This window comes from Panthera onca, chromosome A3, assembly GCF_046562875.1.
Source record: "Panthera onca isolate mPanOnc1 chromosome A3, mPanOnc1 haplotype 2, whole genome shotgun sequence".
Classification (NCBI taxonomy): Eukaryota; Metazoa; Chordata; class Mammalia; order Carnivora; family Felidae; genus Panthera; species Panthera onca.
The window spans coordinates 57,309,518-57,597,875 of NC_138341.1; the positions used below are offsets into that span (position 1 = coordinate 57,309,518).

General features: G+C 42.1%; 3 protein-coding genes, 1 long non-coding RNA gene and 1 pseudogene across 8 annotated transcripts; 2 read left to right on the forward strand and 3 right to left on the reverse strand.

Annotated features, from left to right (window-relative positions):
* Window positions 1–16,440: 16,440 nt before the first annotated feature.
* On the reverse strand, window positions 16,441–28,201 carry LOC132660605 (uncharacterized). Its single transcript, XR_014137417.1, has 2 exons — window positions 27,650–28,201; window positions 16,441–17,159 (listed from the first exon to the last, which is right to left on the reverse strand). It is a non-coding gene; the product is annotated as an uncharacterized LOC132660605 (long non-coding RNA).
* Window positions 28,202–28,330: 129 nt separating this feature from the next.
* SPRED2 (sprouty related EVH1 domain containing 2) lies at window positions 28,331–140,791 on the forward strand. Of its 2 annotated transcripts, none has more exons than XM_060604384.3 (6): window positions 28,331–28,917; window positions 107,937–108,114; window positions 116,351–116,519; window positions 118,668–118,732; window positions 135,086–135,235; window positions 137,510–140,791. In XM_060604384.3, exons 1-6 carry the CDS (start codon window positions 28,892–28,894, stop codon window positions 138,173–138,175), a joined length of 1,254 nt encoding a protein of 417 aa, XP_060460367.1. In that variant the 5' UTR covers window positions 28,331–28,891; the 3' UTR covers window positions 138,176–140,791. The 2 variants fall into 2 exon arrangements, with proteins under 2 accessions (XP_060460367.1, XP_060460371.1); XM_060604388.3 differs by lacking the exon at window positions 28,331–28,917 and adding an exon at window positions 87,822–87,954.
* LOC144615932 (uncharacterized) lies at window positions 90,947–103,330 on the reverse strand. Of its 4 annotated transcripts, none has more exons than XM_078444564.2 (5): window positions 102,969–103,223; window positions 101,568–101,685; window positions 98,503–98,636; window positions 96,790–96,980; window positions 90,947–91,107 (listed from the first exon to the last, which is right to left on the reverse strand). In XM_078444564.2, exons 2-5 carry the CDS (start codon window positions 101,593–101,595, stop codon window positions 91,080–91,082), a joined length of 381 nt encoding a protein of 126 aa, XP_078300690.1. In that variant the 5' UTR covers window positions 101,596–101,685; window positions 102,969–103,223; the 3' UTR covers window positions 90,947–91,079. The 4 variants fall into 4 exon arrangements, with proteins under 4 accessions (XP_078300690.1, XP_078300688.1, XP_078300689.1 ...); XM_078444563.2 differs by lacking the exon at window positions 90,947–91,107 and adding an exon at window positions 93,587–96,150 and having other exon boundaries at window positions 102,969–103,227; XM_078444561.2 differs by lacking the exon at window positions 90,947–91,107 and adding an exon at window positions 93,587–95,412 and having other exon boundaries at window positions 102,969–103,224.
* A 35,708-nt stretch (window positions 140,792–176,499) lies between the features above and the next one.
* ACTR2 (actin related protein 2) lies at window positions 176,500–214,869 on the reverse strand. Its single transcript, XM_078444565.2, has 10 exons — window positions 214,707–214,869; window positions 206,411–206,521; window positions 200,924–201,139; window positions 196,835–196,907; window positions 192,696–192,832; window positions 190,715–190,864; window positions 186,784–186,929; window positions 183,253–183,385; window positions 177,574–179,236; window positions 176,500–177,526 (listed from the first exon to the last, which is right to left on the reverse strand). The coding sequence occupies exons 1-9, from the start codon at window positions 214,752–214,754 to the stop codon at window positions 179,066–179,068; spliced, it is 1,185 nt and encodes a 394-aa protein (XP_078300691.1). The 5' UTR covers window positions 214,755–214,869; the 3' UTR covers window positions 176,500–177,526; window positions 177,574–179,065.
* Window positions 214,870–217,623: 2,754 nt separating this feature from the next.
* LOC132687778 (store-operated calcium entry regulator STIMATE pseudogene) lies at window positions 217,624–219,013 on the forward strand (annotated as a pseudogene).
* The last annotated feature ends 69,345 nt before the right edge of the window (window positions 219,014–288,358 follow it).

Sequence of the window (288,358 nt, forward strand, 5' to 3'; positions counted from 1 at the left end):
TAGAGAAGTCAGTCCCCAGTGCAGTGTCTAATTACCAGGGACAGTTATAATGTAGTTAATACTGGCCTAGGCCCTACGGCCATATTTTCTGGATTCAGATCTTGCTTCCACCTCTAATTACCAGTGAGAGACTTTAGGCAAGTTAGTTAACCCCTCTGTATCTAGTTTTTCTTATCCCTAAAAAGGGGTCAATATTGGGATGCCTGGGTGGCTCAGTCGGTTAAGCAACCAACTCTTGATTTCAGCTCAGTTCTTAGGTTTGAGTCCTGTGTGAAGCCCCGCATCAGGCTCCATGCCGCTAGTGAGGAGCCTACTTGGGATTCCCTCTCTCCCTCTCTCTCTGCTCCTCCCCCTGCTCACGCTCTCTCCCCCTGCTTATGCTCTCTCTCTCAAAATAAATAAATAAGCATTTAAAATATATATATATTTTAAAAGGGGGTTGATATTAATAGTATCATGGCTCATAGGACAACTGGTAGGCTAAATGAATGAATACACATGGCATACCTAGAACAGTGCCTGGCACATAATAAGTACTCAATAGATATTAGTTATTGATGATGGTATTTCAAGCACAGCTGTGGACAAGGTGGGATTCCCTGGGCAGTTGCTTTCTTCCCCAAGTCCAAGCCAAGTGCCCACTCACTAGGTGGCCTCATGCTTACAGGGAGGAAGAATCATCTGCTTTGTTTGGTGAGACAGGAGCGCGGCTCCAAACCAAATGAGGTGGCCTCCTGCTTTTTAGCAAAGGGGAAAGTATGTGCCTGAAGAAATGTGTTCTCACTTGTATTATTGCACCCAAGAAAGAGGGAGGTGAAGGGATCCTATGACCTACTAAGTTGCCCTTATCTTTTAGTCATAGCGAATTTTTTTTATCTATAAAATATGCCTTTTATTTTTTTACCATTTAATTTAATTTATTTTTTAAATTTACATCCAAGTTAGTTAGCATATAGTGCAACAATGATTTCAGGGGTAGATTCCTTAATGCCCCTTACCCATTTAGCCCATCCCCCCTCCCACAACCCTCTGTTGTCCATATTTAAGAGTCTCTTATGTTTTGTCCCCCTCCCTGTTTTTATATTACTTTTGCTTCCCTTCCCTTATGTTCATCTGTTTTGTATCTTAAAGTCCTCATAGGAATGAAGTCATATGATATTTGTCTTTCTCTGACTGACTAATTTCACTTAGCATAATACCCTCTAGTTCCATCCACGTAGTTGCAAACGGTAAGATTTCATTCTTTTTGGTTGCCGAGGAATACTCCATTGTGTGTGTGTGTGTGTGTGTGTGTGTGTGTGTGTGTATACACATACATACACATATATATGTGTGTATATATATATATATACACACATATGTGTATATATATATATACACATCACTTCTTTATCCATTCATCCATTGATGGACATTTGGGATCTTTCCATACTTTGGCTATTGTTGATAGTGCTGCTATAAACATGGGGGTTTGTGTGTCCCTTCAAAACAGCACTCCTGTATCTTTTGGATAAATACTTAGTAGTGCAATTGCTGGGTCATAGGGTAGTTCTATTTTTAACTTTTTGAGAAACCTTCATACTGTTTTCCAGAGTGGCTGCACCAGTTTGCATTCCCACCAGCAGTGCAAAAGGGATCCTCTTTCTCTGCATCCTCACCAACATCTGTTGTTGCCTGAATTGTTAATGAGTCATAGCGAATTTGAAAAGGACGTTTAAAGCCACTTCCTGACCCTCATCACAACATCCATACCTAGCATTTGTATCCCACTTTATTCAGAGCAGAGTTCGTCTTCTATATTCTCTCCCTCTTTTTGTTTGGTTTGAGCAGAGAAGCGATACCACATAAAGGAGAGGTTGCTGAAAGGAAATGGGGGCTGGGGTGATAGTCCTAATATTAGAGCTTCCTTCTCTGGGCCTTAGTCTCTTCATCTGTAAAGTGCAGGAGATGGACTAAATACACTCCACATGAAAGACTCTAAGACCGGAAAACTTGACAGAAAGAGAAATTAAGGCATTGAGGCGTAGAACTATTATGTGACTTGCGCAGTATTCGGTGACAGGGCCATCACAAACTTAACAAGTCCAAGACTGAACACCCGATCTTCCCCCATGCAAACCTGCTACAGCCACAGACTTCCATGTCCCCAGTCTCTCAGCTTGAGAACCTTAGAGTCACCCATGACGTATTTCTCTCATACCTTACGTTCAATGTATTAGCAGATCCTACTGACTCTGTTTAAACTATGTCTGAATCTGAGACTGCTCACCTCCCCTCCCCCCGGCCCCCACTATTTCACTGCCACCCTCTCTGATCTTTTGTCTGCTAAACTGTGGAGCAAGGGGAAGCAGGAATGTTCAGACTGCAGCCTCTCCGAGCGGTTTGCCCCCCATATAAAATTACCATAATCATGACCTGATTGTTTTCCTGTTGGAGTAGCTGTCTTTTCCTTGTTGATTTTTTAGAAGTTCATTGTGCATTTTATTTATTTATTTTTATGGCATTTCTTTTTTCAGTTTTATTTCCTCTTAATTGGCATTTTCCATCCAGGCGTTCCATGCACTTTCTTTTTCTTTCTTTTCTTTCTTTTTTTTTTTTAATGAAGTCTAGTTGACACACAATGTTACATTACTTTTAGGTGTACAACATAGTGATTTTGAAAAGTTTATATGTATGTTACACTAAATTCACAAGAATAGCTATAATCACACAATGCTATTATAATGTTATTGACTATATTCCCTATGCTGTATCTTTCATCTTCATGATTTATACATTCCATAACTGGGAGCCTGTACCTCTTACTCCTCTTCACCCATTTTGCTCATCACACCCCCACACCCCCACCCCGCCACGTCCCTCTCCTCTGGCAACTACCAGTTTGGTTCTCTGTGTTTATGGGTTGGTTTCCGAGTTTTTTTGTTCATTTGTTTTGTTTTTTAGATTTCACATATAAGTGAAACTATATGGTATCTGTCTTTCCCTGTCTGACTTATTTCACTTAGCATTATACCCTTGAGGTCCATCCATGTTATTGCAAATGACAAGATCTCATTTTTTTATGGCTGAGTGATATTCCATTACACACACACATACGCACCACTTTTATCCATTCATCTGTAGATGGACACTTGGGTTGCTTCCATATCTTGGCTATTGTAAACAATGCTACAGTAAACATAGGGGTGCATGTTTCTTTTCAAATTAGTGTTTTTGTTTTCTTTGGGTAAATACCCAGGAGTGGAATTACTGGATCGTATGGTGTTTCTATTTTTAATTTTTTGAGGGAACTCCATACCGTTTTCCAGAGTGGCTGTGCCAATTTACATTCCCATCAACAGAGGCCGAGGGTTCCTTTTCCTCCATGCCCTCGCCAACACTTCTTATTTCTTGTCTTTTTGATACTAGCCATTCTGACAGGTGTTGAGACCATATCTCACTGTGGTTTTGATTTGCATGTTCCTGATGATGCGTGATGTTGGGCATCATTGTCCATTTTAGCTATCCATCCCTGGTTTGTTTCAGACACTGTAAATAACATCCTCTTCCATTCTGTCAGCAATCTGTGCATTCTGTCCACAGCGCCCTTTATTGAACAGGTGCCCTCTATGTTCCGGTAATATAATTTATTGAATATTTTGTCTTAAGGTTTGTGCTTTTTATGATTTGTTTAAGAAAGTCTTAACTCTAGGTCACAAAATAGTCTACATTTTTTTCTATGAATTCAATTTTCTTCCATAAGGTAAGCCAACCCAATCTAGTAAATAATTTGTTCTTTGAGTATTGATTTATGAATTACATTGTGGCAACTAAATTCTCTTACATACATGGGATTGTCTCTGAACTCTCTGTTTTATTGGCCTATTTGCCTATTTTTGCACCCAAACCGTACTGTTTTTATTAGTGTGGGTTTAAAAAGAATTTTTCCCCACAGCTTTACTGAGGAATAATTGACCAAAATATTCTGTGTATTTAAGTACAACATGTTGATTTGATAAACATATACATTGTGAAATGATTACCACAATCAAGCTAATTAATGCGTTCATTACCTCATATACTTAACTTTTTCTCCCCTTGTGATAAGAATGCTTAGGCTCTACTCTCAGCAAACTTCAAGTATATGACACAGTATTATTTACTAACTACAGTTTCCATGCTGTACACTAGATCTTTAGAACTTATTCATCTTATAACTGAAAGTTTGTACATTTTGACCAACATCTTCACATTCCCCCCTTATTCCCTCAGCTCCTGGCAACAACCATTCTACTCTTACTATGGCTTTTTAGTATGGTTTAATATCTGGTAGGGGAAAACCCTGTATTTTATTTTTAAAGGTTGCCATACTGCATAATATACTGCATAATATACAGTATAAAATATGATGATTTCAATATAAAGTTTACTTAGCTGTTCACACAACTTTATTTCTCCATGTAGAGTAGGTTTTTTTTTTTTTTAATTCCTCAAAAGATCTAACTGGAATTTTGAATTAGATGGCATAGGATTCAAGGATTAATTGGGGGAGAATTTATATTTCTATATTATTAAGTCAATCTATCCAACAGAGCATGCATATATATAGAGAGAGATCTTATTCTATGTCCTATATTAGAGTTTTTCTTTTCATTTTCGAATTTGTGAAATAATCATAAACTTACAGCAAATGGGGATGGATAAAATAAAGAATTTTTTCTTTCTGAGTCATTTGAGAGTCATTTCTGAACAGATGCCTTTATCATGCCTTGATATGACACAGTATATTTCTTACAAACAGGGATATCCTCCTACATAACCCTCATATACAATCAAAATCAGGACATTTATACTGATACATCTTCATCTGATAATCCTGGGACTCCAAATTTCATCAGTTGTCCCCATACCATTTTAAATAGCAGAAGAATCCATATGAACTTGAGGGACACCATTCAGCCCATAAAACTTGGTTAGGCTAATTTCTAGGTATTTTTTGGCTTTTGATGACTATATTAAATATTCTTTTATATTTTTATTACATTTTAGATGATTATTGCTAGTATAGACAAATGTTTGATTTTTATGTGTTGACTAGCAACCCTTCTGAACTCAGTTATTAAATCTAATTCTTTGTTGATTGTTTCCTTTACCATCAAACAATGATATGTTTATTTCATTATCTAACATCCCCTTTCTCGGCCAGCTTTATTTCCCAAGGGCTGCCATTTCCTGTAGGAATCCTCTTATCTTCTTTAGTTAGATTCCCGTAGACAACTCTGTATGGCATGTATCTCTATATGCATGGTGTGTATCTCTAGAGGGAGATAGAAGGTCAAGAGTGGGAATTTTTTTTTTTTTTTAAGATGGAACAGACTTAAATGACCAGAGGAAAAAAAGCACTTGGTGAGAAAGAAATTGAAGATAGATGAGGGGAAGGGGTGACTTGGGACACTGGAGATTGGAATGTAATTTTAGTAGAGATGGCAGGATTAACTTTGGACAGGAAAAGAGAAGAAAGTGAAGATGGATGGGGATGTGGAAGAAATGGTTACAGGTTGTAAAATCTCCTCTCTGATGGCTTTACTTGTAAAGTCATCTGTTTTAAGTCAGGGGTGATGGAAGGCATGAGGGAGTTGGGGTTTGGATGGAGGACTGAAGGAGAACTATACAGGTTTGTTGTAATCACATTGTTTTTACTTCATCCCTATTTATTATACATGTATAACTTAGGGAATAAACCACTCCCTGCTCTTACCTCTATGAAAACTGAGAACAAGAGCTCTTGGCTAAGAATTTAGTCAAATCCCTTCCAGAAATTTCAGGATGAAAAAGAACATCCATTAAGATGTACACAGCTCCTTTCTTATTTCTAGGAGATATACTGTCTCTGAAAATTCATGTGTGTCTTTAAGAGGAGACTGGGAAGTGTGTGTACATATCTGTACCAGCAGATCCAAAAGTCACCCACTGAAATTGTCAAGAGAATGACTTTTCATACTGTAGCTATACTGATGGGAAAACCTAAAAGTTAACTCACCTTAGAGAGACCATTCCCACACCAACACTCATACCCTGTACCTTGGGCCCCAGAATGAGATATAGGGAACAGATCACATGCCCCAGGTAGCCACTGGTCCTGGAGGTGAGTAAAACACAATTGAATCCAAACTGGAGCTTGGAGTCCAGAGCCAAGGGCCAGCCTACCTCACACAAGCCAGCCTGTAGACCTAGAAGCGTGAGAATAAGAGATCATTGTTTTAAGTAATTGAGCTTCAGGATAATTTGTTAGACAGCCTCACTGTGGCAGTAGCTAACTGATATACCACTTTATGTCAGAGGAATCCAACTCGAAAAAAGGGGGAGAAGGGTAGAGGCTGATACTTTTGAGTTACATAAGCAGTGAGTATCTCTATTTTATCCGGTATTGAACTGAATATTGTATTGATTCACTTCTTCATTCAAAAGGTATCTAATGAGCACCTGCTATGTTTTAGACACTGGGGACCAAACAGTGAATAAAGCATGTGGAACTCCTTGCGCCATGGAGTTTATATTCCGGTATGTGAGATGCATTTGCTACCGGCTTCTGTGGATAGAGGAAATGGTTTTAGAATATCTTAACAGCTCACATTTGTTTAGCTGCTACAATGCAGGCTTTTAGTTATTCATGTAACCCAATTAGTTCCCTTCTCTACTTCCCTTTTGAAAGGAGTAACTTGCCCTGAGTTCCTGCTATTTGATAAGCACTAAAACTACATTATTTTCAGTCATTACAAAATCTTTAGAGTGGTTAACAGTATTGCCATTCTACACATGAAGAAACTGAGGTGAGAAAGGTGAAGTAATTTGTCCATAGTCACGCAGCTGGGAAAGACCTGGGATTTGAGCCAGTTGGGTTCAGATACAAAGCCCTGTCTTCATGAACCATGTTGGCTCTCATAAGCTTAGCATTGCCCTGCAAGGTTCTAGATTAAAAGAAAATATTCTTTAATGTCAGCTAACTTTGTGGTGCAATGAAAATGTTGATTTCTGGGTATACCTCAATGACTTCATCTTTTGCTGTTAAATAAATTTGTTTTTTTTTTTTTCTGATTCATATTTCATGAACATATGTGGTTTAAGCCAACTAGAAATTCTTCAATTGGCTATAGATCTCAGAACACATGATCTTGGTTAGTTCTTTAAATTTCTTATCCAAAATCTAATCCCAAACCCCATTCCAAAAACAAAGCAAAACAACAGCAGAAAACAACTGTCTGCAGAGCAACAAGCCTAGAAGTCAATATAAGTAATCAAAAGTTAAAGGTTTTGGCTCTACTGGCCAAATTTGGAACAATATGAACATTAAAAATAATGATAATAAAGGGTTGTAACTGTGATATTATGATTTATAAAAAAAAAACAAATGCAAAAATGCAACACTTGATCCTTGATTCGATTGAGGAGGTGCTTTGAAGTATATTTTTGGGGGCACCTGGGTGACTCAGTCAGTTAAGCGTTTGACTCTTGATTTTGGCTCAAGTCATGATCTCACAGTCAGTGAGATCGAGCTCCACCTTGGGTTCCACACTAAGAGCGTGGAGTCTGCTTGGTATTCTCTCCCTCCTTCTCTCTCTGTCCCTCTCTTGCTCATGCTCTCTCTCTCTCTCTTTCTCTCTCTCAAAATAAATAAATAAACTTTAAAAATAAAATAAAAAAATTTTTTTGAACAACTGGAAAAATTTGGACCATATTTTAGATTAACACTATGTACTAATGTTAAATGTAGTAGAAATTATAGATATATCTTATATATCTATATATAATAGAAAGACATGGTAGAAAATCTTGAAAGTGCAAGAGAGAGAAAAAGAGAAAGAGAAAGCAAATGCTAGCAATTGTTAATCTAGGTAAAGAATCCATAGATTTCATTACCTTCCCTTTCAACTTGATTGTACATTTAAAAAAAAATCAGAAAAAAAATGGGGGAAGAAAAGTAAAGATGTTGGAATAGATGGTGTGCCCATTCCTTGCCTGGCAGGCATTTGGAAAATGCCAAGATCTGAAATAGATCATCCTTGGAAGATGAAGTCCTATCTGAAGCCTGGGCTGGGTCAACCGGTCTCACTGCAAACACGCATTGAGTGTCCAGCCTTTATGTTTGGCACACTCAGGAGCTGACCAGATGGGGTGCTGGCTTCCCTGCTCCTGCCCCCAGTGTTGGACATGATGATGATCTTGTAGAGCTGGTTTTGATAGACAACAGGATATTTGTGCATTGCTGAAAAGGACTGTGAAGGGTGAGTCAGGAAAAGACTGGGAAGGAGATGAGGGGGCAGAGAGATGGGATGTTTGCAGCTGGGAAACAACTCAGGGAATGTGTGGGAAATGTGGAGGACGGGAGTCTGGGGGAGGGTGAAGGAGCAGGGGCTTATCTAAAAACACTTTAAAACAAAAACAACAGGGGAAGGCTTATTTGGGCTTGTTTATTTACCTACCACAGGTTCCCACTGTGAAATAGGCAGGCAGCATTTCCCTGCATTTCCTCATCCTACGAATGGGCACAAGATCCCTTCATCCTCTTTCAGCCAAGCCCCACTTTCCTTGCAAACAGCTGGTCATCTTTAAGTTAATGTGCCCGAAGGAAGGAGCCAAATATGTGTGAAGACATATGGGAGAAGAACAAGGGTAGAAATGGGAAGACCAGTTTGGAAGATTTCGTCATGGCCCCAGTGACCATGATGGTGGCCGAGACCAGGGGGTTACGGAAGAGGTAGTGAGTTGGCATTCAGATTCTGAATGCATTTGAAGGCAGAAGTCAAGAGTGTTAATATTGCTGTCTGGCCTCTAGACCTCACTGGCCCCTCAGATTTCCCTCAGCATTCCCTGTCTCTGTGGTCTGTATTCTTTAACTGAAGGGCTTGGTTTCTTAGAGCCACAAAGTAAGTTGGATATTGACAAATGAAAACAAATCCATCCCTGAGTCAAAGAGCATGCCCTCCTAAGAAAGACTGGTCAGCAATATTAAAGGAAGTTGGGTCCAGCTCAACATCCCACCTTTTCTAGGAAGTCTTATTTCACACAGTGTGATGTCTGCCTCCTCTGAACTCAAGGGCAGTCCTTATCTATAGTAGTAATATCCTCCTGACATGAGTCTAGTACTCTACAGTTGTTTTATAGCATTTGGGGAGGTCTTTTGTGAACCCTAGACTAGATTATGACCCCTGATCTACTTTCCCACTGTATCTTGTTCTTCTTCTATTATAATTCTCACTACATTTTATTGCATCTATAATAAAATTATCTTATCTTTAATTATCTTTCTTGTTAGATGGAAAAGCGTTATGAGGAAAAGACAGTGTTATACCCCTGCCTCCTAACACAGTGCCTCTTCATAAAAGGCATTCACTATATCCCTACAACTGAATGAATTCAATAAGCAGTAACTCTTTTAATTTTCAAAACAATTCTTGACCAAGTGAGTGTTATTGTCACTACTTCATTCATGAGGGAAAGGAGCTGTTGAGATTGTGGTCACAAAGCTGAATAGTGGAGGAACTAACTGGGAATGAGATCTCTGCTCTTTCCACTCTGTTCTACCTGGAACTTAGAAGAAACATCCATTCATTGAATCTGTCAACAAACATTTACTGATTATTTCCCATATGTCAGGCTTTATTATGAGGACATATATTCGGGGTTGGGGGAACATTCCAAAAACAGTAAGATTTGTGTTCAGATGCTGGTAACCAAAAGCAGGGAAATGGACATACAAAGACATAATTTCATTGTAGTGTGGTAAGTATCAGGGGAACTCCTAGAAGGAATGTCTAACTGCCTGGGTGAGGGAAGGGTCAAATGGGTCTTTTTGATAGGGGTTTGAAAAAAAGGGGAAAAAAAGTATTTCTCTAGGAACAGAGCAAGGGAGGTTATTAAAGGAGGAGACTGATGGCTGGCACCTGCAAAGCTGGGTAACTTTGTTTCCTGTTCTGTTGCTGACACTCCCATCCCACCCAAGCCCCAGCAGCTGGCTTCAGAAAATAAAGGAATCTGTCTCAGGAACCCAGGCTTGCTTAATTCAAAAGCGGTCAATGCAATAGGAGACCCACAGTGTGGAGCCAGGTTGTGTTATAACATCCCTATAGCTTCTCTACCTGGGCTACCATATACAGGCTGAAATATCTGTATGAATGATATTTGTTGGATTGAGGCGACAAGGCTCAACTCTATCCCATACAATGGCCCCAACACCTCATTTCAATCAACATATAAGATTATTTTTGCTACAAATGAAAGAGCGTTGGAAGTCACCTGACATGGAATAATGTGAGAGCATTGGAGCAAGGGAAGACCACTGGTTTATTGGAATGTGGGAGAAGTTGCCTTCAAAGACTATAACAAACTAGCCAGGACAGTCAGCTATCTACTCACAGAGACATGGCACAGAAGGGCAGTCAGGAGAAGTAGGTTATTGTCATACCATATTAGGAATTTGGGGAAGAAAAGAAATTACCATAAGCAGTTCAAGTGACAGGAAAATTTTAAGTAGGGAAGTATGGTGATCATATTTACATTTTAGAAAGATAATGGACAATAGTTTGTATTTGGGGAACAGAAGACAGAGGCAGGGAGATTGTTTAGAAGGTTAATGAAAAATACCAGTGAGAGATGATGAGGCATCTATCTGGGTAATGAGAATGAAGAGGAGGAAATGGATTCAGAAACTATTTAGGAGATGGAGTCATCAAGACCTGGATGACTAATTGCACGTAGGGGGTGAGAAATAGGAAAAGGAGAGAATGACTCCTGAGTTTCTGACTTGGGAAAGTGGTTGGATGGTGGTTGAAAGAAGAGAAGGAGAATGTGTGTGTGTGTGCGTGTGTGTGTCTGTCTGTCTGAAAAGAAGAATTCAGCTCTGTAACTATTGAAGTGACTGACCATAGGTACAGGTTTCCACTGGGTAACTGGATACATGGTCTGCAATCTGCCATTCAGAAAATTCCAGGCTAGAGATAGTAATTCGAGTGTCATCAGAGTTTAATGGTTAAGTAGGAGTAGATGAGGTAATCCAAGGAGACCATATCGAGGAGGAGAGGGCTGAGACCCAAACGTAGGGAACATTAAGATTTAAAGGCAGTTGGAAACAGTTGCCCATGAAGAAGACTGAGGAGTGAAGACACACAGACTCCAAACTCTAAACACCACCGGGAGCCCTAGGTATTCTAGCTCAATTGGAATTGCATTTGGCTGCATATAACAGTGGGTTAATCAACTAACTTATCCAGAAGGCAATCCAGGCAGGGCTTAATGAAGTCAGCAAGACTCATGCCCCTTGCAGCTCTTTTTGTCCTCATGGCCATAAGATGGCTGCTCCACCTCAGCCAGTAAGCCCTCATTCCAAGCAGGAAGAAGGGGAAGGGCAAGGAGCCAAAGGTATATGGCAAGCCTCCCCCTTTTTATCAGGAAAGCAATAGTTTTCTGAGAGGCCCCATCTACTAAAATAAAAACTGCAACTCATCAGCCAGGATTGGGGGTATGAATATCTCATTGTGTGGGTACCTGGAGGAGATGAGGTGTTTTCTTTTTTCGTTTCTTTTTTTTTTTTTTTTTCAACTTTTTCTTTGGAAATAATCTCAAACTGACAAAAAATTTACAAAAAAGAGTACAAAGAATTCTTGTATACTTTTCACCCCAAATTCCCACATATTAACACTTACTTTATTGTTTTTTCTCTCTCTCTCTCTCGTAAACATTTACTCCTACATACTTCAGCATGTGCTGCCTACAAATAAAGGTCTTCCCTTACATAACCATACTTCAGTGATCAGAATCAGAATATTAACATTGATAAAATGCTTTTGTTTAATCTGCAGCTTTGCTAATTTGTCTCACCGATGTCCTTTGTTGCAAATAAAGTCTTTTTTTTTTTTTTCCTAGTCCAGGAACCAATCCAAGATCACACATTGCATTTTGTTCTCATGTTGTTTTTAATCTACTTTAATCTAGAAAGTTCTTCAAACTGTCTTTATCCCTCATGTCACTGACATTGTTGAAGACCGCAGGCCAATTACTCTGTAGAACATCCTTTATTTGGATTTATCTGATGTTTTCTCATGATTCACGTTACGTATTTTTGGCCTGAATACTACAGATGTGATGTGGTGTCCTTCTCAGGGCATATCAGGAGGTATGTAATTTGGTCTGTCCTATTACTAATGCTAGCAATTTTGATCACTTGGTTAAGGTGGTATAGTAGCATTGGTCATATTTTCCTAGTACAAAGTCACTATTTTACCCTTTGAAATTAAAGTAATGAGAATCTGTAGGAGGTCTTCACAGATTGTACAAATATGTTTCTCATCAAACTTTCATCTACCAGTTTTAGCATCCATTGATGATCTTGCCTGAAATAATATTATGGTCACTGCAAAATGGTGACGTTCTAATTCTGTCATTCATCCTCTAATTTATTAGTTTGCTCTTTACCAAATAGAAGAACTTTTTTTCCTCCTCCATTTGTTTGTTTCAGTATGGACTCATGGATTCCCATTCTATTCAATGGGTTATACCCACTGCCATCATTGTTTTGATGCTCACGTTGTTGCAGATTGGCCGTGGGGAGCCCCCTTAATCTGACTTCTGTGTCCTTTTGACTTGCCCCCACCAGGTTTTGAGCACTTTTCTTATTTGAGATGGTTATTTTTAATAGTGTGCATTACCTCCTTGATAGAATCAGGCTTCTGTTAGTAGAAAACAAAAGGAGGAATGAAGATTGCGTGGGCAACCAGTTGTGTCTACCACACCTTGCTCCTCACCAGCCAAGAGCCGTGGCTTGAATCCAGCTGACAGCCTTGCTTTGTTCTAACAAAACAACGTTGTGCCCACATTCCAAAAAGAGCCTAGAGGCCATGTAATTCATCCATGTCTTTCCTCATTGTAATCCTTTATCACCATCCAAACTGAGTGCTCCTAAGGCCAGGTCTCCTGTGTTGCACAACTCCTGGGGGGGGCCATTCATATAGTAGACTATGGATGATACACAAGAGCAAAGGCTGGCAAGCTTTTTCTTTTCTTTAAGTTTATTTACTTTTGAGAGAGAGAGAGAGAGAGAGAGAGAGAGAGAGAGAGAGAGAGAATCCCAAGCAGGCTCCACGCCATCAGCACAGAGCCCGATGTGGGGCCCAAACCCATGAATTGTGAGATCACAGATCATGACCTGAGCCAAAATCGAGTTGGACACTTAACCAAGCCACCCAAGCGCCCTTGACAAACTTTTTCTATAAAGAGCCAGATGGTCCATATTGTCCGCTGTGTGGGCCATTTGGTCTTTGTTGCCAGTACTCAACTCTGACATTGTAGTGTGAAAGCAGCCATAGAAAATATGTAAATGAGTCAGCATGGCCATCCATGATACAAGAAAACTTTATTTATAGACACTGAGATTGAATTACACATTATTTTCATGTATTGTGAAATGTTATTCTTTCAATTTAAAAAATTATTTAAAAATGTAAAAACCAGGGGTACCTGGAGGGCACAGTTAGTTAAACATCTGACTCTTGATTTTGGCTCAGGTCATGATCTCACGGTTCATTAGACTGAGCCCTGAGTCAGGCTCTGCGCTGAGCGTGGACCTTGCTTAAGATTCTCTCTCTCTCTCTCTCTCTCTCTCCCCCCCCCCCCGCTCCACCCCCACTTGCACATGCAGCACATGCATGTGCACTTGCACTTTCTCTCAACAAGAAAATGTGAAAAAAATTCTTAGCTCGTGGGCTTTTCAAAAATAGGCAGCTGGCTAGATATGACCGTAGTTCCCCACTCCCTTCCCTGTTCCACCTGAGTTGTCATATATGGTGGCCCTGCCTCCAGCTAGGTCTCTTCTCCCTCACCTTAATCTAAATCTGCCACCTTGCTCTGGGCTTTGTGTGTACCTTTTGCCTTCCTCTTTCTCAGGTCTTTCCTCTGTGCCTCAGAACTTCCCTTCAATTGTAAACTTCTTTTCACAACCTCCTAGCTCCTTCTTTGCCTTCCTGCAAAGTAAACATATTCCCTGAGGGATGTTCCTTGTTGAATCCTAGAAAGGCTGCTACTTCTTTTCTCATGCCCACAACCCATGGGCGTGGGAAGTTCTGTTGACATTCTCCACATTCCTTAATTTTATTTCTACACCTTCACTCTTGCAAAACCCCCTTCTCCTTTGAAGCTCTTATCATCAGGATTCTTTGAGCAATTAGCTAACACACATTGAATGATATCCTCACAACCATTAGGAGATAACTACCATTATTATCCCCATTTTGGAGAGAGGCACAGAGAGGTTAAAGTCACACAGCTAGTAAACAGCAGAGCCAGGATTCTAATCCCAGCAGTCTATGCTGCTTGCCAAGATGTTATATGGCCTTTCTTTATGATCACGTACCACGTGGATAATTACTCTCCATCCTAGTTTCACTATTATCAGTCAGGTACATGGGCAGAAACAGATGCACACTCAACTTGAGTCCTTTGAAGAGGATTGAATAGAGGAACTATTTACGAAGGTGTAAGGCAGTCTTTCTCACCCTTTTTTCATTATCATCTACCCTAAGGAGAAAATTTAAATTAATTTACTAATTAATTTTACTAATTAAATTAACTTAAATTAATTAACAAGACATCCAGCTCACCCTGACCCAATCCGTTCTTCCTGCTATAAGTGAAGGTCTTTCTAACCGCAAACAGTGGTGCCTCTGGGACAAGGAGCTAGATGGCGGGAGGAGGGCAGGAGAATGACCTTTCCAGCTTTTGAATGTCCTACAAGATGCTTGTATCATCTAATTTTAAAACAAAATGTAACTTTAAAAATCGACCTAAAATGCAAATATGGTCATTCCTTCCCATGCTCGAAACACTTCAGTAGCCCATATGCTGCCAAGTTAAAATCCAAATTTATTCACGTGTCACACAAGGCCCCTGGCATACTTGTTTAGCCTCATCTCCACCACTTCTCATCTCATGGCCTGTGTCCAGCCATGTGAACTACTGACAAGTGAATGCATTCTCCAAGCAGCAATCTTCCTTTGCTGCCCATTTGCCCATAATGCCACTTTGTATCAGTCTCCCCTTTTTCATACACCTGCAGTTTCTCTGTAGTAGAACGTGAAGCCTCTCCTTCCCCTCTTCTCCCTGGCGAATTCTTCATCCTTTAAGATTCAGTTAAAAAAACTTCTCCAGATTCTCATGAGATTAGCTCCGCGACTTTCTCCTCTGTGCCACCGCTGTCCAGTGTAATGATGAAGAGTACGCGCTCCGATATAAGACCGTGTGGGCTTAAATCCTGGATTTGTTACATATCAGTTGGTGACTTTTGGCAAGTTATTTAACCTTTATGCTTCCATCTCCTTATTTGGAAAATGGAGATTAGAATAGTTCCTATCTTAGAAGAAGAGTATTCATTTACCAAATATTTACTATCTATTGTGTGTCAAAACAGACAAAAATTCTTGCGCCTGGGGGCGCAGAATTTATATTAGATTTTAGAGCAGGGGATGGCAAGCTACAGCCTCTGCGGCAAGTTTAGCCACCTGTTTTGTAAATAAAGTTTTATTGGAGCACAGCCACGCGCATTTGCTTATAGATCATCTATGGCTACTTCCATGCTAAAATGGTTTGAGTTGAGGGGCTGCAACATAGATCACTGTGCCTGCAGAGCCAAAGATATTTACTTTAAGAAGATACTTACCTTTAAGGAAAAGTTGGCTTACTCCTGCCCTGGTAAGATTGAGTTCATACATGTAAAGTGTTTAAAATTTAAAAACATTGCCTGATACTTAGTAAGCACTCAATAGATGCCCACTTTATTATCACTGCACACCCTTACAGTAGAATTTTTGCCGAATAAATGAATAAACAGAAGTAAAGAGGAACCAGAAATTGGGGTCATGGAAGCGACTGGAGGAAGAGTTTTAAAAAGGTGGAAGTCGGCAGCTATGTTAGGTGACAAATCAATACTGAAGAAAGACTGTCAGATTTGGCAGTCAAATGAAGTGACCTGACCAAGGAGCAACTTGTATGAAACGGTGAGGACAAAAGCTAGACTGTGGTGGGTTTAGGAGAGAATGAAAATGAGGAAGAAAGTAGAGATTATACATTTATAACGTGACAACTATATGACAGCAAGTATTGAGATAAAAGTGAACACACTTGGTCTGCCACTTGGAATTTCTAAAAATCTACTAGCCCAAAATATCAAGTTTATTGAAATATTGGGGTATATGATGGATCTTCTGCTTATCTTTCAGCTGTTTATTGTTAGGTAAAATGTCAATGGTTAAAATTCAAGTCCATAACTAACAGAACTTCAGGCAGAAATTTCAAGTCTAGAACCATTAAAAGATTTATGATGATATTGATAGTAAAGCAATGTTTGTTTGTTTTGTGATCTTAATCATTGCGTGAACTTAATTCGTTTGAAATGAGATTTCAATGCAAACAATAGTATAAATTTGCCTATAGCACATTTATTATAACCCAAAAAAACCTATACGAGCATTTTTTTTATTCATTCCATAAACCTTTGCATGTATTACACATTCTGGTAGATTTAGATACATGTATATAGAAAGAATTTAGTTTATTTGGTCATTGCTTTCCCCATCCCATCCAGGAATTTAAGAGTTAGTTGGTGAAGAAGCTAGTTGAGCAAATAGGTTCAATATTTGTTATAGATACTAGGGTAGAAGTTCAGACGGGTACAGCAGAGGCACAGAAGAATAAAATATTTTATATGAAACTATTTTGCCATCTGTCACCTATTTTTGCCAATGATTTTTACACCTATGCATTGTGTACATGAAGACGAAACAGAATGTTATCAACTCACAGCTGCTTCCTGGAAAACACGAGACATTTAGGACTCTGAATACATGCATATTATTACCAAGGGTTTTTTTTTTTTTAGGGGGTTACAAGAGTTAGGTTTAATATGATCTTGTTTTTATTAAAGTATACACTGCATATTACATTAAAATATATACTATATATAGAAAAAGTCTGTAAAGATACACATTTAAAATATTAACGGGGCGCCTGGGTGGCTCAGTCCATTGAGCATCCAACTCTTGATACCAGCTTGGATTGTGATCTCGCAGTCATGGGATTGAGTCCGGCGTCAGGCTCTGTGCTGAATGTGGAGCCTGCTTGAGATTCTCTCTCCCTCTCTCAGAATAAATAAATAAAATATTAGTGGGTTATATCTGGACGGTGGGATTGTTAGGGTATTATTTTCTTCACTATCCTTTTTTGTGCTTCAAATGTTTGTACAAGGAACAGGGCTTACATTATTGTCACATATAACAATGGAACAAAACCACGGAGTTTTAACCATCACTTCTTACAAGCATTCGGCATGTGTACGTTCAAGCACACAGAGACTAGAGGTTTTTATGTTTTTATAGATTGTCCAATATTTAGTTGTTACATGTATAGCAACAAAAATTTCTCAGCCTACAAATGTCAGCAGATAACATCTCAAACAGACGTGTGTAGAAGTCAACTCCATTGGTTAGTTCTCTTCTGCGAGGTGGCAAACCATCCAGGCACCGGCCACTGAAACACTGGGATTTACTTAAAACAGGGAGTGTACACAACGAATGCATACTGTGTGAACTACTCGGTTTGGCCTCAAGCAACAAGACATTGGTAAAAAGTGGCTTAAGCAATAAAGATTTACTGTCTCACAGAACATGAAATCCAGAAGGAGGTGAGTTCCAGATCCGGTTAACTCAGTAGCTCAGCAATTTCAGGATTCTGGGTCAGCTCTCCTTTGACTTTCTTGGCTTTCTCCTTCTGGTTAGCACCGAATATCACTGCCTCACATGAGAACTGAAGGCAGGAAAAGCAAGGCATTCTCCCCTCACTCCACCTCTCTTTTTTCCAGTGATTCAAATCTTTCCCAGAACTGAATTTCCCTACCAGACATCTTCCTACATTCTATTGGCTACAGTGTGACAGTTCAGTGTAAGGAAAAATGGGTTGGGGGTGGGGGGGACTATAGTCGAAAGAAAATACCAGAGTCACCCCTAAACTGAGAATGGAGAGAAGGATTACCATTATTGCCCTAGACCAACAGTGTCCAGTAGAATTTAATGTGAGCCACAATGCCAAATCCTGAGTAGACTTTGGCTAAAAAGAAGCCTTCATTTTCTCCTTCACGAATGAGCTACAACATTAATAAGCAACATTGCCTCCCATGAGCTAGAATTAGAAGCACCAAGGGTACATCTGGAAGTATTCCAACAAAGACACCTTAGTCATGGAAGCTGGACTTTGAATTCCTGTGTTATGGTTCTAGATATGACCCTGCCTATCTGTGTGGTCTTAATTGAGTCATGTGGCTTATCTGGGCTTATCTGCCCCCGCTTCCTCATCTTAAAACAGGTGGTTCTTTAAAATGTCCTTTGCATTCTAGTACTACAAGATTTTATACTACTGTTCAACTGGGACTTTCCCAGCCCTTTATCTGACATCAGCAAGTTGGGCCAGTGACACGTGGAAAGTTATTCAGAAGGGTACGCTTTCGGATGCCATGGGGCAAAATGCACTTTTAGAGGGAAAGAGAGAGGGCAAGCCACAGTGGCTTGTCATTCATTCATAGTAAATATTACAGGACACCCACTATGTGCCCTAGTGACTCTAGATGGAGTAAGAGAGAATAAGTAGTCTCTGCTGTCAGAGAGCTTACTATCTAGTGGTAAGGTAATAGAGATAAGTAGATACACAATTACATAATGCACAAAGAAGCCCAGGATAGAGGAAGATGACGCTGTATCCTGGAGCACCTAGCCCCACGGAGGGGAGGGGACAGAACCTCACTGGAGGAAGTGATACCCAAGGGATGCCAGGAAGAAAAGTACTTGGTTGGTCTTCGTGGCACTGTGGGAAATTGCCTGGCCTCCAGGGCATCTCACCCTGTAATTTATTTGCTTTTCTTTTCTCTGACGTATTGTTTTTCTATTCCTTTCTTCAATGCATGTGTCCAGATGTCTGTATGTCTGGGATCAGGTGAGAGCACCACGGAGAAACTCTTGCAGCAAACTGACAGTTTCTATTTCAGATCTTTCCACCACCTCCACTACCATCACTTACACCACTACCATTTCTGCCTTCATTATCACCTCTCAACACCTCCATCATCACCACCACCACCACCAACATCACTACCACCTCAACATCTTCATCATCACCTCCACCACCAAGAGCACCACCTCTGCCACCATCAAAAAAGTATACAAGTAGGGGCGCCTGGGTGGCTCAGTCGGTTAAGCGGTCGACTTCGGCTCAGGTCACGATCTCGTGGTTCACGAGTTCAAGTCCCATGCCGGGCTCTGTGCTGACAGCTCAGAGCCTGGAGCCTGCTTCAGATTCTGTATTCCTGTCTCTCTCTGCCCCTCTCCTGTTCACCCTCTGTCTCTATAAAAAAAAAAAAAAAAAAAAAAAAAAGTATACAAGTAAGCCTTGTTTTAACTAATCTCGAAAGTGTGTATAAAGTCTGAGCTAATATAATGAACAAATTAGGGGATTTGCTTTTCCAAATTATTCAATCTACAGCAACCTTAAGTAGTTGCTTCCCTAGTATTTTTTTATATATGCATTGGTTTACAAACTTTTTTTTTTTTTTTTAATTTTAGAGAGAGAAAGCATGAGATGGGGAGAGGAGCAGAGGGAGAAAGAGAAAGAATCTTAAGTATAATTCATGCTCAGCACAGAGCCCGATGCAGGGCTTGATCCCATGACCCTGGGATCATGACATGAGCCAAAATCAAGAGTCAGACACTCAACCGACTGAGCCACCCAGGCACCCCAGTTTACAAACATTTTAACTGTCCAGATCTCTTTAAGAATATACTTATTTTAAGAAGCAAGGCACATCACAGACAGGATTTTCATGCTGAGAAAGAGGACAAGCATAATGAGCTGAAAAGGCCTTTTTCCTTATTCATTAAATTATTGAGAAGCGTTTTGGAGTGCCTGGGTGGCTCAGTCAGTTTGGTGTCCAACTTCGGCTCAGGTCACGATCTTGAGGTCCGTGGGTTGAAGCCCCATGTAGGGCTCTGTGCTGACAGCTTGGAGCCTGGAGCCTTCTTTGGATTCTGTGCTTCCCTCTCTCTCTGCCCCTCTCCTGCTTGCGCTGTCTCTCTCTCTCTCTCTCTCAAATACACATTAAAAAAAAAAAATTATTGAGAAGAGTTTTTTGGCACACACAAATCTACTCAACATTAAGCAGTTTTAGTTAATTGGTCATAAATCAGTGACAATAAAGGTGGAAGTTAATTTTATCAATAGTAGTCCTATCTATAAATAGTAACATATATAAAAATGATCCATATATTTATATACTTACACTTATATATTTTATGTGAATCATGTATTTGTATACACAAATACACAATACTTATAAATGTGATCAATGTATACTGCTATTATAAATATCCTTCCCTAATTATGAAACTTGGGTTAGAGACCGAAGTAGACTGTAAAAATGATTACAAATTCCTCGCATCCTTGCATGTACATCCCTTGCTTGCTACATACTGTGCTACTCTTCTTATCAAGGAGAGTCTATTTCCCCACTCCTTAACTCTTGACTCTGGGTTGGTAGTGTGACTTCCTTTGTTGTTGGGATATTAACAAATGTGCCACAAACAGAGGCTTGAAAAATGCACGCACTTTGGGGTTTGCCCTCTCTTACTGATTTGGGAACCCTGCCACACCACCATATGATCTAATCTGGGTTGGCCTCCTGGAGAATAACAGATCATGTGGAGCAGAGATGAGCTAGTCTAGCTCAGGCCCCTGTGAGATAGATCAGCTACCAAATCACCAGATATATTAAAGACCATCCTAGACCATCCAGCCCCAGCTGAGCTGGGCAAGGCCAAAAGAGCCACTAAGTCAACAGACCAGAGCCTCATGAGAAATAATAAAGTGTTTATTGTTTTAAGCCACGAAATTTTGTGGTGGTTATACAGCAAAAGCGAACTGATACAAGAACCACACATTACTGAGTTTATTGGAGCCACAGTTGCCCCAAATATGATTTTTCATTTTCTTCCAATTCTAAGAGCTCTGATTCTCTTTCAGTATTAAGCTTCTTTTCTCAGTATGGTCTTTACAGAAGAAAGAGGGTGGGGAATAAAGGTAGAAAAAATGAGGCATGATGTTAAGAGTGAGGAGGAACAGATATGAATTACAGAGGTGATGGTGACACCAAAAAGAGAGGTCACTACAACTCATACAGTGGTGGCTAACTTCCTGGGAGAAGGTCACTCTACAAAATCGGAATCTCTATGAAACTCCCTGGCACTGACCCCAGATGTCCCTATGTTCAATTGCAAACACACATTCTAAAATTCCCCTTCTGTTCCATTCCTTAGTTCCTCTCAAATCTTTTTCACGATCCCAAATATGGCTTTCTATTTTGGTAGTTAGAATTTTTTTGGCTATAAGTGACAGAAACCAAATTTGATCTTCAAAGTCCAGATCATCCTTAAGCTTTAGGCAAGATTGAATTCAGTTGCTCAAATGATGTCCTCAGGGAACTGTCTCTCTGTCTCTGTCTCCAGGTTCTGCTTTCCTCTGTGCTAGCCTCATTGTATCCCTTAATCCCAGACCTATTTTGTAGGTCCTAGAGTTGAGTGGTGGCAACTGTCAGTTATGTCTCCTCATCTTTGGGAGACCGAACCTTCCTCCCCTTCCCCACCAGTTACCCTAATCACATGAAAGGCACCAAGAGTCATCCAATTTCCCAAGTCAAAAACTTGGAAGTTATCCCAGACTTCTCTGTTAGTCCCCACCTCTAATAGATCTGAAAGCCAAGTCATTTCTACCCCACCTGTGTCTTTGGAATTGGTTTTCCCTCTCCACGGCCACTGCTACTGTGCGTTGTCATGCACTGTTACCCTGTCATGGAAGAAGAAAGTTTCTTCCTAACCAGTCTTTGTTTTGCTTCCTACAAACCATCCTCCATGCCTGGAGGAATCTATAAAAAATGTAAATTTGAGTGTAGCATTCCCTGCTGAAAAAGTTTGGTTATGGGGGTACCTGGCTGGCTCAGTAGAGCATGTGACTCTTGATCTCAGGGTTGTGAGCTGGAGCCCCATGTTTGGTGTAGAGATTACCTAAAAAATAAAGTCTTAAGAAAAAAAAAAGTTTGGTTATGTAACTTGTGTAAACTGCTTTATAAAACTGGGGTACAAACATGATCCCACTGGGTGATTTTTCCAATCACTTGAACCCCTTGCTGCTTGGTTGGTAGAAAGCCTAGTTAATTTGGATAGAGTTCCCTAGAAACAGAGCCTGAGCTAGGGGTAAGTGTTGTTATTTTAGGGGCCTCTGCTCCCTGCCACTTGGTCTGTGGCTATGCTCACTGTAACTCAGTCTGCCTGCCAGTCTATACTACAGTCTTGGGCAGGAGATTGGGAATTGGTGTCTTTCCTCCTAAGAGGCCCAGAGCCCCCCACTCAAATTGCTGTACCCAGTGACAAATTCTGCCTACGTGGGGTCTCAAAGAGGGGCCTTAATCCAGTCATAAAAGATTCATGCAGAGGTCAAAGACACAAATGCCTGTAGGAGCCTGAAGCTTGACAGATAAGGCAGAGGCCACCCAAAACAATCAGTTGTTACCATGCAGGAATTTGGCACTCACAGTCGCTACACCTTTGGATCTTTTCAGGAGCCACAAATCTTAATTTTTAAGTGAAACATTCTGATTTTAAACTGTTAGCTTAATTTTAATTTTAATTTTTATTTTTAAGCAGGAGAATCAAAACATGTCTAGGGCCTTATCTGGCCCTGGAGCTATCAGTTTGTGAATGCGGTTTTATGCCCTAAATCCTAGAACAATGAATGCCCACTTGTCTCACATTTGCATAACTATGGGGCCACTGCAAAGAATTGGGGCTGACAAAAATCAACTGTGAACCAGCTACAAAAGGTTCCCTGACTTCAAGACGGTCTGAAGTCCTTTAGTGTGGCCTACGTGGCCTCCCTGACCTGGCTCCTAGCCTTCTCTGGGACTTGTTACTCCCGCATTCCCCCACATGTCTCACACCTCAGGGCTTCTGTGTTCACTGGGCTATTCCAGAGGCCCTTACTTTGAGTTATCTAATCAACACTCACACCCTCCTTCAAGATCAGATTCAAGCACCCCCTTTCTCTGGACAGCCTTCCTTCCCCCAACTTCTGCTTTCTCCCCGGCTTACTCCAGGTTTTAGAGGGGTACCCCACTGCCCTAACGTTTTCTTTAAAGGCCTGTTGTCCCACCCGACCTAACCCCTAGAGGGCGGGACCCTGGGTTTCTTTCCTCACCTCTGTATCCTCATTGCCTCATAGAGTACCCACACTTTTAAGTGCAGATTGGAGGAATGGGCCTCGAATTTGAAAAATAATGAGCCTAACCATTGCCTTTCACACGCCAGAAACCCATTGGCAAAGAACTGGTAACTTTTGAGAAAAATTGAAACTTCTTTAAGAGAAGACTGGAGGGAACCCTCTGCATACTTTCATTTTTAAAATGACCACACATTTGTGAAATATTTGTTGCAAAGAAATAAGTGTTTATACTTCCTCAGCTTTGGACATAACTGAGTTCTATGAATTCTAGAACTGGAGAACAGCTGAACTGACTCCTTGCACTAGTTTCCCCGCCCCCCCCCCCGTCTCAACCCCATCTAACCTCAAAGGTCCCAGGGCTCTTACTGTCAGGACTGTTGGCTGCCTCGGAGGAGAGACGGAACCAGCTGTTCTAGAATGAAACAGTACTTCTACAGAGACGGCGGCCTACGTTAGGAGAGCGAGCAGCCACAGTCGAAAGACCCTTTGAATTCGCTCTGAAATCGACTGAGGCTGGTAGACTGAAACTCCAGAGGCTAACCCTAAGCGGTTACATTTTCTCGACCAAAAGGTTTCCCAGCCCTGTCACTCATTCCCTGCTTTCTCTCCCTCCCCAACGCGCACACACAATTTTGGTGGACCGCTGCACTTGACATTGAGCCTGTCTCCTACCTGCAGTAGGGCACCTCGGGGAGCCGCGAGGTTGGCGTTTCATTCATAATATATGACCTCAAGGGAGGAGGGAGACAGGGACAAGAGCCTTTCATCTCTGTTACTTAAAATCCCAGCAGCGCGACCGAAAAGGAAAATGAGCTGGGAGTGAGCGGCATCGGGGCAAGTATGGCACGATAACGGTACGAGCGAGCGCGTCAGAGGCCCGCCCGCCGGCTATTTATACTGCGGAGATTATGCAATCTGGCTCCAGCCATTCATGCCCGGACTGGGACGCCCCGCGCCGCGGGGGGGGGGGGGGGGGCATCATTCCCGGGCTCCGGGTCAGTTTCTAAGTTTGCATCATCCCCTTCATTACGAGAGCTTGGGTTTCCATTCCTGCCGGCCGGTCTTGGGGGAGACAGCTGGGCTACAAACTCACTTGGCACACGCGACCGCTTACTTAAACATAGTAAAGGCACCGGGACGCCGAGGCGCGGCCGAGTGGCGCTCGGGGCTGGGCTCAGGGCAGACCGGAAGGAACTGATAAACCCAGCGCTAATGATACCTGCTCCCTCCCCCGTCGGAAGTGTCCTCCTAGCGCCGGTCATTGAGAAATACCGAAGGGGCAGAACGGGGGTGAGGTGAGGACAGGCCTGGGCGCAGCTGCGCGCGCCTCGCGGGGCGGGGAGCGAGCCCGCCGCGGCAGTGGGGCCTTCTGCCGGGCGGGTCGGGCGGTACAAACCTTAGGGCACAGCAGAGTCCTCTCCAAGTCACCCCCGCCCCGCGCGCGCCCCCGGCGGGGCTGGAGGGAGTGATTTACCAGATCCCACCAGCAACCCCACCCGGGGAAGATCTACACTCGCGGCCCTACCGGACCCCGGTGGGGTGGGAGGACGCAGAGAAGGGGCGAAGGACGCGAACGAGAGAGCGGATCGCCCAGAAAGATAAAATGTCCGCTTCTCCCGGCGCCAGTGCAGGGCAGTAGGGAGCGGGGGCTGCGGCCGGCTTCCGAGTGAAACCAGACCTGCGGGTCTACTGAGCATGCCCATCCGGTGGCCTCCGAGGGTCGCTCCGGTTCCGCGCTCCGGGCTTTCCCCGCGGCCGGCGGAAGGACCCGAGTGAGGAGGGGGGGGGTGTGTGGAGGGGTAATGGTGCTTCCCTGCCCCGGACTCGGGCTTGAGGGGTGGGTAGGTGGGGGTCCTCCTGGGGGCTCCTCTGGGTGTGCGTCAAGTTGTGAGAAGACCGACTCTACTTTTGAAGCTGTACGATCTCACTCTGAGTCGACCATGAATTGATCGTGTTCAGAGCTATCTGCCCCGTTTTGCTGGTTATGGGGGAGAGACACGGATGTGGGTATTTAGCTTTCAGTAACGTTATTAAGTTAAAGTCCTAAATCCCTAGTATTCTAGTAACAATTCTACAGACTTGGGTAACACCCTGCTATTCAGATCAATAAACACATCTGAGTTATTCGCCCAATACTGCCATTTATTTTACGGAGCTGCAGGAGTCAGTAATTGATAGGGAGGACCTGCTAGGAACATTTCCATCAAAAAGTCCTTTTGGGTGACAAACAAGGAAGAAGAGAACTGGAAGAATTTCTTTACAGGAACATGACGGACCGTGAGTGAAGGGGGGTGGCATTTGGTAATACAATTGGCTAGAGAGAAGAAAGGGTTGCCACCGATCTATTTGCAGTGTGCTGCTTATTAACACACTACCTTCACTGTGTAGCCATTTATTCTTCCCAGCAATCCTACGTTGTGGTATTATCCTGACACTACAGATGCCGAACCCAAAGCTCAGAGAACTGGAATCTGGCATCAGGGTATCCAAGTGGGGACCTGGTGACTCCTGGACTTTAGAATGTTTTCCTTTGCTCCTCTGGCTGCCTGGTCTGCCATCTGGGCCATTCACTGCTATTAGCAGGGAACTGGATTAATGAGTGGTGATGACACCAATTCACTTGCCTACCTGCAGAAATTAATTCATCTCACCTGCCACGTTGCCATTTGGGTACTCTGAAAGTGGAGGGTGGAGCCATAGAGATGCCCATTGGATGCATACTTCTGACATGGACAAATGTCTGTTCCTGGAAGTTCAGGAATAACTGAGTGGGATCTCTTTCAGCGCCTCCAGGAGAAAAGCAATGCCCAAAGGTGAGAACTGGATAGATGCCTTAGCCTTATGGGGATTTAGAGAACAATGAGATCCTCCTTTGTTCAGTGCTTTCTCATAGACTGTCAATGGCCCCCAAACCTGAGAAAGACAAGATTGGCCTTGTTAGCCCTGTTTTATGAAGAAACTGAAGAATTGCTAAGTCTTACTCAGGGTTTCAGGGCTGCTAGGAAATAAACAGAACCCAAGCATTCCTCCCGTCTAGTTCTCTTTTCAGCACTACATACCAGCACTCAGCATCAAAGTTGGGTGAACACCAATCCATGTCCACAAAGATCATGGCTGTGATAAGCGTGAACCTAGGGTAAACCACTAGTTTCTCCTCGACTCAAGGTGATACTCTATCTTTGGAACACTTATAGCTCTCCAAATGCATGTATATACCCCTTACATATACTAACTGTATTTGAGACATATATTTAATCTCTTAATTTGTTCCATGGTTGCTGTTTACTTAAAACCTCTGCATGTTTTCTTGGTACATTCAGGAGGATGGAAAAGTCTACTGTGCTTGAAGAGTAGGAAGGAGCGGGGGCTGTATCTCTTGCTCTCTAGCAAGATGCTCAGAAGCAAATACTGAACAGCTATGTAACTTGTGGGACCCACTGCAAAGTAAAAATATTGACCCCTGTTCCAACACTATAAATAATTTCAAAATTGCAACAGGAGAGGGGTGGCTCAGTTGGTTAAGCATCTGACTTCGGCTCAGGTCAGGATCTCTGGGCTTGTGGGTTTGAGCCCCACATCAGGCTCTGTGCTGACAGCTTGGGAGCCTGGAGCCTGCCTGGGATCCTGTGTCTCCTTCTCTCTCTGCCCTTCCCCCCTCACACTCTGTCTCTCTCTCTCAAAAGTAAATAAACATTAAGAGAAAAAAACCAAAAAACAGCAACAGCGGACACTCAAACTAAGTAAAGATCCCTGTGTAACTGGACAGGTTACATGCCAAGGAAGCCAGTCCTGTCCGTTGCCCAGAAAGTGCTGCTTTGGAGAGTATGGGCCCACCCAGCCCCATGGTCCCAGGACAAGGCAAGAAACATCATTGGGGCGCCTGGGTGGCGCAGTCGGTTAAGCGTCCGACTTCAGCCAGGTCGCGATCTCGCGGTCCGTGAGTTCGAGCCCCGCGTCAGGCTCTGGGCTGATGGCTCGGAGCCTGGAGCCTGTTTCCGATTCTGTGTCTCCCTCTCTCTCTGCCCCTCCCCCGTTCATGCTCTGTCTCTCTCTGTCCCAAAAATAAATAAAAAACGTTGAAAAAAAAATTTAAAAAAAAAAAAAAAAAAAAAAAGAAAAATCATTTAAAGACAAAGGTGTGTGGGGGGGGGGGGGGGATGGATCCAGAAGCTCTCCATCGCCCCATCTGTGCCAAAGCCCACGGGGCTGGTAACCTCTGGCCCAGTAACTACGGCCTTCAAGGGCCTGGGACAAGGGGCATCCTCAACCAACATTAGAGAGGTTTACTAAATAATTTTTAAAATGTATTTGGGCTTACCTTTTAACCCGAGGAAGTCCATCATTTCTACTGAAATGCAAACGTTTCTGGGCTGTGCTGTGTTGGATTTACTTTTTTTTTTTTTAATGTACAAATAACGATTCCCCAAAAACGCCCGTTCCGCTAGCAAGACAAAGATCACAAGATTCACGTGAAATTGAGAAAAAGGCCTCTGCCATTCAGAACCCCGCAAAAAGCACCTGTGCCGCCCCCACCCTCCTGCTCCACGGTTAGGGGTACTTGGTCCTCTGAGCCCGAGCACCCCTCGGCGCCTCCCCTGATCTCCTCGTCTTCGCCCCCGCCCCCCACTATTTTTAATCCAGGGGTTTAGATCGAGGGAGGGAACCAAACTGGAGCCAGATGTGTGCGAGTCCCCGGCTCCCGCCTCCTCCCTATTCTTGGGCATCTTAAAACCCGGAACGTGAGAGAAAAAGGATCCGGAGCTAGACAGACGCCGCACAAACAACTCCGCTCCGCTGCTCCTCCGGGAGTGGAAGCCAGTAGGGAGGGGGAAAGGAAGCCGGGCATGCTCAGTAGGCGGGACAAAGTTTTTTTTTTTTCTCCCTTTTTTTTTTTTTTTTTTTTTTTTCTTTCGGTCGCAAGTAGGAAGCTTTTTGCACTCCACCACCTCTGGCCGCTGGGAAGACGTCATCGCTTCCGCCCTACTTCCTCCTCCTGTTGGCGGCGGTGAGAATCCAATATGGAGTAAATCGGTAGAGTCGAGAGATGGGGCTCGGACGGGGCGCCCTGCACCGCCTCCCAGGCGCACCTCCCCCGGCTGCCGACCGCTCCCCGGAACCGTGATTGGCCCGGCCCCCGGGGGCGACCCCGGACCGAGCCCCCACCCCCGGCCGGCCCTCCTCTCCTCCTCCTCTCAGCAGTCCCCGCCGCTCCACGGCGCGCTTGTTTTTCTCCTCCTCTCCCCCACCGCCGTCCCCTGCCCAAATCTCTCCCCTTCTGCCCGCAGCCTAGCCCCCAGAGCCCCTCCTGCCTCGCCCGCGGCGCTGCGGCGCTCACTCCTCCGGCAGCCTGCCTTTGCACCCCTTCCCCAAACCTCACCTCGCGCTCCTGTCGCCCAGCTTCCCCTTCTGCCTTCTGCGGCGCCCCCTTCATCTCTTGCGGCTCCCCCTCCCCAACCAAATCAGGCGATCTCCGGAGATGTGAAGAAGGGGGGTGAACGGACAGGAAGATGAAGGGAGCAAAGCTGCCCGCCGCGGGACAGGCGTCTAGGTGAACAGGAAAATGACCGAAGAAACACACCCGGACGAGTAAGTTTGGCCGCGGGGTGGGAAGAGGGTGCCCCGCGGGGGCAGCGTGGGGGCCGGGGCTGAGGACGCAGGCGGGGACGCTGGTTGGGTGAACTTGGCATGGGGTGCAGCGACTCGCTGGCCTGTGGGCTTCGGGATGCGAGATTTCTACCCTTGTTGAAGTGAGGAGGGGGCAAAGACTGCTGCGGGCCGGCGGGGGTGCGCCTTGGGTCGGCCGGCTGGTGGCCGCGGCGGGGGCCAAGGGCGAGCGGGTGACCTCGGGGCGGTCCCCGCTCCTTCTCCGGGGACTCACAAACACCCCCTCCCCCCCGAAATCTTTGGCCGCCGGAGCCCAAGACCTGACACCCCCTCTCCGGCTTCCTGGGGTCGGTGGGTTTTCACTTGGTGACTTTGTGACTCCTGCGCCGCCGCTCGCCCCCTTCCTCCCGGGTCCCTTAGGGAGCCCACTGGGGCCCAGGCTCCGCCATTTCGTTTTCTTGAATCGCTCTCATTTGCATACCACATTTTCATTCATAAAAACACGGCGGAGCGAGGAGAGGACTGGGCGCGGACTGCGCGGGGGTCTGCGTGAGCCCGGATCCCCTGGCGGGTCATCGCGCCGGAGCCGCCCGAGGGGTCCCGCGGCGCGTGTGAGCGTGTGTGCACACGCTTGTGGGCTCGGGACAGGCGCCCCGCGGGGTCCGGGCAGCTCGGGGGCGGATCCGAGTCGTGTGCGGCGGGGGCGGGCGGGAGCGTGCGGGACAACGTGCTGCGGGCGTGTGTGTGTGTGTGTGTGTGTGTGTGTGTGTGTGTGTGTGTGTGTTCGTGTGTGGGTGTGTGTGTGCGTGTGTGTGTGCGCGCGTGCACAGGCATTCGTGCCCGGCCCGCGAGCCCGAGGGGAACAATGCTCGGGACACTCCGCTGGAGGGGCTCCGGGTCTGACCCACCGCCCTCCGCGGGATGGGTGCCTTTTTTTCCCAGCCGCAGGCCAAGGTGAGGCTCCCTGCAGCCTTGCGGTCGCGAAATCGCGTTTGTCTTTCTCCCACCCCCGTCCAAGGCGTTTCCAATCGCCGGAGAAGCGGAGGCCGGGCTCCTGGGCCCGGCGCCTGAGGTCGTCGGTTTCGGGTCCGAGTGGTCACCGCACGGTGGCTGTTGACGCTGCTCAGTGGCTGTGCCCGCCACCAGCCACTTTTTTTTTTTTTTTTTTTTTTTTTTTTTTTTGTGAATAAGACGCTCTCCTTTATTGTCACATGATATCCTTCCCCTCCTCCCCTGCACATTCATAAATCCGGAGACTGCCTCGGCTCCTTTCATTCAGAGCTGCCATTAGCCAAGGTAGCAGTGGAGCTGGCTTGGGCGTAAAGAGACTGTTGGCAGCCGTGAGGACGCGCCCTGGGGGGAGGCCCAGAGCTTGTCTTCGGGGAAATAGGGGCTTCGGGTAGCTGCTCTCCGGGGTCTTTTGCCCCTGCAAGCATTGAGAGTGCAGAGAGGGGAAGTGACTCAGGGTTGGATGACGGGGAGGGCTTTTCTTGCAGCAGGTGACAGAATGTTGTGCTCTACTCTTAAGAATCTACTTCACTTTTTTTTTTTTTTTTTTTTTTAAATGTCCCTTTATCCTTTGGTGTCTGCTGTTGCCAGGCTGGGCGGGAGGGGGTGTTGAGAGGGTTGGTGTTTGGGAAAGGGAATTTCCTTCCTGTGGTCCCCAGAGATATTTGCAGTAACCCCTGGTTTGCCAGACACCCACAGCTAGAGAGCATCCCGCCTTGTGTGCCTGTCGCTGCCCTCCCACCACCTATGCCGGTGTTTGTATTTTAGGTATTTTGCTTTGTCTTCATAGACTGTTCTTGAAACGGTAAAATGAAAAAAGTTGCGCTTGTAGGGCTGAAATATGGAGGGGAAGAAATATGCTGCTGGGCCTTCCTCCCTTTGGGACTTGACTAATGAACAAGTATTTTTCTGGGTCTTCGTTTGTCTTTGCACACAAATAGCAGTAGTAGCAGGGAGGGACCATTACCTTGCAACCTCTGGACTTGGGGATTATTGTTGGAGATTGGTTCTACTTGCCCTGCATTGGGTTCCTTGGCTCCATCTCTTGGGAATACTGGCCTGGATTCTCCCTTTTCACCGGAGCATATCAGCTTTGCATCCTACCCCATCTTATATCCAAAGCAAAAGGATTTTGGGTGGAATCACCAGCAAGAAATGACTATCTCTATTTTCTGCTTTCAGAGCAGCTTAGCATGGAACTGGCTGCCCCCACTGCTGTCAGAAGCCCAGTTAAGACAATGGGTATTTGAGGACAGGTTCTGGTTTCAGTTAGAGAAGCAGAAAACTGTGGTACCTTAGCCCACTGCAGAAGTGGCCTTCCCGGGATTACTTTTAATGCAATGACCTTGGCCTGAGACATGAAATGTAAGCCTGTAAGAAAACAGGCTTCATGGGCTATAAACTGCCATTTGTGGACACTGTCCATTATATTCTTCAAGTTCTTATGTAATGACCCATCTGAAAAATTCCTTTTAAATGTTAATGCCTGGAAGAAGGTATCTCTCTGGGTTACAGAGCTTTGCTGTGATTGCTTTTTTGTTGTTGTGGGGTTCTGTCTGGAAGCTCCAAGCTAAAATCATTGCTTGATTACAGTAGTCATAGTAGCCTAGGTTTTTGCTAGATTTATTTACCTCTCCCCTGTATGAATTTTGATTTTTTATTTTCTCGTCAAATGGCTTTATGTTTGAGTTCCCGCAGATACCTCTTAGAAGTAGACGAGGAGTGTTAACATATAAAGAGAATTGGTGACCTCAAACTGGAGACTTATGGGAGATATATTTATGCTTTAGGTAAAATAGATTTTCTTGATAGTCCATATATATTTGAGGTTTTTCTTAAGTGATACAGATATATAAATGTCACATTTAGCATCACAGTACAATAAGAATCTTGCAAGTGGCAAAATTGTGCCTAATTTTAAAAAATAATAAATGTTTTGTCTTCTAATGCTCCTTTCCATGTGATTTAAAACTCCGCTAGTAAATATATGGTAGTTCAGGAAAGCTTGTCTGCTCTTTTTGCCGATTGCCCTAAAAAATAGGTTCCATATAGAAAATACTCTGACCACTCTCTGATCCCACTCCATCTAGAAATGCATGTTAAGGTTTATAATTCCACAGACTTTTTTTTTTATAATTCAAAAGTAAAAAGCATCGAAAAACTATTGAAAGTGATCTTTTGTACATAAGAGTGGAAACATTTTTTAAATCCTGTGCATTTTGTCTATCTTTAAAGCATTTGATTATGGCCATGAATGGTTTGGAAATTCATAGACAAAATGAAGAAACCCTTCTCAAGCAAGCTTAACTCAGGAGACATGGGTGCTCTTTAGGTATTTTGTTCCTCTCATAAACTCTTCTCTGAAACACATATCTCACTGAGAATGGACTTGTAGCTTTGTCCTTAGTCCTGTTTTTCCTAATATTGAAAGGTCTCCCCTTAAAAAAAAACTTAAACATTTTTGCTGAACCATTTCAAAGAAATTAGACATCAGAACACCTTATGTCTAGATACTTTAGCTTTCCAAAAGATGAGGATGCTCTTCCGAAGCCTCAATACTATCACGCTTTACAAAACTAAGAATCATTCCCTGTTGTCTTTAACATTCAGCCTAATTGAAAAATGTCTTTTACAACTGCCATTTCAGCCAGGTGCCAGTTAAAGATCCTGAGTTAAATGCATTTAATTTATACTTAAGGCTCAAGGCTCAGCCATTTGCTCACTTTCTGATCAAAGGCAAGTTACTTACATATCACCTTGGTTTTATCTGAGTGAATAAAATGAGAGTAAATATTACCAGTCTCATGGAGTTGTGAAAATTAAATGAGATAGCCCATGTAAAGCTTACGGTTCAGCACCAGGCATAAAACAGGTGTTTGGTATTGGCTCTTTGCAGGGCCCTGAGATAGATTTCTTACAGGCTCAGCTTATTAATTTTCACAAAACCCTATGAAGGAGCTACTGCATTTAACTGATGAGAAAGCTTAAATAAAGTTGCTTGCCTAAGATAGCAAACATTTTTTTATAGTACTTTACTCATTTATTCTTCCCAGCAATCCCCCCAGTAGATGTGGCATTACTATCCCCATTTATAGATGGGGAAACTGAGGCCGGGAGAAGTTGAGTAACTTGTCCAAGGTCATTATCATTAGTAAGTGAAGGAGCTGGATTGTGACTCTAGCAGCCTGGCTCAGAATGGACTGTTTTTAACCACCATGAGGTACTGTCTGAAAAGAAGACAGGGTGGCCAGCCTTAGTCATTCTGACTTCCGAGCTCACACTGTTTCTGTCAGTCTGTCCCTAATTCTTTGGTATTGGTGACAGTCTGTCATGCCGTAATTTTTTCCACTTCCCTTATCTTCCCTGAAAATGATACAAGGCACATACGGAATTAAAGTGAATTGAGGCTCACATAGTGAGCCTGGGTGGCTCACTTGGTTGAGTGTCTGACTCTTGATTTTGGCTCAGGTCATGATCCTAGAATTTTGGGATGGAGCCCTACCTCAAGCTCTGCACTGAATGTGGAACCTGCTTAAGATTCGGTCTCTCAAACTGAGGGTTGATGGGGGGTGGGAGGGAGGGGAGGGTGGGTGATGGGTATTGAGGAGGGCACCTTTTGGGATGAGCACTGGGTGTTGTATGGAGACCAATTTGACAATAAATTTCATATATTAAAATAAAAAAAAAAAAGATTCGGTCTCTCCCTCTCTCTCAGCTCCTTTCCTCTGCGCGCTCTCTCTCTCTCTCTCTCTCTGTCTCTCAAAAGTAAATTTAAGTAAACATGGGCTTGAAAATTCTTTGATACACCTTCAGATAATCGTATGAATTCAGAGTTGGTTATTGCTGGACATTAGCTGTACATTTATTGAAATAACGGTTGTGTAAATTAGACCTGGTACGACAAATATTGATCTAGTTTCTTTGCATCAGCCTTAAAAAAGGGATGTTTCAGGGTGCCTGCTTCTCTCAGTCCATTAAGCGTCTGACTTGATCTTGGCTCAGGTCATGATCTCAAGGTTTGTGATATCAAGCCTGCAGTTGGACTCTACGCTGACAGTGCTGAGCTTGCTTGGGATATTCTCTCTCTCTAAATAAATAAATAAATAAATAAATAAATAAATAAACAAACTTTTTTTTTTTTTTTAGAGGGATGTTTTACTCCACATGAACAGAATCCTTAAATGTTAAAAACATGGAGTTGACTCTGTGGAATTGGAATCTTGGTCCATTCATCAGAAGATCTTGAAAGCAAGACAAAAAAAAAAACAAAACAAAACTTGGAAAGACCTTAACAAGCCTGTAAGCCAGGACATTATCATTGTATAAAATTAAGTGCCTACTTTGAGGCCATCCATCTTTCTCTAGGTGGTGGGCTTGGGCTTCTCTCCATCTGCTAGGCTTGTTTCCACAGGGATTTAGCAAGCGCTTCCTCTTTTCTAGCTATGTTTGATCCCCTTTGCTTTCCACTTCCTTTAGCCAAATAAAACATATACAAAGTGAATCAATAGAAATACCAAAACTATTCTGCCTCAACAGTCTGCTTACTCGTGCTCCTTATTCTGAAATTTTCTTTCTTCCTTCCCTTCAACAAGTGAAATTCTGTTCATTCCCCCCCCCCCCCCCACCAGTTCTGTGGCCATTCCTTTTATGAAGTCCTCCTAGACTTTCCTCACCCTCCACTCTTCGAGTCAAAACTGAGGACTTTTTAGAGCATTTTTTCCCCACACCGTATGGCAGTTATCACCATTTAGTGTTGGGTTCTTAGTAGCTAGATTCTAGGTTCTTAGTAGAATATGAGCTTTTTGGATTCAGGATTACCTCTCAACTGCTTAGTTTTCTAGTTGTTGGCTCAATACTATTGGGCACATTGCTTTGTAAATGTCTGTTGAATTTAAAAAAATGGATTTAATTATTTTAAAATTCTTTGTCCCTACCAACAAATGCAGAATGCAATGATTACAATCATTGTATTTGGTTAACTTGCAGTGTGTATAAGCCCCCTCTGAGAAAATCCATGTTCACAGGTATCCTTTGGCTCATTTTGTGGAAATTGGGTGCAGAACTATCTGGTGGTAGTGGTCTGTGATTGATAACTCAAAACCATTTTGATTCCAGTCACTGTTGGAGGAGTTGGGATGTGGAAGATTTTGAGTGCAATAAGCCAGGGCCTGTGTTTCTGCTTCTGCAGGAAAATCTCTGCAGAAAATCACAATATTAACAATTTGCGGTAGCTGCAGGGTTCTGATGGAGTCTTAACACTTGAAGTTGGAGACGGCCGTGCTGATGAACACCAATGTTGGCATACTTCCTATTTTACTGGACTGAACACAACTACACAATCTAACAGCAACATCCTCAGAAACTGAACAAGATGATAATAGAGGCAGAGCAGGACGTTTTGGCGTGTGTGGTTATTTTGGCTGGTTTTTAAATAAATTGGGCTCTTGTGTTGTTGTTGTTGTTGGTTTTTCTGAGACGCAGTCATATTGATAAACTCTTGTAAATGTTTCTTTTTAATCAATATTTAAGGCCAGAACACTGATGATTTTTTTTTTTTTTTAAGACATTTCCTGGGGCTTTCAGTCACTGGAATAGAAGGACTATTTATACTAGTGCACACAGTGCCCTATGGAGCAAAATGCATTTTCTGTGTGCTTGCCCTAAGATGCTTGAAGAATTGTTGCCATGGCTTGACATGTGTCCCATGTCATGGGAAGGAAGTCAGGCCAGGATTTTAGTAAAATACTTGATAGTAACTGGCATAGGATAGGAGTTCACTAAATTAAGTAGCAGCTGTTGTATAACTAATTTCTCAGGTTGTCTTTGTCAGCAGTGTGTTCATCTGTGGCATATCACATACAGGGTAGCAAATTGTGCTTATGTTATTTATGCTACTCTCAAAGGGTAGTTTAATATTTATGTAAAAACAAAATTTCTGCCTTTGTATTCACGTAGAGTGCAGAGGTGAAGAAATGGATCTTGACTTCATCCTAGCATTTTAGAGCTGTAGATTAGAACAAGGGCAGCTTCTAAAATGTATGGCTTTGGCTCCTGTGTGTACTGAAATGATGATTTTTCAAATCTGGTTGTTTTCATTCTTAGATATATTCCCTTTGGTCCATTCCTAAGTGCTTAAATTTAATTATCAGTTTAAGTTTTTTAATTGTCTTTCCTAGTTCATCTGGTAATGACATCTTTGTCTTTTCATTACTTATTTCTCTTATTTCTTTTTCTCCTTGGCGTTGCTTTGGCTCTGGCTTCCAGTATTGATTTTTTCAGATAAGCACTACTTACTTTGTATTTGCCTCCCGCCCTGAGAATGCACAAAGAAGGTTGGCTCATCTGCCCTTCTAGGTGTGGGAATAAGAGCTTATTCACCCTTAGGCCCATAACCTTGCAGAGTGCAGAGCCCTTAGTAGGCTTTCTGCAAACGTTTATTAATTGGTTAAGGCAAATACTCATTAATTGAAACATAATTTTACCTTATATCAAAATATAAAGTAGTATTCTTACTGTACCTACATCTAAAAAGACTTTGAGATTGCCTTTTCAAAACTTCCAGGAGGGGTGGAAGAAATACAGCTTTGGGGCTCACGCCCTGCCTCTGCCTTCTACTGACTGAAGGCTCCTGGCCAGTGCTTTAAGCCAGGAGCCCTGGGTTAATGTAAATGAAGCTCACTCTACTGTCTTATTCATAGGCTGTTAAAAAGTGGAAATGAAATTGTGAAGGTAAAGCATTTTAGCACAGTGCCTAATGAATTGGGAATTCAGTGGGACTTCCTCACCTCTAGTGTCTCACATCATATAGCAAGGTATCCTTTATTTTCAGAATTTACAAGGTAGAGGATATCCATTAACAATATTTTACCTTCACGTTTTTGCGGCAAGAGACAAGATTCTCACTTTATGCCTGTGAGAGCTGAAGTGACCTGCTCAAGGGAGTTGCTAGGAGAATTAGACTCTAGAAGTCATGTTCTGCTTTTTATTTGGCTTTCCAGTGCTGTGCTGGTAGGTCCTTCTAGAGTAGCACTTTGGTTTTGGTGCTGTAATATCAGTGAGGCCCAGCTGACTACCGGCCTTTTTTACTCAGTGATCCTAGCTGGCTATTTCCTGTTTTGTAGTAGCTTGCTTCCTCTCTTACTGTCAGTGCACTTACGTATAGGAGCATCCTTGGCTTTTTTGCCATCCCTGTCTGTGGTCTAGAAATCCATCACCAATGTCATTCAGATTGTTTCTAAGAGTCAGTAGTCTTCGGATGGGATGGGGGTGGGGGCTGAAGGTTCTTTTAGGAGTAAGTTGGCTTATGACTTGTTTTGTCTACTTGCATGCCATGTTGGTGTTTATGTTTTATATTTTCAGCAAAGAAATGAAGTGAATGCTAGAGCAGAGGTTTCATTTAATCATCAGCATCCCAATAATTTTACTCATTTTTACAGATCTTTTAAAGCTGTGTAAGTGTGAATATAGTTTTAATGTAGTAATTAAATCTTTCTCCTTCACTTAATAGGTTAAATCAAATCTGTGCTTTTTCTTAGGCTCAAAATTCCAAAGCAGGTCTGCTCTGCCAGAGTAGTATTCACTGGCTCAGTGTTACTTTTGGCCCTGAAGGCCTAATGGTTGCCTTCTTATTAATCTGTGTTTAAACGGGTTTCAGATCCGGAGTCTGCTGTTTTTAAACCAGCTTTAAGGCCCTTACCATCCATTTATGCCAAGGGGATTCAGGGACACCAGATTACAGGTATCTGTTTTGAGTGTGGTAGACTTTGAACCTAAAGAACTTGACTGTGGAAGATCCTTGGACTCTAATTGCAAAGCCGTGTACAAATTATCTCATTGGGTAAAATAACCAGGGTGGTGAGGCTTGAGGAAAGGGAGTGACCCGGCTGTTGAGCGCCATTCACTTACTGCACCTAATGCACCAGGCACCCGGTCTTCCAGACGGTACCAGAGCTGTGACTCAGGGAGAGTCTCTGTCCTTAGGGAACTTACGTTCTAGAGTGCTGGGCACTTTCATATGCCTTAGGGGTGTGAGGACAGCATCATCTTGATGATTGACTGCCAGAGTTGTTTTCTCTTTCCTTCCCCTGCTTCTGCAGGGTTCCTCCTAGAGCTGCAGGCATTGGGATCCCAAATTTGGGGTGGGAGGACCTTGTTATCCAGATCATTAAAGGAGCCACATACCTTTCCCAGAACCCCCCTAACAGATCCTTCAAGTTATTTTTAGGGTGTGTGTACGCTTTGTGTACACAACACGTGCACTCACACGTGGACGGAATATGTCTGACAGGCAAGGGAAAGATTCAGAGAGGTTAAGTAACTTGTCTGAGGACACAGCAGAATTTGTTATTTTTAGTCCAGGTCCTTTGACTTCAGGTCCCATTTTGTAGAGTATCCCTTCATAGAGCTTTAGTTTTCTTGTATAAAAAAAATTGTGTGTACAGCTTGATTTATATTCCTGTCGAGCAGTTGAAATTAGAACTCACGTTGGATCCCGAAAACACACCTCAAAACTGAGGTGACATTTCTTTCTTGCATTCCTTTTCAGCTCTGAAGACGGAAGCAGGGCCCACAGAGGTGGCCTTTTCTGTACTGATATAAAGGGTGGAGGCACCTGGGTGGCTCAGTCAGTTAAGCGCCTGACTCTTCATTTCGGCTCAGGTCATGGTTTCATGGTTTGTGAGTTCAAGCCCCACGCTGTCAGTGCAGAGCCTGCTTGCTTGGGATTCTCTGTCTCCCTCTCTCTCTCTGCCCCTTCCCTGCTCATTTGTCTCTCTCTCTCTCTCACTCTCATTCTCAAAATAAATAAATAAGCAAATAAACAAAAAGGGAAACTATAGGTACCTCTTTGGGAAAGACAACTAGCCACCTTATCCTTGGAAGTCCCTATGAGCAGAATGGATAACCATGCACAGTGTTCTCCTGAACCTGTGGTTTAGCCTCGTTATTTTGAGAGGAGGACCAAACATGAACTTGCATTGGGAATCTTGCAAGATGAGGCATCTGATTTAGTAAGGCCTCAGATTCTGCATTTTTAATGGACTTCCACATGCTGCTGGTGCTCTTGCTCCATGGACCCCACTTTATGAGTAGCAAGGGCCTATCTGTGCTTGTGATGATAATAAGCTCACAGCTGCCAGGTTTGTGTCTTCAAAGGCGACTTCACATACTTGGCATTCGTTGAAGAAGCTCATTGGACAAGATGGTGCTGCTTATTCACAGAGAGATTATCAAGCAGCCACTTCCCCATCCCTGGCAGGGTTTCCGGCTTTAAGATCCAGCTTGATTTCAGATGGGCTTGTACTGGAAGAATTTTTTTCTTACGGCTTAAAAAAAGTTCTTGGTGAATGCCAGGAGGCCAAACAGATCCGTCACTTAAAAGAAATACGGAGCCCTTAACACGTTGTGTGTAATGTCTGGGGTCAGCTGGCATGCGGCACCTTCCAGGACAAATCCGTCTTGTGTGGAAAGCCTGCTGCTCCAGGGCGCGCTCAGCCCTAGAAGAAATCACAGGAAGTAATTAAACAGAGAAGGTCAGAGAAAGAGGAAGTGGTTGTGTTGTTTCTGATGCGAATAGCATTGTTGTTCCTAGGGATCCAGATGCTGGTATTTAAGTCTTCTGGAATGTGACTGCTTGGGGATTTGATTGTATTTAAATTGCAGCCCTTTTAGTTTATTCTTTTAGACAGCAATCTAGTTAGGAAATGAATTGCTTTTAGGTCTTATCAGGAATACCCACGTGCCTAGGCAGAAGTTTTAAGCAGGGAGTTGCTTAGAGCTTGGCAAATTGCACCTAAATGAAATGAATGTCAAGACTATTAGAGGTTAATTTTAGGTGTCTGGAGTTGTCCTTAATTCTCCTGATTAAACACTTTAACATAATAGTTTCCTTAATTGGAATAATGATGGAATATTAGCATGCATATTAAACCATTTACCCAAATTTGAATAGGGTTAAAATGCAAATTATCCATCACTTGTCAGTGCTTACTCTTTAGAGATGATTCCTGGTGAGAGATGGGGAAGAGACTGGAATGTGAATCCACTTTGAGGCAGCATTGCTAGGAGAGCCAAGAATAGGCCAGAGGATGGAGGTGAGAGACCCTTTGTTCCCCCAAAACAGAAGTACTAGAAACCCCAGCACTGATGATGGTAATAACTGCAACATGGAGGCAGATGCAGTGGGAAATCTGAAAGGAGCGGACTGTAGATCTTCTCGTTGTATCTTCATTAGCCTGTCATATTTTTCGTAGACAGGAGGGACATAGGAGACTAAAGATCTTCCCCTTCCTCCAGCATTTAGACACCCCATCTGAAGTCCTGATCTGATGCCACCACCCAGCAGTTCCCAAACGAGTGGCTGAGAACCCATAAGCACTCTAGGTGTCTGTGATCCAAATATATAATGTCACCCATTTTTATCTATTCCTCTCTTTCAGTGTACATAGCTGCATTTATAGAATAATAAAACACAGCCTCATCAAAATACAACACAATTCACGGTGAATGTTTGTTGAATATTTTTCTCAACTCACAGATACTAACAAATACAACTGTAATCCCTGGGGAGGGGAGCTGGTCCTTGAATTTTCTCCCTTTGAGTCTTTATGCTTAGAAAATTGGGAATCCTTGTGGCCCTCATTCTGGATGTAAGAATGTAAGTGTGGTCATTCTGTAGAGGACTCATACGTGAGAGGGTTTGTTCCCACTCCAGGGTAGATTGGTTGGAAGGTCTGAGGAAGGTAGGGGCCAAGTTTAGTTGGACGAGGACAAGTTGGAAATGAGTCAGGACATCTCCCCTAGAGCCTTGGCATGATGTGGGGTCTTCTGATTCTCTTCCAGTTCTTGCCCCTTTTTGTTCCCACAGTCAGCGTTATCCAACCTGTGCTGTGCAGATCTCAGATGGATACCGAGCAGCAAAGAAGATGGGTACTGTGTTACCGTACGCATAAAGCTCTGGGAGTCCAGAAACTTAGGTTCCCATTCCTTCTTTGCCATTAACCTCCTATGCGACCTGAGTTGTCGATCTTCTCTGGACTCTGCTTTCTCATCTCTAAAATAAAGGGTTTGTATAACATGACAATATTGAAGGACTCTTCTAGTTCCAGATACTGCAGGGAGAGTTAATGTTAAAAAAACGTATTCGTATTTATTTGTAAGCATAATATTCTTTTTTGTTTTGTTGAAGCATAGCTGATGCACAATGTCACATTAGTTTCAGGGATACAGCATAGGGATTCAACAACTCTATACTTTACGCTGTGCTCACCAAAGGGCAGCTACCATCTGTCACCATACAATGCCATTACACTACCATTGACCGTATTCCCTATGCTGTACCTTTCACCCTGTGATTTATTTACTCATTCCTTAACTGGAAGCCTGTACCTCTCCCTCCGCTTCACCCATTTGCCCATCCCCCTCCCCTCCCGTAACCACCGGTTTGTTCCCTGTATTTATGGGTCTATTTCTGCTTTGTTTATTTTGTTTTTTAGATTCTACATACGAGTGAAATCTTTGGTATTTGTCTTTCTCTGACTTATTTCACTTAGCATAATACCCTGAGGTCTAACCAGGGTGTTGCAAATGGCCACAGCTCCTTTTTATGGCTGAGGAATATCTCCTGCTGTGAGTGCATATGCACGTGCCACACCTTTATCCATTCATCTATTGATGGACACTTGAGTTGCTTCCCTAGCTTAGCAATTTTAATAATACTGCAATGAATGTAGGGGTGTATATATCTTTTGGAATTAGAGTTTTGTTTTCTTTGGGTAAATACCCAGTAGTGGAATTACTAGATTGTATGGTATTTCAATTTCTAATTTTTGAGGAGCCCCTATACTGTTTGCCACAATGGTTGCACCAGTTTACATTCCTACCAACAGCACAAGTGTTCCTTTTTTTCCGCATCCTCGTCAACATTTGTTATTTCTTGTCTTTTTGAAACTAGCCATTCTGACAGGTGTGAGGCCATATCTTACTGTGATTTTGACTTGCCTGGTGATGAGTGATGTTGAGGATCGTTTCATGTGTTTGTTGGCATAATATTCTTTTTTAAAACAGAAAAATACCAGGCAGAATGTAAGTACTTTTGGCTGCACCAGTCAGGGAAGAGTTCACTTTTAACAGGAAGGGACTTGAATTTTACAGGACTCAGGTAAGGATGGTGGTGGTATTTTGTGGGGAGGCACAGGTCAAGCCATATAGGGAGGAAGCATCTCTTGTCCAAAGGTTTCTTCCATAGGCAGGAAACTCCTCTTTTAGGTTTATGCTGGGGGAGCTCAGAGAAAGAGCTGGTTGACTTCGCTGAGGCTAACTTTGGGAGGCTATTGAGTGCCAAGCTAATGAAGTGGTTATTTGAACATTTGTTCTTTAGGTAGGACAAAGCTGTTTAAGGTTTTGAAGCAAAGAGATGATGAAGTGGTAGGTTGGTAAATTCAAATTAGTCAAACTAGTTAGAGGGTGCAGACTAGGCCGGAGTCAAAGAGGCTGCTAATAATTGTTGCTCTACCATACCTGGGCAGGACTTTTCTCTCTGGCCTTAATTAAATGCAGAGGCATTGCTGCAGAAAGCTTTGTTCCAAGGAGGGTGTCGTTATGTTTATTGGAGGAAGGTCAAGTGGGCTGTGAAATTGAGAACAAAATTAACCAACTTACTTTGTAGATCAAGTCTACAACTTGGGAATAACCCAAGCGAGTTTTTTTGTTTTTGTTTTTAGTATTGTTACTTCTGCAGAAACACAGCACTGATCTGTTAAAATTGCCCTGGTGAAAGTGGAGGATACATTGCCCTTTCTCAACAGAGTGAAATGGTTGCAATTAGACCATTAAATTATAGAACTGGAGAGGATCTTAAGAAAATACCATCTCAGCTATCTTCTTTTACACGTAAATTGCAGTCTGGAGAGGTCGAATGAGTATCCTGGGGTCACACAGCTAGTTGGTGGTTTGGGATATGTCCGTGAGCAGATGTCATCTGGCCTTGGTTTCAGTCCTGTTTGGGGCGCTATGTTAAATATTCATGACAATTGCTGCCCTCAAGTTGTGGAACCTTGGAGAGACAGGAAAAAGATGGTGGAAACAGTCAGTTCAGGTAAACATGGTCCGTGTAGATGGTGAACCATCAGGACAGAACAGATCGCTATCTTTGGTCTGCTCCCGTGCAGTAGGTTGCAGTACTTGAGCTTGCCAAATGCTGTCCCTGTGTGGCTCGCTTGCAGATGGCAGGTAGGGGTCCTGAGGTCTGGCTTCCACGTGTTGTGTTTCAGGGACAAAAGGGCAGGGAGTAGAGACAGAAGAGGGCCTCTTTTAGCTCACCATTCTGCGAGAGAAGAGATGAGCCCTTAGATGAAAAGTTGAAATACATGTGATGGTCAAAGGTTTTTGCACCTGGGCACCGGCAAAAAAGTTGATGAAACATTACCCCTGCTTGTTTTTTCTTCCCAGCGCCAGTGCCTCTGTTCGCCCCATGTGTTTGCTTTTGATGTTAACTGCCAAGGCAGTGTGGTCATAGACAGCAGGAAGTAATATTTGATACGCAGGTCTCGTGGGGTGGGGGTAGGCAGATGCCAGGATGGGAAGGGTGGCGGTTTTGGCACATTCGTGTGAGAACGTGGCACGCTTCTCAGCCAGCAGGTGTTGTTGCAGCTAAGAAAGGAAGGGAAGAGTTGATCACCTGGTCATATAAGAGCATGTTTTATGGTAGCTTTTTACTCTAAGTTTTTCTAAGGTCTCTGCCGCATGAGTTGAACCCAGATAAAGTTGGGATTATCCTTTGTACCAAACACAGCTAGTGGTGTGGCCAAGGGCATTTAGAAACCTAGGCTTGGAGAGGAACGAAATAAATCTCCAGACCAAGACACAATCCCCAAGAACCAAAGGTCCAGCGGCCAGGCTGGGAGGACTTACCCTATTCTGCCAGGGTGAGACCTGATCCGCTCCCCATTCTGGCTTTGAAACTACAGTTTTCAGTCAGGACTCCCCCTGGGATAACAAGATTCACACGGCTTGTGTAGGATAGGAAACTTGTATTTTTAAAAATTTCTTTCTCTTGGGCTTCTGTCCACCCCTCCCTTTTGTTTCTTCTTGTTCATCCCCTTCAGCCAGGCATTCTTCTCACTTATAAAGGGTCCCTTGTAAGCCTAAAGATTCCAGTGTGGAGTTTTCAGACTCCTACTTCCAGTGCTTCTGGATCATCCAAATGATGCGGATCTTTTGGTCGTAAATGATGGATTCCCCCTTCCACATTCCTCGTGTTCCACAACAAACAGCACAACAGTGACCAGGAGAATTAGACAGGTGTGGTCCACCCACCGCCCCTGGCATGCACCCTAAAACAGAACCCCCCCCCCCCCCCCCAGCAAATGTTCTGATTCTCAGTATCACAAGAGACTCCAAGGTGGAGCATGTCTGGGGGTGGTTTGGGATGCTGTTGAGGATGCAGTGCCCTTCCTACTTTCTAGTCCTATCTGTTTCATCCCCAGATGAATTGAATTAGAATTTCATCTCCACCCTGTGTGTCATTGTTGAAATAAACCTCGGAGAGTCTAATGTGTTTTACACTACAGGATTGGGAAGAGGGGAATGGCCAGCCAAACCTCTGTAGGGTTGTAACCAACCAAGTTGGTATCGACTAGGGAGAATCTCCTCTTCTTAAAGATCCTGGGTGACAGATGTTAACTAGACTTATTGTGGTGATCATTTCACAGTAGACATAAATATCGAATCATATGCACCTGAACCTAACATAATGTTATGTGTCAATTATATTTAAAAAAAAAAAAAAAAGACTCTCCCACCCAGTCTGTCACTACCATTAATTTATCTGCCATTTGGAGTAGTCTGCCATTTTGGAAGGTATTCAGAAGGCAAGACACATCCATACCAGCGAACAGGAATATTCTGAGGAATGTTTCTCCTTCTTTTCTTGCCCTTTCCTCTTGGTTACATCTCATTTAAGTTGGATAACAAATAATTGCTAAGGGAAGACGATACCAAATTGATGTTACATGTGAGGTGAGATCATAAGAGACAAGAAATAAATTCTGATTGTTGATCCAAGAGCTCTTTTATTTAACAAAAAAAATTCTAAAGCATATGAAAAGATCACCTACAGCTGTCCAATATTATGACTGTTTTTTATTATTTTTAAAAAAGGTTTTGCCGAAACTTTGAAAGACCTATTAACTTGGTGATGTAACCCAGATGCCTTTAGGATACAAAGTGATCTATTTTAATAGTTGAAGTGGTAAATATAGGTTTTGTTTTGTTTTTTCTTTGGTGGAGTGGAACCAGTTATTGTTGCAGGGAACAAGTTCTCGCATTTGATTTTTGACAAACCTTTGTTAACGTGGGACTGGTATTTGCTCAAATTTAAAGGAAAACAGAATTATAGAATCATATGCTTTTACCTAGAAATGAAAATACATTGACTTAAAACAGATGTCTCGCACAAAAACCGATGCCATGTTTTAAAATTGTAGCTTGTCACCCAGAAGTAGGAGAAAATGTGAAGCGCAGACACTTAAAAATGGGACACAGTCTTGCACAACATTGTAAATGTACTTAGTGCCACTGAACCATACACTTAAAAATGGTTAAAATGGTAAATTTTATGTGATGCTTATTTTGCCACAGTTAAAAAACTAAACCAAAAAAATGGGACCAGAGTCAACTTAATGACTTAATAAGAGCTCAGAGACTTCTTTCCAGAAAAATAGCAGGTGAGCACAACTTTCTGGGCCTGATGTTTTCTGAATCTCCTATGTAGAATCCTCATTTGTAGGTTTCTAGTTTCCTGTTGATCCCTAAGTCCTCTACCATCCCCTCTTCTGTTCCTCCCCTCAAAAAAGTTCCCTTCACAGAAGCCTGAGGCAGATGAACTTGGGATTACTCCAGTGACACTCCTAAAGGTTCCTGCAGTTGACTGAGTATGTGCATTTCTTTCTGTACTAACGTGTCTTGACAAGGGGTTGGAACCTCCTAGAAAGTGCTAAAGGTCCCGACAGCTTTGCTGTAGAGCTAACAGCACAGCTGGTCTTCATTGTGGGTGGTGTGGCGTTGAACCCTTCCCAGCCAGGGAGACCAGGGTTGAGGGTCAGCTCATTCAATAGTGACCAACCAATTTGGCCTTGGGCAAGCACTTCACATCCTGTGAGCCTCAGTATTTCTCAAGTAGAGCAAGAATGCTAATTCGGAGGTTGGGACAGCCGTGTGGGATAATAATGCAAAAGAATGTGCTAACACACATGTAAAGATCAAGCAAGTCGGCCCTTCCTCCTTTCCCCTATTTGGAGACCAGCAGATTGCTAAATTGGCAGGTGAAATTAAGAATCACTTAATTCAAACAAACGTGTGAGAACAAATTTGTGCTGTAGCGCATAAGAAAACAATCTGCTCCTTGAAAACGTTAGGCCCTTTTTTGGGGTTTTTAAGACTAGATGTTTCTCTTTAAGTAGTTTTACTAGTAGCATGTTGGTGTAAATTGGATCGTTAGCCTTTCTGAGGCAGCATACCCCTACAGTGGGAATACTGGCCACTTTTTATATAACTTGTGTGGATTTTTCAATAAATTACACACGAACTCTTACCAACAAGTACTCATTCTTGATTGTTGAAAATTTATGCTCATTCATAAACTGTTTATGGATTTGACACTTGCTGGCCTTGGGAATGCTCAAGTCACCACATTACCACATTTGATACTTAATTTGGTAATCTCTGTGTCCGGTAGGAAAAAAACAAATCTTGTAGTGAGCTGCGGTGATAAGCGTTTGAGGATAACGTTTTTCATGGTCGAGGGCACAGTTGCCCATAGGAAAGCACCCCGCACTCCTCCCCCTCCCAGGACTGAAACACAGGATCTGAAGATCTTACCAATTCAGGGAGCTAAGAAGCATGCCCTGTTCTACTGCGCTGGATGGCCCTTCAGTCCTTGCTTGGACACTTCTGCGATAAGGAGCCCCCGTGCCCGGTGACTTGGGCACACAGCTCTGATTGTCGGCAAGCTCCTCTGTGAAACCACTGTCCTCCTCAGCAGCAACAACTAGTTCTCTTGTTCTGACCAGCCTGCTGATACGTGAAGGCAATGCTTGCTCTCTTCCGCTGGCCAAGCATCATCCCAGGCTCCTTATCAGGGGTCAGGTTCAACCGGGTCTCTCATAAAGTGGGGGCCCAGAATTGGAGGTGCTTTTCCAGATGCAGCAGACTCTTAAACATTGTGATAGTTGCCTCTCTTCATGCAGTCTAGGGTGGCTGGAGGTCGGTATAAGGGCACCAGACCGTTTGCATCAAAAATGCTGGCTGCTTCATGCTGAGCCTTCACCCTTGATTTTCCTTTTCACGGATCTGTTGGTCACCCTCAGCTGCTGTGGGCTTTAGAAGAGTAGACCTCCCTCCCTGTGACAGGGCCAAAAGGAGGCCCTCCTTGTGCCAGCCTGAGCGTGCAGGCATCCTGTTGGCTCTTGGTGTGCTGGGCACAGATGGGGAGGGCACTCGTTCCTTTTCCAAAGGAGCTCTCCACTTCTAGGTACAGTACTCTTGTCTTTTGTATTCCCTGGATGGGATTCTTTGGTAGGGGTGCAGAAGGCCAGGCAAGAAGGTGAGGGAGGTGCTAATAGCATTGAAATTGTTGTTTCTCAGAGCTGGTCCTGGACCACCTACTCAGAGTCAGTAGTCAGCAGGGCTAGTTAAAAATACACACGTCTGCAGCCCACGCAGATATCCTGGACCAGCCTCTCTGGGGTGTGGCCCAGGGAATCTGCATTTTTGAAAAGCTCCCCCAGGTGATGCCTCTGACTGCAAGCCAGGAGATCCACTTCCTAAATTGTAATTCCATCTTTGATGTTCATTTTCATAAACGTCCGACTACTGAGTACTCAGGAATCTTAAAGGCCACCTTTGAGCCTTAGTCCAGCCACCACTCAGTGCTTTTAATAGTTCCTGAGTATGTATTTACACAATCTGCATTTTATGAAGCCCATAAAGGCACATTTACCCAACAAGTCACCAGCGCTCCAAAGGTCAGTTTTCCTCGACTTGTATGAAAGGCTCTTAACTCAAAGTCAATTAACACCAAGATAGACGCCAATTAAGGCAAGGAAGTGAGCTGTTCAGGCCAACATTCCGACCGCAACTTTGTCCCTTGTTGTTGCTTAGTTTTACAAGTCCCTTCACGCCAGTTACTTCACATAACCTGTACATGTGTGGCCCATTACTGCATACAGGTAAATGTGCCATTTGTCACGTCATCATGCGGGAGTGCTGTCTAAAAGCATGTAATTTAAGCAACTATGGAATGATGCCATGTTAGCACTTTTGCCACCGACCGAATCGCCCTCCCCAATGCCAGCAGCGGGGATATCAGGAATGCTGGGGAAGAAGGGCAGGGCCTCCTGGGCTCCTTCAGTGTTGCTTTCACAGCCTCCTGTTGAATGAGTCTTGCCTAAGTCCAGAGCCGGGATTTCCTCGTTTACGGAGAGCAGTTCCTCAAAAGAATTACAGGAAGATTAATTGAGATAACGTGGATCACATGCTCAGCACAGTGCCTGGTACGTGGAAAGCAGACCATTTAAAAATGGGTATCTCCTACAGCTGCTGCTGCTGCTGTGGCTGCTGCTGATGACAGAAATTGAAAGCCCTGAGAGAGAACTAACCCTTTAAGTTAGCAGTTACACTAGGTCAAGAGCCTCAGTTGCTAGGTTTTCCACAGTGAAGGCGCAGTGAAGCCTCAGGTCCTCCCGCAGCGGTCCGGACCCTGCCCGGTCCCCATCCAGACGCCAGCTGGGCACCCTGCACTGAGAACCATTCCTCAAAGGAAAGGTATGGAAGTGCAACAGCCTCCTTCTGGTTTCTCTGTAGACTCTGTGCGTGATGTCTCTCAACCTAACTTCATACCTATAAAAGCCTCATCCTTAGGGGAAAAAAAGCTAGGTCCTCTTTTGATTTGGGAACCAGTTTGGGTTAGGTGAAGAACTGGGATGCTGAGTACAAGCAGTGACATGAAAAGAGACTCTGCCTGAGAAGGTATAATCAAGTGTCACCAGCATGCTAAAGACCCCCATGGGGCGCCTGGGTGGCTCAGTCGGTTGAGCGACCGACCTCAGCTCAGGTCATGATCTCACGGTTTGTGAGTTCGAGCCCCGCGTCGGGCTCTGTGCTGACAGCTCAGAGCCTGGAGCCTGCTTCGGATTCTGTGTCTCCGTCTCTCTCTGTCCCTCCCCTGCCCATGCTCTGTCTCTGTCTCAGAAATAAACAAACATAAAAAAAAAAAAAATTAAAAAAAAAAAGACCCCAACATGGGCAGGGAGGAGGGGCAGCCCAGTACAGTCTGTTTACAGATTCTCTGGCATCAGCACATGAGTTATGTCATTACTTTTTCACACTTAAAACTGTTACTAGTCTTCATCAGGAAACAAAATTCCCATTACTAGAAGTGAGGCTGTTAAGTGAGGGCGTTTATTCTTTTTTTAATGGTGTCCAAGGTGCAAATTGCTAAGAGCTGTGTTAGAGGATGGCAGGAGTGGCTTCTTGGTAGAAACCAAAGGATTTAGACCAGCGCTGTCCAGTAGAACTATAATGTGAGTCATGTAAGTAATTTTAGGTGTTCTAGTAGCAGTGTTTTTTTTAAAGTAAATACAAACAGGTGAAATTAATTTTAATTTTATTTAATCCAATACATCTAAAAATTATTAGTGAGGGGGCACCTGGGTGGCTCAGTCAGTTGAGCATCTGACTCTTGATTTTGGCTCTGGTCATGATCCCAGGGTTGTAGTATTGAGCCCCATGTGGGGCTCTGCACTGTGTGGAACCTCCTTGAGAGTCGTCCTTTCTTCCTTTCTTTTTTTGTAATTTTTAATTTTTTTTTAATATTTATTTTTGAGAGTGAGAGAGCACGAGCTGGGAAGGGGCAGAGAGAGAGAGAGAGGGAGACACAGAATCTGAAGCAGGCTCCAGGCTCTGAGCTGTCAGCACAGAGTCCCATGCGGCGCTCAAACCCACGAATCGTGAGATCATGCCTTGAGCCTAAGTCGGACGCTTAGCCAGCTGAGCCACCCACACACCCCTACTCGAGATTCTTTCTACCTCTTCCCCTCCCCTGCTCTCACCCTGGCACGCACGCACGCATGCAGTCTCTCTCACTCTTCTAAATAAATAAACTTAAAAAAATTATTAATGAACTATTCTGCATTTTTTTTCCATCACAGTTTTGAAACGCAGTGTTTTACACTTGTATCCCATCTCATTCGGACAGCTGTATTGCAGGTGTTCAGTGGGCATATGTGGCTCCTGCCTGTTGTATTAGGTAGCGCATCTCTAGACTAAAGCAGACCTGTGTGTGAACTTCACCCTGCTGCTCCACTAGGGATAAATTACCTGTACCTTTCAAAGCCTCAGATGTAAAATAGGGACCACAATACCTACTTTCCTAGGCTGTTTGAAGTTTTAGTTCACACGATGTATGTACATAAATTGATGGATCCATGAAGAAGTGCTCTGTAAATATCCTCTATGAATTTTGAGATATCCACTGTTGATCGTGTAGGGTGTGATAAAGGGTATGATTATGTAAGGTTATGATGAAAGCAAATATGAGGGTGATGTTTACGGGCCGAAAAAGAATTTCAAAAAACCTGACCGATTCCTGGGCCTCTGGCCTTGGATCTTGTACACAAGCATTGGAAGGGGGCTGTAGTTCTGGTCAGAGCAATTTGCTTAGAGCTCTGTGACCAGTTCAGAGAAGAAGGCCTGTAGGGAATTGCCGTGGCATCATAAAAACTGTTTTCTGCCTCAGAGGCAGGGGAGCCGGTTTCAAATTGTGACTGCCCCTTATATTGTATTTTTTAGCTTTCCAAACTTTGGCTTTTTCGTCTGTTAAATGGTACTAATAATATGAGGCTTGTGAGGATTCTGCTAGACACAGCACATGGCAGTGACTGCTGTGGCATCTGGCACATCTTAGGTACCTAAGACATTCCCCGTGAATGTTACTGGCATCTAGAATGCAGTTTCATCTTGAAGCCTTGTCGAGGGGGCCTGAGGGCTAAACACAAGGGAGGGATCGTGCCCCTCTGATCAGCCTGAAAGATGGAACCAGCAGGAGAGGGGCCCCTGAGACTGGTTTTGTGAGAAACTCTTCACCTGTCCCTGGAGCTCAAAGCAGACTTGATAAATCCTGTCTACGCCAAGTGAATGGGCGTGGAGGGTCTAGAACCACTTATCCATTTGGTTCATTGAGTACTAAGATTCTCCTAGACTGTGCCAAGGATTTGTGACTATGTAGGGTTCCAGAGGGGACTCTGGCAAAAATGGAAAAGAGGAAGAAAGGGGGGCACAGCGTGGGTTGGTGGCACGTTGGGGAGTTACCCTCCACACATGGGCTGGGTCATAAACTTTTCGATCACATTTTTCTTTTCCTGCCCCTTTTAGTTCTCTGGCTTCCTTCCCAGCTTTCAATATTTTTTTCTCGTTCATCCTGGAAAAGAAAATGACTGCTAGAGCATTCATATTCTCGTGTTGTAGTATTTTAAGAAGCTCCTGAGAGCCAAAAGGAGAACTGTCCTCAGAATGGAGTTCTGGGGTTACCCGTGCTCCCAAGGCGAAGCCCGAGAGGATGCAGTCTTCAGAGGTACAAGGACAAGTGAGTCAGCCAGCCTGGGAGAAGAAACACAAGTTGATCATTGGAGCAAACCAGACACCAGAATCGAGATTTGCAAAGCACACGGATGCCGGTGTGTGTGACAGCCACTGTACACAAAGACTCAGCATCAAGTCGCTTTAAATAAGCAGCACCCCTCCCCCCAACCTTGAGCTGAGGGAAATTTTGCGCATGCTCTGCGTCCACCTCTTTGGTTTACCAGCAGTTCTGTTGCATCTGCAGCCACATTGCAATAGATGAGCCCCTCACCCTGCAGTTTTACTGGAGGAGGATTGTTTAAATGGCCCTAAGATTATCATTTGATGGGTTTTCACTGCTTATGGTGTTTTCTTTGAATTCAGGAATAGTATTAATCATACTCTGACCCTCCCGCCCCCCCCATACAGATGTGAAGCCCTCTCAAGTTTCTCTTAAGAAGTCGTGATTTGAGAGTGTTCTCATTGTTAGCTCACAGTAGCTATGGAGTCAGAGACTTTCTGTCCTGGGACTTTGAGCTGTCTGTAAAGGAGCTGAGTGCCCCATTTGAGAAAGAGACTAAACTTTCCACTGCCCCAAGTGGTGTCCAGTGACTTGGACCAGAAGCCTGTGTGAGGCAGGTGGCTTGGTGGAGAGCCCTGCTGCCTCATTTGTGAGTTTGAGCTCTCAGGAAAGGTGGATCTTATCTCTGAGGAAGTGGTGGCTCCCTTTATCAGGCCATTCTGGCGGAACAGGTTTGCTCCCAGCAAAGGAGAATTTGATGTTAACTATTTCTGGCCTGTCTCACACCTGCAGTAAGGAGGGCTGATTTGCCTACCACAAGGAAGGTGAAATAGCATACGCCGAACTTTGTGTTGCTACCTGCCCGCATCTTCCATTACCCACAAACCACCCCCACCCCCACCCAGTCCTCCCCAGAGATTAAGAAGTCAGGACATTTCAGGTGTGGTACACAGAGAATATAATGACTGACTTCATTTCCACAACCATTTAGGCCCCTGTCACTGCCTGTAAAAAGCTTCTTGCAATCTGGGAGATAAACAGGTGCACAGACAGAAGCAGGTAGAACATTGGGTCTCGCTGAGCGAAACAAGGCTCTTTGATATCCAGGAAGGGAGGAGACACATGGCTGATGCTGCTGTTTTTAACATTTCGACCTATTATTCTTGACCACTATGAAGAGTGAATTATAAGAAGAGGGTTGGAGGATCAGAAAGTTTGTGGGTATAGGTTTGGGTGTTAAGGACTAGGAAATCCTGTTTTCTCACATTTTCTCTAGGGGCACGTTTTTTTGCCTCTGGGATGGTGTTTGGGGCTCTGGTATTTTGCCCAGGGCTGAGGCGCTCTCTCTTCTGAGTTACGGGCACCATTAGCAGCTCCAAGTAGTGTCCATCAACAACATCTTGGCCGGAAGTACCATGTTACAGATAAAGGTGCTGAGGCTTTGGAGTTAAACCTGCACAATTGGGTAGTGAGAGTGTGGTTGACCTGGCTGTTTTCTCTTCCCACAGGGACCATCCAAATAAATCCCTGGAAGAAAGGGTTGGGGGTGTGCTGTCTATTGAAGGGGGTCATCTTGGGGTAGTCGTTTGGAATTTGGAAAAGTTCCTGAAGGAAAGGGCAACAGTCACTCAACAAAGAGGCCCTGGGTCTCCTAGAACAGAAATGCTCCGGGTGGGGGTGGGGAGGGAGGAGGAGGAGGGTGGATGAGCCCGAGGATTTGTGGAGAAGCTCAGATGTAGCTGCTTAAATTAGTTCAAAGTGAGAAATGTAATTACTATACTTGCTCCAACCAAATGTCTGAACGTTGTTATAAAATGAGGTGTAATCACAGAAAAGAAGATTGCAGCGCGGCATTACTCCCACAAAATAGCCTTTGTGGTCTCGGGAGCCCTGTGGTGCTGATTAATCTTTTTGGGTGGGGGGGGGGGTGTTGAAGTCCCATTAAGTTCAGGTGTGTGTATTGGGGATTACAAAAACTCCCCAATTACAATTGGGGAGTTTTTGTCCTGCTCATTTGGACAGTCATTCACAGTTTGCATTTGTAACAAGTTTGTGATGAAGGAAAAAAGAATCACCACTAAACATTTTAGTGGACTATCTGAAGTCAAAATAAAATAAGATCTAAGCCAGAGGAAAAACTGAGGATGATTTTTGGCCACTGGCCCTTGTTAATTACTATTTGATAAAAAGGTGAAAAAGGTATTTCAGTAACTCAAAATGACTCCCTCTATCAGTATTTTGTCCACCAAGCTGAAAGTGCTGTAAGGCAACTGGGGCCCTGATTCTGCCATTTGTTAGTCATGTGTCCTAGAGAAGCTAGTCGACTCCAAGCCTTAGTTTTCTCTTCTGGAAAATGGGCTGATGTATGCACAGTTACATGAGCTAGCACCTAGAACAGAGGAAAGCACAAAGGCTAAATGTTAGCAAGCTGCCATTATCATAATTATTCTAATCATGTTTATAACATTGTGTTTATAAGCAAAGAAAGTAGGGAAGACAAGGTCTGTTGGGGAGTGCATGCCTGGAACTAAGCGAGTTTGGTCCTCCAGAGGTTTCCTGGGCCAGTTGTTGGGGAGGAAGGGGTTTGTTTGGCAGAAGGAAAGGGTGATGTCCAGGCTGGGGAAGTGGTGCATGGGATGAATGAGCTGTTACACGTTTACTAGAAATGGTTGTGTGGTTTAGTAGTCTTCAAACCTTCATTCTTTGCCTGATGAGTGCTTCTCTGTGATCTTGTGTCCCCAACTTGGGTCTGTTGACTCGCCAGCTCCCAGAGACTTGAGGGTCTACTCTGTGCACAGCAGGGTCTAGTTCTGGGAGGTCAGGGCATTTGCCTGTTTTGTGCATTGTGTGCAGCACCCGGCATGATAGGAGCCTGGCAGTATCTGCCGAATGAATGAATAGGGATAGAGTATGAATGAATATCTACATTAAATTGTATGTGCTCCTTGAGAAAATGCCCTAAGAAAATTGGCATTGCTGAGACTGTCTAGCCATCCGATCAACAGAGGAGAAAATGCTTTTCAAACATTTGGTCATAGACGAGTTGTATATACTTGTGTGTATACCTACTTACTGTGCAGTTCATTAATATATTTAATATATGTGATTACTTTGACAGATATATTTGATTACAGATTTTAACTTCATTTGACAGTGTTGCCTGCCTGTACACAACCCTTAAAGTAATTAACAGAGACATTATTCGCATGAACATCCCTTTTTCAGAAACCGATGAGGCTGCTGCTTCTGAAAAGTCCAGTGTTGAAGTATTATATTCACCTGATTATTGCAGGGACAGACCAGTGCCAGGAGGTCCAGGCACCCCTAGACCGGGGCTTTGCTGTGCATGGGCATCACCCAGGGGTTTTATTAAGCTCCAGGTTCCCATTCAGCAGGTCGGGGTGGGGGGTGGGGGGGAGGGGTTCACAGTCTGCATTTCTAAGTTTTCTGATGCCGCTATTGCTGCTCTCTTGGGACCGTACTTTGAGGTACAAGACTTCGATCTGTCTTTAGTGTTTTGAGATTTTCCTTTGTGTTCCAAAGATGTCTAGCGTATCTTATTCTAAATGTTGACTTTTCTATACTTAATCTCTTCTGGAAATAGCCATTTCCCTAGGAGGGCCGTTGTTTGGTCTGCACATGGTTAATACAGCCCTGCCAGATATAGCCCCCCCGAGAAGCTTGGACATTTCAGGATTCGCCATAAACCTTTAGTGAAGTCTGATGCTTTATATTTGGCTTTGGGGAATGTATTTGGGCTTTTGGATGTAAACCAAGTGTTACTTGTGGCAGTGTTGGCAAAAAGTATGGATTGTGCCAATAAAGTTCTTGGGCAGAGGTGTGAAATGCCCCCGAACCGGGTACATTTGTTTTTATTTCTCAGTTTGACCACATGTGCTCCTCATTGTCTAACCTTTTTTGGTGAACACTGAATCACACTTTCTGTTGTCTTGTAGAACAACCTTAATTACAGTTCTTTGCCTGTCTATGCCATGCCTATTGACTTTAATAATTTCAGAATTTTTAGAGAATTTCCTCAGTTGCAAACACTGTGGAATTTCATTACTCTAATCCAGGCAATAATCCAGGTGTGAGTTTAACCTCTAGTTTGTCTTAGGATGCACTGATGGCATAGTGAACTCTGACAGGAATTACTACTGTTCATTCACTAAGGCTTCACCTCCTGGGCGCTGGAACACCAGGGGGCTCAAACCTGCCCTGTCTCTCTTGACAGGGCTGCGTGAGTGGTAACTAGTCCCATGGCCTTGCGGACCATCTGTGTGCAGATGACTCACAGGTTGATTTCTTCGGGCTGGCCATTCCCAGAACTCCTGGCTTGTATAAGTATCGCCACATGGATGTCTAGCATGCATCTAAACGTAAATGTCCAGAACAACTTCTGATCCCTGAAAAGTGGGCAGCCCACTCCTGACCTTCCCTGTCTTCACAGATGACACCACCATTCATTCAATGGTCCAGATCCCAAATCTCATGGTATCTTTGATCCCACTTTCCTGTACCGCCTGTTCACATCTAATTCATCAATAAGATGGTTGTTCCTCCACAACAAAATAAAATTGTCCTCTTTTCTCTTTGCAGTTACCTCCCTTGGTCAGGCTATATGATCTCTCCCCTGAAGCATTGCTGGAGCTGTTTGGCACTCTACGTCAGTCTTGCCACTGTATAATACATTTCCTGCAGAGTACTCAAATGATCTTTACAGAAACCACATTGTTTCATGTCTCTGGTTCCCTGGGAACTTCTGACCTGCTTTACCAATCCCTGGATTCTTGTGTTAGCCTGAATCGATCATTCCCCTCATCGGGTACCATTGTCTTGCGAGCCGGGCCAGCTCTTTTCTTGTCTCGGGGTCTTTGCATTGGCCATTCCTTCTGACTAAAATGCTGTTCCTCCTGCCCTTCCCATCACTGACTCTTTCTTCATAATTGTATCTGAGTTTAAATGGCAGCTCCTCTGGGCAGCTTTCCCTGACCCTAGTCACCCTGTTACTCAATTTTAAATTTGGGCAGGACTTCATTTAACCACTCTCTGTTGAGTTATATGTTCATGGTCTGTCTCCATATCCATGAGCAGGAGGAACCTCCTTTGTCTTTTCTCTAGTGCATAATAGTGCCTAGAAAGTACTTGAATATAGTAGAATCTTAAATATTTGTTGACTTAAATGAATGCCTCTGTAATGAATGCAAAGCACTTTACATTTTTTTTTAATGTTTATTTTTGAGAGAGAGAGACAGAGTATGAATGGGGGAGGGGCAGAGAGAGGGAGACACAGAATCTGAAGCAGGCTCTAGGCTCCGAGCTTTCAGCACAGAGCCTGACACAGGGCTCGAACTCACGAACTGTGAGATCATGACCTGAGGCAAAGTCGGGCACTTAACTGACTGAGCCACCCAGGCACCCTGAATGCAAAGCACTTTAGAGTTCTACTAGCAGTGGTATTTATTTACTACTGTTGGGGCGAAAAGTAAAATAATAAAATAAACATGCATTTCTAAGGATTTTTTTGCTTTCCTCTGTTGCATTGTAAGGAAGAAATTTCCAGAGTATGTTAGAAGGTGAAGTCCTGCAGCTACAGTTCTGCATAAAGCAACTGATTCTCTAGTGATGTCTCAAAGTTCCCAGGAAACCAGTGTGCCTTCAGAATTACCTAAAATAATAATAATAATAACAACAGATGCTTGAGTGTTTTAATACTCTTGAGTTGCAATTAATAATCTGTGGGTGGTCTAAATGTTAGCATTTAGTTAATTAAAATATTGACCCACCGTTTTTTGGCAAATACTTCCTGAGCTCTTGCTATTTGTAAATCTTTTATATTTGATGCCAGAAGGGGAAAAAATGGTAGGAGACCTGGTGACCGACCTTATAATTCTGCTTGTAAACATTTAGTTGTTGACTTGTGAGTAAATGTAATAAATTGAACAAGTGTATATATCTCTGCTTCCTCCCAAAGCTCTAATAAAATGACGGTAAAGAATAAACACAGTATAAACCCAGAAACCTCCCAAAGATATCTCAGCCAAATTTTGCAAGGTGGAATGCTACTGCATGAATGCTGATGTAGCAGAGCAGAGAAAGCTGAAACCGAACTGCGTGCCTGGGTGGGTGGGTGGGTGGTGCAAAGTTGGGGGTGGGATAGAGGGAAGTTTTTGCTACAGAATCCTAAAGGCAAGGATTCCAGATACAGTCCGAACCAAAAACAGGGTGTAGAACAGTCCATCAGAGCAAGGAAAAAAGAAAAAGAGAACACCGTGAAATCGAGGGATACGGTCCAACACAGAAACTAGAAATGAAGGGAAGAATCCCCAGCAGTGCAGCCACCCACTTGGGCTCTGACAGCAGCCCATCTAGGTGGCAGGGATGCAGGACAGGTGGTCCCAGGAGGGATGGCACTAAGAGCAAAAATTCTTTTGATCCTATCAAGAGAATGCTTTTCAGCTCTTGCCCAGTTGGTAGATGAAATAGTAATTGATATATAGGAGCACGTATAAGCACATGGAAGCCATTTTTAATGTAGGAATAAAAAGTTACAAAAAAGATGTAACTATCAAATTGTAAAATTTGATACAATTTGACCTTGTAAAAAGTCAGCTCTAAATACATAATTATACCAGGGTATCACCAAATCTTGGTTTAATTAAAATGTCCTATAACTATTCAAGAAGGCATGAGGAGGAGAGTTGTGGAGGAACCTGGGTAGGAGTGCACTAAACCTGAGAAGACCAGTAGATAAGCGCTAACATGGACATCAGAAGGGTTGTGCATATGTGGCTTTAGTGGGAAAGCAGTCACACCTGTATCTTCTACAGTGCTGGGCCCAGCCCTGTCAGGTGCTGTTTGTTCTTTGGAGGAAGTGACATGTCTAAAGAAGTCTAGCTAAGACTTGTCTTCAGTTGGCAATCAAGTTAGAAAAGCCAGAGTCTGTGATTAATTATAGTCTGTAATTAAATATAATTACAAATTACCTTGTATTGTGAGCAAAGGGCCAAAAAAGGTGACAAGAAACACTGTAGGAATTTGATGGAGGGAAGGGAGAGATGATCCTGGTTTAGGCAGTTCCAAGAAGCTTCATAGAAGAGAAAGGAATTGAGGTTTGCCTTGATGGCAATCCCTCAGTAGGGTTTGGGTAAAAAGGAAAAGAGCTGGATCTACACCCACTCTGATTGCCAGTGAGAAAAGTTAACCCTGTCATTTGTTCAAGATGGTGGTCATGAGGGCTGGGCTTATTATTTGGCACTACCGTTGACTGACATGTGGCAGGATTGGGTCATTTTCAGGATTCTCATCAGTGTCGGGGTTCCGGCAAGGTCATGTAAGATCATATAAGGCTGGTGAATGGGGGGGTACCAAGATGTAGTGCATCTTTTTATCCATCAGAATTTTTCTACTTTTGTATTTCATTCAAAACAAAGAGAAAAGTCAAGTCTTTTTCCTTTTTTCTTTTCTGATGGCCATGACTGAATTTTTCTTGCATGAACGGTTCTTGTGTTCTTATTTAAAAGAAGAATTTGGCATATGGCAGACCTCTTCAAGCTATCTTTAGTTGGTTGTGGGGTGTAAGTGATTAAGAATGCAGCTGTACTTGCTACCAACACATGCTTTTAAGGAGTGAACTGCTAAGCAGACGGGCCTGGTTAGAAGTTTAGAATAGCCTCTTGGGATCAAAGATGTAATTTTTCAAGTGCATGATATTCAAGAGTCCCTCCCCTCAAGACTGAAGCATTGAGGGCTGTTTGTGCCCAGAGGCAGCGTGACTTATTTGTTTAAAATGGCGGCCACTCTTGGCTCTGGAGAGGCAGCCATGCTTCACTTGGAGTAGACAGGAGGAGGCTGACTTCACTTTACTTTGTATAGTTTGGCTTCAGTGCTCCTTTGGAATAAAACATTCTTTACTTCTCTAGTGTGTCTCAGGACAAATCCATCTCTGTCCTTGTTGCTCAGTTACACTGTGGTGCTGGGTCCTTAGTCTTCAAAGCTTGGAACTCCCTCTTGCCTTTCCTCCAAAAATTTGTTCTTTCGCTTAGCAAATATTTACCAACTTTCTGCCATATGCAGGACTGTGTGGAGAGCACAAAGATGAATCAGACACGGGGCCTGTCCATAAATGTCGTCAGTCAAATAAAGGATGTCTTGCAGTGGGGCAGCCACACGGGAGCTTTTACCATGAAGTGCCCAAGAATAGCACCATATGCTATAGGTGTTTGGAAAGGCAAGATGAGTTAGATGGGTGGGTTTCAAGTAAACCTCTCTTGGAGAGGGTGACATTTGAGTTGAACCTTGAAGGACAGGCTTAGCTTTGCAGAGAGGAGGTGTTTTAGGCAGAGGTATAGAACACGTGAGCTACAAAAGCAAGGATCTTGGAGAATTGGAAGAAAGAGCCATCAGTGCTTATTCAGTTCTCACTGTACCTCAGGCAATTGGCTGAGGTGTCACTTTGGTTATCCCATTTGATCCTAATAGCAACTTTTTTCTTGCTGAGAAACTAAGGCCTGGAACATTTAAATAACTTGCCCGACAAAGCTCATAAGTAGGAAACGAGTGGGGATTTGAACCCAAGACAGTCTGATTCCAAATCTAAACTGTTAGCTTCTTAGATGGAGCAGGCATAAGCTTGAGCAAAAGATAATTTGAAGGGAAAAGGAGTGGCTCGGGGCAGATGGAAGAAAGAACCTTGAATGCTGAGCTAATTACTCTGTAAGCAGCAGGGAGCCATTGAAGGTGTTTAATGGGGTGTGACGTGGCCCCAGCAAGGCTGCCAACTCTAAGGCAGAAAGATCCGAGTTCCTTACTATGTGCCAGACACTAGGCCAGGTGCCTGATACCCCTGATGCCATTTAACAGTCCTAACAGCCCTATGACATAGGTGCTGTGGATGCCCCCTTCCTACCATAAGGGAACAGTGAAAGTTGGGTGGTTAAGTGACTTGCTAGAAGTGAAATAGAGAATGATGTGCAAGATAGACTTGAGGTCAGAGGCAGAGAGACCAGTTAGGCCACCACAGGAGCCCATGCAAGACAGAGGTGATGCTGGGAGGGGAGGAGAGGGAGCAGTGGGGGTGACAGATGGGGGGTGCAGCTAAACAAGGTGAGAGATTTGGCATGGCAAGTTTCTAACTTCCATCTTGTGGGGCACAGGTGCTGGGGAGATCCCTAGGGCAGCGGGAGCAGAAGAGGGAGCCAGTCACCTTCCTTTCCAAACCCACATGGTCAGGTTAGGACGCTGAGGACTGGACTTAGCGATGGGTAAAGTGCACAGGGATTAAAAGTGGTAAGGGAAGAGTGTGGAGAATGGGGAGCTGGGGCCGCAGACTTGCAGTGCTCAACACTTAGATCTGAGAATGGAGAAGAACTTGGGACAAAATGAAAGAAGTCAAGGAGGGGCACGTGGAGGGGCAGCCAAGGGTGGAGTATCTCAGGATGGCCCGGTAATGCAGAGAACTTGCCGAATGTTGGCACAGGCCTGGTCATAGACCTCTGTGTACCTTTTACACTTGCTGCTAGAGTCAACCCCAACCCGAGGCAGTCTCTCATTTTCCTTGTTCGGAGAAGAAATCCTATGATCGGTATAGATTTGCCGAAGAAAAAGACATGGAAATAACACAATGTGAAAATAGACTGCTTCAAAATTTTTTTCAGTTCATATAAAGGGTAGAAACCCTGGTGGCTAGTACTTGAATATTGAGTCCTTTGCATTCCACCTTCTTTGAGTCTGACTGTGATCAGAGTGGGCTTGGTGTGCCGGAAAATTGAGATCACAAGCAAGGTACCTCAGGGCTCCTAGCAGTCCTAGTATCGGAAACAGACAAGTGCACGGAGATGTGGGACTGAGGTGCTCACATGTAGGAAGGAGACCTGTCCCCATGCATGTTTAGTACATGCTAGGGGAGGGGCAGAAGGGTGTGTTCCTCTCTTAGAGTGGGTCAGGGGAATGTTTAATTGCATGTCTGTGAAAGAAATCAGTCTTGTAAATATAGTGTGTGTTCCTCAGATTTGGCCCAGAGGTAATTCTCGGTTTGGGGGTTTATTAAGGCTTCTTTGAAATAGAAGGTCTGTTAAGCCCTTGTTCAGGACCCATCATGACGGCCTCCAGGTTTCCGTCAGATGAGAGGCCTGTGCGGGACATCCACAGCCACCCCCTGTGTATGACCAGCCTGTAAAAGCAGCAGTCTTTGCCAGAAGCCTGTGAAATTTAAAAGCAGGGATTTGTCTGTGGTGTCCTCTTTCCAAACCTAATGAGGTGTAATTGCTCAGTTGTTGAACTTGGTTGATCTATTTCTAGGAGATTAGCTACCTAGAGGAAATGAGAATTTAAATTGTTTGCTGGACTTCAAAATTTTGTACATGTGAGGAGATCTCTCATCCACTGGGACGTATGGCACAGGGAAAGCTTTGTTCCTGAGAAGCAGTCGCTATTGATGGACGTTGTACAGTTTGCTCCCCTGGGTACTTTTCACACATTCTAAGTAGTCCTCACAACAGTTTTCTCCTTGTGTGGTTTTAAGCCCATTTTAGAGATGAAGATCCCAGGTCCGGAAGGTAAGTAGCTTGCTCAAGATTCCCCCGCTGGTAAGTGCCAGAGCTGGGACTGGAACCCTTGGAACCCAGATTGCTCTGACTGCACCGTGGCTTTCTGCTTTCATTATCAGGAGTGGTCTGAGAATTGGCAATGACAATTATTGAATGAATAAATGAATTCTCAAAAAACAAAAAGAAAAATGTAGCTTATAGGTCCTGTAGTATGAGAGAATATTTGAGAGAATGTTTGGACAAGGGACCACAGACCAGGAGACACTAAAAAAATCATCCTTCAATTTGATAAATCCCTTTATTGTTATGTTTATTATTGCCAAGGAAAAGTAAAAACAAAACAAAACTGATTATTCAGCAAATAGGGGTGCACTCTTGGGCTCTGGATTGGGGAAAGGAGGTAGGAGTTAGAGATGAAGCCGGAAGAGAAGGTTGGGGAGAGTTGCCACCTTTCCCACATATCACCACAATAGTACTACAGCTGTGTGCGTGTGTCTCAGGAGTGGGGGAAGCCTTCGTTCAGCATTATTTTGGATAACATGCTGCCTCATTTTTATCTCTGTAGCAGTAACTTTGTGTAAGAAAAATAGCTAGTTCCGTTCTTTTGCCTTTTGAAAAGGAGGTGGAGAGATCTGTTTTCAACTCTTGACAGGCCCTTCGCTGTTCCTTATTTCCTGTTACTTAGTGGCAGAGGTAGAATCTCTGTGGCCGGAAGTGCCTGAAGGACCCCAGCCTCCCTCTGGGCCGCCCTCTGCTTCTACCCGTGCCCCCCTCCCCCCCCTTCTCCCGCATCCTTTCTGTTCAGCTCCCAAGAATCCACCAAAATAATATGTAGGAAGACTAGGTAAGGCCTGGGGTAGAAAAAGGATTGAGCGTCGTCCCTGGCATGTTCTGATTAATCCTATTCATTGTCAAGTACAGCTTTTTAATGAGCTGATTCATTACTGAGAGTAGGTCTCATGCAAATCCCCAGTTTATATCCTGCGGATTTAATTTCTTAACAATTTCCTCATTTCAACACAAGTCCATTGTACCATGGGTTTTATGATTTCCTTTGAATTTAGAGCCTCACCTCACATTTTATTTCAAAACTATGAGGTAAATAGAAAAGAAAAAGCTTTAAAAAATAAGCTAGCTGAACACATTGGTGGATATTTAACTCCTCTCTAAAGGAAGGGTTGCCCACACATCAAAGTATTGGAAGGAATTGCAGGAGAATCCCTGATAAGTTTCCAAACTTCTACTTGTGTGATACCATGGACAAATTTAACAGACAGATATGAAAAAAAAATTTTTTTTTGCCTCAATTGTGATTTATGGAGTTAATATAAAACTGTGAAAAGTCTAGGAAATGACCAAAGAAGACACTAAAATAGCCACTAGAAAAATAGAAAACTTAATACTTTAAACATGCCAAGTGACTGGTTAAAAGAAAAATATAGTTGGCTAAAAATGAAATAAAATTGTTAGACCCACAAATTAAAGTAATATAATGAAACAATAGCATTTTTCAATTGCTATTAATTATCAAATAGGAACAATATTTTTAAATACTGATATGGCTTTGGTGAGGTGACATTTTTCATACACTGCTATTGGGAGTAGATTTTGGTATACTTTTTCTGGACAGCAATTTGATAATATATCTATTTTCAATTCATCTTTTTTATTCAAACATTCTTCTAGAAACTTGAAGATCATAATTAAAGACACATTTACGGGCAGTGGTGTTTAAAGTTATAGAAGTTGAAAATGTTGATAAGAGAGCATAGGGGAATGGTTCAGCCACATGGATCATTCATATAACCATATAGTAGGCGGCCTCAGTACGTCCAAGGAATTAGTAATCAGATGGAGAATGCAGCATCGGCTGAAAACCGGGTACAGAATTCTATCTATATCTCCCCATCCAAATTTTGCCTAAAACATATGTATAACAAAAGGACCAGAGGGAACTACATCACACTGTTAGCCCTGGTTATGGTCATTTCTGAGCTGTGGCTTTATAGCCATGTCTCTTGTTTTCTTTATTCTTTTATGCATATATTGAGGTGACCCAACTGTTCAGTTTGCCCAGCTTTGCCCTGGTTTTAGCACTGAAAGTCCTGCTCCGGACAGTTGGTCGCTCTAGCGTACATGGATGCACATTGAGATGAGTTTATGCCATTTGGCAGGAAGGGCCAAAGATAAAGTGACAAGTGACAAGCTGACGGGGCCTGTGTAGGAGTCAAGCAATAGATTCTCTGGTGATAAAATTAATAGGGCTTATTTTAGAAAACCTCAGAAAAAGTAGATCTGCAAAAACTTAAATGGTGCTTACATGTGGCTTGTATTGTTCCAAATGCTTTTGGTGGTTAACATTCTTTAATCGCTCCCACCCTAGGAAGTAAGTACTGTAATCACATCCCCATTTACAGAGGCATAGAGAAATTGAGTAATTCGCCCAGGGTCCCACAGCTCTGGACAGCTGTGCCTGGATCTGTGCTCAGGCATTCTGGGCTGTTCACCACTGTCTGCATCTCTACAGAGCCCCTACTCCAGTCACTTCTGTTGCTGCCCTTGATGGTGACGTCGTTCTTGCCCATATCATGCCACTTGCGTTGGCCATACTCGACTTCTTGCTGTTCATTCCAGCCGTCCTGCCAGGACTGCCATTGACCTCAAACAGAGGAAACACCTTCCCCGTCCGGAGCCTGGGGTGGGGATTTCCATAGCAGAGTTGCTGGCCTCTGGTGATAGAGTTCTTTCAGTTTTGCCACATGATCTTGTGGCATAGGGCTGGGTCCAGGTGCAGCTTTAGTTATTTCTGGAAACACTTCTCCTTTTCCTTTGCTTTGCTGAGTGTGGCTCATCAGCCGTTCTCTCCGAAGGTGATTTTGGCTCCTCTGCCCAGACCATCAGACATTTCTGTAGGTGCTGGAATCTTCCATGATGGTTCTGGACCCTATGCACATTTCCAGATGAGTCTGAGCTTGGAGAGGGAGGGGGTGAACTGTATCAGAATATCCATCCTCTAAGTTTTGCTCAGCTAAGATGCCAGTCACTGCATGTGTCACTGCTTCATTAGCAGTGGTGATCGCTGGATGGTGAATCACAGGTGGTATTTATTCTTTTTGCTTACCTGTTTTATTTATTTTTGAGAGAGAGAGTGAGCATGAGTTGGGGAGAGGGGCAGAGGGAGGGAAGGAGGGAGGGAGAGAGAGAATCTTAAGCAGGCTCTATGCCCGGCCTGGGACTGAATCGCACAACACTTGGGGTCATGGCCTGAGCGGAAATCCAGAGTCAGACACTCAACAGACTGAGCCACCCAGGCGCCCCTACTTACCTGTTTTAAATATTTCTTCAAAAATTTTGCTTTGCCGTCTAGATTTTTAAAATGTATTTCAGTTTTTTTCTTATAATGCAGTTTACTCCTACAGAATTTTCAGAGCCTTCAAAATCCATGCATGGCCAAGAACATCCTAACCCTCATTCAAGTTAGAGCAACTTCATTTCTTTACCAAAAAGAAATACCTTCAGCTATTGTCTGAACTTGTACCTTGCTGAGAACCCTGCCAGAGTTTCTGGTTAATTGTTTGTTTTGTCACATTAATGGAACAATGAGAGGGCACTGGCATTCTTCACCCATGATGTGGAAGCACAAAATGTACATTTCTTTTTAGGTGTGTGGGGGGCAGGGCAGGGAATGTTTTTTGGCCTTTAAATCTTAGAAATCTGTTATTTGACAGATAACAAAGTTTTAGGTACTTCATGGGGACTGCGGTGTTTAAGCTCAAATGAAATTTAAATTTGGACCTTGTGTGTTATATTTTCAATGAGCCTGTGTGTTTCTTTATCTTCTTCTTTCTGAAAAGTTCAAAAGTATGAGTCATCCTCCCTCCCTTTAACACACTTTTTTGGGAGGGAAGAGGGAAGTAATGTAGCAAAATTATTCTTTCTAAATTATAAAAGAGTATCTTCAGAATTTTTAGTGTTCAAAGGAAAGACCATGCTTCCCAAGGGAAGATATTCCTAAAAAAAAAAAAAAAAAGGACTAATACATCTTTGTACTGATGTCTCTGAAAGGGTGAGGAGGCATCTGCTAGGGTGAGAACAGGGGAGAATTGTCAGGTGGATTCCTGATGCCGGGGTAGAACCGTAGAGCAAAGGACCTTTCATCCTCAGAGGAAAAAGGGGTGGAGGCCTGAGAAGCTAGATAGAAGGGGACAGATTGGGCCAGCCAGGATTTCCAGAGCCCAGTACCCACAGCTCCCTCCGCAGGATCAGCATCCCTGGGCAGTCATTAGAAATGCAGAATCTCCCCCATCCCCCAACCAGAATCAGCTGCCCCAGGTAATTCACCAGCACTGCCTGTGGGTACTGGCCGAATTGGTGGCTTGTGTGGCTACCCAATAGAGTAGTGTTACCTCTAAACCAAGGACAATGGGGGGAAGGTGGGCTAGGAGCTAGGCTGAGAGAGATCATTTAAATTATAATGTATTCTAAATATATAATATTATAATGTAACATATACATGTATGATATTGGACCACATGCTCAGGGATTAGGTTTTGTTTTGGGTACTAGGAAACGACCAAGAACACAGTAGGGAGTGTGTGTGTGTGGGGGGGGGGGGGGGGGATGAACTGTCTCCCATCTCCCCAACCCCCAGTAGTTTTGGTCCCTCATCTTGCTGGGAGAGTCTTTGGAAGGGCCTGACTAACTGCCTCGTTGGTAACAGACCCTAAGAGCACACAGTAAACACCCCGGTGAGGAGACATGTCACCCTCATCAAGGCAAACAGTAGAGCTTTTCATGAGGGTCCTCACTCTGTGGGCTCCAGAAGTCACTGAAAATGGAGTCACAAGCCTACGGGCCTTGGCTAATTTAGAGACCTTAGCTGGGAGGCAGGCATGGGCTGGGTGGGGCAGCCCGCCCACATGGTGCCCTGGGCTGGCATCACCTCACCCAGCCTTGTTTGTCAGGCACTGATAAGTCTCTGGTTCTGCCCCGGCTGGGGGATAATGTGATCCTTACCTCGAGGGCTCAGATTCAGAATTCTGTAAGTTCTAGATGCATTCAGGTTCACTTCTCCCTCCTAAACACGTATGGAAATAGCTCATGGGTGAGGCTCTGGCCTCGTTCTTTGGCTCTATCATGCACCAAACCTCGCATTGTCCTTTTAAGACAGGAGCCTCATTGCTAACTAATGGTGGCTTTGAGGTGTTTGCTTTCCCTGGTTTTACAGAGTTTGTAAGTTCCCTTTTTACGTCAACATGTATTTTAGGTTAAAGTTAGCATTTTTAGTGAGTAGTCTAAACGGTTAGATCTAAATTGGAAACAAATATGCATTCTTTGTGTAGGGTTAATTATTTTAATATTTCTGATTTTTTAAAGTTTAACCAAATGCTGTAGTATCTTCTCTTTGGAGTTCACATGTACACAATTACCTAACCTTGCTACATAGGTCCTATCTACTTCAAAAATAATTTTGAAGCACTTACCTGGTATGTTTTGAAATTTGTGTGTTTTTCATTCATTAGCATCAGAATTGAATATATTTAGCTGTTGCTCTCTGTCAGTAAACTGAGACTAAAAACTAACTGAGTAGGGTTACAGATTATTAGATAGGAAAATTAGAAGCCTCTGGAGGGAGTTCCTGCTTCCGAAGTGGAGAACAGTGACTGTATTCCTGAAAGAGAAAGCACAGCCAAGAGCTGTGAGTCCAGACTAAGGGGGAGATTTGTTCTGGTAGCCATTTGGACTTTCACCTCCTGTCACCTCCTATGACAGCAAGTGAGGGGATCAGCATCAATTGAGTGCCTACCACATAAGCCATTCTACATGAGGTTTTTTGCATACTGGCCACAGAATCATCCTGTCACAGGGGAAGAGTCCCACCCCCTACCTTGGGGTTTTTAGGTACTTAGGGCATTTGCTGAGTACCTTGCAATCCAAGTCTTTTTCTGTAACATTAAAACCAGCTTCAACTTAGGGGGTGGGGGGAAAGTAGCTCTTAAGGAACTATATGTGGGAAACGTTTGCTGAATGAAATGTGGCAGAGAAAACGGGTCTCTACAATGAACACTGTAAAGAATGCTTTAATGCCCGGGACTTCTGAAACAAACTGTTCTGAACATACAGAATGGTAGCTGAAGGACCAAAACCTGAAATGTCGTCCCTTAGACACCCTGAGTGTGTTACTTGATTTCTCTTCTTTTATTGAATGGGAACCGCCCTGGAAGGATGGAGATGATCTGTTTTTTGACAAATCTGAGATCACATTGAGACTTTACTAGGTTGGCAGTACCGTTCTGGGTCTTGGGTTTTCAGAGGTGACCTTACACGCTTATGGGGGAGCTGCACACTGAGTGGGGAAGGCAGTCAACAAGGAGAGTGCAGATCGTCCCCAGCGCCAGCAGAGACATGATGGAGAATAACTGACTCAGCCCTTACTCACCGGCTCAGTAAAAGGTAGCTGCTGCTGTTGCTGTTGTTATTGTCATTGAATGGCCTGTTGGGGGAGGGATGTTCCTTGACTAAATTTGGGGAAGATCTTCTAATATTAGAGGCCACACAGTTTAATGCCTGTGCTTATTCTGATAACGATATCATCCCTCCTCTTGGCCTCACCATCTCCCATGAGCATGGTGGGTTGCCAATTGCTGGAAAAATCAACTTCGCCTGAATGTTTAGGAAGCTATTTGGGATTTCCAATGTTTTTCTTCCTCTTAAAGAATAATAAAGCAAGTTCGCATTTAAGGGGTAGTGGTGGTCATGGTTCATCTCTTCTCCCTACCTCATTCTGCTTCTTTGCTCAAAGAGAACTTATGGGTTCACAAGCATTTTCCCTGAAGAGGTAATCATTTCAAGGGAAATGAGATCTCATTTAAAGTTTCTAGGTAAAAACAAAAACCCCAAGGCTTATGCCTTTGTACTACTTCCCAATGGCAGTTGGTAGGGAATTAAACATTGATCACCTTCTTCCTCCCCGGGCTGTGCCCACCCCTCTGTCACATGGGGTAAAACGAAAGAAGGCAGTGCTGGCTCTCCTGTTTACCATCCCTCTTCCATGACCCCCATGGTGCTGGCAGCAGCCAAGGAGGTGGTGAGCTTTCTGCCACTGCGCCAGCTGGGCCACCTGTGAAGCCGCTGCCAAAGTCAACATGTGCAGCCTTTGTGTCTGGCCAGTAGGTTTCATAATGGTAGTTAATGGAAGTTCCTGTTCAGACGCCCTCAAGCTCGTTGTGTAATTCTGTCTCTGGAGGGCCCGGGCATCTTCTCTTATGTAAAAGCAAGGTCTCCAGGGGATTTTGAAAATTTCTCCTCTCGCTGGTCATTTGGCAAGGTCAGAGGAGGCCCCATAAGTGACCATTAGAAGGAGAGGGCAATATTCCTAGTGGTCATTCAGTAGAGATTTATTGTAGTCCTCACGTGTACCAACTCTTGCTCTGGAAAGGTGGGAAGGGAGGGCACACAAATGACTAAGCCGTGAACTCAGAGCCCTGGGACTGTTGGTCTGATTCAGGTGTGGAGGAGAGACAGGTAAATAAATAACCATACTGTAAATGAGGACCAGAGAGCTCAGTGCCAGGGGCACGTGAATGGGTCACTTAAGTGGGTGGCAGCTGAGGAGGAGATTAAGGAGGGCACTTGTGATGAGCACCGGCCGACGAATGGAAGTGTTGAATTGCCGTGTTGTACGGCTGAAACTAATATTACAACTGTAAGTTAACTAACTGGAATTTCAATAAAAACAAACAAACAAAAAAGATTGGGAGCCAATTTCCTTGTCTTGAAGTCTTCTTTGAGAGGAGGGACGAGTTTCAGTGAGGGTGAAGAGAGGTGAGAAGGGCTTTTATCGGTAATGGTAGTGCCTTTTGCCTTCTGGGGTGGGTTTGAGGGAGACATAGGAAGGGGCCTGAGGGCCTCGCACTTACAAGGGCCCCACCTTGCTTAGTTTAATGTTCGGCGGTTGCCATCCTGAAGTTCTTTCTGTTCATGTTTTTCCTTTTGTACGAGGCCCTGGAATTCGTGTAGTCAGTCCTGCATTTGGAGATCAGGCTGTCACGGTGGTTGAGCCAGACTATGAAGAGCTGTGTCTGTCAAACTGGAGAATATTTGACTGTATTCTAGAAGCAGTGGGAAGCATGCTGGGGGTGGTGTTAGGGTTGTAGAGGAGAACCAGAGAGGCTGGTGAGACCCGGGGGGCTGGCAGTCCGTGGAGGGAGGCTGCCCCAGTCGTGCTGGAACAGAGGTGGCAGATGCGCACAGCTCCAATTGACACAGGTGGTGGAGATGGGCTGCCTCGAGGCAGGGGACAAAAGTGGAGCGGGTTGTTGAGGATGGCTGGGGTTTCTCGCGAGGCCGGAGACTCCATTCACCAACAGGAATGCAGGGGAAAGGAATCCTTAAGGCAGTGGCAGCAAGGCAGATGTTTTGCAGGAGTGGGGTGAGGCCCTTTCCAGAAAGACCCGGAAATCTCTGGTGGGACAGCTTGTGGAAACATGCACTGCAGCTGCTCAGCTGTAGCAAATGACCTGCAGATCAAGGTTTTTGTCAGTATCAAGAGCTTCACTAGAACAAATATTCATCCAAAAATAAACTTCCCGTTCTTCCTGTTTTTATAACTTGCCTATTTCCTCTGAGTTTGAGGCTGGTCTCCAGTTCCGTGGGTTATTAATCTTCAGAGGATCAAGACCTCTATAGAAGTATTTCCTGTACATGTTTATCTACCCAGCCCTAAATTATTTTCTCCAAATGATAAGAGAACTTTTCCATACTGGTGTGTCAGACTTTTCCTTTGAGAGGTTTCAGTTAGGCACCCCAGCTAGTAAGGCTAAAACCAGAAAGGCTTACCCCAGAACACAGGAAACCCGGGTACCATGGGGGCGGGAGAAGTGACCTGCTGTGGGTGTTCATAGGCATCCTCCGTTCACCTCCTCCAGGTTCAAGGGGCTCCTTTCTGGCCAGAGTCCTGGGAGAGAGATAAAGTGATGGCTGCAGAGGGCCCGATTTGAGGGAATTTGAAACACCCTACTGAATATCCACAGGGGAATAATAGCCCCAGAAATATTTCTGCCCCTTGGAAGAATTTAAAATACCCCCCCCCCCCATTGGACCATAATTTGTGTTTAAAACATCTTCCATCTTTATGCTTTCAAATACAAGGGAAGAGAGTGTCCTTGGTGCTCATGACTATGCACAAAGAAAAAGAGAAAAGCCATGTTGAAGCTGGGGCCAAGTTCAGACCCCATAGACAAATAGACGAGCTTGCATAAGGAAGGGAGGGCATTTTAACTCACCGGCCCAGTAAATCCCCCTGCCTGTGGGAGACATTCTTTGGTCTCCTACCTTTTTGTGCATACAGATACCAAGCTAGCATGCTGGTGAGTATTTTTTAAATGTAAGCCTCCTTGTGTGACTCTTGTAGAGAGACCGTGGGGACCGGGCTGCGTGGGTGGTGGCTTGTGCCGCAGCGGAACTGGGAAGGAAGCCAGCTGCCTTTTACTTAGGCCTTCCGAGGTGGGGCAGGGATGTCATATTTTGCACAGGGCACCACCCCTCCCCCCTGGTGATTCAGGTGACTGGATTGGGAATTTTTGGGCCAGAGCACGGCCCACTGCTCTAGACCCACACTGTCCAGCACCTGAGCCACTAGCCACTAGCCACCTGGGCTGTTGTGCACTTGAAACGAGGCTAGTGTGAACTGAGATACAGTATAAGTGTAAAATAACACATTGGAGTCTGCAGACTTACTATGAAGAAAAATAATGTAAAATAATTCCTCATTAGTAAATCTTTCATTTTGATTACTTGCAGAAACGAAAATGTTTTCGATATATTAGGTTATGTCAACTATATTATCCTGGTTAGTTTGGCCTGTTTATTACTTTTATAATGTGACTAATAGAAAAATTTTAATTGCATATGGGGCTTATGTTCCATTTCTGTAGGACAGTGCTGCCAGTCTGTTGAGATCAGCTGCCAGTTGTGGCTTTGAAAGCAATACATTTCCAGAGGCTGGGAGGGGAGGGGAGGCCCCTCTCTCCCTGGTGGCCTGGCTGAGGGGAGACCCAGCCTTAACTTTCGGCTGCGTAGGGTGGTGGGTGGGACAGCCTACTTCTAGGCAAAGAGTTAATAACTCAATAAACAGTAGCAGGAATTTTTTTTTTAATGTTTGTTTATTTTTTGAGAGAGAGACAGAGCGCTAGTGGCGGAGGAGCAGAGAGAGAAGGAGTCACTGAATCTGAAGCAGGTTCCAGGCTCTGAGCTGTCAACGCAGAGCCTGTTGGGGGGGGGGGTGGGGGCCAAACCAATGAACTGTGAGATCATGACCTGAGCCGAAGTCAGACACTTAACCAACTAAGCCACCCAGGCTCCCCAACAGCAGCAGAAATTTTTTAAAATCCTTGCAAAAGCACACCTCCTGGCTTAATATTTTTTTCTTAGCCTGCTTTGCATACCAGCCTCTTTACTGGAAGCTTCCCCTCCCCACCTCCAAATTCAGAACTCCACCTATCGGCATGGAACCTGCGGGGATGTTGTCCATAGGATCTTACTGTTTTGTTTTATGCTCTTGTTTAGATTATTCATCTGTCCCCAGGTCAGGCTTCAGTAGCTGCCAACCCAGAAACTACCCAGTTAGGCCTGAGAAGCCACTATTTCAGACCAGTCCACCCTACCCCGCCTTTGGAGTGGTTACTTGAGTGAAAACGTCCACACCTCTGTCCATCGAATACCGAACTTCTGCTGGAATAATCAACATGAGAACCAGCACGTCTTAAGTGCTTGTTCTGTGTGATGTGCTTTATTACATGTACAGTTAATTGGTATCACAAACTCCAGTACACCCCAGAGTAGGAGCCATTGTTTCCCCATTTTGCAGATGGAGAAACTGAGTTTAGAAAAATGTAGTAAGTTATCTGAGAACTCATGGCTAGAAGTCAGTGGGGCAGGGAGTACGGTTTGGGCTGTGGGACTCCATAGTTGAGGGTTTAACCATAGGGTATCCTTCTGCACTGCCCAGACCAGCCCACAAATGCGTTGTTCAGTTCTGCACATGCGTTTGTTTATCAACACGTCTGCTGGTGCAGGCTAGGACATGTCCCCAGGGAGGGTTCGATTCTGGGTTGTGGCAACAACTGAGCTAAGAGTTAAGGAGTACTGTGAGTGTCTTTGAGCCCTACTAGAAGGACACCCTCTCACATGGCTTTTAAAATGCTATATGCTACAGAACCTTCTCCCAACATGGCTTTTGCATCCAGTGGAGGGTCCAGGGCTGTCCAAAAGATGTTCCTTTGGCCTCTCCAGGGTGACTTGCGGCTTTGTATTGGTGCAGAAAGGGCAACTCCATGGCTGGCTGGCTGACTTGGTGACATTTGGAAATAAGCAAAGGGGCTAAGAGCTATGTGCTCTGGAGTCAGGCTGTTTGTTCTACCTGTTGATAGCTTCATGGGTTGGGTTCTTTGTTCTCCGGGTGGCAGTGTCCCTAACTAGAAAACGGAGATACTCAGTACCTGTCTCATATAACTGCTATGCACATTCAAGAGGACGCACAAAGGTATAGTTTCTTGGCACATCAGTTAAATGTCAGCTAGCATTTCATTACCATGTTCATTAATGCCATTTAATGCTGTAGGATGGGTTAGAGGCCCATACAACATGTACCAGAAAATATGATCATGTGGCCTGAGTTTTTTGTTCTAAGGCAAACATATCAGAATATATATACCTTGGTACCTGAATATGTACCTTTGTACTTGAGTGTTGTATCTTTCAAAGCTATGACCTCACCTCAGGAAGCAGTCTGCATATCTTGATCTCCCAACCATTTGCTTGAAACATTTTGAGAAGCCTTTCCTTTTTTGGAACTCTCAGATGGGGAGGCAGGGGGTGGGGGGAAGATGATTCTATTAAGTATTTAAATTGTGAAAGTAGATTTTAAGTTTGGAAATGGCCTGAAGTTCATTAGAGCTAAGTTTGGTGAATAAGTTGAATAAGCTTTGGTGGTAGATCTGCTCTAAGTTAAAAACTGGTGTTTAACTAAAAAGTAAGGATTGGGTTTCTTCTGTTTTGTTTTCAATTTTAACGGTTGGCTCATTTATTACAAGACTAGCTTGAAGGCAGCCCCAGAAGGAAGGGTTTCAGGCAGCTTCAGTTCCAGAGTTGGGCCAGTACCTTTGGAACACTAGTAGAGGCTCCAGAGCAAAAGCTTTAAAGGCAGGGGCTTGAGGGTGAGTGGGGCAGTGTTGACTCAGACCTGTAAGATTATATTTTTGGAGTACAAATTCAACTTCATACCTACTATGTTAAGCAACACCCGCAGCGAAGTTGGCATTTGGGGCTTGTGTAGCCGGTAACGGGGCCAGGGGCAGAAGGTTCCCTGCATCAAAGGAGTAGAGGCCAAAACCTGGCTTTGGATGTTGACTTGCATTCCAGGTCTGTTCGCCCTTTGTGATACACAGAATTCAGATCTGAAAGTGTGAGCATGTGTTAAGGGAAGGCCCTCAGGTTGGTGTCCTTGGCCAGGACTTTAAAGCTGGGTATGGGGGAAGCCCTCTTCTTCTATATTCCTTGGACTACTGAGTGGCTAGAAAGCACCACTGAGCCGAGGCTCACTGGGAGTGGAGGAAAATGTGTGTCCCCATGGAAAATGATGGATGAAAGTTCAAGGGTTTTGTATCTTCAGGTTCATGATGACTAATAGGTTCATCTAGAAGGGCTGGGCCCCCAAGCAACCTTTGGATTATTTCCAACAGGTGGAAATGAGAGTTGCCATGTTCATTATATCCTAAAGTTTATCTTGGCTGTGGAAAGAGCGTAGGGCTTTGGAATTTGCCTGATAGAGCTCCAGTGTTGCTCTCTATTGCTGGGTGTCATGACTATGGTGTCATAACTAGAATTGCCTAGGCCTCATTTCTTTCATTTGTAAAATTGGAACTCCATTTTAGGGCTGTTGTGGAAAAGGGTCATAAGGGTCACGTATATGAAGAGCCTCAACAGATGCAAACCCTCCACCTCTTCCAAGGCCCTCAGAACGACACTAGAATGGGGGCGCCTGGGTGGCTCAGTCGGTTAAACATCAGACTTCGGCTCAGGTCATGATCTCACAGTTTGTGAGTTCGAGCCCCGCATTGGGCTCTGTGCTGACAGCTCAGAGCCTGGAGCCTGCTTCAGATTCTGTGTCTCCTCTCTCTCTGCCTCTCCCCTGCTCATGCTCGGTCTCTCTCTCTCTCTCTCAAAAATAAATAAACATTAAAAAAAAAAAAGAATGACATTAGAATGAACCCCATTGCCACTCAGTGGCCCACAGTTGTATATCAGAATATGCTACCTGCTGCAGAAAAATGTCCTCAATCTTTTGTGAGGTGAGGCCTGTATTCCTAAGAGAATTTCCAGTTCTTCCCTTCTTTGAATAAGGTCAGCTGTTGAGGCTCCAACGCTCAGCATCTCTAACAAATTAAGCTGCCTAAGACCCTTTTGGCCTCTTAAAAAAAAAAAGCTTTCCTGTCACTGACATAGGCGGCCTCGGCAGGATGCACACTGGCACTTCATGCTCGGGCACTTAATGGGATGTTCAATGTGAACTGCATTGTTGATATTGATAACAGGTCATTTCTTATTTGGATTTAAAGGAGTCCTACCTTCAGGTTTTTCTCATTTTTGTCCAGCCCCTAGTTTTTACTGTGGTTCTAGCGTCATCCTTGATCGCGCTGATAATTCAAGGAAGCTTGGCCTGGATCCCTGACTCAGGGGCCCTGGTAAGACGGAGAATTAGGCCAGCAGGGCCACAGGCAGGCTCCAGCAGAGAGCGTGCTGCCACCACTAGCCTCTCACACTTAATCCTGACTTTGCTTGAACCATCCTGTTAGGTTTCGGGAGCTCTGATTCTCAATTTTTGCTGTACATTAGAATTACCTGGAGAACTCTGAAAAATTTGGAAATCCATACTGTGCCCCAGCCAATTAAATTAGGCACCAATGTTTAAAAAAAAAAAAAGGCAAAACTCCCAGGTGATTCCAGTACGCAGCCAAGTTTGGGAAGCAGTGCCTCGGGTGATGGAATGAACAGTCTCCTGGTACAGTTACTTCCCTGAGTTTACTTGCGTTGGTGAAGTCATTCACTCTATCCTTTGCAAATCATCTCGGGCCAAGGTGTCCCCTCTAGGGGTTGAACTGCCTGTTCTGGTCAGTAGTGAGGTCCCCGTGGCGAATAGCTATCATAACAACCTGTTTTCGTGTGAAACGTTTTACACATTCACGAAGGTAAAGAGAATAGTATTAGGGATCCCCATGCACGCATCACCCAGCGGTCATTCATGTTTCCTTTGCATCACCACACACACGTTCTGGGGTGGGCTGGAGTATTTTAAAGTAAATCCCAACATCGTTTCATCCATAAATACTTGAGTGTGTGTCTCCAAGAGATAAGGACTTTAAAAAAACAACCATAATACCATTATCACACCTAAGAAAATTAACGACAGGTCTTTAAAAGCCACGTTCACTTTTCTCCCAATTTGTCACAAAAATGCATTTATACATTTGGTTTGTTCCAATTAGGGTCCAAACAAGTATAATTCATTTTTAGTAGTTTGACTTTAACCCTGGGGTAATTAAACCATCGCTGTGTACGCACACAGGTAATGATGCATATGCAGGTCTGGTAAAAGTATAAATGGCATTCAGCGCGTCGGATGTTTACACGATGGTCTCTCTTGGCTCTTTACCTTCCTTAGCCCTTCTGGTGAGACCTTGACCTGTCACAGAGGTCACTCACTGAGTGCTCACTGAGGCGCTGGTTCCAATCACTTCTGTGCTGCTCTGCTTCTGCCTGAAGGCATATTTCCTTCAGTGAACTTAGAATAGAACCTTAGGCTGCTTGTGGAAAGAGAGTATGAGTCAGCTTGGTGGACAGTTTCGAATTTCCTGCTCCTTTGCTAAAGGCGGTGGCTGGGAAGGGCTGGAACTGCCTCTTGGGCTCCTCTCTGGGCTCTGCTGAGGGGTCCTGCCTCGCTGGTTATCTCTGGGGATCCACCCGGGACTTGTGCTCTGACTCAGGGACCAGGCAGTAGCTAAGCCCTCCTTCCCTAAGGTGTAGATGGCTCTGTGAGCCTTTGCCTCCAGCTAGATGTCTGGGTTCAGGTCCAGTTGATGACCAGGGGAGGAGAGGGTTATTTTCTGCCCTCCGAGGACAGAAAGACCAACACCTTACCAGTCACCACTTTGGCACATTGTCTCTCCTCTGGTAGCTAGAATGCTGTCAGAATTTCTTAAAGGGGCAGATGACTGGATGGCCCCTGGGATGAATGGGTGGCAAGTCTTTGTGGGGGAGTGAGCAGGAGAAAGATCAGGGTGGAGAATGGGCAACCTAAATAATTGAACTCCGGTTCCTTCCACAAATAAGTCTTTGTGTGCCTACTCCATATGCATCGTGTCAAATCAGAATCTCATCTTCTCTTTCCCTAACCATATTCTTTTGCTTTAGAAGGGCTTTGTCTTGACTTCAGGTGGCTTTGCAGTTGCAAGGTTTTTATTCCTTCTTTCTCTATATCATGACCAGGTTAGTTAAAGAGCAGTGGACAAGCATCCTAATATATAAAGGCAACCCTGATCTGCAAAGTTGTTCCTCACAGGACTGTTTTCAATAGCAAAAGGTTCAGAAAAACCTAAATGTTCTTTAATAAGGGACTTGTTAAGTAAATCACGGTATGCCTGTATAGTGAAATGTTGTACAGATGCAAAAAGGGGATGAATCTGTTCTGGGTTCCCATATGGAAAGATCCCCAAGAGATAAGAAGCAAGGTCCAGAACATGGGAATAATATATTTGCATAAACCCTGGAAGGATACACAAAAATCTTTTAAAAGGTGGTTACTATTGGCTTGTTGGGTGGGAGAGGGAACAGGGCAGATGGGAAGTGGTGGGAGTATACCTTTTTATATATTTTGATTTATGAATCATGAATGTGTTACCTATGCAGGACAATTAACTAAATATAAGAATAAGTACATCTGTACGTATATCATGCAGATAAATTGATGGCCTGTCATGCCCCAGCTAATCTTCTGCAAGCTTCTGATCCCTCCTTATCTGTACTTAAACACCTCAGAACCTGTTGTGTTCTGAAATGGATCAATGAGGCTATGACCAGCCCATGGAATGGGTGCCATGTTTTTCCCATGATACCTTGTTCAATAACATTATAAATATTTGCTTCTTTTGAAGCCCATGAGCTTTCCCCCTTCCTCATCCTGAAATATAAACTGAGCTGACATCTAAAGATTATCCAGAGAAGACAGGGAGGGAAGTTGGGCTGCCTATGTCTTCCAGCACAGTAAGTTGCCCTCTTAGGAAGAGGAGGTGTCATGGGAGAAGCTGCAGGCAGGGGTGGGGAGATTAAGATGGCTTCCCTTCCCATTTCTCGTCTGTCTATGCAGTCTTTTGCTTCTCCCTTGGCATCCCATGCGCCATTTTGTCTGTGTGTTTGTATTTATTTTCAGCTTCTACTGAGTGGCAGCAAAATCCTTTTGAGCTGAACTGGTCCCACCCTGGTAGCTAGGAATGTTCTAATGTTAAGACTTGCTCTTCACATTTGGCACATTCTTAGTATTAGGAACAGTTCCTCTAGGGCTCACAGGAAACAAACAAATGAAATCCATGGAACAATTTTCTCCCTCTTGAGGGGAGAAAGGGGTGGAGAGAATCTTTGGGGAGACTTAAAGAACATTTAGGAGTGAACTTTGTTTAAAAGTGTTCTGAAAGATGAAATTCAAGGACACTCAGGACCTATTCTTGGCTCTGCCACAAATGTACCTTTTATGTTTTATTCCAGTTTGTACATTTGGGGCTTACTCTTTGATTTTGCATCTATAAACTAGGTGGGGCCCACATTCATTGTCCATTCTCCTCACTGTTCTGTTTTAGCCATCTGATACTTAATAAAACTTGAAAGCCGTCCTTGTAATTGGCAACTAAGTGTATGTAGAGAGTGGATAAGCCCTGTTTGGCTCCTTTTCTTCCTTAAATGAGTACTACAGTGAATACTGTTCTAGAGATGAGTACTAATCGGGTTGAGGTTTGATCAAGGACTTGTTACCTCACCTACATGCCTCTTCCTCTTTTGAGTACAGTTGTACACACGATGAAAATTGCATGTGGTCATAATTACCCTTGACAGTTCTATAGGAGGCCAGCACACAGCCTTTCACCTCTTCCTCCAGTCTTGGGAAGGATCACTGTTTCTGTGATGGAGCACTAAATGAGGTAGCTGGCTAACATTCTCAGTCCATGTTGAAAGATGAATGTGTACTTCATCTTTAAATGCCAGGGTCCTATCAAGGGTAGCAACAGACCAAGAGAAGCACATGGTCCCCAAATCTTGACCAACTCCGGGGTACATGTTCTTGGAGAGGAAGAGCCTCATCTCTCTTTAAATGTACTCAGACTCTGGCTTCTGTTCTCTGGCTGAATTTGGAAAGTTAACTATGTGTATATGAGATTCCTCTGCAAGGCACTTCTTAACTACCACAGAGAGCACTTGGTGAGATACTGCGGATTCTCCCCTTTCCTCTCCTCTCTCAGCAGGTTTTATTATGACCACCCTTGGGGATTCCTGAGAGGGGAAGATCCTTGAAACAAGGTGGATGCTCACCAGCTGTGCCTTCCCTATGTAGAATTCAGGTGAACCATGGGGAGGAAGGTGGTGCTGAAGTCAGTGATCTGTAAGCCTTATCTGATAGCTTGTTCTCTGTTGACTGGCGAGCCCTAACTCTGATTCATTGGTCCATTTTTTAAATTTCTGATATAACTAAACTGTGTATGGCAAAGTCAGAAACAATTTTCAGAGTAATCAGTAGCTTTGGCTTCCCTTTTGATGATTTATTTAACCGGGCAAGCTGGGAATTCTAGAGCAGGTAAGTACTCTGGACACTGTCATCTACTTCTCTTGCTCTGGAATCATCTCTGATTAGCCTTTCAGAAACCAAAAGTTAACAGTGTGACAGAGTTGAGGGATGATTTTGGTTTTAGCTAGGTCAGTAATGTAGACTCAGAGTCAAAAGTTGTGAGCCCCGTTCTGGCTCCTACAACTAAAATTGAGCAAGAAATAGTTTCCTCATATGTCAACTGTGATTAGTCTAGAATTAGCTATCTCCTACGGTTCATTTTAGGATTCTAGGCTGCTGTTGTAGTTATTTAGTTAATATCTAATGTCCATAAGATGTGAAACCTGTAAATTATTTATTTGCCCCCCTGCAGTGTTGAATTAAAGAACTAAAAAAATCTTGTTAAGTCTTATATACCTTTTGTTTTTATCAGAAATGAACAAATAGAAAAATAGGGAAATATTTTCCAATTATTTTTAATGGGGTTCAGACAGTGAGAAAGAATACGTTAAACTAGCAAATATGTATCACATAACTGTGGATGCCTAAAATGCTCTTAAATTCTACCACTTACGTGTCATTTCAGGTGAATGTTTTCCTTTGCATTTTCTCAGTATTCTACAGTGAACTTAGCACGTTTTATCATGAAGAATAATACACATTACAAAAGTTTGCTGCCACCTTTCTGTTATTTCCTCCCTCTATATAATTTTCATCTCCACCCCTATTTAAGCCAATAAAGGTTAATCTATGTTCGTTGAATGAAATGAAAGAGACTCAGGTCTACCAAGGGTTTACCATTTGTCAGCCACTGAGCTACAAAAGTGAAAAAGAAGACCATCTTTTTTTGAGAGTCTCAGGTCCAAAAGCAAAGGGGACGTGCAAGTCACAACAAAATGCTGTAATTGTGGCATTGCTTGCCATGAAGACAGAGAAGAGACTCCATTTCCTATCTGTGGTCTCTGTTTAGGATAAAAGCCCTGTGAAATTGCAAGGCTCATTGCTTGCATATGATAAAGCCATAGCCAATGTTGACATTAGCTGCCATTGTTGACCAATGTTGTTTGTAAAGAAAAGACAGTTCTAGCTTTGGGGTGAGATCCGCATCCTTTTAAACTGGTGTGTTAGTTTAGGCTGGCCTCTTAGATCCAGGGTCAGATCGTAGCTTTACCCCAAGTCCTTTGGTCTTGATCTGCCAGCACTGCCAGCTTTCTTTCCACTTCTCTCTGTTCCCTGTCCACTTACTTGTATTAGTAGGTTTTCTCATGTAGGTGTTACCAATCTATGCCTTGTAGAATTCTGGAGGTTCGAGGCCTGGGCCAGTTTAAGCCCTACATTTTCCAGGCAAGGGAAATTGAGGCAGCAAGAAAAGCAGCTGTGCCCAAAGGCACAGAACTAGTGGTGAAGCCAGGCCCAAACTGTTGCCCCCCAACAGAGTGAATTTGCAGGGTTTCTACCTCCAGTTATGTGTGCTATTTACATAGGTGAACAATTACAGAGGATCGTTGAGTGTTCTCAGAAGAGACTTCCATTTCCACAACTTAACAGCTGTATAGCCATCTGACAGAGGTGGCTTCCACATGGAAGGTTTGCTTAGCGAGGACGCTACCGCTGTCTTGGATAAGTTTTTTGTAGCCAACATCACGGTAAGCGGTAGATTTAAGACTGCTCCTAGATTACACAGCCTTTCAGCAGCTTCCGACCTAATTGTGGCCTGAAGTTAGGGAAACAACAGAGTGGACTGGGCCAGGCTGGTGGCAGATTGGGGTTCGGCACACTCAGTCTGTGCAGTGATCCTCATGGTGCGAGGATCACTCGAGGAATGAAGCTATCCAACCCTTAAGCAGATTTCAAACATAGACCTTACCCTTCAGCGTGGCAAACGTTAAATACACTAACTGGTCACCCATTGGACACTCCCTATTTTCTCTCCGCCCCCTCCCACCCTTGAGCTTAAAATTCCACCCCAGATCTTGGTTTGGTTTCTCTCTGCAGCCCATGTGTCTGAGGCCAGGCCCTCTTGCCCTGTTTGCTCTCCAAGCCTGAAGGGCTAACAAGGAAGACGAGTTCTTCATTTTTCTGGGTTGGCCCTCAGTCTCTTTACTGGGTTCTTGTTGGCAATGATGATGTTATGGCAGCCCTCATTTCTGAAGGCCCTGGAATCCTTGCTCATCAAGCCCTTGGCTCCTTCCCTAATTTCCTAGAGTAACTTTCCCATGTTTCTGATCCAGTTTGGATTCCTTCTTCCACTTTTATCAGTTTGCCCTGTTTGTGTAACATCTTATGCTGGAGAAATTCAGACTCTCTAGAGTAAATTGGCCTAGTAGTTCAGCTCCCCTGTTTTTCCTCCACACAGGCCAGGCACAAAATTTGTGGGTGTGTTGATATAACCGTATGGAATACCCCACACCAAGTGGGCACTGGGTGAATGTGAGTTCCATTCACTTTTCTTTAAAGAAATCTTGCCAGGTACACAAGCCTAGCACTGAAAGGTCCTCACTTCATAGAGTCTCTTATCTTAAAAAAAAAAAAAAAAAAAAAAATTTTGCTTAGCATAATAGCTCATGTGCATGTTATCAGTGTAGGTCTTCTGGCTCTAACCAAGCTGAACATCCCCACAGTAACCGTGAGCTTTGGAAAGAGCCTTATTTTACCCCTGTGCCAGCCAGTTACATTTTAAGGAACGTGGCTGAAAACTGGCTTGGTCTCAAGTAAGATTTGTCACTGTGCATACATCTCTGAAATCCTGCTCTCAGGTAACAATAGAAATTATCTGGGGCGTCTAGGTGGCCCAGTCTGTTAAGTGTTCGACTTCGACTCAGGTCATGATCTCACAATTCATGGTTCGAGCCCTGTGTCAGGCTCTGTGCTGAGGGCTTAGAGCCTGGAGCCTGCTTCTGATTCTGTGTCTCCCTCTCTGCCCCTCCCCCACTCATGCTCTGTCAAGAATGAATAAACATTAAAAAAAAAAAAAGTTAAAAAAAATTATCTGACTCCCCCCCTTTTTTTAAATTTATATATTTTTAAATTTACATCCAAGTTAGCATATAGTGCAACAATGATTTCAGGAGTAGATTCCTTAATGACCCTTACCCATTACCCCTTCCGTTTCTTGAACAGCCCCAGCTGTGAATGCCAAATTCACTTTGGTATTTAACATATGCAATTTTCTATTGGATTGACTTTGTAAACAAGTTGATATTTGCCAGTAAGGCAACAACAAGTGGCCACCAGAGAGCCTGTGTATCTGGATATACCTCAGATTTCATCTCTGTCTGAACAGCTGGCTAAGAATTTTTTTATAAGAAAGCTAACTGAATGTAGCTAGAATGGTTTCTTTTGTTCAAATTTCCTCTCCCGGAGACCAGTCCCCAGGACTCCCCTCACCTGCCTTATCCATTAATGCAATGGGCTCATTTTCCCCAAATAAACAAGTTTTCTTGCCAGAGAACATAGGCGGCATTCTTGGATACAGGGATGTGTCTTGGGACCTGCATCTGAGTAAGGCGTGTTCTTCATTTTTCTGGGTTGGCCCTCAGTCTCTTTACTGGGTTCTTGTAGGCGATGATGATGTTATGGCAGCCCTCATTTCTGAAGGCCCCTTGAGTTGTATTAATCCTGCCCGTGGCTGTCCAGCCCTCTTGAAAGCATCCTTCATTTCTGTTTGCTCACTTTCCTGAATGCCTCTTTCAGATCATCTTTCACCTCTTGCTTCAAGCTCTGGGGACACATGTGGTTTTGACATAATGTACAGATGTGACTTGGGGGAGGGGAGGCATGGCTGTGGGCTCGCACACATCAGCTGGACTCTGAAAGAGGGAGGTCATCCTCTGAGTGGGCCATTCGGGAAGGAGCGGAGGTGGAAAAGACCCAACAGGCAGCCTCAGGCCCTCCAGATTTCCCCTCCAAACACGAGACAGAACACTGTGGTATGTGTTTTCCAGTGCAAGGAGAGAGCATGAGCTCAGCTCATGTGGACCAAATCACCCTAAATACGCTTGTGTGTCTGGTTTCTAAATTGAGACATATTAAACAATAAAGGACCAGTGACCAAAACTTCTATAGGGAAAAACCCAGTGATTTCTTTATCCACTCAACTGTTGATCACCAAGGTTGGCAAATTTCTTTGAAGGTCTAGTTAGTAAATATTTTTGGCCTTGGGGACCATGAGGTTTCTGTCAAAACTGTTGAGCTGTGCCTTTGTGGCTGTAAAGCAGCCATAGACAATACGTAAACAGACCAGTGTGGTGGCTGGTCATAATTTGCCCACTCTTGCCAGTCTAAATTATAAAACTTACAAACATCCTCATCATTGTTGTTTGCATAAATTAATGAGTACTCTGTATGTGGCCAGGACTTATGCTAAGTACTTGTTGTGAGTGATCACATTTATCCCATTCAGAACAATTCTGTGAAGTCATTAATAATATTATACCCATTTTACCGACAAATAAGTGCAGAGGCTTAGAGAAGGTAAATAACATAAGTAAGGGCCAGGCTGGATTTTGAACTAAGTTAGCTTGACTCCAGTTTCATGCTCTTTTACCACTGCACAGGACAGCCTTAGATAACATCATGATATCCATATTTGCCTTTAGATCTTGCCATTAGCCAGTATTTGGACTTTGGCTTCTCCCCATCTTCCCCTAAAAGCCCAAAACATGCAAACAGATTATTGCTAAAAACTCTTGTATAAATTAATACATGGCAAAAATTTTAAAGGAGTCCATTAACAAGTTATAATGAATTGGAAGGCAAGTTCTGCTATGCTTCCTGGCTAGTTTTGCTTTGTAATACCCAAGGGTCATGGGAGATGAGTAGGCCTGGGGATCTCACGCCAGTGGCATCCACACTGGTTTTGAGGTTCCAAGATCTAGTGCTCTGAAAATGTAGAGATGGAGCTGGGCCTGGAGCAAGCTACTGCCCCTTGGGACGGCCTCACCTGGGACCATTTGCCTCTTAACGCCAACACTGACATGAGCTGTCAGCCCGCTGTACACATGGGGGCAGGCTCCTCGGTTACCAGTGGAGGTATGCCGAGCTAATGTGGTCAGGGGAGACTGGATATCGCATCCTGCAAGTTGTTTCTGACTGGTGATGGTCATTTACGTGCAAGTTAACCAAATAGAAATGTTCATTAAAGATGGCAGAAAGCGGGGCACCTGGGTGGCTTAGTCGTACTCTTGGTTTCAGGCCGGGTCATAATCTCACTTCCTGGGTTCCTGAGTTGGAGCCCTGCATCAGCCCCCACTCTTGACAGTGCAGAATCTGCTTGGGATTTTCTCTCTTCCTCTCTCTTTGCCCCTTTCTGGCTCACACTGTGTGCTCGCTCTCTCTCTCTCTCTCTCTCTCTCTCTCTCTCTGTCTGTCTCTCAAAATAAATAAATAAACTTAAAAAAAAAAGATGGCAGAAACCAAGTTGGGATGTCTTTTGTTGTTATAATAAGTAAGGTGTGTTCTGAAGAAAGCTTAGAGTAAGAAGATTGGGAGGTGGGAGGGAATCCCGTATCCCATATCCAATATCCTATATCCCATCACCTACAGCAGTGTTTCCCAAAGTGCTTTCTTCAGGTTAAAGGGATGGTAATGGGGGAAGGGGTTCCTGTGGTCAAATAAGTTATGAAATGCAAGACTAAACAAACAGTATTCTCGAGGATATAGTATGTAGTGTTCTCAAAATGTTTGTTTGGTTGTTTTCTTTTGTTTTTGGATCCTCTTATAAAATTGTTTACAAGGAACACCCTTTGAGAAATCTTAACCCAGAGGCATTTCCTAATGTTTATTACATTTTGGTAAATTTCCTTTACAGTCCAAGATTTTTTTTAAACAGGGGTCATATATTCTCTTTCTTTTTGTGTATGTGTTTGACTTTATTTTGAAGTATTTCATCCTCACAGAAGAGTTGTAAGAGTAGTATGACGGACTCTCCTAATCCAATTCCCCATTTGTTAACATTTTACCGTAATTGGTATTTTCTCATTCTGTGTGTGTGTGTGTGTGTGTGTGTGTGTGTACATGTACACATTATTATTGCCATTACTTTTGTGTTTTTAGTTAAATTTCAGTTACAAGTTCTTTAATGAACTATACATTCATTTCTTGAAAATACTTACAGAAACTCAAATTAGGCTAGAAGCTTAATCCCCCCCCATTTCTACCTGTTACATGAAGGCAAATCCCGCTTTGCCAGTGTGTGAAAGGTTTTCATTAAATTGCAAGGGAACAGTTTGATATTCCTTAGGCTTCAGTTCAGACCCACACACAGTTCGGATTTGTGAGGTTGTCACTTGATGTGTATGGGGACCATCACAACCATTTGCTGCGTGTTTTTAGTCCACTTGGGCAGTGTTCTTTGAGGACTGGCCTTGGCCGTTAGCTGAGATGGAAGCCTGGACCAGACACTCTCCTGTCCTTTAGTTTCAGAACTAAAGGGAGGAGTCAAGAGGTCCTAGGGTTTCATAGGACCTCTATATTTTAAGTGTCCTGTGGCGACTTGTCACACTTTCATAACATATCAACAAGGACGATTTCTTAAATGACATCTAGTTTCAGTAGTGCTTTTATTTAGCATACATTGGTGCTTCCATATCTGGTTTTTTTTCCAGCCATGAAATCAAAGCTGTCTTCCTCCTTCAGATGGTTTAAGTATAGCCCAGTTTGCACATAAAGTGAGTCAAGCGAACACTGCTACCTTACAAAGAGATGTGTTGGTGTAAGGGGACTGTGGATGTGATGTAATGTAACCTCTCATGGAGTATTTCCAAAACCATATAAGGAGGCTCGAAGTAGTCACCTCAGTGTCAACACCGAGCTCACGAATGAGGCTGGAGCTTGTGTCCCCAAAGGAAGCATAAGGAACACCACCAGATAGTCTTGGGAGGAGAGAGCACCAGGCATTTGTTCAGCGGGTGGATGCAGCCCTTACAGTGGCCTTTGGACTCGCGTGTACTACCTTCAACCTGGAAGCTCCCACGCCCATGGTCACTGGTTGCACTGTGTGAATGGGCACCATTCACACATATAGTATGTTCACACCTAACTGGAAAAGTGCCTTGTCTGGATACACATTAGACCATAGGGAGAGAAAAAATTTTTTCTTTAGTTGTTAAAACGTTTTATGACGAAAGTTTTTAGATACTCAAAAGAACAGAGAATAATAAAGTCAGTCCCTATATTACTTACTACAGATGCAGCAATGATCAAGATTTTATCACATTTCATTACCCTCCCCTTTTTGGCTAAAATACTCATAACAAATCCCAGATATCACATCATTTCATCCCTACCATGTTTTCTCTAAGAAGTAGACATTTCATAAATCCAATGCCATTGTCCCCACTTGGCAAAATTAACCAGGACCAAAATTTTGAGATCTAGTTTTTATAGAGCTCCTGCGACTAGGTCACCTTGCAACGTGAGAATCAACAGAGTCCATGCCAATACTAATTTATGGATATCTTAAAAGAAGGGGATCCTTGCTCTTACCTGTGAACAAAATTATTTGGATTGGAGATGGGGCGGGTAAGCAATTTGCACTTGTGGTTCTACGTCTGTAATCGCAGGTATTGAGCTGTGCCATTTGCTTCCTGGGCATTTCACAGTATCATCAATGATTGATAATCATAACTTACAGGAATTTTTTTAAACAATATTTTAATTGGAAAAAGCATCTGTCAGCTGTCAGGCTTCCAGCTTCCACTTTTGAGAAGCAGGATGTTGAATGTGAGTAATGACACAACAGGCCTATAAAATGCGGACTAACCCTCGGATGACTCATCCAGTACGATGCAGTATATTTGTCAAGGAGACTGAATCATATATGGGGGAAACCACTTTTCAGGCAGCCAGCTGGTTCTCAGGTCCGCAAGAGACAATCCATTTTTATCGGAAGCTTTATAGTAGCAATAATGCTAATATCCAGCACTTGGGCTCTACAATGTAGAGGAAATGGCATCACCCGGCAGGTATGTGCTTACTGTTTACATGAACTTTATTTTCTCCTTGTTCTCTTCTGCCTAACCTTTCCGATAATTTGACATTTTTTAAGGGGGAAAATTATTCTAATTGGAAGGAACTGAAGGGTGTGTGTGTGTGTGTGTGTGTGTGTGTGTGTGTGTGTATTCACATGCAAAGACAGAGACGTTACCACTGGTCTTTGGATGGACACAGAGGTCTTGTCCACTCATCTCCCTCTCTGAAAACAAATTTCTCCTTAGATATTCAGAGAAACTCAGCCCTGAGTTTAAAAGATGCTGCCCAGGAAACGGCTTACAGAGGTGATACACCTTTTGGGTGGGTGGTTTACAACTTTAATAAATAAATTTTAAAAAGGAAAGAAAAAGCAAAGGTGAGCTAAAGGATGTGGTCTAATAGTAACTATTGTGTCTATTATGTTGGATTTATTTTCAGTACTATGCTTTTTCTTACCCCCAAGATACATGACTTAATGCAAGAAAGCTTTATTCCCCCTACAGAGGGAATATGTCTAATTTTTGCAAATCATAATTTGCTCATACTGAATTCATGCATTAACTTTACTAGGTGGGAGAAAGGGTAGTGGGGGTTTGATAACAACATTTAATTATAGCTTTCACATGATCTGAAGGATTGTTCTGCATAATTGGGAAGCTGTGTTGCCTGTCTGACCTTCTCTCTTTCTTCACTCACTAAATTTAAACCATGCCCGACTCGTTAAGGCACAGATCTTGTTTATTTGAGTATATTAAACATTCCTCTGTGTGTTGACAGTCCATTCAGTGTCTCCTCATATTTTTAAAAAATACTTTTTGTGTCCTACTTGTTAGGGACAGATGATATAGTTAGTTTATAGTAGTGCTATTTCTGCTTTTCTGGTGGGTCTGTCCAGAATGGCTGGGTCGGGACTTAAAACACAACTGTGCACAAATTTGCCTAAGGTTTAGTATTTGTGGAGCAGCCTTGTCTATGGGGTAATTTCTGTTATCACTCAGAGAGAGCATTAAACAGATCAAGGCTTACCGAGCTGGAAAAGTAGGCAGTCTTTGTCTCTCTTCCCCTTTCTTGTAAAGCCATAATAATGACTTCTGTTCCTTGAGGTACATGTATTCTAAACTGTCCGTAAATGTATTAATTTGGCCTATTTAAATACATTCAGAAATGCAGATAATATGGAAAGCCAGCCTGAAGGGAGTTTGTTTGTTTCTGTTCTGTAGATTAAGAGGTGCCCTTTTTTTTTTTTTTAGGATGGCCAGTTTGTTTTTGGAGACAGGACCATCTCCAAATTTCATTAATTTTGCATTCTATAAATGAAAGCCACCTGTTATGCTGTAACATGCTAATTATGGTAGAGGACAATAATGAAGAGGAACAGTATTTGAAATATGTGGGGGTTTTGCTAAGAATTTTCCTGCCCACATCTGTAGTGCTTATTTTTATATGTGTATGTGTATACATGCATATATAGCGCATATTTAATAATAGCATTTGGTGGTATTAAAAAAATACTTCAGTTTCAAAGTAAACCTTCTTTTTATTCCTTCTCATTAACTGTTTTGTTTTTTTTTTTTTTTAAGTTTTAGGAGAAAAACTACTTTGAAAATGTTAGCCTGAACTAAAACCTGAATTTTGTGATCTTCTAGTAGATGATGTCCCCTCATGCTGCTTTGCTGGGTGCCATCAGTTCAAGTTTCATTTTGTCAAAAGTCATCAGAAGAATACTGTGATTTCAAAATATGAATTAAAGGCAGCATAGGTCGTTTGCTCTGATTTCCCTGAAATCTTAGGTTCCATTATATCATTTTTTCCCCTTAAGTGCTACAGAAAATGGTTCCAGGCAGGCATATAAAAACATTTCATCTAAAGTTCTTGATGTATGGCATTTTCAGTGAAAATGTCTTGCTTTCCCTGTGATTTGTGTAGTTGAGACTCACCCAGGTCCTTTCCAAATAATTTTAGGGCAGCATGACTTTTGTTCAGGGCATCTTGATGACTGATTCAGCAACGACAATCCCCCCTAGGGATATGGCCACTGCTCCCAGAGGCCCCTGTGCTGCTAGGCACCATGAGCCGTCTTTAGATTCCTTCTTTGCCTTTTGAGGGAAAAGGAATCCAGGGTGGCTCAGTCGGTTACGCAGCCGACTTCGGCTCAGGTCATGATCTCACGGTCCGTGAGTTCAAGCCCCGCTTTGGGCTCTGTGCTGACAAGTCAGAGCCCGGAGCCTGTTTCAGATTCTGTGTCTCCCTCTCTCTGACCCTCCCCTGTTCATGCTCTGTCTCTCCCTGTCTCAAAAAATAAATAAAAAAACGTTAAAAAAAATTTTTTTTTTTTTTTTAAAAAAGAAAAGGAATCCAGAGCCATGGCCAGTACCAAGGATCTCCTGTCATTCAACTTGGAAGTGATCAGTAGGTACTGAGTGAGATGCTGCCTATTTCAGAGCTATGTGCTGGGTGGTGTTAAATGAAAAAAAATGCCTGTCATCTGGGCCCAGCCCTGTCCTTGATTTCATTCCCTCTTCAGTGGGGATTCATCATTACTGGCAATAGATTCCTCTTGGGCTTTCTTTTATTCATACATCTACTGGAGTCTATAATCTGGAGCCATTAATTGCTCCATGTAGAAGCAACTTTTAGCTATTCCCTTTTGGTCTTTCAAAATCTAACTCTTCTTGGATGGGTATCGAGAAAGAGCTGCCCTAATAAAAAAATTCATTCGATAGTTTTGGTGGCCTTCTTTTTTGAGCCAAATAGAGTGACAACCTCAGACAAATGACTTATTTATTTACTTATTTTTTTGCTTTCTTCCTTGAGAGGAATGGCAGTCAGGGAGCGCATTTGAATCCTCAAAGCTTAGAGCGTTCAGGATATTGTATTAGAACAGGTTAGAAAACATCAAGGACCGTTTTTCCCTGTCTTTGAGAGTTGGAGACCCCTCCCTGTTTAGCATCTATTAAAATTATATTTAATGACTCAAAACTATAATGAATTCAGTGACCGTTTAATAAAAACAGATTTATTTTAAATAAATCACTATTTATTTTAAATAAAATCACTATAGGTTGGGGCGGCTGGCTGGTTCACTCAGAAGAGCATGGGACTCTTGATCTAGGTGAGTTCAAGTCCCATGTTGGGTATAGAGAATACTAAAAAATAAAATAAAATAAAATCACTGTAGATTATCTATCAACATTTAAAAATACTTGTATTTCAAGAGACCTGTTGAGTGAGTTTATGATCTTTTCTTGCTGTACAAGTGGATGATTTATGGATGAGTGGCAATAACTATGGCCCCCGGGGGGAGAGCTGAACCTGTCCATTGCCTGGTGTCCATTTCCCACTGATCTGTTAAACTGCCCTCCCCACATCCGGGGTTTATGGTCAATCTGCCTACGTAGTGGGTGGGATTACTAGCACTTGTAGATAAATCTCGTGTCATTATCTAGAAATAACAACTTTCCTGTTGTATCTCAGAAAAGCCAGAGACACGCAAGGACCAGCCTTCGTAGGACATAAACCCCACTCTTAAGGACACATAAATGGAGTGAATGAACACTCTGTTAGCAAATCAGCATCAACTTTCATTAGTCCTGAGCATTCTTCCAAGTATGTTTGCTGACAGCTCGTTTGCATTGACATCTGTGCCCAGGTTGTCTTTCGGGTACTGTGGGGCAGTACAGAAGCCATGCCCATTCCCAGCTGGATTCTTAATCACCAGCATTTCTTTGTAATTAATGATCTCCATAGAGAAAGCAGATGCTTGAGACCAGGCTGGCACTTCAGCCTTTCCTGAAAGAGCTTTTGGCTTACGTGACAACAACTCTACCTTCCTTGCTGTGCACTCTGAGAGCAGCACGGGGAGTTAGCTACATTGCCTTCATTTAGAGCTCAGCATGCCCAGAGTTGCAGCAATCCAGCTTTCTCTGTCCAGATTTCAACCCAAGAGATGACTTTCGGCTTTCAGTATTATTAAGTCATGCAGATGCAAAGATTTTTCAGATTGGAGGTGTCCAAGCTGGGTTTGGCTTTTTTGTGGTTTTCTTTTAAACACATGTTACTTGTACCCATCCAATGAAAGAGATGGGTTGCCTGCCCTTGCCATTGCCCCATGAGGCCTGCTGTTTGACTGGGCCTCTTGAATTCCATGAAACAGAGCGCAGACAGCATGTGTCATAAGGGCTGCTTGGGAAGGGTGAAGAGCAGAATTTGTGGCTGTGGGTGGGCGTGTGTTCTCATCACATCGCCAAAGAGCTGCAATGTGCAAAATCTGGCAGGAACTTGTTCCAAAGAAAAATAAAACAGCCCCTTTTTTCTGTTTTGAGAAATATTAAAAAACATCACTAACCCCCATGTTGAAGAAATGGAACCACTAGAGAATCTTTGTGATTGTGTGTGTGTGTGTGTGTGTGTGTGTGTGTGTGTGTGTGTGTTTTAGTAATCTTTGAAACAGAGGTTAAGGTTTTGAACAGAGGAAAAGGGACTCACCATATAAAATATTTTGGGGGGATTCTGTCACTTCTGTTGTAAACATGATACGCATTCTATTCAAATCTAATTGGGCAAGGATGAGGGGAGTTTGTTAGAGCTAACAATTAGGGGAAAGTCTATTACATTTAACTTTCTCCTGTTCTTTGATGTGATTTTGTAAGAAAAGCCATTTTTATCAGTGAAACCAATTAGGAAAGGTTTGTGTTTTTCATATATGTGATTTGTCTTGTATACAAAAGAAAAAAGCATAGGCCACATTTACATTTATATTTGAGGCATAAGATTTTCCTTTTATAGTTACCTTGAGAAGGTCTTTAGCGATGTATATAGTTTGCACAATGGACATATGCTGTCTTGATAATTAGGGGGGAGTTTGTGGGTTGTTTGTTTTGTTTTAAAGATTTTTAAGTAATCTCTACACCCAATGGGGGGCTTGAATTTACAACCCCGAGAGCAAGAGTCGCATGCTCCACTGACTGAGCCAGCCAGGCGCCCCTGTTTTGTTTTTATTTTTAAGTGTTAATGTCCTTACTTCTTAAGGACTTACTTCTTAAGTCCTTACTTCTTAAGGACTACAGAAATGTTCCTCAGCCAAAGCCCCAAATTCCTGCATTTGGGGTCCTTCCTGAGTATACTTATTTCCAGTGTCCCCTTTTTGTTTCTCAAATTAGTTGTCTTTTTTTTTTTTTCAAATGGCCAAATAAATAAATAAATAATGTTTTTAAAGGCCAAATAAATAAAACTGACCATTTTAGCCATTTTTAGTATACGGTACATTTGTATTAATTATGCACTTTGTTGCGCAACCAATCTCCAGAACTTTCTCATCCTGCAAAACTGAAACTACACCCATTAAACGACTCCCCATTCCTCCCTTATCCTAGACCTCGACAGTCCCCATTCTACTTTCTGTTTCTATGAGTTTGACTACTTTAGAAAGTGGAATCAGACAGTATTTATATTTTTGTGACTGGCTTGATTTCCCTTAGTATAATGCCCTCATGGTTCAACCATGTTGTAGCAAATGGCAAGATTTCTTTTTTTTAATCTGAAAAATAATTTATGTATATATACTGCATTTTTTTATCCATTCATCCCTTGATGGACATTTAGGTTATTTCTGCCTCTTGGCTGTTGTGAATAATGCTGCAGTGAACATAGGTGTGAAATTAATTACCTTTTGAGAAAAGAATTGACTTTCAGTGTTAGTTAATCCTGTATATGCAAACACACAAGAAAAAGTGCCATTGTGTCATGTCACCTTATGTTTATCCAGCCTTTTCAGTTTACACAAGAGCTTCCATATGCCAAGTTACTCGCTGTAGGAAATCGTTGGGTAGGTAGCAATTTTTGGTCTGGGATGGTGTATGTGCAGTGCCTTTGGGGATCGTGACTTTCCTAGAGATGAGCTTAGTCCTAGGAGGTTGCTGAAGCACACTGGTGAATGAAACGAGCTGTGAGTAGTTCCTCTTGAATGACATTAAGACAGGGGCCCTTTTATTCTTTCTTCCGATATTAAATGGCAGCCAAGAGTGACAGCATGACTTCAAGGTAGCGTAATTACATCAGCTTGGCCCTACAGACCGCCACTTTGTCAGTAAAGCTTTCTGGGTGGTTGGCCGTGTCCACTTGGTTGCCCTGCCTCAGGCAGTAGTCTTCAGCCACCACTGAATGCATGACCTACCACCTGGTTGGGCTCCGTGGAATATGCATGTTGGTGATGGTCAGGGAAGCCCGGTTCAACAGCTTAGCCTCCAAAGGTCTCAGTTATCTGTGAAGATTGTGAGTCTTGTAATAAAAGTTTCTAGTCCTTCCACAAGCTGGTAGACTTTGTCATGTGGGGACAGCTCTAGTGTTCCCTGGAAGTTCTTTTTGAAATGAAACTAGAATATTCTCCCATAAATGAAATAATATTTTAAGAATACTTGGTTAAACTGTGAGCAAGCTTGGCAGCTAGTTGGTGTTGGCATTCTCCTTTTTTGCCCCGTTCTTTTATGGCAGGAGAGTAACTTAATAGAAGCACATGTACTGAGTGGACAGCTGTTTTGTAATAACTCGGAAGGAAATTGCCTTCATAGGTCAAATCCTGTCTCTGTTGTGGTGAAGAACTAGTCAAGAATCTAATGCTGCATGATCATCCTGTGAGCCTGAAACTTGCTTTGTCCCCGCCCTTCTGATTGTTCAGCAACAGTCGCTGCCACCATGGAAGGAAAGAGCGGTTTCCCCAGTAACACCTAATTTGGAATTCCTAAACTATAGTGTTGATACTGATACGCTTGTTATATTTGCATTTAAACCAGTCATTAGGAGCTTGGTTAACTTAAGTGCTTTCCTTTTGGTTTGTGTGCTTGCTTGCTTAAGTGAAAGATTTCTCAATGTTATTAGCAGACGATCATCAAGTTGGCCCTTTTTAGGGCTGGTCAGGGTCCAGTGGTGCCAAATTCCAGGGGTCCCTGATGAAGCCTAAATCAGAAGTTTGGGGGTTCCTCCTTGCTTACCCTTTCTCCCCTAGCCCATACCCAGACAGGAACCCTTTTAGCTCCAGAACTAAATAGAACTGGCCAGTCCCACTGAAGGTCGGGAATGAGGCTTCGTTTTTTCTTTTTCTTTTTATTCTTTTAAGTTTATTTATTTATTTTGAGAGAGAGAGAGAGATCACAAGTGGGGGAATGTCAGAGAGGAGAGACAGAATCCCAAGCAGGCTCTGCACCATCAGCGCAGAGCCGGATACGGGGCTTGAGCTTACGAACCTTGAGATTATGACTTGAGTCGAGATCAGGAGTCCGATGGTTAACTGATTGTGCCACCCATGTGCCCTGGGAATGAAGCTTCTATTTAAAGACACTCTTAGGAGGCAATCAAAACCATTTGGGAATATAACTATGATTCAGGTATTTTAGGAATTGATGAGGCTGTCACGGACTAGATTGGAAATCCTGGTGCTCAACCGGTTTTGGTTTTTCCTATGGGAAAAGTACATTCCAGTTTCAAAAAACTGATTTACAAGAAAATTTTTAGATCAGAACTCATTTGTGACCTCGAAGGAGCCTGGACCAAACATGAAGCTTGAAGTGCACAGAGTTGCTTTATCAAAAGTCTGTAATAAATATCTCTCCCCATTTTTAAGTTAGGCAGTTGATTCATTACCTTTTCCTAACCTTTTTTCCCTTTCTCTCTGAAGGTAATGAAGATTTGGTACTGGAACATCTGTCTTGAGTCAGTTGATAAAACATAGAGGATGAACTATTTGGGAGAAAGGGAGTACATCCCTCTTCTCTTTGCCTGCATTTGGTCTATAAATATGTCTTGGGGATTTTCTTCCATGTGGCTAAAGGGAATCTCATGTTTGTGGATGCGTAAACCCAGCTAGATGGCTGCATCGTGCCTATGTTATTCAAAGGTCTTACTAAACTTCTTGAAACAATTTTCATCATTTTCATGTTTTTTAGAAATACTTTGATAGACCCATTTTGCTCCTGGGAACCTTATAATTGTATAATAATACTTGTACCGAGAGAACGTATCTGTTAGTTTGTTGTGGTTTCAGGTCTTTGTAGTTGGAGGGGTTTTTTTCTCCCCCAAATCAAAATATATTTTCGGTTGCATTTTACTGCTGCATGATTTCTGATCTGCTTTTGTAGAATATTTGGGTGGCTTAAGTTTGCTTAAGCCCTCTGGCAGAGCTGAAGGACTTTAAGGCCCTTTAAAAAGAAACAACCACAAAAGTTAAAACGGGGGCCGAAGTTGAAAAGGGACCTCAAAGGTCATTGGACCCTTACCCTCATTTTACATATGAAGAAACCGAGGCTCACTCTCAGATTTTAGAGTCTGGGGTGTCTCACCCAAAAAGGAGAAGAAGATGTGCAGTAGACGTCATGTCTGTTGACCTAGGAAACTAGCTAGACTGGCCATTTGAAAATGAAGATTGCTTCTGCTGCTGGGAAGTGTTGCCAAGCCAAGGAGGACTTCCAAGCCCCACTCCCCAGCGGTGCCATTTTTTTCATGTGGCTGTGTTATTAGCGATACCTCCTCTAGTTCTCCAACAATCAGTTGCCTATACATTAAGCTTGAAGAGACCTATGAGAATAACTTATATCCTCTAGATCACCTAAGTTAGATGTGAGAAATCTTTGCCACAACATAGAACCTCTCTTTAAAAAGTGGGGGAAGGGGCTGTTTACAGAGATGAGATCTTAGTCCTGTATTTGTTCCCAATGCCAGTGACCTTGAACAAGTCCCTTCTCCTGTCTGAATTACAATTTTTCTAAGTGAGGGGTCTAGTAGATGGTTTCTGTGATTATTTTTTTTTTCTAGCTTAAAAAAGTGTATCTCTAACTTACTTGTGTGGCTCTTTGCTAATCCTGATTGAAGACCTAAACTCCACCTGTAGGCCCACCTGTACCCTGGGCTCTACCTGGGAAAGGAAGATATCCAGAATTCTTCGGGGAGAACAGATGCCTTGCGTGTACTTTGTTTCTTTCTTTCTTTGTGTGTTAAGCTCTTCATCTCTGTCGAAGCAGGTGGCAGAATCCTAGAAGAAAGGGAATAAATGAATTGGTAATTCTTGCCGCCTGAAAGGGCATCCTTGTCCAATAGATCTGTCGGGGACAGAAGCAGGGAGGCTCTTAAAATCTAGCCAGCATATTGTTAGCTCCACATGCTGACTTCCTTTCCTCCTTGTGGGCTAAATTATCACCTTCTTTTGTGTGAGAGCAGGTTTTATTAAGGACTGGCTCATAGAGGATTTTGTAGATTTAGAACTGGTAGCAACAAACATAGTTTGGTAAAGTAATTTCCTGACCTTTTCAGCACGGGGTTTGTTTTAGGGCGGGCGGGGTGGGGAGTGGCAAGTAAAAAGTGGGAAGTGTGAACTGGACTGCGTGAGGAGGGGTAACCTGACTTTAGTACCATTATCAGCAACTTCTGATTTAGTGTTGATCGCCATTTAGAATAGTAGAGCATTATGAATGTTCTCTCTCATCATCTTTATGAAAGTTTTCAGTTGTTGAGAAAAGTTGAAACAAGTGTACCAACACTCACTATATCCTGTCTGCAACTAGCATGTTACTGCTCTTGCTCTGTCACACATGTATGTATCTGTCCATCCCTCCATCCAAGACTCCGTGTTATTTTTTTAATGTATTTCCGACTGGTTGCAGATACTACTGCATTTCTCCCTAAACATTTCAGCATGCCGATCATTAGGTCCACTCTTCCTTTCTTTTCTCCAATTCAGTGAGAAAGCAACCAAAGATATTCTGAGAAAGTCGGACTTGGAAGTTCAAGGGCTGCAATTTAAAGACCTGAATTGGAGATTATTAACTTTAAACAACTCCCTCTGCCATTTGTGTTTTGAAGTGCCAGTTTTTCTATTACGTGTGTACTTTCATGTGGTGAGAGTTCATTTTCTGTAGTAATCGAACATTTCCATTAGCTGGCCTTTGGGGGTTTAAATGTGGATTGTAAATACCACTTTCGGAAGGGTGTGTAAAACAGAGGGAAATTCAAAGAAAATTCTTGCTTTCAGACTAAAAAGTAGGAGAAGAAGAAAGGATTCTTCAGGGGTGGGTTGTTTTGTTTGTTTTAAGCTGGCAATCCTTTGATCTTGATTAATTATGAACTCCACTGAACTCCGGGCTCAGCAAAGCAGCCGACAATAAAAGTAAAATCATAAACCTAGATTCAGACTTGGGCCTCTCGCCTCCCAGGCCTCCCTCACCCCCGTTTCACACTGGGTGATCACCCAGAAATTCAGCCCTTCAGTATAGAAACTTCCAGTCTGTAAGAAGTAGATTCATTCTATTTTGGGTTGAATAAATTTTCTTTAAGTAATTTACCCACGTCCAAGAGTTGTCCTTCTCGGGTGATTTTTGACAAAAACTGCGAAATCTTCAATAGATGTCCAGAACATTAGGTGAACTGTTGTGTTAAAATCTTACCGTAATTGGCTAAAATGTTTTGTCTGACCCTGAAATTCCCACGTTAACTTAACCGTTTAAGAACCTGTGCATGATGTGTGATAGAATTAATGTTGAAATAGAACACACACATACCCATGTACGTGTTATCTTGTTACTTCGGTAACTGGGTACAGTGGATGAGATTCCTAGGTGCACAGGTTGAGGAGAAGAGGCCGACTGGTGACATGTCCAGTTGGGTTTGGAAGCCTTGTCTGGTATTGATATGCCTGGAAAACAAGAGTCTCAATGTGAGTTATCCCCCTGTGCTAGTATAATCTTCACTTGTGACAGGGCAGAGAATCATTTGATGCTAAGTTTTACAGAAGAAATCTTTTCAAAAAAAAAAAAAAAGATGGTTTTGATTTTGTTGAATTCCATGGAATTATAGTTTTTTATTTAAAATTATATTTACTTTTGTTGTTGTTTAATGTCCTAAAACCAGTGTTTTAAAACTCAAATAATTTAAAGTGTATTCCACAGCCTGCTATTAAGGTAATTAATTACCCACTGTATAGATACTTGACATATAAGGATACAGAGGTCCCAATTGGTTGACCAGGAAACCCACCCTAGGACTTAAGGGCTCATGCCCAGGAGTCTCCAGTTCCCTAATTTCCCCTAGGGTAGAGAAATTAGGATTTCTGCTATTAGTAGGGATTAGAGCAAATAGTTTTCAAATTTTAAGAAAAATGATTCCTTTCTTCACTGATTATGCACCCGCCCCACAATAAACTACCAAGCCTGTCCTGCCCCATTGCTTCAAGCTTGACCTCATTGGGCCCTTTCTTCTAGTTACGTGCATTCCTCACCCCAAGAGGTACTTGCTCAGGAAAGTTCTATCGACACAGGGAGGGTTGCCAAAGAGCCATTTAAAAAAATCTGTCTTAGATACGACTTCTAAGATCGCCTTTTCGAGTGCTGAAGTTAAGATTTCCTTCAGCAAGCACTTCATTATCCGGGTTTAAAACTGCTCCGTGTTAGGGTTTGAGGTTATATATTAGCAGAACAGCCCCAACGCCTTATCTTTATTGTGCCCCAGCTGTAAGACAGCTCATCATCATGGATAGTATATATTTAGCATTCTTGTGGCTTCTGAATTTAAGTGCTGAATTGAAATGTTGGGAAGGAAAGTTTTGTTTTCTTTAAAAAACTACAATTCTATCCCTAAGACATTTGATATGTTAAATAAGTAAAATCAAAAGATTTTTACGGTAGGAAAAAAAAAAAAAACCCTGCGAGTATAAGTAGAATCCAGCGGAATCACTCTTTTCCTGTGGAAGATTTATGCTTGTTCAGACTACAGGCGATAAAAGTCAGAGGTGAAATGAAAAACTTCATTTTGCACACAGTCCAGTGGAGTGAGTTTAATATAACTCTGTAAACCTTGCTGAGCAGGAGACTCACAAAAGTAATGGCTAGCATGCCCACACACTGCTATGGGCACCGCCACCTTCTGTTCACAGGCCATGAAGGCTTGCCCCTAGAATTGAAGCTATCACCCAGGTAGGGGCACGGAAGCTCTGACTTGCCTTGGCCAGCCATAGATTTCTCCGGCGCGTTAGAAGTGTCAATAGTGCTCCCAGGTCAGTGCTCCCAGGCTGCAAGGACGTCAGAGGATCCCTAATTGCCTCTGGTATTTCCTCAACTATTTCCTCAAAGGCCTCTTTAAGCCTCGGTAAAGCTTATGAGTTTAACTTCCAGTCCTGATCTTTGTTCCTTTTTGTCTTTGCTTCATTTCCTTTTCTTGGCTATTGTGGGTCACAGGACACAGCAGCGAAGAAAGAGGGAGCAGAGTGGTGAATGGCACACTGCCCAGTACCCTCCACTTGAGCCAGCCCTGCAGAACGTCCATTCCCGAGGACATCCACAGGGCAGGTGCCTTGGCCCCATGTGAGAGAGAATGTGCCAGAATGTTCAGTGCACGTGCTGCTCTGGCTCTTATGGCCGGAAAGTGTAAAGCAGTACTTAAGATTAGAAGATGTGTCTATTTACAGTGAATTGTAACTTAAAGGAAGACACTATAGAGGCACATAGCAGGCTAAATCAGCACTCCTTGGTAAACAGCGTATGGGTATTTATTTTGAATCCTAGAATCACTGGCTTATAAACTACGAGTTTGTGGTAGTTTTTCTAAAGGAGTTTTTTCTTGTTTTTTTTTTTAAATAAAATTCCAATAGAAAAGGGGCGCCTGGGTGGCTCAGTCAGTTGAGCTGCTGACTTCGGCTCAGGTCATGACATCTCATGGTTCATGAGTTTGGACCTGCATCGGGCTCTGTACTGACAGCTCAGAGCCTGGGCCTGCTTCAGATTCTGTACCTCCCTCTTTCTCTGCCCTGCCCTGACTCGCACTCTGTCTCTGTCTCAAAAAGAAATAAACATTAAAAAATAATTTTTTAAATACTACCAAATGTAGCAATCATTCCTATTTCAAATACCAGTCTTGCTGGCAGTGTCCTTCACAATAGTGGAAAAAGCTACCCTTTGTGTTGTGTGCAGAAGAAAACGGTGTGTGGGTGAGTGGGTCTATTTATATGCTTCAGTGTAGCTAGGTAGCATAAACAACAAAGATGCTGGGTTTATACGTGGCATCTGAGGATGAGAATGGACGTGTCCCACATCTCCCCCTCTGGGTGAGGGTAGGGCTTGGACATGGAGGGCTCTAGTGACCTTGTGTACAGCAGAACTCACTGCCTTATGATGCAAGACTATACTGGGGGTTCCTAAAACATTTTCTCCTATTTTCACTCAAGGATTCTGAGCCCACACCTAGTAAAGGAGGAAGACCTATCCCCAGCCCCATACCCAGACCCCCCACCCGCCCACCCTCTCTCCGTCTCCCACAGGACCCCTGGGTTTCAGTCTGTTGGTTCCTGGGTGAAGACTATCGCTAGTCATTGTTAAGACGAGTACCTACTACCACCATCACCCAAAAGGCTCTCTTTATGAGCAAACATTTGATGTTCAGGAAATTCCTTCTATGCTTCATAGTGCCTGCTCGTCAGCATTTGAGAGGAGAGCTGGTGCCTTTGCCAGAATTGGCTGCTGCCAGATTGAGCTTCTTCAGTGGGCTTTTCTTACCGCTGTTTTCTATAATGGCCTAACTGTACAAGCAGTACACATTTAGGCAGACCTGTAAGTGGGCAGAGCAAGTGTCCTACCTTTAGTGGCTGGAACAGAGCTGAACATCTTGTTACCACCCAGCACAAACCTACATTATGTATAACTTCCTTGCCAATAATTTTGGAACATACACATTTATAAAACGAGACCAGTCCCCTGTAAAAAAAAAAAAAAAAAAAAAAAAAATCTTAAGTAGTTGATGTTTCATGAAAGAGCCACTCACGAAACCTGCTTAAATAGAATAGGACCAATATCTGGCTTTTGAACGCATTTGATTCTGAAATACTTTGTTGATTCTTTTTTTTTTTCAATGACTAGACACATATTTCATATACACTCTGTGTTCTACATACATACAAAACTTGATATACGTATGTAATAATGAAGTCAGACTTTGTAAATCTGTAGGCACGACGGTGACTGGTGGAGTGGGGTGCAGGATACAAATGCAGTAAAGAGTGTGCCTGGCTCCCCTGGAGGACTTGTGTTATATTTGGCTCAGCTGGCGGCCAGTGGTTGTGCCAGGTAGAAGAGGGAGCCTGAGAGGCTAGGATCTTGGTTAATCCCTCTCAAGGTCTGGTGAAGTAGTAAAGGGTGGAAAAGAGCGCAGGGAGGAAGTTAGCTGTAATGTTTAGCATAATGGAGAGATATAGGAGCCCTGTAATCAGATGAAGGCTGGCCGTGAGGAGGGGGCCGGGAAGTGGGGGGGGGGGGGGGTACATAAAAGTTCCAGTCTCCATCTCTGGAGCTGCGTGGGGGAGGGGTGGGAGCACAGGGCCAATTCACAGATGGTAGATGGAATTATTTTCCGCTACAGGTGTGCCTGAAATGTAGGCTCATACTAGGTCTTTATAAATCTGATTTGCATTGATAATTGCTGATGGTCCGTTTTGGATTTTCTTCTGTTGTCAAGAGCCTGACGGCCCGCTCCTCTGCTGTCTGATAGCTGAAAAAGGCAGGCAGTCTGGAAACCCACTCTTAGTGGCCAGGGGAGCTGGTCTTTAAAGGACCTTTTTTTGTAATCAAAGTCAGGCTTTCAGCAAAAATAATGATGATGGCTACAACTTACCAAACTTGTCTGTATCAAGCACTTGACCTCTAGCACTACTTTTAACCCTCAGGACATCCCATCTCTGCTTTTTGCAAATGAGAGAATCTGAAGCTGCACTAGAGGATTCTTTGGCTACTGAGAAGGTCAAGGCACTGCTGGACTTGTCTGGCTCTGAATGCTGCCTCATCACCCTTTCCTATAGTTCCTTTGTTTACCTTGTTTACTTCTGTAACAAGGTCCACACAGGGTCCACTTTGGATCTGGAGAGAGCTTACAACACAAAAGCTGGAGATCTAAAGCTTGCTGTGCATCAGCACCCCCCCATAAAAATCTAGTTTTGGAATTGTTCTTACCCTGCTTCCCCATCCTACCGTAGGATATCACCTACCTCTTTTGCACATGGAGTGATCACAGGACAAGTCTTATTTTTACAGCTAAGCCCATATGTTGGGAATGCAAAGCTTTTTCCTTAAAGAAACCACATTTAAATGGCAGATCTCCAGTTCAATTCATAAAAGCCACTTTTACTCATAATACACCGAAAGAATATGGTAATGTTTGGGTAATGGTAGTCAAATCCCATATGTAAGGACACTGAGTCTTTGGGGGCAGTTTAGCTCAAGGTCAGACACTAGGATTCCATTCAGTTGGTGTTTGGATCCACGTGTGGAACTTCACCAGTTCCTAATCAGTTATACTGGTTTAGCGGTTGCTGCTTGCAGAAGCATTTTCTTAAAATTGTGTTATTTTTGACAATAATAGCACTTTTTGAAATTCTTAAGCATACCACCACTATTTTCTGTGCACATTAAAAAACGAATCTGCCCTTGCCCTTCCTGTTCCATCCTCCCCCAAACAAACCCAACATATGGCTTAAACATGTTGTTTGATTCTTTCCAGAAAGAGAGAGGGGAAGGTGGGAAGGGAGTCTTCCTCCTTTATACCTTTGTGGTAGTAGAGTTCACTGTCATTTCTGTTCTGGGTGGGGTGAAGTGCCTGAGTAACATAAATACACCACAGATAGGAAGCAGTTGGCAAGTGGCCATGCAGCTGGATTATCCAGACATCCTTCACAGCTTTTAGTGCAACACTTTATTCCCTGCCTTGTTTTAAATAGCCAGATGCCTCGGTTAATGCTGGCTGATGGGGTTGTTGCCAGAGGAGATGGGCTGCTGGGCGTTCTGTTCCCTTGCTCCCAACATACACACACCCCATCAGACAAGTCTGTGCTCTTGAGAAGGGCCACAAGAGGAATTAAGGCAAGAAAGAGGATGCTGCAGGCTGTGAGCAAAGGCCAAAATGAACAGCCCCCGTAGACTAGAAGCCAACGGGTGAGGTATTGTTTTTAGTCTCTAATAAATGAATACTCTTTGGAAATGAGTTTATGGCACCAATATAACGCAAACTTCCCTTTTTCGTGTTTACTTAATCTCCTCAAAGGAAGGGAGAACACACAGCTGCAACACAAAAAAAGTAAACAGCATGTTTTCACAAGAGGTGTGTAGAGTTTCAGTTACTCGCCTTGGCCGTTTCCTATTGGGATGAACCCATAGCATACTCCCAGAAGATTTGAGAAAGCTGTGTTTCATACTAGAGAATTACAAATCCTGGGGATCCTTCATTTTTCTAGAATAAATGGGGCAGGGTGGGGGGGAAGGTATATTCTCAAATTGTTTGCATGTAACTAATCTACACAAATGTTATCAAATGTTCCTGATGTCTTCGATCTAAAGGAATATGGGTTTGAATCCTGAGATGGATGGATTGACGATAGAAAACAAGTGCTTATTAAATTTAGTTTTCTTGTTAATCTTTATCCTGTCCCAGTTAAGCTATTGTGGCTCATACGCAAATGAATATTGAAGGCTCTACTTTTTCTCAGAGATTTTGTTAGCTAAGAATAATTTTTTTCATCTGTTTATAAAATGTGTTTTACCCGTTTGTTCCTTAGCCTACTACACACACATAAAGCAGTGTTGTAGGCTCTAGGGACAGAGCAGTGAACAAAAAGGGCAAAGGCACTGCTCCTATGGCATTTACATTCTAGTTGGCAAAAATGGGTAAATAGGGCAGATGTTGTTTTAGTAACATGTAGAAAGACGAAGAAGAATGAGAAGATTAAGAGGGATGGAGGGTGTTACTTTCTATAAAGTGGACAAAGAATCTTCTCTGAAAAAATAACCTTGGGCAGAGAACTGAGTGAAATAAGGAAATGAGCTAAGTCGGCATATGGGGGGAAAGAGTGAGGAAATAGCAAGTGCAAAGGCCCTGAGGTCAAAGTGTGCTTAATGTGGAGGACAAGGGCAATGGGACTGAAGTAGAATGAGCAAGCAGGAGAGTGATAAGTGCTCAATTTTGCTTTTTACTCAGAGTAATGTAGGAAGCTATTGTATAGTTTGTTTGAGTAGAGTATCATAATCTGACTCACCTTTCTATTGTCATAGAAAGTTGGGCAGATGTGGAAGTAAGGAGGCCAGTTAGGAGACTATTGAAATAGCCTGAAAGGTGTTGGCAGCTGGGATCAGGGCAGCGTCGAGGGAGGTAGTAAAAAGTAGATTCTGGATATATTTTGAAGAGAGAACCAATAGGATAAGGTATGGAGAATGAAGAGTTCAATCTGAAACATGTTGGTTGAGATGCTTATTAGACACCCAAGGAGAGGAATCCTTAGGCAGTTGATCTGCTCAGGGAAGAGGTCTGGGTGGAAATGTGAATTTTGGGCACTGTTAGCGCCTTTAGAAGGTGCTTGGTGTGGGTCCTGGGTGCTTTAGCCATAGTCAGAGGAGAGGCAGAAAATACTGGTCACAAGTAATAGGCGTGCTAGTGGGCGCAGGTACAAGGTCCCTTCTGATTGCCTATTTTTCACAGGGAAATTAAAGGAAGCTCATCCATCATCTGAGAGGGACAGGGTAGGTGGACCTGTGAAATTATCTTCTTGGGGACGGATCAGAGAAATGTAACAGGATACTGGGAGGCACTTAAGAGCTCCCCACCTGAGGTTAGTGACTAAAACTAGACCTATGACCAAAGGAGGATTCAACAGCCTGGGTTGGGGCATGGAGTTGGAATTTCATCGGGGTTGGGGTTCACCAGGCATTACGGTGGGGAAAGAGAGGACAATGTGTTATGTTTTGTACAAAAGAGTGTCATGATAGACCGTGGAACTTGAGTAGTGAATCAAGTGAGAACATGAAGGATGTGGGGAAGGGGGGAAAGGGAAAGGTGGTCAGAGCAAGAGATATTGTTCCCAGAGAGGTGAAGAATTACAGGAATTTGGAGGGAGTGAGCTGCAAAGTTGAGAAGTGGCAGCCAGAGAGCAAGATGCTTGAAACTGAGGTTAAGGAGGTTGTGCGGATGTTAGTAATGACATGGTCGTGTGTGTGAGGTAGGCGTGGGTACCTGAGGTTGGGTGTAAGAGAAGGGCGTTGGAAAAGAGTTCCAGAAACTGAGAGGCCAAGGAATTGTATGGATCCTTTGTGTGAATAAGGAAATTGTCAAGAGTCACGGCAGGGATCATGGTGGACAGGTGGAGGGACAGTGAGCCCGTTTGCCAACGTCTTCCAAGGATGAGGGGAGGGATGCGGCCCAGAGGTCTGTAGAAGATTGAAGAAGGGTAGTGCGGGCACAACCAGGCTTGTGAGCTTCAGAGAAACTGGAGAGCTGGCCAGTAGCCTGGAGCAGAGGTGACTACCCTGCCCCACATCTAGGCTAAGCATGGAGAGATGTAGGAGAGAGAATGTGGCCTCATGTCAGTGGGCCCCAGAAGCTCAGCCCAGAGCACATTTACATTCAGGTTAAGAGAGTGAAAAGAACGTCTGAGTACCTGGATTACTCAAATTCATAGAGGCCAGAGTATAGTGGCGACTGCCAGGGGCTGGGCAGAGGGGAGGACGGAGAGTTTCATGTTTAACGGGTATGGAGTTTGAGTTTGGGAAGATGAAGGAAGTTCTGGATTGGGATGGTTGGTGACAGTTGTAGAGCAGTGTCGATGCACGTAATGCCACAGAAGTGTACAGTTAAAACGGTAAATTTTATCTCACATGTATTTTACCAATTTAAAAATAAAAGGGATGATCTGAGGAAAGGATGTTGGACCTTGAGTGCAGGGGCACTGTGGAGAGAGTTGGGGCACAGTAGAGGGTGAGCCGCAGGGAGTCAGTGGAGACCTAGGTGGCTCCCCCTTTGAGGGTGAGTGTGGTGAGCAGGGGTTGGGGGCAGAGGGACTGTCTAAATGATCTCTGGGAGACTGAAGATGGAGTGGCCGGGCTCTGCCTGGCGCTGGGGTGGGTGGTGGTCTTCCCCTGAGTCCCAAGGAAAGAGGGGGGTTCTGTGGTACTCTACATCTCTGTTTCCCTAGAATCTGGCACAGCGCCTGGCATGTGGAAGATGTGAATATATGTTTGAATGGATAAAAAAAATGACTTCTATCCAAAGAAAGAAAACAGCAAAAAAGAATTTAAGTGGCCTTGCTGAAAAATCCAAATACAGTTCCCCAAAAGTGATGAAGAATGAAAAGCTAGAGTTGGTCTCTGGAGAAGAAAGAGGATTTTTGGCAAATGTGCAGAAGAACTTACTGCGAAATTGAAGTTTAGACTGGAAAAAATAAAATCGTAAACAGAAGGCTACACATGGGTAAAGGGTGTTGGAACTGAAACATTTTCCCACCTATGCAAATGATTGTGTGGTGGATTTGTGATTTGGAAGGGAATTATCCTGTTTTGTGCTAAATCAGAAGATTATTAGCTTTATAAAGTGTTAAGCCTAGGTCATGCGTTGGTTCCTAATTTATAGATAACAAATTATAGCAGTTAGCTCACTCATTTTATTATTAATGGTTAGACCCAGATTGTAGAGAATGTTATGCCTGCATACATCTTCAAAGACACATAGATATTTGCAATTACTGGGTATCTTTTTAAAAATGTGCTTTTCGGGGCTGCTGGGTGGCTCAGTCGGTTGGGCGTCCAACTTCGGCTCAGGTCATGATCTCGCGGTCCGTGAGTTCGAGCCCCGCGTCGGGCTCTGTGCTGACGGCTCAGAGCCTGGAGCCCGTTTCAGATTCTGTGTCTCTGACCCTCCCCTGTTCATGCTCTGTCTCTCTTTGTCTCAAAAATAAACGTTAAAAAAAAAAAAAAATTAAAAATGTGCTTTTGTACCATATTTAGTTTAAGTGCTTTTTGTTTTTTGTTTTTTTCCCTAAAAGTGGAGAAGGGTTACCTTTTAAGGTTGCTGCCAGGCATCGATTTTCTTTTGAAGGGTCTAGAAAAGTGCTGGCTGGTGGTCGTCTTGCCTTGTGAAACATGTCCTGCAGCTACCAGACCATTGTCATGCCCCATTCTTCTTGTTGTCGTTCTAGTGACAGCTATATTGTGCGTGTCAAGGCTGTGGTTATGACCAGAGATGACTCCAGCGGGGGATGGTTCCCACAGGAAGGAGGCGGGATCAGTCGCGTGGGTGTCTGTAAGGTCATGCACCCCGAAGGCAATGGACGAAGCGGCTTTCTCATCCACGGTGAACGACAGAAAGACAAACTGGTAATGGTAGACATGCAATGCGTGGTGTTAAATCAGCAACGACTGATTGCTTTCTGTTAATCATGGCCCTCTTCTCATAGGTTTGTTTGTCTCCTCCCGCACCCCCCCCCCCACCTTATTTCTGTGACTTCAAACTGTTGTGAAAGCTTCGGAAGTTACAACTCTGGAGCTGATGCCAAATACAAAACATAACCCTGACTTTCCAGTGAAGTCCTTTCTTACCACACCAGATAACGCAGGTGCTTAGTATATTTGGCCATCTTGTTTGCGTCTTTGATTAATTAAGCTGTCTTTCTGTCACCGTAACAAGATATTCAAAACAGAAGTGTGTTCTTTGTCATGAATCACATTCTAGTGAGCTGTGAAGCCTGGGCTTTCAAAAATGTAGGGTTTATTCGTGGAGCATGCCGTCAAGGTTTGGATGGTAAAAGGTCAAATGCAAAGGCAGAATGTCACCTGATACTTGGTTATTTGTAAATACTGTTTATCTAAAAGATACTGTAGCTTTTATTTCCTATACTAGTGAATAAAACATGTTTGGAAAATGTAGTGGTATCCCATGTCTATAATAATTCTACATGCGTGTCAAATGCATACTTTGGAGAGTAATATTCTCTCATGTGAGTGGAGCATTAGTAGCTCATAACATAGAGTTTCATGAAGGAACGTGGATGTCCAGTTCTGAGCTATGAAGGAATCCATGATATGAAGAAAAGTTGCTATTTTTAATTGGTAGCCTTGAACCTGGAAGAACGTTGCTCCTGTCTGTACTTGATCATGGAGCGTATACTCAGAAGCCAACTGTTGCTTCAAAATGTGCAGGATCTTATTGGATCTCAACAGAAAAAATATAAAGACAGCACAGGAAATGTCACTGTGACATTTGAGACCCTTAACAGCGAGTGTGTCTGTTGAGTGTTACGTGTTAAATGTACAAATGTAATCTGCTTTTGCAACCACTTCTTACTGTTTAAAAAAGTTACCAAATAGATAAGACAGAACAATTTGTAAGTGTTATATATAGATTAACAGAAATGCTATTTTCACGCTTGATTCATTTCCAAAAATGAAATGAATGAAAGTTTAAAGGGAGAACATAGCTCATTTTAAGAAGTGTGTCCATTCAGAAAATTCCCTATGTATTAGTCAAATAATTAAAGCATTCTTATTTACAATGTAGCCATATTACCAGTAAAAAGTAAAATAACACCATTTAGCTAACATTCACCATGTGCTAAACACAATGCTAGTCCTTTAGTTCACTGTGTCCTTACAATAGCCTGTATAATTATAACTGAAAAAATTAAGATTTTTAGATAAACTGCTTGTTCTTCGTGACCCATCTTGAGAGCATGTAACTAGTATTTGATACTCCATCACTCTGACCCCAAAACTGAGCCAAGCCACATGTGCTCAACCACCTTTAGCCTTTCAGTGTAGTTTTTTCCCCCTTGTGCATATTTCTCTTTTTTCATAGCTCCGAACAGAGCTTGTCAACCATTTTGTGTCTCATTTGCTTTGCCTTAACATTCTCTAAGGAATTTTCCTCGTTGCTGTATAAGGTTGATATAATATTGTTTATTTGGTGATCTCCTTAGGGTTATTATAAATATTAAGATTCTTTCCCTCCTCTCCCCCTCCCCCACCCCCTGCAGTATTACCTACCTGCATTTTCCACCTTTACTATTTTGTTGGAATAATTTGGGGTCAAATTTTTATGACTGTTGATACTTGTACAAAGAACTGCTACCAGCATATAGGAGAATTTCCTTTAATACCTTGAGGGTCATACATTTTAAATCTTTTTTATTTTTATTCTATTTGAGAGAGTGAGAGCACGAGGAGAGAGAAAGAGAATCTTAACCAAGCTCCATGCTCAACGTGGAGCCCGACACACGGCCCAATAGGGGGCAGGTGCAGAGGGAGAATCCCATGACCCCTGGGATCATGACCTGAGCCAAAATCAAGAGTTGGGCGCTCAACTGACCGAGCCTCCCAGGTGCCCCGAGAGTCATATATTTTAAATCTTTACCAATTTGACAGAGTAACAGTAGTATCATATTATTAATTACTAATGGTATCAATGTTTTTCTGTTTGTTAAACAGTTGTTTAACAGTTGTAACAGTGAATTATCTGTTAATGTCATTTGCTTATTTATTTATTGGGGGCCTTACTTTTCTCCTTGATATATATGCCCTCTTATGTAAGAAAGATATTAATCTCCATCTGCCATATTTACTGCAAATACTTTTCTAGTTTGTTGCTTGCCTTTTTATTTAGTTGGTGTTCTTTTTCTAACAAAAATGTTGATAAATTTTTTTTCACTTTTTCCCTTTGTATTTTTTTTTATTACTTTCGTGTTAACAAATTATCTTGCCTGAGCAGTTAAATCTTTTTAGATCTATTTTTTCTTGGTATTTTCATGGTTTATCATAGAATATGTCAACCTAAAATGGCCTTTAGATTGTCTCATCCAGCCCCTTCATTTTAGAAATATATTTTAGAAACTTGTATCTTACCACTGACTTGCAGTTAATAATCGTAAATTTTTACCATTTTGGTCAAAGCAAAGCCCTCAGTTAAATTCCTGTAACATTCTTAAGGAGGAGGATACTTTTATCTCTGCTTCGCAGTGGGGAAACTCAGTGCTCCAAGAAGTGATGATCCGTTTCCTCAGTCTAGGGCATGTGGTTATTAGCAGAGCCAACATCAGGAACCATTTCATTGTGAATTCCCAACCTGGTCCCTTCATACTAATTCTGCATAGCAATAGGGTAGTCGTGGCTGTGAACCAGCTTCTGTAATCTGTTGCTATTGCACAAGGATTGTGTGCCTTGGCTCATTTCCATCCCACCCCCCCCCATCATGTTTCTCTGTCACTCCATTTCTCTTCCTGTCCCCTTTATATTCTGTGACTCTCCACTTCCAGACTTTTATATGTACTCGTATTGAAATCACATGCTCATATACCCAGTTGTGCTTTCCCATCTTTCCATCCCTCACACTCTGGGAAATTCTAGACTCTTGTATCCAGTGCTGCTTAACTCTGACCCCCTGTCCTGTCCCACAATACACACACACACACCCTTTGGAGATAGGGTGACTCCATACTTCCATAATGCAGCACTCTGCCCACATGGTATGAACCCACATGGGAGCTTGCAAATGGTATACATTGTGGAAGGACCTCCTCTCTAAGTGGTGGAATAGTGGGGAGAGGGTGGAGATCATTTCTGAAATACAGTGGGTGGATAGCACCAGAGTTCCTAGTATTCTAACTAGATAGGACAAGAAATGCTTTCTCTGGTAGGAACAGTGTTACCACTGGTTTTTCCGATGTAGTGCAGTTCTAGAATTTAGCACATTGATTTTTGTTATTATTTGAATTCTGTGTTGAAGCCTATGAACAGAATTTCCATGGTTTCTATGGGAAAAAAATCTGTGTTCCAGACATCCATTAAGAAGTCATTATTTGGATAATTTTTTTAAGTTGGAGACAATCAAATTTTCCTGAGAAATTATGTGTAAATTTAAAATTTCTGGGGCGCCTGGGTGGCTCAGTCGGTTGGGCGTCCGACTTCGGCTCCGGTCACGATCTCGCGGTCCGTGAGTTCGAGCCCCGCGTCGGGCTCTGGGCTGATGGCTCAGAGCCCGGAGCCTGCTTCCGATTCTGTGTCTCCCTCTCTCTCTGCCCCTCCCCCATTCATGCTCTGTCTCTCTCTGTCTCAAAAATAAATAAAACGTTAAAAAAAATAAATAAATAAAATAAAATTTCTGAGTTGAATTATTTTTTTAAGTTTATTTATTGTTGAGAGACAGAGTGCAAGCAGGGGAGGGGCAGAGAGAGAGAGTCACAGAATCCGAAGCAGGCTCCAGGCTCTGAGCTGTCAGCACAGAGCCCAGTGTGGGGCTCATACCCATGAACCGTGAGATCATGACCTGATGTTCATGAGCCAAAGTCGGACACTTAACCGAGTGAGCCACCCAGGCGCCCCTGAGTTGAATCATTTTAAATGAACTAGAGAAGTTTATTCCTTAAATCCCATGAGAAATCAACTTATGAAGATGAATCACATAATCTGAAAGGTTGGTCGTTCCATTGGTTGTACATGTGCAGGTCTGTGAGCATGCACGTGCGCGCGCGCACACACACACACACACACACACACACATTTGGTAGGAGTTCCAGCTGGTAAAGCTCTTTAACAGCAGTTTGCCAGGATATTCATTTTAAATGTACATACTTTTTAACCTGGCAGTTTCGTACTTAAACCCTATCCTATAGAAATAGACTTATACACAAGGATTTAAGGAAAGCAATAGTTCTCAAACATTTTTGGTCTCAGGATCCCTTTACACTCTGAAAATTTATTGAGGGACCCCCAAAAGCTTTTGTTTTATGAGTTACAGCTACTTATTTTTACCTTATTAGAAATTAAAACTGAAATGTAAAAAAATTATTTATGACATCCCTCTAGAACCATTTTCCAGAATAACAATAATTGGAGAGAAGACTAGCATTGCTTTATATTTTTGCCATCTCTTTAAATGTCTGGCTTAATAGAAAATAGCTAGATTCTACTATCTACTCCTGCCTTCAAGCTGTTGCAGTATGTTGTTTTGGATGAAGTATATGAAGAAAATCCAGCTTCACACAGATAAGTAGTTGGAAAAGAGGGAAAACCTTTTCAGGTAATTGTAGATGTACTTCTTGGATACGACACCAAAACTCGGCTTGTAATAGTTTCTAAAATGCGGAATCTGAAGCCACATTAATGAACTTTTCATACTGTGGTACATTAAAAACTACTGGTTTATCTTTCACTTTGAATGGTGGATCTTTTAGTCATTCCTGATTTTTTTGAACATCATGTCATTTGAAAAATAATGGTTTACTGAGTTCAGCAGATCTGCCAAATGTTGCTACATCTAATTCTACATAATGAAAAAGTCCCATTTCTTAACATCACCACTAATATCATTAGAAAAGTCGTTAAGTATTGGAAGCTGTCCAAAATTCTAATTTCACTTGAAAGTTCAGATTTTATTATTGGCAACAAATACCTCCAGTTGTTTTCTTTGAAGTGACAGGCTCACTGTGTTCATTTTCGAGAAAGTGTCTGCTAAGTACCGGGTCTGAGTAACCATAGTTCATCTGTCAGTTGCTCTTTCAAGTAAACCTGGTGATCCATGAAAAAGGCAGTTAAATTCAACTCACTACTGAAACCGTTGCGCAGGTACTTTTTCCTGGAGACAGGCGTCGTTCTTCCGTATGGCGGCAGAAGTGAAAAGGCTGTTAGAAATGCCCTTCCCTTTTCATCTATGCATTTGTGCAAAGCCAAAGTTTCTTCATATACATCAGCCCAAGCAGCATATAATGGCAGATTGAATGAAGAAGCAGATAGGAGAATCCAGTTAGGTACACCTCCCATTTCACCACACAGGCTAAGAGCTGTGTATTCAAGGGTCAAGATGTAATGATTTTTAGCTTCTTCATCAAGGGCCATCCTACACAGAACTGGCATTTTTCGCTTTGACCGTGTGGCGGTGATGAATCCGGTGACCATAGTACAGTTCGGTGCCACGACACTGCCTTGATGCATGCCACAGCACAGCAGTTTTACCCCCCTGTGCCTTTTGCACCCTCGGTAGAAATGGCAACACAATGAAATGGCAAAATGTCCTACTATCTGAAAATAGTTATGCCATCCTGGAGCCCCTGCAGTAGGTAGAGAGGGAGGGCTCCCTAGAGCTCGCAGAACAAAATTTGAGATCGTGTATAGAGGTGTTCATTCCAGCACTATCTCTAAAAGTGGCTGATTAGCAATAATCTACATGCCCATTAGTAAGTATGGAGAATGACTAATTCCAACGTGTCCACTGAGCCATTAAACAGAACTTGGTATTTTTCTGTATCTACCTCTAAGATGTGTCCTTGAGGAAAAGGCAACTTGCAGAGCCTTTTATAGGTATGGCCATGTTTAAAAACACACACAAACTTATGTGTGTATATAAAGAAGCCACAGAAAGGAACGTGGCGTTGTGTCCACCATACTGATAGTGGCTGACTCAAGAGAAGGAGAGGCGTTGAGGGTGGGGGCGGAGAGGCAAGCAAGTGTGGAGCCTTCACATATTTGTGTAGATTACTTAAGTCTTGGACGATATACAGTTCTTGTGTCTATTTTTTTAAAGCTGCCAACGAGAATATATAATCACCTTTTTCCTCCCCGTGCATCTCATTTTCAAAGGTACCTTTTTTAAAGCCCTTCTCGAGTTTGAAGTTAATGCCAAACCTCACTAGGGTTTAGACCTGTGAAGATTAACACGTCTGAACTCTTTCATTTTTGTCCTTAAACTTGGATATGTAATGATGTTATTTTGCTTAACAGGATGTAAAGAGATGGTACCTGATCCCCTTCCCCTCACTTATTTTAGGTGGCTGAACTTTACTTTTCTAAGAATTTTAGAACGTCTTTAAGAAAATTTGCCACTGAGTAATCTTAGCCTTGGAAAACATGAACCAAAAGCTAATTTTTTTCACCCTAAAAATATGGAGAGGGGCACCTGGCTGGCTCATTCGGTAGAGCAAGAGACTCAGGGTCACCATCTTGGGGTCGTGAGTTTGAGTCCCACGTTGGGGGTAGAGTTTACTTTTAAAAAAAAAATACGGAGAAACTGGAAGTCTTTGTTTTTACAAAAAGTTTATTTTGAGACTTTGAATTGAGACTATTAAATTCTAAAATAGATAACATTTGTTGGTTAAAGCCTTGGTTATTTGGATTTCCCCAATTTGGAATGGGGCTGGGCTGACATTTAATCATTGCACTATTCTTAGAGAAAAATGGCCATAATAAGTGATTTAATCATAAATAGAACTGTGTGAGGGGAGTGTTGTCTTCTTTCAATACAATGTAATAAAGTGAACTGCTTGGGACTGCTATTTGATATACCAATTTGACTATTATACTCATCTATTTATTAAGTCAGAGAACATTTATTGGCAGCACTTAGTTTCTGTTTGCTTAGATGTAGTCTTGAAAGTCGTACTCATTCAAAGTTCTTCTCTTATTTGAACTTACACTAACTTAGGCAAAGCTTCATTCTTTCCCTTCGCTTAGTCTAAAAGTAATAAGATTTTGTTAAATGTGGAGCTTTGCCAGCACAAGAGCAAAGCTATTAAAATTTAGCAGAATCCCTTTGGTGCACATAATAAAGCCATAGGAATAAATATCGTCGCTATTTTGGAGGTTTTTTTATGAATAAAGAATGAAGTTTACATTCGTGGGGTGGCAATGCTGCTTTTCTTGTGTAATATTAAACTCTGGTATCTTTATCAACAACAGCACTGTGCTGGTCATGGAGTTATTTTGTAACACATCTTGATCTTTTACAGTCTGGTTAGGAGCACAAGGCTAGTGAAACTTAGAAAATACTGTAAAATCAAGTACTACATTGTGAGGGTCACAGGAAGAACTGGCGTAAAAAAAACAATCTACTCCAAGTTACAGCTTAGTAAAAGGCATTTCTGGAACTAGATCACTAGAAACTTAGAGGTTGTTCTAATCTAGATAAAAGTTTAACAGATCAGGGTGGGAGCAACTGAAATGAGATTGATCTAAAAGATGTTCAAGGAAAAATGAAGTGGACCTCATGGTTAATAATACAGGGGCTAGAGAAAGCAGAAGAGATAGAGACAACCACAGGGATTTTGAGATAGCATGAACAGAGAGGGGTTGGCATTGCTACATATGGGAAGTTGGGAGAGGAAACAAGAAGCAGAAATTTCAGAACAGGTTAGTTAATTTTTTCAACATGTTGCATGTGAGGTCACTAGGAAACACCCATCAGGACAGAGGAGGGAAGATTGAGAACCATTAGTACAAAGGTCCTGACATAGAAGCAATAAACCTGAAACAGATTGAAGCCCTGAGACCTGGGCTTCCCCTTAGTGCCCTCCAGTTAGGGGCAGGGGGAACTAAAAAGACTGAGAACCAGGGTGGTTAAGAAGTCCAGTGGGCATCACCAAAGGCGAGCAGGGCAGGGTCAACAAAGAATGGATGGTCCGCAAGGCAAGCAAAGGCTTCTTTGGAGATGGAGAGACAGATATGAGAAGGCAGGGATGAAGGGTTTTCATTAGTCGCCAGCAATGATAGATGGTTCCTAGTTGGGTTTTTGTAACCAGACACCATCACGGCTATTTCACAAGTAACCAGCCTGTGCGTTTCAATCCTTCAGGTGGTATTGGAATGCTATGTAAGAAAGGACTTGGTCTACACCAAAGCCAACCCAACCTTTCATCATTGGAAGGTCGACAATAGGAAGTTTGGACTTACTTTCCAAAGCCCTGCTGATGCTCGAGCCTTTGACAGGGGAGTGAGGAAAGCAATCGAAGACCTTATAGAAGGTATTGAATTTTGTCACTGCATTCTTAGGGGGACAGTGGGAACGTTCCAAGGTCTTTTTTATTCCAGTTGTCTGCCATCATATATTTGTGGTTTATTTGAGGGAGGCCTGGGGTGGGCAGGTCAGTAGATGGCAAAACTTGAGGAACATCCACAGAGAACAATTACTAAGTGACAGTGCAGGGGGAAAGGAGTTGGGTTTCAGACTAAGGAGTGATCCCAGTTGGTTTTCAGACTCTGCTCTGGAAAGACAAATTCTGGACTTCCATGTCAATGACTTTTTGACAGATTACACTTTTCCCTGACTATTGAAATGGCTTCGGTCTGATCTGTCTTGGCTCGGAAGGTGCCAGGCCTAGTGACTGCCGTCCTGTAATGAGAGCTCACGGTGTGTGGCTGTACTGAAAAGGAAGGGGATCTGTAAGTCCTGGAGCCCTGGTTCAGTGTAGGGCTTGGTCTGTGGGTGAGTGGGTAGTAGACACTGTGTTGCCTCTGAATGTGGCCTGGAAGGCTTTTGGGCAGTCAGTTCTCACGGGCTTTTCTAGAGTCCACAGATGCAAACACGCAAACTCTTTACATTCAGTTATCCATTCAGAGAGTTTAAGTGGCCATAGCCAGAGCCGTGTAAAAAAAATAAAGCAAGGCATGGGAAAGCCAAATCCAGAATTTGGGGAGACTAATTACAAAAGAATGTATGCTTCATTTGTTTAAGACATAGAGTGTTCTGAAGTCATTTTCTTCTTTGTGGATTTGGGGGAAGAGCGAAAAGCAAATCTTAAAAAGGAAACTTGCTTAACGTTAGTAGTAAGAACATGAGTCTGTTCACTACAACGTGTGATAGCCAAAAAGGTAATTAAAAACCAACGTTCACATTCTAGGTCTGACGTAAGGTGGCAAATATTTAAAAAGTTGTTATGAAACATAGCTTTTAAAGTGTAGAGAGAAAGTAGCTCCCATATTACTGATAGAATTGTACACTATGTCCCCTTATTCTGTGAAGGTACACACAAAATTTGATTCTCTTACTTGTAATTTTTTTCTCTATATATACTCTCTTTAGCTGTTTCTGTCAAACTTTCCTCAGATGTTGATGGACTGGAATAATTTAACTAGTAGAGAAAAGTCCTGAAAGATCAGTAGTAATTGTGCAGAAGACTTAACTTTTTTCTCCTGCAGTCCCCCGGTAGAAATTTAAATAGCTCTCATCCCTTTCTGAGCAGTTTTTTAAATTTCAGCTGAATGTAATAGCAAAATATTTTCTAAATGCACATTTTTAAAGACCTAACCAAGAAAAGGAGATAGAGAAGAAATTTGCCTTTTGGTATACCTATCATTTAGGCAGAGTTCAATGTTTTTCCTTTTGGCCATTAACAGTATCCGTTAAGTTGGTCCATGCATTATTGGGTATTGTGAGGGAGAAAGGAAGAAGTTACACAGATTTGCATGCCAGAATGAAGAAAGGGATGAACAAGTAAGTAATAAATCAAACCCTAAATGACCAAAGCATTCCATAATGGAATAAACTGGGTTTTCTGACAGGAGCCCAAATTTTGGCCTGCAGAAACGGACAACTCACAGATGCCCCAATATTGCAAAAGAAGACCTCCTCGCGTGGGTATCTGCTTTGAAGGCAGCTCCCACAGTCTGGGTTTTTGAGTCCAGTGTCTGAATTTCAGAACAGGAGGTGACCAAACAAGCTATTTAGTCAAACCCTCGTATTGCCAGATGGAAAGACCAGAAACTGACACGGAGACCATTGCGGGTGTCACTTTCTAGTGCTTTCCCCACTACACTGTAGGGGTCTGGGGGGACACTGGCAGAGTCTGGGCTTCAGCAGGTGCTTCAGAGCAGTGGGCTGGCTCTCCTCTCCACGCCCAGGTGACTCTCCGGGTGCGTGTTCTCAAGTGGCCCATGCAGAAGCTTGAGGGATTAAGAACAACAGTAGGCAGGGTTAATTTAGGGAATGTCCTAACTAGAGTCAATTAAAGAGGAATAAATTTAAAACGTTTAATTCCCAGGTTACATATTTCTGCTGATGATTCACATTTGAAAGGAATGGAATGTGGTTTTATTAAAATACGTTTTTTAAATGATTGGTTTTGACTCACCTTCTTTGGAACTGTGTTTTATCACATTTTTTGTCTTTTTAGGCTCAACCACATCATCTTCCACCATCCATAATGAAGCTGAGCTTGGCGATGATGACGTTTTTACAGTAAGTTCCCTTTGTCCTTTGCTTTGTGGATGAGTTGGTGAATAATCAGAGAGAGGTTCTGTTTAAGGATGTGAGAGACACTTTGCAATTTGGCATTTGCCGTTATTATTGGGAGGCCATGGGGGAGATCTCTGTCTTGTCACAGTTTTGGCTGTGCTAGGTTTGCCCATGTTGTGGGGGTACCATTGGCCGCCTGACACAACTGCGGCACCTCTCTCCGACCTGTCCCAGGTTCTCTCACAGCCTTCCCCAGATTTAGGGTGACCAACTCTCCGGCTTGCCTGGGACTGTCCTACTTTTACCACTGGGAGTCCCTAGTTGGCAAAACACCTCAGTCGCAGGCCAACCGGGACAACCGGTCGCCCTACTCAGAGTCTTCTGTTAACACAACTCCTTTTCTGGCATCAGGGAAAAAGCCAGAGTAGCCTTTCTGAAGAGTAATTAAACATCTGTGATAAGAGAGGCCTGAAGGCTGAACTGGAGTAAGGCGCAAGTATGCTAAGGCAGGAAAGGGCTTGGCTCTTTTGACACAGCAGGAGTTAATGGGATATTACTGGAAACAAAACGATTTCTCAGCTTGCATCGTCTTTGAAATCCTGTGCTTCTAAAAGTTAATTAACAAACAGTTCATCACACACCTGCTGTGTGCTTGGTGCAGGGAGGAAGCTTTAGGGCAGCGTTTTCAAACTCTTGGCCCCCACACACAGTAAGAGATACATTTGCATTGCAACCTAGGACACACGCACACCTGAAATCAGATCCTATTTCATGTTCTGCATTCTGATTTTTTTTCTCTTCTGTTTCATTTTCTTCCACTTTTTACTATGAAACTTCTAGAGCACACAGGAAAATTTAAAGAATATCACAGTAAACCTCTACATTCAGCATTTGCCCTGTTTGCTTTATCTGTACCTGTAGATACTTACACAGGCACACACACGTGATTGTTTCTGTTTTTTGCCAGTCCGGTTGAAGGTAAGTCACCTCGATGTTTTAATTCTCTAGCATGCATCGCCTAAAAGCAAGGCATTCTCTTCCACAAGCGTGATGCCATTACTATACCTGGGGAAATTAATAGGGATTCCCTAATATCATCTAATAGTTCCCCACTAGTTCCTCCCTTATCCCAAGAGTATCTTTCATAAGCTGTTTTTATTTCATATTTGTAAATACCGGCTGCAGCCCTTTAAATGTGTGTCCTAATGCACTCATCATGGAACCAGTGATTTGAAAAACGCTACTTTAGTAGCAGAGAGGTGTAGAAACTATGCCTCGAGCTCTCATGGAGATAACAGGGTGGTTTGGGCAGAGATAAGATGGACCCACGGGAGGCTTGGAGAATGGCACCAACTGTGTAGTCCTCTAGTCCTCTACGTTACAGGGAGGGGTCTGGGGATCAGAGAAGACCGCTAGGAGGTGAGGCTGACGTATTCCTCGGTGGCATTGGAACCCAGCTCGGGAAGGGGCTTCAAAACTGGGAAGCACAGGGCAAAGGCGGAAGCAGGGATGTGCACGGAGAGTTGCCTCTGCGCCGCAGGCCCCAACCTGATGTGAACAGAGCGTGCATAGGGGTGTCAGGAAATGACCTCAGTTGTCTTTGCATTGAGCGGCTGGTGTGATTGTGGCTCAGAACAGGCTTCCTATAGTGCTCTAAGCAGATCCTCTCAACAGTTGGCATTTGCTTACATCTGTTCCTTTGTCACGTTTTCGAGAGACAAACAACAGCAGGCGGGTTAAAAGGTGGCTTCCTGTGCTCCAGAGCAAAACTGTCATTCGCAGCTGCTTCCCAGCTACCTGCCAGAAGTGATTTATAGAATCGTGAGAGGGCAAGGGGGACTGGGGTGATGGAAGCCAGCATCCCTCCTGGTTTTGTCCTTTAATCCACAGGGGCTCAACTTGCTGCTCTAGGGTAGCAGAGAATGCCGGCAAGGAAGTGTAGAAACAGCCCTGCTGTTTGCAGACACTGGAACTCAGTGGGGAAGGAGCTCCACTTAATTGCGTTCCGTGTAGGCCCTGACATATCTTTGCCTTCATTCCATGTGTTTACCAACAAGGGCCTATTAACAATAGCACCTCCCTTCCCTAATGGCCTCTTCATTAGCCATTGACCGTTAGGAACTCCTCCCTTGTAAGGATGGGGGAGAGTCATCAGGGGCTTATGCGCCAGGTTTCCCATTGGATCCTGAGCTTCCCGTCACTAGACTTTCTGTCCTAAGATGGAAAGTGAGGTATCCGAAACCCGGAGCCCAGGAAGTGAGCTGCTGTGTTGACTCCTGTGTAGTCTATAGCTTCCCAAAGCTTGTCGTGTTCTAAAACTTTTATTGATAGGACAGATATTTAGAACACAGAACTCATTTAGTGTGGAAAGAGTATAAATAGTGGGGTGGCTGGGTGGCTCAGTCGGGTAAGCATCCCACTTCAGCTCAGGTCACAATTTCACGGTTTGTGAGTTCGAGCTCCGTGTTGGGCTCTGTGCTGACAGCTCAGAGCCTGGAGCCTGCTTCAGATTCTGTGTCTCCCTCGCTCTCTGCCCCTCTCCCACTCACACTCTGTCTCTCTCCGTCTCTCTCTGTCTCTCTCAAAAATAAATAAACATTTAAAAAAAGAAAGAAAGAAAGAGTATAAATGGTGATAAGACCTTCTAACAACTCATGATGGACCCGAATTATGAGGGCTTTCTGGGAGGACAGCAAGTGTATGTATGGTTATAACTTGAGGAACCAGGGAGTATAACTTCTGTTTTTGCCACGAGAGCCAGGGGCTTCCCTCTGTTTCAGGGGATTCCTTGGGGCTAGAAGGAAAACAGGACATTGTGGACAATATGTTAATGCACATTCTACGGTGGGGAATAAAGTGGAGGAAGAGACCCGCCAGCTCCCCCTGGAGTTGTTGGGCACTCACCAAGTACGGGCTGGCTGTCTCTGCTCACACTGTCCCAGCTCTCATGGTCATTCCCCAAACCAGCTTGTCCTCCTGGCTTCTCAGGATTGAGAAACCGTGCTGTAATTCCTCAGAGTAAAATTAGCGTCCTGCTTGGCGTGTGCACGAGTGGGTGCACATGCGTGCACACACACACCATCGCACACCCTGCCCGTGCATCTGTGGCCACTCGCCAACACCATTGCCCCCTCAGTCTTCCCATGCCTCTCCATTCGTTCTGCTGCCACCAGCCGGCTGTGTGTCCACATCCTTCCTGCCCAAGCCACCAGCAGAGACTCCTGATGAGCAACTGTTCTGATTTTCTGAGTGTGGACTGTTTATTCATTTGTGTGTGTCCTAGTATTTCTCCCTTCGCCAATTATGATTGTTTTCTCTCCTTTAAAATTCCAAAGCACTCTGCTGATGATTTCTGTCTTGCCACTTGAAAGCCTGCCCTTTTTCTGTTTTCAGATTTTTTTCTTTACCGAATGAATGAATCTTTATCTAATTAGAAGCAGGACATTCGTCATGATAGTCTCTGCATCCCTGTAAAGCTTTGCTCTAAAGGTGCTCAATCAACGGGTGGTCTGAACCTTAGATATAGTGTGTAACAGTCATAGGTTTCCATATTTTATTCATTTGCTTCGTTGTTATCCTGGGGGGCCATGTAAAGTTGGGTGATTTTGAAGGATTCTTGGTAGCTTCATGTCTTGTTTTTCTAGCTTTGTTTTCTGCTGCGTCTACAAATGGGAGCTGTGCTCCTAGCATCGTCACTCGCTGTGAGCTCTTGACTGCTCACACGTACCTTCTCGCCCTTCCGTGAACTCTCTACCTTTTGCAGTACTGTCTCTTCCTGGACCTCAGTTACAATGACTGACCCAGGTGAACACAAATACCTAGATGGCAAGGGTGTGCTCAGTGTTGGATATGCAGGTATGAGGCTTGAGCCATTTGGTACAAATTTGGAAGATGAGTAATGCAAACAATATAAACAACAACAACAATAGTTAGCGTTCTGTTTAACAGGAGGTTGTTTGTTTGTTTGCCATTGCTAAGAATTGGCACACTCATGGGGAGCCTGGGTGGCTCAGTTGGTTAAGCGGCCAACTTCGGCCCAGGTCATGATCTCACTGTTCGTGAGTTCGAGCCCCGCATCGGGCTCTGTGCTGACAGCTCAGAACCTGGAGCCTGCTTCAGATTCTGTGTTTCCGTCTCTCTGTGTCCTTCCCCCTGCTCGCATTCTCTCTCTTTCTCTCAAAAGTAAACATGGAAAAAAAAAAGAAAGAGTTGGCACACTCATGTTGGAGCCTCTGACTGACAGCTTTTAGTTTCTTTCATTTCAGGGCTGGGGAGACTTGAAAGGAACAGAATGGAAAGACCCTTGAGTCTGTTCCCTGTGTTGTGCTTTTGTCTTGCAGAGAAGACATGTACTTTTATCTTGTGGAGGAGGCCCCTTGTCAGCCTGAGATAGGACCAGTCTAGCTCCCTGTGGATAAGCTGAACTGGTTTGCTTCCCAACTTAGGACTCACTTCCTCCCAGCTCCCCACAGTTGAAGACCCTGAGACCAGAGCATGTGGAGCCTGCAAGGAGGGGGGCTGGGGGAGGTGCGGAGAAAAGGAGATAATAGTGAAAATGGACTGTATAGAACTAGAGTGGCTCTGGGTTTTATGGCCCTTTCATGAACAATTTTCCAAAATCCTGTTTTGTAGGGTCGGGTCCTTTAAAACCTGGTGGTTTATTTACTGCTGCCAAATTCTCAAATCATTTTTTAACTGTTATTAGCATCTTCATAGCTAGACAAGGATAATTTCAACACGATCTTGGGAGAACACAGCCACAGTGTGTGTATACTTCTAGAGCAGGCTCATCTAGACTCTGCGGTCAAGTGTTGCTGGCGCTTCAGCTGTCACTGTGCTGAGTGGCTGGATTCTGGCTCTAAAGCTTGGGGATTAGGGAAATATTTGCTTTATAGACAGATACTTGGGGGTGTGTAAAATAGCTAAGTCTTCATCTTCCATAATAAGAAGTCCCGAAAGAGTATCTAAATCTGCAAATCGGGAAATAGTAGTATAACCACTTGACGTTGAAAAAAAAATGGAGAGAAGTGGAAGAAGAAAGAGCCACAAGAATTGAAGTGTGTGTTTCTCTGGCTCAGGAGCTGAGATGGGGAGGGGCAGAACTGCTATTGAGAGAGTAAATGATACACGTGTATTGATTTTTTTTTTTTTAAGGAAGAATGCGGGGGTTTTCTCAGAATGGGGACTGTGGGAGGGGGGCGGTCAAGGGAGAAGGTGGGATCGGGAGAGATGCCTTAGTTACAGCAATCCTGGGTCCCCCTCCATCGGGGGTTTAAAGACCTTAAAGAGACACAACAGAGGTTGAGGTCTGCGGCTGCAAGTTCTCTTCCTCCCGCTGTTTTCTCTGCCTGGTGCTAGGAAGCAGTATGTCCACTGTGCAGATAATTAGCTGCAAATGTTTGGCTTGCGGGGAGACAAGGTTAGCTGCAGACATGCCAACTCCTTAGAATTACAGGTCTTGGAATTGGAAGGGATTTTGAGTTCCTATCAGATGAGCCAGCCTGCTTCCTTCTGGCAAATGAAGTAGGATTCGCCTCATTTGACAGCCTCGGTTGGGGAAGCAGCTCAGGGTCTACTGGGTGACTTGCCGAAGGTCACACAGCTAGTTCACAGTGGGGGAGCCAGGAACACCATCCCCCAGCCTTTCCAGCTCACCACTGCTATTTTTCTCTTCTTCTGTTGAATAATTATATTTATGATATTCCAGCCGTTCTATTTTTTAAACAACCAAGTACAGGCATTGTATTTTAGGGTTCTATTGAACCCAAATTGGAAAGGGGAGAGAAAAGAAGATAAATTTAAGAGCAGTGGCCTGTGTGGCCCATTAATGTGACAGACTTGGAGCCTACTGAGTGATTTTTGCAGCCCAGGGGTCCCCAAAATAGCAACTCAAAGCTTGACTGTAGGAAAGCCTACCCTTATGTAAGGTTGTTGGGTTTTTTTTTTTATGTTTGTTTATTTTTTGAGCGCGAGAGAGAGAGCGAGCGAGCAAGCCTGGGAGGGGCAGACAGAGAGGGAGAGAGAGAGAGAAATCTCAAGCAGGTTCCGCACTGTCAATGCAGAGCCCAGTGTGGGGCTCAAACTCACAAACTGTGAGATCATGGCCTGAGCCAAAACCAAGAGTCGGATGCTCAACCGACTGAGCCACCCAGGTGCCCCTACCCCTATATAAGGCTTTGATTTTGTTTTTTGCCTGCCTTGTACGTTTTTACCACCATGACCTAAGTATTGTTTCTGGATCTGGGAGGCCCTTCTCAGTAGCGATTCCTAATTAAGCCCTAGTGCCTTAAGGCATTCATCCTGTGTAATGAGATCACCACTCTCCTGTGCACCTAGAATGGTATTAAACTGTGTACCATCCTTTGCAGAACTGAGAAGATTTAATTCACATCATTTTGTGTGGGTCTGAACACTCTCCTAGAAGCCAGCTGAAGAAGGCTGATATTTGGATTACGTTTGGCATTTCATCGTACCTTAGGCAGGCAGCCCTCCTTCATGTAGGAAAAACATCATGTCTTATACACCGTCGTCAGCTTCCAGCCATGTTTTGCCTAGACTGGAAGAACTTGGTCCTTCCTCGTGCCCTACGCTTGAACCCTTGACATCCTGTTTACTACAAGCTGCATTTTATTACTTTCTGGCTGTTCAGAGCAGTTGTCCCTAATGACATCCCTGACGCCTCCCACCCACCCCAGGGCTAAAGTATGGCTAGAGCAAGCGTTTGAAACCAGAATACTAAGAAGCAATTTGTTTTGTCCTGGATGGGCTTTTGAGCATTTACAAGTTGTGCTTATTTTCATTCCTTTTTCTTTTTTTTTTTTTTAAAGTTTGTTTATTTTGAGAGAGTGCGTGCCACATGTGCGGTAGGGGCAGAAAGAGAGGGAGCAAGAGAATCCCGAGTAGGTCCCGCTCCACCGGTGCAGAACTGGGATCATGACCTGCAACCAGGGGTCAGACAGTGAACCAACTGAGCCACCCAGGTGCCCCATATACTTACTTTCATTCTTGATTAAGTAGGAAAAAATGAATTCATTGTATTTGTAATCATCAAGGTTTCGTTTACAGAAGCAGAAGAGTATAGCCTGCCACAACATTTCCCTTTTTTTTTTTTGAAGTCTTTTCCACCTAATCTGTGCCAGCAGCCATTAAAACTGAAGGCAAATCTACCAATTTTGTGGGTTTTTTTTTTCAAATCTACCTATTTTGTAATAAATGGGGCTCATTTACTGATTTTTTCTAAGAAAGCAATGACGTGTGACCACTGAGTATGCAGAGTTTAGAGGCTAGGGAGAGGCCTGCATTCCAGACTCGGTTCTGCCAGTACTTCACTATGATCACTGATCCTTTGGACCCACAGTCTTCTCAAGGTTGAATGTATTTCCTTTGAGCCTCTATTTGCTGGCCTCGGGGAAGGGAAGAAAAGGCACTGTGGTGTGGCACTGCCCCTGGCACCGTGCCCTGCACTCTCACATATGTGACTGAGCTTGGTCCTCACAACCACCCTGTGAGGGACATGCTGACACTTCCTCTTCTGCGGATAAAATCACCAAGACTCCGAGCGCCAAAGCAACCTATACTCTGTTCTATACTCTGCCCACCCAGAATGCAAACTTCTGATCTGCTTGCTGCCTTTCAGAGAAGTTTGACAAAAGGCAGTATGTATTCAGTAAGTTTCAGTAAATTTTACTTCTTTAAATCTATCAGATTCCCTTCATTGCAAAGTAGCTTCCTAAATGATGGTCTTTTCAACTAGTGCCTTGGCTTAAAACTACTTCAGTGGAGGGCGCCTGGGTTGCTCAGTCGGTTGAGCATCCAGCTCTTAATTTCGGCTCAGGTCATGATCTCCTGGTTCATGGGACCAAGCTCTGCATGGTCAGCAAGGCCCTGCTTGGGATTCTCTCACCCTCTCTTCCCCTCCCCCACTTGCTCGCTCTGCCTCTCTCTCAAGTAAACATTAAAAAAAAAAAAAAAAAAAATACTTCAGTGAAGGTCTGAAGTTACCCTTGCCCCTGCTCGAAAGCCTCAGTCGCATTTTAGACGATCAGTTGATTAAAAATGTTTTCTTGGGCACCTGGGTGATTGGTTAAGCTTCTGACTTCAGCTCAGGTCATGATCTCACGGTTCATGAGTTCGAGCCCCGCATCTGGTGAACAGGAGCCCCGCTTCTCTTTCTCTCCCACTCTCCGCCTCTTTCCCTCTCAGCCCCTTGTGGCACCACTCTCTCTGCTTCTCACTGACTTGCGCTCTCTCTCTCTAAAAAAAAAAAGAAATGTTTCCTGTTGTCTCTACCTTTGGAATCTGGGGATTGGGCAGACTGGGGTGGGGAGAAGCTAAATAAAAGAGAAAATAGGTTGAAAATGTAAGCTCCTTCTACAAAGTTTAACTAGTGAAACTGACCTATGGTAGCTTGTTAAGAGAAGCAAAAATGTTTTGGGGGAGGGGCAGCCATAGGCTTTGTGGTTGACACCAGGAAGCAGTGTCCCATAACTGCTGCTGGCTGAGACCCAGCACTGCACTGGGTGGTGTGGAAGGTCTCAGAAAATGGGAGGGAGCTGCTTTATCTTCTAAATGACAATAATTACCAAGCTCACATTACATAGTGAGGGGAGGATCTTTTTATTCAACATGTAATACCTACAGTGGCTTTAAATTAAAGCAGTTAATATGTCTGAGGCTCAAACAAAAGCTTTGAAATGCTCTCAATTTCAAGAAGCCCAAAGGCATTCTTGCTAGCCCTCCCACTTGAGTCTTTCTTCATTTACATGCACCTTATCTCATCTTTTTAAGTTGTGGGTAGTAGGATACTGTTCTTTGCATTTTACTAATTCATACAGAGGACATATTCAGGGTTACCTGAAAGCCCGCCTTCCTGCTTGCAACCCTTCAGCCCCTTCCAGTAAATCAAGCTGTGGGTGTATCAGAGTCCTTTCCTTTCATATGAAAATTTCACCTAAGTTTAAAAACATTTTTTTTAATGTTTATTTATTTTTTTTGAGAGAGAGAGAGTGAGAGTGAGAGCGGGGGAGGTGCAGAGAGAGAAAGGGAGACACAGAATCTGAAACAGGCTCCAGGCTCTAAGCCGTCAGCCCAGAGTCTCATGTGGGGCTCCAACTCAGGAATGGCAAGATCATGACCTGAACCAAAGTTGGATGCTTAACAGAGAGCCACCCAGGCGCCCCTCACCTAACTTTAAAATTTAGAAACAGAAGACCTTTTTTTCGGTGAGTAGGAGTTTTGTTTTTGTTGTTTGCTTTACAGTGAAAGAATGCCCACTTTATCCTCGGGCCCCAGAAAGCATAATGTCTTAGAGTCTAAGGCCAAAGTCGTCTCTTTCCCCCATTCTTGCAGCTGCCTCTTAGACCCAGACCGCCTGCTAGCTGGGCCATGAAAGAGCACGTGCCTGGCTGGTTGCTTGCCTTTTTGAAAGAGGACACCTGGAACCTATGTAGGCCCTTAGGACAGGTGAGCTAGTGCTACCTGTTCCCAAAAACCTGTTGATAAAATGGGTGACAATTTCCTGTTTACCAAAGGAAAAAGGTCTAACAGGTGCCAAGGGGAAAGGAGTGCTGTACTAAAGAGAGACAACAGCTCATCAAGCCACCCGAGCCAGGTGCCTTCTGAGGCACTTAACTATCCAGTGTACTGCCTTCTGAGAAGCAGAGGTGCCCAGAGTTTCGTGTCCTTAGTCTCCTTGCTGGGCCCAAGGTTGAGAGGAATGGTACATACTTATATTTAGTGTGTGTATATACCTTTAAAAAAAACAAAATGAGGGGCACCTGGGTGGTTCAGTTGGTTAAGCTTCCAACTCGACTTTGGCTCAGATTTCATGATTTCAAGGTTCATGAAATCGAACCCCATGTCCGTCTGCACTGTGAGAGTGGAGCCTGCTTGGGATTCTCTATCTGCTCCTCCCCCACTCATCATATCTCTCTCTTTCTCTCTCTCCCCCACCCTCCCCCCCCCAAAATAAGCAATAAAATAAAACATTAAAAATGAGAAGCCTTGCAATGGAAAGATTGCTATTGGCATTGGTTGCATCAGCTATTGAGATCTATTTTGGTGGAAGATTGCAGTAAAAATAATACAAATTGTGGTCATAACTACTAGGTAGGCTCCTTTAAAAATGCAAAATAGCAGCAGCATCTACAGACAAGGCAGAAGTGCTATTTAATGAATCTGAGGGAATCCTGTGGCCCTCGAATGAGCTAAGTAGCAGTCTCCATCAAACCCCTTGGATGTTCTTAAGAGGAGGGAAGGAGGGTTATTCATGACACTGTTAGAGCTCAGACAGACCTTGGAGATCATTGATTGCCCCCCCCCCCCCCTTATTTTACACATGAGGAAACTGAGGCCCTGAGAAGTTAAACAACTTGCCCAACGCCTATGGCCTAACCTGGCCTGGAATCAGTTCTTGGTGCAGTTTGTGCCTAACGTTGCTGTATGATTTCCAGATGACATGGTCTGGCTTCTTAAGCATTTCTTAACCTTTGTTTTCTATGCCTTGTTTAAAACGTGTCAGCCTGCTAACCTCCTGATGGGGTTTCTCAGAGTAGGGTTGGCTCCTTGCGCTGTGTGTTTGCTTCTATCACCTCATGTGTTCCTGGGGACACAGGGACGATGAAGTGACTACTTGTTTGCCTTACTGAAGGTGGGCTTCATCCCCATTGTCTCCATCCCCAAGACGGAGAAGGAAATTGCCAGTTGCCAACCTTCTCATAGTCATAGATACACTGAGTAGGACATTCCAAGTGCCCCTTAGTAGTTCTAAGTGTCCAGGAAAGAACAGTCCTGCCCTAGGCACATCTTTCCTCTCCTGCGGGCATTGTTTGCCCACTGCTGCTGCCTTTATGCTCTGCCCTTACCCCCTTTGGTAAACAAAGATTTAGCAGGAAAATCCAAGGGGAGTTGAAGGGATACACATAGCCTTGAAAACACTTGTTTCACTTTGAAATGCGTAGTCTGACCCACCCTGAATGCCCCAAAAAGCCCTTGGTCAACATCCAGGATTCCATCCCAGGACGGGTAATTTAAGCAGACTGCCTCCTCAGCTGCTCTGGCTTCTTGGTTCTTTCTCTCCTTCCTTTCTTGAGCTTCCCTTGGTCAAAGAAGTTCTCCTTCCAAATGAAGAAGGCTCATTCCCAGACCCAGGGCATGCGAACAGATGCATGTGCTTCTTTAAGAACTTCCAGGTAGACCCAAGGAGAGGGAAGAACAGCCAAGTTTCCAAGAGTAAGAAATCCTTTTATAAGATATGCCCGTGCAGTAGGAGAGAGCCAGCTACAGGTTTAACATGAGACATGCATCTTCTAGTCTCCCTTCCCCATTCAGTCCAATTTCCACCCAAACCGGGCAGCATTGACCTTGGGGAAACAGGTAGCCTCCTCCCAGCATCTTTTGCACTTCGGATTTTGATTTATTTTCAGATATCATAACATTAAAGCCAGCTATGCAAAAGGAAAGTCTGTGCCAACTTTTGAAGCTCTGGTGTTTTTCTCTCATTTGTTGTTAAAATTCTGGGGAATTATGGGAAATAACTGAATAAGTAGGTCTTCAGAGTCTGGCCATTGGAAGCTTGCTCTTTTTGAAGAATTTTATTAGATGTTCACTGGTAAACTTGAACCTCTTTTTCTCTTCCTCTGAGTCTAGTTCTGACTTGTCCACCCATCTAGAAGGGAAGCCACCTGGCCTTGCCCCTGCCCGTGTCCCCCTGTTATGTCTGAACCCACATCCCACAGAGCACCCAGCCCAAACCCAAGAAACTTCCAGGCAAGGAATGGGTGCCTTTACTATCAAAGGTGGATTCCATCAGGCCACTCGTGTCTGTATTTTCCTGATTTTAAGGTTGGCAGTACCCGCTCATCTCAGTACCCTCTGACTCTTGCTCCCATCCTCCCCACCTCCCTTTTCTCACCTCCCTGTTCCTTCGAGTTTCTTCCTTATCAAAGTCATCTCAGCTTTCTGCCTTGTTAGAGGGCTTTAGAACCAGGCCCCACAAACCTTGTTCCTTTGAACAAATTCAGCATGACTTTTAATTAGAGAACAATTCACATCCAGTCTTCCTGAGCTGAGACCTTATTATTCAGCATTAGAATACTCAATTGCATTTCTGTTGTTCAGTACCTCATATTAGGTTGCAAACTTCTTAATGGAACATCTTTTTAATAATGGGCATTGACACTGATTCAGTGTCCAACCCAGACCCAGAGGCAGGATTTTCTGGAGGCTACATTTGCAGGTGGCAGTGGTTATGCTCGCCGTATCATGTTGCATAGGACCCCTCCTCCCCAAGTCCGCAGCAGCGCCTGCCCTCCCCGTCCACAGTGGGTGGGACAGAAGGCTCTCCGTCCCTGGATGTGGGGAAGCCTACTGTTGAAGCCTCCACATTTTTTCTTCTTGAGCTCAAACCCACAACAGAGACAACCCCTGGAGAGCAAGGTGAGTTTAAAGCACATCAGAGTCTTTATGTTAAATTTTTTTTTTAACGTTTATTTATTTTTGAGACAGAGAGGCAGAGCATGAATGGGGGAGGGTCAGAGAAAGAGGGAGACACAGAATCTGAAACAGGGTCCAGGCTCTGAGCTGTCAGCACAGAGCCCGATGCTGATGTGGAGCTCGAACTCACGGACTGCGAGATCATGACCTGAGCCGAAGTCGGACGCTTAACTGACTGAGCCACCCAGCTGCCCCAAGAGTCTTTATGAGTTGAAGGTGAAGCTGTCAGATTGGTAGGTTGGTAGGTATCATTAGCTTGTGCATACAAATAACAGATGTTCAGGAGTCTTGCTTGAGAGAGTGTGTGTGCATAGCTTAGGTGGGTGGCTTTTCTCCAGTGTGTGTGGAAGCCACAAGAAGAGTTATGGGAGAGTCTGTTCAGAAGTGCAAGTGGACTGGGAGCCTGGCTGCCTCAGTTGGTAGAACGGGCAACATTTGATCTCAGGGTCGTGAGCTCAAGCCCCACATTGGGTATAGAGATTACTTAATAGGGCACCTGCGTGGTTCAGTCAGTTAAGCATCTGACTTCAGCTCAGGTCATGATCTCACAGTTCGTGAGTTCTAGCCCCGCATCGGGTGAGCTGAAGCCTGCCCGTGCTCCACCCTCTCTCCCTCTCTTTCTACCCCTTGTGCTCGTTCTCTCTCTCTCTCTCTCTCTCTCCATAAATAAATAAATAAATAAATTTTTTTAAGTTCATATTTCCTTTTTAAAAAAAGATTAATAAAAGAAGAAGTGCATGTGGAAAAAAGATTTTTCCCCCTTGTTTCTTGGAGATGCCCTGCTAGTTCACTGCTTTTGTTTGTAGGTCACACTGCATGGCAAGATTTGTCTGATAGTACAGATGTGGAATAAGCCTTGGCTTTAATGGAGGCTCTCTTGCATGCTCTCCTGCTCAGAGTCCAGACACACCCAGAGCAGTCCAGGCATGGGTGTCAGCTCCGCCTGCAGTAGGCAGTGAACTGTGGACACACTTCAAAGCTTTCTAACCTTCTTGCTCCCTCGTACGAATTCGCCATTAGATTAGGAGATATTTAACGGCTTTGCTCATTCTCACGTTCTCTGATAATGTCCAGGAAGCTTTGCACTTGATTGTGCAGTGGGAAGAGGCTGTTCAGGGTTAGGGAGGTAGGCTGGGTGCATCAGAAGGTGGCATATCTGGTTAGCTAATGAGCGCTAGGAAAACATGGGCACGCCTCATTTCTCAGAATGACTCTCTACACATTGTTAACCTGGACATAGTTCACAGCAAACAGGGTGGAGGAGGGTGAACGGATGATTAACACAGAGGTGACCACGATGCCGAGGGCATATTACAGTGTTCGATACGAGGGTAGCTTCTAACGTAAGAGATGACTGTCGTTTGGGGCGCTGGTTAAGAATTTAACTCTTGAGATTTGAATCACCCTGAAGGGCCCTTACCTACTCATTCAGGAAGTGTTTATCGAGATCTTCAGAATCTTTGTATTATGAGACCCCATCCATCCCCTTATCTCCTGGGTTTGTGTAAAGCAGGGTGCACCTTCTTACTTGGAGAAATTGTACTTGTGTTAATCACAGTAAAACACCTCTCAGAGTAGGCATTGGAAAAGACTTGGGTGAACTTGAGAAGCCGCGGTGTTGTGTACTGAAATCCCACTGGGCTTGCTGATCAGGGGCCGCATTTCAGTCCTGCTCTGCAGTGGCTGCCCCGCCATGGTCTCTGAGAGTCTGTTTTCTGGCCTGTGACGTGGAGACAGTATTCCACCTGTACCCGTGCCCCCGTGTCGCCAGGGTCTGGCACACTGTATGCACTTGCACGGTCTGAGACGACTAAGAGCTCTTTGCTTTATTGTTCTGTCTGGTCCACAACCCCCTCCCCTGTGTGTTCGGTCGGTACCTCTGAAGACGTGAAGAAAGAGCGGGTCGGGAGATCGAAGACAAGACAGACTCCAGAAGAGAATCAAAACTCCTTGCGCGTCAGTTTGGTTTCTTTCAGTTGCTGGGATTTGAGGAGTAAATAGCAATTCTTCCCCAAGTTCTGAACTACTGAGGGGAAAAAAAAGACAGGAGACCCTTAATGAGTGAGGATGCCAGTCCTGGCTGACATCTGCGGGAAGCAGACGTCTCGGGCTGGGACCTCTCGATCAAACAGACCTGCCCCACCAGGCACGGGCGCTGGACCTCCAAAGCCTCCCACAGCGGGTTGGCCCTTGGCCTCCAAGCAGGCCGCACAGTCCCCAGAGTGGTTGCCAGTATGTGCTGTTTGCCAGGCAGGTGGCTCCCAAGAGGCAGAGCAGAGAAGGAGCAGACGCTGCGTGCCCGGTTCCTCTTGCACTGCAGTGGAGAGGAGTGAGGGCCGGACACAGGCAGGAGTGGGATGCGGGCGGAACTGCCACGGAGGAGCCAAAAGTGAGAGGGGAAAGCACACCCAAGAGATGAATCCCACGCATCTGGGCTTCAGTTACCAAAGGGAATCGGCCCACACCATTGGGACACCCTAGGGTAGATCGCAGGCTGCAGCCTCGACTGGATCCAAGCTCAGATGGCTCTGGGAGAGGGTGGAGGGGCTGCCTTCTCTTAGTTTTGCTTCACTTCCTCCCTGGAAGGTGCTTTCCCTGTGCCCTGGCCAGGGTTCCAGGCTTTTAGGACCCTTAGATCTTAACTTCAGAGAAAAAGACAGCATCTTTTCTGACCTCTCCATGAAAAATCTCCGTATTAACCTCAGAGAGGACCGTGTAGCCATACCTGAATTAGTCACTCTGGATGGAGGGATCAGAAACGGGCATCAGCTCTGTCTCACTTGGACCAAACAGAATTGGAGAAAAAAAATCAGGAGGGTTGGGTTGCCAAAGGGATGCCACACATGTCCACTAAGTTTTCAAAATTAACGTGGTTGTGCTGCATAATGGGAATATGGGTGTCTTTGTCCTAAATACTTGTCCCATTTTTCTGGGCATTCGTTACTCAATAAGTTGGGGGAGAGGGTGTAAAAAAAGAAATAAGCAAATGAGACAAGGGGAATATAAGATTGAGAAATGAGAGCCAGGAAGGAGTTCGTCGATACTTGCCAAAAATAGGACACCTAGATACAAGGAAAACCTTTTCATTGGTTTGGGGAAGAAAAGGATCTGTGACTCGAAGGATGCGGAGGGCGGGTGGGTGGTTCTGAGGATTCTTGGTTTTGAAGGTGGTGGCCACCGTCCATCAGATCCATCACCTTCCAAAGACCCTGTCACAGAGGATCCAATCTGAACTCGTCTCTACCAGGAGAGGAGTTCTGCACTCAGGTCCAAAAGAGAGGGGCCTGCATTCTCTGTGCAGCTGTCTTTGTCACTTCCAGCTTACAGTGACCCTCAAGGCTTGCCTTCAACGCAGAGATTACAACATCTCTTCCTGGAAAGCCAGTGCCTACCATACCCTTGAGGTAGCCTTATTTCTGACACTTTGCCAGGATCAGCTCCGCACAGAAACATTTGGGTTTGATCTTGGCTTATATGCATCTCCTCTGCTCACCACAGTCCCTTGCAGCCAGGGCTACCAGTGGTGTAACCGTTCTTGATCAAACTGGGATGTACCCACGGGAGGCCTGATGTAGTGAGCCCTTTCCCCAAAGCCTGGTGGCTGCTCCCACATTTGAGAAAACAAACCCAACTTTTCCAGGGTCTTGGTGGCTGGCTTTCTCTGCCCCTTGAGCCAGCCACATCATGTTTAGACAATCTGGCCCTTCAGGGGTCCTGGTGCTTCCCACAGCCAAGATAAACTCCAGATTTCGGGAAGTCCGGCAAGACACCAGAGTGGGGGGTAGACGGCGTGTTAGGTTTTGGTATGTGGGTTTGGTTTTTGTTTTCATTTTAATTAACTCTTGGTTACCTCCCTCTAAACAGACAGCTACAGACAGTTCTTCTAATTCCTCCCAGAAGAGGGAACAACCTACTCGGACAGTCTCCTCTCCCACATCCTGTGAGCACCGGAGGATTTACACCCTGGGCCACCTCCATGACCCATACCCCACGGACCACTATCACCTCGAACAGGTGCGCGGCAGTCTGGTTCCTTTGAGGGCATGGGGTGGATGGTTCCTGATCTGCAACAGCCTCTTCCTCCTTCCATGTAGCCCGCTGCTCAAGCCCAGGCCTTCTCTGTTCCCCGTATTGACGGTGGTCACAGCAGCTCGTCCTTAGTTTTCTGTGTGCCAGACCCCTTGCTAAACCTTCCGTGTGCTTAATCTCATGGAGTACTCACAAATTATCCCACAGGGCAGGTCCTGGGCATCCCCGGTTGATGGAAGAGAAGGCTGAGGTTTAGAGAGAGAAAGTCCTTGATGGAACAAGTCTCAAATGCAGGCGTGGGTTCTCCACAGGGCTATGCTATCTCCTGAGTTCCTCTGTCCAGAGGGCTTCCTGGCTTTGTGTGAAAGCCCAGAGCCAGGATCGGGACTAAAGAATGCTGTCCGCTTGGCTCAGGCACCCTGGCATCGCGGGTTACAGGCCCAGGCTTGCTTGGGGGGATGTAGCTGGAGTCTGGCATTCAGTAATTCAACAAATATTTACCAAGCGGCGCGGCTGTTTGGCAGAGCAGGCTCCCAAACTGTGGGGCATGGACTGGTGCCTCTGGGGGTGATGTGGCCACCGGTGTGCTTTGGAAAGAAAAAGGGAGCACAGGGTTGTTTTGGTTTAGTTTTTTTTGTTTTTTTTTTTTTTAACATAAAGCTAGATTTATAAGACTCTAAAAAATTTTGTGTGCTTCCTAATATTTTGGCATTAAAAAAAATTTTAACGTTTATGTATTTTTGAGAGAGAACACAAGCAGGAGAGGGGCAGAGGTGCCTGTGTGGCTCAGTCAGTTAAGCATCCGACTTGGGCTCAAGTCATGGTCTCACGGTTTGTGGGTTCAAGCCCTGCATCGGGCTCTCAGCACAGAGCCCGCTTCAGATCCTCTGTCTCCCTCTCTGCCCCTCTCCCGCTCTCTCAAAAATAAACATTTATATAATATATACATATAAAAGACAAAATCACATTATGTAGCTAGAGAGGGGAATTGACCCTTTGAATCACCTTACTTCACAAAATAATTAGCAAAATCTATTTCTGCTCCCAAGATTTGTTTTTATTAATCTAAGATTGTGGTTTTCTGCGAAACTGTCAAGAACCTAACAGGAATTAGGCAACATGTGTGAGGCATGGCCCCTGCCCTCTAGGAGCTCACAGTCTGGTGGGAGTGATGGATAAATGTAATTGCCATGAGATAAATTCTATGGCAATATTCTAATCACGGTAATGGCAACAGGTGTCAGCCGCATCCTGTTGACAGTTGTGTGCACGCTGCACAGATTCTCGTCGTTCTCGAGGTAGCCCTGTGCTGAGAGAGAATCTGAGTCTGCGGCTTTACTCTGGTGGGCTCCCTCAGAGCCGTTCGGAGGACCTCAGGAGTAGGAGATCTCACACTGCCACAACGAGGGTGCTCCGGGGGAGGCAGCCTTAGCGACCCACAGAGATGCCGGTGTCACCCTGGGGGGAGAATGCAGATATGAGGGCTTTGAAAACAAGGGAGCGTGGCTCTCGGGTCCAGCTCGCCTGAGCTCACATTCCAGCTTGCGCTGGACCATCTGTGAGATCCTGGTGGGATTCAAACCCAGGCAGTCCGCCTCCAGATCGGCACTCCTACCCTTTCTATATTTTCCAACCAGATGACAAGGTACTTGTATCATAGCTGCTACTATCCCTTTTTGCTATTTTGAACATGACCCACAGTGCAAAATGCATCTTGTATTGTGACCTGGAATGCATATATTCCCTACACACAGATAACCCACATATGCTACCCTTGTAACATGCAGTGCACTCCAGTATTTTTGTTTCATTGGGAAAAAAGCAGGTCTTAGAAAAGAACACACTGTACAGTAACAGGTGAAACTAATCTGTTAGAAATCAGGATAGTGGTCCTCCCACCCCTGAGGCGTAGAAGGGAACTCAAGGGAGAGGGGCAGTGTCCTAGGGAGGTCTCTCAAGTTCTGCTTCTTGAGCTAGGTGTGTTTAGCTGTCGAAAATTCAGAGTGCATTTTTTCCAATACGCACACTTTCCCCCCTCTATGGTAGTACTTCCACAAAAGGGAAAAAAGATGTCCTGACCCAGGAATGGATCAAGGATCACAATTTGAAATACACCTTCAACCCAGGGGATGTTCAGTAGTTATAGGAGCAGTGAGTTTCTTCCAGAAATGCCTTCGTCAAGGCAAAAGGTACCTAGTGGAGCGTTTTTTCTCTTTTCGGCGCGGCTATACAACCATGTCTCCTTTTCCCCCGGGGCAGCCGATGCCAAGGCCTTACCGCCAGGTGAGCTTCCCGGACGATGACGAGGAGATTGTGCGCATCAACCCCAGGGAGAAGATCTGGCTGACCGGCTACGAGGACTACCGGCACGCGCCAGTGCGGGGCAAATCCCCCGACGCCTCGGAGGACGCCGACTCCTACGTGCGGTTCGCCAAGGGCGAGGTCCCCAAGCACGACTACAATTACCCCTACGTGGACTCCTCGGACTTCGGTCTCGGCGAGGACCCCAAAGGGCGCGGGGGTGGCGTGATCAAGACCCAGCCGTCCCGGGGCAAGTCCCGGAGGCGGAAGGAGGACGGCGAGCGCTCCCGGTGCGAGTACTGCAGGGACATGTTCAACCACGAGGAAAACCGGAGGGGCCACTGTCAGGACGCGCCCGACTCTGTGAGAACTTGCATCCGCCGGGTGAGCTGTATGTGGTGTGCGGACAGCATGCTCTATCACTGTATGTCGGACCCCGAGGGAGACTATACAGACCCGTGCTCGTGCGATACTAGCGACGAGAAGTTTTGCCTCCGGTGGATGGCTCTTATTGCCTTGTCTTTTCTGGCCCCCTGTATGTGCTGTTACCTGCCCCTGCGGGCCTGCTACCACTGCGGGGTGATGTGCAGGTGCTGCGGGGGGAAGCACAAAGCGGCCGTGTGACTCGGTTTCCCTCCCTCCCTTCCTCCTCCCACAGCCACAGGGGAACTTGTCTCTGACATACTCTCACCTTCTTTCTTGCTCCCTGGTACCTTGAGGCGCTATTCCAGCCTGGGGAGCCCGCCTGGTGAACTCTGCACTTTCCCCTCTCCCCACGCAGCCCCCACCAGCCACCCACTCTGCGTCAACCACACACCCATACACACAGGCACACGGTGTTCTAAGGAAAGGAACCTCCGCACAGACACTTGTGTACTATTACCAATCTGTAATCAAGCTAACTGTCTTATACATGTGTTGATTTCATGTCTTTCCTACCCACCTCTTCCAGCGCAAAGGCACCTGCAGTCAGAACTGCTGATTTGGGGTGGGTTTTGTAGTTGGTTTTCCAGGAGATCTTTCTCACGGGTCGGCTTGCCGGTTGCCAAGGAGCAGCGGATTCCTGCAGATAGGTAACGTCAGAATGATGAAACCCTACCGGAAGTATTGTAACCTGCAGTCAGATTATGTATAGGAGGTGAGCTAGTTAACAAACGTCTACCACAAAACAAGATCGCTTTAACTTTTGTAAACCCAAATTTGCCAAGTAAGCTGCAGTTTCTATTTGGAGCCCATAAACATTTCCTGTGCCCTCCCCCTAAAAACCTGACAATTATTTACGATGCAAAACATTCACCCACAACAATGAGAATTGAGCCTTAACTTCAGATTAACTTGTGTGAATCAGGAAATTCCATAAACTGCATTGCATCCTCTTAGACCAGGGGTAGAAAAAGGGGATTTCAGGTTTGTCTGAGCTTCCCCAGTTACCCCTAAAGTAGAACTTTTTAAAACTGTGTCACCACCACTTCTAAAAATTTAGCAATATTAGAAGAAAACACTAATGAAGTTCTGCTCATTGTTTTGCAAACAAGATAGACTATTCACACACAAACCAATGTTCTCCAAAGAGTTCCAGTTGTGAAACACTGAAGTTGTGGTAAAGAAAATTAGAAGGAGCTTCCTCCCACACCCCCACTGGCTATTTTCTCTTAATGGGGGGAAATTTTAAATGTCATAAATTTGAAGAGTGGTGGGTTGCATTTTGTTTGTGGGTTTCTGTTCTTGTTTTCATCCTGGACGGAATCTCACATCACCAAATGCTTTGTTTATACTTGGGGGAAAAAAAACAAGGCCATATGTAAAAACCCTTCCAATGCCTAAGTGTCTTTCTCCTGCATCTCAAAAACCCAGACTTGCCAATTTGGGTGCACAGATGGTTAGGTCAGCAGTCTGGGTCTACCTGTCACCTTGCCATGTAGGAGGCTTCTAATTAGCTGGAAAAGAGTATTTTTCTAGTCTATTGCAAGGAGTAGCCAAATCTTGTCACAGAAAGAAAAGTGAAGAGTGAGTGGTACCTAGCATAGTACAATCAGAACGTCATGGAGACCACAAGGGACAGGCTTGTCAAAGTTGGCCGTTCTTCCCGCCATGATCTTCCTGTGGTAGTTGCCAGCTCAGGGCAGAGCCTGCTGTGTCTCCGCTTCCCCCCATCCCTTCTCTGTTGCACACAGGGCATCGGTCTTCAAGGAAAGAGACTTTTTTCCAGTCTGCCAATCATATTGGGAAAGTACGAGCCATGCTTACCTTCATGGAACATTTTCAGCTCATCTGAGCACCCGCCGCCTTTCTTTAGTCAGATCGTCGATGTAAATACCCAGTGTGCTTACGAGTTAGTTGGTAGACATTTTCATAGGTTGGAGTGAATGGTGTGGCCTTCCAGTTTGGAAAAGTTGCAGAGAGCTGTCAGTCTGGTGATGGAAGAAAAAAGAACTGCTTCCCAGTCTGGAAAACATCTAGAAAACCTTCAGCCAGCCTCCAGATGCTGTCGAGAGGCCATTGCCCCCCACTCTCCAATCCTGAGGTATTTCCTCAGGGCCTTTCTCAAGGTCTCCTCTCTACAAAGCACAACACTAACGTATGTTTTGTTAGACCTCAGTTCCGAGTGCCCCTATTTATTTCAGTAAGAATACACATGTCCCCGCCACTTTTTGTTTGTAGTCTCTATTTACTTGTTGTTTCTATCTTTTTTACCCCTGGTCCTTTTCCACCCTTTTGAAGAGTTATGCTAGTGAATCTTACTTCGCGTATACGTTTTGGTTTGTGAAGGCAGCGGTTAAGGGCACAAGGACAGCCACGGGGACATTTATGTAAATACGTTTCTCTCTAATTGCCACACTGCAGCTGAACAGTGTGGAGTATTTTCCCAGTCAGCTTTGCCATACTGACGTCAATCATTTGAGAGAAATTATTCAGATTTTATTTTTGTATCTGTGGTAACAAAACATTAACCAAAAGATTTGTTTGGAAGCTTCCTCTGACCACCCCCCACCCCCCAGCTATTTGCTCACATTAACAAATTAAAGTGCCTGAAGCATAATTCATTCTTCACCTGTATACTAAAAAAAACCTGTTGTATTGATTTTTTTATAAGCCTTTTTACCTCTGTGTAAAAAATATATATACAAGTGTATGATGTACATTTTAGTTCTTAACTTTTTTTTATGGTTTCTAATATGTATGACCAATGTAGCCATTGCTTTAAGATGTACCATGTAAATATAAACACATCCTATCAGACCGTTGACTTTGGGGTATTTGTCTGGCAGAAGGGTGGGAGGGGCGGTAGAGCCTTGGCACATGCGAGAGTTCTCGCACACAGGCTGGGAAGGGGTTTCCTCTGGAGAAGGACGCGTGGACGCTGCTGTTTTGGTGAGGCCCTTCCCGGCCGTGGCTATGTCATATTCCCCGGGGGAGACTGCAGCTTCTCGGGCTTGGATGCTTCAAGGGAAAGGAATGCTGTGTGTCACAGCCCCGGGAACACCCCCTCTTCCCAGGCCTGGCCTCCCCCACGCGTGCTCCTCAGAGGGAACAGCTGCGCTGCTTGTGAGGTATTTTCCACCAGTTCCTGCGGAACCTCGGGTGGGTATGTGTGGAGTTTGGTAGACCGTTTCTCACTGCGAACAATGGTTAAGACGGCAAGACCCCCGGTCTCCTCAGAGTGACGTTTGGCCCACTTTCCCTTCCATGTGGATTCTTTGGATGCTCAAAAGTGACAGTCCTCTGGAGAAAATAAAGTGTGGGGTCTTTTAAGGGTCACAGAGGAAGGCCTCAGCTCCTCTCTGGAGAACCGAGTAGGGGCCTTAAAAAGACATGTCGAGGGGCCCTTTTAGTTTTAACTCTTCCAAGCCACAGGCAGGGGTGAAAAACAACAGGAGATTCTGGAAATTGGAAAGGAAGAGGAGAGAATTCGTAAAGATTAGTAATTAAGAGATTAATACAGAACGTGAAAGCTGTTTAGAGTACGAGAGGCATAAAGATTATAGATTATTATAGTGGGGTGAAGAGCCAGCATGGAGGAAGTAAGAACATTCAATGTAAAACATGTTTTCAAGAAGTTTGATGGTAAAGGACTAATCGGGTTGCTCTGAAATAGAACTGAATTAAGAAAACAAGTTATTCTCTGCCAGGACAGTGTGTGTGTATTTACTTGTGACACCTTGAATAAATTGTTAACGATTTTTTTTTTTTTTAAGTGAGAAAAAACTGGGAAGTCACCTCCAGAGCCGCATCAGGGACCGAAATCTTACCTGACCCTCATGCCCCCGCCCCCCCATAAGGCATATGCCTCCTATCATTCATTTGCTCACAGTTGAGTAGCTGAACTGTAGAAGGGGTAAGTAACAATAACTATCACTTGACTACGGTCAGGTGATGCAAGGACTGAACCAGTCCTGGCCTCGTGCTCATACCTCTGCTCACCTTCCTTTTTGGGATTGAGAAAGGGGGCAAGGGCCAAGAGTCCTCCCGGCTCCCTTGGGCCCATCAGGCTGCCTCAGGATTAGCTGGTCATCTAGCGCCCCGTGTGCTCAGCCAGGCGCTGGGCACGTTACACACGTCACTTCCTCTAAACCTCCACAGAAAAAAGGGATCGTCTGCACTTAACAGGTGAGAAAGCAGACATGAACTCCATTAATTCCATCATGTTTGTTGGGCTGTCTTTCTGCCATTGTTCTCCATTAGCCCTTGGGCGAGTGACCTCACCTTTCTGACCTTTGGTCTCAGGTATGAGTGGAGGAATACCTGTCCCCGGCACGTCGGGAAGGTCACATGATGTGCTGCAGTTACAGCGCAATACAGAGTAGGTGCTTTCCCCGGCTCCTCCTGTATTCCGGAAACCTGCGGAAACAGAGCTGCAGAGAACCACCTCTTGAAGCGCAGGAAGCTGAAGTCACTGTGGCTATTTTCTGAGTATTTAGACCTACCACCTCTTTGTCGAGATTTCTTTTCCTTAACCTCTCTGCAGTTCTAAACGGGGTTCTGATCACTTGCAGGCCCTTCCAGGTAGGTTAATGGCCCAGGGGATGGCTGCGTTCCTCAGGGACCGAAGCCTGCAACTTGCCAGAAAACCGGTGGCCTCTGAGCAGTTCTGCCGAGAGGGCTGGATCCGGCTCAGCGGATTTGACCGGGATCGGAGCGTGTTGTCTTACAGAGCGCCGCTGTCCTAAACTTTCCCACCCCCTTTGGTGGCCTTGACCCGTGCAAGTCTGTGCCCTCCTCTCCTGGGCCTCTGCTCCCCCACTGCTGGTTACCACCCCGACATCCCCAACAGTAGGCACCCCAGACAGAAGCAAGACATCTTCCCAGGGGAAAAATTGTTGCAAGAATTCTGTTTTACAGGGACTCCCAGGGCGGTTTGTCATTCTACTGTGGCTTTTAAGCAGGCACTACAGAGCCGGCCCTGTGAATGAGGGGCCAGAGCTTGTGTAAGCATGCCAGCTGCTTGCAGGCATTCTTACTGCAGGCTTGTTGGGCTTTCCAGTTTGTGGGGGGAGATGGTTAGAAACACCACACTTGGCCTGCTTACCTAGGCCTGAACCAGATGTGTGGAATGAAGGGAGATGGCTATGGTGACATCTTGTACACCAGACCCTAGTTGTGACCTAGGGAATCCGGGCCCACCGGTCTTCTCAGCTAGAGCAGCCACCAGGCTAGTGGTCCCCTCAAGGCAAGCTGACCACACAGGGCAGGGTTGGGTGGAGGTGGGGCTGGGACCCAGCAAGTAGCAAGGAAGAAGCTCCGTATTTACCAATGAGGAATAAAACCAGTTCTGTGATAGCCATGCCTGGGAGGTACCTTTGTCCTCTCATCTGTCTCTTCTCTCATTTCTTTTTTCAAAATCAGAAGTTGGAAGCAGGTGCTCTGATTATAGAAGTAATATACATAGTCATTATAAAAATGTCATATAGTACAAAAATATAAAATAGAGTGTCCGTGTGTTGCCCCGGGTTGGCATAACAAAATATACACTGGGTGGCTTAAACAATGGAAATAAGAACTTTGTCCAGTTGTGTTTTGTTGATATGTATGTACTTGTGACCGTTTGTTCACAGTTTTCCGGCTGTTTTGCAGTTCCTTTCTTCCTTTTTCTTCTCTTGCTTTTCTCCTTTGCAATTTGATGATTTTCTATCGTTATATACTTGCATTCCTTTTTCTTTATCTTTTGTGTTTCTACTATAGGTTTTTGCTTTGTGGTTCCCATGAGTCTTACATATGACAACTTACAATAACAGTCAATTTTAAGTTGATAACAACTTGAGTTTGAGTGCACCTTAGGGCTCTATGTTGTTACTCCCTCCATTACACTGGTTTTGATATCACATTTTACATTTTATCTTGTGTGTCCTTTAACTAATTCTTATAGTTACATTAGGCCACAAAACAAGGCTTAATAAATTTAAAAAGTTTGAAATCCTGTCACAGTCACATTTTCTAATCACAATGGTGTGAAACTAGAAATCAATTATAAGAGGGAAACTGGAAAATTCACAGATAATGTGGAGATTTAAAAACATGCTACCAAACAACCAGAGTCAAAGAAAAAAAAAAATCCACAGAGAATGAATGTGTGTATTAGCAAATAAGAACTCAAAAGCCCTACTTTATACCTCAAGGAATTGGAAAAAGAACAAACTAAGCCCAAAGTTGGTAGAGGAAGGAAATAGCAAAGTTCAGGGTGGACATGAAGGAAAATGAGACAAAAAAGACAATAGAGAAGACTGATGAAACTAAAATCTGGTTCTTTGAGAAAATAAACAAGATTGGCAAATCTTTAGCTAGAACGACCAAGAAAAGAGAGGACTCCAATGAATAGAATCAAATGAAAGAGATCGTACAACTGATATCACAGAACTACAAAGGATCTTAAGAGACTACTATGAGCAATACTATGCCAATGAACTGGACAACCTAGAAGAAATGGATACATTCCTAGAAACATACAGGCTACCAAGACTGAATCAAGAACTAAAAACTTGAATGTATTGGATCAGTCATGACAAACTTCCCAGGACCAGAGAAGTCTACCAAAGTTTAAAGAAGAATAAACATCAATCTTTCTCAAACTCTTCCAAAGAACAGAAGAGGAGGGAACACTTCTAAACTCAGTTTATGAGGCCAGCATCGCCCTGATACCAAAATCTGAAAAGGACACCACAAGAAAATTACAGACCAATATCCCTGGTGAACACAGATACAGAAGTTCTCAACAAAATACTAGCAAACCAAATTCAACAAAACATTAGGTCATAAACCATAATAGAGTGGGATTTATTCAGGGGATGCAAGGATGGTTCGACACCTACAAATCAATCAACGGGACATACCACATTAACAACATGAAGGATAGAAATATGGTCATCTCGATAGATGCAGAAAGCGTTTGACAAAATTCAACATCCACACGGTAAAAATTCTCAACAAGGTGGGTATAGAGAGAATGTACCTCAACAAAACCCAGGTCATAATGACAAGTCTACACCTAACATCATACTCAGTGGTGAAAGGCTAAAAGTATGGTATTGGCATAAAAATACACATAGATCAATGTAGCAGAATAAGGAACCTAGAAGTAAACCCACTTCTATATGGTCAGTTAATTTACAACAAAGGAGACAAGAATATAAATGGAGCTGGGAACATTGGACGACCACATGCAAAAGAATAAACCGGACCACTCTTACACCATACGCAAAAATCAACTCAAAATGGATTAAAGACTGACCTGAAACCACAAAACTCCTGGAAGAAAACTAGGCAGCAAGTCCCCTGCCATGCATCTTGGTGATGTTTGTTTGGATTTGACACCAAAAGCCAAGGCAACACACGCAAAAATAAACAAATGGGACTGCATCACACTAAAAAGCTTCTGCACACCGAAGAAAACCATCACAAAATGAAAAGGCAACATAATGAATGGGAGAAAATATTTGCGAACCATATCTGATAAGGGGTTAATATCCAAAATATATAAAGAACTCATAATTCAATAGCAAATATATATATAAAGAAGTGGGCAGAGGATCTGAACAGACATTTTTTCCAAAGACTCACAAGTGGCCAACAGACAGCACAAGAAAAGGTGTTCAACATCACTCATCATCAGGGCAGTGCAAATCAAAACCACAATGAGATATCGCCTCATACTTGTTATAATGCCTGGTATCAAAAAGACAAGAAATAATGAGTGTTGGGGTGCCTGGTTGGCTCAGTCGGTTAAGTGTCCGACTTCAGCTCAGGTCACGATCTCGCGGTCCCGTGAGTTCGAGCCCCGCCGTCGGGCTCTGGGCTGATGGCTCAGAGCCTGGAGCCTGCTTCCGATTCTTTGTCTCCCTCTCTCTCTGCCCCTCCCCCCTTCATGCTCTGTCTCTCCCTGTCTCAAAAATAAATAAACGTTAAAAAAAAATTTTTTTTTTTAAAAGAAATAATGAGTGTTGGCAAGGATGTGGAGAAAAGAGAGCCCTTGTGCACTGTTGGGAATGTAAGTTTGTGCAGCCACTGTGGCAAACTGTGGAGTTCCTCAAAAAAATTTAAAATGTTACTACCATATGACCCAGCAATTCAACTTCTGGGTATTTATCTGAAGAAAACAAAAATACTAATTTGAAAAGATATGTACACCCCATGTTTATTGCAGCATTACTTATAGTAGTCAAGATACTGGAAACCACATTAGTGTCCACTGAAGGCTGAATGAGTAAAGAAATGTAGTCTATATACACGTTGGGGTATTTTTCAGCCATTAAGAAAAAATCTTGCCGATTATGACAACATGTATGATAGACTTGAAGGCCACTATGCTTAATAAAATAGGTCAGAAAGAAACACACAGATCTTATAATCTCACTTATATGTGGAATCTTAAAAAACAAAAAAGAAACACCACAGACACAGATCAGAGAGGTAGTTACCAGAAGTGGTGGGGGGTAGTGGTCTACAGGTACAAAATCCCATCATGTTGTAAGTAAGTTCTGGAGATGTAATGTATCCCATGGTGATCATAGTTAATATTATCATATTGTGTATTTGAAAGCTGTTAAGAGAGTAGATATTAACAGTTCTCATCACACAAATTTGTAGCGACATGTGCTGATGGATGTTAACTAGATCATTATGATCTCTTGCCTTATATACACATATCAGATCAAGATGTTGTACACCTCAAACTAATACAGTAATTATAACTCAGTAAAAAATAAAGCAGCAGCAATGAGAATAGAACTGTCTTCTGTTTAGGTAGACATGAAAACAATCTGCAAAAAGCCTGTGACTCTCATTTAAAAATTTTAAACATGGTTATTTTTCATTAGTAATGTTATTTATGTTCACATGCAAAGGGCTTATTATTGTTTTAAAATAACTTTTTAATAAATGTCTTAAAAGTTTCTCCATTTTAATTTCTTCTATAGACATACCAAGAGCTACTAAAGCTTTTTGTCGTCCTCGGTAACTTTCAAGAGGATAGAGGGACCTTGAGAACCAGAAGTTTGTGGCCTCTTCCCCTCCGTGGTTAACAGGCTCTTTCTTAGTTTTGCCCTTACTCTCTTCAAACTCAGCTTTGATCTGGCTCTTCTCTTTTTTGGGTACTTTATGTTATCTGATTTTAGCCAGCAGTCTTTATATCTCCTTTCCTAGCTCAGACTATTTTGTCTTTCTAGTTCCTTCTTTAGCCAGTTCCAGTAAGGCCATATCTTCTTGCAGCAGCTATCTGAGGTTAGCATGTGTTTCTTATTGAACAGTAATGTCCAGAGAGACCTGCTGCCCCAAGTCTGGAGAGTGGTTTTCCTCTCCTTCAGGCTCCACCCTCTTTTCATTGGCCCCTTGGTGGTATTCGCACGGAGAGCCCTCTATCCAAGGGCTCAGCCTTGTCCATCACTCAAGGTAAATGTGACATCCTTAGCCTCCCACTTGGGTACTGGCAGCTTCCTCGGTGGATCTACGCCTGCTTAGCTCAGGTGTTCATGCCTGCTGAGGATTACCTGGGATATTTCTGAACCAGCCAACGTTTCTTCTGCTCCACTCTTGGACTCCGGTGAGGCTGGGGAACCCAGGGTAGTCTGCAGGCCTTTGAGCAGCCATTCCCCACCCCCTTAGCTTTTGTACCAGTTGAGGTTCCTCCAGCAATGAAACATCTGAAGAAACAGTGCACACCTTCAGCCATTCTTGCACTGTGGTGCATGCTGGAAATCACGGTCATTGTTGCTTTGGAGAGAAGCAGAAAAAGGAGAATGAAATGAGGCTGTGCCTGACAGGAAGACCATTCCTGCCTTCCCCAGGTGGAAGATCATCACTGACAAAGGGGCAGAGTAAAACAAAACTATTTCTTTCCTTTCTGGGGGCTGTCTGTCCTATTCTGGTTCAGAGGGGCCAGCACAAATGGTGTGAAATCCAAGAATATTCTTCTAAACGCATCCCAGTGGACAGTGTGGTTAGTGAAAATTCTGCCTGGATTTTGGCTCACAGCCTCCGTGTGGTCACAGGGCTGTTGGCGGTTTTCACCTTGGTGTGGGATTTCTGGGAGTCGCGGGGGGATGCTGCAAGGGGGTGTCACGTGTGTCTGGGCCGCTCCTGCACTCACCTGGGAGTCTTTGGAATTAGTATTTGTGGCTTGATGCAAAAACCATTCCACGTTCCTTTTGTCAAGCCTGGGTAATAACTACCTCTGTCTCATGCTTTGCCATGCTCCATTAGTAACTATGGTTGCCTTTTGAGCGTCTTCCAGAAAAGCCTTCCCCAGAAGAGAGAAAACTGATCATGTCTGCCCAGCCCTGAAAGCTGACATTGTAAGCCATCTCACAAAACCACCCTGTGCACTGTGCAGCGCAGGAGAAAGGGCGAGGAAAAGAAACACGGGACTCCAGGCTGTGGTCCCTTTCTGAGTCTACCTTCTGGGGCCAGGAAGTCATGGTGTGGTTCCTGCGTGCTGCTTTTGAATGAATGTCTTTGCATCCTTGCTGGCTTGATGTGACAAGCAGAAGCCGCTTTGAAGATGCCTCACCCCAACAGAGCCCAGCTATTTACATAGTGGCCTTTCATTCTGTGAGCAGAGTGTGTGCTCTGCAAATATTTTAGGCCTCCCTGCGTGCTTGTGGGCCCCTAAGTGCCATTCACCAGCTTTTAAGTTTGTTTTGCAGGCAGCAAGCCGCCGAGAGGGAGGCCTGACTCAGAGCACAGGGGGCCGGCTGTCTGCCGCTGCCGCCTCCTACCGCGGCAGACCTAGAGGGGAAGGAAGCCGTGGGTTTTACAGCTGGTGTTTTGGTTTAGAAAAAAAGACAGAGAGAAAAGAATTTCTTAAAAAATACCTCGCACATGTAAAATGCCACTAAATGTAAGTATCCATGCAGTGTTTGGGGACGAGGGAAATCGCGTGTTGGGTATGATTCATCCTTCCTCCTGGTGACAGCAAAGGAGGTTCGTACTGAGCCTCTGGTATTTTGGGAGTTTGTTCCAAACGCTCTGAGTGGGAAGGCCCAGGTTCCTCACCCCTCGCTCAGAAGGAGGGTCGTGTCTGTGTTATGTTAAGGCAGCACAGTGTTTGCTTCCTCTCCTCTCATCTGACTTTGCGCAGAGATCCTCACTTTCCCATCAGAAACTGGGTCGGCAGCTTCATGGGTGCAGGAGACCAGGGTGTGGAGAGGGGAGAAAGCCATACTCGCCCGAGTCTGATCTGGGCCTGGAAATATGCAGTGACAGATCTAGATGGGGGTGGGGGGAGGGTCCCGCCCAGTGCTGCCTCCCAGCAGGTGCGGCAGGCTCCCCGGAGGCGGAGGCGGGGTGAGCCAGCCGCCAGGAACACGCAGTCTTTCTAGGATTAGGCTTTTACAAGTTACCAAAACATGGAGTGCTGCTTCTAGGCTGACACATACCTTGGCAGGGGTAATGGGGCTTCTGCCCGGAGCTGGGAGTCCCCGGGGTCAGGCTGACCTCCAAGCTGCATTTGGGCCTGAAGGAGAGGCCTCGTGGTGGGTGTGGTGGCCTCTCAGGGCAGATGCATTCCCGGGGAGCACTGGGGCCACAAGAAGCAGGCTGACCCAGGAACCAAGTGCACAGTGAGGGCAGACGGGGAGAGCCTGGCTACCGTCAATCAGGCTGCTGGCCGGCCAGCCACAGGCTCCCTGCGCCCCATCCACACATTCTCTGTGGGGGAGAGGGCCTCCTCACTCCCTCCGGCTCCTTATAGCGCAAGTTCCTTGTCAAGATTAGACAGCCTCAGCAGAAAGTGGAGCACTGTACCTCTGAAATTCAAAGCTTCATTTTTCCAAAGCTCCATTAGACTCAAGTTTGGCGGCATAGAGTGCTGAGTCCAAAAGTTGTAACAGTTAGCTCTGTTACGTTCTGCTTCTTGCCCTGGCAGGCAGATTCAAGCTTACATATATGCCTTATAATGAATTTACCAAAGTCAAGCTCTACATTTGCTGCCTGGAGTTCTCTGCACATGTGTTTCAGTGGACAGGAAGACGGTTAAGAAAAACGCAAGTCCTCTGCAGCTGAATCAGCAATTGAGGAGCACCTAAAAGCTACCACCAGTCCCCAGATCCGTTATTCACAATCAGCCCCCACAGGCCTGGGGTCATTGCCCTGCTTAATGCAGCCCGTGTTTACCTGCACGCCCACCAACCCCCCCCCCCCAAGCCTGAGGACTTGGCAGAGACACATATTGCTCAGAATTCCACACATGACACGTCCACCTCCACGCTGCCCAGGCCCTTGCAATTAGGCGTGGCCACATGCCTAGTTCCGGCCAGTGGGCTATGAGTGGAAGTGACAGAGAGAGGCATTCAAGAGTGAGTGTGTGATCCTCCCGTGCTCCACGCTCCCTCCCCAGCCCCGCCCCCACCCCACAGCAGTCATGGAGGCCACCCACTGTGGTGGTAAGCCACAAGATGAAAGCGCATGGGGGCACTGAGTCACTACAGAGAACGGCTGGCATGGGGAGAGGCCTGAGTCAGGGAGTACATGAGTAAGTACAAAATAAATCCGGGTATGAAGCCAGTATAATTTGGGGGTTGTTTGTCACCACCAAAGACGTCCTAACTGATACTAAGATAGCAGCAGTTTATATACACAACACCAACCTCATGAGACAAAAAGCCAGCTTCACCCTAGTGAAGGGAAGGCAAACAGGTGCCAAAAGGACAGCCCGCACCCTGTCCCCCAGGCCCAGAAGTGGCTTCAGGGACTTTTCAAGCCTTAGGACGAGCTAGAGAAGAGGCAAAGCTCTGTTAATCGGAACTCGTTGAGCCAAGATGGGGCAATGGAGGGAGCAGTGCAGAGGAGACAGAAGCCCCAACCCACTGGCCTCCCCACCATGTTTACGGTGTGACCTTGGGCAAGCCGCTTCATCTCTGGGCTTCAGCCCCGCCTCCTTAAGTGAACCAGGCATGATGGGGCTCCACCTGCCTGGGGCAGCAGGCTTAACACATGACCCTTACAATTCCTGGCTTCCCCAAGGGGGTTGTGATGAGATGGCGGCTGCAGAGAGGAACTTCTGCTACCCACATTCTTGTCCTCATTCAGAAATGTCCCTGGGGCACCGGGTGGTCAAGTTTGTCACTATCAAACCTAAGGTTGTACATACGGGATGTCTCAAAGCCTATATGGCTCCCTGGTTGCCATCCCCAGTACCCTGGAGAGGATAGAAGTGTGGTCCCTGAGCCAATGACTAGTGACTGACCCCAACTGTCCCTTCAGATCATCTTGCTCTTGTGATCAAAAGCACCGTGTCGCTCACACACATTTGCAGAGCCGTTTGCCTGAGGATGCTTGTGGCAACATTGTTACCGATGGCAAAACATACAGAAAGGCCACAACACCAGAAAAGTCTCGAAAGTCCTAAGGAGTCGAAGTAAAGAAAACAAGGCACAGATAGGGTAGGTAACACACAACCATTTGTATACTCACGTGTAGACATATGAACACATGTGTATCTGTGTGTGTGATCTGTATAGCTGGAAGGCAGTACAAGAAGCCAGCAATGCTGACTGCCTCTGGAGTGGGGTCTGGATTGGTGGGACGGAGTTAACTCATTGTAAACTCTTGAGTACTACCTTTTACTGTCCGTGGACATATTCTGTTTTCCTGTAAGTTTTTTATAAAAGAAGAAAAAAACCCACTGGTGTTAGAACCCCAATCCTAGATTGCAAGCCAGGCTTCACTACATCACAACTGTGTGGTCTTAGGCAAGCCTCTGTTTCTTCATCTGTAAAATGGGGACAATAATAGTGCCTCCCTCGTTGGATTGTTAGGAGGCTTAAATGAGATAATGCATAAGAGGTTAGGACAGGGCCTGGCACCCATTAACCATTCTTGGCATCCATTCATGGCACCCATTAAACTATTTTTGATAAAGCCCAAAGCTCACTGTCCATTTGACCACAGAGCCCAGATATCTGACACAATCATTAAGACCATTCCTTGAAGAGCGAGGGTTGGTATTCGTTTTAATATTTTATCACCTGGCAGCATCTTGTGGAACACACTCATTCGCAGCCTCTTCCTGTGCCCTGCCCAGCCTGCTATTAACAGTCCCCAAAGCCTTCTTAAAAAGTGTGCTTCTCCATATGGTTTCCCAAAACTCCTGCTGAATAGACAGGGTTGATATATAGCTGGGTGAACATCCTTTTCTCCTTGAGCTTTTACGGAGGATGTGAGGGCAAAGGCTCTTCTTACCAAATGAGGGAGAAAAGACTCTCAAAGCCATTATGTGTCTGACACCAATTCAATTACCCGATCCGTGGCCTTTTCAGCTAAGCACTTCCTAAACTTCATTAGTGCTGCAGGACTGCTGCCAGCCGACATCCAACCCTTTACTCAGACTGTCGTAGGGAGGAGAGGACAAGCCTCCTCTGTGGCGGGTCGCTGTGGCACTCCTGCCTCCTGAACAAAGGAGACCTGGGGCCTTGAGGGCTGAGTGGAGGGCCCAGTTGAGGTTGTGGGACCCACTACTAACCTATCCCAGCCTGATTCCCATCACCCAGAGTTTAAAGTGATCTTTAAAACAAAACTTAGAGGGGTGCTTGGCTGGCTCAGTCAGTAGAGCATACGACTTTTGATCTCAGGGTTGGGAGTTCAAGCCCTATGTTGGCTGTAGAGCTTCTATTAAAAGAAGGGGCACCTGGGTGGTTCAGTCGGTTGAGCATCCGACTTCAGCTCAGAACACAATCTTGCGTCCATGGGTTCAAGCCCCACATCAGGCTCTGTGCTGACAGCTCAGAGCCTGGAGCCTGCTTCAGATTCTAGGTCTGCTTCTGTCTCTGCCCCTCCCCTGATCATGCTCTGTCTCTGTCTCTCAAAACATAAAATAAAACATTAAAAAAAATTAACACACACACACACACACACACACACCTACCTAAGAAAATCTGAATAAATTATAAAAAAAAAAAAAAGATAGGGGCGCCTGAGTGGCTCAGTCGGTTAAGTGTCTAGGTTTCGGCTCAGGTCGTGATCTCATGGTTTTGTGGGTTCAGGCCCCGTGTCAGGCTCTGTGCTGACAGTGTGGAGCCTGCTTGGGATTCCCTCTCTCTCCTTTTCTCTCTGCCTCTGCTCTGCTCACACTGTCTCTGTCTCTCTCAAAATAAATAAACCTAAAAAAAATAAAACCTCAAACAAAACTTGGAGCTTCAGGTTGGTGAAGACACCCACATCTGGGGAGGGTTCCACACCCCAGCTGCACAGGGACTGAAGCTCCTGTGCTTAAGACCCTTCCAGACGTCACCATCTGTACCTCTTTCTTCACCCAGTTATTCAGCTGTGCCCTTAAAACATCCCTTGTAATAAACTGGTAAACGAATAGAAAGGGAAAGGAGGAGGGTCCAAGAGTGAAGAAGGACAGAGAAACTTCTAGTAACTAGGGAATGAAGCAAAGTCAGGAGCTGCCGAATCAGACAACTGACATTCTGTTCAACCAGTGATTGCTTCTAGAAAACACAGGCTGTGATCTAGGGTACATATTCTCTGAAGTATGAAACAAAGAGACGGGGAAACTAAGGCTTGGAGAAGTCACGGACAAGAGGTCAAGGACAAAAAGTTAAAGACAAAATCAGTTTTTTCATCTCTGCTTTTAAATGATCCTCAAGATCCCTTTAATCTCCAAGAAGAAAACAAAAACCCGTTTCTATTCTACAGTCATGATGAATTCAGTATCTTTCACAAGAAACAGAAGGAGCCTGCTGTGCACCTTTTCTTACTGCACAAAATTGAAAATGAATAATTTTTGTGTTGATCATATTACGCACAAACACACACACACAAGCAACTATAGGACATGGGTTGTGTAGTCTGCTCTGGCTCATTCCTTGTAAGGCCAACAGCTCTAGAGTCTATCCCACTGTACAGACCCAGCCCAGCTCACCTACCAGAAATACTGATTTACTTGTCTATCTAAGCCAGGGTATAAGAGACTTGAGTGAAGTTTACGGGGCCTTATGCATCCATGCAGCAACCATCAGTGACCTGATCACTGAGAGCAGTAAGTAGACAACAGGGAGACTGAACTCTTTAAAACTGTGATCCTGGAACAAGGATCTTGGGAGCGTGGGTTGGTACAAAGGGATGGAGCTTCTTGCCTTTGTGAATACCACTGGGCTTTGGTCAAAAGTGTCTCGGCATTATCCCCGACAGAGTGGAGACCAGAGGCCCTTCCCCGCTCACGCACCTGTGAATCACTGGATTTCTAAAGAACCATGAAGGAAAGGGAAGACCTCTACCTCTTGAAATGACTGAGATGGACCTCCATGCCACCACCGGAGCTTGAAATTCTATTTCATTAGGGGAACGAAGTAACTGTGATTTTTTTTTTTTTTTTTTTTTTGCATCAAAAGTTGGGAACTAAAAGTCTTATCAACTACATGGGAAACCTGGCTGACTCCATCGGTAGGGTATGTGACTCTTGATCTCTGGGTTGTAAGTTCAAGCCCTATGTTAGGTATGGAGATTATTTAGAAGTATTTTTAAAACGTCTTATGAACTACATTTATATCCCTGGTACCTAGCACAGAACTTGGCACATAGCAGGTGCTCTGTGAGTATATAATGTACGCGTGACCAATTCAGGGGCCTTGTAAGATCTTCCTTCAGTTGTCAAATAAAAAGCCAATTACTTCTCATAAGTTCTATTATTTTCACAGGCAGAGAGTGGGCTCTTACCATTTAGAAAATTATTCGTGCCCATTAGAAAGCAGAAATTCTCCTTTCTGCTGCATGTCACTCCCCTGCTCAATTCTTCTAGTGGTTTCCTGTCTCACTGTGAACAAAATCCAAAGTTCTTACCGGGACCCTCACAGAGTCCTACAGCCTCTGGCCCCACTATCTCTGTGACCTCATCTGCTACCACTCTCCCCTTCCTTTGCTCCCTGAAGTCACACTGGCCTCCTTGTTGTTCCTCAAACATATTCCTGCCTCAGGACCTTTACACTTGCTCTTCTCGCCACCTGAAATGCTCTGCCTGGAGAGCTCTTCAGCATTTTACCCTCGCTTACGTTAGGTCTCTGTTTAAATGTCACCTCTTCAGAAAAGCTTTCCCAGATTACCTTATCTAAAATTGCATTCCCCTTGGGGCACCTGGGTAGCTCAGTTCGTTAAGCATCCAACTCTTGATTTCCGCTCAGGTCATGATCTCACACTTTGTGGGTTTGAGCCCCACGTCAGGCTCTGTGCTGACAGCATGGAGACTGCTTGGGATTCTGTCTCTCTCTCTCTCACTCTCTCTGCCCCTCCCGCTCATTCGCTCGCTCTCTCAAAAATAAGCATTTAAAAAAAAAGAGCAGTGTTCAAAAATAAAATAAAATTGCAACCCGTCTTATTTACAATAGCCACATTATGGAAGCAGCTCAAGTGTCCATTGATAAACGGATAGGGAAGGGGAAAAATAAATAAAGAAGATGTGGTTTGTACACGCACACTGGAATATTACTCAGCCATAACAACAAAATCTTGCTATTTGCAACAACATGGATGGAGCTAAAGGGTATAACGTCAAGTGAAATAAGTCAGAGAAAGACAAATACCATGATTTCACTCGTATGTAGAATTTAAGACATAAAACAAGCTAACAGGAAAAAAGAGACAAACCAAAAAACAGACTCCTAACTCTAGAGAATAAAGTGATGGTTGCCAGACGGGAGGTGGGTGGGGGGCTGAGTGAAATAGGTGAAGGGGATTAAGAGTACCCTTAGCATGAGGAGCACTGAGTAATGGACAGAAGTGTCGAATCACTATACTGTACAACTGAAACTAACATAGCACTGTATGTTAACTCTACTGGAATTTACAAAACAGAACACCCTCAGATTGGATCACAAAAGGTTAAAGTAATACCCAAATGAAATTCATTAGCCCAGCATGTTTCTATTAATAAACAAGAAGCCCTGTTAAGGGAAAAGTTTTTAAAAAGTAAATAAAATAGCATTTCCTGTCAGTCTCCCTGCCCTACACTCTGTGCTTACACTACTTTATTTCTCCTCGTGGCCCTTAAGTGACATATAATATAGCTTGTTCCCCCATTAGGGCAATAAGAGAAAAGTTCTTATTCACTCCTCGATCCCCAATGCCTTAAACAGTAATTGGCACACAGTAGGAACTCAAATATTTGTTGAGTAAATGGGTGAATTTCACACCCACTGGGTGTTCTCTGGGAGTAAGATTTTGATGGTCATGAATCTCAGAAACAGAATTCTGGAGCTGGAGGAGTCCCTGAGAGCCTGGACTTCTGCCCTCTGAGGGCCCTGCGAGGGTGTCTGACACCTGCAAGGCCTGGGGCTTTCCGCTGCTGGTAAGGAAGCTGCCCTGAGGAGGGAGACCCCCCAGCCCAGGGCTCTGCTGTCTTCTCCAGCCTCACTGGGCCCAGAGCAAGAGGGAAATTCCATAGACAGTAAGAGCTATTCTGAGAAAATAAATTTGGGAAACCCTGGGTTAAGATGTCCTTTCTTCTCAGGGCCACAGGTAGCTTCTGTGCATTGTGATTCTCCAAGGTAGGGTGACTGTAGATCACATTTCTCAAACTTTCTTTTAACCCTTTGGCCAGAGAACACTTTCATGGGATTTGTGTTCCCACGGATGCATTTTAGAAAACCCTGGCTTCAGGGCACCTGGGTGGCTCAGTCGATTTAGTGGCCGACTTCCGCTCAGGTCATGATCTCGTGGTGCGTGGGTTCAGGCCCCAAGTTGGGCTCTGTGCCTGGCTTCGGATTCTCTCTCTCCCTCTCTCTCTCTCTCTCTGCTCCTCCCCTGCTTGCACACACACATGTTCTCGCTTTCTCGCTCAAAAATAAACAAACAGTAAAAAAAAAAAGAAGAAAAGAAAACACTGGCTTCGTGCTTTCTTCTGGCTGAAGTGCCTCCTGAATAGGTGTGTGGGAAGCTGCAGGAAAGCCGGTTGCTTTGGTTACCTAAAGAACCCAGAGAAGGGCCTCTCCTTTCCACAAAGCCATGCTCACCAGCTCCTTCCATTCCCCACAGAAGGGCTGAAGCACAGCTCTCTCTACAATCTGCCCCCTCCATGGTCCCTGGACCTGAACCCACTTCCTTCAGCATCTCAAAGTGCTTCCCTTCAAGACTCACTTGGGTCATCTTTTCCCTCCAGGCCTCACCTTCACCCACCTACCTCCCGATGCCCTGGCTGGGAGGGCTTCCTCCCTCCTGGAGCCCAAGGCAGCCACAGGGGCCAAGAAACAGCCCAGAAGTGCTCCCTCTTCCCTGCCCTGGGGGCGCCTCTTTGCAGGGAGCCATTTAAATAGCTGGTGTGTGTTATAAAGGAGACAGGGTTCCAGAACAGTTTGTGCAAGATCCAACTCTGTAAAATAGCAACATGTGCCATGGGCATGTTCATGTACATCTGCGTGGAGAAAGAAGCTGGGGAGTGACGGTGGTTATCTCTGGGCAGTGGGATCTGGGGTGGTTTTTCCTTTTTTGCTAAACTATACTTTACAATTTTATTTTTCTACATGTGTTTAAAAAGAAAAAAACAAAGAGCTCGTGTAAGTGTCACAGAACCCACAGCTGTCATTTGCTTCCTCACTAGCTGTGTGTGACCTCAGAGTCCTTGCCCTCTCGGGTTCCTCATCTCAGAGTTGCCCCACCTTGTTCCTTCTGGGAGATTCCCCGGGAACCAACTGCGATCCACCACTAGAATTCAGACGGCGAGAGGGCAAGCGAGGGTCTTCAGCACCTCCTCTGTGTCTTCCCGAACGCCCACGCAGTGCCCTGCACGCTGCAGTGTTAGTTTTTATTACTGCAGGTGCTAGATAAATTCTCAGTGACCGAGCCTGGAGCCAAACACATTTATCCTTGTCATCGCTCCAATTCTGCGCGGCTGGGATGGAACCCAAGGCGCAGGAGACACAATAAATCTGCTCTTGGGGCCCCGCCCATCTCTCCACCAAGCAGATGTAGTAGTGGGGAGCCAAGCCTGGGGGGCCCAGGGCTGGGCTGCTGGCGGGAGCCAGCACAAGGCCCCAGGAGCTGAGTCCTGAAGAAGGGCTGGCCACTTCAGAAAGCCTCCCCTCCTGCAAGGTGTGTGAGTTGGCTTTTGGCAGTGATTTCTCCAGAAGGAAGGAATGAGGCCCTGACCAAGTGCAAAGGCAGCGGGTAAGAGCCGTGCCTGGGCTTTAGTCCTGTCTTGGCCCCAAGGCCCCTGCTGCCCTGAGCCTGGACAAATCACTCCACTGCTCTGGGCCTCACTTACCTCGTCCACCAAAAAGGGCAATATCACCTATTTTTTTTATTATTATTATCATGACAATAAAATGAGATAATACGTGTATCGTCTGGCATATAGCAAGCACTCATAGTGACCAGGGGTTGCCTTAAAATGGTTTGAAGGTCCAGTTGAGTAAGTAGCCACCAAGTGGCTCAAAGTATAGGGCTGGCTTCATGCCAGGGGCCTTTCCCCAACGCTAACCACTCTGCCACAGATAGAACTCATTTAAAGCAGGCTCCAGTTTTGACATGGGTGGGATCCAGCTCTCCCTTATACTGTACAGCCTTGAGTGTATTTATTAAGCAAAAGCAGCTCATGGTACATCTTTCGTGTGCCAGACAGCTGCTAGGTGCTTTGTATCCCTTTTACAGAGAGGACGTCTGTTGGGATCCAGAAGAATAAGGTTATGGCCAAAGTCACACAGCATGACAAAAGGTGGAGCCAGAATTCAAATGCTGCCATATTACTGCATCGAAAGAGCATGAGAAGCCCCTAGAAAGTCTGTTCACCCTTATTTTGTTTTGCAGGCTCTGGAATTTTCCATTTCATTTGTTTGACGCCATTTGTAGTGAAGGCTTCCTAATGCATCTTGGGAAGGAATGTGCTAAATGGTACCAAATACAAACTCACTTCTCCCACGTGTTAGCCATACTAAGTGCTACGCCCTTAAATCATTCTGAGACCTTCTTGTCGCGATACTTGCGGCACAGGGAGGAAGCTTGCATTGCCTTCTTGCAGCTGTGCTCCTCTAGCTCGGGATCTGTCACAGAGACTCAGAGCTGGGTGCCCACCGAGAGGAAAGGGTTTCTACCCAATCTTGTGGGAGGACTTAGACCCTCTCAAGTGTTCTAAAAACTCATCATCAAAACGGAAAGGGAGGGGCGCCCGGGTGGCTCCGTCGGTTGAGCACCAGACTCTTGATGTCGCCTCAGGTCATGAGCTCACAGTTCATGAGTTCGAGCTCAGAGTTGGGCTCTGTGCTCCTGGTACGGAGCCTGCTTGGGATTCTCTCTCTCTCCCTTTCTCTCTGTCTCTACTCTGCTCATGCTCTCTCAGAATAAACAAACTTAAGAAAAATAATAATAATTAAAAGCAAACCAGGAGAGGAGAAGACTGTGGAGTCACCAGGTGCTGAACAAATGTTTCCCAAAACAAGGATGTTCGGTGACAGACGTCTGAGACATGCCGCTGGAAGGATGGAAGCTCAGCACTTCAGACACATTGGAGTTTCACACGTCACCTTTGGCTTCCACGTGAGATTAGGGGACAGAGGTTTATCCAGAGTCCTATTTTACTTATATAACTGGTTCAAGGCCAATGGTAGAAGTGGGGAATCCAAAGTCTACCCAGACTATTTCCTCTTATTTTGATTTATGCTAGTGGTTTACAGCTTCTTTCTATGACAAATATTTTTATAAAGTCCTCTTAATACCCTAAATGAAAGTGGTGGATTATGTAAGTTATCTACACACAAATTAATGTGATTAATACCCTAACTCAACACGGGTTTTTTTTTTTTTTTTTTAAGCTAACTATTGGCATGGGGCCACATAACCCCTGCGGCACTGTCCCGGACACTGCACAGTGGCTCACGGCATCTCAGGCCTCTGCCTGGTGCCGGCGGCACGTTACCCCCCCAATGACGACAACCAACGATGTCTCCAGATATTGCCAAATGTCCCTGGGGGGGGGGGGAGGGGCAGTAATCGCCCCCATGGAGAACCACTCTTCTAACAAAAAGGATCAATAAAAACATAATGTATAATAAAGTAACATGGATTTCAAAATCTAAAGGCTCAGGCATGGCTGCCCTGAGGGACACGATGCAGCAGGCAGCTGCCTGCACCCACTGATGAGGAAGAGGTTTGGGATTTAAGAGGATAAGAAGCTGTTTACACAAGAAGAACAGAAAAATGAAAGGGCAGACATATGGGTGGACATCAGAAAAACTAATGTTACGCTAATACACAGTATCAGCAGCAGGATAGTTATGACCAGTGGTATAGCTCTAGCGACAGGGTCTCTTGTGCTTAAGAAGAACTTGGAGTTCTCTCCCGTGAGGATGGAGAGAAAGAGGGAGTGGTGGGGAGGACACCAGAACAGGAATCAGAGTGATGTTCTTGAAAAAGAACAGGCAACTGGGAAATAAATAATTTTAGAGCGTAATGCCCACAACCTAGATTTCTTGTCATTGTGCTACTTAATAAAGAGAATGTGTATATAGATGGCCATTAGAACAATATTTTTAATTTTCTTAAAACATTAGTGAAATTTAGCGGCATCCTTTTATTTCATGGTTGTGTTATTTATAGCAGGCTCAAGTCTGTTCAAGGAAATCTCAGATCTCTGTTATGGATTTTCAGTTGGTTTCACTGTGCAGTTAACTGCCCTACAGCACTGAAACCCTTTCCAGGAGAATTTGCAGCTAGAAATGCTTAATGCACAGGGCTGGCAGCCTGCACAGTGCAAGTAAATAACATGGTAATTTCCAGACAAGATCTTCCTTCCATTGAAGCTTCTCTGTATGGAATGGTCTTCTGGATTACTAGGCTCTTCAAGTAACTTCTCTTAGAACTTATTTTCGTAATGATTGTGTTCTAAGTATGGCTGATCTACATTTGTAATGAGTTTCGTCTGGAAAAACATTCAAAAGCCGTGTGGGACAGGAGACATTTTTCATTGTATGGGACTGTTCCAAACATTCCCGGACATCAAGCTTCCACCCATCCCCAAATGCAATGGGACAATCAACAAAAAAGCACACCCACTAATTTCCAGCATGCCTGTTCTGGGGCACCACAGCTCCTGTTGATTACCCCATACTTACATGACCACATCCCAGATGTAGGTCACTGCCACCCAAGATGACACTGACAAGCACCCACGTCGGAGGCACAGATTCACACGTTCCTGCCACCAGCTGGTGTTTCGGGCACAAAATAGGGGTACTTCTCCTGTCTCCACTACTGTTATCTTTTTTACCTCTAATATTTCTATGCAATGTTAATTAATCATAACTCAATGAAACCCTCAACAAATGGTGTTAACAAGGTAAGAGCTGTCAAGAGTTCCCTGTGTGTCACACCCTGGGTCTTACTTAGGTCTATTGTTTCATTCAAACTTCACAACAGCCCTGTGAGGTAGACACTATTATTAGCCACATTTTACACAAGGGAGTTTGGGTAACTTGTCCAAAGTGACCAACTAGTGAGTGACAGGATCAGAATTTGAACTCTGGTTCTTCCTCTAGTTGCTGTACTATTTCCCCAGAGCTGGCTTCTCTGTATTCAATTTAAGTAAAAGAGGTAAATGGCAGAAAGCATACTTTTATAAAAAGTTGTACGTAATTACACCCAAAGTTTACCCAGATTCAGTATACATTAATCATGGCCCCCCAATACCACCAGTTTAATAGTCCTGTTCCTGTGGAGTTGGAATGGAGGAAAGGCTGTTTGGAATCCTGCCTCTGAGCCCTGAAAGATACTCCATCATGAAAGAAATATTGAGCTAAATTTCCCTTAGCCAGAATGGCAAATAGGTTTCATCTCAAGTGTCTTCTGATTGGCCATGGCTGCCTAGGGTTGAAAAGGTTTTTTCTTTTTTTAGTATTGCATGAAGCCTATTTTTTTTTATTAAAAAATGTTTATTTATATTTGAGACAGAGAAAGAGACAGAGGGCAAGTGGGGGAAGGACAGAGAGAGAGGGAGACCCAGAATTCGAAGCAGGCTCCAGGCTCTGAGCTGTCAGCACAGAGCCCCACGCGGGGCTCGAACTCATGGACCGCGAGATCATGACCTGAGCCGACTTAACCGACTGAGCCACCCAGGTGCTCCAAAGCCTATTTTTTTTAAGAGTTTGTTTTTTTTTTTTTTTTTTTTTTTTTTACAGCATTCTTTTTTTTTTTTTTCTTCAAAGTTTATTTATTTATTTTGAGAGAGAGAGCGAGAACAGGCAGGTGAGGGGCAGAGAAAAGGAGAGAGAGAATCCCAAGCAGGCTCTGCACTGTCAACACAGAGGCCGATGTAGGGCTCAAACCCAGGAACTGTGAGATCACGACCTGAGCAAAACTAAGAGTTGGATGCTCAACCGACCAAGCCACCTAGGCACCCTGGGTTGAGGAGGATTTTTAAGGCAAGCGGGAGATGTCATCATCAATTAGTAACATCTGTCCTGGCTAGGAAGAGGGCTTCTGGCATCTTCCAAACTAAGAAGTTATTATCCTTATATCCCTTAGTTGGAAACTGTCCACTTTAGAAACATTTTCCAAAGTAGAAGTAAAACTGAAAAGGAAGTTTTGGTGGAATTCTAAATTAACAGAAAACACCAGTTCCTCAGAATCAGCTTCTCATGTAGTCATAGAAACATTAAGGTAGGAATGACCTTCAAGATTACTTAGATTTGTCCATCTATAGATGGATGGATAAAGAAGATGTGGTATGTATCTGTATGTATGTATGTATACAGACACACACACACACACACACACACACACACACACACTGGAATATTACACAGTCATAAAAAGAATGAAATCTTGCCATTTACAACAACATGGATGGAGCTAGAGTACATTATACTAAGTGAAATTAAGTCAGAGAAAGACAAATACCTTATGATTTCACTCACATGTGGAATTTAAGAAACAATACAAAAAGGGGCACCTGGGTGGCTCAGTCAGTTGAGCATCCGACTTCACTCAGGTCATGATCTTACAGCTTGTGAGTTCGAGCCCCACGTCAGGCTCTGTGCTGAGAGCTCAGAGCCTGGAGCCTGCTCTGGATTCTGTGTCTCCCTCTCTCTGCCCCTTCCCCAGTTTACACTCTGTTTCTCCCGGTCTCTCTCTCTCTCAAAAATAAATAAACATTAAAAAAAAAAAGGAAACAATACAAATGAACAAAGCGGGGGGGGGGGGGGGGGGTAAGGAGGCAAACCAAGAAACAGACTCTTCACTATAGAGAACTGACGGTTTACCAGACTGGAGGCGGGTGGGGGGGATGGGTGAAATAGGTGATGCAGATTAAAGAGGACGTTTATAATGAGCACTGAGTAATGTACGAAATTGTTGAATCACTAGATTGGAGACCTGAAACTAATAGAATACCATGTTAACTATACCGGAATTTAAAAAAATAAAACATTTTTAAATTTTTTTTTTCCAACGTTTTTTATTTATTTTTTGGGACAGAGAGAGACAGAGCATGAACGGGGGAGGGGCAGAGAGAGAGGGAGACACAGAATCGGAAGCAGGCTCCAGGCTCTGAGCCATCAGCCCAGAGCCTGACGCGGGGCTCGAACACAGACCGCGAGATCGTGACCTGGCTGAAGTCGGACGCTTAACCGACTGAGCCACCCAGGAGCCCCAATAAAACATGTTTAAAAAGATTATTTAGCTTTATTCACTTTAAAGGTTTTTTTTTTTTTTAATGTTTATTTTTGAGAGGGAGAGAATGAGTGGGGGAGGGGCAAAGAGAGAGAGAATCCCAAACAGGCTTTGAGCTGTCAGCACAGAGCCCAGCTCCGGACTCAAACTCATGAACCGTGAGATCATGACCTGAGCCGAAATCAAGAGTCAGATGCTTAACCGACTGAGCCACCCAGGCGCCCCAAGATTTATTCACTTTAGAAATGTTTTCAAAAACAGGAACAGAAACAAGAAGGAATTTCTGGTGGTGAATTCTAAGTTCACCAGAAAACTCAGTTCCTCAGAATATCCCATTCATGGACTTGTAGGAACTTAAGGAAGGACATTTAAGAGTATTTAGGCGTGTGGTTCTCAAATTTAGCTTGCAGTAGAATCACCTGGGGAACTTTTGAAAAATTCCGGTGTGTGTTCTGACTTAATTGGTCTGAGGATAGGCTCAGGAATTGACATTTTCTGAAAATTCCCCCACTGATTCTAATGCTCAGCCAAGACGGAGAACTACAGACTTGGTCAAAACCTCTCATTTTACAGATGTGGAAATGGAGGCTTAGAGAAGCCTGGTGGTTTTCCTGGGGACGCACAGCTGGGGACAGAGAAGATTCTGCCCTGCAGCCCCAGCCTCTGGTCTGGGCGAAGGGTGAAGGCCCTGGGTCCTTGATGCTGCAGAAGTAACATCCCGGGGGCGCCTGGGTGCCTCAGGCAGTTAAGCATCCAATTCTTGAATACGGTTTAGGTCATGATCTCTCATGGTTTATGACTTCAGGCTCCGCAGCTGGCAGAATGGAGACTGCCTGGGGTTCTCTCTCTGCCCCTCACCTACTCGTGCAGTCTCTATCTCTCTCAAATTAAATAAACCTAAAAAAAAAAGACGTAGAGTCCTAGAGCCCACATCAGTCTCAAAATCTGTGTCCTGTTGGCCATTTTCCTTACAGCTGACACTCAAGATGAGCATGACCACACACCTTAAGATGGCCATATGGCCACCTCCCCCCCGCCCCCCCCACACACACTCCTGGCATTTCCAAAAAGAATTCCAAGATTCTCCCACACCTGGTCTCTATTGCATATCTGGTTTTTCATGCCACGTGCTGTAGGTGTTACACTGGATTACTTGCTTGCCCTTGAGGTCCCTCCATGGCACTAAAAACAATAGTAAGAGATCAACAAACCACTGTCCCCAAAGTAACTTTAAAAAGGTAGAGGAAAGGAGAACGAGAAGTGGGTTAAATTTGTGGAATGCCTCCTATCTGCCAAGTACCTTACAGATTTATTTATCCTCTCAACATCACAGGAAGGGAATGTTCGTATCCCATTTCACAGATGGGGAATGGAAGATCTGGGAGGTTAGGGAACTTGCCCAAGGTCACACAGCTCTTGAGTGGGAGTCAGGATTCAAGCCAGTTCTCACTACCGTCCTCCGTAGGCTCTTCCAGTAAGGTGGCGTGTCCTTGAAAGGGTCTGTCGCCCCAGGGATCGCTTCTTAGTGGTGAGGAAAAAACAGTAATGATGCAGTGGAAGAATCTGACCACACTGACCAGCTGATCAAAACATTAGCAGATAAACATCAGGCAACATGACCTATGTTGTCTTCTGGCCAGGGCCACATAACCTGAACCTACTCATGAGGAGCCCAAATTGAGTAACGTTCTGTAAAATAACTAGCCTCTGTTCTCCAAGCATTTCAATGTCCTAACGGAGAAAGAGGAACTGTCCCAGAGTAAACAAAAGAGACGCTACGTCTTCAGGTTGTATGTGGTGCTGGATTGGACTCTCTGGCAGAGCGGGGACGTGCTTTGAGACCCTACTGGGCCAATCGGCAAACTTAGGATGTAGAGCATACAACGGCAACAACGAAACATTGTAACAGAATTACGTTTCGAGAATCCGATAACTGCCGTGGCTGTGTAAGAGGATATCCTGTTCTTCAGAAATACACACAGGTATGAAGAGAGAAGGGGGCGTGGGGTCTCAAGCTACTCTCCAATGGCTCCGAAAAAAATAAGTATTGCTGCGGTATTCCTTCCAGAAGCTGGCAGAGAACGAAGCCCATGGCAGATAGGGAATGAAAAAAAAAAAAAAAATCTTCGTTTTTTATTTCATTAAATAATCCCACGGTTTCCTGACTTCAAGGAAAATACTTTTCAAAGTGACTTTCTGGGTTTCGAACCCTTCTGTTGATTTCAGACAATGAAATGCTGATGCCTCACCAACCGCCTCCCCACCGCACCCTCAGCTCCTTTAAGGGGAAAACCCTACTGTGAATTTGTCATACTGTGTTATCATTTGGATGTTTCCTCCAGATTTCCTGAAGACGTATTTGGGATGTTAGTACTCTTACCGTACTCGTAGGGAGAAAAAAATGAACTCATTAGGATATGACGGCGTACGTTCTCTGCTCTTCTGACCTGCTGCTATGAAAATCTTAAATCAGATTCTTGCTCTACCAGACAGAAAGGACGGAGTCGGGCCTCTCACTTGAGAAGGAAAGTTGTCTTTGATTCGGCAAACACTGAGCCAGCCTCTGCTACGTGTGGTAGACAGAGCACTTCTCGCAGACATTTGAGAGAATAAACACATTCTAGGTTACTGAACTAAATGTTTGGAAACTACGTCCAGGGTCCTTCATTGCTAGGCACCAGTTTTATGAAGACAGAACTGCATCCTAGCCATTTTTGGCAGGATGCACTTCTATTAGTCAGGCTCTTAGCTGCAAACAACATAACGTGCCCTGGATGAATTAAGCAGAAAAGCAGAATGATTCCTAAGGGATCCTCAGGAGCTCACAGAAGCCCTAGGAAAGGGCAGAGTCCAGTTGAAGGCCATCCAGGAAGGAGCAAGGCCCTCGGCGGAGACTCCCCCTTGTCCCCTTCTGGGAGAGCCTCTGATGCTCACATCTGACAACGGGCAGTGGACACCAGGTGCCCTGACTGTGCCCCAAAGCCTTGGCCAGAGCGGATTCCTCTGGGTATCTGCTTCCCACGTGGGAGCGAGTGTCTCCTGGGCAGATAGATCTCCACTGCCGGAAAGGCTGGGATGGGGACTTAGGGACTTCTGTCTTGAGGGAGCACTGACAATGCAGAAAAGCCCCTAAATGTAGGCAAAGAGTTCAAAAGATGCGTGGTGGCCTCGAGCATCATGACCAGCGTCCGCCAATAATAGGGCACCAACGTGGACCAGTGAAGCCAGGGAAAACTCCCAGTTGCCGGATTTTCTCTGCATTCGCTCGTCTCCTATGCTTGTTGTTTTCAGTCATCACGTCCTTTCTCCTTGGCTGGCTGCTCTGGCATTCTAAGGTTTATTTGAGTATGAAAAAAGTCTGTAAAAGCCCCGAATCTTAGTTCCAATGTGGACCTCTGAGGAAGAGACTAGAATAACTATTTCAAGCACCTTGAAACCTGTCGGTCTCAGATTAGGAAAAGGGGCCACAGCTACTGTGTCTGTGCTACTGGCCAGGTCCAGGATTCGCCGGGCATGCTCTGCATAGTATTAATAGCTGGTAGCCAGGCAGAAAAGGAGGTGATGATTACGAGAGTGACTTTGCACCAGATAAGGTCCTCTCGGTGTCCCTCCTGCAGGAGTTCTCGGAGACTTTCCTATGTTGCAAGGGAGATTTCTTTCCCTCAGCCATACAGAGCACACTTGGGGTGCAAGGCACCTTGCTGGGACTTGGGTTTCACAGAATACCCTCGGGGAAGTGCTGTTACCCCATGGTGCCTTAGAACCCCACAGAACATTTCTTCAGATTCAAAACTCCTGGAGATTCCCATGCAGTTACAAGTGATTTTAAATGTCACTGGTTTCAGACCAATTTTGAGGGGTGCTTTAAAAAGGGAAGGTGTGGGTGGCAGGGGACAGGACACTGCAGAGTTCGGTCTCTTTCAAATCTCTTGACCGTCTCAGGAAGTTGCTTTACCTCTGCTGCCATTTGACCTTGGAAACACAGCTCGCGATCTTTAAACAATGGGGCCCCTGACCTTACATGCAAGCCTGACGTTAAAATAACTGACTTATAGTTATTACAGAACATAATCACGTTATCCGAGGAAAAAACAAGAGCTTTCCTACAAAATCAATTTAATTTCAAATATGCTTATTTTGCACAAACTAAAACATTGTCATGAGTTGATTTTTCTTTTGTTAGTTTTCGTTTCATTTTCTGGTTCACTGTCAAGTTCAACTTCACATTCATTTAACACATATACACACACAAAACTTGCAAAAACTTTGGCTCCTACGTGAGCTGGCCCGCAAGCCCCTCTCCAGAACAGCCGCACAAGGCTGACAACTTCCAACCCCACTTGGCTTAGAAATCCTTGGCGTAGTTTCTAGGGAGACAATTGACCAGCCTATCACAATGCCCACCATTCCTACTTTCTAAAGGTGTTTGGTTCTATCCAAAGGGCCATCAAGATGTTGAAAAACCCCATCTATGAGGTGTGACACACAGCATCAGTCCCAAGGAATGTAGTCTTTGATAAAGTCACAGAATTGTGAAGGTTGCAAGGTTGCAGCCCTATTATCCTAAAATAGTGTCTGATGAAGACTCCTTCACTTGGAATGGGTTTTGATTATCAACATTCAAGATCATTCCACACTTGTTATCGGTATATTCACTTCTTTTGAAGCAGTTTAAAAAAGGGGAGCCTGGGTGGCTCAGTCGGTTGAGAGTCCAACTTCGGCTCAGGTCATGATCTCATGGTCCGTGGGTTCGAGCCCCGGGTCGGGCTCTGTGCTGACAGCTCAGAGCCTGGAGCCTGCTAGGGATTCTGTGTCTCCCTCTCTCTCTGACCCTCCCCCGTTCATGCTCTGTCTCTCTCGGTCTCAAAAAATAAATAAAACATTAAAAAATTTAAAAAAAAGTTTAAAAATTTTTTTAAAAATATTTAGAGAGAGAGAATCCAAAGCCAGCTCCAGGCTCTGAGCTGTCAGCACAGAGCCCAATGCAGGGCTCGAACTCACGAACCATGAGATCATGACCTGAGCGGAAGTGGAACCCTTAACCTACTGAACCACCCAGGTGGCCCAAAGCAGTTTTTTTCTTAAGTGATGGATTATTTTCAACAAGGTCACAAAACCTATTTAATCCTATCACGAAAAACTAAGGCAAACTGACAATATGAAGGGCCTTATGGTAAAACTTGCTGCATAGATTTAAAAAGAATTCACATATAGGCCTTGATAGGTCTAAACATCCAGAAACAGGAGAGGAATCTGTTTCCAGGCTGATTTTAGACCAAGCCAGGCACTACATACTCTGGGTTGCTTTTTTCTTGGTATTCCAATCCATATGAAAGTATTTAATCCAGTTCCTAAGCCTCAACTATCCCATGAGTATGTGAATTATAGATTCTTGCACATCTGAAGTACTTTCTTGCGGCTTTTTTTGGTTTTGCTTTGTTTTGTTTATCCTACACAACTTCCTTCCTTCCTTCCTGTCCTTTGCTCCCCAGGGCTTTGAGAGATAGGCTAACCACTAATCATGTCCTCCTGCAGCAGGACAGGAGACCCAGATCCAGGCTCCTCCCTCTGCTCCTGGCCAAAGAAGGATAGAAGCAAACAATAGCCATTTTGAACAACACTGCTATTCACAGTACAGAGATGAGGGCAACATCCTTGAATTCAGATAGCGAATCCTTGCTGCTTCAGTGACACACAGCTGCTCTTACATGGGAACAGAGTTAACAAACACCCCTTGCGCATTTTAGCCCCTCCAGACGGCCTTCCAGTAGGCTGTCCCCCTTGACGACAGTCACTCTGAGAGCTTGCTCATGCACTCGCCACTCAGAGCATTCCACACGGGGCAAGTTCTTAGCAGACTTAGCGATTCAAATGTTTCCTCTCCCCAAGCGTTCTTTTCAAGGGCCATTTGGATTCCAGGGGCCACTGCTCACCCTTAATAATTGACATTCTTTCCATTTCTCGCCTTCCTGTCGTGAATACAGATTCTGAAAACTCCACTGACTAATTTGTCCAGTTCTGCTCTAAATTCGGAGCCTTGGACCAGAATGAACACCTGCTAGGTGAAAATTAAGCCTATTGGAAAAAATTGTTTTAAAGCCTGAACTAGGTAAATCCTGAGAGGGTGTCAAGCTCCTCTGGACTTAAATGCCTGTGCCCAGCAGACCATTCGCTTGTTCACTCCCAGAGCTCCCACTTAATTTTCTTCATGGGAATGGTTCGCTACAAACAGAAGAGCAAGCTCTTATGGGGCACTTCATATCAAAGCGCTTGTCTAATGGCACTCGGGACGTCAACCACTCCAGGCTGAGGGCACTCTACTCATCTGCCCGAGTTAAATTAAGGCACACAAAAGACCAGTGCTTTTCCCAAGGCCGTTGAGTGAGGAGGGTAGAATCAAGATAGGGTCCTGAGCTGATCAAACCTTCGAAAGAGAGTCTGACAGACACGGATGACCACCACGCAGAACCATCGCAGGGGGTTGAAGCCAAGTTGCGTAGCCAGAGACCCAGGAGTTAGACAGCCTCTACAATTTCCTAGCTCTGAGTCCTTGTGCTGGTTATTCTTTTGGGGTAGGCTTTCTCATCTATGAAGTGCGGATAGCAATCCCTCCCTGAATGGCATGAGAGTACTTGACAAGCGCTGAGGGTACGGCCCCTGGTACTCAGTGAGTCCTGGGCAGTAAGCGTTACAGCTTTCTGGTGGGTCATAATTGTTATGGCTTCTAGGTGACTCCTTTAATTCATGTTGGGCCTGATGACCCCTGTTGGCTCAGCTCACAGAAAGTCAAGGAAATGTAAAAGTTCAATTGACACTGGCTCAAGATGCATTCTTGTTTTCTGAAAGGCAGTAAACCCAGGCAGAAAAATGCTCTCCTTTTCCAAAAGGGGTTCGAAACAAAGGCCCTTTGAAACAGAGGAGACTGGCAACACTTTTGAGAGTAATAAAGGAAGCCGACTTTCTCAAGGCACACAACAGGAATGAGAGAGGAAGAGAAAGAGACGAACCAGGAGTCCAAGGGCCCCTGGTAGCTAAGTTCTAGACAGAAAGCATTGGTCTTCATTCTCTTAGAAAACAGTTAAGCAAAACCTTTGGGAAAACAGAACCAGGTTTTTAGCATTTAGGCTGCAACTGAATCCTGTACAAAACACCGTGGTTTCTGATTTATGTTTTTCCAGGTGCAAAGGAGCCCTTCTAAAACCATCACCTCAATTCCTGCAAGTGGGGCCCGGGACCTATGCTGCCATAGGTGCCCCAGTGTGGAGAGCCGCTGGCCTGGGTGCTGCCAGAAACACTAGAAGGGGAGGGTCCAAGGTGGGGGCGGGAACACCTGGGACACTCGGAATTGTCTCGTTCTAAATGAAAATAGTTTACGCCGACATTGTCACAGATCCAAGATATCTGGGGCAAATGGTTTCCTCATTTCTCCTCCATAAATCAGGGTGGATATTCCTGGCAAGCTCTGTTCCCAGGGTGGGCAGCTGTGAGTCCAGAGAGGGGCGGATCTCCTCCTCCTCTCCTAACCTCGTCCCGCCTTTCGCCCCCATCTGCCTCACAGCTAATGACTTTAGCAGACGAGCTCCGAGCCTGAAGAAAACAGGACCTATTCTTTAAAGTAGTAAACTGTACTGACATTTAGTGGGAAGAGTCCCTCCTTCAGCCCCAGCTTCTGAATGAAATCAGCTAGTGGAGAGAGCTACCATTTGGTTTAGTTTGCTCAAAAGCCTTCCAGTCTCAGTGACTCAACGGTGGGGCTGGGGGCACCATAAATCCAAACCTCTTTAGACTCTTAAACATGGGAATTTCATTCCATAAATCTTTCCCCTCACGTATTTGTTCAAAAGACCCACGAATGCAACAAGACAAAGAAAACTTTCATTTAGAGTGTTCAAGGAAGTCTTTTGTTGTTTCAAAAGCACCTGAGAGATGATTTCTTGGGCTCACATCACAAATCTTAGTCTCTTTTGTCTTTTTTTTTTTTTTTTTTTTTTTTTTTAAGAAACAGTGCTATTTTAACGTTTATTTATTTTTGAGACAGAGAGAGACAGAGCATGAATGGGGGAGGGTCAGAGAGAGGGAGACACAGAATCCGCGAGATCATGACCTGAGCCAAAGTCGGCCGCTTAACCTCCTGAGCCACCCAGGTGCCCCAAATCTTAGTCTCTTTTGAATGGTATGAGGAGAAAAAAGGTTTAAGGCATAAATGGTGCTACATATAGGAGATGGAAAAGAGAAAGATAATTTTCAGCCAACTCTTTTCTGAGATTGGCAGAATGAACCAAAACCAAAGTAACTTTGTCACACAATTTTTAAAAAAAAATTTTAAATGTTTATTTATTTTTGAGAGAGTGTAATCAGGGGAGGGGCAGAGAGAGAGGACACAGAATCTGAAGCAGGTTCCAGGCTCCGAGCTGTCAGCGTAGAGCCCGACGCGGGACTCAAACTCACAAACTGTGAGAACATGACCTGAGCCGAAGTTGGACGCTTAGCCGACTGAGCCACCCAGGCGCCCCGTCACACAATTTTTAAAAGAACAGTAGTTTAAAGTCTCAGAAGATAGTTTTCCTAACATCGCTTCCACCCGTTTAAGAAAAGCCAAGTAGTAAACACCAATACCTCCAAACATACCACATGAACAGCATTCTGCTTTAGAGGACCTTGTGATTTTTCAGCTTTTACGTGGTAAGAAATGTATTTATAGCAGTCATTAAAGGACTATTGATCATTATGAGCAGTTAAGCACTTCCACTTTGGGACAAATTTCAGGTCAACATTTGGAACAAACGAGGCTTATAAACACTCTACATGCATTTTTAGCTAACTGTACGGTCAGAGGTGGTGCTCGAAAGGCTGGAGGCGATTTGTTGTGCGCTCTGGATTGAAACAGAAAACTTAAGAGAAGCTCTCATGGTGAAAACACTAGGAGATATGTAGGCCGGCAAAGAGCAAGAAAACGAACCCAGCATCAACTGCACACTCTCCAGCTGGAGAAAGCTCCGAAGCTTTCTTGTATGGGTTGTAGAAGAATTAGGTTCAGAAGAGAAAAGTAACTTTCTACTCACCCAGAGGATCCATCAAACTCCTTCTGAGAGAGGGTTCCTACACGGAAAACTAACCACCTCCTTACCTGCAGCCGCTTATTTAATTTTCCTCGTGCATGCACTCACCTGCAGCTACTGAATTTTAATGTATAGGAGAGGCACGCCCCCCTCCCTCCTCCTCATTTAAATCTCTGGCTAAAATGATCCTTGCCCGGGGAAATCATTCCTCTCCCGTAGTCTTCCAAAGAAGCCAGCCTGCCATCACCCTGACCTGAACACAGTGAAAATGATTCTGGACCTTGACCTCTAGAACTGTGAGACGATAAATTTATGGTATTCTTTTAAACATGAAAACAATTAAAAAATAAATAAATAAAATTATCCTTGCCTAAAAGAGCAAACGCAGAGATAAGCTTTTGTTTCTCTCTCTAGCAGCTATCACTCTACGATAATAGAATGCCACAAACTTCCAAATTTTGGAACTGGGTTTCTCCTTTCAAAAAAATCAAAACTTAACTCTCTATGTGTATATAGGTGGGTCTCCAAGCTGCATCCAAAAGTTCGTTTGTACGTCAGTTGCAAGGAAGTTGCAACAGGTATTTTCTCCGCAGAAGTAAAGCTACATCTGGTAGGTGGGTTGCTTGGCCAGTCTACAAATCATTTTCATCCGTCAAATGGCTGACTTGCAGCACTAGCCGTAGGAGCTTAAGTTCGGGGAGCTGGGAAGTGTGCAAGTCAGAGTGAGGGGAAAACCTCTCTCAAAGCAATGTTGAAGTAAGCAGTGTAGTCTGGTTGTTTCACCGCCCCTAAAAGGTAATCAACCAGTAACTTCACATTTCCTTGGAGTCGGCCTGTTTTCTCCAAGGCACTCCTGGGGCCAAACTTACAGACCTAACTTGCCTTAAATCACAAACAGATGGTAATCTTCACTAGGTGTCAGTCTGAGTCACTGGACTTCCTTTTAATTCACACAAATGTGTGAATGGCTAATGGTGCTTTAACCTTCCCAGAAGAATTCGCATTTTGAGGAAAGGCTCCTATCACCCACCAGGATGGAGGGGTGAGGTTTGTCTGGGGGAGGGGGAGGAAACCAGCACACTGGATTCCAGGGCCTGTTCCCATCTCACTTCTGAACCCATCTGCTGACGGCTGTGGGAGGTGTCAGGAGGAGAGCGAGGCAAGGGCATGCAGGTGTGCGTCGGGGGCAAGGCCCATTCTCCGGGGCTGCCTGTACCGCAGGGGAGTGAGAGCTTTGATGGGGAGAACCATCGGCGCAGCTGGAAAGCAGGCAGACCCTCCGCCCCAAATTCGGTAGGTCCAGAGTGAGGCCAGGAACCTTCACATTTAAACACTTCATGAGATTGACTTCATATCAAGGAAGGCATATCAAGGGGGGCAAGTAATTCGATCATTTTTGAAATTCAGGTAATTATACTCTACCTACATCACTTCCTATAGGATACTTAGTATGTTAAATTCCGCCTAAAGCTCTAAGTAAAAGCAAAACAAACAAGCAAAATGGCCCTTTAATTGATCATCGAGGTCTTTTGAATTGTACCTAGTCATCAGAGTTTTAGGTTCCAAACCCACATTCCTTTCAACAGTTCTTAAAATTTAATGCCAGAAGCTTTAGATCTAAGGAAAAAAAAACAAACAAACCCCACACACATGGAGGTCACAATGAAGGTTTCAAATCAAGGGGTCAAATGTATGTCACCAACTTATTTTTGACATTTGAGCCTCAGTTAAGGTCCAAATTTCTTACTCTTCAAATACTAAGTTGCCATGAGATAGGAAAATGTAAGAGCAGTTAAGAGAAGTCTTCCTCACTCAGGAAATCCTTAGATTTGGTTTCCTAAAGTAACACAGGCCTTGCAATTTCTTTGTGCGTAGTTTAGGATACGCCTGAAAAAAACAAAAACCAAAAACCAAAAAAACCCCAACCCCTGCACACAACATCAAGGCAGTCAATGAACAAAAAGATCAAATTAATATTGTGGCAGGTCTTAACGTCAGTTTCCTTGCTTAAAATGTCAACCTTCATTCGATATTAATACCTTTGCATTCAAATATTTATAATTACTTTCTTGGTGCACAGAACTCTGAATTCTTGAGAGTTAGGGCCCTCTTTTCCAAACCCACATTCAAGGAACAGCAAAGAGGCTTGGGAGAGTATCCTTTCCACTAATCTTTAAAACAAAGCATCCACCAGGCAAAAGCTCAACTTGATGTTAATGGCCAGAGGCAGTGTTCTTGGGAGTCTACCTGGGGCTTAAAAACCAGACTTTACGAACCTTGTGACTGCTTTTCCTGCATGTCCCAAACCCAAACCTTTTGGCTGATACATGTAAGCATAGTTACAGTACTAATGCTTCTACTTCAAGGAAAATTATTTGCAGTCCTTCCCAGTCTTTTTCCTCTAGTGGCTGGGGAGGAACTGAGGCTAGATATGAGACAGGACACGAACTGTTCTCCTAAAGAATCATTTGGATTCCCCCTACCCAGATAGAGATTTTACATCTAACACAACATGAGATGCTTATGATAGGTGCAAATAACACAAAAGAACACGTTTTACACAACACAAAGTAAAATACTTATAATAGGCACAAAGCATTTTTTTTTTGTCACTGCCATGGTGCAGATGATTTAAACAAAAGTAACTATGGTTTAATAGCTTCTTTCTCCCTAACTTCAGATGTTATTTAAACAATGAAGAGCAAGATGCTTTAGGAGGTTTTTAAAATACTTACTACAAAAATCGGTGGAATTTATACAACAGCTGCCTTATTTACGGCCCCAACACGAGTTTTTCTATTCTATAGCTAAGGTTACTTACAATATAGTGGTTAAAGTCAGCAATTTGGCCTTTACAAGGTATTCAAGCTTTTAATAGGTCAATTTGAGCTGGAGGAAAAAAGTGAGACTACAAATACTCCGGGTATTGTGGGTAGTTGGTCAATTAGTCCAAGATTAGATTACGTGTTAAATATTGAGCTAAAATAATTCCTTGAGCTTCTGGTTCACTGTCGTTGGGTGCCCTTACTAATGGTTCTAAAGTTAGTGCAGTTCCACACGTAATTATACAGTGGTCAAAGTTTATGGGCGAAGAAAAACAAACGAAGAGCATTAAAACACTCATTCTATCACCAAGGAGACCAAGGAGCAGTGCCCAGTAACTTCTTCCTCTGTAACACACGGGGACGGCTGTCACATTATTCTGGCAACTAAGAGCTTGGTAAGACACCAGAGGCAAACCTCAGGAAGTCCTGGGGGAACGTGGCCATGAAGGGAGCAATGAAATCCAAGCGTACAAGTTCATGAAGAAGGATAAACAAAAATTCTATCAGCTACTCCTCAGCCCCTATCCTCAAAGACAAGTATGAAAGTAAAGGAAGGTGAGTTTTTAAAAAGTTCACCCTTTAGTTGTGTTAAAAGTAATATGCCAAAAGTCTGCAAATGAGCTAAAAGGTCTTTGAAAAGGGTCAAGTTACATATATATCTGTCTAGCTTTCCTAATACTGCAAAAGCCACCTTAAGTCTTTCAGGAAACAAAACAGTTTGCTTGCGGAGGGAGGGGGGACCCTCTAATACAGCTGTACCTGTAATTTGCTCTTACTGCTAGTTTTTTCCTTTCCTTATTTAAAATCACACCAAAGATAAAGACGTTTTTTAGCCAAATAAAAACACAACATTGAACGGAACTTGGCCTAACAACTAGCATGGAATTGTCAATCCATCTTGCATTAGCAAAAATGAAACATGAATAAAAATACGAAAATGAAACTAAAGAGAAAAATGTTAACAGGCAAAACCAAGATAAAATTCAAATTTACTTTCAAAAATCTGATTTTATTTTCTGAATCAAAAAGAAGTGTATTCACGTTAAATGTAGAATGTTTAACTCTCCATTGATCTCGCAAAACACTTTCCAGATATTGTTAACAGTGCTCAGAACTGTGTAAAAGTCAACATCCAATACCATGTTTTAAAGAAAGAAGTTTAAATGTAGGACTTATTTCTAAGAAACCCTTCTCAAAGGTCAAGGCATTGGCAATTCTAATTTAATAAGAAATTTTAATCATTATTGGAAATTTAAGTGACAATGGCTCTCAAGAGCTAAAAATCAGATCTCTTTTAAAACAGAAAATATGTTAGTTTGAGGGACTCCCACCTGACAACTCCAGTCAAACCTAATATTTCAACTACCCCCCAAATAACTAAATACATTATTTTGCCTTGGAATAGGAAAATTAGAAAATGGAATTTTAAAATTATACTATATATATAAATACACCATTTTAACTGTCCTGTTTGCTAGCAGAATACTGAAATTAAAACCAAATTCTACATTCAAGGGGCAAATGATAAATGCTCTCTCATTGTTGTAAGAGTCCATCCTTGTCCTTGTTGTTTTCTACCCCCATATATTAAAATCACGACCAAAGGCCAAGAGTTCATCCAATTTACCTGAAATGAACAGCTGGTAGGTACTGGTCCTACATGTGTGTCCTTTAACAAGTCCAGGACTCAAAAGGCTAGGGGGAGTTCGAACATGATTTAGGAACACTTGAGAATTCCAAAATGACTGACACCCATGTCCCTAAAATCTAGTACACTTTATTCATAGGCTATTCACGTGTACTGAGGCATGTCCAGCATGCAGGTTAACTTCTTTTACTTGTTCAAAGTGAGGTAAAACAGACAAAAAATACTTAATATGAACAGAAGCTGCATTATTAAAACTAACCTTCTTTTGCTGCTTATTTCATGTAAACTGACTTTTAAGTTTTTTCACAAAAAAGGTCTTAAAGCCAATAATTTTTCCAAATGTAGTCACCTAAAAACTAAGCTTCCTCTTTCAAAGCCATTATTAGTAAAGAATATTTTGAAATGAAGGAAAACATTTTTCCCCCATTATTAGTAAAGAATATTTTGAAATGAAGGAAAACATTTTTCCCCCAGAATCTGCATTTTGTACTTAGCATGATAGAGTTTCTTATTCCTTTATTTTTCAAATTTAGAAAGAATTCAAATCTGAGTACTATTTGATATTTTTTTCAGATACAAAGCAGTACCAACAGATTCATAAATATGATTTTCTGACACAGAAAAGTCTGCTACCACTTACAAAATACCAACAATTCTTCTTTCAGGCATAAGACGACTGAGACTTACTAGTTATGATTCCTTTTTCAGCACAAATACAAATTTAAATCTTGATTTTTTTTTTGCCAACAACATTTTAAGTAGTCAAATTATACTCCACTTCCAGACTGCAAATTAAAATAATAAAAAGACTAATGAAAATTACCCAACTGGCAACAAGTCCCATATTTCAATGTTATTTTTAACCCCCAAATTGTAACCTACCGCCAGTAATTATTTATATGTGTCTACTTCTTCTTATTAAATCAGCACTGGTCAGTTATGTCAAAGAGTAACTGTAAGAATGGTACTTGGCACTGGAGTACCTTAATGCTTCTGGTATAGAAAGAAGCATTCTTAAGCACTTTTCTAATCTGTACTTGGAATTTCCAAAAGCATTTTTAAATTGTCAATTGTCCACTGATAGATTCTAGGGAGTCTATTCCCAGCTAACATGGTTGATTTCAAAAATAAAAATTCAAAAAAAATCGCTAAGCCACATGGTAATGGAGTATTACACTTGCTCTTTACATCAAATGGAAACAGTTCCAGGCAGACCAAAAGTCGAAGAAAACCTGCCAAATCAAAGGACTGGAAATAGATTTCATCTTACATACCTCAGAGCAGAGAAGCTCAAAAATTAAAAAGTCCAAAGACCACCCCTTCCCCCCACGCAAAATCCCATCCCAAACACTTTAATTCTGAGCCTAACATTTCCCTACAATGTTAATTCCAGAAGCTTTAAGGTACTTAAACTGTGCAGTAACTGTTGAAAGCACCACACCACAGAGAAAATGCCATAAAGGGTTCAGCAGCTGCCCACCCATCCCTTACCACCCCCACCCCAATAATATGTAAAAGCTCCTGTTAAAGTTTTTTTCTTATGCTAATAAAGGCATACCACCTAGTGTGCTAAAGACTAAAACTAGCAGCATTAGAGCAGTAAAGTGAAAATAGGAAGCCGACAGGAATGATCTAAATGCCTACTTAGAAGAAACAAAGCAGCAGACAGGGGGACCCTTTGCCCTCTCGTTGTGTTTGTAGGGAAGTGGCTGAATTAAACAGATTTACCCACTTCAACAAAAATTTAACAAAGCTTCCCCCAAGACACCAGAATAAAACCTGACCTTTCCAGTCAAAGGGCACAGAGAGGACTCTTCCACGTCCTGGAGTTGAACGAGTTCAAAGATTGGCAAAAAGGAAAAAAGAAAGCATTAGGGGTGTGATGCGAGCAAGCTCTGGAGTGAGTTTATCGAACAGTCACACCAAGTTTCTCCAGCACACGGACACCCTTTTCTTGGTATTCTTGTCGGGTCATCCAGAAGTTGTCTTTGTCTTTCATGATATCTGCCAGAACTGCACCACCCAGGAACACCATGTGCTTTCTGCGCGGTGGATCTTCGATACGGATCTTAAATTTCTAAAGGAGAAAGAGGGGATCACAAAGTGTCACTCGTGCATAATGCTTTCTGCTTTATGACAATGACTGTTCATACATTCTCCTGTTGAATTCTCACAACAGTCCTGTGAGGTAAGCAGGACGGTGCGATTTGGTATCTGAGGTACAGAGATATTTTTTGTAATCTGCCAAAAGCTCACAACTAGGAGATCACACATCCACCCCAGAGTGCTTAGAGCAGTCCTGATTTACACTTGTTGCCGCATCACTATTAACAACGCCCTCTGTCACTCTCAGAAGTGTCTTGATTTGGACAACAAATTCCACGATCAGCCTACTGACAGAGCCCAAGTACCACAGTCCTGATTGTGGCAGGTTTTCCCATCAACTGGTGATGACCACATGAGCAAACCATTTAGCCAAATGTCAAGTCAAGAGTTTGGGTAAGAGGACTTCTATGGTTTCTTCAAGGTCTAACGCCTCTGATTGCAGTCCCATGTAAGAGTAAGACCGAAATTCTTTTCTTATAAGCAAAGCTCACTTTCTATTGCTTCAAACTGAAATGAAACGTTCTCAAAATAAACAAGACCAAGTATTGTCAAATAAACCTTGGGGATGCTGGAAAAAATCAAAACAGTAACCAAAATTAAAGTGGGAAAAGTTTTATAATCTTTAGCCACTATTGACTGCCTAATAAAAATACACCTCAATCTGTGTGATCAGTCCACGCTTCAAAGAGAAACCTTAAAATGCCATGGTTTAATTTACTGTGCCACAAATCCTGCAAGACTCCAAGTAAACTATGTCATGTTAAGTTGTCTTCACGTCACATAAATGGAACTGTGAGATCTGATAGTATATGACACATAAAAACACCAGTTTACTTACATAAAAAAAAGGGGGGGCCTGGCTGTGTTCCAATAAAACTTTATTTATAAAAACAGCCAGAAGTGAAATTAGTCAGAGAAAGACAAATATCATACGACTTCACTCATACGAGGACTTTAAGATACAAAACAGCTGAACATAAGGGAAGGGAAGCAAAAATAATATAAAAACAGGGAGGGGGACAAAACATAAGAGACTCTTAAATATGGAGAACAAACAGAAGGTTACTGGAGGGGGTGTGGGAGGGGGGATGGGCTAAATGGGTAAGGGGTACTAAGGAATCTGCTCCTGAAATCACTGTTGCACTATATGCTAACTAACTTGGATGTAAACTAAAAAAATAATGGCCCCTCAAGACCCTGCTGTCCCTGCAGCTCTCTCAACTGGCTGCTGGTTTCCTCACACGACCACCTTCCTAACCTTGGAGGTTCTGATCAACTGTTGCTCTTCACTGCTGCGCCTCTCTCCCTCCTCCCTACAACTCCAAAGTTGAAGCTCATTCTATCAGACCATTCCATCCACCACTCCTCCTTGCCAAGTCACCTACAGGACCCCCAGGTTTCTTCCTCTCATCCCTGCTCCTACTGTGCATGGGGGTACGCTCTCACCACCATTTCCTGGTGTTATCCTTAGTGACTTTGTCCTCTGCCTCTCAAAACACCGACTTGGGTGTTCAACTCTCTACTTTGTAGCTGCCCTCAAGGAACTGAACACAACAGGTGAGAAACTCAAAAGTGTTGGTTTGACTGCATCGCTTACCTTACTTGAGCCCCTCAGTGCAGCACGGCAACCCCATTACATGTCTTCTCTCTTCTCTCCAACACAACCATTTCACACCTCCTCCTCCATTTGATAAACCTCCGTCTCCTGTCTCCTCCCTCTGAGCCTGTGAATGCATCCTTTTACATCCTTCTTTCTTCCTCCCTCCCCCAACAATCTATTCACACCAGACTTAGTGATTCTTTTTTAAAAACAAAAAAACAACTTGAACTCACGAGCCTGAGATCAGACCTGAGCTATCAAGAGTCAGACACTTAACCGACTGAGTGAGCCACCCAGGCAAACCCAGGCTCTGTGATTCTTTAAAAACAAGTCAGATCCGGGGCACCTGGGTGGCTGAGTCGGTTAAGCATCTGACTTCAGCTCAGGTCATGATCTTGTGGTCTGCTGAGTTCAAGCCCCACATCAGGCTCTGTGCTGACAACTCAGAGCCTGGAACCTGCTTCAGATTCTGTGTCTTCCTCTCTCTCTGCCCCTCTCCCGCTTGCACTTTATCCCTCTCTCTCAAAAATAAATAACCATTAAAAACAAAACAAAAAAAAGAAGTCAGATCTTATCACTTCTCTGCTCAAAACCCTCCCAAGGCTTTCTATCTCATTAGGACTAAAGCTAAATCCTTTACTGTGTCTGAAAAAGACCTACATCCTGACAACCCAGGGCTTTGGCACTTGGTATTCCTGCCTAGAAGATTCTTCCCGCAGGTAGTCACATGGCTCACCCGCTCACTCCGTTCTCTGCTCAGAACTGATCTCATCAGAGTGTTTCCCTGACCACACAACACGAACGATCAAGCCATCTCCCCAATCACTACCACTTACTAGCCCCTGACCTCACTTTAGTTTTCTTCACAGTGTTTATTACTATTGAAGTATTATTCATAGAATAAAAGCAGTGATTTTGTTTCTATTTACCACTGTTTTGATTGTTCTAGCACCTAAGACAAGTGTTTAACACCCAGAAGGATGTCAAGAAATTTTTGCTGAATAAGGAAATAATCACCTGAGGCTAATTTTAAATTGTATGTATAACTCAATAAAATCAGACAAATAAGCGGAGTACTTAGACAACATGGCTCCTTTTGAGTCTTTTAATTTGTTTAATGTATGTGAGTCCGTACTCAATTTAATTTCCACAATTCGAGTCACAGATGTGACATTAGTATCTCCAAAACACAAGTCCTCTGTAATATGTAATCTCATTATCTAACAGCCAATCAAAGTTGTTGGGACAAAGAGAAGAACTCAGAACTGAATGACTTCTGGCTGAATGCAGAGTAAACGTACTGTACTTCACACACTCCAGTGTTTGTAGAAGAAAAATCAATCCCAAATAACCATCAAGTATTACATACTAGTTTAAAAATCTCTCTCTATTCTACACATCAACAACTACCAATTTAAGTCTGTTTCAAGAGCCAGGATAGCTGGGGAGACAAAATATTTGACACATGGTGTTTTACAATCTGATTAGGGAGATAAGACATATGCAAGAAACAGCCAGAAAAATAGCCTAGAATCAGAAATGAGACAGTCCAAGGGTAGCACTGAAGGCGGGTTACATATCCAAAAAGGTAAAAAAAAAAAAACACAAACTCAAAACCCCCAAAGAGGCATTTCTCTCTCCATAGTACAGCAGTCCCCTCTTATCTGTGGTTTTGTCTTCTGTGGTTTGCTACCCATGGTCTGGAAGCAGATGATCCTCTCTCTGACGTATCACTACATTCACAAGGCCTACGTAGAACACCTCGCTTGATCTCCTCACGCAGGCAATTTGTCATCTCACATCATCACAGAAGAGTGAGTATAGTACAAGAAGATATTTTGAGAGAGAGACCACATTCCTATAACTTTTATTCCAGTATATTGTTATAACTGTCCTATTTTATTACCGTCGTTTTTTACTGTGCCTAATTTAGAAAGTAAACTTTATCACAGGCATTCACGTATAGGAAAAAATCGTATACGTGGGATCCAGTACTATCTGCGGTTTTAGGCATCCACTGGGGCCTTCAAACGTATCCCCCGCAGAAAAGGGGGACTCCTATAAGGCAGGTTCTTCCCGTGCATTTAGAGGCACCCTGACTCCAGGCTGTTACAGATGAATCAGAACATTTGGCCCTGGATCTCACTGCTTCCAGCCACTGACTCAGAGGTGACCAGGTAGGTGAGGTGACCAGGTGGCACAAGCATTCTGAAAGAGAGTTTACCTCGAACCATTCACTTCCTCTTATCTCTTCAAGGCTGCAAGTGACTGTATTAATAATTAGTTTAGGAAGACTTCATGCTCCCTCTGGTGGTTGTCAAGATTCACAAGCTACTTTACAGGGTTTTAAAAGTATGTTAACAGCTGGATTATTGATTGATACTTACAGAAAGTTTTTCCACATCTCCCTTTAAAACTCGTTCTAAGTAAAGCTGTTTAAGTTCTCGTTCCAACCGTGACGGCAGTCCAGGGTACATAGTAGAACCTCCAGAAAGCACAATGTGCTTATAGAATTCAGATCTAGAAGGACACAAAAGGTATTCATTTAGGGTTTCTGATGAGGAAAATAGTCTCTCAGAGCTCCTTTTTGTCTGTCAGCTTCAGGGGACTGCTGGGAGAATTAAACAAAATCCAACATGGAAATCACAGGGCTGAATGTTTGCTATTAATACTGTTATAACAAACCCTCTCTACATGTAAAATAATTATAATTTTAACGAGAATACTTCTAAAGCACTTGACACAGGTTCCTGCAAATGTAACTGAACCTTTTAATAACGACCATAGTTTACATTACAAACTTCCATATTCAGACTGTGTTATCACAGTGCTTCCCCGGAGCCACTGTGTGATGTGGTTGTTTACTATAATTAACCATTTTCTACTATGATTTCAGTTCTTGCTTTTCAATGTTTACATTTGCCTTTTGTAGTTTTCCCTTTTGTTCCTTTGCCTTGAGACTGTCCGCTGTTATTTCTGGTTAGACTGATGTGTTTTGCTTCATATAGCAGTCCTCTCTTCCTTGAATATGCTGCTCTTATCATACCGATAATCAAATCTAAAATAACTGCTATGTACTAAAAGTGATTTAACCGAGTGAGGGTCTGAGGAACTCTTTTCATTGTAAAGTTAGTTCAGGAGCTGAGTCACATTTATTTTGGCCTCATTCAAACTGGCTTCTAGGTTCTCAGTGGAAGAAATTCTCAATTTGTTAACCCCAGCTTCTAGAAGAGCAGTATTTTCTATCTACCTGCAGAAGTATGCACGTGAACGTAGCCTATGCCAAGCAGTTAAGGTGACATGTACCCACTAGTGTTTACATGAACACTTTCAAAATGCAGAACACACAACAGCTGAGTTGTGCCACTTCCTAATGCCAGCTCCGTTGAAAGGGTACCGAACCTGAGTCCAGGGCTTCAGGCATGCCAACGCCTGACTCACCACTGAGAGGCATGCACTTTAAAATGCAATTTTACTATCAGTGATCATTAAATCAAGGGACAAAAGCGTCTACCTAATCCCTACTAAGAGAATTTACTCCCTACTCCAAGTCTAGATTTCTGATCGTCTTCCATCAAATTTATAGCTTGTTATAAGCCAACTGCGATTTTTATTAATTTCCTTTATTATCCTGCTCCTCAGCCATCCCACAAAAATTAGTTTGGTGGTTATTTAATGCTGAGTTAAAAAGACAAGTAAGCAAACACCTGCTTTACAAAATGCTTCTGAGTGAATTCCTCTATAACCTAGCTATATAGGAGGGCTTTCCAAATATGACTCAAATCAATTCTAGATGCAATGTAAGATATGAATTTATTTAATAACTACGTAAAAACAAATTTCTGCATAGCCAAAAACACCATAAGCAAGAGACAAATGGAAAATTAGGAGAAGTATCTGCAATAGATCACAGAACTAGCTATAATAGCAAAAGAACTTTTAAAACGTGAGGGGAAAATATTACAAAAATTCCATACACGAAGAAGCAAAAGCCATGAACAATAACAACAGTCCTAAACAAAGAAAAACATGCTCAACTCCACTCTTAAGGAAAATACAAATTAAAACTACACTGACGTATCATTTACACTCACCAGACTGGCATAAAAGTTAAAAAGTCACCACACTGTGAACAAGCTGTGGGGACACAGGTGCCCTCACCTGTTGCTGGTGGGAAGAAGAAAGGTACAACCCGCACAGTGAGGAACTGAGCAGTAACAAAACTACATGCATTTATTTACCTTTTGGCCCAACAACTCCCCCTCTAGAAATTTTTTCAGAATGTTCATGCCCAACAATACAAAAATAAAGCGTACACAAGGTTATTAATTGCAGCATTATTTGCACAAATACTGGAATCTACCTAAATAACCAAGATTCACGGAATAAACGGATATGTATACACTAGAAAAAGGAAGATGATCCCTAGGAAGTGGTACAGGATTGTTTAGGGCATACTAAGTGAAAGAAGGGCAAAAAAGCATTTTTACTATGCTCCCTTTTGTGTAAGAAAAAATAAACATAGAAAGGATAAACCTGAAACTAATGAGACCATTTACCTATAAGAGGGAGGGGGACTAGGGTGGAGAACAAGGGGCAGGGAGAGTAATAATACTTCAAAGAATACTTTTTGTATAGTTTTGACTATATGGTAATGCTTCACCTACAAAATTAAAGAAAGGCCAGGAATATCCTGTGCCACAAAACACAATGTGCTCAAAAAGATAACAGCACATCAAAGGACGCAAGACCCTGTTTGAAGGGGCTCTGGCCAAATCAGGAACAATTTGAGCATTAAAATAAATAAAAATGGTAATGAATTATAATCCACTGTACAAAATCATGAGTCCACGCTGATAACAAATAAAACAAGGAAAAGTGCTTCCTTATGCTAGAATGTCAACTAATACATATAAAAGGAATGACAGAATTAGGAAATCACCTTTTTGCAACCACAACAAAAATGCATTTAGGCATTTTAGCATCAATAGATGCTAAAAGGGGTGGGGGGCAGAGTTTAATGAGGAACAGGAGATCAAGACAGTCTCAAAGTATCTTCCCACAAATTACTTAGAAACTAAGAAAGAAAAACTACAAAAACTAAACAGGAAACTTCATTAAGAGCTTAATACTAACATCACCAATAAGGAAACAACAGATCTCATATCTGGATGTGGCACCCTGAGAAGGACTCATCACTTAAGTAGTATTCTAGTCCCAAATGCATAACCTGAATCTATTCATGAGAAAAAATTCAAACTCAAGTTGAGAAAAGTTTTCTAAAATAATTGGCCTGTACTCTAAAAAGATGTCAATGTCATGAAAGACTGAAGAACTGTGCCCAAGAGACATGACAACTACATATCCTGTGTGATCCTCAACTTGATAATCTCCTGGGGAAAAGAAAAACTATATAAAGGGCATTATTGGGACAGTAGATGAAAGTGACAAATGGATGGCACATGACAGTGTATCAGTTATCAATCTCCTGAGCTCAATAACTGCACTGTGGCTATAGAAGAGAATACCTCTGTTCTCAGGAAATAAAAAGAGAATATTAAGGAGTAGAGAGGACTTATACATTCAACATACTCTCAAATGGCTCAAGAAAAAAGAGAGAATGACAGAAAGAACATGAAGAATGTTAAACTTAGTAGAATGCAAAACTGAAAAAAGAGTATACATGAGTTATCTGTATTATTCCTGAAAGTTTTCCTTAAGTTTTAAACTATGAAAAAAAATTTTTAAGTGGTTTCTGAGGCATAATGATATATATTCAACACCCAGTGCCACCCTCAAAAAATTATTTTGCCTTACCTGTTCAAAAACATGAGTGAGCTAATAGACAACTTGGCCATTTTAACTACACACATTCCATCTACTGATAAATAACTTGGAAGCCATCATTTATAATGTACCTGGTATCAATGTCAGCTGCCTGGATTGTGTTAAAAAGCAATTCAGCAACACCCACGCCCTCAACATTGATCAAGTGAGGCTGAAACAAAGCTTCTGGTGCTTCAAATCTCTCTCCCCCAACTTTGATAATGCGGCCATCTGGGAGCTAGAAACCAAGAATAACCAGGTATTAGTCAGCAAAACGTTATTAAAAAATTTCCCAGTGTTCTCTAGAACACTATTAAACACATCTGTTCTATAACCAAAATCATTACCAGCAACATATTATTCCCACAATAAATTCTTGAAAAAGAAAAAAGGTAAAATAAAATATATTTAGATAGCTGTTCTGCTTTTCAATGCAGAACATGCCATCACACCATGCTCCAACACAGCAGGAATTTCTTGGAACAACCACCAAGGCACGAGTGCATTACGTTCCTTTGCTGTGTGCAGCTAAGCATAAAAAGGAAATGTTCATAAACCACTGCATTTGGATTACTGCTGGTGTCAATGCTGCTTCTCTATTGTAACACATCTGTGATTTTATGTATATTTTTACCATGTGGCATAGACACATATAGTTAAAAATGTTAATTTCTTTCACCAAATAATTATACCGTGAAACGTTACTATTTTGCCATCAAAACACTTTATATATCATGTGTAAAGCTTCTGTCAAATCATTTAATCCAAAAAATGTGTTTTTTTAGTTTATTTATTTTTGAGAGAGAGAGCATGGTTAAGGGGGGAGGGGCACAGAGAGAGAGAGAGAGAGAGAGAGAGAGAGAGAATCCCAAGCAGGTTCCATGGGATCCCATGAACCATGAGACCACGGCCTAAGCCAAAACCAAGACTTAAATGCTCAACTGACTGAGCCACCTAGTCACCCCTAGACTACTTTTATTAAGCAATTCTGTGTCCTATTTACTAGACCCTGTTAATAAATTTTATTTTATTTATTTGTTTGTTTGTTTATGAGGGAGAGAGAAGGAGAGAGAGTGCAGAGCCCGGTGTGGGGCTCAAGCTCATCTGACACGGGACTCAAGCTCACCAACTGTGAGATCATGACCTGAGCCGAAGTCAGATGCTTAAACCGAGCAGGCACCCTTAAAACATTTTTTTTTTACATTTTATTTTTAAGTAATCTCTACACCTACATGGGGCTTGAACTCACAACCCTGAGATTAAGAGTTGCATGCTCTACCTACCGAGCCAGTCAGGCTCCCCTCTAGCCCCCATTAAATTTTAAATAATGGATAAACATAATTTTAATTTAAGCAAATAAGATTTAAACAACAGGTCTGACATCATTACAACATAACCTTGTATAGAAAACTCTTAAGTCACATCATGTTTAACTAAATGAGAAATGTTAAGTAAAAATTTCCTCTATTTATTTTTAAAATTTTTATTTTTTAGTAAACTCTATGCCCAGTGTGTGGCATGAACGCATGACCTCAACATTAGCAGACAGATTACTCCACTGACTGAACCAGCCAGGTGCCCCCCCAAAACACCCTCTCTTAATGTCTACTTATTTTTTTTAGAGAGAGAGACAGACAGACAGACAGAGGCAGAGTGTGAGTGGGGGAAAGGCAGAGAGAGACACACACACAGAATCTGAAGCAGGCTTCAGAGATCACGACCCGAGCTGAAGTCTGACGCTTAACCAACTGAGCCACCCAAGCATCCCAAAAACTCCCTCTTTTAAAACCACCTCACAACTCATTGGATTGACCTCAGTTTTAAGCATGCTTGTATATGATGGCATTTGACCCATTTCTATAGGAGATACCAGAATTAGTTTTACATGAACATTTCTCACAGTATATTTATAATACAGTAATTGTATTTAGATTCTAAAAATGACTTTTCAGTATGACAAAGTCCCACAAACCAAGCTTTTAAAACATTTACTCCATGTTTGCTATAACTGTTTACAGATATGTGCAAAAGCAATCACATTTTTCAAAACTTCCACAACTGTCTTTAAATAAATTGTATCAAGTTAAACAAACAAAACAAAACCCAAAAACAAAAAAACCCTCAAGGATACTGATTCAAACATTTATTCTTAACAAAATAAAACCATCAGGTGAGTTTAGGAACTACATGAAATTACCTAAGATATTTGGAAAAACTTTACACAGCACACTTATTGGTAAAACCTCTGTAGCTCCCATTTCCAGCCTCTCTGCCAGAGTGGCTTCTTCCCGTACTCTGGCTGCTGGCCAGCGTGGGGCCACCCAGCCTGGGAACTACCTACCTCTAGATACTGTTAAGACTGTAGGATTCTCCTCTTTTTGCACCAAATCTTATCCCATCCTTTCTCCCTCTTCACTTACTTATCAGTTTCACCAGTGTACTGGTTTTATTTGTTGTGCAAATGACAAATAAGTAAGAATTACGTGTAACATGTTTGTTATAACAACATGAGTATGAACTGCACGGGTCCTCTGACACATGGATTTTTTTTCGATAAATACAGTACAGGACTGTAAATGTATTTTCTCTTCCTTATGATTTTAATAACATTCTCTTTTCTCTAGCTTACTTTATCGTAAGAATACAGTATAAAATACCTATAACATACAAAATAAGTGTTAATCGACTGTTTATGTTATTGGCAAGGCAACAGCTGGCTATTAGTAAAGTTTTGGGGAAGTTGAAAGTTATACACACTGTAGGGGGGGGGGGGGTGGGGATTGGTGCCCCAAGCCCCTGTGCTGTTCAAGAGTCAACTGTAGATGTTTTTGTAACCCACCTCAAATTCTTTGACAAAGAAGGGGAGAAATTAACAAAACATATGTACACTTCTAGTTCCCTCATCCTTTGTCTCAGGCCACTTTCTTCCTTCCCAACAAGTCAGGTAGATAAAAAATTGTACATCTAGAGGAACTGTCAAAAAAACTTCAGAAAAGAATCCCTAGGGCAAATCGTGAGATCACTAAGTTGCTTATCAATTATTTGGATCAGTATTGTTTAAAAATCAAACAATATAATTTATAAAATTAATAATTATTTCTAAAAGGACTATTTTTTACATATTTGTGTTATGTAGAGCTTACATGAATCAAATAGTTTATTTTTATTTATCTTTTTTATGAATCAAATAGTTTAAGAATACTGTACTTGCTTTTATTGCCTATTACTTGCTTTTATTTTAGTAATAACTAGATCAAAGACAAGATATGAAAGTACTTTATACCCAGATGAATATAATAGACTTAGGAGAACAACACGTTTAAAATTCAGGTAGGACCAACTCCCGTGGTGTAACCTATAACTAGGTTCTAATTCTTATTAGTTACACTTTCAAGTTAACATGTTTTGAAGATCGCATTATGAAAACACAAAGTCAGGAAAACACTGCCACCTAGTGAATTATTAGAGCAATATTACAGGATGAGCACTTTGCAAAGCATGCTTCGTAGAACGTTTGAGTCTCATGAAATGCTGGAATCCTGTAGTCTAATAAGGTTGAGAAACACGCAGTATGCTATATTCTCACAGGCACACACAAATTAGCACATCAAAGGCTCTGAAAAGTCCTTCAGTAAAGCGAAACACTCCCAAACTTACTGGACAATGTATACTCCACTGTAATTTTTGTGAAAATACTTAACATCTCAGGGAAATAACATTCTGTAAAGTGCATATTGAAAATGCTATTCCAGATATTAGAATCTCAAAATAACATCTCTTATCAATTTATATCCTAAGGTAGAAAGGCTATTTATGATTCTTGCCTTATTTCACATTATATGGTATCCTAAAATAACTTAAATCAAAAATCTTATTGTGGAAAGACATAAGGTCACACACACATATATATATATAACAACTCAAAACAAAAATACTGATTCTAAGAAAATCTCTTTAAGCACACACCAATAGTCATGGTGTTCCATTTTAAAACCACACATTTTATACACTGGAAATACTTACTGTGTAAGATTCAACTAATACTGTGGTTTCTAAGGCCAGCTTCTGCTCTTGCTCAATATTATACCCAACATAACACAATTTTTCTTTAATCATGCGAACTGTTTCAAAGTCAGCAGAATGGTTGAAGGCGTATCCTCGCAAAAGAAGCAGCTGGTACAAAAAAAACAGTAAATTGACAATGAATCTGAATTGAGTTCAACTCTGGAAAAGTCATTACTGCCCACTAAATAGCTCATGTCAATAACAAATGCAATGGACAGTGGATCCTTAGGACTCACTGAATATTTCAGAAATGGGAAATATTACTTTCCATAAAAGGATATATATTTGTTTCACAAAGAGTAAAAGAATTATTAACAGTTCATGAATAATCAATGGGTAAAAGAGCTAAAAAAAAAAAAAGCTAATTTAAAAAAAAGACTTGTCTGAGTACCAATGTTCAGACAGTTTTGTTAAATAATCAAGTCTTAAGTTTTAAACATTTTTATTTTAGAGAGGGAGCAAGAACGAGAAGGGGAGAAGGGGAGAAGGGGAGAAGGGGAGAGGGACAGGAAGAATCTTAAGCAGGCTCCACTCAGCGCGGAGCCTGACATTGGGCTCAACCCCACAACCCTGGGATGATGACCTGCGTGGAAATCGAGCTGGATGCTCAACCAACTGAGCCACCCAGGCACCCCAAAACTCTATGTATTAATACATATTATTTTAGTACCGTTATCCCACAATCTGCCACTTGCTCAATCAATGCCATATTCATGAAATATCCCTAGGTCTTAGAAAGTTTTATCCCTAACTTCTAGTATTATATCTGACACGTACTAGATGGGCAAGAGCATTTGCGAATCACATAAATGATAAGAATTCAAGTAGCTGACAGAAAAAACCCTATACCATAATATATGTAGCATAAACAAACTGGACTTTGCATATAAAAACTTTAAAAATAAGTCCCATTAGCTAATCTTTGTGAGAAAACCCTTGGAAAGTCCTCAGACAGAACTCTGGCCTAGAATGAGAGTATAATTCTCATTTACTTAATCTCATTATTACTCTAAATGAGACAAAAAGAACCCAATGTCAAGGTAAACACTTAATACGACCCATTTTATCACACAGATATCACCCTAGAATAGTTTCTCAACAACAGCACCAATGACATTGTGGACCTTACAATTCTTTGTTGGAGGGCTGCCCCACTCATTGTAGGATGTTTAGTAGCATTCCCACACAGCTGTTAACAACCACAACATATCTCCAGACATTGCAAAGTGTCCCTGGGGGACAGCATCAGCTTGGCAGAGAGGCACTGACCTGGAGAGAATATTCTAAGTAACAGAATTCTGATATAGACAGTAGACTAGACTTTTTTCTCCCAATATTAAAATAAATACATATATATATATATATACATGCCTCCAAATAATTGCCTTATACACTTTCTCCAGCAATGTTTATAACTAATTATACCCAGAAGTAAACTTTAATATAGTAAACACTAAAAACTGGGTTAATTCCATGAAAACTACTAAATATTAAAGTCTGGTGCAACGGGGCCCGGTTTTTAAACAAATATCGTTAATTTGCGATCACTGTATTTTCTGGGGAAGGACAAGAAAAGGCAACCCAGTCAGGATTATGGCTTTAACATATACCTGTCAAAGAAAGGTTTTATGGCAGAAAAGCCTGCCTCTATTGTTCAAGGAGGTTTTAAGGTCTCTTCTATCTTTGAAATACCTCACTGCCCAGTCCCTGGGAATAGCAAACATAATTATGTAATGATGTGTTCTATTCTCATTACTATACCGGAGAGCATGTGTATAAATCTTACTTGGATTTTTATACGAATACTGGGGTAAATGTGTCACTCCTCCAGTGGTACAGAAGATCTGCTATGGTCCTGAGATGATATATTCAAATATTGTGTTAAGTCAGTAAACACAAACTACAAAAGCTAATTTCTACAATATCTTCTTTTGCTTACCTTGATAAGGTATCTGGTAATATCCCTCCCTGCAATATCTAGTCTCCTGGTAAGGTGAGGGAGAGAAAAGCCTTCATACACTGGACAGATGTGAGTCACACCATCTCCAGAGTCCACCACTACTCCAGTTAATAAACCTGTGTGAAAACCATGAAGTCTTAAATAAAAAGCCAGACCAGAAAAAATCAAAGCCAGCAAATTTCAAAAATTAGCAGAGAAGCCAAACTAGAAACTTCCCCAACCAGAATGGTCTAGAAGCCAGCATTTCTTTATTGTTTGCTATTCTGCAGCTTACTTCTAGTATCTGGACACTAAAGTGAGTATTCTCACACATGTCTCTTGTGAGAGAGACTCTTAGTCTATGTGCCATCCCAGGAGATGGGAAGAAACAGACTCTGAGACCGAAGAATGTCTCTTAAAGCTCAGTACAATTCTTCTTCTTTCCAATTTAATCTTCATCTCCGAATTCCCTTCAAGTGCAATTTTCTAAAGCATCATGGTAACTTTTATGAAAACCATTGTGAGAGATAAATACTACACAAGTTGATAGTGAAGCTTGTTGAAAATAATGTACTTATTATTTTTGTCATATATTCAAAACTATGTTTTGGAAAAATTCCTATTGATAGGAATGACTACAAAAGTTACCTTCGCACAAGGGTTAATGCAGGAAAAAAATACATAACTTTTTCTAATTCCTATTGATAAAATTTCCTATTGATAGGAATGACTACAAAAGTTACCTTCCGCACAAGGGTTAATGCAGGAAAAAAAATACATAACTTTTTCTAATTCAAATTTTCTAGTAGTTAATAGCCTAATAATGTTTTTAAATGTTAAACATTAAATGTTTTAATGTTTATTTATTTTTGAGACAGAGAGAGACAGAACATGAATGGGGGAGGGTCAGATAGAGAGGGAGACACAGAATCTGAAGCAGGCTCCAGGCTCTGAGCTGTCAGCACAGAGCCCGACGCGGGGCCCGAACCCACACACTGCGAGATCATGACCTGAGCTGAAGTCGGACGCTTAACTGACTGAGCCACCCAGGCGCCTCAGTCTAATAATGTTTTTAACCAAAAAAAAAAATTTTTTTTAACTCTATAGAATATGCAATGTCTGTAACTTTCTTAACCATTATGTTATCATTTTCACATCCCTGAAGAGGCTCTCTCCATTTTTTTTTTTTTTTTTTTTTTTTGAGAGTGAGAGACAGCAAGCACACACATGCAGGCGCACAAACAAGCAGAGGGAGACAGAGAATCTTAAGCAGGCTCCATGCCCACAGTGGAGCCCGACACGGCTCAATCTCAGACCTGAGCCAATATTAAGAGTCAGTGGTTCAAATGACTGAGCCACCCAGGAACCTCTCCCTCTTCTTTTAAAAAAAAAAAAAAATTTTTTTTTACATTTATTTATTTTTGAGACAGAGAGAGATAGAGCATGAACGGGGGACAGTCAGAGAGAGAGGGAGACACAGAATCTGAAACAGGCTCCAGGCTCTGAGCTGTCAGCACAGAGCCTGATGCAAGATCATGACCTGGGCCGAAGTCGGCCGCTCAACCGACTGAGCCACCCAGGCACCCCTCCCTCTTCCTTTTTTGAAAAAAATGTCTATTTATTTATTTTGAGAGTGAGAGAGAGCTAGCAGGGAAGGGAGAGAGAGGGAGAGAGAGACAGAGAGAGAGAGAATCCCAAGCAGGCTCAATGCTGTCAGCGCAGATCTCACAAACCATGAGATCACAACCTGAGTTGAAATCAAGAGTCAGATGCTTAACCAACTGAGCCGCCCAGGTGCCCAATCCCTCTTTCTTAATACAAACTTGAATGTACTATAATATTTCATCATAATGATTTGTCTTTGAATACATTTACTTAATCTACCTCCTTTGGAGGCTCATATAATGTCTCTCCTTGATTGATGGTGGACATAAATCTTCATAAAAAGGTTCATAAAAACCATTTAGTACCTTTTAATGCTGCATTCCTTTCAACAAGAAACTTCTCATTGAAAAAAAGAGGAATCCACATCATTAATTCAAAAATACTCCCAGTAATATCAACTAAAGCAGGGATTTACATTATATTTTACAAACAGACCTTCTCATGCAACTTCTTATTTTCTCCCACTCCCACCAGGTTACACACTAGCCTTTCCCTGTATAATCTGACCCATTTTCAGTGCCCCCCTCTTTTTCACTGGATTACTCATTCCTTCCACTTCAATTCCTATGGATTCTTTAAGGTTCAATCTAGTTCATACCTTTTCATTTACACCTTTCCTGACAATTCTAACCTCCAGATCCCCTAATTCCCTTTATTCTCCTCAGTCCTGTGTGTGCGCCATGTAGTCAAACATAGCTTCCTAACCCACTGTGTCACTTCTCTTGTTCAAAACCCTTCCACAGCGCTGAATGCTTCTTCCTACCTTTGCTTTTGTAACTGACAGCACTAGCTACCTTCAAGGAGAATTTTATTGGAGTTCTTTTGTTCATTGCTAGACTATCATTTCTCAAACTAAGGAATCAACAGTTAAACAAAAATGGTTAAATATTAGGAATTAAGTGAGGGTATCTTCCCATTGGATGCAAATAAATTTATGAATATCGCTAGAAAAATCATTTAAGGTCAATTGTATTTATTCAAATATAGTTCAAACAAAAATTCATTTCAGCAGAACTGTCCCATCCTCACCCCCTAAATGAAACTATTATCACCAGTTTTGAAGCTTAGATTCAAAATTTTTAATATCTACTTTTTCCAAGGTATTTTCTAAAATAATTTCTAAAATTTATTTTTCTAAAAATGAAATAAAATTACCTGGATACAAACGCTCCTTGTAAAGTAGCAAGTAATTTTTAATTCCTTCCTCAAAGGAAAAATTATTCACAGCTGGACTGTAATCACCTTAAGATCAAGAAGACCGGGGCGCCTGGGCGGCTCAGTAGGTTGCGCATCCGACTTCGGCTTAGGTCATGATCTCACAGTCTGTGAGTTCGAGCCCCATGTCAGGCTCTGTGCTGACAGCTTGGAGCCTGAAGCCTGCTTCAGATTCTGTCTCCCTCTCTCTCTGCCCCTCCCCTGCTTGCACTCTGTCTCTCAAAAATAGATAAATGTTAAAAAAAAAAAAAAAAAAGGTCAAGAAGACCACATCCAGCTTACTCACTGCTATATACTCTGCACTAAACAGAGTGCAAGGTACATTCCACTTGGTGAATGAACAAAGCTTCTTTAAAAATTTAATTCCCCTAAGTAAGTATTTTCTAAGAATCTCTATGTAGTACTAAAGATGGTTTAATAAGCCAATATGTATTTTACAAGGTGATTTTTACTAAATATGTATAAAATAGGATGGCGCTCCATGATATTAAAAAGAGTTTTCTAAGCACTATGTCACATACACTGCTAACTATTAAGGCTGGAGACTTAGCTCAGGTGCCCTTTCCTTCAGAAATCTTCTCTGACATGCTGAATCAAAATGATCTGTTTCAATATCTTTGCCCCCATTAGATTCCATATTCTATGAGGGCATCTTTACATTTCAAGTACCTAAGAGACTGTGTGGCACATATCTGACAGCCCCATAAGTTCTTCATAAGACCATCAGAACATCAGAATGTAAAGAGCTCTCCCCACATGGCCAATTTTTATTCTCAATAGAAAGGAAGGCAGTTACTATCGGCAGCACCAAGAAAACATGTAAGTTAGGAAGACACTGCCAAATGTCTACCTTCTCCTTTGTATTTCATCTACCATGCATAAGGCAGGCGTGATCTTTATTAACTTTTTTGGATCTCTGTATTTTTTTTCTTTAACTCTGCCAATTCTAAGGACAAATCCCATGCTCGTTTTCCACTGTACAAAAAGACGTTATTTTAATACAGACTAAAAGAGGGAACCTCCTACTTCTTAAAAATTGAGAAGTTCTCTTCTTACCTTAGGTCTTTCATTGTTTAATGAAGAAAATAAAAATATATGTGAGATTTTATTTGACAAATTTTAGAAATTATGAAAATATTTGAATAAATCTATAATACTGTGCTTTTCTGGGATTCAAAACTTATTATAAAATCAAATTCCTGTGACATAAAATGCACTTAATGTCTGAATTGTTGTTCTAAAAATTAAGTTTCACCTACCTTGAGCATACAAAGTCAGAACCGCCTGGATAGCTACATACACACCAGAAAACTGGTAAGTTTCAAACATTACCTGAAAATGCAAAAAGAAAGAAAGAAATACTGGTATTTAGAAGTTACATAATAAATATTTATGCTTTCTTGATTGTCACAGAGTGGATTAGTTGCCAAGACAGAATCATGGGACCTATAAGAGTCCTCCATTCTCCTCAGCTACCACAGAGCTCCAATGATGGGAACAGATGTTGGGTAAATACCGAGTTCTCAAGCATTTCATAAGTGTTACAAAGCATTTTTTTTTTTTTTTTAATTTGAGAGAGAAAGAAAGACCGTGGGTGGGGGAGGGGCACAAGGAGAGGGAGAGAGAGAGAACCCCTCAAGGTCCACCCACATTGAGCCCCTTTAACACAGGGTTCGAGCCCACTAACCGCGAGATCACGCCCTGAGCTGAAATCAAGAGTCAGGCGCTTAATGGACTGAGCCACCCAGGTGCCCCAAAGCAAAGATTTTTGAGTGTTTTAGTCAATGGATAATTAGAGTGGAAGAAAGATTTCTGCATTTAAACAAGCCTTTCTTAATGATGTCCCTTAATGGAAATATCTTTTATTTTTAAAATTTTTATTTAGATTTTAGTTAGTTAACATACAGTATAATACTGGTTTTAGGAGTAGAATTCAGTGATTCATCATGGAAATATCTTTTAATTCAAGGAAAAACTACAGAAATTGCTTAACTGTTGACTCTCCCTCCGATTCCTCTCCCCTAAGCTGAGCCAAGATTGTGGCTCTACCTTCAGCAGTTAAAAAAATGAAAAAAAGAAGAAAAAAGGAAGGTAGGAAAACAGTAGGGCAGAAAGACAAAACTGTACGCAGTAATTCCTGAAAGCTGGCAGATACAGAAACTGCCTAGCTGGTTGGTACTCCCACCTTCCCAGCTTGAGCCCTGGCTGTGGCACTGCTCTCAGCTGAGCTATGATGGAGGGAGGAGCTTCCTTGTGCCCTCTCTGGTCACAACCATGCTCATTCTCTGTAGTCCAGGTGGGCTGGGAACATGCTGCAGGACTTCTTCTGTCATCTACAGTGACCACTCCTTGACTGGCATGGCTGACTACCACTCTGAAAATCTAGATACTCAGAAATTTTATAAGTCACAATGAGACTTATAGAGGATTTAAACGTTGTAACTCTGAAACACATATTCATCAATTAAGCAACTAGATGTTCTAAACATTATTCTATACCATCATCCTTTACTCCCCCTCCACAGAGAAGACAATGGAAGCGTGAAGTTGTATTTGCATTTGTCATCTTGAAAGTCCGTTAGAATTTGTTCTCATCAGTAAGATGGTGAAAAAGTATTTCTAGTACTAAATCAACTTTCTGGATGAGATTAAAGTAGGGCATTATCAGTCACAGCCAAATTTGCACCCACAAGTAAAAAAGACTACTAAACTAAGGTGAGACCTTACAGCACAGTGAGACCAATCCTTGTCATTCTTGCAGATTAAAAAAAACAAAAAAACAAAACAAAACAAAAACCCCCAAAACTACGTGTCCTGGTCAAATAGCTAGCTAGTGGAAGAGGCATCCAGGTATAACATCGTCTCCCTGACTTTTCATCTGATTTGAACGAAAATTTGGTTTTAATTCTGACATTGTGTTGTTTTCCTAAAGAGGTTTCCGTGTTTAGGAACCTTTCAGTTTAATGCAAAAATGCCTCTACTCTGATTTTACAAGGCACTGCTAAAAATAAATACCAATGACACATCACTACTTATACATCAAAAGTATTAGTAGTTATAAGCCATAAGGAAATGACATGGATTTCCTAACTAAAACCAGGATTTAAACATTTTAAAACACTTAATATGAAACTTAAATTTTTATCCAGAATTTAAAAATATTGTCTCACAACACTCTCATTTGAAATCCTTCCAAAATTTCCATCAACACCTAAACATGGTTATGGAGCAAAACAAAATATTTACAGTAAGTAGTGTCTGCAAAGCTCCTAAAACAGAAATAATTATTGCAAGTTTCTACCTCGTATATAACAAAAAACAAAGACAGTTTTTGCCTCATATATTAGCAAATATAATGAAAGACAACCTTGAAAAGTTACTTATCTGAACTATGAAGGATGCAGACTTCTTGCTCTCTGTGTCTGCTCCCTCAGAGCCCTTCAATCTGCTCTCACTAGCTTCCCTCTCCTTAGTCCTTAGCCTTCTCACCAATGTTTGATCTCTCTTCCCTGGTGAATGGATTATCTATATCCTGATGACTCCCAAGTTTCTAGTCTAGCCTCAGACTTTTCTTCTGATCTTGATCTTTTTTACAGACTTCTCCTATCTGAAAGTAGAGTAATCCCATGAAACCTTTGGTGAAGCTGAAATGTTGTAAATCAAAGAAGCAATGACCATTAATTTATATGGAAATTAATTTATGAGTGCTCCCAGATGTCAAAAATAACTTCTTTTAGGCTCTTCTGATAGCTTAGGGCACATCTTGCTAATGGATGCACAAAATAAAACGAGATAAAGCACAGATGCTCACTGACACAGTTCAAAGCTAGGGCGCCTTGATGCTCAGATGCTGAGTGTGGTCCTGGGGAACCAGCATGGCAGCACCACTCTCCTGCTATGGGTGCACGCTGCCTCTCTAACAGCTTGCTGCAAAACCAATGCTGAATCCAATTTTTGCTTTTCCCTCTTTTTCATAGAAGTGAAAATCTTCAGACTTTGTTCAGTTAGCAAAAACAGGTACTAGCGTAGGTCTTTGGTAAAAGCAAAGTGGCATAACATGAACTTTTGAAAAGTGGGAGATACCTCTAATTATCTACCTGACATTTTTGACTGGATGTCTAATGAGGGCCTACCATGTCCAAAACTGAACTCTCAATCCTTCCCCCCAAATCCTGTTTTACTTATTTCATCTTCTCCTACCTTGGTTGATGGTACGTCATCCTCCAGGTGTCCAAGCCAAGACGTTTGAAGTCATCCCTGACTCTCCTCTCTATTACCCATATTTATTTAATGCATCAGAACATGCTTTGGCCCTACCTTCAAAACAGATACATAATCTGGCCACTTGTCATTACTTCCACTGCTATTACCCTAATCCTAACCATCATTATCTTCTGCCTAGATAACTGAAAGCCTTCAAACTGGTCTCTCTTCCACTCTTGCCTCCTTATGGTCTACTCACAACCTAGCAGCCACAGAAACCTAAATCTGAGCATGTCCCTTCTGTGTAACAGCCCTTCATTTCACTTGGAGTAAAAGAATGATTCCCTTTAAGGGCCTGCAAGGCCCTGTATGATCTGGCTCCATTACTTCTCTGACCTCATCTCCTGTTGCCCTCCCATACCGGCTTCCTTGCTGACTCTCTAACATACCAGGCTTATTCCCATTTTAAGACCTTCACACTAGCTACTTCCTTTGCCTGGAATGCTTTCCCCTCACACATCCTGGCTGACTCCCTTACTCTTTGTTTTAATATCACCTTTTCAGGGAGGTCTACTCCCACACCCTATGAAAAATGTAATCTCCCACAACTTCCCCACATTTAGCATCTATTATCTTCTAACAAACCATTCAATTAACTCACTTTTGGGTAGGGGGGGGTTGTCCCCTGCCAGAATATAAGTTCCATGGCAGCAGGGTTTTGTATACTGATATATTCTACTTAGAAATAATGACTAGTTAGGTGCTCAATAAATAGGATCTGAGGGGAAACAATTATTTTTATTCCCTTGATCCTTTATTTTTTAAAAGATTTTTTATAATGTTTATTTTTGAGAGAGAGAGAGAAACAGAGAGCAAGTGGGGGAGGGGCAGAGAGAGGAGACACAGAATCTGAAGTAGGTTCCAGGCTCTGAGCTGTAAGCACAGAGCCTGATGTGGGGCTTGAACTCACAAACCGTGAAATCATGACCTGAGCCTAAGTTGGACATTCATCCGACTGAGCCACCCAGGCAGGTTCCCCTATTCCCTTTATCCTTAACAACAATGGTAAGATAAAAGAAAGAGCATTTGCTTTAACATGACATCACAGAAACACATATGTACATATCCCACCTAAAAACACTTACCTCTACAATCTTCTCTCTGTTTTTTGTTGGGTTCATGGGAGGCTCTGTGAGTAAGATTTTACAATTTCTGGTATCTATGTTAAGTTTCTCAGGTCCAAATGTATAGTCCCACAGGTGTTTCATGTCATCCCAATTTCGTACTATGCCATTTTCCATAGGGTAGTTAACTTCTAACATTGAGCGTAATTCACTTGCCTCATCACCAACCATAAGATCCTAGAAAATTATAATATCAAAGCTTTAGTCCAAATTTTTGCATAAAATATCTTCAGAAAACTACATTCCCATGATATTTTGGAAAACTTGGGAATAATTAATTTTAATCTTTCTGGCACTTTCAGATAAAGTTCTTCATTCCACAAGTTTAAAAAATCTTTTCTTTCAAGAACAATGCCTTGGAAAGTTTAATCACGAATTATAAATTTTTATGTACAACGTGGTTTAAATCAATAAATGGACCTTACCTTTAATACATATGTTTCCAAAAGAAGAGCATTAGCACAAATAAACCCCACATTTTCATATTTTGGAGGGTTTTGTATGAGGTTTCATCTGTTTCTTTTGCTCAAATGTTCAAAAAATAAGGCCTGTGATATGTGAAATAGCACATCAGGGAAAAAAGACTTGTAGAAAAATGCTCAATGCATGCAGCACAGTTCTTCGTACTAAATATCGAAATGGTAAGGGTAAATGATACGTTTTAATGGACTATAAAGCATAATGAAAGAAGCTAAAATTAAATGATTCTTTATTATACTGTAATAAGGCAGATATGCACCACATAACTTGCAAATTTCACAAATTTCTACCTGCATATACCTAAGTTAGAATTGAAATTGAGTTTCTATACATGCCTCACCAAGATCAATGAAAATTTGTAGAGCTACAAAAAAATTAAGACACAGGGAAACAATTTTTAAAAATCATCTCACGAGCAACATTTTCAATCTTAAAGTATAATACTGGAAAACTATGCGATCACACGTGAAGTGGAGTACTCACAAGTCTTGTCTCCAATGAGAGCACACTTAAGATGACCCACATTTGAAAAGTCAAATTTTGTATGTATAATAGAGCTAATGATGTCCTAGAATTTAAGCTTATTTTAGAAATCAGCTAGTCAAGATATTAAATAATCTTGATTTCTACATATACTGATGAACTCAACAAAAAACAAAAATCAGAAATAGCTACTATTTGCTACAACACCTTAAGTTTAAAACATGAAGAAATGAAAAAAAACATTAAAATTAACATAAAATGTCTCAAAATGAAGTTTAAATATATAGGAGTTTAAAACTTTTGAAAATGATAATTAAAAACAGGCGAGGTCTCGAAAAAAGATTTCTGGAAAATCCACTGAAAGCAACAACAAAAAGGAAAAACAAAGTTAAAGCAGATGCTAGAAATGTTCACTAAAACTTCTCTGTTGCAACTAATTTCTTATAAAGTTAATTTACCATAACTCAAATGTACTGTAACTTAAGTATTAACTGTTTAAAATCATCTGATAGGAAAACACAAAACTAAAAATCCGTATCTGTGAATTCTAGTCAATGACACACATATGTTGAATTATTTAGGGAGAAGTACATGGATACTTTGAAATACATCAAAAAATGAGATAGACTGATGGAGAGATGAATAAATATGTGATAGGTCAGTAGAGTAAATATTAATGTCAGAATCTAGGTGATGGGTATATGGGTTTCACTATAAATTCTTTCAACTTTGCTATACATTCTAAATACTTGTTAATAAAATGTTAAGGGGGAAATCTATACCTACAAGAATATGTATTACTATTGACCATTAACAAATATAATACACAATTTTCTTACTTACTTTCCTCTAGAATGTATCTTTCTACGGGTTGCACAAAATTAATTAATTAATTAGATGTCTTATATAATCATTATACATTCACAATTATAGTTCAACAAATTTAGAATAAGTCTGATCTGATTTCATCAGAATATTTACTTTTTTTCCCATGCAGGAATAGGGACTTACATATGTCTGACCCAACACCAACTCAAAATAAAAGCCTCATCTATCTACTTCTAGAACATACATACTATAAAGAATTAACTGAAAGAAACATCTGGCATTGAATATTTTACCATCCTCTGAACAAAGAGGAGGGACAGTTAAAATGGAAAACAGGTGTTAACCGATTAAATTAGTACACATATTTGTGAGTAGTTCAAGCACCTACTTTAAAATTCACCTCTAGCTAAAAATTTTAATTAAAAATATCCTAAAACGTATAATCATCCCTAGAACATTTCAACTTCCAAAACTACAAGTGCCAAGAGCTTTGTAACTTGCCCTCATACCTCAGAACCTTAGATTTTTACCACCCATCTCATCACTGGACTTCAAGCCTAAACTATCACCTACTACCTGAAAGAATAAGAAATCACAGTAACTGTCAGAGATGCTGTTTCAAAGGCATTTATATTTTATGAAAAGCAGGCAGTGTAGCTTATATTTGCCAAGAATTATTTTGAACAATGTCACCTCAAATTGGAAAACAGTGAACACACTTTAAAACCAAAGTCTCTGTCAAAGCTGCTCACAAATAGTATCAAAAACAGACAAACCTGAAAATACCTACTACTGAAGCACTTCAGGACTATCACAAAAAATATATATTAAAAGAGTGAATTGTCTGGGATGTGCCCATCTTGAGTTCAAAAGAAAAAGGAGCCACACAATGGTATTTATTTAGGGGGAAGATCTGTTGTTTATGGAAAAGTCTTACAAGACTTTCACATTTTTCTTATTTATTCTCAAGTAATGTTGTAAAATCTGCTCATCAATAAAAATGGTATAGGAAACAAGTCAACCTCTTTTCCTCCCCTTTTACTATCTATAGCTCATCTGCTTATTAAAATTTTGCCCAGTTTATTAAATACTATGCTATATGTGCTACCAAACTGGAATGCAAAAATATACAGACTATGATAGGCAATGTTCAATTTAACATTGATCAATAAAATAGATTTATCCAAATGTAACAATTTCATCCCAATTCTCTGGATCATACATATCCTAAATAAAGCTACTTGGTTTCTAATATTATGCACACCACATTCCATTTTAATTATAACATTCATCTACAAGAAACACAAGGAAAACAATTCAAAACTATGTTAGTAATTAGTTCTGGTTTGGTCCATTGTATGCAATCAGGAAAGTACAGGACTTAATTAGTTGCTACCCAATTGAAGCAATGAAAAAGGTTAAAAATCAAAGTACTTAAAATTAAAATATGGAATCACCCCCCTCCCCAATACTACAGGGACACAAAACAACAACTACTGTCCCATCAAGCAAAAGTGGAAAACAAACAGAGAGCATGTGTGTAACCTCACTTACCATCTTTTTGTTATTCTACTTCAACAGGTCAAGAAAGGTGAAGAAAGAGAAGGTAGAAGTAAGAGTCAGAAAAGGCCTAAATAAAATCCTCACTGAAATTTTTAAACATAACAAGCAATAGAGACAAATTAGGTAGAGGTCAGATGCAGTACTATATTTTACGGAGTTAATAATTAGGGCCAAAGTAACATGGACAGTTATTACTCCTGAATGAAAATTAACTCATTAAACAATTTAAGTTTCCAGTTTTTAGTCTATCACCACATTTTAGCTAACAAAACACAAAAAGTATAAGTCAATCCACTAGGCACAGGAATTCCAAAAAGTCAAGTTTCTTTAATTCTTTACTGAATTTAAGAATCTTAAATAAGGAAAATAAATGATAACAGAAAAGGTCTAGCTGAGTAGGCAGAGGGTGAGTTTAGACTGCTTTTACCAAGTGCTAGTAGTCCGGTTAAATTTGACACAGATTTCTTTTACTATTTTCTACTGGAAGAACAAATTAACTTGAGAGACTTAAAAGACTGAGCAGATTGAACAGAACTGAGCCAACAGAACACAGAATGACAAACCATACAAGCAAATGCTACTGGGGAATTCCTCAGCAAAAATGTCGTAGAATATGGGCTAGTTTCATTTCTATCACTTGGCCTTAAAAAGCAAGAAAGTGGGAGTGAAAAGATATGTAATTATTTCTGCCATGTTAGAGAATAAAAATGGTTAGACATGACGTATCTTTACACCTCAAAAATGTTATTATCCATAAAGTATATAAAAAAGACATTCTTTAAAAGCCTGATACTGAATGAAAAGTGTGACTTCCAACTTCATTAAAAGAAGTTTGTCCTTATCACTATTATCAGTTAAATTTTAACTCGTTCATTTAAGATTAAATGCAATCAGAATGAAAGGCACTCACAAAAAGAGAATAAGGTATCCCCTAAATTTCCCAAAAGACCCTGAAAAAAACCATTATCATGTTGAATGTTCTGAAAATAACAAAACAGGGGCCAGAATCATTCATTATTTTAAGTCTTTAAGAATTTAACATAGAACCTAAGTTTCAGTTGTATTTTTATTCACTGTGTAACTCAATTCTTTAGTAACAAGGGCAGAGAGCTACCAAGTAGCTAATCTCTACTAGCTATTATCATCTTCCTAGATATCTCAAACCAATGTCCCAAAGAGGTACATCCTAATTCCTATTTCAAATGACTCATAATCTAACTGAAGTTTTGCCAGACTGTCCAGATAGGACCAACAATGCTACCTTGTTCACAATTCACTCAGTAAACAGGCCCCTAAATTCGACTGCATTGTTTATAATCAGATCCCTAGGCCACCTGAAGAATTTAAGTCAATTGGTGACCAACGACCTTTTGATTGTTCTATTTCTTTTCTTTCTTTCTTTCTTTCTTTCTTTTTTTTTAAATATCGTAACTCCCACTTGATTTCCAATCCCTTGAATACAGAGAAAAGTCTTATCATCCTTAATGTCCAGTCTCTCATGTTAGTACAGTGAGTAGGCAATGACAACTTTCCCTCCTCTCTCCTCATGGGAAGATAAATAACGCAAGGCCAAATAAAGACTTGCGGGGCTTCCTCCTGCACACTATGGAAGTCAGTTATTATATTAGTGAAAAAAGAAACCAATGAAATTGATATCTTATGTTTTCCTGACTAGCTATATTCAAAAGTAGGAACATCAGGCCATGAGAACATGAAAAGTCTTAGGTTCCAAATAGACACTAACATATAATGAAAAATATATGGAATTGAAAGACATAAAAATATCAGGCTGATTTCTTTTAAACATTGTATGTAACAGAACTTTGAGTCACTAATATAATATTCACATCAATATAAAAATCTTATTAAGAGTTTACTCCATTCAGAGAGTAATGGCATCAGTCATACTTAAAGTCAGATGAAATTAATTTCAGTTTTTGTGCCTTTCTTCAAGTGTTGATATAAATTAAAAATACAAGAAATTCAGTCCTCCCTCTTTGCTTTTCATGGCATCATATCTTAAAACTACTAAATTCAAATTCAAAGAACCCCTCACAAGTTTTGATCCTCATTTATCAATAAATCAAATATTACCTTGATTTCAATGTTTCCCACTTTGGTGGTTGATCTGATAATAGGTCTTCCAACCAAAGCTGGGAAGATGTGTTCTGGAAAGTTAGAGCCTGCATATCCACACTTCACAAACTGGAAGAGAACAGTAAAAGTGGGTTAGTGTCGAGGTATTTACTATGTCCATTTAAAAACAGCATCTGAGGGGCTCCTAGATGGCTTAGTCACTTAAGCATCCGACTTTGGCTCAAGGTCATGATCTCACAGTTTGTGGGTTCGAGCCCCGCATCCGGGTTCTGTGCTGATGGCTTAGAGCCCAGAGTCTGCTTCAGATTCTGTGTCTCCTTCTTCTCTCTGCCCCTCCCCCACACTCTCTCAAAAATAAACAAACATTAAAAAAATTTTTTTTAAATAAAGAATAAAAATAAAAACAGCATTTGAAAAATACCACTTTACATTTATGCAATATTTTAAACTTTTGGTGCTTTCAAATTATCCAAAGTAGTCACCCAACCTGTCATCCTCCTTTTATTTCCTTTGTGGCAGTGACTACTTCCAGAATTCATGTTTATTTGCCAGTTAACTGCTTAATTAGTGCTTAAGTCTCCCAGTACAGAGAAAGTCTCAGGAAAGCAGGGAGCTTAACCTGAGCAGTTCATGGTGGAGCCCAATGACTCAAAGAGATCTCAGCACACAGTGGTCACACAAGTGGGAAATGGACAGATTCACTCAACAAATGCTAAAAACTTTTTATTTTTTTTTTATTTTTTTTTTTTTAAAAGTCAATTTCTTTTTTTTCTTTTTTTTTAACATTTTTTATTTATTTTTGGGACAGAGAGAGACAGAGCATGAACGGGGGAGGGGCAGAGAGAGAGGGAGACACAGAATCGGAAACAGGCTCCAGGCTCCGAGCCATCAGCCCAGAGCCTGACGCGGGGCTCGAACTCACGGACCGCGAGATCGTGACCTGGCTGAAGTCGGACGCTTAACCGACTGCGCCACCCAGGCGCCCCGCTAAAAACTTTTTAAAAGAGAAACGTTAGAAACTGAACAGAACTAAAGCTTCAATTCTTTTTTTTTTTTGAGAGATAGAATGTGAGGGGGGAGGGCACAGAGAGGGAAGGAGAGAGAGAATCCTAAGCCGGGTATAAACTGTCAGCACAGAGCCCAGTTCAGGGCTCAATCTCACAAACCATGAGACAAAGACCTGAGCTGAAATCAAGAGTCAGATGTTTAACTGACTAGCCACCAAGGTGCCCCCTAAAGCTTCAATTCTAAAGCAGGCTTTCATTCATCTCTGGCAATTCCCTTAAGAAAAATTTATCAAAATAGCGGGGGGAGGAAATGGCATCTGGGCTAGCATCATGTTAACACAAACATTTATTAGGCATTTTAAAAAATGTTTTTATTTATTTTTGAGACAGAGCACAAGCAGGGGAGGGGCAGAGAGAGAGGGAGACAGAATGTGAAGCAGGCTCCAGGCTCTGAGCTGTCAGCACAGAGCCTGACATGGGGCTTGAACTCACGGACTGTGAGATCATGACCTGAGCTGAAGTCGGACGCTTAACCGACTGGGCCACCCAGCTGCCCCATTAGGCATTTTTTTAAACCATTTATATTTTCATATTTAGATGGTTAGTAATACCAGGTAACATAATTTTATATTCAGACAGTGTACTCCTTCAATGAGGGCATAACATTGACTCTGATAATGTTTAAGAAACTAATACAATAGGAAATTTAACAACTACAGTAAAACTGAAAATAGAAACAAGGTTTTTTGTTGTTTTGTTTTTTATTTCAGAGAGAGTGAGTGTAAGCAAGGAGAGGAGTAGAGGAGAGAGAGAGAGAGAGAGAGAGAGGAGCCTGATGCGGAGCTCAATCCCACGACCCTGGGATCATGATCTGAGACGAAATCCAGACTCAGACGCTCAACTGACTGAGCCACCCAGGCACCCCAAACCAAGGGTTTTTAATTCTTATACCAATAATATAGTCTGTTTAGTCTTACTTTTAAGAGCAGTCATTGCAAGGAAAATGCAATTAAAACTTCAGGGCAAGAGGAGGAAGCTACAGAACAGGATATGTAATCATAGTCTCTACTCTCTTCCTTAACAAGTCTCTATTCAATGTGCAAGGATGTTTGCGTCTATTGATGAATCCCAAGTGCCTAGAACAGTGTCTGGCATATAGTTAAGTGCATACTATATAATTGATCAATAAAAACTAGAAGTTTTGCTGTTGTTTTACGAGTATGATACTGCGATTATTTTTTTTAAATGCTTATTTATTTTGAGAGAGAGCAAGCAGGGGAGGGGTAGAGGTAGAGAGAGACAGAATCCCAAGCAGGCTCCATGCACAGAGCCCAAAGCAGGGCTCAATAGCATGAACCATGAGATCATGACCTGAACCAAAATCAAGAGTCGGATGCCTAGCTGACTAAGCCACCCAGATGCCCCGTGTGATTATTTTAATACAGAGCATATGTTTCATATTGAGAAAAAGTGCATTGTTCATGGCTCCAGGCACCATACATTCTCCGAGAATTAAGGAGAAAAACAGTATCCAAATGTGACACATGACAGCAATAACAAAAAGGCTGACAGAAACTTTTAACCTACCCCTTGACAGAAAGCTACTATCTACAAGGAACAGTTTTATTTGATGGTGGTAAAAGTTAGCAACAATCTTAAACTTACCAACTTTTGACTAACTCCCCAAAATACAGAATTTTCTTATTTCAAAGATCTCTACAACAACCTTGGTGGAAATTTTGATGAACCACATTTAATTATAAATAGCCAAGAACATTCTGCCATCCAGAATTTCAAATGAATTGTAAGACTTTTATAAATAGAGCTTTTAAAATATGTTAAAGTCATGACTTATGCAGATTAATGTTATGAAAAAAATCTGTCTGAAATACCACCTGAATTTCTACCTTCTCAGTTCATATTTACATTCTAGAATCTACATAAAACATACTGTTCATATACATTTTCTTCCAAACCCACAAAACCTAGTCCTGGTCAGTTTACCTCTGAGCCACCAAGGCTGGGGAATTTTTCAGTTACAGATACCCATTTCTAAAACTACTTACTGGATTATCTTTCAAGGCAGTAGTACAATATGATGGCATAAGGAACAGATTACTTGTTTGCTCATACCTACTTCTCCACTTGAACAGTGGTTGACAGTGAAGAACTACAATATATTCTTACCCTAAAGGAGTGTTAAATGGAATTCAGTAGTGCTAATCCATTTTTACAAGATGTCTTTTCAAATATTTATCAGTGAGACCCAGGAGTTGGAAAGACAACTGCCACAGAGGAAATGAATAATATCTAATATTTTCAAGTACATTAACATTAAGAGGAAAAAAATAAAACCTCTCACACTCTTCTAAATCCTAAACTCTTTTGCCCTTAAGTCAAAATTCAGCTCACTTGATATGAACTGAAATGATATGGAAGGACAGAGAATCTCTTGTCATTATTATTCCAACCATACCCAAATTTCTATATAAATAAAATTTGTTATGAGCATCAGCCCAGTATCAGCACTGGTCATAATTTACCTTATATTCCAAATATAGAAAGTAAATACTATGCAGATATTAAATTCTTATGTTTACCTCAAAGTAATGAACAGATAAGGACACTGCATGGGCCAAAACTGTCCATTCACATAGCTGAAAATGCTCACTTATCTATGTTTTTAAAGAAATTGTAGAATGACTGAAAAAAGAATCAACAAATTTGTAAGGGTCATCTTCAGCATATTAAACATAAACAAATGATTTAAGAGAGAAATCATTAAAAACTGGAGGTGGGAGGATGAGCCTGGCATAGGAAATAAATCAAGTCCTGGTGCAGGGGGGAGGCAGTGAAGGTTGACATGCCTCCCCTCTCATTCTGAGCTACACATACTCAGGAACATGCAACATGGCAAATCCATAAATAATCACAATAGTCAATGTTTACTGATTATAAATGTTCAGATGGGTGGTTTATATCTTAAAATTCTTTTTTGAGCATATTTTAAGGGATAAAATAGTTGCCAAGTGACTAACATAAGAAGACCTCCCTGAAATTTGAGACCCTCTGAAACTATAAAACCAATTGTAAACCTACTTATTTGTGCTTTACAAAACAAAAGGAAATTTGGCTTTAATTCAAAGATATCAATCACTTATTAATGAAATTACTTATTCAGCTTAAGCAGTAGCTTATTGGAAACAGATGCTGCCATAGCAATCCAGCGAGAGCGCTCCTACAGGGTATTAGATACTTAGTCAAAACGACAATAGCTGCACTCTTTTGCATTATTTCAAATGTGAAAGCATTAATAGCTATAACAAGAATTTAATTAAAATAATCTATTTCTTAATAACATAAAGTGAACAGACAATCCAGCATTTCCCTTCTTGTAAAAGAAAAAAAAAAAAATCTAATTCATGTAATAAAATGCAAAGAAAATAGTCTTTTCTAAACTACTCAATTAGTATCCTTTTAATCCTTGAAGTACTTCCCCTACTCTAATCATTTTAAGACTTGCACTTAGTTCTCTCATTGTGTGTTTAAGAAATAGATTTTACCATATATAGTTTCCTCTTCATAGCACTGTGGTTTGAACTGGCTCCCTTACTTGCCACTGAGTCATCAAATGGTAAGAACATGAACAGTATAATGTTCTTTCAAGCAAAAATTAAAACAAAAAAATTCATCTACATTTGCTCTAAAAGTACCCTTATCCCCTCAAATAATAAACTGGGATTTACAAAGCCTCACTTGGGCTTATTTAATTTGTATTTTTCCTTTATTAATTTAGTTTGATGGTGTTGACATAATCATTAATTTAATTACCTAGTGACTATTCTGATCTTAAACCACCAAAATACTTATTCTATTCCAAAACATTTTGCAGAGCGAAGCCAAATTTGTTTTTGGTTTGTTAACACTTCAAGTACTCCTAAGTTCAACATATAAATTAGCAAAAATCTGATGAAGCAGGTCATAAACAACAACAAAGCTGAGAATTATAAATGAAAGTATAATTATTCTAGCACTATAAGCTACTTTGCATCACTAGACCCTAAAAATTGTACCAGTCACACAGTAGCCACAGAAGTCTTCCTGGTCAGTGAGCTATCTCAGTGCTGATAAAATCACCCAACTTTGGTAACAATACACATCAGGGATCTGGGCCAACTCTTGAAAGACAGCTAAACCTAAGCAGATCTCCAGACTTTCACCTATCTGGCCATTTTCAGTAGCTCTATTTAGAGGGAGCTAACTCGGTGTTAGGTTTGAATGGTTATGAAGATGGAATGCATAAATTATTGGAATCAGATGAGTTTTCCTCCTCTCGGCTACCCTAATGAGGGAGACCCTGGTTAGTTGGGAGCTAGTGAGGAAGAGAGGCAGGAACAAATCTGGCACGTGATCATAAGAACTCACCCACTCTTAGAGCATTCAAATTAGGGCCTGACAGAGGGGTTAAAAAAAATCATCAATTTCTCAAATAGCCTAAGTTTAAAACCTAAAATGTATAAGAGGCAAGTTGCTTTCGGAAAACAACTACTCACATATGAATACCTTCTGTAATATTTAATTGTAGATAACTCACTATAGCTTCAGGTACCTAAACAAAATCAAGATGACTATCAAGTATAAGCAGTAAGAAATCTAGAATTTCTATATTTAGAATCCTCTATGGGGCGCCTGGATGGCTCAGTCGGTTAAGCGTCCAACTCCAGCTCAGGTCATGATCTCACAGTCCGTGAGTTTGAGCCCCATGTCGGGCTCTATGCTGACAGCTGGGAGCTGGGAGCCTGCTTCGGATTCTCTGTCTCCCTCTCTCTCTGCCCTTCCCCAGCTCATGCTCGGTCTCTCTTCTCCTTCAAAAATAAATAAACATTAAAAAAAAAAATTTAGGATCCTCTAAATTTTCAGAAATATCACAGCATTCCTAGCTACATATCACACCAGAACTGTTTCTTCACTTGAACACAATCATGTCTATAGAAAATCTGGAAAAAAAATTAAAATAAATAGAAATATAACACCAGTACATAAATTTTTGTTCAAATTAACTACATTTTTCCTTTATGTCATAGTAATTGATCTTTTGTTTTAAGGCACAAGATTCTTAAATTATGGATTAGCCATAAGACTAATCAATAACATACAATCAGCTTTCTATCAAAGGTAAACCAATAAGATAGTAACATAAATGAATTCATGGCTAACATTTCTATTCTAATTGAATATCAAAAAACTCATACACTACAAAACACAGGGTTGGTTACCCTTCAAAGAGGAGGAATCCATTGAAATACAACTGTCTCTGATTTCTAAAAAAAAATTTTTTTAGTGTTTATTCATTTTTGAGAGATGGAGACAGACAGAGCACAATCAAGGGAGGGGCAGAAAGAGAAGGAGACACAGAATCTGAAGCAGTCTCCAGGCTCCAAGCTGTCAGCACAGAGCCTGACGCGGGGCTCGAACCCAGGGACTGTGAGATCATGACCTGAGCCGAAGTCGGATGCTCAACTGACTGAACCACCCAGGCGCCCCATGATTTCTAAAGAGAATATCAGGCGTATTTACAAAACAAAATATTTTAAATTCAATCTTTGAAGCTTTAAATTTAGTTAGAGGTCAATTTGAGACTACAGGGGGAATCAGGTTACTATATTTTTTAAAAGCACCTTCAACTGTAAAAGTAACACACACTTATCCCCAGTCTCACAGGTAACTACTACGAACATACCTTTCTTTCCCTCTAAAACTTTCATGTACAAGTTTGTGGTCTTACATAAACGTATTTAATAAAGAACACTCACACAAACGGGATCATTCTAAAACTTTTTAAAAACTTAACCAGTAAGTCTTAGACATGTTTCCATAGCAGTGGATCTTTTTTTTAAGCATGCCATTTTATATGGATGTCTCATATGAGAACTCTTCTTTATCTCATGTTTTCAACTTAGTTCATATAAAACTAGTATAATTATTGCTTGTAAAAGTCTGTAGCACAGTACGGGCAGTGTTACATCAGTAAATATCAGCTCCTTTTTTCCTCTCAACAATCCAGTTTCTAAAATAATTTCAAGTAAAATCTTTTTTTTTTCAGGCTACACATAGTGATTTGACAACTCTGTATGTTATGCTACACTCACCACAAGTGTAGCTACCATCTATCACCATATAATGCTATCACAATACCAATGACTATAATCCCTATGCAGCACCTGTCATCCCTGTGATTTACTCATTCCATAAGTGGAAGCCTATTTTTTAAATTCACATGTCACATTCATGGAAAAGAGGAGGAAAGTTACAAAATACTGCAACTCCAAAATGGTTAGAAATCACCGTAATGTAGGGGGAAATGATCACTATCGATCTCATCCCGAGTAAGTAACATTTCTATCTTCTAATGTGCTGCCCTAAGTAAGTTTTCTTTTGGGTGGGGGGTTGAGAGTAACAACTTTCAAGTGATTTCTAAATCAGTATTTTAGCCAAATTTTTATAATCACTTCCCTTTTAGAATCTAATCTAACATCTAATATGATCTGTGTTCTGCACCTAAGGAAAAAAATGAAGGCGGGGGGAATACCAAAACTAATCAACTTCCTCTAAGGTCCAAAATTAACACTTGGGCCTTGAAAGGTCCTAGATCTCCCAATATCAATGGAACATACTGTCTCCGTGGGGCTGCACCGGGGCCAAATTCCCAGTATGCAGAGCAAAAAGTAAATGATGCTCTGCTAAACTCCGCCCCCCTCCCCGCCCCTTAAAAACTGCGAAAGGGCTGCGGCTCATTGCATGACAGCACTTCCCCCTTTTTTTTTTTCTTTAAACCCGTTTCCTGCCTCCCGTTCGGTATCTTCCACTATACAGGAAGAGGAAGGCCTCTTGGTTCTTTCTCCTTTCGACACAACCAGCGACCCTGGGGAATGGAACCCTCAACGAACAAACCTACCCAGCCTTTTTACCCCTCCAGTCCTTTAGCCAAACTGTCTCCGCTCGGGCGCGGAGCCGGCCCCTGCCGGGCAGCAGACTGGATCCCCAGTCCAGCGTCGGCCTCGCCCGCCGCCCTGACCCCGAGCCGCAGGGATAGCAGGCTCGGGGACACCAGGGCTGGACTCTGTCCGCTAGCTCCCCACGCCCGCAGAGGCCGGAAGAGCTGCCCCGCGCCCCCGGCCCCGGCGGCCGGAGGGCCCAGGGGTGCAACCCTGGGCGCCGAGGGCCGGCGCGCCACTAGCACATCCCCGCCCGAGCCTGTGGCCACGGCTTCTCCGCCGGGCTCTTACCCCGGTGCCGTTGTCGCACACCACCACCTTCCTGCCCTGGCTGTCCATCGTGCGCCCGGAAGAGAGCCGCCGCCGCCGAACGACCTACAGCCCCTGCTGCCCGGCCCTTTCCTCTTCCTCCTCCTCTTTCACAGCCCCTCCTTCAGCCCAACTTTCTTCCCCCAACCGGAAGTCACTGCACGGCCCCACCCGCCATTTAAGACACAGCCTGCACGGAAGCGGTGGAGGTGGGAGGGAGGGGGCCGAGACTGGCAGCAGTATGCTCCAATAAGAGATGGAGCCTACAACTGAGGCCCCGCCTACAACTCTGGCTTCAGCTTCTGTTCCAGCTCAGGCGTACGGGTTACCGCCCACCCAGGTTCTTCCTCACCGCTTTTAGTTCCTGGATCTTCTCCAGGCCGTAATGGCGGCAGATCTGGCGGATGCGTCGGCCAAAGGCGTCGCAGGAGTTGAGGGGGTCGCTTACCGGTCTGCAAAAGGTGCAGGCAGGAGAAAGACCCTGGATCTGTTGCGAGATGGCAGTGGAATGTAGCGAGGAGAGACGGCCGGGAGGGCGGAGGGCATGGGAAGTAAACCTGGACTTCCCCGCTGACGACCAATGAACGTGGCTTGGTGTATCATAGCTTTTAGGCCTTTTTAATGAGCAGAGCGGGGATGGATACACACACATGAAATCATGCGTTTATAGTCGATGTCTCCCAATTCCAGCCCAACCCCTTTTTACCCAATTTGCTCATATCAAGCGAGCAGGAGCGGGTGCCTACCTTTTCAGCGTCCTCGCTCACCACCTCCCTTCCAACAGCACATTGCTTCACTCTTCTTCAGTGTATGTACTTTTTGAACCCAGAGTCTTGGCTTTGAAATCAGACAATCCGAGTTTCAGATAGGGCCCTGCCACTCAAGAATTTTGTGATTTTGGACATCTCCTTGCTTATGCATAGGAATACTAACCTCTACTTCCATGGGTGGTTGTGAGGATAAAATGCATAAAGTATCCATTCAGTGGTGGCTATTTATTATTAATTAAATACCTTTAAATATATAGTTCTTTCTATTTATAATGCCTTTACCTTTTTCATCAATCAGGAGACTTCTGCTCATGCTCTAAACCCAGTTGTCACGTCTATGAAGACTTTGCTGGATAACCCTCAAGATGATCTTTACTCTTTCTTCACTATTAGTTTACCGTGGGTATGTGAATAACATTTTTGTGCTTATCACACTCAACAAATATTGGATGAGTGATATTAAAATTTGTCTAGAAAAAATGCCATCATTTTTGAGAGGTGAGAACTAGAATTGTGCCTTTCATATGGCTGTACATGTACAGGGACTAGAATAAAACCTGGATCATGAGCCCTTCAGTCCAGTATTATAATACTAGGCTACCTCTCAATTTTCACTTTGTTCTGTTCTTAGATCAGTGGTTTCTACACTGTCATAAAGGCATAGGCGACTTTATTCTAATTTAATCTTACATGGAACCTCAACATATAAAATAGATTAAAATCTGCCATAATTGTTGGAAGTTTGACAAATTAGAACGGATAGGAGGCCTCGGAAATATGTCTTCCCCGCACCTGCTTCAGTAGTGGTTAAGGTACCTCAGCCTGCTAACCAGTGCATTCGTTCACAAACCACATCTTCCTTTTGTGGCCCCAGTGCCTAGCACTGTGCCATTTTCCTCCTGGAGGTATATTTATTTGGTCTGAGCAAATTGAACTCAAACATTTCTGTGTCCTTTTAATTGTCCTCTCTATGAAATTAAATTTCATACTTTTATTTTTTACTTTTAAAGAAATTATAATTTTTGTTTTCTTACAATTATAGAAACAATACATGCAGATGATAGAAAGTATCAACAAATATTCACTACACTAATGAAAATGCAGCAAACCCCTTGATTACGCAAATTCAGATTCAGTACTATTGGTAACTGGCTCCTGCCTTCTACACCAGGCACAACCTGGTCATTTCACTTTCCTCAAAATAATGTGATCATACATTTTAAGGCAATTATTTTGGTGGGGGGAGGGGAGGGAGACTTCATTTCTAGCCTTCTGTGGCGATTTTGCATACATTATTTCACACAAAAATCTTACTAGGTAAATATCCCTATTTTACACATGAGAAATGGGGCTTTAAAAAATTAAGGTTAGCAAGGTGGTAGGATAGAAGCTTACATAACAGAAATCAATATATTTTCATATGTCATTAGTGAACAATCTGAAAATGAAATTAAGAAGACAATTCCATTTCCAAGAACATCAGAAAACTCCAAATAAATTAAATGCAAGGCCTATACACTGAAAACTGAAACATTGTTGAGAGAAATCAAAGAAGATCTAGATAAGTAAATATACCATGTTCGTGGGTTGAACATCCATTGTTAAGATGACAATTCTCTCCAAATTAATCTATAAATTCAAATGTAATCTCTATCAAAATCCCAACAGACTTTCTTTCATTTTAGAAATTGACAAGTTTGATCCTAAAATTTATACAGAAATGCAAAAGAATCAGAATAGCCAAAACGATTTTGAAAAAGAAAAGCAAAAGTGGCAGACTTCCACTGATTTCAAAACTTGTTATAAAGCTATGGTAATTAAGACAATGTGGTATTGGCACAAGGATGGACGTACAGATCAATGATACAGAATAGCCCAGAAATAAACTCTTACATTTATGGCCAATTGATTTCCAACGAGCGTGCTAAAACAATTCAATGGCAAAGGGTAATCTTTTTTTTTTTAACAAATAGTGCTGGGACAATTGGATATTCTTCTATGTGGAGGATAAAAGAAGAATTTTGACCCTTATTTCACACTATACACAAAAATTAATTCAAATGGATCATAGATTTAAATTTGAAAGAGCTAAAACTCTATACATTCTGGAAGAAAGGACAAGAAAAATCTTTTGATGTTGAGGTAAGCAAAGATTGCTTGGCTACAACACCAAAATCATGATTCAAAAAAAAAAAAATGATAAACTGGACTTCTCAGAAATTTAAAACTTTTTATTGATGGATTAAGAAAAAGAAAAGAAAAAAAGAAGCCACAGACTAGGAGAAAATATTTGCAAATCATATATCCAACAAAGGACTTATATCCAGAATAAATTAAGAACAACAATAGTAAGACATATTATCTAATTTTAAAGTGGGTGAAAGATTTGAATAGACATTTCACCCAAGAAGTTTTATGAATGGCTAACAAGCACATGGAAAGATGCTCAACATCATTAATCCTTGAGGAAATACAAATGAAAACCCTAATGAGAGTGGTGGCCTGCAGGCAGCAAGGCCACAGGTGGGCTGGCTTTGGTGCCCCTCTGCCAGGCAGTCAATGCAGGGCCTCCCCAGGAACAGCTGGGACTGCAGGGCAGGCGGCCCTGCTGGTTGGTGGGAGCTGCTAGGCGAAAGCCTTGCACTCCTGCGCAGTTTCAGCATCTTCCTGCAGGGCTGCTCTGGGCAGTGGCCTTCAGCACATTGAAGCTCAAACCAAAGAACCAAAGCATGAAAGAAGATACGGTTTTTAGATACTTCCAAACAAGCCATAGTTATGCTGTCCATCCACTTTGCAAACCTAGCAGGTCTCATTGAAGAGGATCCTTGTTCACTTCAGCTCCCTCTTGGGACATAACTGTGGGCATGCTGCTCACCTACATGGGCGTGCAAGTCCGTCTGCGTCTTGATAGAGTGGCAGCAGTGAGAGTCCCCGTTCTGATGAACGTGGAGACCTTCTGCAGTGCAGAGCCTAAGGCAGTGTGCTCTTTAACACCATGATCAAGACTTTTTAAAAGTCTGTTGTCTTCATCATCCTCTTCACACATCAGTGGGAAAAGGTGGCCCTATTGAGTCCCCTGAAAACTCAGACCTGAAACTGGCCATCATCATGCTGATCATCCCCTTCCTCGTCAATGCTTTGATGTTTTGGAGAGTGAACAACTTCAGGAGAAAGGGGAGGACGAAAGCTAAACTAGAAGAAAGGGGAGCCAATCAGGACTCAAGGGAGGAGAGCAAGGTCCACTGCCGGAGGGCTGAGTCCCACGTACAAGGAGTCGGAGTCTGCGATCCTGATCTCAACGGATGACAAGATGGAGGTGCGCAAGGTGGAGGGGCACCTGCGCAGACCAATGCCCTGAAGGCTGCCGAGAAAAAGGAGCACCGCTTACTGTTGCCAGTATGATATTCCCATGCTGAGGTCAGGTTTGGGGGCCCAGCCAGCTGCCTGGTGGGCCAGCAGTCACTCCACAGTGTCCTTCCCGTCTCTCTTACTCTTCCCTGCCTCTTCTACCTCCACTCCTCTTGCTATCTCTGCTCACTCCCAGAATACTATGACTTGACAGAGGGAGGAGCCACCAATACTGAGGGGAACGTGGTAGTTGGAGGCATTACAGTGAGGAAAATATGCAAGTGTAAAAAAAAAACCAAACTATAATGAGATACCGTATCATACCCACACTAGAATATCTGTGATCAAAAAGACAGAAAATAACACATGTTGGATGTGGAGAAACTGGAGCCCTCCATTGCTGGTGGGAAGGTACAATGGTGCAGCCACTTTGGAAAAGAATTGGGCAGTTTTTAAAAAAATTAAATATAAAATTAGCATACCCAGAGATTCCACTCCTCAGTATATGCCCAAGAGAAATGAAAACATATTTCCACAGACTCGTACACAAATGTTAATAGCAGCATTACCTATAATAGGCAACATGTTAAACAATTCTAATGTCCATCAATTTGTGAAAGAGTAAACTATGTGGTATATGCATACAATACAATAGTATCGAGCAATAAAAAGAAAACAATACACACTGTAAACATGGATGACCCTAACAAACATTATGCCAGATGCAAAAAACTACATATTGTATAATTCCATTTATATTAAATTTCTAGAAAAAGCAAACTTGTAGATAAAGGAGGTGGATCAGTGATTGCTGGGGCTGGGATCTAGGTTTGGCTGAGAATAGGCATGAGAGAACTTTACAGGGAAATGAAAATGTTCTAAAACTAGATTTTGGTGATGCTTGCACAACTATATACATTTACTAAAAATCATCACACTGTACATTTGAGATATGTAAAATATATTTTATAATTTCAACAAAGTTGTTTTAAAAAATTAAGTTACCTGCCCAAATTCACCTAACTATAATATAACCGAACTATGATTAATCACACGCCTGGCTGACTCCAAAGCCTGAATTTTGTTTACCCTTAGGATTTTTGGAAACTCCAGATCTGTCATGAACCTTAAGCCCCACTTGGCATCCCAGTTGGGGATGACTTTCCTGGAGTAATTCTAGCATTTCACTTGGACCTGATTTATCCTCTGTGCTTAGGTGGAAATGGATTGGTATATTTTTATGGTTATAGAGTAAAACAATGTTAAAATACACTTGTATTCTTAGATATGTATCATGCTTGAATTGAAAAGGAAAACAATGTCTTCTAGTATTGAAGTAAAATAATAAAAATAATAAACTCTTTTCTCTCCAGAATTTATAGATACGAATGATTTCCACAGTATAGTTTCCTCAAAAAGTTAAAACTAGAATTATTGGGGTGCCTGGGTGGCTCAGTCGGTTGAGCGGCCAACTTCGGCTCAGGTCATGATCTCGCGGTCCGTGGGTTCGGGCCCCGCGTCAGGCTCTGTGCTGACAGCTCAGAGCCTGGAGCCTGTTTCGGATTCTGTGTCTCCCTCTCTCTGACCCTCCCCCGTTCATGCTCTGTCTCTCTCTGTCTCAAAAATAAATAAATGTTAAAAAAAAAATTTTAAATAGAATTATCATATGATCCAGTAATTCCACTACTAGGTATTTACTCAAAGAATATGAAAACATTAATTTGAAAAGATATATGCACCCCTATTATATTGCAGCATTATTTGCAATAGCCAGTTATGGAAGCAATCCAAGTGTCCATCAATAAATGAATGCGTAAAGAAGATGTGATATATACACAGACATACAGACACACACACACACACACACACACACGCATACACACACATATAAATATTACTCAGCCATAAAAAAGAATGAAATCTTGCCATTTTCAACAACATAGATGGATCTAGAGGGTATAATGCTAAGTGAAATAAGTCAGTCAAAGAAAGACAAATACCATATGATTTCAGTCACAGGTGGAATTTAAGAAGCAAAACAAATGAACAAATGAAAAAAAGACAAAAAACCAGACTCTTAACTATAGAAAACAAACTGATGGTTACCAAAGGGGAAATGAGTGGGGGAATGGGTGAAACTGGTGATGGGGATCAAGGCGTGCACTTGTCATAATGAGCACTGGGTGATGCATAGAATTGTTGGACCACTGTATTGTATGCCTGAAACTAATATAATACCATCTGTTAATTACACTGGAATTAAAAATTTTTAAATTTTTTTCAAAAGAATGGTTTCCTTAAAAATACTGTTATTTGTATCTGCAGTATCTAAATTAATGAGCAAAAAATCCCCTTAGGGATGTTTTGAGTAGAACTCTAATTCACTCCAAAGATGTTTACTCATTTTAGAAACTGGTAGTGTTACCAGTTGATTAATTTTAATAATCAATTACAGCATATTCTGTACCTGAAGAACTCAGGAAGAGGACATCCATGTCATTTATTTAATTATTTAGTTTTAAAAGTCACTAAGTCAAAAGATTTGTATTTATCCTGGAAAAGTATTTCTCCATCTTGTCAATTATCTAACCTCTTCCAGGTCTTTCTCATTTGTGTTGCTAAGAGAAACGTTTATGTTAGAAGTGTTGAGTCAAATTAGATGGAAGTAAGTTAACCCATTTGAAAGTGTTTCAGACATCACATTACTACACTCCTAAATTCTTCATCATGCCTATAAAAAATAAAGCAATCTCTTACAAAACCATGGCATCATCATATGTAGGAAAAATTAGCAATCCGTTAGATTCCATATCACCTAACACTCAGTCCATATTCATATTTTCCCAGTTGTCCCTACAGTGTTTACAGCTGTTTTTCTTCCTAAACCAAGATCCCATCAGGCTTCATATATTGTTTTTGTTGTTACGTCTCTTTAATCTCTTAATCTAGAAAAGTCTTCTCCACTTTTTTTCTTCATGAAATTAACTTTTTGAAGAAGTCAGATCATTTGGCTATAGAAATGTCCCATGTTCTGGATTTGTCTGATTGTTTTCTCATGGTCGATTAAATTTTAAATGACATTTATACATAACTTTGTTATAGGCAAGGTGTGTTGTATGGATATTCTTTGCTTTGTATTGATATCAGAAACAAGTGAAAATCTTGCAATACTGTAAATAGTGCTATTGTCTTGATTTAGCCGAGGATGAGCACAATTATTATGAACACGCACGCGTGCACGCGCGCGTACACACACACACACACACACACACACACACACACGTAGGGATCTGTGATCTGTGATTCCATATCTCTGTTGGGGAAGGGAATAAATAATATGAAAGTTAAACTAAATGCTTTACTATCCAATTTCCTTTGTTTGTTTGTTTGTTTGTTTGTTTTTAGTAAGCTGTCTGCCCAATGTGAGGCTTGAACTCATGACCCTCACATGTTCTACCAACTGAGCCAGCCAAGTACCCTTTTCCTGACTTCATTTAGCCTCTTACTTGCTTTGGATGCTCTGTATAACATAAGTGCATTTCCGTATTGGAGGAAAAGAATTCTGGAGAATTTATGTGCTTTATGATTTAATAGCTTTAAGTTATTTTTTTAATAATCGATTTGATTACTATTTTTGGCTTTTAGTGTGGAGATTTTCAACACATATAGAAGTACAGTAAAATGAACCCTATGAGCCCATCAGCTAACTTCAGCAGTGATCAGCTTTCTACTGTTCTTGTTTCATCTGTTTCCTTCCACACACAGTTTTGCTATTCTTGTTTGCTGGAGTATTTTAAAACAAATCTCAGGCATCATGTTTTGCCTCCTTTAAATACTTTGGTATGTTTTCTAACAGATAAAGGCTTGAAAAACATAATCACAATACCATTATTATAGCCAACAAAATTAACAAATTCTTATTATCTCCTAATATTCAGTCCATATTCAGCTTTTCTCAGTCATCTCCAAAATGTCCTCTTTCATTTGTTTCTTTTCAATCAAGATCTCAATAAGGCCTGCATATTGTATTCAGTTGATATGTCTCTTAAGACTATTTTAGTTCATGACACTTCCCTCTCTTTTCTTATACCATATTTTGGGTGAAGAAATTGGATCATTTGTCCTCTGAAATGTCCTCATTCTGGATTTGGCTGATTGTATCCATGCAATGTTGTTTTTCTTGTTCCTCAAGCCTCTATATTTTCTATAAACTGGTGGATCTAGGAGACTGATTAGATCTAGGTTCAACTATTTTGGTGAAAGTATTTCATGGGCAGTGATATGTAATTCCTATCACATCACATTTGAAGAAACACAATGTGTGGATGTCCCGCAGTTAGTGATGTTAACATTATTCAGCAGATTTTGGTTTTATTCAACGATCTATTACAGAGTTCCCCAGGAGTTTGTCACTTAATGGTTCAAGCAGTCATCAATGATTGTTGCCTGTTTGGACCAGAAAACAATCAAGTATAGTTTGCCTGACCCACAATTTCTCATTTCCAAGTCTATTAGGTTTTGACCTAATTATCCACTGCAGGTGCTTTCCAAGAGAAGAATTATAGTTTTAAAACTAGGTTAATTAAATTATTTTTAAAATAAAAAAACAAATCTCATAGGCACTTAGTGTGTATAAGCTATAGTTTTAGTTGGCATTTTAGTTGTGATATTCCTCATTAAAAAGGTTAATATTCCCTGCCCACATCTCACCATATACAGAAATTAACTTGAAATGGATCAACGATGTAAATTTAAGAGCTAAAACCATGAAACTCTTTTAAAAACATAGGGGATATAAATCTTCACAACCTTGGATTAGGCAATGGTTTCTCAGATGTGATACAAAAGCACAAGCAACAAAAGAAGAAATAGATAAATTGGACTTCACCAAAACTGAAAACATTTGTGCTACAAAAGATACCATCAAGTGAATAAAAAGGCAACTCACAGAATGGGAGAAAATACTTGCAAATTATACACCTGATAAGGGACTTGTATCTAGCATATATAAAGAACTTCTAAAATTCAATAATAAAAAATAACTAACCCAATTTTAAAAAAGGAAAAGGAGAGGGCACCTGAGTGGCTCAGTTGGTTGGGCACCTGACTCTTGATTTTGGCTCAGGTCATGATCCTAGGGTCATTGGGTCAAGCCCCACAGTGGGCTCCATGCTTAGCTTGGAGCCTGCTTGGGATTCTCTCTGTCTCTCCCTCTGCCCCTCTCCCCTGCTCACGTTCTCTCTCTTTCTCTAGAATAATTTTTAAAAAATAGGAAAAGGATTTGAATAGACATTTATGCAAAGAAGATATATAGAATGGCCAATAAACTCATGAAAAGAAGCTTAGCATGATTAGCATCAAAGAAACCATAAGGTAAAGGCAAATCAAAACCACAATGAGGTTTCACTTCATACTCACCAGGATAGTTGTAATCAAAGTGGCAGATAACAAGTGTTGATAAGGATGTGGAGAAATTGGAAGCCTTATCCATTGCTTGTGGGAATGTTAAATGGTATTGCTGCTTTACAAAGCAGGCTGGAAGTTCCTCAAAAGGATAAACACAGTTAACATATGACTTAGCAATTCCACTTCTAGGTATATATCAGGAAAATGAAAACATATGCCCATACAAAAACTTGTACATAAATGTTCATACCAGTATTATTCATAATAGCCAAAAAAAGTAAACAGCCCAAATGGCCATCAACCAATGAGTATACAGACAAAATATAGGGTGTCCAAATATGCATAATGGAATATTATTCATCCATAGAGAGGAGGGTAGTGTGCTACACAGATGAACCTTGAAAACATGATGCTAAGTGAAAAAAGCCAGTTACAGTTCCATTTGTAATTTATGATTCCATTTATATGAAATACTCAGAATGGGCAAATCTGTAGAGACAGAAGGTAGTTTATGGTTGTCTAGGACCAGGTTGGTAGGTTGTGGGGAAGGAACAGAGAAATGAGTGACTGCTAATCAGTATGCGATTTCTTTTGAGGATAATGAAATGTTCTAAAATTGCTTGTGGTAATGGTTGCACAACTCTACTGTAGTATTCACTTATTTTTTTCTAGTTTTATTGAGGTGTAATTGACATATAGTGTTGTGTATATTTTAAATAAGTGAATTTCTCCACGAAGCCTGTTTTTTAACCTTTCAGGATAAAAGCTAAAGTACTCCACTCAGGGCCAAATTGCTCTACTATTAAGGGTGGACTAGAACTTGAATTACTGATTCTATCAGTACTCCTTCCAACCCAAAAGCTATTCTTCCTACCAAACACTCTAATGCTATGACTTAACAGCACTCTAGGTCCTAAATGCTGAGTCTTGCTTCACCAAATAAAGCTGAGATGTCTGGAATAAATAAATTGAATGGATGAATGTCAGTGTTCTTTCTAAGTTAGTTGGGGGAATGTTCTAACATATTAGGACTATAAGACTGACAAGCATGGCCACAGGGGACTTTTTAAAAGTAGAGGTTAGGGGCTAAGAATCCAGCATCATAAAGACTTGGATTTAAAACTTGGCTCCCCTCCTTTCAGACTCTCTGAGCAAATTGCTCAATCTCTTAAATACATTATCTTATCTGGTCCTTATATCAGGTATTGGTAGTCCCATTTTTTACAAATGAGGAAATTAAAGCTTAGCAAATTTATGTAACTAGTCAAGTTCAATTTCTGTACGTGGCAAATGTTCATACTTTTGTCTGCCCACCTCCAATGCTATGCCTCCTAATCACTTACAAACCACAATGGCAGCTTATTAATTTATGATGGGAGACATATCTATTGACCAAGAGGTTTGAATCATCTCTTCAAGGTTAATTTTCCAGTTTCAAACACTTAGGAAATTTAATTAGTAACCAGAATTTTGATAGGTAAGTGTGGACTCTGAACAGAAATAATTGAGGAACTATTCTATGCAGGGAAAGTCTAGACACTTCCATCTGCTTTCCTAAAACCAGTAGGGCTCTGACTTAACCAGGTGTCGTTATTCACTCAACAGCTATGTTTAGAAGATGTACCATAAGCCAGGTCCCATTCTAGGACCTGGGCATAGTCTTGGCATTCATGAAGCTTACATTTAGTTGGGAGAGACACACCATTAAAGAAATGAACTTAAAAACATGATGAATTCAGATAACCAAAGGGCTATAAGGAAAATAATAGAGAGTGACTTGGGATGGGGGAACCCACACGCCTTTGTGTCCGTTAGGATTAGATTCAGCAGTAAGTGACAGAAAACATAGAATAAAAGTGACCTTTGGGGTGGCTGGGTAGTTCGGTCAGTTGAGCATTTGACTCTTGATTTCGGCTCAGGTCATGATCTCATGGTTCGTGGATTCTAACTCCTTGTCAGGCTCTGTGCTGACAGTGCAGAGCCTGCTTGGGGATTCTCTCTCTTCCTCTCTCTCTGCCCCTACCCCACTTGTGCACACGCAAAAGTGACTTTAAAAAAACCCTGATGTTTATTTCACTGCTATATAAATGAAGTCTGTAGGTGAGAATTCTAGGGTTGAATGACATTTTTTTTAATGTTTATTTATTTTTGAGACAGAGACAGACAGAGCATGAGCAGGGGAGGGGCAGAGAGAGAGGGAGACACAGAATGGGAAGTAGGCTCCAGGCTCTGAGCTGTCAGCACAGAGCCTGACGCGGGGCTCGAACTCACAGACTGTGAGATCATGACCTGAGCTGAAATATGAAATCAGGAGAATTAGGAGACCAGGGATTCAAGACAGAAGAAAGATAAGAATTCCATGATTGATGGTAGAACATAAATCCCAAGGAATCTGTTGTGCATCACTCTAGAGTCTGAATCAGGACAGGGTATTTCAGGAGGGAAATCTCTCTCTCCATCTCTCTCTCTCTCTCTCTCTCTCTCTCTCTCTCTCACACACACACACACACACACACACACGATCATCTGATGTATTTTAAGACTTTGGGAGCTATAAATATGTACTTTTAGTGGAGAGTTTGGTGATAAACTAGTGATTATTTCTTAAACAGAGGAAAAACCAGACAATTATTAAATCCAGGGAAAAAAATCTAAATTGTAATACAAAAGGAATGTTATTATGTATTCTACATGGCTCAGTATGGGTGTAACTCCCAAATAATGATCTAATCAAATATTATGATGTGTTGCTGCTAGGAGGATGGGGGAGCGTGTGTATGTTGGGAAGGAATTGTAATGGAGTTAAATGATCATTAATAGTAGACGGTTAAGGGGTGATGTTTAAACTGGAAAAGATCAAGAAATAGCTGAAGAAGCATGCTCAGAAATAAGGAGTGAAGTATCCAAAGAAACAACTAAAAGAGTTAAAAGTAGTTGCTTTGGGGAAGCAGAAACTGAGAGTTGAGAGGGTAGGGCTGGGACCTGATATTCATTATTATAAGCTTTGTAAAATTGTTTGACTTTTTTTTCCCCCTAAAACCTTCCCAGACTAATCAGGTTACTTACAATGTCCACATTCCTCAGAATACCCCATTGTAGTGACATTGTTTATTTCCAAATTTTTCTGCATTCAACTTAAAAGGTGTTTCTTCCCAAGAAACTGAACTTTTCTGTCAAATGCGTTTGATGGAATAGGAGAAATGGCTTCATAAAATGGATTCATTGCAAACTTTCTGTATAAACCATAAAAACCAGTAAAGAAGTTCTTTTTTTTTCTTAATGTTTATTTTAGTTGAGAGAGAGAGAGAGAGAGAGAGAGAGAGAGAGAGAGAGAGAACAGGGGAGGGGCAGAGAAAGAGGGAGACAGAATCCAAAGCAGGCTCCAGGCTCTGAGCTGTCAGCACGGAGCCTGACGCGGGGCTCGAACTCACGAACTGTGAGATCATGACCTGAGCCGAAGTTGGACACTCAACCAACCTGAGCCACCCAGGTGCCCCAGTAAAGAAGTTCTTTATTCCATCATCACACCTTGTTTCATGAAGCATAATACATCTCATATGCTCTGCAGTAACAAATGCTGAAACAAGCTGCTCATTGAACTTGTCCACGGTTTTCAAGTACATGTTGTCTGACAGCCACATATTCTCATCTATGTGGTCGAGAGCAGCATGAGCTAGAAACTGGTTCAGATGATGATGATGATCTTTGGATTCTGGTTTCCCAGCTGGCAAAAATTCCATCTCAAACACTGGATGATCATGGTGGCCAACAATTACAAAGTAGAAGCTTCCAGACATTGTCTTCAATATATAGCTCCTGCGGAGAGACACCGACAATGGAGACAGCCAGTCAGTTACCCCCGCAGACCCTTACTCAGCAGTCGCTGTCAGAACTCCCTGAAAAGCATTTGACTTTTTAACCTGTGTGTGTGTGTGTGTGTGTGTGTGTGTGTAGATGTGGGTGGAATACACAGTACTAAATAATGGCTGATTTTTATTTTTATTTTTACTTTGCTTTTTGGCTTTATTTTTATCAAAGCTTCTTTACCCTCTGCAACATAAATTGCAATATCATAGTGGAGATACTGTATTTTGCTTAAATTAAATTTTAACCCTGGATTTGAGAGCTTCCTTAGACTTCTACGTACAATATGGAAAACACCCTAGCATAATCTCATCAGCACCACTTTACAAACTTTTGCAACTTGATTATATACGTTGTTACCTCAACTTAGCTACTTAGTGTTGATTCTTACAGGTTTCTATTTCCAAGTATAATTTTTTTTGTCCTTGAGGTTTGCTGACCTACAGGTACACAAGGACTCTTTTATTGCATACATTTTATTACAAGTTGTATTAAAGATCTATACTGTATGGGGCACCTGGGTGGCTCAGTTGATTGAGCAGCCAACTCTTGGTTTTGGCTCGGGTCATGGTCTTCTGGTTCACAAGACTGAGCCCTGTGTCAGACTCTGCACTGACAGTGTGGAGCCTGCTTGGGGTTCTCTCTCTCTCCTCTCTCTCTGCCCCTCCCCCACCTGGATGTGCCCTCTGTCTCTCAAAATAAAGAAATAAACTTAAAAAAAGATCTATACTATAAGAAAATGTATAACATTTATTATAACATTATATAACATATTATAACATATTATAACATATATATAAAACTAAATGCACATCTAATATAACATATATGATAAAACTTGTGTCTCTAGGGTGTGTTACAAAATGACAAATAATTTTAGTGAAGATTATTAGAGGTTTTAGACAAAAGTTTTAATTTAAGAATTATTTGAATTATCTAGATAAAATGCATACAATTTGATTGAATTCAGAATTTATATACGTTTAACCTATGTAAGATACTCAACTACTTCGACACTGTGATTAAAATCTGATGGAATAGCTTGCTATGGAAAAGAAACACGAAGCTTGCGGGGGCAGTGATAAATTTAAATCTCTAATGAAAGATTAAAAAGGGATCTGTTGAATGCCCAAATCTCCCAACAGCAGCATGAGGAACAGCTTTTGTCACAAGCTGTTCCAGGCCTTGAAGCTTAACAAGCAAGTCTCAAATAAAAATATGTGAGTTTATAGAAATGAAATGGAACCTAATAAGACTAGGCACAGGCCCTGCCTCTTCCATTGGCCTGGAGGCTTATGATCTGTTTCTTCTGCTTCTTGAGATTACTTATCTGTGTTATGGTCTTTGTGAGTCTAGCTGAGATCTTCACCCACATCTCCCTCGCGAAGCTGTAAGCTCTCTTCCACGATGACTCACCTCCAGACCTGGCTTTCAGATAAGGTGTAGACAGCAGGAGGACAGAGCAGGGAGTTAACTCTCTGATGCCACTGCGAAAGCAACATAACAATCCTAGCAATCTAGTCTTGTGGTTTCCAACTTTTTCAGCAGGAAGATCCCTTTGAATACACTTTGCTGCTTAATTTTGGCTGTTGCTCTAAAGCGTTGCCGGGCAGAGCACACACTCTCTCTGCTCAGTTTAAGCAGGTGACTATCTGACATGTGCCCCAATAACTGTTGTGGCACACCCTGAAATAATCAGTATCACTATTATGAAATAACAGTATCACTGTTCTTTTGCAGAATATTGAAAATAGCCCTCAGCTACCTGTGACTACCTTCAGATTTGTTACAACCCCATAATTATTTTTTTTAATTTTAAAAATATTTTTTTACATTTATTCATTTTTAGAGCAGAGAGAGACAGAGCACGAGCTGGGGAGGAGGAGAGAGAGACACACACACAGAATCCAAAGCAGGCTTGAGTCTCTGAGCTGTCAGCATAGAGTCTGACACGGGCTCAAACCGTGAGATCAAGACCTGTGCTGAAGTTTGATGCTTAACTGACTGAGCCATCCAGGTGCCCCACAACCCCCTTATTTTAAATTTTTTTTTTTCAACTTTTTTAAATTTATTTTTGGGACAGAGAGAGACAGAGCATGAACCGGGGAGGGGCAGAGAGAGAGGGAGACACAGAATCGGAAACAGGCTCCAGGCTCCGAGCCATCAGCCCAGAGCCTGACGCGGGGCTCGAACTCACGGACTGCGAGATCGTGACCTGGCTGAAGTCGGACGCTTAACCGACTGCGCCACCCAGGCGCCCCCCAACCCCCTTATTTTAAAGATGAGTAAGCTGAGGCACACAGAGTTAAATGACGGAATAATGAATACAGTTATATCATGGAATATAGAATCGAGCGGGAAGCGTTCTGAACCATGAATTAGAAGGCCTGACTTCTAGTCTTCTTTAGGAAGACTTAGCTTTATGATCCGGGTCGGACTTTTATGTTTTTAGGTTTATTCATTCTGAGACAGAGAGAAAGAAAGAGGAGCAGAGAGAGAGGGAGAGAGAGAATCTCAAATAGGATCCACACTGCCAGCGCAGAGCCTGACGTGGGGCTTGAACTCACGAACTGTGAGATCATGACCTGAGCCGAAATCAAGGGTCAGACACTCAACTGACTGAGCCACCCAAGGTGCCCCCACTCTTATTTTTGCATTGGCGATGTTCTAAGTAGGATGAGCATTACTTGCTCCTCATATACTTGTTCCTTCCTCAGTCTTCTTCCCTTGTTTTCCTTTTCCCCTTGATTAGCAGAATAAGATTCTCCCTGTTTACCCCCATGACCTGTATTAACATTTCTAGAAATGTGATCACTTCTTCATATTTGTTCAGGTAAATGTAGATATTGACACATTACACTTGAATTGAGTTCCCTATAGATTATAAATGTAATACACCGGTGCCTGAGAAAACGTTGCCTTCGGTGCCATCATCTCTGGTGGCACAGAAACCTAAGTATGCTCAAGTAGACTAACTCATACTGGAGACCCGTCCCATAATTTTGGGAACATGGCACTCTCACTTAACACCTAGTGCAGAGAACTTGAATTTCCTTTTGAATATCTGGATGGTTTAATCTTGGAATGTGAAGTTGCCACAGAAACAGACCTGCTCAAACCTGTTTGGGCGATCTTAAGGATGAATGATTGCTCTTTACTCTGGTTAAGATGAAAGACTTTCCATTGTCGATTTGGTCTGACAATCACATTAATGTAGAAAAAGGCTTTGTGAAGCATTATAGACAGTTTTGTAAATTTTGAAGACCTCAAGGAAAAGAGTTTACTAGGGATTTGCTGCTCTCAACTTTGTACAACGGAAAGGTACAATCTATTACTCATTCAGGAAGAACGGAATGAGATCACTCAGCATGTGATAGCGTAACATTACTCCTGAAAATGAACACTAGTCCACTTATTGGAAGTTAGGAGGAGTCGAAGGTCTAAATAAAGCTCTAAAGAAAATCATAAAGTCTCATTCTTAGTAGGAACAGTAGCTTACTGTTTACTGAGCAACTTGTTTCTGCCACACACTATATAACAGTCCTTTTATCATTTTATTTTTTTTTAAGTGTATTTATTTATTTTTGAGAGAGAGATTGGCAGAGAGAAGGAGACAGAGAATCCCAAGGGGGCTCTGCCCTGTCGGTGCAGAGCCTGACATGGGACTTGAACCCACCAACTGTGAGATCATGACCCGAGCTGATCTCAAAACTTGGATGCTCAACTGATGGAGCCACCCAGGCACCTCATACACCGAGCCCTTTTAATATACTACGGAACTTAACTAAATTCTCACAACAATCCTGGGAGTGACTACTAGTATCACTGGTGAGAAGTGAGACTAAGGTTAAAGTCAGCTCGGAAGGCCTGACGCCTGGTAGGGACATCAGAATTCAAACCCACGTCTGTCTGATTTGAAGTCTGAGTTCTTTCCATGATAAAACACTGCAGCTGTTTTTTATTCTTCTGTGCTTTTTGTTTGTTTTAGTTCATAGTTAATCACATAGATACAATGTGAATTCATTCTTCTTTCAACATATGGTGCATTAGAGATACACTTGAAGTCCCCTCTTTAAGCTCATCATTAATCTCAGTTCCTTCTCACCTTCCTCAGAAATAACATTGCTTTAAGTTTTGGAAGATCCTTAGACATCATTCTTAGACGATCCATTAGATACACAGGAAAAGCTATTCAACATCATTAGCTGTTATGGGAATGAAAATGAAAATCACAATGAGATACCACCATACACCTATTAGACTATTAAGTGACTAAAATAAAAAATAGCGATAACATCAAATGCTAGTAAGAATGCAGAAATGAGATCTTTCAGACATTGCCGGCCAGAATGTAAAGTGATCCAGTGAGTCTAGAAAATATGTCTATCAATGCCTTATAAACCTAAACATCACTTACCAGGCAAGAGCAATTTCATGCTTTAACTTTTACCCCAGAGAAATGAAAACATACTTTCACAAAGGAACCTATACAGGAATGTTCATAGCAGTCTTATTTGCAATAGCCAAAAGCTGGAAACAACCCAAATGTCCTTTAATAAGCAAATGGTCAAACAATGTATGGTTCATCCCTATCATGGAATTCTACACAGCAGTAAAAAGAAACAAACTATCAATACACAAAACAAGAACTTGAATGAATCTCAAGGGAATTATGCTGGGTGAAAAAAAAGTCTCAGAAGGGCTACATACCATTTGATGCCTTTTATATAACATTCTAGAAATGACAAAATTATAGAGACGGAGACTAGATGAGTGGTTGCCAGGTGTTTGGGATGGGGTCTGGGGAGCATATTGGGTATGACTTCAAAGGAGTAGCATGAGAGATCTTTGGGTGATGGAGTGACTCTCTATCTGGATTGTGGTGGTGGTTACATGAATCTACATATGTGATAAAATTGCATGGAAGTATACACACACACACACACACACACACACACAGGAGTGTATATAAAACTGGTGATATATGTAGGGCACCTGGGTGGCTCAGTTGGCTAAGGGTCCGACTCTTGATCTGGGCTCAGGTCATGATCTCACGGGTCCTAGGATGGAGACCCACGTTGGGCTCCCCGCTGACAGCACAGAGTCTGCTTGGCATTCTCTCCCTCTCTCTCTCTCTGTCCCTACTCTGTGCACACACAAGCTCTCTATCTCTCTCTCAAAATAAATTAAAAAGTTTTAAAGATCTTAAAAGTAGTGATATCTGAATAAAGTTGTGGATTATATCAATGTCACTTTCCTGTTTTTAATATTAAACTACATTTATGCAATGTATTATCATTGGCAAAAAAATGGATCATGGGTACATGAGACCTTTCTATATCATTTTTTACAACTTCTTGTTAATCTATGATTATTTAAAATTTAAAAAGTCAAGTTCAAAACATATCCATTGCATACACTTACGTTCCTGTATAAAATATCTAGTATTGACTTTTGTGTGGGTTTTTTTTTCATAAATACTATCATCGTGAAGTATCCTTCTGCAAACATGATTTCTCACTCAACATTTGTTTTGAGATCCACTCAAAATTTGTATATAGACACCTAGGTGTTGTAACTACCGCATAGGATTCTAATATATTAATACGTCACATTTTCTTCATCCCTCCCCAATGTATGAACATTTAGATTTTTTCAATGTTTTCTTATTACAAAGCCTGCCGTGATGAATATCCTTGTATGTGACCTGTTGTACACATGGGTAAATTTTTCTACTGTTATATTTCCTGTTCTTAGAGGTAATAAGGATACTAGCTATCAATGTTTATTGAGCACTGGCTATCATATTGTTATGACTGGTGAGGGATTGGGGAAGTTAACTAACTTACCAAAAGTCACACAGCCAGTAAGTGGCAGAGTCAGAATTCAAACCCATCCTGTCCAATTCTGAACCGTAGTCTTTTGTTTTGTTTGTTTGTTTGTTTGTTTGTTTGTTTGTTTTGAGAGAGATAGAGAGTACACACACAGGTGAGCAGAGGAGGGGCAGAGAGAGAAGGAGAGAGAAAATCCCAAGCAGGCTTCACGCTGTCAGCGCAGAGCCTGACATGGGGCTCAGTGCCACCAACCGCGGGATCATGACCTGAGCCGAAATCAAGAGTCTGAGGCTCAACCAACTGAGCCACCCAGGCGCCCCCGAAACCTATGTTCTCAACCACTGTGATGTGCTGCTGCCTGCATTAGTGTTCAGGGTTCAGAATTTTCTGGATATCTTCCCTGACTGTTAATCAAGGTGTCCTCAATCTGTACTTTGCAGTTTGATCTTTCAACCTAAAATGGTGTCTTTTTATTTATTCTGGTTAATTAAATCATCTTGACTTGAGGCCATAATTTCAGCATGTTGAGATAGATACTTATTTCAAACACAAGGGTTTTTAGAGCACTTCCTGTAAAGTATTCCTGCCAAAAATGTTGAACTTGAATCTAATCAGGCTTCTAGTATTAACTTCCATTTAGAGCAAATAAAAGGAACAGAGAAATAGTTAAGTGATACCATAGGGGAGCAACTGATATATACATAATGTAGAATATTCTATAGGACAATGAAGACGGTTTTTGTGACAAATCAATGCCATGAAAAAAGTGTACATGTATTTGTGTGTGGATGGGGTGGACAGACTTCTTTAAATTAAAAGGAATTTAGGAGACATGACAACCAATTATAATGAGATCTTATTTGTACTTGAATTTAAATAAACCACATTTTTAAAAAATTTATTTATCCTGAGAGAGAGAGAGAGAAAGAGTGCGTGCACAAGCAGGAGAGAGGCAGGGAGAGAGGGAGAGATTGAGAATCCCAAGCAGACTCCAATGAGGGCCGAACCTGAATCCACCAACCCAGGCACCCCTAAATAAACCAGCTTTTTTAAATACTTATTTTTGAGAGAAAGAGACAGAGTGCAAGCAGGGAAGGGCAGAGAAAGGGGAGACACAGAATCCGAAGCAGGCTCCAGGCTCTCAGCTGTCAGCACAGAGCCCCACTCGGGACTTGAACTCACAAGCCATGAGATCATGACCTGAGCTGAAGTCTGACACTTAACCAACTGAGCCACCCAGGAGCTCCTGAACAAGCTTGTAAAAAAGTCACTTTTCAGGGGCATCTGGGTGGCTCAGTTGGTTGAGCATCCAACCATGGCTCAGGTCATGATCTCACGGTTCATGGGTTTGAACACCACATCGGGCTCACTGCTGTTAGCCTGTCAGCAGAGCCCATTTCAGATCCTCTGTCCCCCTCTCTGCCCTTCCCTCTGCTTGTGCTCTCCCAAAAATAAATAAATATTATTTAAAAAGACATTATTGAGATGAGCAAGGAATTGGGATTTTCTGTTACTAGATGATGTAAAAGGATACTAAGGGATTATTGTTAATTTTGATAAGTGCTTTAAAAGAATTGTGGTTATGTGAAAAGATGTCCACTTTAAAAAAGAGATTGGGGGTATTTGGGTGGCTCAGTGGGTTAAGCACCCAACTCTTGATTTCGGCTCAGGTTGTGATCTCACAATTCCTGAGATCGAGACCTACATTGGGCTCCGAGCTCACAGCACAGAGCCTGCTTGTGATTCTCTCTCTCTCTTCCTCTCTCTTTGCCCCTTCCTCACTTTCTCTGCCCCTCCCCTGCATGTGCACTCTCTCCCAAATAAATAAATAAATAAATAAACATTTTTTTAAAGATTTTTTTTTGAGAGAGAGTGCAAGCAAGTGGGGGAGGGGCAGAGAGAGAGCGGGAGAGAGAAAGAATCCCAAGTAGGCTCTGAGCTGTCAGTGCAGAGCCTGAGGTGGGGCTCAAACTCACCAACTGTGAGATCATGATCTGAGCTGAAACCAAGAATCAGAAGAATAACCGACTGAGCCACCCAGGTGCCCCCCAAAAGAAAGATTCTTACCAAAGTATTTGCAGGTGGAATTATATGATGTCTGGAATTTTCTGTAAATACTCGGGGGGTGGGGTGGGTGAGGGGGGAGGTAGATACAGCAAATGGGCAAAATCTTGACAATCACTGAATCCAGAAGATAAACACATGAGAGTTCATTGCTGTTTTTTACTATTTTGCCAAAGTTTATAATAAATTTTAAAGTGTTTTTAATTATAAAGTAATAGAAAACATGGCAGGTGAGGATAAAGCTTTGAAAATAAGAGAGGGGCACCTGGGTGGCTCTGTAGGTTAACTGTCCAACTCCTGATTTCAGCCGTGGGTTTGAGCCCCACGTCCAGCTCTGTGCTGACAGTGAGGATTCTCTCTCCCCCTCTCTCTGCCCCTCCCCTGCTTGCAGGCTTTCTCTTTCCCAAAATAAATAAAGTTAAAAAAAAAAAAAGGTAAGAGAAAAAATACAGCTCATAACCCACTACTCGGAGACACTGTTAAAATTTAGATGCATTTTCTTCTACTACTTTTCTATGCATCTTTTGATTAAACTTTCATAGTGAAGATAAAAATCTTGATATAATTTTGTGTCCTTTTCCCCTTTACCTATGTAAGCATTTTTAATATTATCATGAATTTTCTTAAGCATCATATGTAATGATGACATAATAGTTCGTTGAATAGTTATAGCCAGGCCGCATTTGATATCTCTCCTCTGTGCTTACATGTCATTCTATTAAGATTTCTAATAAAGCATTTATTCTGTGTCACATTTTTTGTGTGGGGGGAGGTGCAGTCTCGTCCTACGTACTAAAACTAACACAGTGCTGCAAAATTTTAACTAATGTAAAAGAATTAATATTTTCCATAACTGAGTATATACATGATCATGATGGTGTCTGCCATGACCTGGAGCAAAGAAGGTGATACGAGACAGCATAAAGCAGCATACAATTTGCATTGAGATAATTGCCTTATAATGTGACAAAAAGCAGGCACCAAAGCAAGACTGTTTAGAACATTAATAAATTAGCTTGGGGAGAATAAGATTGTCAAAGAAAAATCAAAAACCAATTCGATGAATTAATTATTAGCATGCTATTTTATTTGTATGTAAGAGTGAAACGCCGACAGATGAGATTTATAGAATAAGGAAAACGGGAAAGAGATGAAAAAGAAAAACACTGGGAACAAAGAACTTTGTTTTCCTTTTCTTTTTTTTAAAAAAAATTTTTTTTTAACGTTTATTTATTTTTGAGACAGAGCATGAACGGGGGAGGGGCAGAGAGAGAGGGAGACACAGAATCTGAAACAGGCTCCAGGCTCTGAGCTGTCAGCACAGAGCCCGACGCGGGGCTCGAACTCACGGACCGTGAGATCATGACCTGAGCCGAAGTCGGACGCTTAACCGACCGAGCCACCCAGGCGCCCCTGTTTTCCTTTTCTTGGGTAAGTGCTGCCTCAAGGTGTTAGCAACGGTTTGGGTTATGGTTTCCCTAGAAAGGTTAGCTGTGAAACATTCATAACGAGCTGTCTTTGTGTGATGTTTGCCTCTGCCCTCTGTTAGCATCTTCTGTTCGTCTTAATTAGGCCAGGCACCCACATCAAAATTTCTCCAGCGCTTACAAGTCAGAAAAGTAAACAGTTCTATTCAAATTACAGAATGGTAGACTACCTAGCTTACAATGGTTCGGATTTAGGATTTTTCTACTTGACCATGGTGCGAAAGCAACATGCATTTAGCGGAACTGTACTCGGAATTTTGAGTTTTGACCTTTTCCCAGACTAGCAACACACGTAAGGCACTCTGGTAACGCAGGGCAGCTGCGGTGAGTGCAGGTCTTAGCCATGCGACCCCAAGAGGAAACGACCCATAGCACTTACACCCACTCTGTACCCATACCGTGATTTTGTTTTTCACTTTCAGGACAGTATCAAATAAGTTACATAAGATATTCAACACTCTAGTATAAAATAGGCTTTGGGTTAGGTGATTTTGTCCAGCTGTAGGCAAATGTAGGTGTTCTCAGCATGTTTAAGGTAGGCTATGCTAAGCTACCATGTTCAGTTGATTAGGTACATTCAATCTATTTTCAACTTATGATGGGTTTATTGGGATGTCCAGGAAGATCTATAGTTGCCTTGTAACTGAAAGGTGTAGGAGTAGACTTCAGGCAGAGCATGATCAGGGACCCAAATAATGACATCAGGACTCAGTTTCTCTTAATCTCTTGGTTACATTTGAATTGTGTTGGCTTTATTTCAGGCAGGCTTTTACCTTGAGGCGGTAAGATGATGTCAGCAGGGGTGCCTGGGTGACTCAGTCAGTTAAGTATTCACTCTTGATTTTGGCTCAGGTCATGATCTCGTGGTTTGTGAGTTCGAGCCCAGAGTTAGGCTCTGTGCTGACAGTGAAGAGTCTGCTTGGGATTCTCTCTCTCCCTCTCTCTTCCACTCCCCTACACTCTCTCCTCTATCTCTCTCTCAAAATAAATTAACTTAAAAAGAAAGGGGGATGGCAGCAGTTCTCCATCCTATAACATTCTGGGTTCAAAGTTAGTTGAAAAGAAGTTTCTCTCCATGTTAGGCAAATTTGGTCAAATGACCTGCCCTGAACCAATCACTGTAATCAGGGGAATGGAATTCCAATTCTTGGCTGGTCTTGATCACAGATTGAGGGAAGGTACCTATTGCCACACATAGACTAAGAAGAGGAAGAATCCCTAAGAAGAAGTCAGATTGTGGTTACCGAAGGAAGGGGAAATGGATGTGTGCCGGACAAGCAAAGTGCCGTAGGAGGCCACCGTAGTGCAACAATATGTATCAGTCAGGATTTTTTCAGATACAAGTAACAACAACAACCAGAAATCAAATTCTAATTGCCTTTCACAAAATAAGAAAGAAATTTCTTAACTCCTGTTCAAAAACGTACCCAGGATTTGTTTTAATCAGATATGGTAAGACATGCGGTCATAGAAATGATCATCACGTAGGAAGAAGTTTATACTCATAGACCCCTAAAAACAGGAGACATGGTATGCCACACAGGGCCAGGTGAGGAAGCCCTAGGGCTGGTCATGAGGGAGAGAGGTGTGAGAAGGAAGAGCATGGTCCAGAGCCTTTATTAGGGTTTTTTTGTGAGAAGAAAGGGGTAAAGCAAGAGTGGGTACAATGAGTTAGCTTAAGATTGAATAGTTTGAGGGGCAACTGGGTGGCTCAGTCATTTAAGCATCCAGCTCTTGGTTTCAGCTCAAGTTGTGATCTCTTGGTTCGTGAGTTTGAGTGCCACGTTGGGCTCCATGCTGGCAGCACAGAGCCTCCTTGAGATTCTCTCCCTCTCTCTCTGCCCTCCCCCACCCCCGCTCATTCTCTCTCTTTCCCTCTCTCTCTGTCTTAAAATAAATAATTTTTTTTAAAAGATTGAATAGTTTGATTAATTTCAGTAGGCTCTGGACTATAGGGATGATCTCTAGTTGTCTGTACCTAGCCTTGGGGGTGAATTAGCTAGTCCCAGAAGAGGCAGTCTCTCCAGGATCAAAGCCCCAAGTGCCAGAACATCCAAAACACAGGAAATACGAAAGTAACATCAACATAGCTCCCGTAACTGAAAATTCCAGGGAAATAAATTTTCTGGCGTAGCTAGACATGACACACACAGTATTATCTCTGCATCATGCTCAGGCTCCACCTGGTGGCTCCTGGCAGTCCCAGACTCCACTGCTCCCTCTTCCGCCCACACTCCACAGAGCCTAAATGACTGCAGGAGCTCGTCTCTGTATCCTCTCTGCTTCAAATCCAGAAGGAGAGAAAGAGCTTCTTTCCTCCCACAGCCAAACACAACTCCTGGTTCTTATTCTTCTTGGCCAGACATGGGCCAATCACTGCAGTCAAGAGGATTGCTTACTGACTTAGGGAGCCCCCCTAGCATTGCAACCAAATGGCTTGAGAGGTGGCTGTTTGGGTGTTCTGGCATGCTATGTTGCCAGAAGAATGGAAAACCAAGAAAACAGCTGTCCACACTACATAATGGATGTCAGACATGTTTATCCTGGGTAGCTCTTACCTTGTAATTACTGCTGACTTGTTTCGTGTAACCTTGACCCTTCCAATCCAGTCACAAGTACCATCAAGAACTGTAGCATTTAAAAAAATTTTTTATTACATTTATTTATTTTTGAGAGACAGAGTGAGACAAAGTGAGAATGGGGGAGGGGCAGAGAGAGAGGGAGACACAGAACCCGAAACAGGCTCCAGGCTCTGAGCTGTCAGCACAGAGCGCAATATGGGGGCTCGAACCCACAAACCGTAAGATCATGACCTGAGCCAAAGTTGGACGCCTAACCAACTGAGCCACCCAGGCGCCCCAAGAATTGTAGTATTTTGATTTCCAGAGAAGATGGTGGAGTAGTAGGACCCTACACTCACCTTGTCTCATGGATACAACTAGATTAACACCCACATCAGTGTAAACAACTCGGGAAATAACCCAAAGACTGGCAGAACGACTCTTCATAGCTAAATTCAGATAAAAGGCCACATGGAAGAGGGTAGGAAAGGCAGAGATGCAGTTGGGAGCCAAATGGACCCATGGGACTATCTGTGGGAGGAAGGGATACTGAGGGTGTGGAGAGGGGAGAGAAACATACCTTCCCCCCAGGAACCCCAGGCACAGGGAACCTGCATGGGAAGATGAATCCCCATCACATCTGGCTTGGGACACCAGAGGCACTGTATGTCATGAGTTCTTAAAAAAATTGTTTAATGTTTACTTATTTTTGAGAGAGAGAGACAGAGCATGAGTGGGGGTGGGACAGAGAGAGATGGAAACAGAACCCAAAGCAGGCTCCAGGCTCTGAGCTGTCAGCACAGAGCCCGATTTGGGGCTCAAACTCAAAAGCCGTGAGATCATGACCTGAGCCAAAGCTGGACAGTTAGCCAACTGAGCCATCCAGGCGTCCCTAAAAAAATATGAATTTTGTGAGTTCTTAAAATCAGCAGGGCTTAACACTTTGAACTTAAAAAAGCAGCAGGCTTGGCTTTGGGAGAGCCAGGAAGGCAATAGGAAACTGAGTCCTTGCCTCTAAAGAGATAGTACAACAAACAGCCCTGTGGAGATACAGCATAGAAACAGAAGTTTGAAAATTTTCTAAGGTATATGGGAGGGATATTTCTTTACTAATCTCAGAGCATGTGCTGGAGGGGCAGGGATCTTTGGGAGACTTCTCCAGGAACAAAGGAGTTAGCAGGCACCATCCCCACCCCCAACCCTCCAAGCCTGGATGCATAGACTAGTTCCTGCTGGAACTAGGACAGTGTTAACACTTGCTACCTCACTTTGCTAAAAGCACACACTGGCCTATGTTTTTCTGCAGACATGCCCCCTCCACCCAGGCCTTGGCTCCAGATGCCCTCCCATAGCTGACCTTGGTAAACCTGGCTAATACTGAGGACCCCACCCCAGCACATTTCTGTGCATATGCCCCCTTCAATCTGGCCTTCCTGGGTCCTGGCAGCAGCAGGTCCTGTCCATAGCAAACAGGCATAAACCTTGCTAACACCAATACTATGCTCTGAATTCTCCTGCAGACTTACCCTCTCCAGTTTCCCCCATGCTGGAGCTATCCAAAACGGTTCCACAAGTGTGGCAGTGTAGAAGCAGCCCCGACAGGGACAAGCATGACTGCAAAGTGACTCCTACCCCAGGGAGAGGGGAAGATACCCATACATACCAGTCCAACTGTAGCCCCAGATGTGGGCTGGGGGCAGACGCTGGGTCTGACTGCAGGCCCCACACACCAATGAAACTTTCTCAGGGGACAACACAGGGAAAGAGCCCCACAGTTTGGTGTCACCCCATCTCTGGCAAACACCTAATCTGATTCAACTCAAGCCCAAGAACGCCCCCGACTGGCCCCACTAACAACACAGGGACCAAACCCTGCCCACAACAGGCAAAGAAAGACATTGCTGATGACTGGACTGAAGATAAAAGTGGCTCAATCACAATAGCAGGGTGCACACAACACACATATGAAACACCCCTAAAATGCCAGGTTTGGGTGAATGAGGGACTTTGCACTGCAGGGCACTGTAGGACTTCTTCTTCATAAGGCCACTACTTTCAAGAGCAGGAGACATAGCTGACTTTCCTAACACATAGAAACAGACACGGAGAGTTAGACAAAATGAGGAGAGAGAGGAATATGTTCCAAATGAAAGAACAGAACAGAATCACAACAAGGGAGCTAAACGAAATGGAGATAATTAATATGCCTGATAGAGAACTTAAGGTAATGATCATAAAGATACTCACTGGACTTGAGAAGAATGGAGGACCTCAATGAGACCCTTAACAAAGAGATAGAAAATATAAAAAAGAACCAATCAGAGATGAAGAACTCAATAACTGAAATTAAAAATACACTATTGGGGGCACCTGGATGGCTCAGTTGGTTAAGAGTCTGACTCTTGATTTCAATTCAGATCATGATCTCACCATCATGAACTCAAGCCATACATCAGGCTCTGCACTCGGTGTGGAGCCTGCTTAAAATTCTCATTCTCTCTCTCTCTCTCTGCTCTTCCCCTCCTCTCCTCTCTCTTGTGTGTACACACATGCTCTCTGTCTCTTAGAAAAGAGAAAAAATACACTAGATGGAATAAATAGTAGACTAGAGGAAGCAGAAGAATGGACCAGTGACCTGGTAGAGAGAGTGAGTAATCAAAGGAATCAAAATGAACAGTAGAGAGAAAAAAATAATGAAAAATGCAATAGACTTAGGCAACTCAAGCATAATAACATTCACAATTTGGGAATCCCAGAAAGAGAAGATAAAAAAAAAAAAAGGCAGAAAATGTATGTGTGTATGTGAATATATAATAGCTTAAAACTTCCCAAATCTGGAGAAGGAAACAGATATCTAGACCTGGTAGGCACGGAGATCCCCCAACAAAATCAACCCAAGGAGACCCACACCAAGACATGTAATAATTCAAATAGCAAAAATTAGTAATAAAGAGAATTCTAAAAGCAGCAAAAGGAAATAGTTACATAGAAAGTGAGCCCCATAAAGCTATCAGCTAATTTTTAGCAGAAACTTTGCAGGTCAGAGGGGAGTAGCATGATATATTCAAAGTGCTGAAAGGAAACAAACAAACAAACAAACAAACAAACCCTGCAACGAAGAATACTGTATCCAGCAAGACTATTATTCAGAATAGAAGGAGAGGTAAAGAATTTCTCAGACAAACAAAAGGTAAAGGAATTAATGACCACTAAACCAACCCTACATGAAATGTTAAAGAGGACTATTCGAGTGGAAAGGAAAGACCATAAGCAGGAATAAGAAAAGTCGGAAGTACAAAAACAGAAAAATAAAGTGTATCTATAAAAATCAGTCAAGGTATTCACAAAATGAAAGGATGTAAAGTATGACACTATATACCTAAAACATGGTGTGGGGGAGGGGTAAAGAATGGGTTCAAACTTAAGCGACCATCAATTTAACATAGAGTGCTATATGCATAAGATGTTATATTTAAATCTAATGGTAACCACCAACCAAAAACTAGTAAAAAAAATATGCAGAAAATAAGGAGAAAGTAATCTAAGTGCATCACTAAAAAAAGCCAGCAAACTGTGAGAGAAGAGAGCAAGAGAAGAAAGAGAAAAACTACAAGAACAACCGTAAAATAAGTAACAAAAGGGCAATAAGTACATACCTATCAATAATTGCTTTGAATGTAAAGGGACTAAATGCTCCAGTGAAGACACAGTGTGACAGAATGGATAAAAAAACAAGACACATCTATATGCTGCCTACAAGAGACTTATTTCAGACCTGAAGACACATGCAGATTGAAAGTAAGGGGATGTGGGGCACCTGGGTGGCTCAGTCGGTTGGGTGTCTGGCTCTTGGTCTCTGCTCATGTCATGATCTCATGGTTCATGAGTTCAAACCCCAAGTTAGGCTATGCACTGGTGGCATGGAGCCTGCTTGAGATTCTGTCCCTCTGCCCTTCCCCCACTCATGCTTGCACACGATCTCTCTCTTTCTCTCTCTCAACAAATAAACAAACATTAAAAAAAAAAGAAAACAAGGGGATGGAAAAGCATGCAAATGGAAGTGAAAAGAAAGCTGGGGTAGCAATATATACATTGAATAAAATAGACTTCAAAACAAAGACTATACCAAGAGACAAAGAAGGGAATAATTCAATAAAAGGATATAACAATTATAAATATTTATGCACCCAACATGGAAGTACCCAAATACATAAAGCAACTAATATCAAACACAAAGGAAATGATTGAAAGTAATACAATAATAGTAGGGGACTTTAACACCCCACTTACATCAATAGATAGATAATCCAAATGGAATATCAACAAGGAAACAGTGGCTTTAAATGACACATGCAACCAGATGGATGTAACATATATTCAGAGCATTCCATCTTAAAACAGCAGAATACACATTGTTTTCAAGTGCACGTGGAACATTCTCCAGAATAGATCACATATTAGGTCACAAAAAATCTCAACAAATTTTTAAAAAATGAAATAACACCATGCATCTTTTCCAACTATAATGCTATAAAACTAAAAGTCCACCACAAGAAAAAAATCTAGAAAGAACACAAACATGGAGGTTAAATAACATGCTAATGGGGCACCTGGGTGGCTCAGTTGGTTAAGAGTCAGACTCTGCCTCAGGTCATGATCCCATGGTTTATGAGTTCGAGTCCCGTGTGCTGACAGCTTGGATCCTGGAGTTTGCTGTGGATTCTGTGTCTCCCTCTCTCTCCTTCTCTCTGCCCTTCCCCCACTCATGCTCTGTTTCTCTCAAGAATAAAACATTAAAAATTTTGAAAAAAAATAACATGCTACTGAACAATAAATGGGTCAACCAAAAAATCAAAGAGAAAATTTAAAAGTACATGAAGACAAATAAAAATGAAAACACAATGATCCAAAAACTTGGGGATATAACAAAAGCTGCTCTAACAGGGAAGCTTATAACAATACAGACCTACCTCAAGAATCAAGAAAAATCTCAAATAAACAACCTAACTTTACATCTAAAGGAGCTGGAAAAAGAAAAACAAACAAAACCCAAAATCAGTAGAAGGAAGGAAATAATAAAGACTTAGAGTAGAAATAAGACAGAAATTAAAAAAAAAAAACAATAGAACAGATCAATAAAATCAGGAGCTGGTTCTTCAGAAAGATCAACAAAATTGATAAACATTTAGCTAGACTCATTAAAAAAAAAAGAGGACTCAAATAAACAAAGTCAGAAATGAAAGAGGAGAAATAACACCCAATGCCACAGAAATACAAAGGATTATGACAGAATACTATGAAAAATTATATGCCAACAAATTGGACAAACTAGAAGAAATGAAACTAGAAGAAATGTTTCCTAGAAACATATAACCTCTCAAAACTGAATCAGAAAGAAACAGAAAATTTGAACAGACCGATTACTATCAATTAAATTGAATCAGCAATAAAAAAAACAAACAAACAAAAAAAACCACCTCCCAACAAACAAAAGTCCAGGGCCAGAATGCTTTACAGGTAACTTCTTTTTTTTTAATTTGTTAAAGTTTGTTTGTTTATTTATTTATTGTTTATTATTATTATTTTCTTTTGAGAGGGCACAAGTAAGTGAGGGGCAGAGAGAGAGAGAGAGAGTGAAGGAGGGAGAGAGAGAAGCCGGGCTCACCTGAAGTAGGTCTTGAGCTCACCTGAAGTAGGACTCATACTCACCCGAAGTGGGGCTGGAGCTCACCCAATGTGGGGCTCAAACTCACAAACCGTGAGATCATGACCTGAGCCAAAATCAGGTGCTTATCCGATTGAGCCACCCAGGTGCCCCTTCACAGGTGAATTCTATCAAACATTTAAAGAAGAAATACCTGGGGCACCTGGGTGACTCAGTCGGTTAAGCATTCAACTCTTGATTTCAGCTCAGGTCATGATCTCCTGGTTTGTGAGTTTGAGCCCCACATCAGGCTCTGCACTGTCAGTGCAGAGCCTGCTTGGGATTCTCTCTCCCTCTCTCTCTCTGCCCCTCCTCAGGGTTGCTCTCTCTCTCTCTCCTTCTCTCTCTCTCTCTCTCAAAATAAACTAAACATTAAATAAATTTAAAGAAGCGGGGTGTCTGGGTGGCTCAGTTAAGCGTCCAACTTCAGCTCAGTTCACAATCTCATGTTTGTGAGTTCGAGCCCCACGTCCGGCTCTGTGCTGACAGCTCAGAGCCTGGAGCCTGCTTGGGATTCTGTAACTCCCTCTCTTTGCCCCTCCCCTGCTCTCATTCTATGTCTCTCTCTCTCTCTCTCTCAAAAGTAAATAAACATAAAATTTTTTTTAATTTAACGAAGAATACGTATTTTTCTCAAACTATTTCAAAATATAGAAGAGGAAGGAAAGTTTCCAAATTCATTCTATGAGGCAGCATTACCCTGATATTGACACCAGATAAAGACACTACAAAAGAATAGAACTACAGGCCAATAGCTCTAATGAACACAGATGTAAAAATCCTCAACAAAATATTAGCAAATTGAATCCAGCAATATATTTAAAAAATCATTCACCACTATCAAGTGGATTTATTCCCAGGATGCAAGGTGGTTCAATGTTCACAAATCAATTAATGAGATATATCACATCAATGAGAGCAAGGATAAAAACGACATGATCATTTCAACAGCTGCAGAAAAAGCATTTGACAAAGTACATCATTCATGATAAAAAAAAAATCCTCAACAGAGCAGATTTAGAGGAAACATACCTCAACATAATAAAGGCCATATATGAAAAATCCATGGCTAACATCATACTCAATGGTGAGAAACTGAGAGCTTTCCCCCTAATATCAGGGACGAGACAAGGATTGCCACCTTCACCACCTTTATTCAACATAGTACTAGAAGTCCTAGCCACCACAATCAGACAAGAAAGAAAGAAAGAAAGAAAGAAAGAAAGAAAGAAAGAAAGGGCATCCCAACTGGTAAGGAAGAAGTAAAACTTTCACTATTTCCAGACACTATATGTATATGTGTATGTATATACACATATATATATAGTGTATATATATATATATATATATATATATATATATACACTATATATATATATATATATATATATATATATGGTAAAAACCTGATGACTCCACCAAAGAACTATTAGAACTGATCAGTGAATTCAATAAGGTTGCAGGATACAAAATCAATATACAGAAATCTGTTGCATTTCTATACACTAATAATGAACTAGCAGAAAGAGAAATTAAGAAAACAATCCTATTTACAATTTCACCAAAAATAATAAAACACCTAGGGAATAAACTTAACCAAAAAGGTGAAAGACCTGTACTCTGAAAATTATAAAACACTGATGACAGTAATTGAAGATACACAAACAAATGGAAAGATATTACATGCTCATGGATTGGGAGAACAAGTATTGTTAAAATGTCCATTTTATCCAAAGTAATCTACAGATTTAATGCAATCCTGATCAAAATACCAAGAGCATTTTTCACATAACTAGAAGAAATAATCCTAAAATTTGTATGGAACCACAAAAGACCCCAAATAGCCAAAGCAATCTTGAAAAAGAAGAACAAAACTAGAGACATCACAATCCCAGATTTCAAGACATACGTCAAAGCTGTAGTATTCATAACACTATGGTTCTGACACACACACACACACAAAAACAGACACATAGATCAATAGAACAGAGAGCCCCAAAATAAATCCACAATTATATGGTCAATTAAGCTTCAACAAAGCATGAAAGAATATACAGTGGGAAAAACACAGTCTCTTCAACAAACGATGCTGGGAAAACTGGGCAACTGCATGCAAAAGATTGAAACTGGACCACTTTATTTCATCATACACAAAAACTCAAAATGGATTAAGGACCTAAATGTGAGACCTGGAACTATAAAAACCTAGAAGAGAGCACAGGCAGTAATTTCTCTGGCATTGGCCATAAGCAACAGTTTTCTAGATATGTCTCCTGACACAAGGGAAACAAATGTAAAAGGAAACTATTGGGACTAAATAAAAATAAGAAGCTTCTGCACAGCAAAGGAAACAACCAACAAAACTAAAAGGCAGCCTACAGAATGGGAGAAGGTATTTGCAAATGACATATCCAATAAAGGGTTAGTATCTAAAATATATAAAGAACTTATACAGCTCAACACACACACGCACGCACACACACACACACACAATGAATTACTGAGCCATAAAAAAGAAGGAAATCTTGCCATTTGCAATAATATGGATGGATCTAGAGAGTAAAATGCTAAGTGAAATAAGTCAGTCAAAGAAAGACAAATACCATATGATTTCACTCATAGGGGGAATTTAAGAAACAAAACAAATGTAGGGGTGCCTGCTGGCTCAGTTGGTAGAACATGTGACTCTTGATATTGTGGTTGTGATTTTGAGCCCCACGTGGAGTGTAGAGATTACTTAAAAATAAAGATACTACTTAAAAAACTAAAGAGATCACTTAAGAAAAAAAGAAATGGGCAAGAAAAAAACCCAAATGAACAAAGAAAAAAAGAGGGGCGCATGGATGGCTGAATCAGTAGAACATGCAACTCTTGATTTTGCTGTCATGAGTTCAAGCTACATGTTGGGCATGGAGCCTACTTTAAATAAATAAATAAATAAATAAATAAATAAATAAATAAATAAATAAAATGAAAGTAGGATTATTTAAAAAATAATAAGAAAAGGAACAAATAAAAAAATCCAAAAAAACCCAGACTCTTAACTCTAGAGAACAAACTGATGGTTACCAGAGGAGAGGTCAGTGGAGGGATGAGTGAAATAGATGATGTGGATTAACAGTATACTTATCGTGGGGCGCCTGGGTGGCTCAGTCGGTTGAGCGCCGACTTCGGCTCAGGTCACGATCTCGCGGTCTGTGAGTTCGAGCCCCGCATCGGGCCCCTGTGCTGGCAGCTCAGAGCCCGGAGCCTGTTTCAATTCTGTGTTTCCCTCTCTCTGACTCTCCCCCATTCATGCTCTGTCTCTCTCTGTCTCAAAAATAAATAAACGTTAAAAAAAAAAAAATTTTTTTTTAACAGTATACTTATCGTGATGAGCACTGAGTAATGTATAGAATTATTGAATCACTGTATTGTACACCCGAAACTGCTATACCACTGTATGTTAATTATACTGGAATTAAAATTTTAAAAGATAATTGAAAACAAAATCCAATACAGTATAATCTTATTACGAACCATTTTTAAGCCCATTACAAACTGGCAGCTAGGGATAAGGATAAAATTATTTGAACCCCTGTGTTACTAAACCCACACAATAAAAAGATACTTCATACAAAAAAAGAATAGAACTCTAGTGGGTTTTTGTTTATTATTTGGGGGGGGAGACAAAGGGGGAGAGAGAGAGAGGGAGGGAGAGAGAGAGAGAGAGAGGGAGAGAATCTTATGCAGGTTCCTCGCTCAATGCAGAACCCAATACAGCTCAATGCAGAGCCATACATGATGCTGGGATAGAAATCAAGAGTCCAACACTCAACAGACTGAGCCAGCCAGATGCCCAGAACTGTAGTATTTTCAAAAGTCTCACAGATACCAAAAAATTAAGAACCTCTGTCATATAGTTAAAGCTGATATATTAATTGATGGAGTTGGATCCTCAGCATCCCTTCCCCACACCTTATAATACTATTGACATGTGTCCAGTCTTTCTATATTTCATGTTTAAGATTTCTCAAATCATGATTAGCAGTTTTGTGATCATGTTTGCAAAGTCTTTTATTCCAATTCAGTGCCATTTCTCTTGGCATTTGATTTCTGTCATCATAGGCTTTAATTTCATCTTTAACATAGTTATTCTACCAACATCCATCCACATCTTGCAAATAATGTACCAGCTATAAGACGCCAGGGACACATGGATGGATCATAATCTCCAGGTCCCATGGAGGGGTCTGAGGGGTCTAATTCAATCGGGGTAATTCTTCCTCCCTTTGTAGTAGTCATTGATTTAGATAATCTAAATAGAAGCCAGTTGCATGGGATTGGCTGACCACTGGAATTGGGTCAGGATTGGCCCAATGAGGGAAAAAACTTTATTTTGAAGATTTAAAAATTCTATTTTTGGGGGCACCTGGCTGGCTTACATAGTAGAGTGTGCCACTCGATCTTGGGATTGTGGGTTGGAGCCCCACGTTGAGTGTAGAGGTTACTTAAAAATAAAATCTGAAAAAATTATATTTCTGTTTTATTTGGATTGTGTTATAGCTCAACTTTCATTGAATTTACAGTGTAGTTTAGAAATGAGATATAGATATGAAAATTTAATTTAAGTAATTTCTCCTGATATCCCCTCTGAAGGATTCTTGTCCTCCTCTCAACTGCTTGCCCTGCTTCTATGTAAATTTAAATGGTGGTTATGCAGGAAACCTCCAACGTCTATAGGACATTGTAATTTCTTCTTGATTCCAATACCAATACTATGAACAATACATTGATACTTCCATCTTCAGGAGTTTATATAGCACTGTGTGTGTGTGTGTGTGTGTGTGCGTGTGTGTAGATATATCTTTGTCAGTCATTTTAGTATTGTGGAACTAAGAAAGATGATGATTTATTTTCATTAGTAAGGTTGGAGATGTTTACTCTGCAGACTGAGCTTTTGGAAACAGTGAGGAATGCGGGCGACGATTTAGCTGCTAAACATGCTCTTTAAAGTGTTTTTAGAAACATTTTATAAATGTTTTATAACAATGTTGCAGTAAGCATCCTTGGTAGTTAAATCTTTGTATACATAATTATTTCCTTAGGATGTAAATTCCCAGAAGCAGAATTGCCTCATAGCTACATCTTTCAGGCCTTTGCTCCTGGCTAAAAACACCTTAGCTTTCTAACGTGTTTTCCTGCCTCTGGTTTCTCTCTCCCTCCATTCTGTCTTTTGTGGATAAGTTTATTTTCCAAAAACATTGTGCTCATTATTTTATTTCTCTGCTGAAAAACCTTCCTGTCCCCTTGCTGGGGACTGGTTCTTTATTCTGATATTTGAGGACTTTTACAACCTGACTCTGCCCCAGATTTCTAGTCTTTTCAGCCGCCACTCCCGTGTATGAATATCTTTCATTTTAACTAAATTCATCTATCTACTCCCTATTTCCCATTATGTTTTGCAATTTCCTATCTTTGCCCTTTTGTTCATGCTGTTCCCACCCCGTATAACAAAACCCCAGATCGAATAATAAAGGAAATGTTAGGAAGAGGAATGAGTCATTCAGTTTGTCAAAACCTTCTGTAAACTTTTGCTCCACCAGTTTTTCTCCGCTTCACCCAAACTGTTGAGTGTCCCGCTTTCGGTGCTAAAAATACCCAAGTGTATGTGCGGCACCTCAATCCCTTCCCTTTCACCCTCTCACCTTCCCCACAGCTGAGGGCTATTGACCTGCTGCCTGTGCTTCAGCCTCTTCTTCTCTCCCATCAGTGGTCAGGCTCAACCTCCTTCTCAAAGCTGCTTTCTCTTTTGTCCACCACCACATCCACCTGATTCACTGTCACTGTGTTCTTCACCTGCAGCCCCCTGGCTTCTACTCTTTGCTGGCCATTTCTGGCCTTCTCTGGGTCTGCTGTCCACCACTCTCTCTCTCTTTTTCTGCTCTGCTTTTCTTCTTTTATTATGATTCCTGTCTCTCAGGTCAATGCCTCTTAAGTTCCAGAGAGAAGACTCTCACAGTGCTGACAGCATGCCTTTCTGTCATTTTCAATAACTGTCTTCTCCAATCCCGTGAAGCAGAACATGCTTTTCCATCCTTCTAGGCTCTTTTTGTCATGTCTCCATCCCTTCCTTAGGGATCCTACAGCCATTCCCAATGTTCAGATGCTCTTGCCTCAAAGTAACAGAGAACGAAACCTCAGTGAAAGTTCTCATCCACAGGAATCGGGAAGATGAAATATAATAACTACAAAAGTTTTAAAGAGAGAAAAAACTTTCTTTGCCTCATAGGGTTTTTTTCAGTCTCAGTTTTGGTTTCTGGAGCACAATATAAAGGAAAATCTACATAAATTCTAGAGTGTTATTAGGCCCCGGGGGAATGACCTAAATAAGCTTAAAATAAAAAGACTTCCATAAAGTACAGCCAAAGTGTTAACAATTCTGAAAGTGTGGCAATTGCTAATGATAAAGGGAGAGTTTAGAAAGAAAAAGCCATAATTTGGGTACAGAATTTAGACCTAATCAAAGGAGACAAATACATAATTCTCAGACAGCACAGACCATCAGTTTTTAAAAAATAATTTCCTTAACTTCATTGGACTGACTGGGGTTCTTATTCCCATTAAGAAACCAATTTAAAGATAAAACCTGTGGGGAAAATTAGACTTTTTGAATACCATAATAGATTTTTTGAGGGTAGATTCAAATGAGAACTATTATATTCCTTTTACCTGGAACCATTTTTCATATTATATCAATGTATAATAATTTAAACGTATATATGTATAATAAAATAACTCCATTCAGTTGTTTCCATGTCTTTTGTTCACGAAGTTGTATTTGATGTGAACTAGACTTTGAAATCAATATAGTATAAGACAAAGACATAACAATGTGATTTGGTGAGTGAAGGAAAAAGGGGAGGAGAGAAAATGATCAAGTGGAAAAATGTCATAATCAATATTTTTGATATCTCATTGTTCAAAAATCTTAGACAAATAATTTTTCAAATCTTCTCATAGCCTTTTAAGTAAGGTTATGTGAAAGCACCATTTTATTATTTTGAATTATCATATCATCAACATCCTTTTGGAAATTTATATGGAAAATTTGCTTTAAAAAAATAGTTTTGGGGCACCTGGGTGGCTCAGTTGGTTGAGCATCTGGCTCTTTTCTTTTTTTTTTTTTAAGTTTATTTATTATTGAGAGAAAGAGAGAGGCAGAGCATGAGCGTGGGAGGGGCAGAGAGAGAAGGAGACACAGAATCCCAAGCAGGCTCCAGGTTCTGAGCTGTCAGCAGAGAGCCCGATGCAGGGCTCGAACTGACAAACCGGAAGATCATGACCTGAATTGAAGTCAGACGCTTAACGGGCTGAGCCACCCAGCGGTCCCCAGCATCTGACTTTTGATTTCGGCTCAGGTCACGATCTGGCGGTTTGTGAGATGGAGCCCCACTATTCTGTCCGCAGTCCCTGGGGGAGAGCCTCTGCCATATAAGTAAAAGCTGCACAGAGAAAAGGACTCTTCAGTTTCTTGGCTATCCTCATCAGGAATATAGCCTCTGAAGTCCGAGATAGAGGACAGGAGAGATACTGGTAGCACCTCCCGCCAAGATACTGTATTCCTTGACTGGAAACTAAAGAGAAAGAAAGCCCCTGCCTTCTTGGCCAAATCTGCCTAAAGTGGAACTTCCACAAAGCTGAGCTGGAGAAGGGGAGAGAAGAAGCAGGTTGTGGCTCAAGCACTACAGATTCTTGCTGTTAGTACTGAAATTTAGTAGACTCCCTTGAATAACTATTTCTTTATTTGCTGTATAACCGTAGCACAATTTTCAGAGACTTTAAGTGGGTGTTTTTGTAATCTTCTTCAGCTACAGCTATTTTGCTGGGGAACAGATTCGTGTAGTACCTCAAGCTGCTATTCTGGAACTAGAGTCCCTTGAATTTTAGTTTTTGCAAGTAATCTTAGAATGGTTAAAGTAACAAGTCAATTGGAGAAAGCAGTTCTTATTTTTTAATTTTTTTAATGTTTATTTATTTTTGAGAGAGAGACACAGAGCGCGAGCAGGAGAGAGGGGCAGAGAGAGAGGGAGACAGAGAACTCCAAGAAGGGCCCAGTCTCCAGGCTGTCAGCACAGACCCTGATGCGGGGCTGGAACTCACAAAGTGTGAGATCATGACCTGAGCCGAAGTCGGACGCTTAACCGACGAAGACACCCAGGCGCCCCACTGGAATAACTTTTAGAAAAAAATCACGTAGTTGTGATTTTTTAGATTTTTGGTATATCTGTTAAGAATTGTGCACGGGGGCACCTGGGTGGCTCAGTTGATTAAGGGTCCGACTATTGATCTCATTTCAGGTCTTGATCTCAGGGGCTTGATCTCAAGGTTATGAGTTCAGACCCCACGATGGGTTCTGCACTGGGCATGGAGCCTACTTAAAAAAAAGCGGGGGGGGGGGGCATCCGGATGGCTCAGTCAGTTAAGCATCCAACTTTGGCTCAGGTCATGATCTCACAGTTCATGAGTTTGAGCCCCACATTGGGCTCTGTGCTGCTGGCCCGGAGCCTGCTTCAGATTCTGTGTCTCCCTCTGTCTCCACACCTCTCCCACTTGCACTCTGTCTCTATCTCTCAAAAACAAATAAAAAGATTTAAAAAAAAACTTTTTAATTAAAAAAAAGAACCTTGTACAAATTGAAATGTCTTTACTGATCCTCAGAACAACCAATAAAAACTCAATTATGAAAGAAAAAAATAAACATAAAGGCAGTGACGATTATAAAACACAATGAAAATCTAAGTTAAGGCTTTATATTTGTTTTAAAACCCATGTTCAGGGGCACCTGATTGGCTCAGTCGGTTAAGTGTCTGACTTCGGCTCAGGTCATGATCTCATGGTTTGTGGGTTCAAGCCCCACGTGGGGTTCTGTGCTGACAGATCAGAGCCTGGAACCTGCTTCAGATTCCGTGTCTCCCTCTCTCTCTGCCCCTTCTCAGCTTATACTCTGTCTCTCTTTTGCTTTCTCAAAAATAAATAAATGTTAAAATTAAAACCCATGTTTTAATTTTGAGTTGAGTTCATCTCCTTAGGATATATGTTATTTATATCCTGTACCAACAATTCCTTTGTATTAGACTGTATGGATTAGTAGCAACCACAATCATATCACTTTAATGAATTTTTAGTTCCTTTCTTAAGTTTTGGTCTCTATTTGGATGGTTTAGCCTTTAACAGTACAAGCATGTGCAAAAGAAGAGACAGAGCATGTCTTTGTAAACACAGCAAACCTACAAACTGTACTAATTCTTATCTTCTTAAAAGCTGGCCAACAATAATTCAGGACATCCTCAGTACAGAAAACACCAAAAACATACTTGACCACTCCCCCTCTTTAAAACATAGAACATATTAAGGTAGAAATGGCAGGATCTGTTGATGGATAGACTATGGGCTGTGAGAAGACATGAGGATAACTTGATGGCTCTGGGCTGAAGCCACTGGGGGGATGGTGTTGCCATTAAATAAAGTAGGCAGTTCTGCAGGGAGAGCAAGCTTTAGGATGTGGGGGTTAATCGGGGATATTTTAGTAATGAAAATGTTTGGGCTAGTGTCTTAATCACAACTTCACCCTTTTACATAATTTGAACCTTCTCTCAGCTCTGGCTTGCTTTAGGCTGGAAAGGCAACAGTGGGGACAGGGCATGGTCAGCTTCTGTACTTCTTTTCCAACTTTGGTTCTCCTCCTCTTTCTTGGCTCTCACTCATCTCTTCTTTCAGGATAGGAAGGGACAGAAAGATCTCACTGAGAGTCACCTTATGGAGGTGCCCACTGAGGAAGGCAGATCTCTTCCTCTCATGGGCCTCCTCCTTGAGTCCATCAGAGATTCCTGTGCTGGGCTCTTTGATGACTGCTCCCTGGACCCTGGCAATGCCCCTCCTCTGACTGCCATTCTTGACTGTTCTCTTTCGTCTTTCATGCCACCTCTTTGTTGGGAACTGATGATCTCTCCAGGACAGAATCCAAGACAGACCTAGGACCTGCATTCGGTCCATAAGAACCACCAATGCCTTGCCCTGCCCTCAGAGGGAGTACGGTCCACATTTAGTGTAGCGCTCTCTACTCTGCCACCACTTACTGCTTTAGCCTGGAGAATTTTTTCAGAACTAGGTTTGGCACTTGCTTCTCTGCCACACAAACTCCAAGATTCTCCAAGCGGTTCTCTTAAAGGCCCCTCCAATAGTTGGCTAACATGGGAGGACATACATATTAGATTACAAAGCAAAACAAAAACCTAACAATACCAAGTGTTACAAAAAAAATTGTGGAACAACTGGAATTATCATATACTGGTGGTAGGAATGCCTCTTTGGAAAACCTTTGACATCATCTACTTAACATGACCTGGCAACCCTAAATCTAGTTAGATATCTACTATATATATATATATATATATATATATATATATATATATATATATCTACTATATATATATCTACTATGTATATATCTACTATATCTATATCCATATCTATATCTATACCTATATCTATCTATATCTATATCTATATCCGATCAATAGAAGACATATAGAGTAATGGTCATAAACTTGAAACAACCCAATGCCCATCAGCAAGAGAATAAATATTAATAGTGGTGTATTTTCTACATGGAATTTTTTGAAAAAGGAATGAGCTACTGCTTTATGCAATATGGGTAAATTTCACAGATATACATTAAGTCAAGGAAAAGAAGCCAAGTACAAAGGAGTACACCCTCTTTGAGTCCATCTATATGATGTTCGATAACAAACAAAACTAATCTTTGTTGTTAGAAGTCACAACAGTATAGTAAGTAGTGACTAGGGGTGGGCAAGAGAGGTTTCTGGGTTAGTTGAATATTCTATATTTAATATGAGTGATGGTTGCATTTGTAATGTGATAGTTCCATACATTTCTTTAAAAAATTAGTCTAGCTGTATAGTTACAATTTGTGCATTTTATAACGTTTGTTACACTTCACTAAGAAAGAAAGTGAAAACAAAATTTATGGAGAAAGTCATGTTCTCACAACTATTAATGCATTGTATTTTCTTTATTTGATAACACGGGCCTGGACTTATCTAGAAGGAGTGTTTTAATTGTGAGGACATTCTGAGTCCAATACCCCTGGAAAAGACATTTCGCAAAGTGAAAATGTTATGTCTAAGTAAAAATAGCCGTCTTCCTTTGTTGCCTGTGGCTGCTGTTTTTGCTAAGTTTCTGAGGGTTCCACTCAGCCAGCAGTGCGGCTTCCAGAACTTCTTCCTAGAATTTACCAGCAGGGGTCAGCCCTGTATAAAACCCAGAGGCTGGAGCTTTCTGAGAGTTGGAACTTTCTTACCAGTTCAGTCAACCTGTCCTGGCCTTTTACTTCTCTGACTTCACATCTCTAGCTATGCTTTACTCTGTCACCAGTACCCACTCCCATGATCATGACATGGACCAGAAACTTCACTGCCTTCTTCCCTCCTTCAAACACACTGCCCTATCCTTCCACTTTCGCAAGTAACCACCAGCAACGCTCCTTTCATGTCATCGAACCCACCATTCTCTCTCCATCCTGCTGTCCCCTCCTCTCTTCACTGACCCCTTATTCAGCCCTGACAATGTGGCTCATCAACACAATTACTTTGGCAAACACCTTCAACTCTTTGACCACGCCAGACCCCAGCTCTTAACTCATTAGTGATTTCTCATCGCCCTTAGGATGAAATACAAAACCCACTCCCGTGCCCACAAGGCTTTGCATGACTAGTCCTGTGCTAATGCGTCTTCTACCTTGACTCCTACATCACATGGCTCACCCCACACTTTCAGTTCTTCCCTACACCAGTACGAAAGTCATTTCTTCCAAGTCCATCCTCTTATTCTCCTTCCTGAAGAGGTGTTTATTTCTTTCAAGACACAATGTAAAATTATACCCATCTTTGTGTACTTGTGTGCTTAATGTTTGTCTTTGACATGAGACTGTGCACTCAACAAAGGCAGTGGCTATATCTGGTTTGCTCGTTTTTCATACAAACACCAAGCACTTGACCCCACAAAGACAGGAGACAGATGTGGTACCCTCTGTTGTTTAAAAAAAAAAAAAAAAAAAAAAATATATATATATATATATATATATATATATATATATATATACACAGCACTTTGTATAATATTTGTGACTTCAGAGAACTTTCACTCCATTATCATAATAATTGCATAAGATAGGTTACATTAGTAAGATAAGCATTAGAATTCCTATTTGATAGATGAAGAAAATGAGACACAAAGAGAATTGACTAAAATGTCAGAGGAAGGACTAAAACCAAAATCTCTAATTTACCCATCTGTGTATCTTAACTAGTGTTCTTTTAATCAAACTTGCAGTGAGGAAGATAACTTAATAGTTAAACGCTCAGGCTCCAGGGATAGGCTGCTAAGGTTCTAAACCCTGATCCAACACTCAACTTGCTGTGTGACTTTGGGCAAATCACTTAACTTCCCTGAGCTTCAGTTTCTCCATCTCTAAAGTGGAAATAATAATATCTATCTGAGGAGGTTGTAGTGAGGCCTTAATACACACACACACACACACACACACACACACACACATATATATGTGTATATATATATATATATATTTATGGTGCTAAGCATGGTACATGAGAAGCACTCAAAGTTAGTCATTATATGTAGAAGTCTTTTGAGAATAGTGATTATATTTCCTTTTTTCTAGTAACTCTAACAGCACAGGGCCTTTCAAGGTGATGTTTAACACAGATGCTGGACACGACCTTCTGGCAACATTGGGATTTTTGTTTTCTTGAATTTATTCTTATCTGTGAATACTGTTGCCTTTGAGGAATGAAAAAAAAAAAAAAGTGTAATATGTACCCTTGGTGCGACCACTCCCATGTGTATACCCTTTAAGACCTGATAATTAGGAGCAGACTTCTAGACGCCTGTTTTCTCTTAGTTCACTCATTGTAGAGTCCATTTTCCTGTCCCTCTTTGGAAGAGTGTAATTGATATAACTTGCATCCTCAAACTCCCTTTATTCTGGGATGGCTACATATACGATAGCCATGGCAGTTATTGTGACTTGACCTAATAAGGCATCGAGTTAATAGAGTAATCTCTACCCCCACAGGACAGGATAGAAAATTATAGAGTAGCATGCAAAGGAGGCAGGTTAGTTCTCTTTATGGTGCAAGTCTAAAGAAGTTTATTAGAATGGAAAAATCACATGCCCTTTGAAAAATTGCTTTATGCAGGATAAAGTGATAGTTTAAAATAAGCCTACAAAAGAGAAGTAAAGGTCATGACATTTTATCTCATTTGGATGGCCCTTTTAAAAATATGTCATGCTGTAATATTTTTGTCTCCTGCAGTTACTACTATAAACATATAGGAATAATGGCCCCTAATGAAAGTTGTGAAACATATGAGTGAAAATTTCTTTTATTTTATTTTTTTAATGTTTATTTATTTTGAGAAAAAAAGAGGGGGGGGGAGGGGGAGGGGCAGAGTGAGAGAGGTAGAGAGAATCCCAAGCAGGCTCTGTGCTGTCACAGCAAAGCCCGATGCAGCGCTTGAACCCATCAACCTCGAACCCATGAACTTTGAACCCATTAACCTAGAACCCATGAACCATGAGATCATGATCTGAGCCTAAATCAAGAGTCAGAAGCTCAACTGACTGAGCTGCCCAGGTGCTCCCACATGAGTGCAAATTTAAATGGAGGTTTCCCTAGAAAGTTAACATAAATGACTAATGGGTTGCAATCTGTTAGAGAAGACTAAAATGTTTTGTTTAACTATGTATGGTGATGCCTCTTCCTGTCTTTGTCATCATTTATGCATATTTTTACATAACTACCTGAGATATGAATCTGTAAGAATTTGTTTAAAATACAGTAAAAGCATTTTTACCTATCCTGTGTCTTTTACAGAATTCAGTAAACTATTAACAGCATAGGACAGAATAGTCTCCATCTTAATGTTTAATGATCTTTTTAGTTTTTATTGAAACTAAATTAATCAGCTTTACTAGGTTCTCTTTTACCTATAGTCCATTTTTTTTTAGAAATGATGAATTGGTTCTCCAGCACTCTCCAAAGATGGCCAATGACATTTTTTAAATGAATAGTTTGAACTTACTATGTATCCATATTTCATGGGTTTGAATTAATTACAGCTATTATTTCTTATTGCTGCTCAAATTGTTTCATCTTGGGCCAGTAGGAATGTCTTGAAGTTTGCTTCTGAATCATTTTGACACGATTCTATTAATCTTTGATAACTTCTTTGCTTTCTGGTAGGATCTCAGGTCTCAATGTGTATATATTCTACTTCAGACTTGGAATTAGCCATTTATTCAAGAAGTTTTGTTCCTTTTAGTAGGAAACTGTATTTAGAAACTACAATCTAATTGCTCAAGGTGTTTGCTACTGAGTCATTATCTGTAGGCTTTTCCAGAAAGCTACTTTAAACAAAAATTCTAATTGTTTCATTTGAGGAATGTATCTCATTCTATTATCTCACTTTAAAATGTCTTGCTTTCCCCAAGTTCTTTGTGACTCTTCTTATGGTCTTAAACACTCATTTTTCTACCTGGGTTTTTGGAAAGTACCCTTTCCTCCCTTGAATAAAATGTTTTGATTGTTGGAAATCAACAGAATTTGAGCATATATGATTTCTTTAAGCAGTCTGTATGGCATAATTCTAAGGGAGTGGACATTGGAATCAGATTGCCTGGCTTTAAATCCATAATGTGGGAAATTAACTTGATGCAATGGTGACTTCCAAGCATCCTACCAGGCAAGCTATCCTAGAGTAGGTCATGGTGCAGAAAGGTTCACAGATTAAAAAAAAAAATCACAGTTTTTTGAATCCCCTTAAAGCATACAGCTAAAAAAGGAGAGGTAAGAGATGAGATAGACTGAGACATTTATGAATGGGTCCGAGCCACATGGAGGACCACGCTACCTGAATTCTATGTTATACAATGTCCAGGTGGATATTCTCTCTCTCCCTTTCTGCCACATTAGTCTTCCAGGCTGATGGTACGATTATAAAGACCAAGTAAAGATTGAACAAGGTGCTTGGCAGGAAGATGACTGAAACAGACACACTCTTAATTTTGGGGGAGAGGCACAATACTTTCAGCCCAAAGCTATAGCTTGCCAATTAGGCTGCTAAGCAGCAGTGGATTTATTTGCATCTCTTGGATTGAGCACATGTGGAGCCAGAGTGGGACTGAAATGGGTGTCACTAATGGGTACGGGATTTTGGGGATAAAGTTAAGATATGATAAAGATATTGTGGTTATGTTTAGAAAAAAAAATTAAAGAGATATGAGTTTGAAACAAAGCAGGAAAACTTGACAGTATTATTTTAGCTCTTCGGGTTGGTAGAGGAGTTGCCTTATTTTTCTGCTTCTTCGTTCTAAATCCACACAAACAAGTCAGAAGATGGTTTACAGGGTGTGCTCTTCAAAACTAGCTCCTTGGAATCTTCCTAGTGCTGAGGGAGGTTAGGGTACGATAGAGAGTAGGAGGCAGGGGTACAGGGTTGTGGGAGAAACCACCACATTCACCATTACCAATGACTTAATGGTTTCATGGGAAAATATGCTTTCAAAGTAGTTGTTGAGCCACCTTAACTGGATCCCTAATTACATGACAAGTTTATGGCCATGAGGACAAGCTTATCAAAGCTATTACTATGATTATCAATAACTTCTACCCACTTTACAAAGGCTTATTTTTAATAAGCATTGATTCTTTTGAAATTCCTAATGTATCCAGGCAAGATACCTCATGTTAATGAGGCTGTTAGTAGGAAAATTAAAATGTGAAACCTCTGAAAATGTACAAATTTATGAATAAGAGAAACTTAAAACTTTTTAAAAATTTCATTAGACAATTTGTAAGATATAATTTTAAAACATTAAAAAATATTCACAAGGCTACCGCTGTAATACAATTATTCTAAATTTTTTGTGTGTTGCTTTTTACTTACATAAATAATTCTTAAAGAATTATCATAATGGGGCACCTGGGTAGCTCAGTCGGTTGAGCATCCAGCTCTTGATTTTGACTCAGGTTGTGATCTCACAGTTAATAGGATTGAGCCCTGTTTTGGGCTCTGCACTGACAGCATGGAGTCTGCTTGGGATTTTCTCTCTCTCTCTCTCTCTCTCTCTCTCTCTCAGCCCCTCCCCTGCTCATGTTCTCTTCCTCTCAAGAGAAATAAACCCTAAAAAAAGAGTTTTCATAATATTTTTTTGATTTCATGTTCTGCTTTTCATGTTTCCAAGTCTTTCTGATTATAATTTTAATTTATTATATTTCATTCTGTTGATACACCATAATTTACTGAACTATTCTAATATTGTATACTTAGGTTATTCTCACTTTTAAAAATATACCATACTCAGTGTTGGAAGGAAAGCTGTATTAATATTTATTTTTGCTCTGCTTCAATATTTTCTTTGGGATAAATTGTTAGAAGTGAAATTACAATAAGATAGCATGAGCTTCCACTTTTGCTTTATATGGTCTTACTGTTTCCACAGGGTTTTATTATGTGTATCCCTGACCTGATATATAAATTAGGTAACAATTCCTGGTCTATTTCAAAATGCCTATCTAGACTCTTTCAAAAACACTGTTTAGAAGTGCCTGGCTGGCTCAGTCGGTAGAACATGCAACTCTTGATCTCAGGGTTGTAAGTTCCAGTCCCACCTTGGGTGTAGAGATTACTTAAAAATAAAATTTAAAACAAACAAACAAACAAACAAAACACTGTTCATATTTACAAATCCAAAACCCGACCCTTGAAAAGTAGACTATAACAGTAATAAAGAACAGGAATTCTTCTCATTTGCCTAAAGTGTTAACATTACGAATGTAATTAACTGATGTATTGATTTTGTTTGGGGGTTTTACAATTTTTATTTGCATATTTAAAAGGTGTTCATTCTAATAATTAAAATCATTTGAACAAAAAAATGCCACTCCGATTAAACTGCATTTTATAGCCTGCAGGACACCTTGGACCAGCTTGGTTTTTACTCTAGATTTCATTGTTGTCCCATCCAGCTTCTTCTTCACCACAATACAAGTTCTTTTCTTTCCCAGCCAGTCAGATGGGAGAAGCAGGCCCGGCCTTGCTTGTCAGTAGTTCTTGGTTCTTTGATATGAAAAGGGGACAACCGTTTAAACTTGATCCACGCCCTTTGCATCTTACAAAGTTAAACAGTTAAAAGAAGTAAAATAAGAAGGCAATGCTTATGGAATGTACAGCACACGCCTCATTACAATTCGTCTGCTGGCTTCTCCTAGTCAGCTGTTTCTTTTGAAGGCAGTGGAGTTTTCTCTTGCATTTCTGTCGTCTTCAATTTCGACTTACTGAATGTCTCAATCTCAGCCATATCAGGTTTATCAGGCAGGGTTGCATAGGAAATGGAGTGAGGTGCAGATGGAGTCAAGTCCCATCTGGGCAGTGGCTGCCACGGCGTCTTAACTGATGTATTAATTGTAAATTTTCTTCTTTCTTTGACAGAATAATGTACATTATCCCAATTATCCCAATTTTGTGAAATGTATCCTTTCTTTAGAAAATACATCAATTATCAAATGATTCATTTTAACAGCTCACCTTTAGCCTCCAGAGCTGGCTTTATGTTGTAAGGGTGTTGGAATTCCTTCCCTCCAACTAACCAGGTTTGTTTTTTTTTTTTTTTTTAAGTTTATTTATTTTGAGAGACAGAGAAAGAGAAAGAGAGCATGAGCAGGGGAAGAGCAGAGAGAGAGGGAGAGAGAATCCGAAGCAGGCTCTGTGCTGTCAGTGCAGAGCCCCACTCGGGGCTTGAACTCACAAACAGTGACATCATGACCTGAGCCGAAATCAAGAGTCAGAGGCTTAACAGACTAAACCATCCAGGTGCCCCACGTAACTGGGTTTTTAAATCCTAACTGATTTAAACTTCTTCTTTTTTTTTTTTTTTTTTGGATATTTATTTATTTATTTATTTATTAAAAAAAAATTTTTTTAACATTTACTTATTTTTGAGACAGGGAGAGACAGAGCATGAACAGGGGAGGGTCAGAGAGAGGGAGACACAGAATCTGAAACAGGCTCCAGGCTCTGAGCCATCAGCCCAGAGCCCGACGCGGGGCTCGAATTCACGGACCACGAGATCATGACCTGAGCCAAAGCTGGCCGCTTAACCGATTGAGCCACCCAGGCTCTCCAATGTTTATTTATTTTTGAGAGAGGGAGAGAGAGAGTGAGCACGAGAGGGGGAGGGGCAGAGATAGAGGACGACACAGAATCTAAGCAGGCTCCAGGCTCCGAGCTGTTAGCCCAGAGTCTGGAATCACTGCGAGATCATGACCTTAGCCTAAGTCAGAGGCTTAAAGGACTGAGCCACCTAGGCACCTCTTAATCCTAACTGATTTCAAGCACCCCTTTTGGGGTTATGTAAATAAGGTTCATTATATACAAAAACTTTTATACTACCTTTTTAAAATAATTTTTAAAAATTTTTTATTTATTTCTGAGAAATAGAAAGAGGCAGAGCACGGTCAGGGAAGGGGCAGAGAGAGAGAGGGAGACCAGAATTTGAAGCAGACTCCAGGCTCTGAGCTGTCAGCACAGAGCCTAATGTGGAGCTTGAACTCACAAAGTGTGAGATCATGACCTGAGCCGAAGTCGGATGTTTAACTGATTGAGCCCCCCAGGTGCCCCTATACTACTTTTTAATTTTACATAATAAAATGCACAGATATGAAGTGTATATTTTGATCAGTTTTGACAAACACATAAACCTACATAAACCATACCCCAAAAACCCCAGAAAGTAACTCCTTCTAGTTAGTGCTTTCTCCCCTAGCCTCCTGAAACAATCACCCTTCTGATTTCATTCTGATAACTTTGTCTTTCTAGAACTTTATATAAATGGAGTCATTCAGTAGGTTTGTTTGCCTCTTTAGTTCAGCATTAAAAAAAAATTCACTCATATTGTTGCATGTTATCAGAAGTCTATTCCTTGTTGTGCTGAGTAGTATTTCACTTTATGAATATATTATACTTTATCTGTTTTCCTGTGAATAGACATTTAGGCTGGTTCCAATGTCCTACTACTGTGAGTAAAGCTGCAATGAACATTCATGTACAACTCATTTTGTAGACATGTGTTTTTATTTCTTTTGAGCAAATTCCTAGAAGTAGAATAGTTGGGTCATGGGGTAGGAATATGTTTAACTTTATGAGAAAATGATCAACTCTGGCAAATAAATAAGAAAAAAAATTGTATAGAAGAATCAGGGAAAGACTTGAACAGATTTTATAATGAAAGAAATCCAAATGGCCAATAAATATGTGAAAAGATGTTCTGTTTCATCAGTTACCAAGGGAAAGCAATTTAAAATTACAATGTGATCCTCTATAAAATTCGAGTGTGATATATTATACACCAGAGAGACTGAGTTAAAAAGATGGAAAATACCAAGTATTAGTGAGCGCATGGAAAGAATTCTTTTATACTACCAGTGTTGAGTGATAAAAATCAGACATACAAAGGGGCATTCTGTATGATTTTATTTCTATAAGGTACAAAAAACCAGTCAACATTAATCTATGGGTTTGAAATCAGCATAGAAGTTATCCCTCTGTGGGAGAGAAGGTAGTGACTAAACGGAAACATGATGAAGCTTTTAGAATAGTGGTAATGTACTGTTTCTGGATCCGGGTGCTGATGACATAGCTGTGCTGTGTTTGGTTCATGAAAATTTACTGAGCTCTGAACGCATGATGCATGCATTTTTCACTATGTATATGTTTCAAAAAAAGTTTTAAAAAATACTACAATGTAATATAACCACATACCCACCAGAACAGCTAAAATTAAAAAGATATAAAATAGGGGCGCCTGGGTGGCTCAGTCAGTTGAGCGTCTAACTTCGGCTCAGGTCGTGATCTTGCAGTTTGTGAGTCTGAGCCCTGCATCGGACTCTGCACTGACAAGCGTGGAGCCTGCCTCCCTAGGAGAGAGAGAATAAGTAAATATAATAAATAAATTTTAAAAAAGTAATTAGGGGCACCTGGGTGGCTCAGTTGGTTGAGCATCCCGCAGTTCGTGTGTTTGAGCCCCACATCGGGCTCTGTGCCGACAGCTTAGAGCCTGGAGCCCGCTTCGGATCCTGTGTCTCCCTCTCTCTGCCCGTTCCCCGCTCATTCTCTGTCTCTCTCTGTCTCTCTAAAATGAATAAACGTTAGGGGGGAAGAAGAAAAAAAAAAAGAATAAACGTTAAAAAAAAGTGCTTAAAATTTAAAAAAAGATATAAAGTACTAAGTACTGGTGAAGATCTGCAGCAACAAGAATGCTCACACAATCCCTTTGGAGAACTGTTTGGCGGTATCTACTAATATGAAAAATATGTATACATATGTGTATATGTCATTTTGTGAATATTACCCAGGAATTCCATTCCTAGGTATACATATTCTATATGTATTCAATATGTAAACAATGGTTTAAGAGTGTTCATAGCAAAAGTATCCATAATAACCAAAAGCTGGAAACTGCCCAAATACCCATCAATGGTAGAATGGATAAGTAAATTGTGGTATACACACATGGCAGGAGCTATGTATCAATGAGAATCAACAAACAACAGCTGTGTGCAACACATAGATGAACTTCACAAACCTAAAGTTGAGAACCTAGGTATCAAAATGTATTAGTCCATTTATGTAAAGTTTATTTTTTTTAATTTTTTTTTAATGTTTATTTTATTTTTGAGACAGGGAGAGACAGAGCATGAACAGGGGAGGGTCAGAGAGAGGGAGACACAGAATCTGAAGCAGGCTCCAGGCTCTGAGCTGTCAGCACAGAGCCCGATGCGGGGCTCGAACTCACGGACCGCGAGATCGTGACCTGAGCCGAAGTTGGATGCTTAACCAACTGAGCCACCCAGGCGCCCCTGTATAAAGTTTAAAAAGAGGCAAAACTAATCTGATACCAGAAGGGAGGGAATGACTAACTTGGGGAGCGTTGTGACTGGTACCAGTGACAGGGCTCTTGGGGTTGTGATAATGTTCTGTTTTATGGTCTATGAGCATTACATCAAAATGAGAACTTCCTAGAAACTCATCAAGCTGAACACTAATGATGTGTGTGTGTGTGTGTGTGTGTGCGTGTGTGTGTGCGCGCTGTGAACTTTTCTGTATGTTATATGTCAATGAAAATTTACTTTAAAAATTCCCAAGGAAGGAGAGGGTCCAAGATGGCTGTGTAGGAAAATCCTGAGCTCACCTTCTCTGTTCAACATCCCAAAGTTACAACTACATTTTGAATAATTCTTTCCTAAAAAGACCTGAAGACTAGCAGAATAGCTCTTCCACTACCTCTTCCACAGGAAAGGAAGGAAGGAAGGAAGGAAGGAAGGAAGGAAGGAAAAGAGAGAGAGAGAGAGGAAGGAAGGAAGGAGCAAGCCATGTCAAAACAAGTAGGAGGGGCAGAAAAGTGGTCTTGTCAGGACCCCCACCCCTAGTGTAAACTACCCACAAGAGGAAGGCATAGCACAAATGCATGGCTCCTCTCTGAGGAGTGAGGGGTTTGAGCCCTACTGCAAGCACCCTAGCCTGTCGGACCTGGATCTGAAAAAGTGAGCCCCGAAATGACTGGCTTTCAAAACCACAGAGTAGTATCTGAGAAAGCGGGAGGGCTGTAGGAAATGGAGACTCCACTCTTGAAGGGCTCACACACAGACTCAGTTGCTACAAGTCCCAATGTGAAAGCGGTAGCTTGACAAGTGCCTGGGCCATGTGTGAGGAGACTCACTGACTGGAAGAGCAGGGGTCTGTTGGAGATCTCTCTAAAGACAGAGGTGCTAGCAGGAACTTTTTTTTTTTTTTTAACTCTCTTTCTCCTTGCTAGCCCAGTGCTGGGAGATGCCATTTGGGGCACTCTCAATCCTCCTCGATAACATGGCTCACCGCATCCCAGTGTTCTCCTGAGGCCCCACCTTGCCAGACTTGGCCCAGAGCTTGTCCACTGAGGCCCCCTGCCCTGCGAAAGCCAATGGACAGGCACACCATAGCCAGGTGCTCCTCCACTGCTGCCCTGCCCCACCAGACCCAGAAGGTGCATGCACTTTGTACAGAGGACACCCTTGAACATCTGGCACTGCTTGCCAGAGGGGCTGGGACTGAAACAACTGGAGAGACAGAGCTTGGCAGCCTACCACCCCCAGAGCACTGCACAGACGTCAGACTGAAACACACCTGCTAATGTGTGTTTCACCTTCCAGGGACCATGCCTTCAAGACTGGAAGAGACAGCTGCTTTGTCTAATACATAGAAACAAACATAGAAAGCCAGGAAACTGAGGGGACAGAGGAATATGTTCCAAATGAAAGAACGAGACAAAATCTCAGAAACATACATTAATGAAACAGAGATAAGTAATCTACTTGACAAGGAGTTCAAAGTAATGGTAATAAAGATGTTCACTGAACTCAGGAGAAGGATGGATGAACACAGTGAGATCTTTAACAAAGAGGTAGAAGATATAAGAAAGTTACAAACAAAAGTTCCAGAACTGAAGAATACAATAACCAAACAAAAATTGCACTAGAGGGGCACCTGGGTGGCTCAGTCAGTTAAGCGTTCAACTTTGGCTCAGGTCATGATCTCATGCTTCATGAGTTTGAGCCCCACATCGGGCTCTGTGCTGACAGCTCAGAGCCTGGAACCTGATTTGGATTCTGTGTCTCCCTCTCTCTCTGCCCCTGCCCTGCTCGTGCTCTGTCTCTGTCTCTCTAAAATAAATTTAAAAAAAAAATTTTTTTTAATGCACTAGAGGATTTCAACAGCAGACTGGATAAAGCAGAAGGACAGATCAGCAAGCTGGAAGACAAACCAAAGGAAATCACCCAGACAGAGTAACAGAAAGTATAAGAATTTATATTTATTTATTCATTTATTTATTTTAATGTTTGTTTATATTTGAGAGAGAGAGAGAGAGACAGAGTGCAAGTGGGGAAGGGGCAGAGAGAGAGGAAGACACAGAACCCAAAGCAGGCTCCAGGCTCTGAGCTCTCAGCACAGAGCCCGTCATAAGGCTCGAACTCACAAGCCGTGAGATGATGACCTAAGCTGAAGCCGGACACTTAACCGACTGAGCCACCCAGATGCCCCATAAGTAAAAAAATTGTTTAAAGTGGAGATAGCTTAAGGAACCTGTGGGACAACATCAAGTGAAATAATATTCACATTATAGAGATTCCATACAGAGAAGAGTGAGAGAGAAAGGGTCAGAAAATTTATTTGAGGAAATAATGGCTGAAAACTTCCCTAATCAGGTCCAGGAATCCCAGAGTGTCTTAAAAAAAAAAAAAAAAAAACAAAAAAAACCTAGAGAGATCTACACCAAGACACATAATTAAAATGGCCAAACTTAAAGGAAATAACCTAAAAGCAGCAAGAAAAGACAACTTTATAGATATAAAGGAAACCCCATATGGCTATCAGATTTCTCAGCACAAACTTTGCAGGCCAAAAGAGAGTGGCATAACATATTCAAAATGCTGAAAGGAAAAAGCTTCCAACTGAGAATTCTCCACTAGCAAGGTTATCATTCAGAATCGAAGGAGAGATTAGGAGTTTTCCATATAAGCAAGAACTGAAGGAGTTCACCACTAAAATGGCCTGAGAGGAAATGTTCAAGGAAATTCTTTGAGCTGGAAAGAACTAGCACTAATTAACAACAACAGCAACAACAAACCACCTAAATATCCAAAGGTAAATATATAGTAAAGGTAGAGAATCAGTCACTTATAAAGCAAGTATGAAGGTTACAAGAAAAAAACTGGTAAAATTAACTAAAACTACAATAATTAGTTAAGAGATGCATAAAGTGAAAAGATGTTAAATGTGACATCAAACACATAACACATGGTAGGGGGAGTAAGTACATAGAATTTTGGAATGTGTTCAGATTTAAGTTGCTGTCAACTAAAAATACACGGTTATATACATAGGATAAAATATGTGAACCTCACAGTAACCACAAAACAAAAACTAAAGATAAAGCAAAATGTAAATACACAATAGAAAATGAGAAAGGAATCTAAACAAAACACTGAAGAAAGTCATCAAACCACAAGGGAAGAAATAAAGAGGAGGAACAGGCGAACTATAATAAAAGCCAGGAAACAATTAACAAAGTGTCAAGAAGTACACACTTATCGATAATTACTTTAAATGTAAATGAACTAAACTCTCTGATCAAAAGACAGAGTGGCTGGGTGGATTAGTAAAAGAAGACACATCTACATAGTGCCTATAAGAGACTGACTTCAGAAGCGAGGACACAGACTGAAAGTGAAGGGATGGAGAAAGATATTCCATGCAAATGGAAATGAAAAAAAAAAAAACATAACAGGAATGGCTGAGCCAGTTAAGCATCCGACTCTTGATTTCAGCAAGGTGATAATCTCATGGTTCGTGAGTTTGAGACTCACATCGGGCTCCAGGCTTACAGTGTGGAGCCTGCTTGGGATTCTCTCTCTTTCCTTCTCTCTCTGCCCCTTTCCCACTCATGCTCTGTCTTTCTCAAAATAAAGAAACTTTAAATAAAGAAAAATAAAATGACTAAAATATTTTAAAAGAACGACTACAATAAAAGACAAAGAGGGAAATTAAATAATGATAAAGGGGTCAATCTGGCAAAAAAGATATAAGATTTATAAACATATATACGCCCAAAATAGGAGCACCAAAACATATAAAGCAAATATTAATGGACCTAAAAGGAGAAATTGACAATGATACAATAATAGTAGGGGACTTAAACACCCCCACTTACATCAATGAATAGATTAATAAGGAAAGATCAACCTTAAACAACACATTAGACCAAATGGACTTAATAGACATATATGGAACATTCCATCCAAATGCAGCAATTTACACATTTTCCTCAAGTACAAATGGAATATTCTCTATGATAGACCACATGTTAGATGACAAAACAAGTCTCAATAAATTGAAGAAGACTGAAATTTTATAAAGTATCTTCTCCAAACACAATGGTATGAAACTAAAAATAAGTTACAAGAAGAGCGCTAGAAAAACCACAAAAATATGGAGATTAAACAACATGCTACTGAACAACAAGTGGGCCATTGAAGAAATCAAAGAAGAAATAAAAATATAGAGAGAGACAAAGAAAAACAGATATACCAAAATCTGTGGGATGCAGCAGAAGTGGTTCTAAGAGGGAAGTTCATAGCAACATAGGCCTAAATTAAGAAAAAAGGAAAATCTCAAATAAACAATCTAACTTCTTATACCTTAAGGAACTAGAAAAGACAAAGCCCAAATTTAGTAGAAGGAAAGAAATAAAAAGCAAAAATAAATAAAGTAGATACTAAAAACAAAACAAAACAAAACAAAAAACAGATCAATGAAACTAAAAGCTAGTTATTTAAAAATATAAACGAAATTGACAAACCTTAGCTGGACTAAGAAAAAAAGAGGGCTCAAACAAAATCAGAAATTATAGAGGAAAAGCTACAACTGATACCACAGAAAGACAAAGGATTATCATAATTATATGCCAACAAACTGAGCAACCTAGAAGAAATGGATAAATTCCTGGAAACACACAGTATTCCAAAACTAAATCATGAAGTAATAGAAAATCTGAAAAGATTTGATTACTAGTAAGAGTAAGTAAGTGAGGGGTAATAAAGAGCTCAGTAATAAAAATCTCCCAACAACCAAAAGTCTTGGTTCACTGGTGAATTCTACCCAACATTCAAAGCCTTAATATACATCATTTTCAAATTCTTCCAAAAACTGAAGAGAAGGAAATGCTTCCAAAGTCATTTTATGAGGTCGGCATTACCCTGATAGCAAAACCAGACAAGGACACCACACACACACAAAAGAGAAGTACAGGCTAATATCCTTAATGAACAGATGCAAAAATACTCAAAAATAACAGTAAACTGAATTCAACAATACATTTAGAGAATCATATATTGTGATCAAGTGGGATTTATTCCAGGGATTTTAAGGGTGGTTCAACATCTGCAAATCAATCAATATAATATACATTAACAAAATGAAGGATTAAAATCGTATGATCATCTCAATAGATACAGAAGGAGCACTTTGACAAAATTCAACATCCATTTACAATAACCGCCCCCCCCTCAAGTTGCTATAGAGAAAACATACCTCAACATAATAAAGGCTGTGTGTGACAAACCCACAGCTAACATTGTACTCAATGGTGAAAAGCTGAAAGCTTTGCCTCTAAGATCGGGAATAAGACAACAATCCCAGTCGTGTCACTTTTATTCAACACAATACTGGAAGATGTAGTCACAGAAATTAGGCAAGGAGAAGAAATAAAAGGCATCTATATTGGAAAGGAATAAGTAAAGCTGTTACTATTTGCAGATGACATGATACTTAATACAATAAAACCCTAAAGACTCCTTTTATTAGAACTAATAAATGAATTCAGTAAAGTTGCAGGAGAGAAAATCAACTTACAGAAATCAGTAGCATTTCTATACACTTATAATGATAAATTATCAGAAAGAGAAATTAAGAAAACAATCCCACTTACAACTATATCAAAAAGAATAAAATACCTAGTAATCAATTTAACCAAGGAGGTAAAAGACCTATACACTGAAAATTATGAGATACTGATGAAGGAAATTGAAGATGACACAAATAATTGGAAAGATATTCTGTGCTCATGGATTGAAGAATATTGTTAAAATGTCCATACTACAATTCAATGTGGTTCCTATAAAAATTCCAATGGCATTTTTCACAGAAGTTGAACAAATAATTCTAAAATTTGTAGGAAACCACAAAAGATCTAAATACCCAAAGCAATCTGGAGAAAGAACAAAGCTGGAGGTATCCTGCTCTCTGACTTCAAGCTATATTACAAAGCTATAGTAATCAAAACAGTATGGTAGTGGCAAAAAAACTGATACACAGATCAATGGAACAGAATTGAGAGCCCAGAAATAAACCCACACATATACAGACAATTAATTTACAATAAAGAAGCCAAAAATACACAATGGAAAAAAGATGTTCTCTTCAATAAATGGTGCTGGGAAAACTGGACATTCACATACAAAAGAATGAAACTAGACCATTATCTTACACTATATACAAAAATGAATTCAAAATGGATTAAAGAATGTAAGATTTGAAAACATAAAATTCCTAAAAGAAAACATATATGGTGAGCCCCTTGACATCAGTCTTACTGATATTTTTATGGATCTGACCCTAAAGGTGAAAGGGGAAAAAAAAAGCAAAAATAAATAAATTGGACTACATCAAACTAAAAAACTTCTGCAATGTAAAGGAAACCATCTTCAAAACAAAAATGCAACCTCCTGAATAGAATAAGATATTGGCAAATTACATACTCAATAAGGGGTTAATATCCAAAATGTATAAAGAACTCATACAAGTTAACAACAAAAAAAGCCCAACAACCCAATTTAAAAATGGGCAGAAGATCTAAAGAGACATTTTTCCAAAGAAGACATCAGATGGCCAAGTTATTCAGAAGGTGTTCAGAATCACTAAATTTAGGGAAATACAAATCAAAACCATAATATCACCTCACACTGGTTAGATCGGCTATCATCAAAACGACAAGAAATAGGGGCACCTGGGTGGCTCAGTTGGCTAAGTGTCTGACTTCAGCTCAGGTCATGATCTGGCAGTTTGTGAGTTTGAACCCCACATGTGGCTCTCTGCTGTCAGCGCAGAGCCCTCTTGGGATCCTCTGTCCCCCCTCTCTCTGCCCCTCTCCTGCTCACTCTCTCTCAAAAATAAACATTTAAATAAATAAAATAAAATGAAATGAAATAAAATACAAAAGGCATTTAGGGGTGCCTCAGTGGTTCAGTCAGCATCCAACTCTTAATCTCGGTTCAGGTCATGATCTCCCAGTTCACGAGATTGAGCCCCATATTGGGCTCTGCACTAACAGCACAGAGCCTGCTTGGGACTCTCTCTCTCCCTCTCTCTCTCTCTCTCTCTGCCCACACTCTCTAAACAAACAAATAAACAAACAAACAAACATTCTTTTAAAAGGCACTTATATTTTCTGATTGTAAAAGTGCAACAGGCAAATTATAGACATTTGGGGGAAACGCACAATGAAAGTACATTCCATCATTTGCAGAAAATATTTCCTTGCTATCATCTTTATAGACACAAAATACACACAACCGGGGACCATGTTGTACACGTTTGCTTTCTGAAATATACATTTTGCTTTCTGAAATATATTAAGCACATTTTCCCACATCATTAAATAATCTTCAAAACCATGAAAAAGAAGGCCCTCAGATCGGAGATCCAATTTGACTTAAACCTTACCCAAATGCTATCTTGTCTCTTTGGATCACTCTTCTTTTGTCTTTCAGGGTTATCAGAAAAATCATAGTGCCATCAAAAAGGGAAGGTATCTATTGCTCCTTGTAGCAATGTGAACATAATACATACATGAGCTCTAGATAGTCTAGTGACACAACATTAAGCTTTGTCATCAGTGTGCAAAAGCTGACTAGTTTGCAAAAATAGAATAAAATGCAGTTTTGCAGTGTCATGTGGCTTTTACCCCAGTTAGAGAAATCATTAACTCAGGCACTCTGCACTACAGGGGGTTTGACTAACCTTGCCAACTTAGCCAGGCAGCAAAAGAGGAGCCTGTGGCAGCCATCTTCTCTGAAGGAACAAAGCAAAGAGAAATAATCTGGTGCAGAGTTCCAGGCACGACGTGCTCCGGTCCGGCTGTTGGTTCTCTGACTAAACATGGCTTCCCTCTGATCATTAAAGGGAAAAAACATCTTCAAGAAAGGATTTTAAGTGACTGTAAAGAAAAGCCCAACCAAAATATCCCTTTTCCCTCCTCAAGTGGGAAACTTTGGGGGGGGGGGGTTCAGTAGGCTGTTGACTTATCTACTACAAAATGTCGAAAAATGAGCTAAGGAAAGTTTAAATGTTTTATCTGTTCCCAGAATGAACTTTCCCTGCTCATGGCCGGCAGCAATTTCTGGGTCCACGGGCACCTTCTTTGGCAGCTGCAAAGAATCACGCGGCTCCCTTCGTGATGCGAGCTTACTCCGCCAGCAGGGGGCGAGCGGAAACAGTCCCCTCCCCACTCCCCGCCCGAGGACTTCAATGAAGTCCCATATCTAGTGCGCACATCCCGTTTGTGGCCGCCCGGATTCACCTACCCGAAGGGAACTAGGGTGAAACTGCCTCAGATACTTAGCGCAGCTCTCCACAGCTTCACAAATTAAGCATAAACTCCATGTTCTTCAAGATTGGCTCCAGATGACTGTTTCAGTCAAAGTGGATGGTTTATGTTGGTTCTTGTTGGGGAAGTGCAAAGGCAGACCCAGTATATTGCAAGAGTCTGGGTAGTGGGGACAGTGACAGTTTAGTTTAGCAACCACACTTTCTCCATCCAACTTCGCTCTTAAAAAGTCTATTGCTTTTGAGGGAGGACCCCATGCGAAGAAGCAAAGAAAGCCAGCGTTGGCCAAGAAATATAAAACCCCCAAAATGGCTTTCTCTGGTATTCAAATTTAGGCAATTATTTGCAGCTCTTCTCTGCACTCATCCCTGGGTCTTGTTATCACCTGGAAAGAAACTAGAATACTTTCAGAACTGCCACACTTTTCAACTACCATCAGATAAAAGTCATAGTTTAAAAATCCTCATCTGATTTCATTTCACCAAATGGTTAATATTTTTCTACTTCCTGTTAACAAAATATCAAATGCTAGGCTAGCTGCTGGGCTAATCATATTTAGTGGTATAAACATTTCTTTTTCATCAGCTATATAGGAAATGTTTGAAGACAAAAGTGGCTCCCCTATAGCTTCCCGACCTGCATAGGAAACTCTAAGTGTAAGTCAGGGTATTTGTACGTGTCCCATGCTGTGTCTGGAATATGGTGCTTTGCAAATCTAAATTAGAATAAAATAAAATAATAAAACATTAGAATAAAATATGAGAGAATATTTGTATAACCTCAGGGGTGTGGCAGTCTTCTTAAGCAAGATGAGAAACCCAGAAAAAGTAAAGGAAAACAACAGAGGGGTGCCTGGGTGGCTCAGTCAGTTAAGTGTCTGACTTCGGCTTAGGTCATGATCTTACGGTCCGTGAGTTCGAGCCCCAAGTTGGGCTCTGTGGTGTCAGTTCTGAGCCTAGAGCCTGCTTTGGGTTCTGTGTCTCCCTCTCTTCTCTGCCCCTTCCCCCATTCATGCTCTGTCGCTCAAAAAATGAATAAACATTAAAAAAAAAAAAAAGGAAAACAATAGACATGTTCAACTACATAAAAATTAATACTTTTTTTGCAAGGCAAAAGAAACCATAACCAAAGTGAAAAGGTGAAGAAAAATGTTTGCAATAAAAATGATGGAAAATGGTAAATATCTTAATAAACTAAGCCTTCAACAAATTAATAAATAAGAGACAACACAATAAAAATGAGCCAGTGTTATGAAAAGGCAATTCATAAAAGAGGAAATAGGTGAAAGTGCTCAGTTTCCTTGAGAGTCATGAAAATGCAGGAATATAAATAGATGCATGAAAAGTATAAAAATACCCAATTTATGAGGGACTATCTTAGAGCCCAGGGACCTAAGGGAGGTTAACAAGCTTGGGATTGGAAGTCAAAATGGCTTTCAACTTTTTTTTTTTTAATGTTTATTTATATTTGAGACAGAGAGAGACAGAGCATGAGCAGGGGAGGGGCAGAGAGAGGGGGAGACACAGAATCCGAAGCAGGCTCCAGGCTCTGAGCTGTCAGCACAGAGCCTGACACAGGGCTGGAACTCACGAACCGTAAGATCATGACCGGAGCAGAAGTCAGACGCTTAACCGACTGAGCCACCCAGGTGCCCCAACATGGCTTTCAACTTTAACTGTAATGCTGTATTTCTTCTCCTAAAATATATTAGGATTTATGGGGAATGTGGCAAAATGATAACCATTAACCAAACTGAGTTGTGTCTTTTGGTTAACATGTAAGTGCATTTCTGTTGAGTATATGCCCAAGAGTAGAATTATAAGGTCATAGGCTACACGTCGGTCTAGAAATGTTCTCTTTCTTAATCTGGGTGTTGGCTATAGGGGTGTACTCAAGTTTATGAAAATTCACTGAGATATACATTTATGATATGTGCATTTCAATAAAAAATTAAACAATAACAAAAAGTATAAGGCAACAACACTTCACAACCACCAGCATGGCTAAAATAAAACAGTAGAAAATACCAAGTTCTGACAGGGATGTATAGCAACTGGGTTGCTCATGTATTACAAGTGGAAATATACCTCTATACAATCCCTTTGCAAAAGTGACATATTCTACAAACAGTGAAAATGTGTGTACTCCATGATCGGACAATTCCAGTCATAGGTAGACCTACTTAGCAGAAATTTCTCTATATGGTTACCAAAAGACAAGTGTTAAGACTTATGAGATGCCACTTTTTCAATATATTTTTAACAACGTTATTTGCGAGAACTTTGGCATTTAAAAACTGTATATATTTAAGATGTGCAACTTGATGTTTTGATATATTGTGATACCATTCTTAAACCATCAGATGGGGAGGGGAGAAATTACAGAACATCAAAGATACGAACTTCAGACAAATTTATATATAGTATTAACTTGGTGGGATATCCCTGAGAAGTTAAGTGAAGAAAGCAAGTTGTATATAAACTGACCTCATTTTTGTAAGGATAAAATCAAAGACAAAACCCTTTTTATTTGCATGTATGCTTGTAAGAGCAAGAGACTATGAGTAAGGTAATCAAATCAAAATTTTAATATAGAAGGGAAAGATTAAATGGGGAATGAGGAGACAGGTGATTAGCTTTTTCTTTAGTTATGTCTGTATTGCCTGACTTGCTAAACCTAGAATTTTTTTAAGTTTATTCATTTATTGGGGCGTCTGGGTGGCTCAGTCGGTTGAGCGTCTGCCTTCAGTCATGATCTTGCGGTTGTGGGTTTGAGCCCCGTGTCGGGCTCTGTGCTGACAGCTCAGAGCCTGGAGCCTGCCTCGGATTCTATGTCTCCCTCTCTCTCTGCTCTTCCCCTGCTCACACTCTGTCTCTTTCTGTCTTTCAATAATAAATAAACATTAAAAATTTTTTTTTAAAGTTTACTCATTTATTTTTGAGAGAGAGTTGACATAGCAGGGGAGGGGCAGGGAGACAGGGAGAGAGAGAATCCCAAGCAATCTGTGCTAACAGCACAGAGCCCAATACAGGACAACCCACAGACTATGAGATTATGACCTGAACCGAAATCAAGAGTCAGACACTTAACCAGCTGGGCCACCTAGGTGCCCCAAGAATTGTTTTGAAGTAATTATTTTTGAGATAATTCACATACAATAAAATTTGCCATTTTAAAGCATATAATTCAGTAATTTTTAGTATGTTCACAAAGTTGCATAAGCATTGCCACTACCTAAGAACATTTTAATCATTTCCCTCCCTACTCTTGTAAAAAACAGGTACCCATTAGTAGTCATTCCCTGTTCCTCCTGCCTCCCAGCTTCTGGCAACCACTAATCTACTTTCTGTCTCTAAGGATTGCTTATTATGCACATTTCATTTAAGTGGAATCATGTAATATGCATGTGACTTTTTGTGTCTGGCTTCTTTCCCTTGGCATGTCTCTGAGATTCAACCATGTTATAGCATGTATCAATGGTTCATTCCTTTTTATGGCTGAATAATATTCCATTTCATGGACATAGAACGTTTTAATTGTCTGTTCATCAGGTATTGAATGGATACTCCAGAATAATCTTATTTTAAGGTCGTCTGAATAGCAAACTTAATTCCATCTGCAACCTTAATTCCCCTTTACCTTCTAAAGCTAATATAGTCACAGGTTCTGGGGACTAGGATGTGGACATCTTTTCTCTGCGGTTGGGGGGTGGGGATTATTCTGTCTACCAAAATCCTCATCACAAACTTTGGATCAGAAGACAAAATTTTTTTTTTTTTGAGAGAGAGGGGGCACAAGTGAGTGAGGGGGTGGAGAAAGAGAGAATCCCAGGAGGGGCAGAGGGAGAGAAAGAAGTGGGGCTCACCAAAAGTGGGGCTCAAGCTCACCTCATGTGGGACTTGAACTCACGAACGATGAGATCATAACCTGAGCTGAAGTGAGATGCTTCACCACTGAGCATCTGGGTTCAATCATTGAACCAGCATAAACTGCAGGCATTGTGCTAGGGGTCAGGAACATGGCTCCGAACAAGGCACAGAACCCTTAATGCAAGCAACCTCCCCGCCAGGTCCTCCCCTGGTTGGGTGCTGCCACTCAGGGAAAGGGTGGGGCTGAGAAGCCCATGCCCCCTCTCCTCCACACCCCCACTAACAGCACCCCTGCCCAGTCCTCTTCAGTTTTCAGCGTCTCCCCGACCCTCCACCTTCATCACACAAAGCGTGGCTTCTCCTCTTCTCCCATCTCCCCTCCCCCAACTATTAGCATAATCCTCAAGCCCTAATAATCCCAAACAGTCCACTTCCCAGGTTGGATTTTTCAAGTAACGACGTCAGGGCGAGGCAGGAGTGATATGTGGACCTGGAGGAAGCAAGGATAGGCGGGGTACAGTGGGAAGGAGGAGCAAGAACCCTCCAGTTCCTGTCTTCTTCAAAGCACAGTGTGGTCAAGTGGTTAGAATCCCGGTGTCTGAAGGTCCTTGTTGCCTGGGTTCGAGCCCAGATTTTCCCCTTACCACTGGGGCCATCTCGGACGCTGCTCTTTAACCTCTCAGTTCCCATTTCCCCATCCATACCACAGAAGAATAGTTATTTGTAAGGTTTTATTTCCTAAGGTTGTCTTCATCATATGGATAGAGCACACAGAGCAGCACCTCAAACACAACAAATGCTCTGTGTGTTAGCTAAACGCATGGTTTGGGGAGCCCTGTGCCACCATGACACCAAGGCAGGCCTGCCCGCTTCTGTCTGTTCTCCTCTGCAGCTCGTGCGTGTACCTCTCAGGCAAAACTCAACATACGCCATATCCCAGGACTAATAGCAACTCCTAGGGACAACAGCCTAAATTCATTTTAAGTAGAAAAAGAAGGTTTGGGGACACCTGGGTAGCCCAGTCCATTAAGCGTCTGACTCTTGATTTCACCTCAGGTCATGATCTCACAGTTCGTGAGTTCAAGCCCCCCATCGGGCTCTGTGCTGACAGTGTGGAGCCTGCTTGGGATTCTCTGCCTCCCTCACTCTCTGCCCCTCCCCCCCACCCCTCTCTTTGTTTCTCTCTCAAAAACAAGTAAACATTAAAAAAAAAAAAAAAGAGAGAGAGAGAGAGTAAATAGAAAGTTTGTGTCCAAGAGACAAATCTGCAAAGGTTTCTGTGACCCCCTGGCAGATGACCTCCAAGATTATCATGCCCAGTGATTTTATTCCAACTTCCTGCTTCTAGATTTGGCCCAGGGGCCTACTTCTGCCTGACAAAGCCCATTTCAGTGCCTTTCCAACAAGAAACATCCTTTGGCAACCCTCCTAGAATGTGCAAGCAGCTCATTTTAAAATAGAATCCCTTTTTTTCTTTGGTTCTTCTACATTTAGTATACAGCGTACTAAGTGGAAAATAGTCATCAGAGTGCTTCCTCCCATTTTCTGCTCTTCTCTCTTCCCTACTCTTTTCTTCTGGGTCTCCCTTTCCTTCCCCTTTTATCTTCTCTGTTCTCTGTTTCCTCGAATTTCTCTTTATGGCTGCTGTTGTCCTGGACTTGGTATTGTTCTCAACCAGACAGACTCAAGTCTAGGAAATAGTTCTTCTTTTCTGAATTCAGTGCTTGGCTTAAAAGGGAGAGTGGAGAGTTTCTTGGGTGAAGACTCAAAGCTAGAGAGAGAAGCAACAGAGTCCAGAAAAGAGACATCCTGAGCTGATGAGTTTATTTCCGGAGCAGTCTGTTCTCCAGCTTCCCGAGAGTGGTCAGACTTACTTTCTCTTAGACTCAGAATCAAATGCGTGTTGAACCCAAGCATTCCCTGGTCTTCAATCCAGTGTCTTTTATCTCTGGGTTTCAGGCTGTAGATGACATCAACTATTTTTATTGTTTATTGTTAAGTGCCTTTCTACTCTTGATGTCTGATTTATTTTGTTGGTTGTTATTTCCTGAGTCGTGAAGAGAGAGGTTCCAGCGTCCAGGAAGCCCAAGAATGGATGAGATTTGCCTGAACGCTTAGCAACCTCTCTCTAAAACTGAAGTTTTTCAGAGCTATGCCCAAGGCTCAGGTCCTGGGACAGAGTTTGCTCTTAACCTACAGATAACCTATTTATCTCAGCTGTTATTAGACTATGAACAATATTTCAAGGAAAAGAAAATATTTTAGTGTTTAACCACAGTTTATTTAGTGTAGGTACATGTGAATAGCACCTTTAAAAAACAAAGGGTTAGAGGCACCTGGTTGGCTCAGTCGGTTAAGCGTCTGACTTCAGCCCAGGTCATGATCTCATGGTTTGTGAGTTCGAGCCCCACATCAGGCTCTGTGCTACAGCTCAGATCCTGGAGTCTACTTCGGATCTGTGTCTCCTTCTCTCTCTGTCCTTCCCCTGCTTGCACTCTGTCTGTCTCTCTCTCTCAAAAATAAATAAAACATTAAAAAAATTATAAAAAAACAAAGCATTAGCTGTGTAATCAGAACAAAAAATCAAATTGTCATTCAACTTCTTTTTTTTCTAAATTAATCTCTGAATTTGATTGATTGGTTTGTTTTAGTTCTGCAAACTGATTTTTTTTTTTTTAACCAATTCAGGCAGCAATGTTGAGACTTCGCTTCTCCACCGTGTAGAGAAGAAGTAATTTTCCTTTTACTATTCTGAGCTCTTGGCTGAGACCTCTATAATAAATGATAGATTAATGTAATGAAAGAAAAGCAAACAGAAGTTGATTAACATGCATACCTCAGTATACATGGGAGATACCAGGAAAAAAATGAGTAACTCCCTGCAGTGGCTTAGAATTCAGGATTAAATATGATCTTAATAGCGAAAGGGGAGGAAGAATGTAGGTCTCTTAGGAGAGAGTAAATGATTTTCAGGAAAAATGAATGGGCCCCTAGAAGAACAGATGAGAGGTATGATAGTGTGTGACAAAGTCTGTCTGGGTGTGGTGTGGATTTCTAGTCTCCTCTCCAGTGATAAAAGTGATAAAAGTCAAACTTCCCGGGGCAATGAAAATCCCGGGGAGGGGATTTTTGACAATTGAGTTCCTTTTGGAGGATCAGTCTTTAGGCAAATGAGGGGAGTCCAGAGAAAGCCTTTCCCTGCATTATTTAAAAAAAAAAAAATAAGTTTTTCCATCACCTTCAGCTCAAAATAATCAATATACTAAAGTGGCATATTTTGGAGGGGCATATTCTGCTACCTTTCAATCCTTTATGGAGTCTATGACCCAGGGCTTAGTAGGTTGCTCATTTAAAAACAATCCAAAGGAGTTATTGGATTCCTTTCATAATTAGTAGAAGGAAATTGTCAGTTTCACAAGCGAAAAGGAGAAACCTGAAGTTATAATACAATAGCTTTTGTATCTGCCTCTTTACATTTTGGTAAATGTAAGCAATCAGAAGAGAATGTCTGCCAGCACTAGACTACTCTCTTGGTTTTTGTTTTGGTTTTGGTTTTTTGGGGGATTTTTTTGGCTTTTTAAGGATTTTTCTTTTTTTTTCTTTTTTCTATTCTTTTCTTTTTTAATTTATTTTTATTTTTAAATTAATTAATGAATTAATTTTTAAATTTACATCCAGGTTAGTTAGCATATAGTACAACAATGATTTCAAGAGTAGATTCCTTACTGCCCCTTACCCATTTAGCCCGTCCCCCACTCCAACAACCCCTCCAGCAACCCTCTGTTTCTTCTCCATATTTAAGAGTCTCTTATGTTTTGTCCCCCCTCCCTGTTTTTATATTATTTTTGCTTCCCTTCCCTTATGTTCATCTGTTTTGTATCTTAAATTTCTCATATGAGTAAAGTCATATGATATTTGTCTTTCCGTGACTAATTTCACTTAGCATAATACCCTCTAGTTCCATCCATGTAGTTGCAGATGGAAAGACTTCATTCTTTTTTGATTGCCGAGTAATACTCCATTGTATATATATACCACCTTTTCTTTATCCATTCATCCATCGATGGACATTTGGGATCTTTCCATACTTTAGCTATTGTTCATAGTGCTGCTATAAACATGGGGGTGCATGTATCCCTTCGAAACAGCACACCTGTATCCCTTGGATAAATACCTTAGTAGTGCAATTGCTGGGTACAGGGTAGTTCTATTTTTAATTTTTTGAGGAATCTCTATACTGTTTTCCAGAGTGGCTGCACCAGTTGGCATTCCCACCAGCAGTGCAAAAGAGATCCTCTTTCTCCACATCCTTGCCAACATCTGTTGTTGCCTGAGTTGTTAATGTGAGCCATTCTGACAAGTGTGAGGTGGTATCTCATTGTGGTTTTGATTTGTATTTCCCTGATGGTGAGTGATGTTGAGCAATTTTTCATGTGTCAGTTGGCCATCTGGATATCTTTTTGGGCGAAGTGTCTATTCATGTCTTTTGCCCATTTCTTCACTGGATTATTTGTTTTTTGGGTGTTGAGTTTGATAAGTTTTTTGTAGATTTTGGATACTAACCCTTTATCTGATATGTCATTTGCAAATATATTCTCCCATTGAGTCGCTTTTAGTTTTGCTGATTGTTTCCTTCGCTGTGCAGTAGCTTTTTTATTTTGATAAGGTCCCAATAGTTCATTTTTTGATTTTGTTTCTCTTACCTCTGGAGACATGTTGAGTAAGAAGTTGCTGCGGCCAGCTGTAGTAATTTCTTACTTGACACATCCCCAAAGGCAAGGGAATTAAAAGCAAAAATGAACTACTGGGACCTTATGAAGATAAAAAGCTTCTGCACAGCAAAGGAAACTGCCAACAAAACTAAAAGGCAACCAACGGAATGGGAAAAGATATTTGCAAATGACACAACGGACAAAGGGCTAGTATCCAAAATCTATAAAGAGCTCACCAAACTCCACACCCGAAAAACAAATAACTCAGTGAAGAAATGGGCAGAAAACACGAATAGACACTTCTCTAAAGAAGACATCCGGATGGCCAACAGGCACATGAAAAGATGCTCAACGTCGTTCCTCATCAGGGAAATACAAATCAAAACCACACTCAGATATCACCTCACGCCAGTCAGAGTGGCCAAAATGAACAAATCAGGAGACTATAGATGCTGGAAAGGATGTGGAGAAACGGGAACCCTCTTGCACTGTTGGTGGGAATGCAAATTGGTGCAGCCACTCTGGAAAACAGTGTGGAGGTTCCTCAGAAAATTAAAAATAGACCTACCCTATGACCCAGCAATAGCACTGCTAGGAATTTACCCAAGGGATACAGGAGTACTGATGCATAGGGGCACTTGTACCCCAATGTTTATAGCAGCACTCTCAACAATAGCCAAATTATGGAAAGAGCCTAAATGTCCATCAACTGATGAATGGATAAAGAGATTGTGGTTTATATACACAATGGAGTACTACGTGGTAATGAGAAAGAATGAAATATGTCCCTTTGTAGCAACGTGGATGGAACTGGAAAGTGTTATGCTAAGTGAAATAAGCCATACAAAGAAAGACAGATACCATATGGTTTCACTTTTATGTGGATCCTGAGAAACTTAACAGAAACCCATGGGGGAGGGGAAGGAAATAAAAAAAAGAGGTTAGAGTGGAAGAGAGCCAAGGCATAAGAGACTCTTAAAAACTGAGAACAAACTGAGGGTTGATGGGGGGTGGGAGGGAGGGGAGAGTGGGTGATGGGTATTGAGGAGGGCACCTTTTGGGATGAGCACCAGGTGTTGTATGGAAACCAATTTGACAATAAACTTCATATATTGAAAAAAAAAAAAGTTGCTGTGGCCAAGGTCAAAGAGGTTTTTGCTTGCTTTCTCCTCAAGGATTTTGATGGCTTCCTGTCTTACATTTAGGTCTTTCATCCATTTTGAGTTTATTTTTTTTGTATGGTGTAACAAAGTGTATATGGTTCATTTTTCTGCATGTCGCTGTCCAGTTTTCCCAGCACCATTTGCTGAAGAGACTGTCTTTATTCCATTGAATATTCTTTCCTGCTTTGTCAAAGATTAGTTGGTCATACATTTGTGGGTCCATTTCTGGGTTTTCTATTCTGTTCCATTGATCTGAGTGTCTGTTTTTGTGTCAAGGATTTTTATTTTTTTTAATGTTTATTTATTTTGAGAGAGAGAGAGAGAGGCAGAGAGAGGGCGAGGGGCAGAGAGAGAGGGAGACAGAAGATCTCAAGCAGACTCCATGCTGACAGCAGAGTGCTGCAGGGCTCAAACCCACAAACCCCTGACCTGAGCCAAGGTCAGATAATTAACTGACTAAACCACCCAGGCACCCCTCTCTTGGTTTTGTCTCTCTCAGTGATTGTTCCATCTAGGTTCTTCCTCTTCTCCTAGAACTCTTACCCTTGGTATGCCCCAAGGCATCTTCCTTGGCTCCTTCACTATCTGTATTCACTCCCCTGTTATCTTATTCAGTCTTGTGACTTAATATTCCTGTCAGGAATGCAAGAATGTTCAGAAATGAAGCAACCAGATGCCTCCAACTCTCAAATGGCTTGTTTAAACAAACAAAATAAAAGCAGATCTAAATAGAAAAATATAGATTTAAAATGGAAAGATGTTAATACTTATTGAAGGGAGGTAGAAGGTATATGTACTAGATATATATACATTTCTGTACATGTTAGAAGAATAGAAATAAGTAAATTAGTATCTATACTCACTCCTAAATTATGTCTCCTGCCCAGACCTCTCTACTGAACTCCAGACTCACATATCTAGTTGCCCTCTGGCTTCTCCATTTGGATGTCAAAGTAATATATCCACCCTGAACTGATCTGCCCTCCTCCCTGAAAGCCTGCTCCATCAGCAGCTTCCACACCTCAGTTGATGACAACTCCATTTTTTTGTGGTTGTTCAGGCCAAAAACCTTGGAGATATATTGACTCTTGTCTTTCTCTCCCAGACCACATCCAGTCCATCAGGAAATCCTGTTGGTTCTGTCTGCAGAGCATGCCCAGAAAGTGGTCACTTTCACCACCACCACTCTGTCTCCTGGTCTAAACCACTCCCAGCCCACCCTTGGACCATTGCAGTAGACTCCCAATTGATCTCCCTGTTTCTGCCGGGTCCTCTTCAGTCTGTTGTCAACTATGAAGCCAGAGAGACTCTTTTTTTTTTTTTTTTTTTACATTTAAATTTAAAATTTTTATTTAATTTATTTTTTAAATTTGCATCCAAGTTAGTTAGCATACAGTGCAACAATGATTTCAGGAATAGATTCCTTAATGCCCCTTACCCACTTGGCCCATCCTCCCTCCCACAACCCCTCCAGCAACCCTGTTTGTTCTCCGTATTTAAGAGTCTCTTATGTTTTTGTCCCCTTCCCTGTTTTTATATTATTTTTGCTTCCCTTCCCTTATGTTCATCTGTTTTGTATCTTAAAGTCCTCATATGAGTGAAGTCATATGATATTTGTCTTTCTGTGACTGACTAATTTTGTTTAACATAATACCCTCCAGTTCCATCCACGTAGTTGCAAATGGAAAGATCTCATTCTGTTTGATTGCCAAGTAATACTCCATTGTATATATATACCACCTCTTCTTTATCCATTCATCCATTGATGGACATTTGGGCTCTTTCCATACTTTGGCTATTGCTGATAGTGCTGCTATAAACATTGGGGTGCATGTGCCCCTTTGAAACAGCACCCTTTATCCCTTCGATAATACCTAGTAGTGCAACTGCTGGGTCGTAGGGTAGTTCTATTTTTAATTTTTTGAGGAACCTCCATACTGTTTTCCAGAGTGGCTGCACCAGTTTGCATTCCCACCAGCAGTGCAAAAGAGATCCTCTTTCCAGAGAGACTCTTTTAAAATGATTTCAAATTGTGTTCCTTCTCTACTCAAAAGCAGAGTCTCACCCAGAGTAAACAAGGAAGTAGTGGAAGCTGAAATTCTTCAACAGCCTCAGGCCCTCTGTAGTTTCCTTCTACTTCCCTCCTGCCCCACCCTGCTCCAGTCCCTCTGGCCTCCTTGCTGTTTCTGGAATAAGCCAAGATCCTCCTGTCTTCTTGGGACTCTATACTGGTTCTTACCTCTTCCTGGAAGTCTCCTTCCCCAAATTTTTGCTCCTTTTCCAAGTCTTTGCTTATAGTTCCTTCTTAACAAAGCCTACTCTTGTAATTGAAGCCTGTTCCTCCACACATGTTAGATCCATCTAACTTTGCTCTTATTCCCGGTAGCTCTCACTACCTTTTACACAACCTAATTTACTTAAATACTATATTTATCATCTGTCTCTCCCACTTGGACATCAGCTCAGTGAGGAGAAGGGTGGTTTGCTTGTTGTCAAATGCCCTGTGCCTAAAACACCATCTAGCCCAATATGGGGCCTGGCATGCAGTAAATATTTGCAGAATGAATGAATTGAGTGAATAGTCACACTGCATTGCTTGAGCAAAGAACCTAAAATGTGGCTTTATCAGGCCATAAATTAAACTTAAGTCAAAAGTCTTTTAAATCCAGAATCCCGAGCTCCACTTTCACTACAGCTTGGTCTTTATTTTCTGACTATGGTGGCACAAACCTGTCTAAATGGCCTCTTCTATGAATGATTTCATTGATCTTTTTATTCTGTATGTAGCAATTCTTGGAATAACTATCAATTCAGCTGTTTCATTGATTTCACTTAGTACTTCCTCAAACTGAAATGACATTACTCAATATGTGAGCATGAGTGTGAATTGCAGTCAGAGTAGGAATAACCCCCACTTTGAACTGGCAGAATTTCAGCAAGTGCCCCATGGGATAGGAGGATGCACCTTTGATATCCATTTTCCTTAAAACTCCCTCCCCCCCCCCCCCCCCCCCGCAACATTCCGCATTCAGTAACGAGCTGGGTTCTTTCTAAGTGTTCTTAGTCCCTTGGGCCAGTGTGAAAAAATTCTTTTTGATAACATAATAGATTTCTCCCAACCTTTCTTGGCTGATTCCTTAATATAGCAGAAGCAGAGTTATCATTATACTCCCAGGGAGAGCTATTTATATAATGCAGCACCCTTCTTTCCTACAGTAACTCTGCTACTAAAAATAGTCTATTGTAGAAGGTTGCCCTGTTTTTTTGTTTTGTTTTGTTTTGTTTTTTAGCTTGACCATATTCATAGACTTATTAAGTGCCTTTCTTGGTTTCTCAAACTGAATCTCATAGTTTTAAATGCATAAAGTGGTGCTTGGGTGGCTCAGTCAGTTAAGCGTCTGACTCTTGATTTCGGTGTGGGTCGTGATCTCACACTGGTGATATTGAGTCCTGCTCCTCGCTGAGGGTGCGGCCTGCTTTGGATTCTTTCTCTCCCTCTCTCTCTGCCTTTCCC

Bases quoted from the DNA above. Each gene is read 5' to 3' on its own strand.
- SPRED2 (XM_060604384.3), top strand. From the start codon at position 28,892: ATGACCGAAGAAACACACCCGGACGA. The intron at 116,520-118,667 runs GTATTGAATTTT...TTGTCTTTTTAG, and splicing joins AATCGAAGACCTTATAGAAG to GCTCAACCACATCATCTTCC. The intron at 135,236-137,509 runs GTGCGCGGCAGT...CCCCCGGGGCAG, and splicing joins ACCACTATCACCTCGAACAG to CCGATGCCAAGGCCTTACCG.
- ACTR2 (XM_078444565.2), bottom strand. From the start codon at position 214,754: ATGGACAGCCAGGGCAGGAAGGTGGTGGTGTGCGACAACGGCACCGGG. The intron at 206,522-214,706 runs GTAAGAGCCCGG...GTTCTCTTCCAG, and splicing joins TGTGCGACAACGGCACCGGG to TTTGTGAAGTGTGGATATGC. The intron at 183,386-186,783 runs GTACATTATAAA...GTGTCCTTCTAG, and splicing joins GCAGCTGACATTGATACCAG to ATCTGAATTCTATAAGCACA.
- LOC144615932 (XM_078444561.2), bottom strand. From the start codon at position 101,595: ATGTTCAGCTCTGTTCCAGCCACTAAAG. The intron at 96,981-98,502 runs GTATGTGTGTGT...CCTTTCTTCTAG, and splicing joins ACAAGATAACACGTACATGG to GATTCTGCCACCTGCTTCGA. The intron at 95,413-96,789 runs GTAAGTTAGAGA...CTTTTCCCATAG, and splicing joins ATTAGCAAAGAGCCACACAA to GAAAAACCAAAACCGGTTGA.